The 288,358-nt window shown below is 42.5% G+C and overlaps 2 protein-coding genes and 1 pseudogene across 2 annotated transcripts; 2 read left to right on the plus strand and 1 right to left on the minus strand.

The window, feature by feature from the left end:
* Positions 1 to 22,582: 22,582 nt before the first annotated feature.
* CCNY (cyclin Y) lies at positions 22,583 to 230,349 on the plus strand. Its single transcript, XM_089668716.1, has 10 exons — positions 22,583 to 22,897; positions 171,365 to 171,439; positions 174,436 to 174,470; positions 184,886 to 184,986; positions 195,717 to 195,752; positions 200,980 to 201,037; positions 205,513 to 205,632; positions 210,509 to 210,675; positions 212,775 to 212,937; positions 216,594 to 230,349. Exons 1-10 carry the CDS (start codon positions 22,744 to 22,746, stop codon positions 216,708 to 216,710), a joined length of 1,026 nt encoding a protein of 341 aa, XP_089524842.1. The 5' UTR covers positions 22,583 to 22,743; the 3' UTR covers positions 216,711 to 230,349.
* On the minus strand, positions 143,712 to 144,507 carry LOC149469743 (uncharacterized; annotated as a pseudogene).
* Positions 230,350 to 241,971: 11,622 nt separating the features above from the next.
* Positions 241,972 to 247,562, plus strand: LOC149469744 (uncharacterized). Its single transcript, XM_089668745.1, has 7 exons — positions 241,972 to 242,050; positions 243,408 to 243,467; positions 244,481 to 245,185; positions 245,852 to 245,923; positions 246,552 to 246,656; positions 247,310 to 247,391; positions 247,541 to 247,562. Exons 1-7 carry the CDS (start codon positions 241,972 to 241,974, stop codon positions 247,560 to 247,562), a joined length of 1,125 nt encoding a protein of 374 aa, XP_089524871.1.
* The last annotated feature ends 40,796 nt before the right edge of the window (positions 247,563 to 288,358 follow it).

Genomic DNA, 288,358 nt, shown 5'->3' on the forward strand with positions numbered 1-288,358 from the left:
CACACAGTGCTTCAACAGACATAAATAAAGTGCTCCAGTGCCCACACCCCAGTGGATTGGATAACTGGATAACTCACCAGAATCAAATGACCTTCCAACAAAAGAAAGGTCTATTAGCGCTTAACCATTTGACGACCGCCCACAGTACTTTTACTGCAGGCAGGGAGACACAGGTACACATATGTCATTCAGCTTGCTCCAGCTTAGGGTCCGGCAGCTGCTGATCCCAGTACTCGGGGCATGTTGATCATGTGATCGCAATGTAATTACATGATCACAGTGTCAACAAAGCTGTTATGAAACGATTAATAACGACTGTTTTCTATGCTGTGATTGGCAACAGCTATCACATGGTACCTGAGCCAATCACAGCAAATTGTACCATGTGATTAGCTGTCATCACAGCCAATCACAGATCACCAGTGATCACAGCTGTCATGAATGTAACCCATTCATGACAGTTGAAAACTTTTTTGGTAAAATGATCTTCTTTGTAAAAAGTGTAAAAAAACAAAAAAAAAGAAAACCCTCAGAGTAGTACAGTGTTACTATGATGACACTGAACTATTCTGATGAAAATATGTTACAAAAATATTATTTAAAAAAAAATAAAAAATTAAATAAAAATGTATTTAATTTTTTTTAACATACTATCACTAGTCACTGTCCCTGTTCACCACCACACCAGTCATATGATGACACTGTACTGCGCTGGTGACAGTATGTAAAAGAAATTGGGAAAAAAAAATAATTTAATTTCTTCATTTTCAAAAAACATTATGACAAAAGAATTACAACTTCAAAAATTTGCCATGCCTCCTACTAAATGCCTCAGACTGTCTATGTTCCAAAAAGGGTAATTTGGGAGGTAATTGTACTGTCCTGTCATTTTAGGGCCTCAATAAATGAGATAGGTAACCAGTACATCAGAAATGATCAATTTTCAAATATATATACCAGTTTGCAGACGCTATAAATTTCACACAAACCAATTAATTTAACACTTATTGGGATTTTTTAACCAAAGATATGTAGCAGAATACATTTTGGCCTAAATTTATGAATAAATTTTATTGTATTGTATATGTTTTATAACAGAAAGTAGAAAATATTGGGGGGGGGGGTTCAAAAGTTTATTTTATTTTTTCGTTTATATTGCAAAAAATAGAAAACTCATTGGTGATCAAATACCACTAAAAGAAAGCTCTATTGGTGTGAAAAAAAAATAAAAAAAATGTAATTTGCGTACAGTATGGCATAACCATGCAATTGCCAGTTAAAGTAGTGCAGTGCTGAATAGCAAAAAAATTGCTCTGGTCATGAAGGGGGTAAAATCTTCCAGAGTTCAAGTGGTTCAGTTTATTCCTCACATAATATCAGGATCATGTAGGGGTACATAAATCACAAACGGGACCACATCCTGTAAAGCCATAATGTTTTATTTTAAAAGAAAATAAATAAGACAATTGCACTTATATTATAAAGTGCCTCACATTCTGGGCACAGAGAAATGACTGCTTACTCCTATTGGGGAAGCACCAGCACTCCTCACCACTCCCCTTGGCCAGTATGCATTCCATAGACCTGGAACCAGAAACTGAAAATAACTATGCCCCGACGCGTTTTGTCCCAAACAGATGTCCTCAGGTGGGTACAGAGTTTAATCCTTGACCATTGTGAGCATCTATAGTGATTGGATTGAAGAGCTTTAAATCAGCATCTTATATTGGATATTGTAACTGTATGTTTTAATGTATGTACTATCACCAATTTATGTTTGATTTATAGATACACCTTGCTCCTGATAAAGTAGTTCAATGCCCACAAAACATGTTGAGAAACATAAGCATCTACGTTTGGACAACCTACTTTTTTTTTATATATACAGTGTTTGTATAACTTTGCATCTTCTAGCTTACTACTTAGGGATCCAAGAAGTCAAAGCTTTTGGAGGGAACCAGAATGATTTGCTTAGCCATAGGAGGCCTTTTCAATCTTTCTTATTGGTTTTATGTTGTGTTTATAAAGAATTTAATGTTGTTTTTATATAAAGTTGCATAGTGGATCCTTGAGCTCCATATAAAGTCCTTTCACTTGATATACATTTTGGTACTGTGTTTTTTCCATCTGGATTTCTGATTGACTTTCCAGTCTCACTTACGGGGCCCATTGTTTATTCATTCAGGTGATCACGTTGACAGTGTTCGTTTTCTTGTTCTACTCTGGAACATTGGGTTGATCATCTGTCCTCCCCTTGATTGTGATGTTTCCTCTGCCTTTACAGTGTTTTTTCCTATCTAGTTTAATTTGAGGTTGGTCTTCAGGTCATCTCTGTCATGTGATAGTTCTCTAGGTTTCTTGGGACTATCTATCTCGGGGTTGCCAACCCCTCAACTGGACTGCTTTTTTTTAACATCCTGATAATAACAGAATTCCTACATTCTTATGTCCTTCATCTATAAAACACAAAAAAACTGCGCTTGGATGTAACCGCACTCTAAATTCAAGAGCGCAAAATAGTAAGGAAAAGCAGCTTGCACACAAAAGACAAATTTAAAAATGAATAACAAAAATGCAGCGCTAATCAATAATGCATTAATATATTAACCTAAAAGTCCAAATAAATCCTCAAGTGAAGGAGACAGGTTGCAGGAGAAGATTCTGGCTTCATAAACCGTCACCAAACACCCGAATAAATAATCCCCTTTCCGGACGTTCAGACCGTATAATATCAGTCAATATGAGCAGTACATAAGGAATCAATGAGGCAGGTATTTTTCACTAAGAATCCTCCTTAAGGTGATGAATACTCCTCTTTAAAGATTTTCAAAAGCTGGAAAAACTCCCATCCAATATTCAAATAAGGGATATAAAACAAAAGCAACTCATAGTGTAGTATTCCAGTAAAGTTTTGACAAATTTAATAAAGGATCCAGGCACATTAAGCATTAAAACAACCAGCATTGAATGTGAAATGTTTCAAACCAAAAATATGTCTGCTGTCCCTCCAGAACATGGTGACATAAAACGCCGAAGCTCCACCCAATGTGTTTTGTCATCAGGAAGATGTCGTCAGGGGTGAGGTGTAGTAAAAATACTACACTATGAGTTGCTTTTGTTTTATATCTCTTATTTGAATATTAGATGGGAGTTTTTCCAGCTTTTGAAGATCTTTAAAGAGGAGGAGTATTCATCACCTTAAGGAAGATTCTTAGTGAAAAATACCTACCCCATTGATTCCTTATGTACTGCGTATATTGACCGATATTATACGGTCTGAACGTCCGGTGAGGGGCTTATTTATTCAGGTGTTTGGTGACGGTTTTTGACACCAGAATCTTCTCCTGCAACCTGTCTCATTCACTTGAGGATTTATTTGGACTTATATGTTTATATTTTAATGCATTATTGATTAGCGCTGCATTTTTGTTATTCACTTTTATGTCCTTCATCGGATGATAAAAAAAATAGGAATTTTGTACTTAATGTAAAAAGTTTTTCTTCAAATCATTTGAGGCACAATGGTCCCACCCTCTGAATTGTTGGCCCTATGCACTGCTTACTTACAAAACTAAGGAATGCTGGGTAGAGGAGGGTCATGCAGGAGCTGATATTCAACGTTCTGTTTCTTTCTTTTTTTTTTTTTCTAGTGTTCAAGACTCCTGCAGGTGACAGTATAACCCGACTTTGATAGAATTCTTAAATTCCAGTGTCCCTCAGTGGACTCAAAGAAAGAGATTTTATGGTAAGTATTAAAAATTGTATTTTTTGCTAGACTCTACTCTCAGTTTTATTGGCTGTGAGAGTTATGGTAAACCATGGAACCATGGCAGGGCTCATTTCCACTTTCACTTCTCCATCTGAACAAAATATGATTTAACATCAACATATTCCGAAAAATGAAGAAATATTTTGCAGGCAGTGTGCTTTTTCTGAGGGTATTCTGCCAGATACATATAAAATGAGGCACATGCGTGGAATGAGACAGGACTGCAGAATATTGCCCTATAAAACTATGATCTACCTAGATTAATACTGGGCCATGTTACACGGAGGTACAGTACATACATTGGCACAGCTCCAATGCCTGCCTGGCCTTTACTGTTATTTATCATGAATCATTGTTTCTGAAATGCAGCTGCACATGTTCAAATGGGAAATGAGTTAGTGCTAACATTGGGCTATTTATAATGGTGAATGGTATATTAGTAATGGTACAGGCATCTTATATACAGTTGCGCTCATAAGTTTGCATACCCTGGCAGAAATCATGACATTTTGCCATTTATAATTTATTTCAGGTACTTATATAGCGCCGACAGTTTACGCAGCGCTTTACATATATATTGTACATTCACATCAGTCTCTAACCCTCAAGGGGAGTACAATCTAAGGTCCCTAACTCACATTCATACATACATGTACTAGGGCCAATTTAGACAGGAGCCAACTCACCTACCAGCATGTGTTTATATTGAAAATGTGACTGATCATGCCCAAAAATGACTTTTATGTAACGATAGTGATCCTATGAAGCCATTTATTATCACATACCGTATTTTTCGCTCCATAAGACGCACTTTTTCCCCCCAAAAAAGGGGGGAAAATGTCAGTGCGTCTTATGGAGCGAATATAAAGCGGCCGGTCCGGTATTTTTGCGGCCACCATGTCAGAATACCGGGCCGGCCGCTCAGCTGTTGTCTCCTGCAAGGCCTTACCTGTTCCTCGCTCCAGCGCTGCACAGTCTTCCTGCGCTGGCTTATGTGACAGCCGGGTGCCCACTGCGCATGTGCTGCGCTTTGTGAATGATCCGGTGTCTTCTGGGACCCATGAAAGGTCCCAGAAGGCGCCGGGCCATTCACAAAACGCAGCGCTTCGCGCACAGGCGCAGTGGGCACCCGGCTGTCACAGAAGCCGGCTGGGAAGAAGAGGGAAGGACAACTCCGCGGAAGTGGGTACCTGTCAAATTCAGGTACCCGCTCCCCCTCCCTCTCCAAAGGTCAGCCGTCTCTGGTCATTCCCTTCACTGTCTGCAGTCTCTGGTCATTCCCTGCACTGTCTGCAGTCTCTGGTCATTTCCTGTACTGTCTGCAGTCTCTGGTCATTTCCTGCACTGTCTGCAGTCTCTGGTCATTCCCTGCACTGTCTGCAGTCTCTGGTCATTCCCTGCACTGTCTGCAGTCTCTGGTCATTTCCTGTACTGTCTGCAGTCTCTGGTCATTCCCTTCACTGTCTGCAGTCTCTGGTCTTTCCCTGCACTGTCTGCAGTCTCTGGTCATTCCCTGCACTGTCTGCAGTCTCTGGTCATTCCCTTCACTGTCCGCAGTCTCTGGTCATTCCCTGCACTGTCTGCAGTCTCTGGTTATTCCCTGCACTGTCTGCAGTCTCTGGTCATTCCCTGCACTGTCTGCAGTCTCTGGTCATTCCCTGCACTGTCTGCAGTCTCTGGTCATTCCCTTCACTGTCCGCAGTCTCTGGTCATTCCCTGCACTGTCCGCAGTCTCTGGTCATTCCCTGCACTGTCTGCAGTCTCTGGTCATTCCCTGCACTGTCTGCAGTCTCTGGTCATTCCCTGCACTGTCTGCAGTCTCTGGTCATTTCCTGTACTGTCTGCAGTCTCTGGTCATTCCCTTCACTGTCTGCAGTCTCTGGTCATTCCCTGCACTGTCTGCAGTCTCTGGTCATTCCCTGCACTGTCTGCAGTCTCTGGTCATTCCCTTCACTGTCCGCAGTCTCTGGTCATTCCCTGCACTGTCTGCAGTCTCTGGTCATCTCCTGTACTGTGTCCGCAGTCTCTGGCCATCCCCTGTACTGTGTCCACAGTCTCTGGTCATCTCCTGTACTGTGTCCGCAGTTTCTGGTCATCCCCTGCACTGTGTCCGCAGTCTCTGGTCATCCCCTGCACTGTGTCCGCAGTCTCTGGTCATCCCCTGTACTATGTCCGCAGTCTCTGGTCATCCCCTGTACTATGTCCGCAGTCTCTGGTCATCCCCTGTACTGTGTCTGCAGTCTCTGGTCATCCCCTGTACTGTGTCTGCAGTCTCTGGTCATCCCCTGTACTGTGTCTGCAGTCTCTGGTCATCCCCTGTACTGTGTCTGCAGTCTCCGGTCATCCCCTGTACTGTGTCTGCAGTCCATTGGTTCAGAATATTTTTTTTTTCTTGTTTTTCACCTCTAAAATCTAGGTGCGTCTTATGGAGCGAAAAATACGGTAGTTGTTTGGCCTCTTTTTTAAATCATAATGATAACAGAAATCACCCAATTGGCCCTCATCAAAAGTCTACATACTCTGGAATGTTTGGCCTTGGTACAGACACACAAGGTGACACACACGGGTTAAAATGATAATTAAAGATTAATTGCCCACATCTGTGGCTTTTTAAATTGCAATTGGTGTCTGTGTATAAATAGTCAATTAGTTTGTTAGCTATTATGTGGATGCACTGAGCAGGCTAGATACTGAGCCATGGGGAGTGGAAAATAACTGTTAAAAGACCTGTGCAACAAGGTAATGGAATTTTATAAAGATGGAAAAGGATATAAAACATTATCCAAAGCATTAAATATACTCATCAGTACTGTTCAGTCAAGTATTAAGAAGTGGAAAGTTTGGGGATCTCTTGATACCAAACCAAGGTCAGGTAGACCAAGAACGATTGCAGCCACAACTGCCAGAAGAACTGTTTGGGTTACAAAGAAAAACCCACAAGTAACCTCAGAATAAATACAGGCTGCTCTGGAAAAAGACAGTGAGGTTGTTTCAAGGAGCACAATACGACAATGTGTGAGCAAAAATGAGCTGCATAGTTGAGTTGCCAGAAAGAAGCCTTTACTGTGTCAATGCCACAAAAAAGACAGCAAGGAGAGTCAAGGTGTTGTTGGGCATATTGTAACTGGGCTCTTTGTGGCATTGGCGTAACATTTATATCCTTTAACATCTTTATAAATTTATAAAGTTCCATTTCCTTGTTACGCAGGTCTTTCAACAGTTCTTTTCTGCTCCCCATGGCTTAGTAGCTAGCCTGCTCAGTGCATTGAATTCAGGGAATGAAACATTAATGTAACAGAGGTATTAATACCAAACAACAAATAAAAGAGCATTTACACTAATGACCAAAGTAACACAGGCAATTACACTGACCACCAATGTAAAAGAGACATTTATACTGACCACCAATGTAACACAGGCATTTACACTGAATACCAATTTCCCTGAAATGTAGTGTAAATGCCCCCGTTATATTTGTGTTCAGTGAGGGAAGGGTCCCCTCTTATTGGTGTTCAGTAAGAGAAGCCTAAGCTCTGCACGCATTTTCCACACTTGTACTTTGAGAGTCAGTAAAACAGTCCCTCAGCTGTTTTTTAGTTGTTTTTAGTAAAGGGTTAACAACATGGATGGGATCTAGGAGTATATGGGACAACCAAGGAACTGTAGAACTTGAGGACAAACTTTTTAGCAACTATGTACAAAAAGGGTGGACTGGAAAAAATAAAGCACTGTCCCATTTTCTGTGTACTTTTTCAGACCCTGGATGAATCCTCCTCTTCACCCAACCGTGCTGAGGGTATCCCTGAGCAAGGGGGTCCCAAAAGCTTTAAGTTAAACAGTCCTCCCCTCCCAGACTCCACAGTCCAGCCTTTTTCTCAGCCCATCTTCCACCCGACTCCATCATATTTGAAGGTTGCCCTGGTCACCATGCCCAGCCTCCTGCTAGTGGATTGGCCAAGGTCCCTCAAACATGCATATCTGGGTCTCCTCCCCTACTCTTCCAGAAAGTTCTCATGTTTCTGGAAAGGTGAGAGGGCTCCAGAAGCCATGACCTGTAGAACCACCCAGCCTGTCCTGAGGTGAACTCCTGCCTCACTCCCAGGCTGACTCATCGCAGGCTGCTATTCAGCCTGTAACAAAAAAGAAACAAAAAAACTTATCTAGCTAGACTAGAGGGCATTACATTTCTATTGAAAGAATTGCTTTACGCATATGATTTCAAGGCTAATTTATTGTAAGTTTGATTTGCAGATTCTCAATTTATTGGTCTTTTACAGTTTTAAGCTTCACAAATATAATCTCCAGGATTTATTCACGAGTGTGTTTTTGATGCGTTTTTGAAATGTTCCAGTGCGTTCTTTATGCATTCTAGTTAATTTTCCCCCCTCTTTTTCTTCAATTTAAATAGGAACATGTGCATTCCAATGCGTTTTGGTGCGTTTTGGTGTGTTTTTATTGCGTTTTACCACATTCCAATACATTTCTGTGCAGAACAAATACAGCATGTTCTACTTTTTTTTCTGCAGCTGGAACGCACTGGAATTGCAAGCACTGATGTGAACTATGACATTGGCAACCATATAACCTACTTTCTGTGCATTTTGGATGCAGAAAAAAAAGCAATTGAAACACATGTAGTGTGAACTGGTGCTAAAACAAATTGTTAGCAGAACTAACAATAATGACAAAAATGTATAAGTGCATTAACAGATATCCTCATGAATCCCTACATTTTGGGATTGTTGATATTGGGCAGTGTAGTTATCTGCCCCGAGATCTGTAAGAAAGGTAAATCGCCTAATATAAAATCACAGCTTTTTTTCTGCAAGGGCGCGGGGGGACGCATTTCTAGCACCTCCAGCACGGAATGTACTGCATGTAATGGCAAGGGGTGCTGGGGTGTGCTGGAGGGTCTATTGATGCTGGCTTCTGGGGATCTATTGTCGATTGGGGGATCTATTGTTGCAGCAAGGAGGTATATTGTTGGTGGGAAGAACCATTGTTGCTGGTGGAGGATCTATTGTTGCCAGGCGGTCAATTATTGCTGGGAGGGATCAACTGTTGAGGGAGGTGTCTATTGCTGCTTGCTGCACAAATTTTCCTATTACTGCGGTCGAAAACAAACATCGATTTGACCCCACTAACGATTAGAAAATTAAACTAATATTCTTGAAATTAATATTCCCATATGAAAATCTATACGTATATGGCCAGCTTTAGAGACCTATTTATAGAGAGTTTGTTAAGTATTACGGTTTCACAACTTCTGCAATTTGTTTCTTTTTCTCATGCAACTTCCTTACTTAAAGTGTTACTAAACCCACAACAGTAAAATCAGTCTGTATATGCAGTAAAGCATGCTTGTTATACTCACTGTGGAACCTAAGGGGTTAATCCTCTGCATTGTGTAAAAACTCTGTCTGATCCTGTTTTCTCTGATCCTCCCCTTCTTCCCGTGCCTCCGTCTTATGATCTGATAAGACATATTGTGTGGAGACACACTGCACATGCTCAGTTTGGTGTGTATTGTTAGGTTTCTTTTTTTCTTGGGAGAGTGCATGTGATCAGCACAGGGCCAATCAGCACAGTCCAGGCAGAGGACAGGTGTTCTGCATCCTCCTAGAGCAGAAAGAAAACTCCTCCTACAAGCTTTAACATGTGCCCTGCGAGACACAGACACAAGTCACAAGGCTGCTATATACTGCTGATGAGAAAAGGTATTTAGCAGTTTATATTTACTAAAATAATTGCATTTCCATGTTCTGTGTACTGTGGGAGACCAGATATAGTGAATGCAGGGTCCTGGGTTTAGTAACACTTAAAAAATATTTGATATTAAAATGTAAAAATTTAGGGTAAAAGTTGCAAAATAAATTGTAGTTTTTAAACAAAGCTCATTTTACCAAACTTATGTAAACAGAAAGTTTTTTTTTCAGCAATTATAAAAAAAATTGCAAGAGAAAATGGAGGAGTTTGTTCAAAAATTTAAATTGGGCCACATTTATAAAGTGTAAAAAATTTGATATTTACCAAATGTTTACTGGTTGTGAGTCAATCGCTGTCATTTAAAACACATGAAGAAGATTCTCCCAATGGCCTTATATTAGCCATAGCCATCCAAGTGCTGCCATTGGGCCCAGGGATGGGAGGGTGGCCCCATTAGGAAGGTTGTAGAGTGTGCATGTTACCATAACAGACCGAGTACTCCGATCCTGAACTGTCATTAGTCACAAATCTGCCTTGCTTCCCTGACAGGTGATATATTGTCTTCAGAGCTTGTGGTCATCCTGGCTGTCACTCCGATATTATTCCTATAGGCCTAGAGCGGGCCTCCGGGCTGAACAATAGAAACAGATTCCCGATATAGAGTGTGAATGGATGAATCTCGTGCCGTGTCTGCAACTGTCACAAATACCCAAGTGGTGCTAACATCTGATTGGATTGGTGCTGTTTTACCGACAATTTTCCACCCAACTCCTCTGACAAAGTCGACTGAAAAATGTAATTTTCTCAGTCTTAGTGCTACCAACAGAGAAACCCATGGAATAATTTTGTTTACTGACTACAGAACCACGGTGATCAGAAGTTGCTGGCCAGGAGGGTGCAAGGGCTGAGAATTTACATTCCCTGCATTCACTATATCCAGTCTCCCCGGACCCTGCATCCACTATATCCGGTCTCCCCGGACCCTGCATCCACTATATCCGGTCTCCCCGGACCCTGCATTCACTATATCCAGTCTCCCCGGACCCTGCATCCACTATATCCGGTCTCCCCGGACCCTGCATCCACTATATCCAGTCTCCCCGGACCCTGCATCCACTATATCCAGTCTCCCCGGACCCTGCATTCACTATATCCAGTCTTCCCGGACCCTGCATTCACTATATCCAGTCTCCCCGGACCCTGCATCCACTATATCTGGTCTCCCCGAACCCTGCATTCACTATATCCAGTCTCCCCGGACCCTGCATTCACTATATCCGGTCTCCCCGGACCCTGCATCCACTATATCCAGTCTCCCCGGACCCTGCATTCACTATATCCAGTCTCCCCGGACCCTGCATCCACTATATCCAGTCTCCCCGGACCCTGCATCCACTATATCCAGTCTCCCCGGACCCTGCATCCACTATATCCAGTCTCCCCGGACCCTGCATTCACTATATCCAGTCTCCCCGGACCCTGCATTCACTATATCCAGTCTCCCCGGACCTTGCATCCACTATATCCAGTCTCCCCGGACCCTGTATTCACTATATCCAGTCTCCCCGGACCCTGCATTCACTATATCCAGTCTCCCCGGAACCTGCATTCACTATAACCAGTCTCCCCGGACCCTGCATTCACAATATCTGGTCTCCCCGAACCCTGCATCCACTATATCTGGTCTCCCCGGACCCTGCATTCACTATATCTGGTCTCCCAGGACCCTGCATTCACTATATCTGGTCTCCCTGGACCCTGCATTCACTATATCTGGTCTCCCCGGACCCTGCATTCACTATATCCAGTCTTCCCGGACCCTGCATTCACTATATCCAATCTCCCAGGACCCTGCATTCACTATATCTGGTCTCCCCGGACCCTGCATTCACTATATCTGCTCTCCCACAGTACACAGAACATGGAAGTGCAATTATTTTAGCAATTATAAACTGCTAAATACCTTTTCTCATCAGCAGTTAGAGCAGTCTTGTGACTTCTATCAGGGTTCAGCAGAGCACTGGTTAAAGCTTGTAGAAGGAGTTTTCTTTCTGTTCTAGGAGGATGTGAAACCCCTGGCCCTGTGCTGATCACATGCACTCTCCCAAGAAAAAAAACTACAGACTACAGATTCAGGTTATATCAGGTGGACATTTCATCAAAAGGAAAGGCAGAGAAGACAGGATCAAACAGTCTTTTTACACAATGCAGTTGCTCTTCCATGGCAACTTCTATCCACAGCACTGGTCTCTATGGATGGGCATTGTTCTGTATATACAGGGCACAGCTCTCTATGGAGGGACATTGTTCTGTATATACAGGGCACAGCTCTCTCTATGGAGGGACATTGTTCTGTATATACAGGGCACAGCTCTCTATGGAGGGACATTGTTCTGTATACACAGGGCACAGCTCTCTATGGAGGGACATTGTTCTGTATATACAGAGCACAGCTCTCTCTATGGACGGACATTGTTCTGTATATACAGGGCACAGCTCTCTCTATGGAGGGACATTGTTCTGTATATACAGGGCACAGCTCTCTCTATGGACGGACATTGTTCTGTATATACAGAGCACAGCTCTCTATGGAGGGACATTGTTCTGGATATACAGGGCACAGCTCTCTCTATGGAGGGACATTGTTCTGTTTATACAGGGCACAGCTCTCTATGGATGGGCATTGTTCTGTATATACAGGGCACAGCTCTCTATGGACGGGCATTGTTCTGTATATACAAGGTACAGCTCTCTCTATGGACGGGCATTGTTCTGTATATACAGGGCACAGCTCTCTCTATGGAGGGACATTGCTCTGTATATACAGAGCACAGCTCTCTCTATAGGCAGGCATTGTTCTGTATATACAGGGCACAGCTCTCTCTATGGAGGGACATTGTTCTGTATACACAGGGCACAGCTCTCTATGGAGGGACATTGTTCTGTATATACAGGGCACAGCTCTCTATGGATGGACATTGTTTTGTATATACAGGGCACAGCTCTCTATGGAGGGACATTGTTCTGTATACACAGGGCACAGCTCTCTATGGAGGGACATTGTTCTGTATATACAGAGCACAGCTCTCTCTATGGACGGACATTGTTCTGTATATACAGGGCACAGCTCTCTCTATGGACGGACATTGTTCTGTATATACAGGGCACAGCTCTCTCTATGGAGGGACATTGTTCTGGATATACAGGGCACAGCTCTCTCTATGGTGGGACATTGTTCTGTATATACAGGGCACAGCTCTCTCTATGGAGGGACATTGTTCTGTATACACAGGGCACAGCTCTCTATGGAGGGACATTGTTCTGTATATACAGGGCACAGCTCTCTATGGAGGGACATTGTTCTGTATATACAGGGCACAGCTCTCTCTATGGAGGGACATTGTTCTGTATATACAGGGCACAGCTCTCTCTATGGAGGGACATTGTTCTGTATATACAGGGCACAGCTCTCTATGGAGGGACATTGTTCTGTATATACAGGGCACAGCTCTCTCTATGGAGGGACATTGTTCTGTATATACAGGGCACAGCTCTCTATGGATGGGCATTGTTCTGTATATACAGGGCACAGCTCTCTATGGACGGGCATTGTTCTGTATATACAGGGTACAGCTCTCTCTATGGACGGGCATTGTTCTGTATATACAGGGCACAGCTCTCTCTATGGAGGGACATTGCTCTGTATATACAGAGCACAGCTCTCTCTATAGGCAGGCATTGTTCTGTATATACAGGGCACAGCTCTCTCTATGGAGGGACATTGTTCTGTATACACAGGGCACAGCTCTCTATGGAGGGACATTGTTCTGTATATACAGGGCACAGCTCTCTATGGATGGACATTGTTTTGTATATACAGAGCACAGCTCTCTCTATGGACGGACATTGTTCTGTATATACAGGGCACAGCTCTCTCTATGGACGGACATTGTTCTGTATATACAGGGCACAGCTCTCTCTATGGAGGGACATTGTTCTGTATATACAGGGCACAGCTCTCTATGGAGGGACATTGTTCTGTATATACAGGGCACAGCTCTCTCTATGGTGGGACATTGTTCTGTATATACAGGGCACAGCTCTCTCTATGGAGGGACATTGTTCTGTATATACAGGGCACAGCTCTCTATGGAGGGACATTGTTCTGGATATACAGGGCACAGCTCTCTCTATGGAGGGACATTGTTCTGTATATACAGGGCACAGCTCTCTATGGAGGGACATTGTTCTGTATATACAGGGCACAGCTCTCTCTATGGTGGGACATTGTTCTGTATATACAGGGCACAGCTCTCTCTATGGAGGGACATTGTTCTGTATATACAGGGCACAGCTCTCTATGGAGGGACATTGTTCTGTATATACAGGGCACAGCTCTCTCTATGGAGGGACATTGTTCTGTATATACAGGGCACAGCTCTCTCTATGGAGGGACATTGTTCTGTATATACAGGGCACAGCTCTCTATGGAGGGACATTGTTCTGTATATACAGGGCACAGCTCTCTCTATGGAGGGACATTGTTCTGTATATACAGGGCACAGCTCTCTATGGACGGGCATTGTTCTGTATATACAGGGCACAGCTCTCTCTATGGACGGACATTGTTCTGTATATACAGGGCACAGCTCTCTATGGAGGGACATTGTTCTGTATATACAGGGCACAGCTCTCTATGGAGGGACATTGTTCTGTATATACAGGGCACAGCTCTCTATGGAGGGACATTGTTCTGTATATACAGCGCACAGCTCTCTATGGAGGGACATTGTTCTGTATACACAGAGCACAGCTCTCTCTATAGGCAGGCATTGTTCTGTATATACAGGGCACAGCTCTTTATGGAGGGACATTGTTCTGTATATACAGCGCACAGCTCTCTATGGAGGGACATTGTTCTGTATACACAGAGCACAGCTCTCTCTATAGGCAGGCATTGTTCTGTATATACAGGGCACAGCTCTCTCTATGGATGGACATTGTTCTGTATATACATGGCACAGCTCTCTATGAAAGGACATTGTTCTGTATATACAGAGCACAGCTCTCTCTATAGGCAGGCATTGTTCTGTATATACAGGGCACAGCTCTCTCTATGGATGGACATTGTTCTGTATATACAGGGCACAGCTCTCTCTATGGACGGGCATTGTTCTGTATATACAGGGCACAGCTCTCTCTGTGGAGGGACATTGTTCTGTATATACAGAGCACAGCTCTCTCTATAGGCAGACATTGTTCTGTATATACAGAGCACAGCTCTCTCTATAGGCAGACATTGTTCTGTATATACAGGGCACAGCTCTCTATGGATGGGCATTGTTCTGTATATACAGGGCACAGCTCTCTATGGACGGGCATTGTTCTGTATATACAGGGCACAGCTCTCTCTATGGATGGGCATTGTTCTGTATATACAGGGCACAGCTCTCTATGGAGGGACATTGTTCTGTATATACAGGGCACAGCTGTCTATGGAGGGACATTGTTCTGTATATACAGGGCACAGCTCTCTATGAAAGGACATTGTTCTGTATATACAGAGCACAGCTCTCTCTATAGGCAGGCATTGTTCTGTATATACAGGGCACAGCTCTCTCTATGGATGGACATTGTTCTGTATATACAGGGCACAGCTCTCTCTATGGACGGGCATTGTTCTGTATATACAGGGCACAGCTCTCTCTATGGAGGGACATTGTTCTGTATATACAGAGCACAGCTCTCTCTATAGGCAGACATTGTTCTGTATATACAGAGCACAGCTCTCTCTATAGGCAGGCATTGTTCTGTATATACAGGGCACAGCTCTCTATGGATGGGCATTGTTCTGTATATACAGGGCACAGCTCTCTATGGAGGGACATTGTTCTGTATACACAGGGCACAGCTCTATATGGAGGGACATTGTTCTGTATACACAGGGCACAGCTCTCTATGGATGACATTGTTCTGTATATACAGGGCACAGATCTCTATGGATGGTATTGTCCTGTATACAGAGGGTACAGCTCTCTCTATGGAGGGACATTGTTCTGTATATACAGGGCACAGCTCTCTCTATGGTGGGACAATGTTCTGTATATTCAGGGCACAGCTCTCTCTATGGAGGGACATTGTTCTGTATATACAGGGCACAGCTCTCTATGGCTGGACATTGTTTTGTATATACAGGGCACAGCTCTCTATGGAGCGACATTGTTCTGTATATACAGGGCACAGCTCTCTATGGAGGGACATTGTTCTGTATACACAGGGCACAGCTCTCTATGGAGGGACATTGTTCTGTATATACAGGGCACAGCTCTCTATGGGCAGGCAATGTTCTGTATATACAGGGCACAGCTCTTTATGGAGGGACATTGTTCTGTATATACAGGGCACAGCTCTCTATGGAGGGACATTGTTCTGTATATACAGGGCACAGCTCTCTATGGAGGGACATTGTTCAGTATATACAGGGCACAGCTCTCTATGAAAGGACATTGTTCTGTATATACAGGGCACAGCTCTCTCTATGGATGGACATTGTTCTGTATATACAGGGCACAGCTCTCTCTATGGAGGGGCATTGTTCTGTATATACAGGGCACAGCTCTCTCCATGGAGGGACATTGCTCTGTATATACAGAGCACAGCTCTCTCTATAGCCAGGCATTGTTCTGTATATACAGGGCACAGCTCTCTCTATGGAGGGACATTTTTCTGTATACACAGGGCACAGCTCTCTATGGACGGACATTGTTCTGTATATACAGGGCACAGCTCTCTATGGATGGACATTGTTTTGTATATACAGGGCACAGCTCTCTATGGAGGGACATTGTTCTGTATACACAGGGCACAGCTCTCTATGGAGGGACATTGTTCTGTATACACAGGGCACAGCTCTCTATGGACGGACATTGTTCTGTATATACAGGGCACAGCTCTCTCTATAGGCAGGCATTGTTCTGTATATACAGGGCACAGCTCTCTCTATGGATGGACATTGTTCTGTATATACAGGGCACAGCTCTCTCTACGGACGGGCATTGTTCTGTATATACAGGGCACAGCTCTCTCTATGGAGGGACATTGCTCTGTATATACAGAGCACAGCTCTCTCTATAGGCAGGCATTGTTCTGTATATACAGGGCACAGCTCTCTATGGATGGGCATTGTTCTGTATATACAGGGCACAGCTCTCTATGGACGGGCATTGTTCTGTATATACAGGGCACAGCTCTCTCTATGGATGGCATTATTCTGTATATACAGGGCACAGCTCTCTATGGACGGGCATTGTTCTGTATATACAGGGCACAGCTCTCTCTATGGAGGGACATTGCTCTGTATATACAGAGCACAGCTCTCTCTATAGGCAGGCATTGTTCTGTATACACAGGGCACAGCTCTCTATGGAGGGACATTGTTCTGTATACACAGGGCACAGCTCTCTATGGAGGGACATTGTTCTGTATATACAGGGCACAGCTCTCTATGGGCAGGCATTGTTCTGTATATACAGGGCACAGCTCTCTATGGAGGGACATTGTTCTGTATATACAGGGCACAGCTCTCTATGGAGGGACATTGTTCTGTATATACAGGGCACAGCTGTCTATGGAGGGACATTGTTCTGTATATACAGGGCACAGCTCTCTATGAAAGGACATTGTTCTGTATATACAGAGCACAGCTCTCTCTATAGGCAGGCATTGTTCTGTATATACAGGGCACAGCTCTCTCTATGGATGGACATTGTTCTGTATATACAGGGCACAGCTCTCTCTATGGACGGGCATTGTTCTGTATATATAGGGCACAGCTCTCTCTATGGAGGGACATTGCTCTGTATATACAGAGCACAGCTCTCTCTATAGGCAGGCATTGTTCTGTATATACAGGGCACAGCTCTCTCTATGGAGGGACATTGTTCTGTATATACAGGGCACAGCTCTCTATGGACGGGCATTGTTCTGTATATACAGGGCACAGCTCTCTCTATGGAGGGACATTGCTCTGTATATACAGAGCACAGCTCTCTCTATAGGCAGGCATTGTTCTGTATATACAGGGCACAGCTCTCTCTATGGAGGGACATTGTTCTGTATACACAGGGCACAGCTCTCTATGGAGGGACATTGTTCTGCATACACAGGGCACAGCTCTCTATGGAGGGACATTGTTCTGTATATACAGGGCACAGCTCTTTATGGAGGGACATTGTTCTATATATACAGGGCACAGCTCTCTCTATGGAGGGACATTGTTCTGTATATACAGGGCACAGCTCTCTATGGAGGGACATTGTTCTGTATATACAGGGCACAGCTGTCTATGGAGGGACATTGTTCTGTATATACAGAGCACAGCTCTCTCTATAGGCAGGCATTGTTCTGTATATACAGGGCACAGCTCTCTCTATGGAGGGACATTGTTCTGTATACACAGGGCACAGCTCTCTATGGAGGGACATTGTTCTGTATACACAGGGCACAGCTCTCTATGGAGGGACATTGTTCTGTATATACAGGGCACAGCTCTCTATGGGCAGGCATTGTTCTGTATATACAAGGCACAGCTCTTTATGGAGGGACATTGTTCTGTATATACAGGGCACAGCTCTCTATGGAGGGACATTGTTCTGTATATACAGGGCACAGCTGTCTATGGAGGGACATTGTTCTGTATATACAGGGCACAGCTCTCTATGAAAGGACATTGTTCTGTATATACAGGGCACAGCTCTCTCTATAGGCAGGCATTGTTCTATATATACAGGGCACAGCTCTCTCTATAGGCAGGCATTGTTCTATATATACAGGGCACAGCTCTCTCTATGGACGGGCATTGTTCTGTATATACAGGGCACAGCTCTCTCTATGGAGGGACATTGTTCTGTATACACAGGGCACAGCTCTCTATGGATGGACATTGTTTTGTATATACAGGGCACAGCTCTCTATGGACGGACATTGTTCTGTATATACAGGGCACAGCTCTCTATGGATGGACATTGTTCTGTATATACAGGGCACAGCTCTCTATGGAGCGACATTGTTCTGTATATACAGGGCACAGCTCTCTATGGAGGGACATTGTTCTGTATATACAGGGCACAGCTCTCTATGGAGGGACATTGTTCTGTATACACAGGGCACAGCTCTCTATGGACGGACATTGTTCTGTATATACAGGGCACAGCTCTCTCTATAGGCAGGCATTGTTCTGTATATACAGGGCACAGCTCTCTCTATGGAGGGACATTGTTTTGTATATACAGGGCACAGCTCTCTATGGAGGGACATTGTTCTGGATATACAGGGCACAGCTCTCTCTATGGAGGGACATTGCTCTGTATATACAGGGCACAGCTCTCTATGGATGGCATTGTTCTGTATATACAGGGCACAGCTCTCTATGGATGGGCATTGTTCTGTATATACAGGGCACAGCTCTCTATGGACGGGCATTGTTCTGTATATACAGGGCACAGCTCTCTATGGACGGGCATTGTTCTGTATATACAGGGCACAGCTCTCTCTATGGATGGCATTATTCTGTATATACAGGGCACAGCTCTCTCTATGGACCGACATTGTTCTGTATATACAGGGTACAGCTCTCTATGGATGGCATTGTTCTGTATACACAGGGCACAGCTCTCTATGGAGGGACATTGTTCTGTATACACAGGGCACAGCTCTCTATGGAGGGACATTGTTCTGTATATACAGGGCACAGCTCTCTATGGGCAGGCATTGTTCTGTATATACAGGGCACAGCTCTTTATGGAGGGACATTGTTCTGTATATACAGGGCACAGCTCTCTATGGAGGGACATTGTTCTGTATATACAGGGCACAGCTCTCTATGGAGGGACATTGTTCTGTATATACAAGGCACAGCTGTCTATGGAGTGACATTGTTCTGTATATACAGGGCACAGCTCTCTATGAAAGGACATTGTTCTGTATATACAGAGCACAGCTCTCTCTATAGGCAGGCATTGTTCTGTATATACAGGGCACAGCTCTCTCTATGGATGGACATTGTTCTGTATATACAGGGCACAGCTCTCTCTATGGACGGGCATTGTTCTGTATATACAGGGCACAGCTCTCTCTATGGAGGGACATTGCTCTGTATATACAGAGCACAGCTCTCTCTATAGGCAGGCATTGTTCTGTATATACAGGGCACAGCTCTCTCTATGGAGGGACATTGTTCTGTATATACAGGGCACAGCTCTCTATGGATGGGCATTGTTCTGTATATACAGGGCACAGCTCTCTATGGACGGGCATTGTTCTGTATATACAGGGCACAGCTCTCTCTATGGAGGGACATTGCTCTGTATATACAGAGCACAGCTCTCTCTATAGGCAGGCATTGTTCTGTATTTACAGGGCACAGCTCTCTCTATGGAGGGACATTGTTCTGCATACACAGGGCACAGCTCTCTATGGAGGGACATTGTTCTGCATACACAGGGCACAGCTCTCTATGGAGGGACATTGTTCTGTATATACAGGGCACAGCTCTCTATGGGCAGGCATTGTTCTGTATATACAGGGCACAGCTCTTTATGGAGGGACATTGTTCTATATATACAGGGCACAGCTCTCTATGGAGGGACATTGTTCTGTATATACAGGGCACAGCTCTCTATGGAGGGACATTGTTCTGTATATACAGGGCACAGCTGTCTATGGAGGGACATTGTTCTGTATATACAGAGCACAGCTCTCTCTATAGGCAGGCATTGTTCTGTATATACAGGGCACAGCTCTCTCTATGGAGGGACATTGTTCTGTATACACAGGGCACAGCTCTCTATGGAGGGACATTGTTCTGTATACACAGGGCACAGCTCTCTATGGAGGGACATTGTTCTGTATATACAGGGCACAGCTCTCTATGGGCAGGCATTGTTCTGTATATACAGGGCACAGCTCTTTATGGAGGGACATTGTTCTGTATATACAGGGCACAGCTCTCTATGGAGGGACATTGTTCTGTATATACAGGGCACAGCTGTCTATGGAGGGACATTGTTCTGTATATACAGAGCACAGCTCTCTCTATAGGCAGGCGTTGTTCTGTATATACAGGGCACAGCTCTCTCTATGGATGGACATTGTTCTGTATATACAGGGCACAGCTCTCTCTACGGACGGGCATTGTTCTGTATATACAGGGCACAGCTCTCTCTATGGAGGGACATTGCTATGTATATACAGAGCACAGCTCTCTCTATAGGCAGGCATTGTTCTGTATATACAGGGCACAGCTCTCTATGGATGGGCATTGTTCTGTGTATACAGGGCACAGCTCTCTATGGACGGGCATTGTTCTGTATATACAGGGCACAGCTCTCTATGGAGGGACATTGTTCTGTGTATACAGGGCACAGCTCTCTATGGAGGGACATTGTTTTGTATATACAGGGCACAGCTCTCTATGGACGGGCATTGTTCTGTATATACAGGGCACAGCTCTCTATGGAGGGACATTGTTCTGTATACACAGGGCACAGCTCTCTATGGACGGACATTGTTCTGTATATACAGGGCACAGCTCTCTCTATAGGCAGGCATTGTTCTGTATATACAGGGCACAGCTCTCTCTATGGAGGGACATTGTTCTGGATATACAGGGCACAGCTCTCTCTATGGAGGGACATTGTTCTGTATATACAGGGCACAGCTCTCTATGGATGGCATTGTTCTGTATATACAGGGCACAGCTCTCTATGGAGGGACATTGTTCTGTATATACAGGGTACAGCTCTCTATGGAGGGACATTGTTCTGTATATACAGGGCACAGCTCTCTATGGAGGGACATTGTTCTGTATATACAGGGCACAGCTCTCTCTATGGAGGGACATTGTTCTGTATATACAGGGCACAGCTCTCTCTATGGATGGCATTATTCTGTATATACAGGGCACAGCTCTCTCTATGGACCGACATTGTTCTGTATATACAGGGTACAGCTCTCCATGGATGGCATTGTTCTGTATACACAGGGCACAGCTCTCTATGGAGGGACATTGTTCTGTATACACAGGGCACAGCTCTCTATGGAGGGACATTGTTCTGTATACACAGGGCACAGCTCTCTATGGAGGGACATTGTTCTGTATATACAGGGTACAGCTCTCTATGGATGGCATTGTTCTGTATACACAGGGCACAGCTCTCTATGGAGGGACATTGTTCTGTATACACAGGGCACAGCTCTCTATGGATGGACATTGTTCTGTATACACAGGGCACAGCTCTCTCTATGGAGGGACATTGTTCTGTATATACAGGGCACAGCTCTCTCTATGGACGGACATTGTTCTGTATATACAGGGCACAGCTCTCTCTATGGACGGACATTGTTCTGTATATACAGAGCACAGCTCTCTCTATAGGCAGGCATTGTTCTGTATATACAGGGCACAGCTCTCTATGGAGGGACATTGTTCTGTATATACAGGGCACAGCTCTCTCTATGGACGGACATTGTTCTGTATATACAGGGCACAGCTCTCTATGGACGGACATTGTTCTGTATACACAGAGCACAGCTCTCTCTATAGGCAGGCATTGTTCTGTATATACAGGGCACAGCTCTCTCTATGGAGGGACATTGTTCTGTATATACAGGGCACAGCTCTCTATGGAGGGACATTGTTCTGTATATACAGGGCTCAGCTCTCTATGGAGGGACAATGTTCTGTATATACAGGGTACAGCTCTCTATGGGCAGGCATTGTTCTGTATATACAGGGCACAGCTCTCTATGGAGGGACATTGTTCTGTATATACAGGGCACAGCTCTCTATGGATGGCATTGTTCTGTATACACAGGGCACAGCTCTCTATGGATGGCATTGTTCTGTATACAGAGGGTACAGCTCTCTCTATAGGGACACATATATAATGAGGATCGCTGGGCTCTCTTCCTCCCTCGGCTCCCCCCTTTGAACCGGAACCTTTTAGCAGTGACAGCCCCGGGCGGTGTGCGGAGGTCTGGGGCGGATCGGTGGGCGGAGTCTCGGTGTACCGGGCACAGTGATCGGGGAGATGCTGGTCGGCAGTGTGGGGGGGATGGCCGGGTGTCGGGTGTGGTGTGGGGGGCTGCTGATGTGAAGGGGGGGCTCCGCCATCATTGTGTGATCTGAGCCCCCGGACATGTCCTGCTAGCGGCGCCCAGCCCGGGATCTGTACACAGAGGGGTCCCTCCCCATCTCCGCTCTCCTCGGCATGGGGAACACCACGTCCTGCTGTGTCTCCTCCAGCCCCAAGCTGCGGAGAAATGCCCACTCCAGGCTGGAGTCCTACCGGCCGGAGCAGGACCTGAGCAGGGAGGACACCGGCTGTAACCTGCAACACATCAGTGATCGGGAGAACATCGACGGTAAGTCCCTGCCAAGGGTTGACACTACCCAATGGGGGCACGGGGATCCCTGCCAGGGGTGGGCACTACCCAATGGGGGCACGGGGATCCCTGCCAGGGGTGGGCACTACCCAATGGGGGCACGGGGATCCCTGTCAGGGGTGGGCACTACCCAATGGGGGCACGGGGATCCCTGCCAAGGGTGGGCACTGCCCAGTGGTGGCACGGGGATCCCTGCCAAGGGTGGGCACTACCCAATGGGGGCATGGGGATCCCTGCCAAGGGTGGGCACTACCCAATTCGGGCACGGGGATCCCTGCCGGGGGTCGGCACTACCCAATGGGGGGCACGGAGATCGCTGTCGGGGGTGGGCACTAATCAATGGGGCACGGAGATCCCTGTCCGTGGTGGGCACTACCCATTGGGGGCACAGAGATCCCTTCTGGTGGTGGGCACAACCCAATGGGGGGCACGGAGATCCCAACGGGGGGTGGGCACTACCCAATGGGGGGCACAGGGATCCCTGCCAGGGGGCTACTACCGTATGGGGGCACTGAGATTCCTGCCAGGTGGCAACACTATTCAATGGGGGCATTGAAATCCTTAGCAGAGGGCAACACTACCCAATGGGTGCACTGAGATCCCTGCCAGGGGGGCACTACCCATTAGGGCCACAGAGATCTTGCTAGGTGGCAACATTACTCAATGGGGGCACTGAGATCCCTGCCAGGGGACAAGCACTACTCAATGGAGCATAAAGATCCCTGCCGGTGGGCACACCCTACCCGGTAAGGGCACAGAGATCCATTCCAGGGGCGCACTACCCAATAAGGGCATTGAGATCCATTCCAGAGGGCACGACCCATTGGGGAACATTCCCGGGCACACACTGATCACCCTTTGCCTTCCAGGGAGGGCACACTTTGCACAGCTATCACAGACACTGCTACTTCCAGGGTGGGCACACTGATCATTGCACTGTTGATGTGAATACACCACCTATGGGTGGCACACACCTCCCATAACTGCCGCTTCCACTGCTGTCACTGCACATTCACTGATAACTGCCACCACTAGAGAGGGCACACTGATCATACCACTGATGGGGCACACACTACACATAGGTGGCAGATACAATGGCAACCCTTGCCACTTCTAGGGATGGCACACACTGCCTACAGATGGCACTGACGGCTGTCACTGCACATGCACTGATAACCTGCCACCACCAAGGGAACACATTGATGATTGCACTGATGGGACACACACCACCTGTAGGTGCTGATACAGTGATTACCCTGCAACTGCCAGGATCACTGCACTGATAGGACATACTGCTCATAGCTGGTACAGACACTTCCAGAAAGGGCACATTGATCACTGCACTGATGGGGCACACACTACCCACAGGGGTACATAAACTGATAGCTCTGCTGCCAGGGAGGGCACACACTACCCAATGGTGACACTGACACTGTTGTCACTGACATTAATGGTGGTACTTCTATTGTTAACCCTACCACTGCCAAGAAGAGTACTTTGATCTTTGCACTGTCCGGGAAGGCCATACATTACCCAGTGGTGGTGCAGACACTGATAACCCTACCACTGCCAGAGAGGGCACACTGATCAGTGCACACACTACCCAAAGAGGATACATAGACTGATAACCTGCCACTGCTACGGATCAAACACTGATCATTGCACTGATGGGATACACACTTACTGTAGATGGCAGGGAGGGCACACTGCCCATAGCTTGTACACACACACTGCTTCCCCAGCCACTTCTTGGGAGGGAACACTGATATTTGCAATGATGGGGCTCACACTACCCATAGATGGTACAGATCCTGCCAGTGCCATGATGGGCACACTGATTACTGCACTGAGAGGGCATTCACTACACAAAGGTGGTACAGGCATTGCTGCCACTGCAAGGGAAGGCACACACTGCCTATAGGGCGCACAGATACTGCTGCCAGTGCTAAAGAGGAAACATAGATCATTGCCACCCACCCCACCCAAAACATAATATTCTGGACTACATAAATATAAGTGATCCCCATATCGGTTTACTACAACACCCATATCACACGAACTCCACTCAGAACTGAAGCCAGACTTCATTTTATTGGATTAATTATGATTTATATGTTACAGTTTGAAATGTATATGACTTGAGAGCATGTGATTGTGGGTGGAGCTGCTGTAATATATAGTAGACTGTTTAGAGCACTGTATCAGTTTGGGATACTGTATGAAGGATTTAATTATTTAGAATGGAATATTGTTTCTTAGCATTCATACACGATGCCCATAAGTGCTAATCCTGTCAGTGCTAGAAAGGGCACAGTGGTCATTGTACTGGGGGGGGGCGGACACACACTAACCATAGGTGAACAGACCTTGGCACTGCCATGGAGGTCACACTGATCATTGTAATGGTGGGGGGGGGACGACGACACACTGCCTATGGGTGGTGCAGACCCTGGCACTGCCATGGAGGGTACACTGATCATTGCAATGGGGAGCATACACTACCTATGTGTGGTACAGACCCTGGCACTGCCATGGAGGGCACATTAGTCATTGCAATGGGGGGCATACACTACCTATTGGTGGTACAGACCCTGGCACTGCCATGGAGAGCACACTGATCATTGCAATGGGGGTATACACTACCTATGTGTGGTACAGACCCTGGCAGTGCCATGGAGGGCACACTGATCATTGCAATGGGGGTATACACTACCTATGTGTGGTACAGACCCTGGCACTGCCATGGAGGGCACACTGATCATTGCAATGGGGTGCATACACTACCTATGTGTGGTACAGACCCTGGCACTGCCATGGAGGGCACACTGATCATTGCAATGGGGTGCATACACTACCTATGTGTGGTACAGACCCTGGCACTGCCATGGAGGGCACACTGATCATTGCAATGGGGGCATACACTACCTATGTGTGGTACAGACCCTGGCACTGCCATGGAGGGCACACTGATCATTGCAATGGGGGGCATACACTACCTATGTGTGGTACAGACCCTGGCACTGCCATGGAGGGCACACTGATCATTGCAATGGGGGGCATACACTACCTATGTGTGGTACAGACCCTGGCACTGCCATGGAGGGCACACTGATCATTGCAATGGGGGGCATACACTACCTATGTGTGGTACAGACCCTGGCACTGCCATGGAGGGCACACTGATCATTGCAATGGGGGGCATACACTACCTATGTGTGGTACAGACCCTGGCACTGCCATGGAGGGCACACTGATCATTGCAATGGGGGGCATACACTACCTATGTGTGGTACAGACCCTGGCACTGCCATGGAGGGCACACTGATCATTGCAATGGGGGGCATACACTACCTATGTGTGGTACAGACCCTGGCACTGCCATGGAGGGCACACTGATCATTGCAATGGGGGGCATACACTACCTATGTGTGGTACAGACCCTGGCACTGCCATGGAGGGCACACTGATCATTGCAATGGGGGGCATACACTACCTATGTGTGGTACAGACCCTGGCACTGCCATGGAGGGTACACTGATCATTGCAGTAGTAGGGCACACACTGGTCCTTATAGATGTACTGCTGATTGATTGCACTGATAAAGAGACTTGGCTTTCCTCTACTAGAGAGGGCACACACAGCTTATAGGGGACCGGCTCCTGTTCTCCTGGCAGAGACACAGAGGGCTTCTGTTCACACAGTGGATATACTCTGACACTGGCACACATGCTGATCTTTGCTCTGGCACAAAGAGGGCACACATATGAAGCACACATGCCACTAACCCTTGCACTGCCAGTGATGGCACATATCAAGGCTGTCACTGGCAGCGGATCAGAGGTGTGCCCGGACAGGGAGGACACCCAGAATTTTGAGTTTTCAAAAAGTCATTCTGGCATTTGCTGCTAGAGAATGGGCTCTGCCAGGGAGGGCACATGCCAATCCTAACCCCACTGCTATGGTGGAGACAGATGGAGAGGCTGCACATTACTCCCTGGGTGGCACATTTATTGCATCTTTTGAGACAGCGAGGGGCTTCTTCTGTAATAAAAGGCACTGGGACACTGGGCATCATTCCAACACATAATAAGAAAGGCATCTTCTACAAGATGGGGCACACAACTGCCTGGGCAAACACAGAGAAAGCGGGGCCAACACTGACAGAAAAATCACACGGTACCCCGGGACATACTTTGCCACTTCTTTTGTCATTGCCTCTTCTGACGCTGGGACCATACACTACCCCTGGCCACTATAGTCATCATTGCCTTGATACAAAGGAATCCCCAACCAGTTGCTTGTGAGCCACATCTGGCTTTCAGTTTTCTTTGTTTAGCTTTGAATGTTTATCTTGGAAATGCCTGCTGGGTGCAGACATGCAGCTATCCTGATTGCTAAGGTTGTCTATTTTGGAAAAGGTTTAAATTATTTTGAAAAATGTCTTGACCAGCTGGTGTTTGGTTCTTCCTTTGACTCATTATGGGCTATTCTCATATGATGGTAAACTTAGAAATGCACTCACAGCTGTAGATACTGCTGGCCATCCACAGGTGTCTTGTAGGGATTCTTGCCAGACAAAGCAGTATTACTCAATGGATGTTTAGTGTCAGCCCTGAGTGCAGCATGCCTCATTCATTGTAATGTACCTTCATGTCAAAAAATGGTTCATTTAGCTGCTTCCATGTGCTGAAAGTTCTGTGCCCTTCCCGTTCTGGTGGGCATAGGAAAGTGCACTGTGCCCCGGTTTATGGTGGCCATACACATTACAATCTGACTTAAATATTCTTTACAGTATCAGAAAATATCATTGAATCTATGAATGATTGAGAAGACATATAATGTGTCATTTGATCAATTTTGAGCAAAGCAGATCCATTCTATCAAAATGATTCTAATCAGTCTGGACAGAAGATCCTAACATGGGAAAGTAGATAGATTGATATGATTGTTACGTGTATGGGGCATTGAGCAATCTTTTTTTATCTTGTGAATATGTCTATATGTGATTTTATGTCTGAAGAGAGATCCGTGTCACATCACGTTGACAGGCAGTGAGGAGGTGTTGTTTCACCTCCTCGCTGCCTGCTTTAACCCCTTGAACCCCTCATTAGCTCGCTGCAATTGTGTTCATTGCACATTGTTGCGGGGGGCTTGCAGAGCGGCCTCACTCACTTGAATGGGTTGCGATTAGCGCACGTTGTACCCACTGAAAGTGACGGGTATAATTCCTGCTGTGACATAGCTGTGGCATATGTACACCCCTGCCTCTGCAGCCAAAGAAGGCGAGGGGCAACCAGCGGCCCTCCATCTGTTGCAGAACTACAAGTCCCATCATACCTCTGCATAATTACAACTGCCAGTCTTGCAATGCCTCACAGGAAATGTAGTTCCACACAACAGCTGGTGGGCTGCAGTTTTGCCCACCACTGAGCTAAAGGGGGGTGTAAAAACACGGCTCAATTGTTAGCGTGAACAAGCCCTAAATCAATTGACAGTCTGATCTTAAATAAAATCTTTCCGTGTATGGCCTCAATTAGCCAGCAGCTATAAGTTGGGGTTGTCTTAGCTGTGAGCTTCAGTGCATAAGGATTGAACCTAGGGACTAATTGGCAGGTTTTATTTTTCCAGAAAAAACATCCCACCTTTCTCGTAGTGCGCTGCCTGGCAGTGGGCGTCTCATATGTAGTGTAATGTGCAGATGGGTGAAACTGCTAAAAACCTTCACCCACCAGTTTCTTTTATTATCAGTGCACAGCTGCTGCAGAACCTCTCCTGAGCAGTAGATGGTGAGGAGGTGTAGATGGTGTGGGTGGAGGAGAGGTGTAGATGATAAGGAGGTATGGATGCTGAGGAGGTGTGGGTGGTGGGGAGGTGTGGATGATGAGGAGGTGTAGATGGTGTGGGTGGTGGAGAGGTGTAGATGATAAGAAGGTGTGGATGGTGAGGAGGTGTGGGTGGTGGGGAGGTGTGAATGATAAGGAGGTGTGGGTGGTGGAGAGGTGTAGATGATGAGGAGGTGTGGGGGGTGGGGAGGTGTGGATGATGAGGAGGTGTGTGTGTGGGGGGGGGGTTAAGGAGGTGTGGGCGGTGGAGAGGTGTGGAGGATGAGGAGGTGTGGGCGGTGGAGAGGTGTAGGTGGTGGGGAGGTGTGGATGGTGAGGAGGTGTGGGTGGTGGGGAGGTGTAGATGGTGTGGGTGGTGGGCAGGTGTGAATGATAAGGAGGTGTGGGGAGGTGTAGATGATGAGGAGGTGTGGGGGGTGGGGAGGTGTGGATGATGAGGAGGTGTGTGTGTGTGTGTGGGGGGGGGGGTTAAGGAGGTGTGGGCGGTGGAGAGGTGTAGATGGTGAGGAGGTGTGGGTGGTGGGGAGGTGTAGATGATAACGAGGTGTGGGTGGTGGGGAGGTGTGGATGATGAGGAGGTGTGTGTAGGGGGGGGGGGGTTCAGGAGGTGTGGGCGGTGGAGAGGTGTGGAGGATGAGGTGTGGGAGGTGGAGAGGTGCAAGGGGTGGGGAGGTGTTGATGGTGGAAAGGTGTGGATAATGAGGAGGTGGGGGTGATGAGGAGGTGTGGGTGGGGGAGAGGTGTGGAGGATGAGGAGGTGTGGGTGCTGGGGAGGTGTGCATGGTGGAGAGGTGTGGATAATGATGAGGAGGTGTGTGTGTGTGGTGGAGAGGTGTGGTTGGTGGAGAGGGGTGGGGAGGTGTGGAGGATGAGGAGGTGTGGGTGGTGTGCATGGTGGAGAGGTGTGGATAATGATGATGGTGTGTGTGTGTGTGTGTGTGTGTGTGTGTGTGTGTGTGTGTGTGTGTGTGTGTGTGTGTGTGTGTGTGTGTGTGTGTGTGTGTGTGTGTGTGTGTGTGTGTGTGTGTGTGTGTGTGTGTGTGTGTGTGTGTGTGTGTGTGTGTGTGTGTTGGAGAGGTGAGAGGTGTGGATGATGAGGAGGTGGATGGTGAGGAGGTGTGCGTGGTGGAGAGGTGTGGATGATGATGAGGAGGAGGTGTGTGTGGGTGGTGGAGGATGAGGAGGTGGGGATGGCGGGGAGGTGTGGGTGGTGGAGAGGTGCTGGAGGTGTGGATGGTGGAGAGGTGCGGATGAGGAGGTGTGGAGGATGAGGAGGTGTGGGTGGTGGAGGATGAGGAGGTGGGGATGGCGGAGAGGTGTGGAGGATGAGGAGGTGGGGATGGCGGAGAGGTGTGGAGGATGAGGAGGTGTGGATGGCGGAGAGGTGTGGAGGATGAGGAGGTGTGGGTGGCGGAGAGGTGTGGATGGTGGAGAGGTGTGGATGATGATGAGGTGTGGGTGGCGGAGAGGTGTGGAGGATGAGGAGGTGTGGATGGTGGAGTGGTGTGGAGGATGGGGAGGTGTGGGTGGCGGAGAGGTGTGGATGATGATGAGGTGTGGGTGGCGGAGAGGTGTGGATGGTGGAGAGGTGTGGATGATGATGAGGTGTGGGTGGCGGAGAGGTGTGGAGGATGATGAGGTGTGGATGGTGGAGTGGTGTGGAGGATGGGGAGGTGTGGGTGGCGGAGAGGTGTGGATGATGATGAGGTGTGGATGATGATGAGGTGTGGGTGGCGGAGAGGTGTGGAGGATGAGGAGGTGTGGATGGCGGAGTGGTGTGGAGGATGGGGAGGTGGGGATGGCGGAGAGGTGTGGATGATGAGGAGGTGTAGATGGTGTGGGTGGTGGAGAGGTGTAGATGATAAGAAGGTGTGGATGGTGAGGAGGTGTGGATGATGAGGAGGTGTAGATGGTGTGGGTGGTGGGCAGGTGTGAATGATAAGGAGGTGTGGGGAGGTGTAGATGATGAAGAGGTGTGGATGATGAGGAGGTGTGTGTGTGTGTGTGGGGGGGGGGTTAAGGAGGTGTGGGCGGTGGAGAGGTGTAGATGGTGAGGAGGTGTGGGTGGTGGGGAGGTGTAGATGATAACGAGGTGTGGGTGGTGGGGAGGTGTGGATGATGAGGAGGTGTGTGTAGGGGGGGGGGGGGTTCAGGAGGTGTGGGCGGTGGAAAGGTGTGGAGGATGAGGTGTGGGAGGTGGAGAGGTGCAAGGGGTGGGGAGGTGTTGATGGTGGAAAGGTGTGGATAATGAGGAGGTGGGGTGATGAGGAGGTGTGGATGATGAGGAGGTGTGGGTGGGGGAGAGGTGTGGAGGATGAGGAGGTGTGGGTGCTGGGGAGGTGTGCATGGTGGAGAGGTGTGGATAATGATGAGGAGGTGTGTGTGTGTGTGGTGGAGAGGTGTGGTTGGTGGAGAGGTGTGGGGGGTGGGGAGGTGTTGATGGTGGAGAGGTGTGGGTGGTGAGGAGGTGTGGAGGATGAGGAGGTGTGGGTGCTGGGGTGGTGTGCATGGTGGAGAGGTGTGGATGATGAGGGTGTGTGTGTGTGTGTGTGGTGGAGAGGTGTGGGTGGTGGAGAGGTGTGGGTGGTGGAGAGGTGTGGGTGGTGGGGAGGTGCGGATGGCGGGGAGGTGTGGATGATGATGAGGTGTGGGTGGCGGGGAGGTGGGGATGGCGGAGAGGTGTGGAGGATGGGGAGGTGTGGGTGGCGTAGAGATGGAGGAGAGGGTACTGGTAACGACATGCAGCATGCCCAGGCACACTGCCCTCTGTGATATGGAAGCCACGTACTGGCGTCATCTCTCATTCAATCACACATCAATTACATCCAAGTGACCCCGACTGGAGCACTTAACCAGCTCTGCATGTGATTGACGGAGAATGGATCATGAACGCTGAAGATGCTTTAGGCTTTTCATTCTTGAATGGATTTATTTAGCCCTCTTCCCAGCCACTGCTGCTCCTCCGTCCTTCTAAGTAATTGTCTGTAATGTACAGATGGGGCAGGAAGTTTATTATCTGATCGGTGGATGACGGTGGAAGGGAACGTTGCTATTTATTGGAGAGCATTTTGTAAGGACTTCAGAATTTAGATTTGCCTCATCTGTCCAATTAAGGTTTCTGAATACGATTTCTGATTGGTTGTGATGGGTTACAGATTTGTTCTATAAAGAGGTCCAGCACACCCCCCTGCTGAGTCAGAGGTAGTGATCTCCCATCAGTTTGGAGCATAAACTATAGGTTTAAAGCTGACCATACACTGTACAATCTGATTGTATAAGCTCTTTAAGGCTTCGTTTACACATGAGGCCTGGGGGAGAGGGGGCAGTAACACCAGGTTGTTGAGCCGTGGTTTTACTACCGTACTAAAATACAGCCACTCACAACTGTGATTCTGTCCTTTGTGGGCGTGGCAAAACTTAAACAGCATGTGTCTGCCAAATGCGACTAATCCAGTACTGTGGTGCCATGCCTCAACTGCCCCGCAGCCGCATGTAATTGCAGTGTGATAGTACAGCAATGATGGGGTTAAATCAAGTGGTGCGGATGTGTCATATTGCCTCCTCCGCGTCTGTCAAACACCCCTGAAAAGCATTCCAAGCATGGATTGCTTTTCAAAGAAGCAGCAGTTTCTGCCACACCTTTGACTGAGCCCTTAGGCTCCATTCACATCTTGCGATTTGGGATTGGAGGCAGAATCGCCGCAATTCCAGATTGCTGCATAACGGGTGACCCAAAAATCTGCCGCGATTATCACATGACAGGGTTGTACCATTGAAAATCACGTGACGCTTGTCACCTAAAAAAAGGTGCACTTCCCGTGCGATACATGGCTATTTATGTGAATGGGCTGACCTTATGCGATACTCAGAATGTCCAAGGAATCTTCGTAAAAACACGAACGAAAAATCCAAATGTTAAAAGTAGATTGGCCTAATGAGATAATGAACCCAGAATTCTGCAGATTATATTTTATGTATCACTATTTATGTATATAGGTCATGTAATAAACGATATTATACTCATTGCCTGGAATTGTTGTGTATATCAGCCGTTCTGGGCGGAAGGGCGTGGCTACAAGGTCTCACGCACACCGCATCACTTCCACTTGTACGGAAGACGTCAACACTGTATTGCCCAACAAACGATTTTTTTTAGATTGGCTAATGTGGGCCACGATTTCGACCAACGAACGAACGCCTCTCGGCCGTCGGATGACCGATCGGTCGATTTTTCTAATCGTGTATTTCCACCTTTACTACATAGCTGATGGTGGATCTAACTGAGATTGTATAAAGTAGTCACCCTTACTCAAAAGGATGAGGGGGGTGGTGTCGGACCTCAGCAGAGAGGCCACTGCTTCCACACAGAGGAAGGGCCCTTCTCAGCAGCAGTCCAGCAGGGGCCAGTCTGATACTCAGCCTTGTGACTGCTTTCTGAACATATCTTGTTCAATTTCCTTTAGATTTACCTTCAGCTATGTAGTACAAGGGCCTGATTGCATCCGCATTGAACATTTTTAGGTTTGACCTCATATTCTGTGGTGTTTGGTAAATCTAAAGGAAAACTGTACAAGAAATGTATTCAGTGTATGGCCAGCCTAAACGTTTTGTTTTGATTCACCTGGAAACTATTTCACGGATTTAAACCAAATGTTTAGTGGGTCTTTAAAGCGGAGCTCCACCCAAAAGGGGAAGTTCTGCTTTTAAGGACTGCTCCCCATTAAAGATTGGCACCTTTGGGGGGGGGGGAGCGGGTACCCGAATTTGACAGGTAACCGCTCCCACCACTTCCGGTCCGATCACCTAGGCGATCGGAAGCAGAAGGTGTCCTCCCTCCTTCCCTGTAGTCTTTTGGGACACGTGACAGGTCCGAGAAGACTACAGGACCATTCATGAAGTGCAGTGCTACTCGCGCATGTGCAGTGGGCACCCGGCTGTAAAGCTGCAAGCTGTCACAGCCGGGTGCCCACACTGGAGATGCTGGCCTCCTGGAATACAGGACGGCCGGTGAAACGGGCTGTGGGGGACACACCATAGGACCGAGGGACAGGTAAGTGGCTGTTTTTTAAAAGTCAGCAGCTACAGTTTTTGTAGCTGCTGACTTTTATTTTTTAATGCACCCAGCTTGCACGTTACTGGAAATGTCTGAATGAGGATTGGGCCATGTTCTAGTAGAACTAAAGCTAAAACTTTTTTTTTTTGGATAGTCTCCCCGCTGAGGAGGTGAACCATCCTTTATTTGTCCTGTTCACCATTATCACCGAGAGTAAAAGAAAATCTCAAATTTTTGGCTGTCACCAGAACAGGGAATAGAGGGGAAATCTTCCAATGGGGTCACTAGTTCTGGTGACAACCACGCATTTCCCTGGCTTCCTGTTGTGGGTATGGGACAGGAAATAAAGGAAAATCTCCCCAATAGCACACAGATGGCAAAAAAATTGGCCACTCCCTTGCTGTATCCAAAAATTGATAAAAACTCTGGCTTTAGTTCTCCTGTAAGGTCCCTATGTGTGCAAAGGGCTTCTTTGGGAATTGATTATTGGTGCTCTCATAGATTTCCAAATTTGCTGGAAAACCTCTGTTCTGTTGGCTGCCTATCATGCCTTTTCATGTATAAAAAGTAAAGCAAGTCTTTATAATGCATGAGCTGTGTGTTGTGTAGAGGAGAGCTTTGTGCTGGTCACATGACGACTAAGGACAGTTGATGTGTCACTGCCCGAGTTATTTCAGCCAATAGGAATGAGCCAAAGATTGCAAACTTTGATGTACGGGTGATATTTGATATGTGGCTCCGATTGTGACCAGAGTCTGTAAACACAATGCTGATTGTAGAGATATGTTGTCTGCATGTGGAATAGTAAACATTTTATGAATGCAGGATTTCAGAGTCGCAGTTGTGAAATGTACACACTCATTGCTGTTTGAACTGCAAAAGTCCAGAATGCACAGCCTTGAAACCTGACCTACAGACCTTGAATAGACTGAATGACGACCTGTAGCTGTGTATGGTGGGGGGAATGGGGATGAACATAGAGATTTGATGTGCTTTGTGTGTCCAGTAGAAGACAAAGAGGGCTGATTGGGTTCCATGTTAGTAGCTGCGTTTAGCAGGCCCGGGATCACCATAAATATGGAAAGCCACATCTAAACCTATACCCATCATTGTTACTTCCAGTGTACTTCCAGTTTTGCAGTCTGATTTGAGACCCCCCCCCCCCCCCCCACTATATGTTTGTGTGTTCCTATTCACACAGCACACTTCAAGAAAAATTCCAAATGTTTTTAGGGTGCGGTAGGGCTGTGCCTGCACTGCATGGGTTAACTGCCTGTTTTGTCTAGGGGTAAGACTGCGCAAGACTGATCACTGCTGTTTCCCCCCCCCCCCCTTGGTCTAGCAGTCTTGTGCATTGGACTGTTCCTGACATCATCACCCTCATAGACTGGCTCTGGACATTGTGGTGGCAGGAACAGTCTACCGCTGGACATGGGGGGAGTGCCATTTTCGTGAGAATTGAAGGATCCGGTGAGTATAGCCTTTCTGTGCGCCCCTGGACAAAATGAGCCGTTAACCCATGCAGTGCAGGCAAATATATACTGGAAAAAGTGGCCACACACCGCAAATGAATGCTGATCTAATAGAAGTTTATTCCATCATATGCTGTACACCAAGCACCACAGACAAAGAAAACAACTGCTGCAAAAGTGTCTGCAGAGCTCAAACTCAGTCTTCACGGGACTCAGTATGCACAGCTCAATCTCAGTCTTCAAGGGACTCAGCCTGCAGAGCTCAATCTCGGTCTTCAAGGGACTCAGTCTGCAGAGCTCAATCTCGGTCTTCAAGGGACTCAGCCTGCAGAGCTCAGTCTCGGCTTTCAAGAGACTCAGTCTTCACAGGACTAAGACTGAGCTCTGCAGTCACTTTTGCAGCAGTTGTTTTCTTATACCGGTTAACAGTTCTGCGCAATGTCTCCTTTTGCCAACTCCGTTGACCATGTCAACCACGCTTATGCTTATTAGATTACTTTTTCTTGGAAACTGTATTTGCCGTCATAACCCTTGATACTATACCTCGCGACACGGCAAATAAATTAGTAACTTCAGTCACATCTTACCAGCACCAGCTAAGCGGCCCCCTCTGAAGCTCAGTTTTTACATGACTTCGTATTACTAGCAGCGCAAGCAGTGAATGACAAAAGTGAGGCTTCCAACCTGTTAGCTAGGTGTCTCATCACACAGTGGAAGCAAAAGAATGCTACATCACTTCCGCTTTCAACACAAAACATTTTGTTACTTTCACACGTGCAAATGTAGTGTTTCCATTTTTCTGTCTAACCCCTGTATCTATGTATGTGTATGTATAATATATATATATAAATTTAGTAGTGCACCAGAATTAAAATTCTGATACCAATAATTCAGAATGCACGTAGCCGAAAACCAAAACTGAAATGTCTACGTATGTGGGGAGGCTCAATTTTTTTTTTTTTTTAAATTATGATTCTGCTATCACATAGGGGACCAATAGTCCTCTATGTGATAGCCTTTGAGTGACAGGTCCTCTTTGTGGGGGTGGGGGGGCAGTGTGTGCAAGGAGGGGGCAGGAGAGGAGCGGTGTATATAGTGAGGGAGCTGTGCATACACTCAGCCTCCATCACTGGTTGCCCCTATGTCACTGCCGGTTTTTAAATTTAATTACCTGCTTTTTTTCCCTTCACTATTGCCCCAAGAATGAGCTGTCATTCACCTGTCGGGATCGGTGAGTAATGTCACAGGGTGACCCCACCCCTTAACGGAGGAGATGATGACAGCTCGTTCTCGGAGCTATAGTAAAGGAGAAAAAAAAGCCGCTGATTACATTTAAAAACCGTCAGTGACGTTTATTTCAGGAACTTATATAGCTTATATAGCAGAGCTTTACATATATATTGTACATTCCCATCAGTCCCTAACCCTCAAGGGGCGTACAATCTAAGGTCCCTAACTCACATTCATACATACACATACTAGGGCCTATTTGACAGGATCCAGTTAACCTACCAGCATGTCTTTTGGAGTGTAGGAGGAAACCGGAAAACCCAGAGGAAACCCACACAGCCACAGGGAGAACATGCAAACTCCAGGCAGGTGGTGCCGTGGTTGGGATTTGAACCAATGAGCCTAGTACTGCCAGGCGGAAGTGCTAACCATTTAGCTGCTGTGCTGCTGGTTTATCGGTTAATTACTATGTACACTGCTCCTCTCCTCCCATTCTTCTGAAGGTGCAGTTTTGCCGTGTAGTGCGGTCTGGCCATTGGCTCTGTGTTTGTTTTCCTTGGTAGAAGGATGTTGTTCTGGCTGCAGGGGTACAAAGGTGCAATGGAGTAACTACAATGACAATAGGAAGATATGAAAACAATTCTCCTATTTACAGACATGAAGTGGAGGAGGATGAAAGAGCTAATTGTATTGCACCCGTGTCATCTTCATTTTGGTCTAATTGGCCTTGGCTGGGATCCATATTACCGAGCTTCATTACATCTAATGATCGTGGTCCCTCTCTGTGTCCAAGGACCAGATAGAGGATTGGATTGCTGCAATGTGCTGTTATCCATCCAGTTGGAGTATGTACAAATACATTCCTAGAACTTTCATTGTAGCATCAAAATAATAAATAATACAATATAATAAGTGCATTTTAGTTTTTTATTTTCAATACAAAATAGATAATTAAAATATTTTTTAAAAAGTCCCATACAACTGTATGAAAGCCCTAGATTCTTTATTCATCTTTGTTTTGTGCAGTGATATTCCTTTTAGTGGCCCTTTCACTTTGCCTCTGGGAAGAATCACATCCTCTTGTTACTTGTTTCCCGCTTATGTAGCATTTAAAGGCCTATTCTACTTTTGTAAAAAAAAAAAAAAAAATTATAATAATAAATTGGTTTGCCAACCTGTCTGATTGCTTTTTGAGAAAGTAAGAGATCTGACACACTACAGTCAACATAATTTCCTATGGGTCATGTTCACATCTGCGTTTTCACCCGGTGCATTTTTTGGAAAGAGTCAGGGACTTTTTTTGCCCACAGATTGTTGCGTTTTTGGTGCCATAGAATTTAATTGAAACGCATCAAAAACGCAGTGCTTGCTTTTTAATGCAGTTCTGCTGCGTGTTTGCTTGTTTTTCCTCCATGACAACAAACACCTCCCAAAAAAGCATTAAAAACACAAAACGCACTGGGAAACTGCATCAACCATAACCCACATTGGTGTAAACCTAGCCTTTTTTTAACATTCTGGTTTTCTTTTATGGGACGTGATTAAAGGAGAATTCCGCCTTTCTCAAAACAAAATACTAAAGCACCTATATTACAAAAAGGAAAAATGGGCATTTTATTAATTTGTTTAATTGGAACCAGCAAAGCATTGCAGCCACAATCAGGCCCCTGTAGGCCACTCTTCCATCCCCAGGTCCATATGGAAGCACAGACCTTCAGTTAGGGGGCTACAGGAGGTAAAAAATGGGCTACAATTTACTGACATGACCACACTTGTGTTTCAACGAGAACTATGTGCCTCTGTGCCACAGTGGCAGGTGTTTTTTTTTTGAATGGATAACCTAGAGGTGCAGACGCAGCCACGCACGACCACACTGAAATACAAAATATTCAGAATTCTACAAGGAAAGCACCCTGTGATTTAAGTGAGAAGGGACTGTAGAATAGCAGCATGCCCCATGCTATACCCAAAGCAGCAGGGCTGGGGTGGGAGTGGAAGAAGCAGTCCATGAATGGGAGGAGAAAGCAGATTGACTGATGATCTCATCAGTGTGCTGCTTCTGTATTCACTGCCCAGTCACAGGCTGGGGCAAGTCCAGAACAACGTGGGCTCAGAGGAAGTGAGTTTAATGATGCTGGTTATCAGATTGAGGACATCTAGAGGCAGAAAACGTGCTGCAGGGGAAATCTCTGGATTAAAGCTGTATATTTCAGGAAAAGTTTGCTTTCTTTTATATCCTTTACTGTGCGATTCATTTATATCTTGATATCAGTGGCTGGAGTTCTGATTTAACTTCTATATGGGCCAATAATTGAACAGCTGTTGTGCAGAATGGTACAATCTGTTGCTGCTACTAGCTATTATTGGGCTGTGTATGGACAGGCTATTTTATTTTGTCCTGTGATAATGCATCTGATCGATATGTGTGCAAATACTGACGATAAATATATATATTTTTTATACAGCTCATATTTGACCAATAAGAGTCCACTGATGATTTTTTTTTTTTTATTTTTTTTTTTAGCATGGCCATCTTACACCCTGGTACCATTATGACCTTTTTTCTGCCTGTTTAGTTGCTTTGTTCTTCCCGGGTACAGCTGCTGTCAGTCAGTGCGATGTTCTGTTTCTTGTATTGGTTGAATGGGGGTTAGGTCAATCAAGTCTCAGCAGCGTGAACAGAATTTCCTCTATGTATTAGTACAGTGGTGCATTTTGTCCTATCCACAGACTGTTCTGTAATAGAAGTTTTATTATATTATGCAGAATTGTATCAGCTCCTAATTCTTCAGATTGCTGTCCAGCTGGGTGATTAACAAGGGGAGACCATGGCTGCAGCTGCTGCACATTACATCTCTTGGTTTTTATTAGACCCGTCCACTCTCTTTATTGATTTTGGAATTGACAATTTTCAATAACTCACTGCACACTTCTCCGATCAATTCCCATATTTACCATATAGTGTAATCCAATTTTCGAAAATTCCTGATCCCATCTGGGGCCAAAAAGCTCACAATTGAAGTGTTCACATTACACTGTGCCCAGTTACCCTAGGTTCAGGCTTATGAGGATTTGGGTGTGTTTTCCAGTTTGCAGAAACGCACTACAGTCCATTTAACTTGATTTCTTATGGCTCTATATCACATCTGTGCGTTTTAAGCTGGTGCATTTTTTGGACATGGTCAGGGACTTTTTTTCCTGCAGCAGATTGCATTTTGTGTGTAATAGACTTCAATGGACTCACACCAAAAACGCAAGTGTTGTATTTTTTTATATGTTTTTTTGGGCTAATAAGTAAGTATGACAGTTGCGTTCATGTAGTGTGACTTTGATGCGGCTTTACACTCTCTATCACTCAAGTAGCATCCAAGTAGTGCAGGAACCTTTGTATCCAAAGTCGTATGTTCGGGTTAAGTGCTACCCTTTAACATTTAACCCTAACTCTAGCCCATCAACCGCAACCTGCGTACATGTTAACCTAGCCTCAGACAGTCCCCTCTCCTGTACTAAGATTGCTTAGGCTGGCCACACATTATACAATTTTCTTGTACAATTTTACTTTAGATTTAGCAAAACCATAAATATGAGGTCAAACCTAAACCAAAAATGAACAAGAAAATTGTTTAATGTATGGTCAGCTTTACCCTCCCAACTGCCATTTTTTCTACACCTATGAAGAGTTGACTGGGAGGACCTTTTATAGATTGCTGCTCCCCATTTAGTGGGAGGGATGACCTCCCTTGGCCTGTCCTCTGATCTCCCAGTCCTGAGCTGAAATGTCAGCTTTAGACCTAACCTTTAAATGGTGTATTAGAGGTATACCTGATTGTCCTCGGTGCTCACATCTGTGAACGTGCAGTTGGTGTAAATGTCAGGAGTGACTGGTGTGATGAGCGTTATTTCATCACTTTTATCAGCATTTCTCTTTTCTAGACACCGCTCATGAAACTCATTGTCACCTGATGATGGAGCCTTTTGTGGGATATCTGGGCCATCCGCTAGGCTGATGGGAAAATTGAAGCAGAGTTTGATCAGTGACAATTGCCACAATTCAGCCGACAAAACCTCGGCAAGCTGTGTTTTGATATATTCTGTTTCTTTTGTTTGCCTGGCCAGTGGTGGTCCGAATTACATAATATACCAGTGTGGACGAACTTCACGCATCTGTTTTTTTTTCCCTTTTAATAATCACAGGTATATTTTTCTCCATGTACTTTTCATCTAACAAGGCTGTTTTTTAGATGGGGAAGAAAACCTCACAGCTAGAAAGTCATTTTATGGGGCTGACAATTACTGTTCACTTGGGAGGATCCTGCTGAGCTTGTGAGTCAGTGGGGGCACACAAAGTTGACCCAGTAACCCCACTATGGCACGGCTGCCGGGGTGTAAATTTCATGGAGCATTGTCTATTTCAGAGAGACTTTGTTTTTTTTTTTTCCTTTATTCTAAGCCCAGCTAGGGCCAAAAGGGAAAGTTCAAGGTACCTTCCTGTAGCAAGGCAAAGCAGATGCCAACACTCCATGTAGAAAAACATACAATATACAACCAAAAGTATTTGGACCGTCTCACAGTCTCTGTTGTAATTCATACCAAAGGTGTTCTATCGGGTTGAGGTCAGGACTTTGTGCAGATCAGTCAAGTTCCTCCACCCCAAACTTGCTCATCCATGTCTTTATGGAGCTTGCTTTGTGCACTGGTGTGCAGTCATGTTGGAACAGGAAAGGGCCATCCACAAACTGTTCCCACAAAGTTGGGAACATGAAATTGTCCAAAATGTCTTGGTATGCTAATGCCTTAAGAGTTCCCTTCACTGGAATTAAAGGACCAAGCCCAACCTCTGAAAAGCAACCTCACACAATAATTTCCCCCCTCCACCAAACTTTACACTTGGCGCAATGCAGTCAGGCAAGTATCGTTCTCCTGGCAACCGCCAAACCCAGACATGTCTATCGGATTACCAGACAGAGAAGCGTGATTCGTTACTCCAGAGAACACGTCCCCACTGCTCTAGAGTCCAGTGGCGGTGTGCTTTACACCACTGCATTCGACGCTTTGCATTGCACTTGGTGATGTAAGGCTTGGATGCAGCTGTTCGGCCATGGAAACCCATTCCATGAAGCTCTCTACACACTGTTGTTGTGCTAATCCGAAAGCCAAATTTGGAGGTCTTTAGCTATTGACTCTGCAGACAGTCGGCGACTTCCATGCACTGTGCGCTTCAGTATGCGCTGTCCCCGTTCTGCCATTTTACGGGGCCTAACACTTCATGGCTGAGTTGATGTTGTTCCCAGTTGCTTCCACTTTGTTATAATACCACCAACAGTTGACCGTGGAATATTTAGTAGCAAGGAAATGTCACGGATGGATTTATTGCACAGGTGGCAACCTATCACGGTACCACGCTTGAATTAATTTAGCTCCTGAGATTCTTTCACAAATGTTTGTAGAAGCAGTCTACATGCCTAGGTGCTTGATTTTATACATGCCAATCCAGTGACCTCTAACTCAATAAAGGTCAATAATAGGGGTTAATCAAATACACCTCCAAATCAATCACATCATTGATTGGTAGATCTTCTGAGACATCATCCTATCCTCTTACAGTCGCACCAGGAACACCACAACATTAGACCACCAGAGAAATATGAACTAAGTGTTGTATTTTATTAACTAAAAGCATATAAAATGGTATTCCAAAAGTGCCCAGCCTCGGCACCAATGTAAACAGCCTTAGAAATTGCTAGCACTGCCGTATCTCCAACTTGGAGCCGATGTGCGTCCCAAACACTGGAAGTTCAGGTCGGACGTGATGTCAGAACGGGCCCAGAAGTGATGGCATTCGTGGAGCCTCAATTAGTTTTGCAAATTGTATCTTCTGACACCATGTTTGGAATGCAAACAGCTGTTAATTTTCTTTAGTTTCCTGTTTGTAAGACTAGTTGCTGCTATGCCTCCTATTCCCCCAGCCACTGGTCTTGGCAAATCCCTTCTGTAGTTCTTTTTCCAGGAAGCAGTACAGCCCCACTTACAGTGATGGGTGGACTGAGATTTTCAGACACATTCAACGTGTACAGGCCTAATGTACCTGCCCGCATTCACTACAGTTCCTTGTGGTTGATGGGAACTGTAGTTTCTTTTTACTGCAGAGAGAGAGGAGAGGATATTATGTAATCCCCGATGTTACACCCCCTCCTTGGCAGAGCAGATGCTGTTACCTTTTGAATTACAGAGATGAGGTCACGAGAATTCAATTAGACTTTTTTCCTAAATGGTAAGATTTTTCAAAATTGTATTAACTGTTTAGTGTTTTGTGTAGGGGGTGTAGTAATGGGTGATTTTTTGACCTATCGTGGAGTTCTTCTTTAAATGATTGTTGACAGTTGGGACAGCACGGTACCAGGCGTCTGTGGCATTCCCATCAGTCGACATGCACAGCAAAGCCTACATATTTTGTCAGTGACATTGCGGGTTTATTGTTCCAGTTTCCTATTGAGATGTCAGAAGGGTTTGAATGGCATGTTGTATTGTTTATCTACCACCTAACAGTAGAGCTGCTCTTTCTTGCTGTGTTTGAGGCACATTCCTCATTGCTTCCTGAACCAGAACAAACATCATGGCGGCTCAGCTGATTGTGCTCCATTGTCTGTTCAGATTTGCAGGCGGATCTTGCTGTAGCAACAAAGCAAAAGTAAACATTGGGCAGACATAGTAAAATCTGTGTACACATATCGGGTACCCAGTCCTGGAGGAGAAATGATTCCTGATCACTAATTCCAATGACTTTCCTCCAGGGGTATACACACATAGTCCCATATGGCTACTCACATGCCATTGAAGGAGGGAGGAGGGTTGGCCATTGGATTGTTGACTCAGGCAACTGCTACTAAAATGTCAACCTAATTTCTGGCCAATGTTCCTAGTGAGTTACAAAGGTGTACACTGGAGAGCAGAGTCTGTATTTGTCAGATCATAACCGTAACATTTTAGGGATACTTCACACCATGAATGGCACAGGAGACCACTGTGCGTGGTCCGTATAGTGAACTCGGTGTAGACATTCACTTTAAGGTCATCATAGAGGACAAAGGGACACTATTTACATCTGGAGAAAGAGATTTATTCTCTAAATATGGAAAGGTTTCTTCACAGTAAGAGCTGTGAAAATGTAAAATTGACCCAATCAAGAGGTGGTTCAGGCTAGCTCAGTAGTCTGTTTTAAAAAAGACCTGGATTATTTCCTAAATGTACATCAGTGGTCTCCAAACTGTGGCCCAGGGGCTGGATGTTGCCATTTGCTTGCCTTTATTTAGCGCTTGGGGCACTATTCCTCCTACTGACACCAACAATGGGAGTATAACTCTTGCCACTTACCCCAACAATAGAACACTATGCCTCCATTGACACCAGTGATGGGGCACTATTTCTCCCATTGACACCAGTGATGGGGCACTATTTCTCCCATTGACACCAGTGATGGGGCACTCTTTCTCCCATTGACACCAGTGATGGGGCACTCTTTCTCCCATTGACACCAGTGATGGGGCACTATTTCTCCCATTGACACCAGTGATGGGGCACTCTTTCTCCCATTGACACCAGTGATGGGGCACTCTTTCTCCCATTGACACCAGTGATGGGGCACTCTTTCTCCCATTGACACCAGTGATGGGGCACTCTTTCTCCCATTGACACCAGTGATGGGGCACTCTTTCTCCCATTGACACCAGTGATGGGGCACTATTTCTCCCATTGACACCAGTGATGGGGCACTATTTCTCCCATTGACACCAGTGATGGGGCACTATTTCTCCCATTGACACCAGTGATGGGGCACTATTTCTCCCATTGACACCAGTGATGGGGCACTATTTCTCCCATTGACACCAGTGATGGGGCACTATTTCTCCCATTGACACCAGTGATGGGGCACTATTTCTCCCATTGACACCAGTGATGGGGCACTATTTCTCCCATTGACACCAGTGATGGGGCACTATTTCTCCCATTGACACCAGTGATGGGGCACTATTTCTCCCATTGACACCAGTGATGGGGCACTATTTCTCCCATTGACACCAGTGATGGGGCACTATTTCTCCCATTGACACCAGTGATGGGGCACTATTTCTCCCATTGACACCAGTGATGGGGCACTATTTCTCCCATTGACACAAGTGATGGGGCACTATTTCTCCCATTGACACCAGTGATGGGGCACTATTTCTCCCATTGACACCAGTGATGGGGCACTATTTCTCCCATTGACACCAGTGATGGGGCACTATTTCTCCCATTGACACCAGTGATGGGGCACTATTTCTCCCATTGACACCAGTGATGGGGCACTATTTCTCCCATTGACACCAGTGATGGGGCACTATTTCTCCCATTGACACCAGTGATGGGGCACTATTTCTCCCATTGACACCAGTGATGGGGCACTATTTCTCCCATTGACACCAGTGATGGGGCACTATTTCTCCCATTGACACCAGTGATGGGGCACTATTTCTCCCATTGACACCAGTGATGGGGCACTATTTCTCCCATTGACACCAGTGATGGGGCACTATTTCTCCCATTGACACCAGTGATGGGGCACTATTTCTCCCATTGACACCAGTGATGGGGCACTATTTCTCCCATTGACACCAGTGATGGGGCACTATTTCTCCCATTGACACTAGTGATGGGGCACTATTCGTCCCATTGACACTAGTGATGGGGCACTATTCGTCCCATTGACACCAGTGATGGGGCACTATTCGTCCCATTGACACTAGTGATGGGGCACTATTCGTCCCACTGACACCAGTGATGGGGCACTATTCCTCCCACTGACAACACCAGTAGAAGCATAATTCCTGCCACTGAGTAAGAGCTGTGAAAATGTAAAATTGACTCCCTCAAGAGGTGGTTCAGGCTAGCTCAGTAGATTGTTTTAAAAAAAGACCTGGATTATTTCCTAAATGTACATCAGTGGTCTCCAAACTGTGAACCAGGGGCTGGATGTGGCCCTTTGCTTGCCTTTATTTGGCGTTTGGGGCACTATTCCTCCTACTGACACCAACAAAGGGGGTATAACTCTTGCCACTTACCCCAACAATGGAGCACTATTTCTCCCAGTGACACCAGTAATGGGGCATGATTGCTCCCACTGACAACACCTATAGAAGCACAATTCCTGCCAGTGACAACAGCGATGGGGCACTATTCCTCCCACTGACAACAGCGATGGGGCACTATTCCTCCCACTGACACGAATGATGGAGCACAATGCCTCCTGCTGAAGCTGTGGCATTGTTTATTCCTTCTGACACCAGGACATTCCATTAGCCACAGTCCGGCTCCCCTAAAGTCTTAAGGACAGTAAACTGGCCCCTTGTTTAGAAAGTTTGGAGACCCCTGATGTACATGATATAACTGGATACTAATATTTATTTCTAAAGTTGATCCAGGAAATATCCGATTTGCCTCTTCGGGGATTAGGAAGGATTTTTTTCCTCTGCTGGAGCAAATTGGATCGTGCTTTGCTGGGGTTTTTTGCCTTCCTCTGGATCAACTGTGGGTATAGGATTGTGTATATAGGAATATATATAACATTTTTTAAATGTTTCTCTTTTATTGGTTAAACTAGATGGACTTCTGTCTTTTTTCAATTAGACTAAGTAACTATGCATATTACTACTGTACCATGCAGTTTGGTGCAGGCAAACGCACTGCAATTGTGACCTGTGTTTGGGGTGTCGTTAAGTTGGTACTGACACCTGCTGCAGATCACAAGCGCAGTGCGTTTTGAAGGCAATGCGAGAAATGTGCATGGAATGCGGTTTCCCGCACCGCGTTCTGGTGTGAACTGGCCCTTAAGCCCCAGTTCATACATATGCGATGCAGGCAACGCTGTGATTCCTGTGCATTTCCCACGCTGCATTGCGCTCACACTGTGTTTGCGATCCGCTGTGGGTTTCAATAGAAGTTTAACGACACCCCAAATGCATTGCAATCGCAGTGTAGTTTGCCTGCATCAGATTGCATGGTACAAACTGCGACGCGGTTGCAGTGCAGCTCCAAAAAATGTGCCAGCACTTCAGAATGAATGGTCTGAAGTCGCAGTGCACTGAATCGTATGTGAATTGCACAGGAATACGGTGCAAGTCCTGTGCGATTCACATGTGGTGCATAGTGTAAACCTAGGCTAAAGCAGAACTAAACTGAGCACCGCAAAACTCTATTTATTATTTTTGAATATTGAAACCACCTCACCCGTCCATCTATGTCTCCATGCTTTGTTTTGTTGAGGAATCGCTTTGAAAAACATCCTTTTAGCATTTGTATCCGCAGCCATTTTGAGTAAGGGCAGAAGATTCATTTAGCATTTACTTCCTGGAATCCATCTGCCCTTACCTCAGGTATGCTGTCAGGAGAATGTGCTTAGATGAGAGAGCCCCTTCTCCACGTGAAAAAAAAAAAAGGCTCATGTGGATTTTTTTAATGTATGACATATTTTTGGCCTAGGCCAGAAACCAGGAAGCAACTGAAGAAATATGAAAAAAAAACCCAAATATGATTTACCTTCGTATCTATTTACTAATGCTAATTAGTATGAAAAATAATACATTTTGAATGAGGGAATTTTTGTTTCGCTTAATAAATGTTCTCTCCAGCGCCTGGGTAAGGTTTGTGCAACAATCAGACAGCGATCTTGGCCATGGCGGTACACAGCCCCGGAACTGTTCTGTTCTTGCGTGTGTTGTCTGCCATCTTTGTTTGGTTAGATTTGCTGCAAAACCTCTCTTCAATAAGCAGAGCTTTATGTAGAAGTCTAAGGCTAGGTTCTCATTGGCCTGTACAGTAAAATACGTCTAGTGCCACTTGGCCTGTGCAGTTTTCTGATGCATGAGGGTGCCATACTAACCTCCCTGGCGGTATGATTCTTTCCGATTTTTTGTGCTAAAAGCGGTACCATTATTTTGCATGGAAATATGTAGTTTTTTTATTGTAGGCTGTAATTTTTAGGAATAACTCTGAAATCTGTCCGAACATGAGTCTAGTAAACATCCCGGGTATGATAAAATTTGCAACACGAAATCATAAATTATAATTTAATAAATAATCATAAAAAATAATAATACAATAATACATTTAATTCAATAATATAATCAAACCCAAAAACACTGAAATTTGAAATACAGAGGCAAATTCGCACATCGCTGAGCAAAGTCGCAAAATCGTTTTCAGTGTCTGATGACGAATTTCCCCACGAATCATTATCACTCAATTCTGCAAGTGGTTCTGATTTACTATCGCTGTTCTAAAACCGCTTTTGATGTAAAGGGACGCTTTTTGGACGCCATGGACTTTTCTAAGTTTCCAGGCAGAAAGAACAGACAAAATGCAGGCAGGGCACAGGACAAAGCAGTAGGGACAAAATGTATGTGAAATGCATTGAAACAGCAATGACAGCAAAAATGAAATTTTTTAAAAATTTCAAATTTCCCGCCCGTACGTCCCGACGTTACAGGGACCGGAACACGGAAGCCGGATGCCGGCATCGGCCGGAGGAGATGGCCGGGGACGCTGCAGGGGACACATCGCGGGAGCGAAGGACAAGGTAAGTGCTGCAGGGACCCGCCGCATGGTAAGCCAGAGTGTAGCTCAGGGTTACCGCTATTGGTATAGAAATTTTACCCCGAGCTACACTCGGGAATACCGCTAAGGAGCTTAAGCGGTATTAAACTCAAAACCAAACATGTAATATATTGCTGCTTACCAGACATTAGATGTGATGGCTGCTTTTTTGTTCTTTTTTCCCTCTGTTTTCACCTGGTGATTTGGCCAGTAACACAGCTCCTGTATTAGAGTGCCCCCAGTCTGGATGAAGGAGCACCTTTTGGACTGCAGCGTTGTCAGTCTGGGGGGAGGGGATTTGTACTAGCAGATTTAGACACACTAACAACTTGAAGCCAAACTCCAGCTCACACTGCAGTTACACAAGCCGTTACAGCAACCTGTCTTTCAATGGGTTCGGGGAAGCGCTCACCCATCAGCTTGAAAGGCACCACACTCTTTGATTACCAGGTCGCAGTTACAGCAAACATTTTGTTTGCTTTTGGGATAAAGATTTTACGCAAAAGCTGATCATTGTAAGCACCTCTGTCTGTGGTAAATGAGTTGTCCCAACCCTCTAACTGCTAAATCTGCAGGACAGGTTGTTCTTATGAAAAACAACAGACTTACTGGCCAGATCACCAGGTGAACGTAAAATAAAGCCTGAAAAAAGAAAACTAATGCAGTCATCACAGAACTGGTAAGATGAGTTATAATAAATGTTTGCTTTTGGGTTTAATACCACTTCCAGCCTTCTTCAGTCTTGGTGTGAGCAGTAAGTAGGACATCCCTCCGATATTTCTTACCAGGAGCTGTAAGATCTAGAGGTGGCTAAATGGTCAGTAAAGTGAAAAGGACAGGTACGCATATGATTTGGTAGTAGGATCGGCTATGATTGTATAATCGTCTCGGCACGGTCCGGTTCATTATTTTTGTGATTTTTTTTTTTTTTTTTTTTTTTTTTTTTCTTTTTTCTTTTCTCCAGTTCGGTAGCAGCCAGTGATGTCACTGATTCCTTCAGTAAATTAATGGGCTCCTCTCTTCTAGGTCATAGGTATTGGCCCACCTAATAAGACGGTTTCCTTGGTAACTGGTACAATGTAACAAATAATAATTCAAACGATATAAAATTTACTTGGAAGTTTTGTCTAAGATGTAGGAGCCGAGGGCTGTAAAGTCATTGCACATATACATCACTGACACGACATTTGTGTGACTCTTTCCTCCAGCTTGTGGCGTTCAGTAACCAAAAAAAATTTAAATACAAAAATGTAATCTATTGCAGCTTACCAGTTCTTTCGATGTGGTGGCTGCATTAGTTTAATTTTTAGGCTTATTTTCTTTATTCTAACCTGGTGATCCCCCAGTGGCCCTCGCACCTCTCCTGCAGCTGCGGCACCCCTCTGCCCTCACCTAGTCTCAGCAGCCGGCAGTAGAGGGGAGGACAGAACTCCTCCTACAGATCCTGCAGCTCTTTGTGCAGCCGCAGCACCCCCTCGTCTCCACTTCCCCTGATCTCAGCATTCAGCAGACTCCAGACCTCCTCTGGTCCTCCTCCAGACCCTGCATTTTCTGCTTCTCAGCTCCGCCCCCAGCTTCTTCCCAGCAGCAGCGGTAAAGGGGTGGTGCACTCTGTTGTAAGAGAGGGTGGGGTACTCTTGACATTTGATGTAAGGGGGTGCGGTGCTTTGAACATCTAGTCTTACTGATATAATTGGTCCTTTGAGAGTAACCATAATGCTGATGCGGCCCGCATCCCTGCTCTAATACTACCCCCCCAGATTGACAATGCTGCTATCCAAGGGTGTCTCTGTTGCACCTCCGTAAAATGGATACAATCTAAGACAGGAGGCATGTTACTGGCCAGATCACCAGGTGAAAGTAAAGAAAAATTAAAAAATAGAAAGAAAGCCTAAAAAAGAAAACGAATGCATCGACAACATTTTAAAGATTAAGCTGTTAGATATTATATTTTTGTTGTTGGTCTTAAAGCCTAACTCCAGCTTTTGTGTTACTTTAATCACTTCAATACCGGGCACTTTCACCCCCTTCCTGCCCAAGCCGATTTTCAGTGCACTGATGGGCTGCACTAACGGGCAGTAAAGAGGCTGTACTGATGGGCATTAATGAGGCTGCCCTGATAAGCTACACTGATGGGCATTGATAGGTGGCACTGATAAGCATCACTGACGGGGCTGCATTGATGATCAGGGCCCTGATTTTCAGTGTAAATAAAGTGCTGACAGCCTTGCCAGGTATTGGTTGTCTCTTCCTCACACAGACACACCATGTGAGGAAAGGACCGCGATAACCGACAAATCAGTTTAACCACTTCCCGACCGCTCTATATTTCCGGGTAGGGGACATGTGCGTGCCCAACCCATGCCGCCATTGGCTGTTTCATCTGTCAATCACTGGGTCCTGGCTGATGATTCCCTGCTGGCACCCAGCGATCGCTGAGTATCACTGACGGGGGAGAGGTCTGTATGTAAACAATACGTATTTCTCTCCCCCCCCCACCTCGTCAGCTCCAGCATGCTGCTTTGTATTGCTCTGCATAAAGCATATAACACAGTAAAACACACACAGCACATAGTTGACCTTTTGATCGCCCCAGTTGTTAACCCTTTCCTGGCCAGTGTCATTAGTACAGTGTCAGTTCTTTTTATTAGCACTGATCACTGTATTAGTGTCACTGCGGTTGTCAGTGACCGTTCCACCCAGGTGTCAGAATTCCCGCCACAGTCCCGCTATAAGTCACTAATCGCTGCCATTATAAGTATCTAAAAAAAAAAAATTCCAGTATATATATATACCGCCAGTTGCAGATGCTATAACTTTCACGTAAACCAATTCATTTATATGTATTGGGATTTTTTATTTTTTTTTGCAAAGATATGTTGAATACATTTTGGCCTAAATTTATGATGAAATTTGTTTTTTTTTTTTTTAATTTTTACTGGACATGTTTTATAGCAAAAAGTTAAAAAATATTTGTCAATCTTTTTTTGTTTATAGCGCAAAAATAACAAACTGACAGGAGATCAAATACCACCAAAAGAAAGCTCCATTTGTGGGGAAAAAAAGGACATAAATTTCATTAGAGTGCAGCGTTGCATGACCGCACAATACTCAGTTAAAGCAACGCAGCTCCGTATCACAAAAAAAATGGCCTGGTTGGGAAGGGGGGGGGGGGGGGGTAAATCCTCTGGAGGGAAAGTGGTGATTGGACACTGCTGATCACATAGGAAAAGACCACTGTGATTGTCCCTTTACTGCAATCTGTGATCATCTGTTGTCAAAGGACACAGTGGTCACAGAGCATGCCCGATGTGCACCCCAGGGGCGCGTAGGAGGCACGTTCTGGGAGGATGTCTATAGGCACCTTCCCAGGACAAGAGTAGCCATCTTTAGGCAATACATTGGTATTGAAGTGGTTAAATAGTTTATTCAGGCCAAGCTGGCCCAAATAAACAATTTCCTTTAGTAAGGGATGCGGCTGCTGTCTGTGCTGTAGCATCAGTTACATATAGTATTTATGGCAGCGGTACGAGGACTTCCTGTCCTGTTTCCGGAACAAAAAAGGAGTTGGGTTGAGCGCTGCTCAGCCATTAGCAGGAAGCTTTAAACTTTTATGAATGAATACAAGGCTTCTTCTGATTGGCGGAGTTTGTGATGTTATCCACCCGGCTCTCTGAACTGCGCTGACAGCAGTCACATCCCTTAGTAAAAGAAGGATTAGTTTGGGCCAGCTTGGCCCGAATTAACTTTTTAATGCAACACAAAACAAGATTTAATACCACTTTAAGAGTATAATGGGAAGAGAATGAAACATTAGTTCAACCTACCTTACTTCACCATTCCCCTTTTGTGTGTTATGACAGGTATACTTTATTACAGTTAAAGCTGAATTCTGGGCAAAAAACAAGTTCTCCCTTGCATTGGGGCTGTGCCTGTCTAGGGGAGAGATGAGGGGAGATGTACTTACCTGGTCCTCCAATCCTCTGCACACAAGATCATTCCCTGCAACTCCTGCCCTCTACTCTCTAGCAGTCTTGAGCCATGGATTGTTCCTGACATCATCAAGCACAGAACAGGCTCCATAGACCTGCTATGGACATGAGGATGCCAGGAACAGTCCACCCCTGGATCGTGGGAGCAATGCCATTTGCCAGTGGAGTGGGGGATTGGTTAAGTGTAAGGCTTTTTCCTCTACCCTGGACAAAAGGAGCAATTAACCCTTGCATGCAGACACAGCTTCACGGCAATTTTTTTTTTTTTTAGCGAGGAGTTGTGCTTTAATGTAAACTGTGCATAGCAATAAAGTTGTCTTTATTTTAAGTAAAATACTTGCTTTCACCTTTCTTTTTACCCTTTGTTTGTACCTTATCTCTGCACAGTTGACCTTCTGCAGCCTTCTTGCAGACACCTCCTGTCTACATATACTCCAGTGATGGCTGTATGGCATTTATCAGGGAGGGTTTCCTGATAATGACATCAGTGGAACATGCCTATCCAACCTGCTTTGCAAGGCCACTTCTAGTGTCACTTAGGAAAGCGGGTGACAACTCAGGAGCACAATTGGGAGACAGGGACACAGCTTTGTCACCCTATAACAGAAGTGCTTAAAGTAGGTTCTTCAAGGCAGGATTGTCCTCTAATAGTTTAAAAAAAGAAAATGACTATTTGAAACACTGAAAATGACTTTTAAAAGTCTACTTAAAAAAAAACAAAATGTCTGTGATTTATGTTAATATTGCGTAAGTGTTCATTTGGAAGTAATGATATAAATCTTGCCGAAAATAAATGCAAGCACGATCTTTGCAGACATATGCTAACAGTTTTCAAAGCATTGCTTGTAAACAGGCACGTGGGTTGAGATAAAATCTAATCTCCCCAGGGCTCACTGATCACATTTCACTCCCCGGAATGAGGAAATTAAGAGTTTTTCAGTCCCAGTTGTTTTGCAACTTCTGCAGACATCCCCCATGTGTGTTTAATATCCCACTGTACGTGGCTGTACTTTTGGTGCATCAGAAGGAAGAATGCTTAAATGCAGATACCACAACCGTGTGTCTTTTGTTTCTCATCAAAGCAGAGATTTAGTCAAACGTGTTTTTGTTTTGGATAGAATAATGAGGAATTAGAACCTCTGTCAGGCTTTTATTACCATCCTTGGGGAGATTTCCTCTCAGTTCCTGTTGTGTCACTGGGACAGGAAGTGAAAAGAATCACATGATTATATTAAAGTGTTACTAAACCCTGGACCCTGCATTCACTATATCTGGTACACAGGATATGGAAATGCAGTTATTTTAGTAAGTAGAAACTGCTAAATACCTTTTTCTCATCAGTAGTCTTGTGACTTCTATCAGTGTCCAGCAGAGCACTGGTTAATGCTTGTAGGAGGAGTTTTCATTCTTCCTGATTGTCCTATTAAGCTGCGGGACCCCTGACCCCCTGTCTGGACAGCACTGATTGGCCAGTGAAAAAAAAAAACTAGTAATACACAGCAAACCGAGCTTGTGCAGCTTGCGCTCAAGGCTATGTTTTATCAGCAGATGGATTGGGGACAGTAGAAGAAGGGGAGGATCAGAGCAGCCAAGATCAAACATCCTTTTCACACAATGCAGAGGTTTAAAAAAAACATACCTCCAACTAATAACAGCTCCCGGCCCACCCTAAAGGCTGAAGGACAGTAAAATGGCCCTTTGTTTACAAAGTTTGAAGACCCCTGTTCTAGACAAATAATTGTATCCTCAGAAAATGGGGATCTCATACTTCACTTGAAACCCGTTGTATTTCCTGGAAAACATTGACATGAGCATGGCCTGACTGCACAGAAAAATAAACCATATTACAGGTAGGTCATTATGGCTCCATAGAAACAGGTTCTGGAGGCAACCGGAGTGCCTCTTTAATGATCGGAAAGCATGCTCCCAGCGACTAGCAGTACTTATTTGTGAATCCGGCTGAACATATTGTAGAGCGGAATGGCTGTTGTTCTGGCTGAGACACCAGATCAATATAGATGTAAAGTTTATTGATGACATGCCTTTCCTTGTGCCATGGCAACACTAGGCGTGCACAGCCCCGGGTCACAGAGTGTGTGCCTCCCTCTTCCCAGGCGCAGGCGGTGAGTGATTCATAGCACAAACCCTGAGCTATTGTCTCATGTCTTCATAAATTCAATCTGAGATGCCATTAAAACCAATTACCAGCAAAATACAAGATTCATTATTTTAAATGGTTTTAATGCACGTGAAGGGTTGTAGAAATGCTCACGTGGGGTGCTTGGCAGGCAGATTTTTTTAATTGACTTTTGTTGAAGATCCGGATGGCAAATTTTCCAACGAACAACTCCTGCATCCAAGGCACTGTTTGGGTATTCAGACAGCCCCGGGGGCCAGGATACAATGAAGGAATCAGACAATTCAATCTTCCTGCGCTTGGGGAACGGGCCCAAAGGCATTAATGGGCTATAGGCAGACACTTGGCCTTCATGGGGTGCACCAGCCACAAGACTGGGGAGGTCTAGGAACATTGCAGTAACGAAAAACAAACATAGGGCACCCCGGCCGAGTGCATTAACCTTGAAATAATAGGTTTATTGTAAAAAGGTAAGTACCGTATTTGCCAGCGTATAAGGTGACTGGGTGCATAAGACGACCCCCTAATTTTTCAGTTAAAACATAGGCTTTGGGCTATACTTGTTGTATAAGACTACCCCCCTTCCGAGGCAACACCATTTAAAAACATCAGATTTGAATAAACATCAGATTTGATTAAATATACACCCACTAATCTGTCAGCCCGCTGGATGTGCGGTAATTCTGTATGTACGGTAGCTTCGGTCACATGCAAATGCAGTATATACAGTATACCGCGCTGAGCCAAGCTGGCTCAAAATGAATGTCCCTAATCTGCCTGCTGGATGTGCGGTAATACTGTATGTACGGTAACTTCGGCCACATACAAATGCAGTTTATATACAGTGCTGAGCCAAGCTGGCTCAAAACGAATGTCCCTAATCTGTCAGCCCGCTGGATGTGCAGTAATGCTGTATGTACAATAGCTTCGGCTACATACAGTATACAGCGCTGAGCCAAGCTGGCTCAAAATGAGTGTCCCTAATCTGTCTGCTGAATGTGCGGTAATACTGTATGTACGGTAACTTCGGCCACATACAAATACAGTATATATACAGTGCTGAGCCAAGCTGGCCCAAAACGAATGCCCCTAATCTGTCAGCCTGCTGGATGTACGGTAATACAGTATGTACAGTAGCTTCGGCTACATACAGTATACCGCGCTGAGCCAAGCTGGCTCAAAATGAGTGTCCCTAATCTGTCTGGATGTGCGGTAATACAGTATGTACAGTAGCTTCGGCCACATACAAATGCAGTACATACAGTATACCGTGCTGAGCCAAGCTGGCTCAAAACGAATGTCCCTAATCTATTAGCCCGCTGAATGTGCAGTAATGCTGTATGTACAGTAGCTTCGGCTACATACAGTATACCGCGCTGAGCCAAGCTGGCTAAAAATGAGTGTCCCTAATCTGTCAGCCTGCTGGATGTGCACTAATACTGTATGTATGGTAGCTTTGGCTACATACAATTCTACAGTATACCGCGCTGATCCAAGCTGGCTCAAAACGAACGTCCCTAATCTGTCAGCCTGCTGGATGTGCAGTAATACTGTATGTACTGTAGCTTCGTCTACATACAGTATACCGCGCTGAGCAAGGCTGGCTCAAAGTGAATGTCCGTAATCACGACAAGCGATGTATTCTATTAATGAATACATAGCCTGCTCGGATTGGCTGAGTCAGAGAGGCTGATGATGTCACAACCTCAGCCAATCCGAGCAGGCTTTGTATTCATTAATAGAATACATCGCTCGCCGTGGTTGGCTCAGCGCGCTATACTGTATGTAGTCGAAGCTACCATACATACAGTATTACCGCACATCCAGCAGGCTGACAGATTAGGGATGTTCGTTTTGAGCCAGCTTGGTCCAAACAAACTAAAGGTTCACATTGTATACCGCGTGTATAAAACGACCCATGATTTTTGGGGTATGTTTTTAAGTATAAAAAGTCATCTTATACGCTGGAAAATACAGTATTATACTCACAAAGTCATAAAAAGTGCAAATACATCTCATTGGTACAGCACAAACAGTCAGCAAAGCATCCAGGTGTACAGAAACGATGGAACATCCAGAGGCTGACGCGTTTCGAGAACTTATCCTCTTCCTCAGAGCCTGTCTCCAGGATACAATAGCCGACACTGCAGATTCATCCGTCCACGCTATATGCAGCCCACGAGATAAAGCCTAAAACTGAATGCCAGGTAGATCTAAAAGGTGTAAATGAATAGATCTGTGTAATCTTTAAGACGTAAATAAATATATTTTTTACATACAAGCAGTGTGACTAACAAAGTTTGACCTGTGCTCACTTCCTGCAGGATCCTTTACAGTTTGTACAGCAGAGTCCAGGGAATGGGTGGGGGAAGCATAACGAGGCGTTTATCAAGTGTAGAGTAGTGCAAGGAGCATACTGATAGGAGGATAGAGTAGAATAATGAGCTCATCAGTGTGCTGCTTCTCGTTTCACTGTCCAATCACAGGGTGAGGGTGGGGAAGAGACCTGTAGGAGAAAGTTAAACGGCACCAGAGAAAGATCAGGTCCCCTCCCTGATAGACAGGGCTGTGCTGTGGGGCAGAGCTGTGTAAAGAACTGGTTGGACAAAATTACAATTCATTTGGCAGGTAAACCAGCTTACATACTGTATATGCATTTCATCTGGGTTTTAAGCTGTTGGTCTGGAGTTCAGCTTCAATGTGTATGGTCATATTTATATTGACTTCTCCTCCATCCATCACTAGATCAAAATGTTCATGGTGGGGGGTGGGGCACACATGCACTCTGCAATCTGCACTCCAATTCATTCCTATAGTCTCTTAATTATTTTAGTAAATATAAACTGCTAAATACCATTTCACATCAGCATTATATAGCAGTCTTGTGACATCTATCAGTGTCCAGCAGAGCACTGGTTAAAGCTTGTAGGAGGAGTTTTCATTCTCTTTTTATTGTCCTATGAGGCTGCATAACCCCTGACCCTGTCTGGACAGCTCAGATTGGCCCTTTTTACTCTCCCAAGAAAAAAAAAACCCTCTCTAGCAATACACACCAAACTGAGCATGTGCAGAGTGCCCCCAAGGCTCTGTTCTATCTGTAGATGGATTGGGGACAGTAGAAGAAGGGCAGGACCAGAGAAAACAGGATCAAGCACCCTTTTTACACAATGGAGAGGATTAGCCCCTTAGGTTCCACAGTGACTATACCAAGCATGCTTTACTGCATATACAGACTGATTTTACTGTTGTGGGTTTAGTAACACTTTAAGGATCTGGGCGTGCTGTTGCATCCACTTTATGGATGGCAGGATTGAACTCCAGACCAGAACTGCATAGCAGAGCCATACAAAGCAGTGTGCTTACAGTAAAGCACACAGCCCCCATAGTAAAACAGTACACAGTTAACCCTTTGCTCGCCCCACGTTAACCCTTCCTTCCCAGTGCCACTAGTACAGTGTCAGCTCTTTTTATTAGCACTGATCAATGTATTGGTGTCACTGGGGATGTCAGTGACACCAAGTAATTTCCCCCCAATGTCAGAATGCCCACCGCAGTCCTGCTATAAGTCGCTGTTCGCCGCCATTGCTAATAAATTTTTTTTTTTAAATTTCAGTATATATACTGCCATTTGTAAACACTATACCTTTCACGTAAACCAATGAATTTACACGTATTGGGATGTGTTTTTTTTAGCAAAGAATACATTTTGGCCTAAATTTATAAAGAAATTTTGATTTTTTTTATTTTTTTTTACTGGATATGTTTTAATACTAAAATGTCAAAAATAAAAAATACAGGTTTTTTTTCAGAGTTGTCAGCCTTTTTTTTTTGTTTATAGCACAAAAAATAAAAACGCACAGGCGATCAAATGCCACCGAAAGAAAGCTCTATTTGTGGGGGGAAAAAAGGACATAAATTTCATTTGGGTGCAGTGATGCATAACCGCGCAATTGTCAGTTAAAGTAACGCAGCGCCGTATCACAAAAATGACCTGGTCAGGAAGGGGGGGGGGGGTAATTGGTTAAGGTCAAGTGGGTAAGGTCTTCTTTAAGGCTTTGTTTACATGGGCATAAACATAGCTGCGTACAGATGCGTCTGGTGTCTAGTTCTGCATGCATCTTTGTGCAGCATAAATAGATCCTGAGTATAGATCCTGTGTTTTTAATACATGTACACGTGCAAACGTGCTTAAACCCACCTAAGCACATGTGGTTTTTTTACAGATTATTCTGCCAGCAGGAACTTGTGTGCCTTTCCTAAAAATGCACATGCCCGTGTGAATGGGGCCTTATACACATTTAACTCAATTTTAGTGGCAATAAATGTAATTCTGTCTGCTAGTCTTCAGTCTGCTAGTCACACGCACCTGCCAGACGGCACAATCTGGATGATGACACCTGTATTTAAAGGCTACACATCTGCAACTGTCTTGGTCTATGAATGATGGAGTATCACTATGGTGGTGTGGTTTTCCCCATGCTCTTTCTTTTTGTAAGCATGTGTACATCTTCTCCCAGAGATGAGATCATTATTTAATAAAATAGATGTTTAATACATTTTTAATGAATGAATACAGTGCCTTGAAAAAGTATTCATACCGGTTGAAATTTTCCACATTTTGTCATGTTACAGCCAAAAACGTAAATGTATTTTATTGGGAGTTTGTGATAGACCAACACAAAGTGGCACATAATTGTGAAGTTGAAGGAAGATGATACATGTTTTTTACATTTGTTTTACAAACAAATATCTGAAAAGTGTGGCATGCATTTGTATTCTGCCCCCTTTACTCTGATACCCCTAACTAAAATCTAGTGGAACCAATTGCCTTCAGAAGTCACCTAATTAGTAAATAGAGTCCACCTGTGTGTAATTTAATCTCAGTAAAAATACAGCTGTTCTGTGAGGCCCTCAGAGGTTTGTGAGAGAACATTTGTGAACAAACAGCATCATGAAGGCAAAAGAACACACCAGACAGGTCAGAGATAAAGTTGTGGGCAAGTTTTAAAGTAGGGTTAGGTTATAAAAAAATATCCCAAGCTTTGAACATCTGACGGAGCACTGGTCAATCCATCATCCGAAAATGGAAAGAGTATGGCACAACTGCAAACCTACCAAGACATGGCCGTCCACCTAAACTGACAGGCCGAGCATGGAAAGCATTACTCAGAGAAGCAGCTAAGAGGCCCATGGTAACTCTGGAGGAGCTGCAGAGATCCACAGCTCAGGTGGGAGAATCTGTGCACAGGACAACTATTATTCTAGCACTCCACAAATCTGTTTTGTATGAAAGTGTGGCAAGAAGTAAGCCATTGTTGAATGAAAGCCATTTAAAATTCCCTTTTGCGGGACGTCATGTAGGGGACACAGCAAACATGTGGAAGAAGGGGCTCCGGTCAGATGAGACCAAAGTTGAACTTTTTGGCCTAAAAGCAAAACGCTATGTGTGGAAGAAAACTAACACTGCACATCACCCTGAACACACCATCCCTACCGTGAAACATGGTGGTGGCAGCATTATGTTGTGGGGATGCTTTTCTTCAGCAGGGTTAGGGAAGCTGGTCAGAGTTGACGGAAAGATGGATGTAGCCAAACACAGGGAAGTCTTAGAAGATAACCTGTTAAGAGTCTGCAAAAGACTTGAGATTGGGGTGGAGGTTCACCTTGCAGCAGGACACGGACCCTATACATACAGCTAGAGCTTTAAAAGAATGGTTTAGATCACGGGTGTCAAACTGGCAGCCCTCCAGCTGTTGCCAAACTACAAGTCCCATGAGTCATTGCAAAATTGACAGTTACAAGCATGACTCCAAAAGGCAGAGGCATGATGGGACTTGTAGTTTTGCAACAGCTGGAGGGCCGCTAGTTTGACACCCCTGGTTTAGAGCAAAGCATATTCATGTGTTAGAATGGCTCACTCAAAGTCCAGACCTAAATCCAATTGAGAATCTGTGGTAAGACTTGAAAATTGCTGTTCACAGACGTTCTCCATCCAATCTGACAGCTTCTGCTATTTTGCAAAGAAGAATGGCCAAAAATGTCCCTCTCTAGATGTGCAAAGCTGGTAGAGACATCCCTAAAAAGACTTGCAGCTGTAAATTCAGCGAAAGGTGGTTCTACAAAGTATTGACTCCGGGGGGCTGAATACAAATGCACGCCACACTTTTCACATATTTATTTGTAAATTTTGAAAACCATTTATCATTTTCCTTCCACTTCACAATTATGTGCCACTTTGTGTTGGTCTATCACTTAAAATCCCAATAAAATACATTGACATTTTTGGTTGTAGCATGACAAAATGTGGAAAATGTCAAAGGGTATGAATACTTTTTCATGGCACTGTATCTTTTTTTTTTTATAATTTAAATATTTATTAATTTTTAGTTTTCAGCCTGAAAGAAGGGCACGCGTATGTAGTTCCTTCAGAGCGCATGTACCGGTGACATCACCATAGAATAGTTGATATTCATTATACCTACAGGTAAGACAGCTTCCTACCACATGAATTGCCTGGTACAACCCCTACAGATGCAGTTTGGGTAAGGCTAAACAAAGCAGGGGAGCTAACATGTTGAATAAAAGTGGAATTGGCATCTGACTTTTTCATCAGTCGTCTTTGTCATCAGTGGAGGAAATGTTCTGGTGCCTCGATTACATTCCGCCTCCCGGTGTGCAGTGATTGGATTGTGAATGCTGCATTCCTTTATTCTGGCTTGACCTACGTAATTGGCCATCTAAACATTGTATACATTATGCCGTACGATTGCAGTGGATTGAGAATGTTCAGGTTCTCTTGGCTTCAGAAACAAATCCTTTCGGACTAAATGACACCCTGAAAGGCATATTTAAGCAAAGTTTGATACTTTCCAGATACGAGATGATCTTGTCCGATTTGTGCTTTCACTGCTCAGATCTTCAATGGAGACATTGCTGATTACATTATCCTCCATGACAATAATTCAGTTACATTCCCCTGTGCACCAACATTTCATTTACAACACATACAATTACTACAGACGTCTGCCATGAGCTCGGATCTAAAGTGCAGAATGAATTCTATCACTCTTATCAGAAAAGTAGTTGGTACCTTTTTTAATAATGCGTGTTGTTGATGTTTTTTCCCTGAAAGGAGTCTGCATTGGACCCTCCTATGCAGGGGCGGACTGATAAGTCATGGGCCCTCGGGCAACTGGGGATCATGGGGCCCCTGTGTCCTTGCCCAAACTCAAGAAAGCCTATAAAAAAGGTACCAGGGGCATCTCATGGGGCCCCCTACTGACTCCGGGCCCTCGGGCAGTGCCCGAGTTTCCAAATGGTCAGTCCGCCCCTGCCTTGGGATGTATTTTTAATGCAAGCAATGTAAGTACATACACATCACCCATAACACTGTTTCTTAATGAATTTCACATTCTGAGTTCAAATATAACAATGAAATTTGTCAATTGGCTCTAATTTTTCTGTAAACGGAAAGTTTTCTACTATAGGCGTAATGACTACATAATGCACAATAATTATATAGATAGATGTCTTTCCACAAATATAAAGCAAGTGATATTGACTACATAACAAAGCCTAAATGGCATAATATATTGCATAGGATTACCAAGAAAAATTATAGCCATAAGCTAAGTTGAATCATTTTAATACTTAGGATTCTCACTAGTTTTGTCTTCAGTTTGTGTCGGTTTTGCTTCTCTTGGCTTTTCTCTTGTATTCGAGGAAAGGGCTATCTCTTACAACTGCACGTGACTACACGCTTCAGGTTCTTCCTCACTTGACTCAACCACGAAGGATTCTGGTGCTTTAGGAATTGGTAGCCCCTCTCCATGAGGAACTGGACGTATTGCCGATGGAATATTTGGATAGTGCACAGATAACTTTTTCTTCTGATTTAGCCCTTTTACAATTGGAGGCACCATACAAAAGTAACAATTACTAACATGATCTGTTGGCTCTCTCCAAATCATTGGCACAGCGAAAGGCATAGATGCCTTTTTTCCATTCAACCATTGCTCCAGTGCCGTCCCACAAGAATTGCAGCATATATGTGGTGCCCAGCTCTTGTCCTGGTCTCCTATCTTGCAGCCAAAATACAAGTTGTAGGCTTTCTTAATCATTCCTGTTATCCTCCTTTTTTGTGAGATAAAAGTTATTTCACCGCAGATATAGCAGAAATTATCTGCTTTATTCACACAAGTTCGAGGCATTACTGAGTAGCCTATATAAGCATAAAACGAAATGTAAAGACACTGTCGAACTACAATCAGCTACAGATACTGCAGCTTTTATGCAGTGAAGTGATGCAATTAAAGGCTAATATTGCATCATCTCAGTATACATGCAATTTTCTATTGGTCACCAGTATCAATTGCGCAATATGCAGCTGAAGTTGCATCATAATTTTGAATGGCTTTCGTCATTAGATGGGTGAATATATCATGGAAACTAGAGCCAATCAACATTTTTTAGGGTCATTTTCGTTTTCAGCACCCCAAAATTATGTAAGATTAGCTAATTTTATGCCCAAAACTTTTTACCTGTTGAACAGTGTAATCAGCCTGTTACAGTTCCTGTACATCAGAGCTCATAGTGTGAGAGACAGAAGCAAATCAGCCCGAAGAACCAAATAAGTTCATGTGCTCCCCCCACTGACCAGTGCCCAAGTTTCCAAATGGTCAGTCCGCCCCTGCTGCTATGTAGCAATAGGGTCCAATGGGTTTTACTAGAAATGAAGGGTCTCCACTACAGTGCCCCCTAGTAGTGCAATCAAACAAGTACATTTGTTCGCTGTTAGGCTAGGTTTAGATGTGCTGCTAAATTGCTTTACCTCTGAAAAGCGATCTGGATTTAGTATTGCCTTCTTCCCGAATCAAATTTCAACATATACGGCCGGCTTCATAGCGATATGGGGGAGATAAAGAGGAATTCTTCAGTTAGGTCTGATTTCCATGACATAATTTGGAATCGTATATGGACAGGCCTTCTGTTTTTTTTTTATCTAAGCATGGCCATAGTTCACCACTTAATCCTGAAACACATTGGCATTTTGGGAACACCAGTTTTTCCAGCTATGTAGATAGCTAGGCCAGTCTAAGCCTGGGTTCACACATACGCGGGGCTGATTTGCAGTGCGATTCGTAAAATAGTCCGGCATGGTTTCATTCAGCGATTCAGGTGTGATTCCAATGCAAATTATTGAAGTATTAGTGTAAGTATGATATTGGAAATCTTGCCTGAACCAGACCGAAAAAGGCACATGACTCTTACAAATCGCACCGCGGCCTGCCCGCTGTCACGACCCGCGGTCACCGCCACCAACAGGCGACAATCGCACAGCCGCGACTAACAGTAATACGTCACGCCCACGGCGTCAGACCCCAGACCTTCTCACCAAACTCGTGACCGAAGGGCCGGCCGATCCAAAACCGCGGTGTGACGCGCGTAACAAGACCCCACCCAGCTGCACCCTACACAGCGATTGCCCAGCTAATGGACTACAATCGGTGCCTGCAGCCTGGATGCGCTTGTTACTGGGTCAGGTTAGTTACGCAACTAACCCTATACTGCCACCACCACTTTTGTCAGAGACTGGGAAACTCCCGTTACTAAATATACACTGTAATGATTGAAATATTGGTCTATATAGCACGGCCCGCGGACCTGCTATACAGAGATATATGACAAACTGTAGCGTCTCTTCAAAGGCAGGGATTCGTGAATTGCAAGTAAGTGCTTAGAAACAGTTTAACACTTTCAGAAAGAAAGATTTATTTCTAACAGAGTCAAACAGATGCAAATAAATAGTTACAGAGATGACACAAAAATATATATATATGTATACAAAGACACAGCAAACAGAATAGCGAGAAAATACAGGGTAAGTTACTTGCCTTGCCTGGTTTTAGCAAATTCAAATTGTGAGCCGAAAGGTTCTTTGATCTCCTCTGTTACGATGTTGCTCGGAGATCCCTGTGTGTGTGTGTGACAGAGTCTCTCTAACTCACTTAAAAGTCTTAAAGGGTCCCTCTCAGGGGAAGGGGGGGCTCTGACTACCCATTTTGGGAGTGGTCATTGGGGAACTCTACACTAAATTACTAGCTCATATCCCGTGATATGAACCATACAGTTGATCTGAGGACTGTGCACTTATTCTGGTTGGTTTGATAATGAGTGGGCCTACATAGTTTTGGGTGATAAAAGTGACACCTTTGTAGACTGGCTGGCTCCACTTCTCATGTCTTCCTGGTTGTCCCCCACACCATCTGCCAGAAGATAACCTTTGCCTCACAGGAATGCAGGGGGGATGTGAGGAGTGATTTGAGAAATGCCTCAGATAAACAGATAGAACACGAAAACGAGGGTTGAGGGGGAACTCCGCTCCAATTCTGATGAGCAAGTTTGCCACACCCGCACATATGTGAACCGGCTTCATAGAAAAGGCTTTTGGTTCACATGTCATGTGAATCGAATGCAGTTCAAAACGCATCCAATTCGCATATATGTGAATCAGGTCTCGGATTTGTGAGTCTCAGGATCTTAAATCCTCCAACGCCATATCTGCTTCACCTGATTGGCTGCCTAGTTGTGAAATGTGCCTCTATGGTCAAGACTGCTGCAAAGTCTGCTGGGGCTTGTAGTTTGATCGATCAGCCGGTGACGTAGGATGGTCACTCATTTCAATCATGTGGACATGAGAAGCCACAAGTGATAACAGCATTGCAGCTTGGGAATTTAAAAGGTCTTTTTAAATGTTTTCAATAACTTTTTTGCACACTTAACAGTATATCAAGATTTATTTTATGGTGTGCTTAGAGTTCCGCTTTCAGTCCAAAATGTTTTTTTATTTGATGAGGAGTGTACTTTTAAGAAAAAACCCATCAACTATTGGGAATACTTTTTATTTTCACTGAATACTGACAGCAATGCCATGATTGGCCTTTGAAAATGATGAAAAAGCGCTTAGCTAAGCTGCTTTATGTTCTTGAATTCTGTACAATTGATAAAAATTAAAAAACTGAGTTCTGGTTCTACTTTGAGATGGCATTGTTCAGCGTTTGTTGCAATATAAGGGGAATGAAAGCAAAATACCAAATTTTACTGTCGTTTATGATTTTCACATCAGCTAATCCTCTCATGCACAGTGAAATAATTAAAGGAAAATTGGGTCACTTTAGAGAATACTTAGCTTTATTCTCAAACCTTTTAGTTTTTTTCCTTGGAAATGCTTAGAGACGGGGCTGGATTATAAGATTGAAATGTAAAACGGGACTTTTTCTTCTACCTCAGAAGGGAAAATATTACAATGGACACTTTCTGCTCCATTCAATTCATTTTTTGTTCTTCTTGTTCATGGTAGATTATGTGTGTTAAAGCGGAACTAAACTCTCTCAATCAGCATGAACTATTTTTAATCCCTATGCTTCTAAATTTGATAGGAAGGTATATTATATTTGCATGTTTTAACATTTAATTTTTACATTTCTTCAGTTGTTTCCTGGTTTCTGGCCTAGGCAAAAATGTCATACATCCCAGGAGTCTTCATGGGCCTTTTTTTCTTTCATCTGGAGGAGGGGCTTTCTCAGCTAAGCACATCCTCCTCCCTGCATGCCTGAGCTAAGGACAGATGTGTTCTAGGAAGTAAATGCATTGCTTATGCAGCTAATATTGGTAAATAGATAGGAAAATATATCATATTTACTTGCTTTAAACTTGTACAGGAGATGACCAGAGACTGCGGACACGGTACAGGAGATGACCAGAGACTGCGGACACGGTACAGGAGATGACCAGAGACTGCGGACCTTTGGGGAGCGGAGGGGAACAGGTACCCGAATTTGACAGGTACCTGCTCCCACTTCCACTGCGATCGCCTCTCTCCCTGAAGTCTTCTGGGACACGTGACAGGTCCCAGAAGACTACGGGGCCATTCACAAAGTGCAGCACGTCTCGCGCATGCGCAGTAGGCACCCGGCTGTGAAGCTACAAGCTTTCACAGCCGGGTGCCCGCACTAAAGATAATGAGGACACCACTGGACCGAGGAACAGGTTCTTCTTCACAGAAGAACCGAGCGGCCGGCCTGGTATTCTAACAGGGCGGCGGGAATACCGGGCCCGGCCGCTCCATATTCACTCCATAAGACACATAGACATTTTCCCCCATTTTTTGGGGGGAAAAAGTGCATTTTATGGAGTGAAAAATCCGTTATATGCTGTGTGCATCTAAACGCAGCATTTTTTTTTACCTGTGTAAACCCCTTTTTTCTGATACTCCAACACCCACCTATAGATTTCCTCTGTGTTTTAAGCATTTGCTTTCTCATTCTTTGGTTGAATGTTATTTAGATTGATATATTGATTGATTTAACGTAATCATGACTGAATTGCCTTTAATTACAGCATGTGACTAATTCATATGAGGGTTTATCACCAAGAGAAATAAACCTGGAGTCATATGGTAATTACAGACAAATCCGCTCTTGCCACACACAACAGCAATTAAATGCAATCCAGAAATGATTCTGAGAAAACACATCAGGTGGATTAGTCGCATGTTTGAAAACACATGACTTCGACTCATCTCTGTGTTGTAGTACAGTGTGAATGCTGGGTGCCACCGCAGTGTGATGACATGCTGAGGCTGCAAATGATGACACTAGTGTTCTGTCATAGTATGAGAGGAGCAGATGTCAGCTTTGAGAAACCCCTTGGGTAGTTATTTACTGTAAGCAGGATCCTATCACAGGGCTTTGTGTCACTGCCCCTCCCACTGGCCCATTACATTGGTATCACTCACTCAAAACTGAGAGGGTGTCGCCATCATGTGGCCGTGGCATTATACAGTCCAGGGGTCATAACTCACATATGAAGTTGCTGCTAGGTATCTCCCCCCCCCTTAAAAACTAGAGGTCTACTTTAAAGATATGAAAGATGAACAAAGCATATCCCTCTATAGTGTGTACTTGTCTAAATCCAGAGCGCTAAGTGTCAATTCTCTCTGCTGCCTAGTTCCTCTGCTATCAACATGAATCACTTCTGACAACTTTTCCTGACCCCGAGAGAAAAATGGTGATGGGGAGGGAGCTCCAGCCGATTGACAGCATCAGCTCTGTTCCTGTGAGCTGTATGGAGAGGGGTGTGTCTCTTCCCTCCAATCAGCTCTCAGAGCTCTCCTCGCTGATGTAACTTCAGCTCCCTGCCTCCTGCTTTGCAGAGCTGGGAGATCCTGTGTATTTCTGCACTTTAAATAGATGTATAGGAAATATAGATATAGATGTAGATAACCTATGGAGGAGGAGGAGGATTTGTATCAGCTCTGTGTATCACTGAGGCCAGTCACTTCACTAGGTATTTGAGGTTGTATAAAAAGATTTTTAGACTAGTTTTGTAACATGCCAACAGATGGCAGCATGCACAGTCACAGGGAGCAATGACCTTTTATAAGTCAGTGTGCCAAAAGACATCATCCTGTGTACATCAGGAGCTGTGGAACTGGTGCTAATCTGACCATATATGCTACCACATCTGCTATTTCATCACGGACAGCAAGTTAGAACAAAGAGAAAACGTGAAATTATGCATGAAACTGGGCAAATCACTGGATCTCTGCAGTGTTGTCAAAACGGCGACTTTTGAGCTGGATCTTCATCTTCGGGAAGAGGGTATTTCCGGGGGTTGAGCTCGTTGAAGGTCTTCCTGATCTCTTGTCATCTTCCAGTGATGTTTTTCTGCTCTTGAAGTGTGCATGGCACTCAAAAACCTCGAATGACTCATTGCATCATCGCCGTAAACTTACCGAATCATGTCAAACATCTCTGTGGCAGATTTACCCAGTTTCATGCAGAATTTCACGTTTGCTCTTTGTTCTAACTTGTTGTCCATGTTGACATACCAGACGTGGTAATGCATGTGGTCAGAACAGTACTATTTGCACAGCTGCCAATGTACACAGGATGATGTCTTTTGGCACACTGACTTATGAAGGTTGGTGCTCCCTGTGACTGTGCATGCAGCCTTGTGTTGCCATCTGTTGGTGTGTTACAAAACTAGTCTCAAAATTTTTTTTATACCACCTCTTATGTAAGGGTTTACATATTATGCAGTGGACCTCCACCTTGCCTCCATGTGACCTCACTGGGCCAATGACAAGCGTTGTCACATAGGCGGGCAGAGTACTTGGCACTTCTCAGTACTCTTGGTGGCTGAATGGAGTGACATGGAAGTAAGGAAAGTGGAGTATATGTTGCTGGGTAAGACGGGGTGGTGGGAGTTCATTTTGGCTAGACTTTGGCTGCAGTGTCTGCTGGCTTTGACATTCTCCCACTTTTTCTGCTACTGCTTGGGAGAGTGCTGGCCTGGAACGTTTCAGATACCAGTGTGTTGTGTAACGTGTGTTGTCATTCTTGACTTTTGGCACTAGGGTCATGTGCAATATTTTCATGGAGTTTGTGTGATTACTATGTGGAAGCTTTTCCATGCGTTCTGGTTTCTTTTCACAATCCAAAAACAAACTGAGATATCAGGACTCTTGTCTTCACTTGTTACATGCTTGCATTGGGTCAGTGACTTACAAAGCATCAGCATCACACACAGAGACTAGCATTTCCAGAATGAATGGGTCAGTTTTTCCTATCTACTCTATCTACTCTATCTACTCTATCTACTCTATCTACTCTATCTATCTATCTAATTTTATCTATCTATCTATCCTATATTGCCAAATGTATTGGGACCCCCTTCCAAATGATTGGATTCAGGTGTTCCAATCCCCCCCATGTCCACAGGTGTATAAAATCAAGTACCTAGGCATGCAGACTGCTTCTACAAACATTTGTGAAAGAATGGATCGCTCTCAGGAGCTCAGTGAATTCAAGCGTGGTACCGTGATAGGTTGCCATCTGTGCAATCCATTGCCATCCGTGACATTTCCTGGCTACTAAATATTCCACGGTCAACTGTTAGTGGTATTATAACAAAGTGGAAGCAACTGGAAACAACAGCAATTCACCTTCAAAGTTGTAGGCCACGTAAAATGACAGAGCGGGGTCAGCGCATGCTGAAGTGCACAGAAGTCGTCAACTGTCTGCAGAGTCAATAGCTAAAGACCTGTAGATTTCGTGTGGCCTTCAGATTAGCACAACAACATTGTGTAGAGAGCTTCATGGAATGGGTTTTCATGGCTGAGCAGCTGCATCCAAGCCTTACATCACCAAGTGCAATGCAAAGCGTTGGATGCCGTGGTGTAAAGCACGCTGCCACTGGACTCTAGAACAGTGGAGATGTGTTCTCTCAAATGACCAATCACGTTTCTCTGTCTGATAATCCGATCGACGTGTCTGGGTTTGGCGGTTGCCAGTAGAATGGTACTTGTCCGACTGTATTGTGCCAAGTGTGGTGGAGGGTTGTTTTTCAGGGGTTGGGCCTCTCTCTCTCTCTCTCTCTCTCTCTCTCTCTCTCTCTCTCTCTACCTCTCTCTCTCTACCTCTCTCTCTCTCTCTCTCTCTACCTCTCTCTCTCTCTCTCTCTCTCTCTCTCTCTCTCTCTCTCTCTACTCTCTCTCTCTCTCTCTCTCTCTCTCTCTCTCTCTCTCTCTCTCTCTCTCTCTCTCTCTCTCTCTCTCTCTCTCTCTCTCTCCTTCCTTCCAGGTTTGAAAGCACCTACATGTTGATACCACAAGGTTTGATCTGTGGCAGGCAAAGCATGCTGGGAAATACGGCCCAGTCTTGCGGTACGATAGCCCCCAGTCTAGCGACTTTGGTGTGCGGTCTCTACAGGGATGTGCTGGCTTTGTGTGGGTAGCTGAATCTGCCATGATAGCATGAAATGTCTGTGAGACATGACCCTGTACAGTCACACGGCAAATGTTCTTTTTGTGTTTGCATTTCCCTGCATACAGATCTAGGTGAGCAGATGGGGAATTTGAATTTCCTTGAATTTCTCTTCATAGCTCCAGATTCTGCCATGACAACCACTTCCATTGTGGATGGTCTCAACTCTATCTTGTTGCAAAACAACATTGGGCAGAGAATTTCATGTCTTCTTAGAGGTATTAAAGTGATACTAAACGGACACTGTTTAATTTACATTCTCCCTTCTCTTTCTGTATGTGGATGATTGCACTGTGATTATTTTAATTAAAAGAAAAAAAAAAATCTGTGTACCTTTTTTCCTCAGCGATATACAGCTGTCACATGGCCCAGCTCTTTCCCAACCTGTCTGCAGGGAAACATAAGCAGAAGGAGCTTCTAGTCCTCTGTTGCTGGTCACATGTTCCAAAAAAACGTAAAAAAAAAAAAAATAGAATACGGAGTAAAAATAAATAAATAATATCAATTAAATGCAGTTGTCATGCAAATATATATTTGAAATCAACTCTTTATTATTTTTTGTCAATAACATGGTGTGAGCGGATTTCTGCAGATTTCAGTCACAGGATGTGTCACGCATCTTCAGCCTGTGTCCTAGAATAAGAGGGAGGTGATTCCTCCATTCATTTACATGTAATATCCAACCCCCATTGTGTTTAGCTGTTTAGTGGGCATGAAGAGGAAGGGAGGGACTGGGCTGTCATTTTCTATTGTGTATACGCCCACATGTGTGACTCTATAGTCACATTGGCTGCTCAAATGTGATAGGGAGGAAATGCTCAGCATAGAAACGCACTGAAAACCGAGCATGTGCAGACCTGCCAACACTACTCTGCAAAAATCCCTAGCTGCATTGGGGACATGAACAGGAGGTGGAGATAGAGAACCGAAGGATCAACCAGGTTTTTTGCAGAATACAGAAAATGAATCTCATAGTGACTAAGTGAGTATAAACAGCATGTAATACAACATTTATTGATAGTTTTTTATGATGTGGGTTTAGTGACACTTTAATTCACAGCAACAAATAGAATTTAATTTTTTTTTCTGATTGGTATTGTCATCAACAAGGATGAAGGAAATCTGTATACCTGCTAAATACTCAGGCTGGGTTCCCACTTGTACGGTCATTTTGAAGGGCTTAGCACTTAGGGACAGTTCACACCAGAACACAGGGCAGGAAATATGCATTCGATGCGCATTTCCCGCACCATGTTTGAACACACTGCCTTTGTGATCTGCATGCAGGTGCCAATTTCTTGTTGCAGGACTCTAAACGCAGATCGCAAATGCAGATTGTTTGCGGGCACCAAATTGCGTGGTACAGCAGTACCATGTGATTGGGTGCAGTGTGTTTTTAGGAGTAGTGCAGCTCCATACAAAGGGATTGACAGCAATCAGGACACCTAATGGGGTTTGCATGTTGTCTCCCTGTGCTTGCATGGGTTTATTCCAGGTATTCTGGTTTCCTCCAACACTTCAAAAACATGCTGGTAGGTTAATTGGCTCCTCTCTAAATTGGTTCTAGTGTGAGTGTGAGGTGGGGTTGGCACTGTCAGCTTCTGTGAATGTACAATATATGTAAAGCCCCTGTAATTAAAAAATGATGCACCAAAACGGACATCTTCCATTTCTGACAATGCAGCACAACACACTGTGCACTTCGTGGTGCACAGCAACACATTTATGTTTGACTTGCATTGCCTTAGTGCAGTGGTCTCCAGAGTGCTGCCTGGGGGCCAGATGCAGTCCTTTGCTTGCTTTTACCCGGCTCTTGGGGCACTTTTCCTCTCACTGATACAAGACACAGTTCCTCCTACTGATCCCAACAATGAGGCATAATTCCTGCTACTAACACCAACAATGGGGCACTATTCCAACCACTGACACCAACAATGGAGCACTATTCCTCACACTGACACCAACAATGGAGTACTGTTCCTCCCACTGACACCTACAATGGAGTACTATTCCTCCCACTGACACCAACAATGGGGCACTATTCCTCCCACTGACACCACCAATGGAGTACTATTCCTCCCACTGACACCACCAATGGAGTACTATTCCTCACACTGACACCACCAATGGGGCACTATTCCTCACACTGACACCACCAATGGGGCACTATTCCTCACACTGACACCAACAATGGGGCACTATTCCTCACACTGACACCAACAATGGGGCACTATTCCTCACACTGACACCAGCAATGGGGCATTATTCCTCATACTGACATCAACAATGGGGCACTATTCCTCCCACTGAAACCAACAATGGGGCACTATTCCTCCCACTGAAACCAACAATGGGACACTATTCCTCCCACTGACACCAGTGATGGGGCACTATTCCTCCCACTGACACTAACAATGGGGCCCTATTCCTCCCACTGACACTAGGTTGAGTGGAACTCCGCTTTCATTTCATCCATGTGAATGTTGAAACACACTACAGTTCCCTCTTTAAGCTTTACAATTTAAACATCGGTAGCATGCCATATAAAGCCCGTGTTAGGCGAGCAGCACATTGCCAAAGGAAGTATGACCCAGGGGAAAGAACTGCTTCCCCTAATGGAATTGCTCCCTCATTGTCCTGGAACACTGCAGTTAGCAAGACCACATCTGTGTCTTCTGTGTTCCAGACCTTTTGTCCCTGATGACGAGAGGCCCTAAACGCGAGTACTGCGCGGTACACAGTTTAGTCCTGTCCAGCCACAGCCTGCCAAAGACTTTGATCGGAAGCAGGCAGTGGGGCTGGACAATGCACCTGTCCCCCCCCTGCTGGGTGCACTGAAGTGCCAGGAGGGGCGCACTATAGCTAGACAGCCAACCGTGGGAATCCACCCTAAATCAAAAGGAGAAAATTATTTTGTTGAGCTTGAATACACCATAAAGAAGGGGTAGCACCTAGTTTGCACTTTCTCCCTATGCTTGTGTGGGTTTACTCCCATACTTAAAGTGTTACTAAACCCACAACAGTAAAATCAGTCTGTATATGCAGTAAAGCATGCTGGTTATACTCACTGTGGAACCTAAGGGGTTAATCCTCCGCATTAAGTGAAAAGGATGTATGATCCTGTCTTCTCTGATCCTCCCCTTCTTTCATAGTCCCCGACTCATCTCCTTATAGCACAGAGTCCTGGGAGCAGGCTGCACATGCTCAGTTAGATGTGTATTGATAGTTTTTTTTTTTTTCTTGGGAGAGTGCATGTGATCAGCACAGGGACAATCAGCACTGTCCAGACAGAGGGTCAGGGGTCATGCAGCCTCATAGGACAAATCCAACACAGCACAACACTTTTCTCCTGCGCTGGGAATGGACTCGGTGGAACCAGTAAGGATGTTCTGAAACATGCACTGCTTGTTGCCATCAACAGATCGGGGTGATCCAACTTCACTGAATGCAAATAGAAAAACAAAAAGGGCGCACCGACCTAGTGCATTACTGTTTAAAATATTTATTGAAAAAAAAAGTAAGTATTATACTCATTATGAACATAAAAACACAGGCATATCACACCAAACAAGATAATATATCCAAGCAGCATCTGAGTCCATACGATGGAACCCTGGATGACCAACTTGGTAACGCGTTTCGAGGCCACAACCTCTTCCTCAGAGCCAAACGGTGTGATATGCCTGGACATGCCTGTGTTTTTATGTTCATTGTGAGTATAATACTTACCTTATTTTTTCAATAAATATTTTAAACGATAATGCACTAGGTCGGTGCACCCTTTTTGTTTTTCTATTTGCATTCAGCCTCGTAGGACAATCGGGACAATGAAAACTCCACCTACAAGCTTTAATTTGTGCTCTGCTGGACACTGATAGAGCAGTCTTGTGACTTCTAACTTCTGATGAGAAAAGGTATTTAGCCAACACCTGATGGAGATTCTTCAAGATAAGAAGGCCCTTTTTGAAAGAGAATGGGATTCATGGCTTAGATACCTATCGAGTTCTCGGTGAATTGGGACCATCCAACTACCGGAGAAGGGAGGGGGGCGCGCCTCCACTTCCTCTTTTCTTCCCCCCCCCCTTTTTTTTCCCCACCTTCTCTCTCTCTCTTGTCCTACTCCCACTTTTCTATTTTTTCCCCTTCTCTCATTCTGTATTCTCTTTAATTACTGTTGTTATTGCGTTTATTGTTGACATATCCCATGATGGGCCTTTATGTGCTGTCAGAATGTTACTACTGTACCCTTACTTATGTTGGTCACACTGGAATGTGTCTATGTCTTCATTGATGGAAATATTGCACTTTTTTGTTTTCCTCTTTTCCTCCCGTGCATTTCAGGGAGGTGTTTGTATATTATTAAAATTGAAAAATGAAAATCTGTTGAAAGAGAAAAAGTATTTAGCCTTTTAGATTTACTCAAATAATTGCATTTCCATGTTCTGTGTACTGTGGGAGATCAGATGTAGTGAATGCAGGGTCCTGGGTTTAGTAACACTTTAAAAGACGTGGTGGTAGTTAATTGGCTCCTGTCTAATTTGGTCTTCGTATATGTGTGTACTAATTGACTATGCACGTGTTGGCATATTCCATATGCCGGTTCCAGTTCAGGGCAATTGAAGAAGGTTGAGGAAAAACCTGGTGGCCTACCTAGTAAAAATAATTCCCAAGAATTTTCTATGGAAAAAGGCTTTCAAGTGTATCAGACATGGCGCCTAGAAAACTGGTCCATAGAATTGCTGTGAGTTGGATACAACTGAATGGATATATACTTGTAGAAAGGTTATAACTCCCCCACCTTCCATGCACACTGCATTCTTGCAAACCTACTTGAGATGTTCTGCATGGTCACCTAGCCCCTTGCTGGTAAGTACCATCTCTTTTATAGCTTCTCCTTGAATCTCATTGACTGTGGTCAGCTGATGAAAACATGCATGCAGGAATTAGTAACTGGCAGGATTCCCTTACAACAGAATATCATTTCACAATACAGACTGTGGATCTTCAGGGAAGCTGCAGGTCATGGAAAAGCTTTGGAAGGCATCCAGCTATGCTGTCCTGACGTAACGTAATTTGTCTCTTGGATTGCATAGATTTGTAGCACAATGTACATTCTTATTCCGGGACCAAGGGCACAGTGCTATGGATCAATGTCAAGAAACAATGTGGCCAGGAATAAGAATTAGAAGCAGTAGTGTTGTAGTGAAGGGACACGTTCAGAAAAAGCCTTTTCAAACTAGTGTTTCTGTATTCTATTTTGTTGCAAATTGGTGTTTCATTGTCGGCTATCGCCACAAAGTGTATGTAAACCCCAGCAATCAACTTCTCTTTTTTCCTGCCTTTTGGATTCTTAAATATACAGTTTAACCTTTTTTGCTGCTAGAGCCATAAAAAATTTGTTTAAAAATATGATATATTTTCTGAAAGCAGATACCCTGGAGAATAAAAGGTAGTTCCTATCTTTTTATGTCACACGTTATTTGTGCAACTTATTATTTTCAGAAAAATACACTAAAATTAACCTTAGGGCACACTGATGCAATTTATTACCCATTTTTGGTAAATTGTTAAAAAAACAAAATAGCCCACATGGAAGAAAAATATATTTGAAATATATTTTAAAAATATCCAATATCTTCTCAAATATATTGACATATATTTGAAATACCAAAATTTTGGCCATATTCAATATTTTTCAAAATATATTTAAATACACACTATATCTATCTATCTATATACTATGTATGTGTGTGTGTGTGTATGTATATATATATATATATATATATATATATATATATATATATATATATATATATATATACATACACACTGCATGTTGAAATGCATTTTTTATATATTGCAAAATATTTGAAAAAATATTTTTAAAAATATATTTTTTTAATTATATTTTTCAGATTTTTTTTAACATATAAAAAAGTCATTTTAACATAACTTTTTACATATATTTGTAAATGCATTCCAAAAATGTAGATTATATGTATTTTTAAAGACATACAGTATATTTTAAAATGTATTTTTCATATATTTTGTAATAAAAGCGCATTTCAACATAAAGTGTTTGTATGTATGTATGTATGTGTGTGTGTGTGTGTGTGTGTGTGTGTGTGTGTGTGTGTGTGTATATATCTATCTATCTATATATATATATATATATATATATCTTACTTCTTGACCTCTCTGCGGCTTTTGATACGGTTGACCATCCCCTCCTCCTCAAAAAACTCCACTCTCTTGGTCTCAGAAACTCTGCTCTCTCCTGGTTCTCCTCCTACCTATCGCAGCGCTCTTTCAGTGTTACCTATAACGCTGCCTCCTCCTCTTTGCTCCCCCTTCTCTTCTCCATCTACATCTCCTCCCTTGGTCACTTGATAAACTCCCACGGCTTAAAGTACCATCTCTATGCTGATGACACACGAATCTATCTTTTTACCCCTCACCTCACCCCTTCAGTCTCCTCTCCCATTAATAACCTACTAAGTGACATATCGGCATGGATGTCACTCCACTTCCTCAATCTCAATCTTTCCAAAACTGAGCTCGTAGTATTCCCTCCAGCCCGTGCCCCCTCCCCTGACTTCTACATCAAGATCAATAACACAATCAGAAGTCCCTCCCCTCATGCCAGGGTGCTAGGTGTAATCCTAGACTCCAATCTGTCCTTTCAGTCCCAAATCCAATCACTATCCAAATCTTGTAGACTTCACCTCCGCAACATCTCCAAGATACGCCCATTCCTAACCTCAGAAACCACTAAGCAACTTATTCACTCCCTTGTTATATCTCGCCTTGACTATTGCAACTCCCTCCTCATTGGCCTACCTCATCGCAGGCTATCCCCTCTTCAGTCTATCATGAATGCTGCTGCCAGACTCATCCACCTTACTAACCATTCTGTATCTGCCACCCCTCTCTGCCAATCCCTCCACTTGCTTCCCATTGCCCAATGGATAAAATTCAAAACAATAATGTATAAAGCCATTTATAACTCTGCCCCAAATTACATCAACGATCTTGTCTCTAAATATCACCCAAACCGTACTCTCCGCTCCTCGCAAGACCTCCTGCTCACTAGCTCCCTTGTGTCCTCCTTTCATGCTCGTCTCCAGGACTTTTTTCAGAGCTTCCCCTATCCTCTGGAACTCTCTACCCCAATTTATCACACTATCGCCTACTCAGCTCACTTTTAAGCTATATCTGAAAACCTATCTCTTCAGGGAAGCCTATCCTGCCCTCAGCTAATAATGGAATCTTCTACTCTTCCAACCAGTCCATCCCCCACAGTTACTATCTTTTTTGTACCAATAGCCCCTCCCTCCTAGATTGTAAGCTCCAAGGAGCAGGGCCCTCCTTTCCCTATTGTATTGAACTGTATTGTTGCTGTATTGTCTCCCGTTATGTTGTAAAGCGCTGAGCAAACTGTTGGCGCTATATAAATCCTGTATAATAATAATATATCTATATATAGAAATATATTGCATACGGCCAGAATTGTAGCATTTCAAATATATGTCAATATATTTGGGAAAAATATTTTTTAATATATATTTAAAATATATTTTTCTTCCATGTGGGAGGTTCCACTGAGTAAATAGATACCCAACATGTCAAGCTTTAAATATATGCATGCCTGCAAAATGATGATCAAGTACCCTATATCTTACATAGTCGATGCTTTAAAAGTCCTTACAGGTCATCCGTTTAGAGTTATCTGATGCAGCATCGTGCCTTTTGGTGCAGCGTGATTTCTCAAAAGGGTCAGGGACTTCTTTTTGAAATAAGTGGAGAAATGCGTGAAACCACACATGGGCTCTGATGGTGTGCTCCAAGCCCAGCTATTCGTGATCCTTGGACAAACCAGATGAGAGAGAAAAGGTCTCCAAAGTGGATCGCCCTGGAATAGCCAAAGCACAGGTCTCCTTCAAGTGACTGAATACAGTGAAGCAAAACCCAAACTTTGGGAATATAAACCCAAAAGCAAAACTGTCATATATTGCAGTTTACCAATCCTCGGATGTATTAGTTTTTCTAGAACATCCTGTTCTAGAGTGACAACATTGCTCTTCTCACTGTATCTTTGGAGTGGGGCATGGCTGTCACCCAGGATGGACTTCAGACATGTCTTCTTCTCTTCATCCAATGACATGGGACTTGGAGGGAGTTAGCTGTTTACAGAAGGAAGATAACATTGTTTGTGCTTTCAGGTTAGCTCACAGGAATTGACAAGGGCACTGTATTTCTGGCTCGATTAACAGGTGATTTCTGTCCTTTCTGAAAATGTTCCAAGTGTGAAACGAAAAAATGAATGCAGCCACCATGTGCATGAGTGGTATACTGCAACATATTACATTTTTGTTATTGGGTTTAGAATTCCTTTAAATAATGTATATTTACTAACGGTTTGCTGGCCGGTTTAAGGCACCATTCACTTTTCCAGAAGCGGGGACTTGTGTTCCTGCACGCAATTATTTGTGGGTGATTTTAAGGCTAGGTTCACATCTGTGCGGGTGGTGGTGCTGCGGATCAACCTGAAAATCCGTGCAGCCGCACCACTTGCAGAGAGGAATGCGGATCCGTGGGCGGTTGCCATTAGTTCTAATGGCACGCCACCCGCACTGGGAAATGCAGCCATATTGGGAATTGAGGTTCCCGTGTGGGCTGCGTTTTCAGAAGAAGTGCAGGGACTTCTTCCCTGCGTGTCACGGGGCACGGGAGTCCATTCAAATGAATGGGCTCTCCTCAAGCCTGTTCAAAATGCGGACCACACAGCTGCATATATGTGAACCAGGGGAAATGCATTTCGAGCATTAAATAGCCTATTCACTTCAATGGGCTGCCCTGTTCATGTTTCTCTCCGAAAAGAAGCTCTTTCTCCTTTTTGGGCGACAAGCTTAACTCATATTTGCGACAATCGCGGCAAAATTGCACGTTTGGGGTGCCATTTTTAGGATTGAAGGCACCAAATGCACGTTGAACGTTTGGCAGTGATTGCCGCGCAATTTGGAATCATGGGCAGAATCGTGGCGATTTTGCTTGTGATTCCAAATCGCCATGTGTGAATGGGGCTTAACTGTTTTCTTTGCTTTCAATGTATTTCTTTGAGTTGGTTCGTTAAACTAAACCTGTTGCAGTAATTGTCTAGTCAATTCAGACTTAATATACCATGGAAAAAAAATAAGCAGATATGAATTTAGTTGAAATCTGGCAGTTAAAACAATTTGTCGATCCAGAAATATAGCTGAATGTATTTGCAAATTTCAAATTGTTCTGTAAGAGCTCATTGATATGGGGCAGAGGTGGGTACATTATATGTAGCAGTGTCTCAATATCAGTGTTATTTTAACGCCTGGGAGTCGCAGGTTTCCATACAGTTAGCAGCCTGTAGAAGTCAATGACAGGCTGACAGACACCACAGCTGCACATATGTGCAGTTACATCCATGGCACCTGTCAGCCTGTCACTGACTTGTACATGCGTACAGGGATAGATGAGTGGCCTTGAGAGGCTTGGAAAGGAGTGAGCTCAGACATTTACAGGAAATGTTGATTTGCACATAACTTCAGCCATCTGTTTCTCTTGATGTACTGATTGTTTAGACGTGGTTTTCCACTGCTTGTACTTTTCTTTAATCAGATTCCTCATCTGAATTGCCCAGGCTAATGACCAGTACACTTTAAAGTAGTGGTGCACCAAAATGAAAATTCTGGTGTTGATACCGAAAATTTAGAGTGCACGTTGCCAAAAACAGAACCGATATGTCTTTGTATGTGGGGGTGGGAAGGCTCCAATTTTTTTTTCGTATTTGTTTTTCTACTATCATGTATATTTTAATTTTTTTTTTACTTATTATTTTATTGCTATCACATAGGGGATCAATAGTCCCCTACGTGATAGCATATAAGTGACAAGTCCTCTTTGTAGGGGAGAAGGGGGGGCAGTGTGTACAAGGAGGGGGCAGGACAGGAGCAGTGTGTACAGAGAGGCTCCCTCACTGGCTGTCACGATATGTCAGTGCCAGTTTTTGAATGTAATTACCATATTTTTTCCCTTCACTATAGCTCAGAGATTGAGCTGTCACTCTCCCTGAAGCTAAAGGAAACAAAGGGGTGGGTCACTGGGTAATGTCGCTGGGTGACCCCGCCCCTTTGTTTCCTTTAGCCCTCCGAGAATGACGGCTCCCTCTCTGAGCTATAGTAAAGGGAAAAAAAAGCTGGTAATTACATTTTAAAAAACGACATTGTTCTTAAATGCAGTTGCCAGCTTTTTTGTTCTTCTGTAGCATTTCTAGTTTTTCTTTCCAGTTCCTCTTCTGCAGCATTAAATGATCTATTATACAGAATAAAATTCAGAATGCAGATTGCTTTGCTTATTTTATTTTTTTTTAACGCCTTAAATTAAGTCAATGGCAGTGTACCCCAAATGCATTTTCTTTTTTAAGAATCAACTTTTTCACCCCCCCCAAAAAAGGTTTTAAAAAAAGGGGCTTTCTTTTCAACAACCGTATGAACTCAACTTGAGTTTGCGAACTTTAGCTCACCCCTACTTCATCCTAGCAAAAAGTAAAACTAACGCTTGCAAGTTTGGGGGCATCTGCCAGATGTTGATTTATATAGTTACATAGTTCGTCTGGCTGAAAAAAGACAAAAGTCCATCCAGTTCAACCATTAACAAAAAAAGTTCTAATCCTATACCCACAGTTGATCCAGAGGAAGGCAAAAAAACCCAGCAAAGCATGATCAAATTTGCTCCTGCAGGGGGAAAAAATTCCTTTCTGATCCCCCGAGAGGCAATCGGATATTCCCTGGATCAACTTTACCTATAAATGTTAGTATGCAGTTATATTCTGTGTATCCAAGAAAGAATCCAGGCCTTTTTTAAAGCAATCCACTGAGCTGGCCAGAATCAACTCTTGAGGGAGTCTATTCCATATTCTCACAGCTCTTACTGGTGAAGAAACCTTTCCGTGTTTGGAGATTAAATATCTTTTCCTCCAGACGTAAAGAGTGCCCCCTTGTCCTCTGTGATGACCTCAGGGTGAATAACTCTACACCGAGTTCACTATATGAACCACTTATGTATTATACATGTTGATCATATCCCCCCTTAATCTCCTCTTCTCGAGAGAATAAATTCAGTTCCTCTAATCTTTCCTCATAGCTGAGCTCCTCCATGCCTCTTATCAGTTTGGTTGCCTTTCTCTGTACTTTCTCCAGTTCCCCAATGTTCTTTTTGTGAATTGGTGCCCAAAACTGAACTGCATATTCCAGATGAGGTCTTACTAATGATTTGTACCGGGGTAATATGATCTCTCTCTCTCTCTCTCTCTCTCTAGTCTATACCTCTTTTAATACGAGAGAGGATTTTGCTCGCTTTAGAAACCGCAGCTTGGCATTGCATGCCATTATTAAGCTTGTGATCTACCAGAACACCCAGATCCTTCTCCACCATTGATTCCCCCAGTTGTACTCCGCCTAGTCCCTCCCTCCTGACCAGATGTGATGTCTCCGGGACTGCTTGACTACCTTGACAAGGAAACAGCACCAGTTGGGTGCCTGGTGTGCATCTTTCGAGTCCCATTGCTTTGTGTGACCCGTGATGGGTTCACTATAAAGTGTGATATATGGTGCTTGTCTGCTGGAACTTGGTCTATAGCTTTCCCATGTACTGGTTTACTTTAGCTTCTTACTATCTGCTTTTGAATTCATAGCCAATATAATACTTATAATGGCAACCAGTTTCCTTTCATGTTGTGTGTGTTTTTTTTTTTTTTTCAACTTCTTTTGTATTTTAGAAAAATAATCAAGTTAAGTGCACTTTTCTACTGACATCTTAATATACAAAATGCCAAACCTTATATTGCAGCTGTCCAGCACTGTAACACACCTTTTAAAAAACGCCCTTTAATCATCAATTCAATGAGGATTGTATTTCCTTTGTAAGAGCCTTAAACCTGCCATAAACATTCGACCGTGTTTAGGTGCCCTGCTGACGGATCAGTTGTACATTTGTTAAAGTAGAACTATTGGCAAAACTTCATTTTGGATGAAGCAAGGGAGGGTTATAACCCCTGTAAGTTTATTTTTTGCCATCTGTGTCCCGTTGGGGAGATTTACCTTCACTTCCTGTCCCATAACTAAACAGGAAGTGTGAGGAAATTCCTGCAAATTAAGGGAATTCCTTGGGGATCCCTAGGTGACAGAATTGGGGTCCTATTGAAACATTTCCCCTTTATTACCTTTCTGAGGACAACCCAAAATTTGGATTTTTCTTTATTTTTGATTATAATGGTATACAGGACAAATAGAGAAGGTGAATCTCCTGAACAGGGGCATAGACAGCCATCAAAACCTACCGGTAATTGGTGTTCTAACCCCTCTCCCCTCTATCCAAAACAAAAAAAAGTCCTTAATATCTATGGAGGGGATGAAGACATGGACTTTAGGGAAAACAATAGAAATCCTCCAAAATATCCAACCTTCTGACTGCCAGTTCTCCTGTAATGATTAGCCTTGAACTTTCCCTATCTGTTGGCTGTCACCCAGCGCTGTAACTTAGGTCCTAGCAAGAAATCCTGTTCACTAGTTCCTCTTGTAGTGGTCTGCCTTGAACCGTCATCATCTGCTGCCCATCTCTCAGCACTGCAGCTTTGGACTCCTGACCTCATTTGTTTACTTTAGCCCCGTTCGCGCATTTTTGTAGCGTTTTGTAGCTTGCAGTTCAAAAACGCTCAACAAGCAAAAACCTATTGTTTTCAATAGCCTTTGTTCACATCTGTACATTCTGACACTTGCAGAAAAATGCCTGTCCTTCAAAAAAGTACATAATCTACATTTCAGGCAGAATTTAGTGTTTTTTTGTTTGCATAGACTTCAATGGAAACACCTGAAAGGCGCACCATGAGCGTTTTCAAGTGTTTTGTTGCGCGTTTCCAGCTTAAACAGTTCTTTGCTCCTTTTTCAGCTTTCCATTGGCCGCATAAAAAAATGCCTGAAAAAAATTTGCAATTCTACTCAATAAACCGCTCAAAAATGCTTGAAAAAAAACTCTTGGAAGCGTGACCATACATGGTATGGATTTCTTTCGGTTGCAGGAAAGAACGTAACTCCCCCCATCAACACAGACAGTATTGACAGGGGAATCCCTCCTGCTGAGTCATTGTATTCTCTCCCCACCTGTAGAGGGCAGTGATTATTGCTAGTGGCTTCACCAGCCTCTAGCAATAATCACATGTAAGATCTGGCAGGCTGGTTGTACCCAAGTTGATCAGCTTGGTACATTCAGTCTGCCAATACATGGTTTGAATCTCGGCCGTTTCCTGCTGAACTGGTCGAGATTCGAACCTTCTGTGGTTGTCAGTCATTGCTCCATTGACCATCAGCCTGTTAGCTCTGCCAGTTTAGTGCCAACCTCCCTTTTGCTGGCTACTGTATATGAAAACACAATGGTTCCACCAAACTCAAGCAAACCAAACCTGCTGTAGATGATCTCCCTTTGAAAATACAAGTTGCCTGGCTGTCCAGCATCAGTATTTTTGAAACCTTGACCCTGGGACAAGCATGAAGGTTAGAATGTTAGAAAGTGGTCAGAACATCTAATCTGCTTACATGTTTAAACTAAATTACTAAACCCAGGACCCTGCAGTCACTATATCTGGTCTTCCACAGTACACAGAACATGGAATATTTTCATAAATATAACTGTTAAATACCTTTTCTGATCAGCAGTTAGAGCAGTCTTGTGACTTCTATCAGTGTCCAGCAGAGCACTAGTTAACACTTGTAGGAGGAGTTTTCATTCTCCCCTGTTTGTCCTATGAGGCTGCATAACCCCTGACCCTCTATCTGGCTAGCGCTGATTGGCCCTGTGCTGATCACATGCACTCTCCCAAGAAAAAAGAAAAAGCTCTCTAGAAATACACACCTAACTGAGCATGTGCAGCTTGCCCCCAAGGCTCTGTTCTATCAGCAGATGGATTGGGGACAATAGAAGGGGAGGATCAGAGAACACAGGATCAAACATCCTTTTTATGTGGAGGATTAACACCTTCGATTCCATGGTGAATATAGCAAGCATACTTTATATACAGATGGATTTTACTGTTGTGGGTTTAGTAACACTTTAAGATCACTCACCCAGAAAGCACTGAAGTAATTAGATCAAAATGACGGCCAAGAAACTAGTATATTTTTTAAGAGAGCAGCAGTGGCAACCTCCATACACAGCACATGTTCCATTTTACCATTGTTCTGACCTCCCGTTCCTTTGATTGTACTTTTACAGCAAAGCATGTAAGGTCATGTTAACCACTTGCCCTCCGGAGGATGTACCCCCCTGCCTGACCAGGCCATTTTTTGCTATTCGGCTCTGAGTTATTCTAACTGACAATTGTGTGGTCATGCAATGCTACACCCAAATTAAATTTTATGTCTTTTTTTTTTCCCCCACAAATGGAGCTTTCTTTCGGTGGTATTTTATTGCCTCTGCGTTTCTTATTTTTTTTGCTATAAACAAAAAAGAACAACAATTTTGAAAAAAACCAAAAACAAAATTTTTGCTATAAAACGTCCAGTAGAAAAATTTAGAAAATAAAATTTCGGCTTAAATTTTAAAATGTATTCTGCTCCATGTCTTTGCAAAAAAAAAAAAATCCCAATACGTGTAAATTAATTGGTTTATGTGAAAGTTATCGCATCTACAAATGGCGGTATATATGCTGGAATTTATTTTTTCTTTTATGCTAGTAATGGTGGAGATCAGCGACTTATAGTGGGACTGCGGCAGGCATTCTGACACTGGGGGGGGGAACTGACTAACTGCCAATGACATCCCCAGTGACAATAATACATTCATCAGTGCTAATAAAAAGCACTGACACTGTACTGACACTGGGCAGGAAGGGGTTAACATCTGGGGCGATCAAAAGGTTAATTGTGTGCTGTATTACTAAGTGTGCTGTGTGTGTTTTCCTGTGTAAGCACGCTGCTTTGCATTGCTCTGCTATGCATGCTGGTGCTGACAGGGGAAGAGATCTGTGTTGTTTACATACAGACCTCTCCCCTGTCAGTGTTCCTTGACGATCTCAAGGTGCTGTCAGAGAATCTCCAGCCGGGACCCGGAGATCAACAGCTGTAGCTGCCAATGGCAGTGCGGGTAGTGCGGTGTGCACACGTGCCCCTCTACCTGTGTATATAAGCGTGATTTTGCGCAGCCCTGTTGCCCTGTAGCAGTAGTTCTGCTATAGGGCGGTCGGGAAGTGGTTAATAGTTCCTTAACACCCCAGTGTGGTATACTACATAGTTTTGGTGATTATAGGAGGAGCAGTGGTGGATTTTTATAATGGCAATATGAGCAGTCATCTGGGGCCTCAGACTCTCAGGGGGGCCAGCGGGATGCTAAAAAAGCTCTGGACTTAAAGCGGAGTTCCACTCACCCTGTGAAAAAATAAAAGTCAGCAGCTACAAAAACTGTAGCTGCTGACTTTTAAAAAACAGCCACTTACCTGTCCCTCGGTCCCGCGGTGTGTCCCCCGCAGCCCGTTTTACCGGCCGCCCTGTATTCCAGGAGGCCGGCATCTGCAGTGTGGGCACCCAGCTGTGACTTCTTGCGGCTTCACAGCCGGGTGCCCACTGCGCATGCATGAATAGCGCTGCGCTTCATGAATGGTCCTGTAGTCTTCTGGGACCTGTCACGTGTCCCAAAAGAGTACAGGGAGGAAGGTAGGACACCTTCCGATCACCTAGGGCAGTGGTGGGCAACCTTTTTTTTCAACTGAGCCAAATCTCGCCAAAACCACGATTGAAATTTATTTTGAGAGCCACATTTTTAAAACTGAAAATACATAGGATGGTACACTGTTTTTAGTTTCAATAAGTTTGTATAGTAATTCATCCCCCATATAGTAATTCATCCCCCATATAGTAATTCATCCCCCATATAGTAATTCATCCCCCATATAGTAGTTCATCCCCCCTATAGTAATTCATCCCCCATAGTAATTCATCCCCCATAGTAATTCATCCCCCATATAGTAATTCATCCCATATAGTAATTCATCCCCCATAGTAATTCATCCCCCATATAGTAATTCATCCCCCATATAGTAATTCATCCCCCATATAGCAATTCATCCCCCATAGCAATTCATCCCCCATAGCAATTCATCCCCCATAGCAATTCATCCCCCATAGTAATTCATCCCCCATAGTAATACATCCCCCATATAGTAATTCATCCCCCATATAGTAATTCATCCCCCATATAGTAATGCATCCCCCATAGTAATTCATCCCCCATATAGTAATTCATCCCCCATAGTAATTCATCCCTCATATAGTAGTAGTAAGTAAGTAGCAAGTAGTAAGTCAAGTCCCTCCTGTGTCAATTCACTTACCTTTCTCCGCGCGTTCCTCTCGCCGTGCTCCCCGCGCCGTTCCGGTCTTCAGGGCGGACTGTGAGAGGAGCCTAGCTCCCCTCACGTTCGTCACGCTGCCCCGCCTACACACATCCTGACAGCCAATCACTAGCTATCAGGATGTGAGTGGCAGCGAGACTGGCCAATCATTGCTGGGCTAGCTGCAGAGTCCTTGGCCACCCGAGAGGAGGGAGGGGAGGGGAGCGGCCGCCCGAGAGGAGGGAGAGGAGGGAGGGGAGAGGAGCGAGCGCCCGGCACACAGAAGAGCCGCATTAAAATGTGTAAAGAGCCGCATGTGGCTCGCGAGCCGCGGCTTGCCGACCACTGACCTAGGGTGATCGGACCTGAAGTGGGAGTGGGTACATGTCAAATTCGGGTACCCGCTCCCCCCACCCCCCAAAGGTGCCAATCCTTAATGGGAAGCGGGGGAGCAGTCCTTAAGGCGGAACTTCCCCTTTTGGGTGGAGCTCTGCTTTAAGTGCTGTTTATAGTAAGTCCATTTCAACTGCTATAAACTTTCTTAGAAGGAAGACAGCAACAGAAATTTCCGCAGAGCTAGTTCTCTGCAAGCAGGAAACATTAGCTTTGCTAATTGCAACTTCTGCAGAGAGACCACTGCTTCCACATGAAGAGCCAGGGTCATTCTTTACAGCATGCTGGCAGAGAGCAGACTTTTCTGCTTCAGTTGTGGCCACTTTCTAACAAAAAAGACTAAGAGACAAACCTTTTGTTTTGATACATCAGGAATGTATTTATCTGATTTTAAAAAATGCAAAGTCCAATTCATACACTGTGTTCCATACCCTTTAAAAAAGGTTCACATATGCATTTCAGAAGCAAACACAGATGTCTGTGCACTGACCCTTATGTATGATTCCATTAAACTAGCGGGGGCCCAAGAATTGAAAGCAGCCCTGTGCCAAAGGTACAATTAATCCACTGCTGGGCAGAAATATCATTATACATAATTGTAATTGCTGTGCTGCTGATTTGTACCAAGTGTTCCCAGAATCCATGTAAGAGGACTTGGTGTATTTGTTATATACTGTATTATGTACACTGTGCAATAAACCAACACGGGATTTCATATTTTACAAATATTGTTCCATTACCAATAATAACTGCTGTTGAAATGATAGTAATACATCTGTACATTGAACAGTCACTGTGGTACTGTTCAGGATTGGCAGGATCAATGCCTCTCTGCATGTCCCATGACACATGTTGTCAGGAATGGACTTTCCAATAGTGGTGGGACTCACCTGCCTTGTGGGCTGCAGTACCAGGGCTGGCCAGCGGGTGCTCTCAACAACCAGAGGTTCACTTCGGCAATTGGCCATCACCTGGGGCTGATTGCAAGTGTATTTAAGGGATGGCCAGACCTGCAGTCTGGGCCTTGGTGTGTGTTTTTCCATGGGCCCCTCTATCTTGTAACCTGCATTCCTGTTCCTGCCTGACTTGTTGCCGACCCTGCCCGATCCTGACCTCTGCTGACTTCTGTTTTGATCCCTGGCTTGTGACCCTGACCATTCTCTCCGCCTGCTCCTCCTGTACCTACCTGCCCGATAGTTATCGACCCGGCCTGCCTGACTACGTTGTGCTCTATATGTGTATGTACCTGGGTATCTGTATCAGTTTAGGTTTGGGTTTGTTTCACCTTGTTGTATGTATTTGTGTTAGCTTGGGGTTTGGTGCACTGCGTTTATGTTTGTATTGTTAGTCTTTAATAAAGCGTCTTATTTATACCATATCTGAAGCTTGCATTTCCCTGTGTCAGTCCACACACTTCTGGTCACACCCGCATCCCTGACACATGTGCACACTTTGCTGACCATGATGATGAGCAGCTCAATTTATTTCATATCTGGGCTTGTATAGTCCATAAAATACACAGCTTGGAATCCGATCTTGTACTATTTCAAACGCACAAAATCAAGAAACCTTTCACTTCGCACGTTTATGAGACGGAAAGCCTATCTGAACTGACGCAAGGTAGCTGATAAAATATTATTCTCCTAAATTGTCTCTGTGCCAGGTTGCCCATGAAGGGAAAATTGATAACGTGGTTATAAAGTGACCCTACGCCACCCACCCAGTCAAACTCAGCCTTGTGCTCCCACGCAGCTCCTGCACCTTCTTTGGCCAGGACTGAAATGTAAGGTGTCACCTGTTTCTTAGTCTAGGAGGAGCAGCGACGTCCGCCTCCTCGTGCTCAGGCCTAGAAATTGTTTAGCAGAAGAACTGTGGAAGGAGGTCACATGCCACCGAGTATTTATTCCAATTGAAGTGGAGGCAGGAGTAGGGAAGTAGCATTGGTAAGGCAAGCAGAAGTAGGGTGCAGGGGTCCTTTACAAACATACTGTGGCATTCCTGTAAAGCAGCCTTAGTCAACCTTTTCAACACAAAGTAAACCTTGAAATAACTTTCAGGACTCGGGGAACCCCTGCTAATAATTACTATATATGCAACTCATGGTATGTTAGTCACTGGACAGAATGCTCCTTACATTTGTGGTTATTGGGAGACCGGTCATAGATGGATCAAATCTTGGCCAGTATCTGTCTGTGGGCAGGCTGATTGTACTGAAATCGATCCATCAATCGACTTCAGTACAACCAGCCTGTCTGATTTTTTTTTAATTTAATCACTGCTAGCGGATATAGCCTCCAGCAGTGATCATTGTGTTTTGGTGATGGGGAAGGCTCCCTGCCAGCAGAATACAATAGCACTGCGTGAGAGATTAACCCATCAACACTGACTATGCTGATAGGGGAATCAAGCTATTTTCTTTTCTTCCACCTTTGGTGGAGGAAGGAAAATTGCATAATCTATGGGCTGCTTTGCAGACAGCTAAAAGATCATTGCTTCAAGTAGTTATTCATCTGAGAGGCAGTCATTGCTCAAGGAACCACTGGAGGAACTCATGGGTTCCACAGAACCCAGGTTGAGAAACCCTGCCCTAAATGGGTAAGGCGATGGTGTCTCTTTAAGAACATTGACACTGCCTCTGCACTCATTGTGGTTTGAAACATACTGGTGAGCTGTAATTTTTAGGCTTCATGTATACTGCTGCACTTAAACGTGAGTTTAGGAGCTTTTGGCGTTTGTTTGCCAAAGTCCCTGAACTTAAGTCCATAAAAGCCTATGTTTCCATGTGCACATAGGCTTTTACTAGAGTTTAGGAGCAGTTAAATGTTCCTCTCCTGAACGCAGAAGAATTGCATTCAGGAGAAGAACGTTTGGCCAACCTTTTACCGCTTGGGTGTTTATTCATGTCAATGGAAAACACTCTGGCCAATCAAATGGAGAAATGTCTAAGTGCTAAAAGCGGCTGAACGTGGTACCATGTTTAAACGCGTTTTTTCTGCATTTAGTGTTTTTTTGCTGCCAGGAGAGCTAAAGATCTAGGAGAGTTCATGTGTACATGAGGTCTTAGAGATGTGACTGCACTGATCAGTTTATAATATTTGACTATTTCTGCCTCTGAGCCATGACCAGGATAAATCCCATCACATGATCTCCTGGGTACTCCTACAGTATATGTGCTTCCGTGAAATGAATGCTCTTATGACATCGGCAGAATTACTGACATTATGGCAGCCATTTGTATGATTATCCATGGCACCGTGAACAAATGTACAACAAATAGCCTGGTGTGCATGGAGGATGTTCTCCAGGCTTTGAAGTTGTAATGGACACAGGATATTTTGCATGGGTTGTGACAATCTGTTAAATAATTCTGAAGAATATAAGTAGTCGGTTGAGTTTGTCTTTGTAGAGACTTTTTAGTAGCGGAAGCATGCACAGGAAGAAATGATCTTTCCTAAAAGATGAAGGGCTTTCCCTAATTCCTATCACAGAATACACTATATTGCCAAAAGTATTGGGATGCCTGCCTTTACACGCACATGATCTTTATTGGCATCCCAGTCTTAGTCTGTAGGGTTCAGTATTGAGTTGGCCCACCCTTTGCTGCCATAACAGCTTCAACTCTTCTGGGAAGGCCGTCCACAAGGTTTAGGAGTGTGTCTATGGGAATGTTTGATCATTCTTCCCGAAGTGTATTTGTGAGGTCAGGCACTGATGTCAGATGAGAAGGCCTGGCTCGCAATCTCCGCTCTAATTCATCCCAAAGGTGTTATTTCTGATTGAGGTCAGGACTCTGTGCAGGCCAGTCAAGTTCCTCCACCCCAAACTCGCTCATCCAAGTCTTTGGGCACTGGTACGCAGTCATGTTGGAACAGGAAGGGTCCATCCCCAAACTGTTCCCACAAAGTTGGGAACATGAAATTGTCGCAAATAGTCTTGGTATGCTGACGCCTTAAGAGTTCCCTTCAAAGGAACTATGGGGCCAAGCCCAACCTCTGAAAAACAACCCCACACCATAATCCCCCCTCCACCAAACTTTACACTTGGCACAATGCGGTCAGACAAGTACCGTTCTCCTAGCAACCACCAAACCCAGACATGTCCATTGGATTGCCAGACAGAGAAGCGTGATTGTAAGCTCGAAAGAGCAGGGCCCTCGAACCCCTCGTGTATCACATTGTATTGTTTTCGTACTGTCGCATGTTCTGTCTCCATTTGTAATGTACAGCGCTGAGCGAACTGTTGGCGCTTTATAAATACTGTATTATAATAATAATAATAATAATTGGTCACTCCAGAGAACATGTCTCCACTGCTCTAAAGTCCAGTGGCGGTGTGCTTTATACCACTGCATCCGACGCTTTGCATTGCACTTGGTGATGTAAGCCTTGGATGCAGCTGCTCAGCCATGGAAACCCATTCCATGAAGCTCTCTACACACTGTTGTTGTGCTAATCTGAAGGCCACATGAAGTTTGGAGGTCTTGAGTTATTGACTCTGCAGACAGTTGGCGACTTCTGCGCACTGTGCACTTCAGCATGCGCTGACCCCGCTCTGTCATTTTATGTGGCCTACCAATTTGTGGCTGAGTTGCTGTTGTTCCCAGTTGCTTTCACTTTGTTATAATACCACTAACAGTTGACTGTGGAAATGCCACGGATGGACTTATTGCACAGGTGACAACCTATCACGGTAGCACGCTTGGAGTCACTGAGCTCCTGAGAGCGACCCATTCTTTCACAAATGTTTGTAGAAGCAGTCTGCATGCCTAGGTGCTTGATTTTATACACCTGTGGCCATGGAGGTGATTGGAACACCTGAATCACATGATTTGGAGGGCTGGCCCGATACTTTTCAGCAATATAGTGTATGTGAGCTGGTGGTATATATTCTAATGGACAGTGTGTGTTTGCATTGATCTTGATAGAACAGTAGTTCTGTGGCATATGCTTTATAAGCAGAATATACGTTTTCAAATAGGAGCTGCCCACCGTTCTGCTTTAAGCGCTCCTTTACACTTGTGGTAAGGGGGGTGATAAAAATAGACATCTGAGCGGTAGTTTTACAGCCCCCTAAAGCTGCAAAGGCAGCTGGACAGGGTTGTACACAAATTTATACCCCCTGTTGCATTCAGAGGGCTGTATTGCTACTAAACACAATCTATTCAAGTTAATGTGGCCGAATCGCAAGCACCCTGCATATCTGCATTTATGACTAGTGCTAGTGAAATAGACATTTATTTCGGAACTTACCAGGTCTGGTTATGGAATCAATTGTCATCTGTAGTAAATCTGCAAAATTGATTTTTTGTCTTTGGTGTCCCCTTAAAGCAAGGTACACTGCTGCCTGGACATGTTCTGGTGTAACGACTGTTTATAGGAAAACTTTTTGCATTCTTCATAATAAAAAGGCGCATAGCATAACCTCTAGCCTACTAGAAATTCAAATCCTAAACACACATCCAGCATAGCTGCTGCTCCACTTTATTTCACCAGCTGTGCCCTGACATTACATTCTCCACAGACAAAATTTAACACATCTCTCTGTCATCTTCAATTTTATCTGTTGTTTGAGCCTCTAGTGGCTTTGAATGAAAGGAGGGAAGGAAAAGGGTGCATTTTACACACCATGATATGTCCTCTGTAATACTTGCCTCCTTCGTGTCCTTAAAGTGAATGTGTGCACAAAAGTATTAACATATTATGAAGTAGCACTAAAAGTCTCTTTAAACAAGCCCATGTTCATTTCTGTATCTTCAGGCATTGTGGATAAATTAAATTTCAAAGCTCACAACGGAGGCACTCAAATCACAGCTTCTTTTCCCCTTTACTGTTTATGAAGGGAGAATCTTGGCAGCCTACCTGCCCTGTAATATAAATGCATAGCGGGTGTTTGAAACTGACAGTCGATTTTAGAGTCTTTGTTGTGATCTTTGAGGATGAATTGCTTCAAAGTAAATGCAGCTTGAAAGGTTAAGGATGGTTTTTTTTTTTTTTTTAACACTGCTTGTTAAATATACGCTGATGAGCCGTGACATTATGACTACCCACCAAATCCCTTTTATGCATGGATTCTACTAGACCCCTGAAGGTTTGCTGTGGTATCTGACACCAAGCTGTCAGTAACATATCCTTTAGGAAATTTGCAAGGAGGGGCCTTCATGGACCGGACTTACTTTCTCAGTACATCCCACAGATGTTAGATTGGATTGGGATCTAGAAAATGTGGAGGCCAAGTCAACATCTCAAACTTGTTGTTGTGCTCCTCAAGCTATTCTTGAAAGCGTCGGACTAGGCCACATTCTTCCATTACTCTTTTTGGTCCATTTCTGATGCTCACATGCCCACCATGGGCACTTTTGACTGTGGACACAGGTCAGCATGGACACCCTGAAAGATCTGTGGCTACACAGCCCCATGTACAACAAACTGTGATGCACTGTGTGTTCTGACACCTTTCTGTCGGAACTAGCATTAACGTTTTTTATTATAAACTCCAAACTTCTCCCTTTAAAACAATAAAGACTTATTGGAACTGAAAAAAGTAAAAAAAAAAAAAAAGTATAAAATCGGTAAAAAGGGAAAAAAAAACTTGTTCCCCACTGATCTCCGGGATCCAAATAACACGTTAGTTGCTTTGAATGACATCTACACTTATTGTATTAGCATCAAGTACCCACGCATACGTGCACTTTGTCATTTAGAATATTTGCATTTGAAACCTTTGAAAATGGCGGTGTCATGCTAACTCCTTCTAAACCAACTTGATGTTAAGATTATAATTATGATTTATGTAACAGAGACTTTTTTTCCCTTCCTGTGTCACGATGTGATGCTTAAACAAGCTTTTCTCCATTATAGAAAAACGTTGACTTTGAGCATTATCCTTCTCTTACATTGTATAACTATCCCATGTACATCCTCTTAGGTATATTAAATTGTTGACTTTATTTCTGGGGTATCTATCTGGGTTTTGTTTTATTTCAATTTCAACCCGGGTCATAACCACTTGTGGACCAGTGACATACCTGTACGTCACTGGACTTCAGGTGGTTGTGCAGGGATGGTGCCTGCAGCTGCTGGCATCACTCAAGTACCGGTTTTTAGAGGCGGCGGTCAGCTGTCTTGTAAAAGCAATCGGAGCGACTAACTAGCCGCTTGATTTTTTTCAGAAGCAGCGGGAGAAGGTGTCTCCCCCCAAGGCCCCCGCCACCTGGGTTGGGTTATGTATTGTGTTTTTTTTGCAGTACAATTCAAAAAAGTGTATTTTTTTCAAAAAAAAATAAGTTTGAAAAAAACGCTGCACAAATAATGCGCGACATAAAAAAAATTGCAAAACCCACCATTTTATTCTCAATGGTCTGCGTTAAAAAATATATAATGTTTGGGGGTTCTAACTAGTTTTCTAGCAAAAACTATTGATCTTTACATGTAAACAAAAGTGTCAGAAAAAGTCCTGGAGGTAAAGTGGTATAATTTTTCTTCTTCTAAAATAACAAACATGTTACACTTACCTGCTGTTTGCAGTGGCATTGCACAGAGCCACCCCAGACCTCTTCCTGTTGGGGCCTCCATTGGCACTTTCCGTTCCTTCTCTTTGTCTGCCCCCATAGCAAACTGCTTGCTATGGGGCAGACATATGGGCCCAATCCTGAACTGGGAACTTGGGCTGTGTGTGATCATAGACACACACAGCGTGGTTTGGCCTCGCCTCCAGGATTTGATTGAAAACAGCAGAAAAATATGACACTTTCTTCTTGTCTTGTAAGTTTTGTCTACTGAAATATGTAAACGTTACTAAACCCACAACAGTAATATCAGGGTGTATATGCAGTAAAGCATGCTTGTTGTGCTCACTGTGGAACCTAAGGGGTTAATCCTTTGTATTATGCAAAAAAGCTGTTTAATCCTGGCTTCTCTGATCCTCCCCTTTTCCACCTTCTTCTCCCAATCTGTCTGCTGTTAGTACAGAGCCCTAGGAGACACTCTGCGAATGCTCAGTCTGGTGTGTATTGCTAGACAGTTTTTTTTTTTTTTTTTTTTTTTTGGAGGGTGCGTGTGATCAGCACAGGGCACTGTCCAGACAGAAGGTCAGGGGCCATGCAGCCTCATAGGACAGTGAGAGGAGAATTAAAACTCCTCCTACAAGATTAACCACTATATTCTGCTGAGAAAAGGTATTTAGCAGTTAATATTTTACTAAAATAATTGCATTTCCATGTTCTGCGTTCTGCGGAAGACCAGATATAGTGAATGGAGTGTCCTGGGTTTAAAAACACCTTAGGATAAACATTTCTTTGAATGCTTTTGGATATAAATGTAGGCCAGAATGTGCATTGTTGCGCTCAGTTAGGTGTGCTGACCTGTACGGTGGTCCGTGCTGAACCGGTTGAGATTCGATCCATCTATGGCCATCACAGCTTGCTACAATTTGTAGTTCCACTATGGTTGATGAGAAATGTTTGGCAATCATGAGTGATCCTCACAACAGATTTTACAGTTGGTGTTTCAATTCATCCCGGAGGTAGCTCAGTAAGGTTGTGGTGAGAGCTCTGTGTAGGCCATTCAGGTTCCTCCAAACCAAACTCCTCACATGTCTTCATGGAGCTGGCTTTGTGCTCCGGGGCACCGTCATGCTGGAACCGTAACAATGATAATTACCACCCTCTGGAAAGCAGTCTGTGGTGAGTTGCTTTTCAGAGAGAAGTATAGCAGCGGGTGCTACTGCTGCACCTGACACCTGTTTTTTTTTTTCTACTTTTTGTATATTCATACAGCCCAGTCAAGCTGTAATATCAGAATTCAGGTGGGCAGCCGGCGTTCGGCTCCTGGACTTTACCTTCACTGTCATGGTCTGTAGAGTCCTGGTCAAATTCTGACTACCAGGACAGCTGTAGGGTCACACATCATGCTGGGCCCTATGGTCTTGGCATTGTCTGAATGCAAAGTAGGGAGGGCCAGCTTGTTTTGATGACCGCATGACATAAATACTTTCACCCATCTTACTATTTTTACTGATCGGGCTCATGTACACTGCAGCTGATAAACTCACGTTTAGGAGCTGTTCAGCGTTTTTTTCAGCAGCCCCTGAACTCACCCTAATGTTTTCCTATGTGTCCATGTACACATCTTCATTTACAGTCGTGTACAGGCATTTGAGTTTACAGTCGTTTTCTTGAATGCAGAAAACTTGCGTTCAGCAGTCGATTTTATCAGCATTTCAAACTCAAAATGCGGCTAAACACGGAAAATCGCGCTTGTAAGCGTTTGCGGCTGGATTTTTTTTTTTAACTCTTCCAGTTCCCGATGCTGTCCAGAACCTTTTTTCATCATGAAAAATGCATGCAAAGCGTTTTCAAGGTGCTCAGATGGACAAAACACTGAAAACAGGATGTTCCTACCAAGCTTGTCACACATTGTAATGACCAATTCACACCTCAGACCTCTCCCACCCTTGGAAACAAAAGATATGTAATGACCATTCAGACCTCAAATTCCTCATGCAGACCCCCTGCCAGGTGGCCTTAATGACTCACTCCACCAGACACCTTTCCCACCCTTGGAAACAAAAGAAATGTTAATGAGCAACTCATACCTAAGCTAATCTCAACACATACTGCTTTCTCTGCTTCTACTCTCTGTATTTCTCTGAAACAGTCTGAAATAGTTAATAATTTACCCCTTTAAGTGCATTCTGGGCATTTGGGAGGTTCTCCTGTGCTTATCTTTAAAAAACGCTTCTAAACGCAAACGCGCATAAATGTGTTATGTTAACCTACGTTTTCTAGCAGTCAGTTTCCATCGTTCAGAAGTGTCATGTACATGGGGCCTTACTGGCCATTCACTGTGCAAATTTTGGCCATTTGGCTGAACAGTGGCTGCATTCAATCAGATGAACCACTGTTTGTGTATTCTGACAGCTGCTGGGCTCACTATCACAAAACAATAGCCACAAGGAGAGATTTGGGCATCTCTGCTATAAAGGAATCTGTTAAATCTGCAGGCTGGATAAAAAAAATTTTCATATGGCCAGCACTAGCAGAGAGGTGTAGCTAAAGTTAGAATGCCATTTATTGCCGTAAGATCTGTTGTGATGGTGTCCTGCCTAGGCGATAGATCCAATGAACATTTTTTTCCCCTTTTTGAATCATTGTGGCTTTCTCTGCGTGTCTCCTGGAACATTCAGCTGACAGCTCTGATCTTTGTTCAAACTGATAATCATTTGCATTTTCAGGCAGTGAAATCTGCCACCATCTTGTCACCTCATCTGCCAGCTTCATGGAGTTAAGAAAACGAAAATGCGCCATATGGCAGATAATATATTGGTACATTTTTTTTAATGTTTTATTAATCTGGAAAAAAGTAAAGAAAAAAAAAACAAAAACTGTAAAATAGATTCTCAAAGGATAGTCAGGTTTATTAGGTCTGACCTTGTTTAAACCTGGCATGCATGCAGTTTAAGCTTTGCATACATATTCCCTTCTTTTGTAATGTGTCAACCTGGATTTACAATGGATGTACCTGGAATTTTGTGTCACTGAGCAGAATGTTGAAGAGCTAAAATAGGTCTACATAATTTTCCAATTTATTTACAAATAAAGACTAAAAAATAATCTTTATTGGTTAGTACTCCTAACCTTTGCTAAAATACCCCAGATAATCTCTGCTGCAATCTTTAACCTTCAGTAGTTGCATCATTAACCCCTTCCTGCCTAAGGGTAAAACAAATCTTAATGCCCAAGCACAATTTTACAGCATTGTCATGTGTTAGTAAAACTGTACATATCCTCACAACTACTTTGCACATCCAGGTGGGTTATACTTTGTTTTTTTCAGGACAAATCGGGCTTTCATTTGGTGGTAAATGGTAATGAATATCTCCTGATATTTGTTTTTTATTATCAAAGGAAAACTGGCACAAAATAGTGAAAAAAAAAAAGTTTTTATTTAATTTTAGCTGTTTCTTGTTACTACCATAACCTACCACCAAAGAACAACCCAAAATAAATTTTCCAGCTCTTGATGATTGCAGCGATACCATATATATGTATGTTATTTGTTGTTTGTGCCTGTAGTACAGCCCAGAAACAATAGTGCGCGTCTTGTTTTTTGTTTGCCTCAAACACACTGACACCAATTTTTTTTTAAATCCTGACCTTTGACCCTGACCTTTTGACCTTGACCCAAACAATTACCCTGGCACTGAACTAGATCAAATCTTGATCTAGGTATTTTTTCTTTATTTTTAATTTAATTTTTAATATTTATTTATCTTTTTTTTTTATTTTTATTTTTTTACAAACCTTTTTTCCCCTCTATGCCAGGAGCTAGAGAGATACAATGTATCTCTCTCCTTCGTTCATAGAGAGAGAAAAAAAAGGGGGTCAGGCTGTACAGTGACTGATCACTGTGATAGCCAATCAGAGGCTATCACAGCGATCATGTGACTCGGAATTGGGAGTCCCAGGTCCCGATCGTTAGAACGGGTCCCGTGGCTCTCAGTGACACCCTGGTCTTTGTACCGGGAGTGCGCTGTGCAGTGCGTTCCCAGCACAATGACAGGTACGCAAATATATGGCTCCACAGAGAAAAAAAGCCCAGTTCTGTGAGGCCGCATATTTGTGTGACATCGACGTCAAGGGGTTAATGAGTAGAGTCCGTCATTATGTAGTTAAAGTGTTGAATGATCTTTCAAATAATTTCACTTCTTTCTGGAAAGTTTCAGAAAGACAAAATGAGGGGAAAACCTGGGGAGAATGACTGATGAGGCCAAATAGAATGAGATATGGGCCCTTTCAGCCAAAAGCTCCACTAATATATTTACTTATTTATTTCAGGTACTTGTATAGCGCTGTCAATTTACACAGCGCTTTACACACATATATATATTGAACATTCACATCAGTCCCTAACCCTCAAGGGGTGTACAATCTAAGGTCCCTAACTCACATTCATACATACATATATTAGGGCCAATTTAGACAGGATCCAATTAACCTACCAGCATGTCTTTGGAGTCTATTGCCCCTATCAACTCATACATGGTTCTTTCTAGATGGTGCCTTACCCCATCCTGCATAGCTAAGTACTATATGTCCATAACTAGTCCTCTCATTGCTTTCAGCATGCTAACAGGAAGGTTCAATGTTGCATAACTGCTGGTCATGCCCTAAAGCACAAAGCCCATGGATAAGGGTCTATATTAACGCAATAGAACATGTTTGATCTCCATGGAAAGAATACACCTAGACCAGTGAAGTGGTGGGGTGGAACCTTTTTCCCTAATAATTTCCTTCCCCAATCCCCTTTGCCTACGGGTCTTGGAACTAGTGTAAGCTGTCCACCAAAGCTCAGAGCTCAGTGGCTGTCCAAGCAAGAGCTGTGGCCAATGAAGCAACTAAGAGACCAGTGGTAACTTGAAAGGAGATTTGCAGATGTGAATACCTGTCCTTGAGATTGGGGACGAATGGCACTAATTCCACAAAATTGAGTTTGTGTTTTGACAAATATTGATAAATTGAAAACTGTCGGTTTCTCTCACCAGGCTTGGGGTAAATTGAAGGCTAATGCCTAGTAAACGCGATCAGAAAATCAGACGAAAAACACCGCTTTCTAAGTGATCATACGATAATCTGACCGTTGGTACACAGTTTTTGAGCACTGATCATGACCGTTCATGCAAAATTACCCGAACAGACAAAAAGTTTTCTTGTACAATTCCAGAACGATTTTTGTTTTATCAGTACAGTATTCGTCCCAAAAAATGGGAAGACCAAGACTATGCATGCTCAGAAACAAAAGAATACATCACAATACAATACAACACAACACATTACATCATCTCCGAAGTTGTATTCTATCGTACAACAATTTTCGTAAATTTAATAACCTCTTCATTTTCGATATGAAACTAGCATGCAAAAAACAAAACAAAACCGGATGACCATTCATCCAATGTTCTCATTGGCTTGTACAAGGCTTACATTTAGCAAACCCTTACATCAAGTTGTGGGAATGCTTTTCATTGACAAGGATGGGAACCGGTTTAGGACTGAGGACAAGATTCTGTACAATACCTTTTTAGCCCTGGTTCACACTGGATCCGACTTTGAAATTGTGTGACTTCACTTGAAAATACACAATTTCAAAGCCGTGTGTCGTTGTGATTTCAGATGTGACTTCAATGACATCTGTGCAACTTCATGCACAGATATCTATGCAAGTTATGGTTTTTTTTTTTTTTCAAATCAGTGTGGCACCGCAGAGTTGGAGTCACACCGATTTGAACTGTTCCATTGCCGACATCTGTCAAATCGCATGACAAGTTGCACTGGTGTGAACCACAGCTTAGTGAAGAAACACTTGCCTCCTGTGTTGTAGTAGGATCTTGTGTTATAATGGCTGGATGTAAGCAGAACTGTTAGCCCTGGCTCACATATATACAGCCGTGCGGGATGCATTTTGCACAGGCACGAGAGCCCATTAATTTGAATGGACTCCCGTGCCCCGGGACAGGCAGAGAAGAAGTCCCTGCACTTCCTCTGAAAATGCAGACCGCATGGGAACCTTGGTTCCCAGTACGGTTGCTTTTTCAGTGTGGGCAGCGTGCCATTAGAACTAATGGCACCCGCATTTCTCTGTGCGGGTGGTGCAGCTGCACGGATTTTCGTGCGGATTCGCAGCGGCACCGCCCACACAGATGTGAACCTAGCCTTAGTGATCTTAGGAAGAGTGTAGACAGAATTTTTTGGGGTGTCAAGTACTTGGCTATTAGTTTTTCGTCACTAGAAAGAAAGTGATCTCCACAACATGAAAACTAAATGTACTATAGTCCAAGATAAGAACTAGGAGGACTAGGATAGACTCCAGTTAACGCAGGAGAAGTATGCAGTACAGCTTGGAATTTTTGGCATATATTTTTGTGCACTTATTGTACATATATAACAAAACACTTTGAATGGTGTCTTTAAGGCTGGGTTCACACTCATTCGGTGTGGTACATCGCATGTGATTAGTACAGGAACCGCACCGCATTCCTATGCGAATTGTGTGCGGTGCGATTGAAGCCATACATTATATTTGCAGACCAATTTCGGGGTGTTGTTAACTTAACATACACACCCGCTGTGGTGCGCTTGAACGGGGTGCGATTTTGATGCGGTGCTGAATTTGTACAGAAAACGCTGCAAATTCGGAAGGCATCAGTGTGAACCCAGGCTAACAGACCAAAAGGGAGCAAATAAGAGAAGACATATGGGAATACAAAAACAAACATACGTACTCTCCTCCATGCTGCAGCATTGGCCTGATGCTGCAGCTGTCCCTGCTGGTTCTAAGCCCCAGAACTGAGCGATCACATGACCACTGACTGCCCATTCTCAGTCCACTCTGATCAGAGAGCGGTGACTGACAGTCACCGCTCTCTGCTCTGCCTCTCTAGCGCTCACTGGAGCAATCGGGCTGTTGAGGGGGCGATCACAGCTGGCTCTGGCTCTCAGCAGCGCCAGTCACGCAGAGTCTTGAGCTGTTCTTTGTCTCAGAATCAGTCAGCGGACTAAAGCTCACAGCTGGCTGACATCACAGTAGAGCACAATTCCAGTCCTGTGACCCACAAGAAAAGTATGCCCTAAAAAAGCTTTTGCTGTACTTTTCTATTAACCAAAAAGGTTTACATACACTGTAAGTGCCTATTTACACCTGCCCTCCCACTGGTCACATAGGTTGTCTCATCCACCTTACCAACCATTCTGTATCTGCCACCCCTCTCTGCCAATCCCTCCACTGGCTTCCCATTGCCTAACAGATAAAATTCAATACATTACCAATAACATATAAAGCCATTTATAACTCTGCCCCAAATTACATGACCAATCTTATCTCCAAATATCACACAAACCGTACTCTCCACTCCTCGCACGACCTCCTGCTCTCTAGCTCCCTTGTCTCCTCCTCCCATGCTTGTCTCCAGGACTTTTCCAGAGCTTCCCCCATCCTCTGTAACTCTCTACCCCAATTTATCAGACTATCGCCTACTCTGCTCACTTTTAGGCGATCTCTAAAAACTTATCTCTTCAGGGAAGCCTATCCTGCCCTCCGCTAATAATGGAATCTTCTATTCCTCCTACTAGTCCATCCCCCACAGTTATTACCTTTTGTACCACTAGCCCCTCCCTCTTAGATTGTAAGCTCCCAGGAGCAGGGCCCTCCTAACCCTCTTGTATTGAACTGTACTGTTGCTGTATTGTCTCCCTTTATATTGTACAGCGCTGAGCAAACTGTTGGCGCTATATAAATCCTGTATAATAATAATAACCTTTCCTATTAGGTCAGTCCTAGTAACATTGGACCCATTACAAGAGATGAGGTTTGGAAAGCATTTTTTCCAACCTGGCAGCTGAAAGCGCCATGAAATAACAGCATTCCCTGTGTCCTACCCTGAAGTCTGGCTGTCAGAGGGTACTTGATTCCAATGTGTCAGGTGTGTGTGCCGAGCTGCTAATGAAGCTGAATGTCATCACATCATTTCCCAGCTTCCATGGAAAGATACTAGCTTTGTAAACAGCTCTGCCTCATATAGATACGAATGACACCTTCAAGCACAGACTAAAGCTCAGTGTTGTGGGAAACCTGTTCTAGCAGAAATATACCATCAGTATACACAGTAAAGCCTCCAGTATGCAAGTCAGGAGTTTAAAAAAAAAAAATTCAGAGGAGTTCAATGGTTACAAATTTGAAAAAACATCTGAAATCATACTAGTGTGAACCAGACCTAAACCTCCTCAAAAGAACACAGACAGCAAATAAAATAAAAACCTCACATGGGTTTTAACCATTAACTACTCCAAAACTGAAAAAAGCCCAACTCTTGGCTGCAGTCTCCTGTATCAGGACCCCCCCCCCAGAGGCCCCCTAATGTGTATTTTACACTTTTTTTTTTTTTTTTTTATTACTTACCTGGGTTTCTTTAGCTGCAGTTTGGCTTTAATTTGTTTGGCAAGTCCATCTAAATCTGCTAGTATATCTAACAAAGTCCTCTGCCCAGACTGACAATGTTTCTGTCCAAAGGTGTCTCCGGTGCTCCTTCATCCAGAACAGAGACACCCTAAGATAGGAAGTGTGTTACTGGTGAGATTACCAGGTGAAAATAAAGGGAAAATAGACTAATAAGTAAACTAATGTAGCCATCATATTTAACCACTTGCTGCCCGCCCACAGTAGTTTTACTGTGGATGAGTGGCACAGCCAGGCCTGGCGACATACTGGTACGTCGTCCGGCACAGCCTGATTCCGTGACCGCTGTGTGCTGTGGACACAGCAGATCATGGCGCTCGGTACCCAGCCACTATGTGCAGCCAGACTATCGTGACCACTATGATTGGTCATAGCGAACACATGATTACAATGTAAATGAAACCATCATAAATGATTTCCATTCATGACTGCTTGCTTAGTGTTGCTTACTTGTGATTGGCTCACAGCTATCACCTGGTACTTTGCTACCTGTACCATGTGATTAGCTGTAGCCAATCTCATCATGATTTCCATGCATGACTGGTTGCTAAGTGTTGCTTAGCTGTGATTAGCTCACAGCTATCACATGGTACTTTGCTACCTGCACCATGTGATTAGCTGTAGCCAATGTCAACAGTAACTAAGCTGCCATGAATGTTAACCCATTAATGACAGCTAATACTATTGCCTATAACCATGAACTTCACTGTTATAGGCAAAAATAAAATCCCTATCCCTGATAACTCCCACCCTAGAGTAGTACAGTGTCACTATGGTATCATCTCATGTGATGATGCTGTACTGAACCGGTAACAGTATGTAGAATAAAAAAATTATTTCTTCTTTTTCCCAAAACATTGTGACAAAAAAATTGCAACTTCAAAAACTCATCATGCTGCTTACTAAATACCTTTCATTGTCTACTTTATAAAAAGGGGTAATTTGGGGGATATTTGTACTGTTCTAGCATTTCACAGCCTCAAGAAATTAGATAGGCCGCCAGTACATCAGGATTGATCCATTTTCAAATATATATATGCTATAGTTTGTAGACTATTCACTAACTTTCACACAGACCAAATAATATATACTGATTTGGGTTATTTTTTCCAAAGAAATTTTGCATAATACATTTTGGCCTGAAATTATGAAGAAATATCTGCAAAGTTTTATAACCAAAACTAAGAAGAATTAGTTTTTCGGGATTTTTTTTCAAAACATAAAAAACCCAGTAGTGATTAAATACCACCAAAAGGAAGCTCTATTTGTGTGAAAAAAAATGATACAAATGTAATCTGGGTACAGTGTTGTATGACTGAGCCATTGCCAGTTAAAGTAGCACAGTGCTAAACAGGAAAAAAAGCTCTAGTCATGAAGTAGTTAGGAATTCGTAAACTGCAGTATTTTCTTTAATATACGTTTTTGGGTTTAATATCAGTTTAATTTTTAATAATTATATAAAAAAGTTATTGTCTTATCCATAGGCTAAAAGCAGAAATGTAAAAATTGCGCTATTCATAGGAGGCGTACCGTTGTGAGCGCTCAAGTGGGGAATGAAAGGCCCATTATTTTTTCAACAACCAAAATGTTCCTTTTATTGAAAAAAAAATGGCAGTAGTACAAGGTACATAGACATCTGAAAAAACTGAAACAAGGACAGGTGATGCAACTAGAATCACATACAGGTGGTGTAATACAATACAGCACAAGAGCAGAGGGTAAACGTATATAAAGGTACAGTAATATTCCCATGTAACCCAGAATGCAAGTGAGGAGGGATCAGAGCCGCGCCCAAACCTTTACTGGGATAAGTATACACAAGAGAAGCTCATTCATTGGTCCAACCACGGCTGCCATACCCCATCAGATTTAATTGGGCAATTCCTATTATTAAACGTCAATTTGTACATAGGAAGAACATCATTAACGTTTTTTTCCCAGGAGTCTATGGAGAGGGGCGAGGATGCATTCCAATGAAGTATTTCTTTTTTGGCATAGTATAAGTAGTAAGAGATCAAGAGCTTGGTGTACCGGGGCCTTTGCTCTTTATCCTGGATACCAAGCAGTGCCAAGGTTGGCGAAAGGTCCATTCTTAATGGAATGTATATTGTATGTCAATGGAGTAACACAAATATGGAATAGTGCATACAAATGTGAACATTCCATCAAAGTTTACTTTAAACCTTTCACGCCGGCCGCACACAAATGTGCGGCCTCCCGGCATCTGGGCCTGGACGCTGAGCGGCCGCACATTTGCATTCAGGTAAGAAAAAACATATGTGCTGAGAGCGTGCGCCCTGCGCGCTCCCAGCACACATGTTCGCTACTCACGGAAAGGTCCGGGTCTGCCGTGCACAGTCATTACAATGCAACACAGCCATCCAGAGCAGTGTGCTTACAATGAAGCACACCTGCATCCCAGTAAAACACTCCCAGCACACAGTTAACCCACTGATCGCCTCTCATGTTAACCCCTTTCTGCCCAGTGCCATTAGTACGTTGTCAGTTTTTTTACTGTATTGTATTGGTGTCACTGGGGATGTCAGTGACACCAAGTCATTCCCCCCCCCCCCCCGTGTCAGAATGCCCGTCGCAGTCCCGCTATAAGTCACTGATCACCACCATTACTAGTAAAAAGAAAAAAAAAATCCTGTGTATATATAGTACCATTTGTAAATGCTATAACTTTCACGTAAACCAATTCATGTACACGTATTGGGATTTTTTTCAGCAAATACATGTAGCAGAATACATTTTGGCCTACATTTATGACGAAATTAGATTTTTTAAATTTTTTTACTGGACATGTTTAATAGCAGAAAGTCAAAAACATAGTTTTTTTTTTTCCTCAAAATTGTCAGTCTTTTTTTTTTTTTTTTTAGAGCGCAAAAAATAAAAAATGCACAAGCAATCAAATACCACTAAAAGAAAGCTCAATTTGTGGGAAAAAAAGGATGTAAATGTAATTTGGGTACATCGTTGCATGACTGCGCAAATGTCAGTTAGAGTAATGCAGCACCGTTATGCAAAAAATGGTCTGGTCAGGAAGGGGGTAAATCCTCTGGAGGGCAAGTGGCTAGGTAGCGCCTGCTGATTACATAATACAGTAAAGATGGCCAATGATTGAGGGGTTAAATGCCTTGTGCGGCTGTTTGGCTTCCACTGAGCTCCTTCCAGACAGGGTTGCCAGCCCCCCCACAACTTTTTTTTTTCTTTCATACTATGAAAACAAGAGAACACATGGAAAATCTACTGACAGCACATTTTTTGCTGAGGTTCTGAAATCTGACAGAATCTCCTATTAGAAACTAAGAGGTGATGGAGGGATAGAGACAGATGGGGGTGGGGGGAGGGGGGGGAGGGGGGGGGATGGAGGAGAGAAAGGAAAAAGAATGACAGACAGAAATGGGGGAGTTGGAAAAGGAGAGAAATGGAACAAGGTGAGGGTGGGGGGGGGGGTTTAGAGAGTGAGAGAGAAGGGGGGGCGGTAGGGAGATCTGGATGGGATTGGATTGGAACTGGTTTGATGGAATTGGGATCTTGTTAAGCGTGGCAAAAATGCATGAAAAATGCACCTGCATTACCTTTTTGGTGTGGTTTTTGAGTCACATGTCCTGTAAAAAAACACACCGCAAATGCAGTAAAAATGTGTTTTTGCTACAGATCCGTGTGAAAGCAGCCTTAAGCCCACCCTTTTTCTTGCTCACATGTGTTATGTGGATGGCAACAGGTTAATAATTAATGAACTACCTTAAAAGCGCAATAAAAAAAAATGTTTTCCTATGTCTTCGGGCTGTGCCCGCACTGCTTGGGTCAATGTCTCGTTTTGTCTATGGGTGAGGAGAAAGCTTATACTCGCCCGATCCTTCCTTCCACTGGAAAACTGTGCTCCCCCACGGTCTAAGGATGGACTGTTCCTGGTCTGTGAAGCCTGTTCTGGGCTTGATGGCTTCAAGAACAGTCCACAACTCAAGACTGCTGTAGTGCGGGGATGCTGGACCAGTCTTGTGCTGGGAGGGTTGGAGAATCAGGTAAGTATAATTCTGCTCTCCTCTCCCCTAGACAAGCAGTTAACCCGTACAGCGCAGGCACAGCCCATCCATGGGAATTTTTTTTTTTCCCTGGAGATTGGCTTTAAAGCAAGGCAAGCAAATGATCAATACACCAAAATGACTAACCAAAGTGTGAATGGGCTCTTAGAGTTTCTGGTAGGAGTTGAATCGAGAACCCCAGTACTGCAAGACCATAGTGCGATCTCCTTCGCCTCCATACACCTACAATTTATTTTGTGCATAGATCACCTACTGGAAGATTTTTTTTTTTCTCTGTTTCATGCAGAAAGTGTAGTTTAGTGAATAATCTACTCCTACTGTAAAGTCAGAATATTAGAAAGCTGCCTGCAGGTCAGTGACCTATGTTCCTGTTCCGGCCTTGTGCCCATGTTCAGTCAAGTAAATCTGCGTCGGCTTGTAATATTCTTTCCATTACAGCAGAGGATTCGTTCTTCCCATAATGTGTGCTGTTTTACACCACTAATTCCGTTTGGCACAGCAGGTGCTGCTTTCCTTGTGGCCCTTTTATTAAGCAGTCATTTCTCTTGCTTGCTCTGGATGCTTAATCACCTAGGATCCTCTCCTGTGCAGATAATCAGATATGCTACATTAAGAAATCCAGCCATTTCTAATGAATTAGTGATGGGTTTTGACAGATGGCAGTAATTGTTTCAAAAAGTGATGCAGTCTGCTAATCAGTGTGGCAATTGCAGTGGCGCTACTTTCCGATTGATTTGTTCTGCCTAATTAAATGCTAACCTGAGGGATGGGCTTGGCTTCCCAAGTCGGGGGTATCTGCTTACAGATGGTGGCATTACTACGGATTTGTACAGGTAAGTAATGGCTTCCTCTTGGTCACTGAGGTTTTCTAAATCTGAACTTCTGGCAAACCGCTAAATACATAGATCATATACATATATTATTATTATACAGGATTTATATAGTACCATCAGTTTGCTGGGCGCTTTACAATATAACGGGAGACAATACAGCAACAATACAGTTAAATACAAGAGGGATAGGAGGGCCTGATCCTGGGAGCTTACAATCTAAGAGATATATATGAATTCTTGTGTGTGGACGCCTAAAAACGCTATATGTTTAGGCATTATTTTTACTGTAAGCTCCAAGGATCAGGCCCTCCTATCCCTCTTGTATTGAACTGTATCATTGCTGTATTGTCTCCCGTTATATTGTAAAGCTCTGAGCAAACTGTTGGCGCTATATAAATCCTGTATAATAATAATGATCTAAATGCAGCCTATTGTTTTTAATGGGTCCGTACACACAGGTGCGGACACTTGTGCTACACATAGATCAGTAAATAAATATACACAAATCTGCCATGCTGATCAGTATTTTTACACCCGTATACACGCGTACGCCACAGTTTCTTGATTGATTAAAAAAGGATACAAGGATTTCGTACGCATTTGTACGCACATGTGCTCAGCCTTGCGTTTTTTTTCTGCCAGGAATATCTGATGTTCATAGATCAGTACTGTGTGCAAGTACCTTATGGAAGCTGTTCTACTTGCCAAAGGATTTTTTATTTTTTGTCCATCCATTTATGAGATTTACACAGCACAATCTAATCTGTCAGGGCAGAAGACCCAATTTTTCTTTTCTGCAGTTACACGACTCCAGGTCTCATCCCCACCCCAGTCTGTGACTGCACAATTTAAAGGAGAAGCAGCAGACTGATGAGCTAATTCCATCACTCTGCATGCTACTCCTATCAACATGCTCATTGCTAGCTTATGAGCACTACAGTACAGTTTGTTTGTGGTGTTTCTCCATCTTTTAGTGTGAGCCCAGCTATACAGGGGACTCGTAAAAAATAATGAATAGAACACTATTTATAAAAAAAAATATTTTGCTGCAGTACAAATTGGGCAGTGAAAGTAGTAGCAACATACTAATCAGCTCATCTCTCTGTCACTTAGCTTTACACTCCTGTCAGCATGCTCTGTGTTAGAACATGAACTTATTTGGTTCTTGGGGCTGATTTGCTTCTGTCTCTCACACTATGAGCTCTGATGTACAGGAACTGTAACAGGTTGATTGTAGGCGATGTGTATGTACTTACATTGCTTGCATTAAAAATACATCCCAAGGCAGGGGCGGACTGACCATTTGGAAACTCAGGCACTGCCCGAGGGCCTGGGGTCAGTAGGGGGCCCAATGACATGCCCCCGGTACCTTTTTTCATAGGCTTTTTTGAGTTTGGGAAAGGACACAGGGGCCCCATGATCCCCTATTGCCCGGGGGCCCCATAAGTTGTCAGTCCGCCCCTTTCCCAAGGAACATTTATGCTGGCCGTAGACTGTGTGAATTTTGGCTGGTTCCTGATGAACCAGCCAAAACTGGGAACATTGTTGGCTACACAGTTACATAGTTAGTCTGGCTGAAAAAAGACAAAAGTCCATCCAGTTCAACCATTAAAAAAAAAAAAAAGTTCTAATCCTATACCCACAGTTGATCCAGAGGAAGGCAAAAAAAACCCCCAGCAAAGTATGATTAAATGTGCTCCTGCAGGGGGGAAAAATTCCTTCCTGATCCCCTGAGAGGCAATCAGATATTCCCTGGATCGACTTTACCTATAAATAGTAACCAGTTATATTCTGTGTATCTAAGAAAGAATCCAGCCCTTTTTAAAGCAATCCACTGAGCTGGCCAGAACCAACTCTTGAGGGAGTCTATTCCACATTTTCACAGCTCTCACGGTGAAGAAATCTTTCCGTGTTTAGAGATTAAATTTCTTTTCCTCCAGACGTAAAGAGCGCCCCCTTGTCCTCTGTGATGACCTCAGGGTGAATAACTCTACACCGAGTTCACTATATGAACCACTGATGTATTTATACATGTTGATCATATCCCCCCTTAATCTCCTCTTCTCAAGAGAGAATATATTCAGTTCCTCTAATCTTTCCTCATAGCTGAGCTCCTCCATGCCTCTTATCAGTTTGGTTGCCCTTCTCTGTACTTTCTCCAGTTCCCCAATGTTCTTTTTGTGAATTGGTGTCCAAAACTGAACTGCATATTCCAGATGAGGTCTTGCTAATAATTTGTACCAGGGTAATATGATATCTATCCCTCTGGAGTCTATACCTCTTTTAATACAAGAGAGGCTTTTGCTCGCTTTAGAAACCGCAATGGGATTTTCAATCTCAGACCCTATATCGTTTATAAATATATTAAAAAGTAAGGGTCCCAACACTGAACATTGGGGTACATCACTGATGACCCTAGACCATTCAGAGTATGAATCATTAACCACTGCTCTCTGAATATGATCTTTTAACCAGTTTTCTTTCCATTTACATACAGATTTTTCCAAGCCCGTAGACTTTACCTTACACATTAGCCATGTGTGGGGAACTGTGTCAAACACTTTTGCAAAATCCAAGTATACCACGTCCACCGCCACCCCTCTGTCCAAGTATACCACGTCCACCGCCACCCCTCTGTCCAAGTATACCACGTCCACCACCACCCCTCTGTCCAAGTATACCACATCCACCGCCACCCCTCTGTCCAAGTATACCACGTCCACAGCCACCCCTCTGTTTAAGGTTTTGCTCACCAACTCGTAAAAAGAAATCAGATTTGTTTGACAACTTCTGTCTTTCATGAATCCTTGCTGTTTGTTGCTTAAAATATTTTTTTCCAGCAAGAACTCATCTATGTTGTCTTTTCTTAAACTCTCCAGTATCTTCCCAACTATAGAAGTTGAACTAACAGGTCTATAATTACTTGGGAAAGATTTTGACCCCTTTTTAAACATTGGCCTTAAGCCAATCCAGTGGTCTATGCCAGTCATTAAGAGTCCCTAAAAATTAGAAACAATGGCTTTGAAATGACAGAGCTCAATTCTTTAAGGACCCGTGGGTGTATGCCAGCCAGTCCAGGTGCTTTATTCACCTTTATACTGTCTAAATATTTTTGGATCATATCAATTGTGAGCCAATGTGGATCATCTGGAGCTGTGTCAATACCATGCCCATTATGGACAAGAGCTCCCCAATGCTCCTTAGTATACACAGAGCTGAAGGTATTTAATAAATTTGCCTTCTCTTTGTCCCCAGTCACCCACTCTAGATTATTTTGTAAAGGGGCTACATGCTCTGACCGGACCTTTTTACTGTTAATATATTTGAAGGATTTTTGGGTTGGTCCTGCTATCTATTGCAATCTGTCGTTCATTTTCAATTTTTGCAGCCTTTATTTCCTTTTTGCATATTCTGTTATATTCTTTGTAATGTTTAAACGATGATAGCATTCCTTCATTTTTATATTTAATAAAAACTCTTTTCTTATTATCTGTAGCTTTCTTAACTTTGGCCATAAGCCACATAGGTTTGATTTTTAGCCTTTTAAACTTGTTGCTCATGGGAATATATTTTGCAGTGTGTTCACATACAGTCTTTTTGAAGAACTCCCATTTATATGTTGTGTTCATTGATGCCAATATTCCCTCCCAGTCTAAGTCTTGGAGAGTCTTGGAAATTAGCTCTCTTAAAATTGAGCGTTTTTATTTTTCCCGTATGTGCTTGATGTTTACAGCTAACAATACATTAAATCATGTTATGGTCACTGCTACCCAGATGTTCTTTTTATATGGACATTCTTAATAAGCTCTGCATGGTTTGAGATGTCCAGGTCCAGCAGAGCATCATTCCTAGTTGGGGCATCTATGAACTGTACCATAAAATTCTCCTGTAGTAGGTTTAAAATTTTTCAGTGACTGCATCCAATCAGACACAGCTGCTGTGAGGATATTTTGACAGCTGGCGGGGCAAGCTGTCAAAATACAATAGCCTTAGTGGGAGATTTATCCATCTGTAGCAGTTAATTATTTACTTTTGTTCAACCTGTCTATAGGCGTATGGCCACCTTTACAATGATCTCAACACCTGTCAGTTAACTGGCTCTCATTCTGTTATCCTTTCCAGGGAGAGAAGGGGGTAAAAATCATATTGCAGTGTACAGCATAAAGAGAGTTGCATAGAGGCAGAGGAGAACTATTTATTTTAGGATCGAATTCCATGCAACCTGTTCATTCTCAGTTTATTTCTCATATACTTTAGCATCATGCAGTTTAATAAGGTTGGTAAAAGCCATTGATCTTTTTGTTTTTTTTGCAAGTGCTGCTATATTTCTGATTTACTCCTGGCATTATACTGCCATTGAAAGGCATATTTATAAAGCTGTGATTCTGACATTTTCCAAGTATTCGCCACAGATTAATCTTCCAGGTGCGTGTGTTTTGTATGACAGGGATATAATTCATTACCAGTAAATGTTTGATGAAAGTCACATTACTGCTTATAAATATGTCCTGAGCATCACAAGTTAAAATGAGCTGGATGCTCATATATTCGCAGTTTCCTCTGCGAATAATCCAGATAATCTCCTTCCTTTCATTGTTCATTCATTATTAAGATTTGGCTGATACGGTAAGGCTGAAATGTATAATTTTGTGATATATGGTGGTGAATGATGTTGGAGCTCAGTATATAATCTGACTTTGTATAGCTGCATTTCAGAGCATGAGTCATATGTGAAAACACCCACACTGCAGCAGCACAATGCATATATATTTCCTATAAGATGATATTGCTGTTCCCAGAATTGCTGTTCTGTATGTCATAGCATTCGTGGAATAGCACCACTAGCTGTTCAGTGCTCTGGGATGCAATATCAGACCCTGTGATTTGTGGTTCCTTATTAGTCCCTTGGGTAGACGAGTTGTGAATAGCCCTTGCCATGGAGGAAGTAATTAAAGTACTGCTAATGTGTGGAGCTCAGATGGAGCACTTTCAGTACAGATAAAGGTCCCTAAACCTGTCATAAGAGAAATATGAGGACCACTGTTTCTGACCATCTCCTGAAAATGCTTGTCTCTTAACATGACAAGGATAAGGAGACCCAGAGGAGGGTCAGTGTAACAGCCAGGCAACCACCATTTTCAGAATATTAGGTCTGAAGTGGCAGTTCTCATATTTCTGATGTAAAATCTGCTTGGACCTGAAGAAGGGGATACTCCCCGTAACCTTGTCCTCAAAATTAGAAAATGAAAAAAGTGAGCGCTGATCCTAGAAAGCAGCTAATCACTCTAAGTAACCAATAAATACTTATACAGAATAATATAAATAAAAGTGCAGCGCTAAGTAATCTGAAAATTGTCCACTGTAAGTCCAGTTCATATAAACATGCCAGGTGACAAATGGAAATCCACAATGGTGATCCGTGAGGAAGTAGCAAAAATGCGCACTCACCAGAAGGCGGATATATATAAGCAGTATATATCAAAAGCTCATGGGTCCTCGGTCAAGAAGAAAGAGGTCTGGTCACTGTGGATTGGCCTTTCCTTTCCTCAAGGGTGCAGAGCAAAATTCTTCCTCCTCTTAGGTGGATGCTTGAATTCCTAATAAGGACTCTGCAAAGAGGTACTCCTCCTTGCTGTTCTTTCACATATGTGTTTCTCTGTGCTCACCCACCTTGTTAAAGTTCAATGGGCCACAGGAAGGAGGCATGTTGAGACTCTCTGAAACACATTAGCTGTTTAATGTGATGTTGCTCAAGAACCAGTAAAGAATTTTGGATTCTGTGGCCCCTTGCATGCGGGGCCATTTAAATCCCAGCGTTTTGGTGTGCCCAGGAGGGACAGGTGCGTTGTCTAGCTTTTAGGGCCCTGTGCTGTCAGGAATGAAGGTTTGGAATGCTGGTCTTCTGCTTTGTAGACCTTTCATCACTAAATGTGTAGGGCCCTGAAAGCAAATACCACTGGGTACAGTGGTCAGCCCTGTCCAGCTGTAGCCTCCCATAGATTTTGACAGGCTTCAAACCGTGGGGATAGGCACTGCACCTGTCCTCCCAGGCATACCAATATGCTGGAAGGTATGCACTGCACCGACGTGGCCCTGTGTACAAGGACCTGTACCCTCTTTGGCTTGGTGCTATTGTATTTTTATGCTTTGATTCAATTTTTAGAGCTTACACACAGTAGGCAATATCGACTGCAGAGCTTACACACGGCTCTCACCTGTCAACATTCTCTCAATGTCATTCCGACCCAGACAACCAGAGTCATGCAAGGATGTCTTGCTGAAACACTAGATTCACAGTAGTGGCTGACACCATTTCATCTACTGCCCCAACGTTCTTGGTCCCATACAGGACCTTCTGCCTGACTCCAATCTCTACCATTGTGGAGCAATCTCACCTATCTTTAATTGGCTGACTGTTCTCTTAGGTACTCCAAGATGTTGTTTGTTTTAAACAGGTTTTGCAATTCTATACAAGTCTATGGAAAAACAAAATCTGCTTGAGGCATATGAAATGCAGGTCAGAAGGAGGTCAGCTAAATTATCAATGGTCTCAGAAGCTCAGACAGATGTCCAGCAGATGCTATTGACCCAAGGCCAAAGCCCATCAACACAGGACTTTACCTTGCCAGTACTGGCTCTCCAGGGTCTTTTGGCACCATATACTTTACTTTAACATGCACTGATAATATTGTTTACTTACAGATCTCTTTCTATTAATGTATTAAAAGCTTGAGTTTCTTAATTATAGCTTGCAATATCGTGTGTAATTATCTATGTTCATGGTAGAAGTCTTTTTGATCCTCTTACCTCCCTACTGACTGTAAAGAATATGGTCTTGACTGGGAGCTTGGAAAAAGCAGTTTTGTTTTTAGTTTTAGTTTTATGGTACATTTTCACTTAGAATAATAAAGTGATTTGGTAATCCTGACATATGACCTGTTGAGTCTTGTGAGAGTGAATTTTAATGGCTGATTAACTAAACCAAAGCTCTAGTTTAATGCAGAATATTGCTTTGAAGTGAAGAACTCTTGCAAATACTTCATAAAACCAGTTTACGGCTTTACCCACATTCCTGTTAATGGAAGGTAATATATTGTGCAGGACCTGAATGACATCTATTTTTATTCTCTTTTCTGGAAAGCAAAAACTTTTTTCTTATGCATGGCAGCAGGAGTACATTGCCTTACACATGTCGTGTTACATGTAGCATACTCTTTATGTAGAGTACCTTTTTTTAAAAGCAATACATATAAAGTGAAACACATGTATTCCTGCTACCGTTTACAGGGCTAAGTATGAGATATCATAGGGCCCCATGCAGTTTACCTGACAGGGTTTCCTCCTTCTGCTGCCTGGGTAGGTATGTGGGTGCAGGTGTTTGGCCCCGAGCACGAACAAACCACTCATTCACGTGGCCAGAGTACCTCTGTGAATGAGCTTTTAATTCTGTTTTCCTAAAATTATATTTTACAGTGTTATTTTTTTTTTATTTTAATTTTTTTTTTAACAGTCCTGGGGGGGGAGGGGGGGTAGGCGGTGGGTTTGGTGAAATATCAGGGGTCTAAACAGACTCCTGATGTCTCACTTTTGAGACAGAAATAGATATTGAGGACACAGATCCCCAAATGTTTCTCTGCAGCCCCAGCTGCACTGTAGAATGAATCACAAAACCAAAGCATAGTAAACACAATTGGAAACGCTGGTTGAAAAAAGACAGAGGTCCATCAAGTCCAACCTCTGTGTGTGAGTTTGTTTGATCCAGAGGAAGGCGAAAAACAACCCTTGCAAGCATAGGTCAGTCATGCTGTAAAAGGGTAAAAGAAATCCTTTTTGATACCATACTGGCAATTAGACAAATCCCTAAATTAACTTCCTATTGAAGTCCAGATTTCCTATAGCCTTGTATATTATGTTGACTGTGGAAGATATTGTCAAAAAGTTTTTTTTTTTTAAATTAACATTCTCTGCTGTTAGAGCAGTGAAAATGTGGAACTTTCTTCCCCAGGTAGTGGTATCAGCTAAGAACCCCCTTCTTAGTTTAAGATTAACTCTCTTTTTGGCCCATTTTAAACTGTGATCTGTCTTCTTCAGGGGCACTACAATAAACTAGTTATTACATTTTATATCACTTTGATATATTTATACATTTAGATCATATCCCCTCCCAAGTCCCTCTTTTCTAGAGTGGGTAAATGTAATCTCTTGATATTGTTCCTCATAACTGAGGCCCTCCAACCTCCTTGTTAATTTTGTTGCCCTCTGAACGCTTTCCAGTTAAAGGAAATCCTTTTTGTGGATTGGTGAGCAAAACTGAACTGCATATTCAAGATCAGGCCAAACCAATGTTTTATTAAAGGGTAGAATCATGGATTTATCTCTTGAATATAGTTGTTGCATTGGTGGTACGAACCGCACCGACACCCGATTGTAGCAGAAAAAGACCTAGCATGGTAGATTTCGCTTTTATTTACTCCCTTTTCTCCTCCATTATTCTGCTGGCCATGCTCTGTTTGCCATCATTACAGAAGAAAATAAACATTGATGTGACCCCCAATAGCCATAATTCGAATGGCACTCTACTGGCATATGACCAGCTTAAGGGACTTTTCTGTTGTATGATGTAGTCCTATTTTTTCCTGATAAAGCTTAGCTATGATATCCTGAGGAAGAAGTGTGACCACTTTTAGGGCTCGCCATTTTAGTTTTTTCACTGTTTGAGGAATGGAATCCTATAAACAGAAAATGTGAATAGATAAGGACAGGTAAGCCCTCTGAAGTGAGACATTTCCATTTTCCGGTATAGATATGTTGTCATTCTTAGCCAGAGCAGCTTGCTGAGATTTTATTTTGCTGTGTTAAGGTAGAGTAATTGGATATATTTGCTCTTCTCAATACATCTCTGTGAAAATAAAAATCTATATTGCATGAAGTGAGCAGAAAATGTATAGAGCATCGTCCTTTTATCTCCATCCGGAGAGCCGCCTCAGCCAGCAATCTGCTGCGTGTGTGACAAGTGTATTCAGCACCGGCTGTCCCCAGGAGCAGCTGCCTAGGAAAGAATGATGAGCTTCTAGAAGCTGGATGGTTTCGGGTTTTAATCTTTTGGAACAACATTGCTTGCGGTCGTCAGTCATTGAAATGTTTTATTTGTAGTTCAGCGCATCGAGGCGATACTTATGTGTGATTTATACATTGGAGTGGAGGTGGCAATAAAAGGGGTCTACAGATCCAGAGTTATTTAATTGTTTTGAATTGTACTAATTTTTTTTGTTTGTTTTTTTCAAAGTAGTAACAGATGTGTACACAATTATATGACAGAAATACAGCAGAAGTACAGGCAACTATTTAAAACTGTGGCCCGAGGGCCAGATGTGGCCCTTTGCTACCCTTTATCCGGTCCTTGGGGCACTATTCCTCCCACTGAGACCATGAATGGGGCAGTACTTCTTCCATTGAAACCAATGATGGGGCACTATTGTTCCCACTAATACCAATGATGGGGCACTATTGTTCCCACTAATACCAATGATGGGGCACTATTGTTCCCACTAATACCAATGATGGGGCACCATTGTTCCCACTAAACCAATGATGGGGCACCATTGTTCCCACTAATACCAATGATGGGGCACCATTGTTCCCACTAATACCAATGATGGGGCACTATTGTTCCCACTAATACCAATGATGGGGCACTATTGTTCCCACTAATACCAATGATGGGGCACTATTGTTCCCACTAATACCAATGATGGGGCACTATTGTTCCCACTAATACCAATGATGGGGCACTACTCCTGCTGACCATCAACCCTGTGGCCATGTTTATTCTCACTGAAGCTGGGGCCAGGACATTTTCTATCCTCGCTGGCCCTAATCCGGCCCTCCTAAAGTCTGAAGGACAGTATTTTGGCCCTTTGAAAAGTTTGGAGACCTCTGATTTAAAGCGTATCTAAAGCCTTGTTCACACAGGCACATTTAAGTGTACATCCCCTTTTTGTCAGAAGCTGCAGGGACACAGCCGCTGCTCCCAATTCCAATTTTTGCTATAGAGGCACATAGAGGATGCTTGCAGCTGTAAGAATGGAGAGGAACAGGCCATCTCTCTTCACTCCTTGTCTTCTTTCAGCCCTCTTTCTCCATCTACTCTTACCATATTTGGCTGTTATTTCTAATGGATGAGGCAGTTGGCAGTGTTGTCTGGTAAAGGAATTATAATAAGGTATTAAAGGCATGCTTCTTTAAATTGTGAATGTTTTACAAATATGCAAACTCTAGTGTTACAACCAAACTACTAAATAAACATTTTCTAGCATTCATTTTGTACACCTGGATGCCTCCATAGTTAAATGGTTGTAGGTATCTTCATCTTCTGAATGTCCCTGAATCGGCAAAGCAAATGTGACCATTATCACCGCCTATTGGAAGATATCCTCAGAACGGGTGTCTCATTCAGAACAGGTTTATTTTTTGAAGATTATCCCCAGAACAGGTGTCTCGTTCAGAACAGGTTTCTTTTTGGAAGATATCCCCAGAACGGGTGTCTCGTTCAGAACAGGTTTCTTTTTGGAAGATATTCCCAGAACGGGTGTCTCATTCAGAACAGGTTTCTTTTTGGAAGGTATCCCCAGAACAGGTGTCTCGTTCAGAACAGGTTTCTCTTTGGAAGATATCCCCAGAACGGGTGTCTCGTTCAGAACAGGTTTCTCTTTGGAAGATATCCCCAGAACGGGTGTCTCGTTCAGAACAGGTTTCGTTTTGGAAGATATTCCCAGAACAGGTGCCTCATTCACAACAGTTTTCTTTTTGGAAGGTATCCCCAGAACAGGTGTCTCGTTCAGAACAGGTTTATTTTTTGAAGATTATCCCCAGAACAGGTGTCTAGTTCAGAACAGGTTTCTCTTTGGAAAATATCCCTAGATTGGGTGTCTCATTCAGAACAGGTTTCTTTTTGGAAGATATCCCCAGAACTGGTATGCCTATTGAAAGATACCCTCAAGACAGGTGTTCATATTGGAAGATGTTCTTGTGCCAGGTATTGTTATTGGAAGGTGTCCTCAGAACTTGTAACTCTATTGAAAGATATCCTCAAAACAGGTATCCCTTTTGGAACATATCCTTGAAACAGTTAACCCTGTTGAATGATATCCTCAGAACAGGTATCTATTGAACGATATACTTGGAACTGGTATCCCTACTGGAAGATTCTCAGTAGAAATCTAAAATGTTGGCTCTCCCCTCACTTTCTGTCCCTTTTAACAATGGTCAATATGACAAATATTGAACTGGAATATCCCTGATCTCCTAGATTGTAAGCTCCAAGGATCAGGCCCTCCTAACCCTCTTGTATTGACCTGTATTGTTGCTGTATTGTCTCCCGTTATATTGGAAATCGCTGAGCAAACTGTTGGCGCTATATAAATCCTGAATAATAATAATAATAACAGGGACACAGCAACAAAAATTGACAAAGGCTTAAACCCTTTCTCACTCTATAGGAAACATTTTGGACAAAGTTCTACTTTAAGGCTTAAGTTTAAAGTGTTACTAAACCCAGGACCCTGCATTCACTATATCCGGTCTCCCACAGTACACAGAACATGGAAATGCAATTATTTTAGTAAATGTAAACGCTAAATACCTTTTCTCATCAGCAATTAGGGCAGTCTTGTGACTTCGATCAGTGTCCAGCACAGCACATGTTAAGGCTTGTAGGAGGAGTTTTCATTCTGCTCTAGGAGGATGCAGAACCCCTGACCTCTGTCTGGACAGTGCTGATTGGCCCTGTGCTGATAACATGCCCTCTCCCAAAAAAAAGAAAAGCTGTCTGCACATGCTCAGTTTGGTGTGTAGTGCTAGAGTGACTCCACACAATATGTCTTATCAGGAGATAAGAGGGAGACACTGGAAGAAGGGGAGGATCAGAGAAGTCAGGCTCAAACAGCATTTTTACACAATGCAGAGGATTAGGTTCCACAGTGAGTATATCAAGCATACTTTACTGCATATACAGACTGATTTTACTGTTGTGGGTTTAGTAACACTTTAATCTTTCCTGGTTCCTCCTCCCTCAATCAACATACTAATGACATTTTGTTATTAATAATAATACTAATTCAAACTTTTCTGTTTTCCTACATTATTTTACTGTAGACCCAGTGATTTTGTCTCTATTCTTCTCTGTGCAGTGCAGGCAGATCATGGCTACAGGAGGGTTGTCCAGTTCTGGGAGGGCGTCGTATGACATCCTCCTTGGCGCGTGCCCCCAGCACTGTCTGTGATCGACGTTTCCTACGGACACAGCTGATCACATGACAAGGTAAAAGGCCAATCACAGCAGCCTTTTACCATGTGATCAGCTGTGTCCAATGACACAGCTGGCCACCATGCAAATACACTTGCTGGTTATCATCAATACTTGCCTCACTGTCACTGCCTGAGAAAAGTACTGCCAGTAACTGGCAACTGTCAAAGCAGACATCTGCACTGATTCAGTATAGCCCCAAAAGTGCCCAGCAGTGATGCCCATTAGTGCCCATCAGTGCTGCATATCAGAGCCACCTCATCATTGCTGCCTATCAGTGCCCATCACGGCTGCTTATCAGTGCAGCCTCATCAGCAAAAAAGACAATGTACCTGTTTGCAAAATTTTATAATAGAAACAAAGAAAAAACATTTTTTTTTTCAAATTTTTTGCTTTTTTTTTGTTTATAGTACAAAAAAATAAAAAACCAAGTGGCGATTAAATACCACCAAAAGAAAGCTCTATTTGTGTGAAAATAATTATACAAATTTCATATGGGTACAGTGTTGCATGACCGCACAATTGTCATTCAAAGTGCGACAGTGCTGAAAGCAGAAAATTGGCCTGGACAGGAAGGGGGTATAAGTGCTCGGTAGGCAAGTGGTTAAAGTAGTAAATGCTAGAAAAAAAAAATGCAAGTCAATGGCATAATGTACTAGTATGCATCACACAAAACGTAGCCATCAAGCGGTGAGCTGTCTTAGCTGACAGGGCTTCCATCTTCAGCTGGTGTTCCTTCTGGGTTCGTGGGCTATGGCTGTGTGAATGGCCGAGCCGCAATGACATCACTCTTGCGCATGGGAGCTACGACCGCAACACAGCACACTTTGAGCTGAGCTGTGATCAGTCAGCAATTTCAGCACAAGATAGGATCCTGTACGACTGTACCGCACAGGAGATAGGGCTGGAGTTCAGCTTGAATAATAAATAGCCTCTTATTCCTTGGCAAGGCATGTTGTAGTTTATCGGTGTTGGAGAAATTGCAAGTTGCAGCTTTCAGATTGTCCATGGTGTTACTTGACAGCGGAAGTATGATCATAATATTCTACATATCATTGCCTGTGTCCTCCGTGAATTCAGCTTCTCAGCTGGAGTCTGGCTAATGATATCGGAGAACCGTCTGGGGGATCATTAATATATTTTCAGAAAGTATGCCTAATCTTTGAAGGTATTTTGGGCCTGAAAAGAGAGAGATTCATCAAGGTACGAAGATGTCTGTGAAGACAAATGAATCTGCAGGCAGAACAGAACATGCAGTTCACAGCCCAGGCGCAGGCTGCGGTAGAACATCACGCTGTTATATTCACGCATCTACCTGAGGGCCCATGGGACACACTACAAAGATCATATTCACTGCACAATAATTGCTACATTACACCATTCCTTCCAGCTTTCTGGAATACAGTGCTTTTCTTCAGCTCCATTTTTATTAAATTCAGTTTTAGAAAAGCCAGCAGGTTCAGTTACAGGACATAACTGAACAGGCAAATCAACAGTACAAAGCTAAGAGCCGGTTCACACCATGAATCCTATAGATATACGCGTTGTGCGTTCCTGTGCGATTCACATGTGATCCAGGTGCAGTGCGATTTCAACCCGTTCATTGAATGGACGGAAACTGTGCCGGACCACACCAAAAGTATTGCTTCACAACTTTAAGCAAACTCATAGAAACTGCATTGCTTTGCTGCTACTTTATCATGCAGTCCGGTGTAGGCAAACATACTACATTTGCGACCTGCGTTTTGAGGTGTTAACGCTGACATCTGCTGCAGATTGCGGTGCTGGAAATGCAAATGGAAGCCGGGTTTGCCGCACTGTGTTCTGACGTGAACTAGCCCTTAAAGCTCTAGATTCACACTAAAAGATTTGGGCACGGAACCCCCCCCCCCGTTTGGTAATCTGACTTTTTATCTACATGATGTTTTGTTGTTATAATGTTAAGGTTTATGTTAACCTAAAATTGAACCCGTGCCCAGACTATAAAAAATACACATATAAACATACACACATACATTTATTTTTTTTTTTTTAAAGGGTCTTCTGGCAGGTCCGATGACGTCATGAGTCCTTACTCTTCTCCTGTGGCATTGAGTGGTCGTTACTACTGCATTGAACAGGAATCATGACATGCGCATACTGTTAAGTGCAATGGTACACCAAGGCTGGCCATACAGTATTAGACAAAAAAAAATTGAAGAGATACCAGATCTCTCCTGTACCTAGCATCTTTGATTTTTAAGTGGGACATGATTTAGGGCAGGAGGGTGCCTTCAGAGCCGCCTCTGAAGTGAATTTCAGCGGATTCATCAGGAACTGGCCAATATTCCATCAGCGTATGAGCAGCTTAAAGTGATTTTTTAAAAAAAATAACAAACCTGTTATACCTACCTGCTCTGTGCAGTGGTTTTGCACAGAGCAGACCTGATCCTCCTCTGTTTGGATCCCCCGCCAACGCTCCAGGCCCTTCCCTCCTGCCAAGTGTCCCCACAGCAAGCAGCTTGCTATGGGGCACCCCAGCAGGCTCGCTCCCTCTGCTGTGTCCATTCACACACAAACATGGCTTGGCCCCACCCCCTCGCTTTCTCCTCATTGGTTCATTGGCTATGAGTGAAAGTAACAGGAGCCAATGGCTCACACAAGGTTTTTCTTTGCATGAAGGTTACCCCCCCGAGTCTTTGCAAGCACTTTTAAGACAAGACAGGGTGATGATACATCCCCAGGGGGCTTGTCTATGACAGCTGAGGTTTAGAAGAAGTGGCTTGAATGAGACTAAACTCAGAAGGGTGGTGTCATCTAGTGAAAGAAAGGAATGACTGTGTGGAAAGTGGCAGTTTAGGACTAAAGGGGAGTATTGCAGCTAAATCTTCTTTTTCCATTACTGGAGACCCCAGTGTTTCAAAACACATCTGTCCCCAGGTCGAATCCCCGGTCAGGATACTATCTACTCTAGCACTAGCCCTGTACTTGTGTGGGTTTTCTCCAGGTACTTTTATATTGTGAAATAAATATTTATTACATGTATTTATATATCAAAGTAGTTACCATATAAAGGTATATGTATTATCGTTCCTTACACACTCCTGTGACTGATTGTCCTTGAAAGTGGTATATTTCTTTTTAGCATATTTATTGTATAGCAGTGTGTTATAGGTAGTGTTTATTATGATTTATCTCCCCAAGTGAAATCCCATGTGTATATCTAAAAAACATTAATAAATCTTAATGGTTTTTCCTCTGACAGATTTGGGCTGGAAAGCCTGTGTTTATAACAGCACATGATTCAGAAGCGGGGAATGGTTAATGACAATCCAAGTAATGTGACCTGCAGTTTGCTAATCTCTGTGCACTTTTCCATTGAGCTGTGCTGAGCTGTAACACCTCTGGAGAGACAATAAACTGTTTTTTTCGTGATTAATTGTCCAGAGAAGTGGTGAACATGGAGTCCTATCTGGGAGTAATTTGGACTGATTGTGTCTAAGGCAATACCATGAACACCTAGGAATCTGATTGATTTCTGCTAATTGCTGCAGGCTTTCTGCAATACAGAGAGTGGATCCCAATCAGCCATTGTAAATAGCTTTAATTGTCTCCTCATCTGGTTTGTCCATTGAACTCTAAGGCAGCAACTGCCTGTTCTCATCAGATTGTTATATTGTCTGGAAAAGTAAAAACCATTGTTAAAGATGATTATCAGCAAAACAGAAACCCTGTCTTTTTTTTTTTTTTTCTCCAAATGCAGAATAACATGGAAAGACTACTGCTTCCCCAAAATTTCAGGGTACAAGATATACCGGGATCTGGAGTTGAAAGAAGAGGTATCTCTTGCAACTCCACCTGTTAGTTAAATCTGGAGACTCAGGATGTCCAATAAATGGAGTGGAAGGAACCAACTTCTAACCTACAGTATAGGAACATGAGAATTCTCCACAAAGACCTGTGGGCTTGGGAACTGTTCATTTGGACTCAGGCATGGGATCACTTTGGTCAATGAAGAGGTGATGACATAAGTGTGCTCAGGCCCAGCGCAGTGTAAGCACTAGCCAGCAGGGAGTTGGGCCAACTGTGCTTGGGTATGGTACAAGGCAACCATGCCTAGTGTGAGTACACCTTTTCATTGAGTTGTCAAGCACAACTTTATATCATGGTACTCAACTATTTCTCTTTTGGAATCTTCTAAGGGCCATATACATGATAAGAAAGCTGTACATGTCTGTATGAGGAACGATTGGTCGATTGTCTTATCGTGCGTATAGTGCTTTCGACAGCCAATTCCAGCTGTTTCGGACAACAAAAACTGAAGGTGAAAACTACAAAATTTTTATTGTACGTGAACACCGCGTCCGATATTCGCTCAATATGTACAGTAATTGTATGGAAGTCATTGAATAGAGAAAAACATGCATGCTCGGAAGGGAGTTGGAGCGGTTTGAAGACCTTGTCAGGACAGCTGTGAGTTCATGGTGGAGACTGCATCCCGTGTGAATGGGATTCTGGGCCCAAGGACTGGGAAAGTCTGGCCTGCTCCAAAAACCTGGGAGACCAAGAGGGTCTAAGGGACTGAGTAAACTATGTAGGCCAGGGGGGATGGAGAGAATCTAGAAGTCTCTGGTGGGTGCAAGCTGGAGATACTGGGAAAACATTGTCAAGAGGCCATGTGCGCCTGAACAGGAAGGAGCTGTCACCTATGTCAGAGAGAGAGAATCTTAATAGCAAGTGGTCTGGGAGACCAAAACAAGCCGAGGTACTACTGTCTGGTCAGGTGGCTTGATATTTTTCATGTATGTTTGCCGAATTAAGTTGAAACCCCCATGTGGGAATAATGCCTGTGTGATATGGACTCACTGTACAGAAATTGCATCTACCACTGAGCTTAACATCTCCCATATTACACTCTCTCTCTCTCTCTCTCTCTCTCTCTCTCTCTCTCTCTCTCTCTGACTGACCAGAGAGCCAGGTGGCTCGGTATTTTTCTTTTATGTTTCCTGATTGAAGTTGAAACCCCTGCATGGGAATCCTGGATGGACTTTTGTTTTCTCCCTTTTAATAAAAGTGGGCTACCAGGCCCCTAACTATAATGCCTGTGTGACATGGACTCACTGTGCAGAAATTGCATCTACCACTGAGCTACACATCCCCCATATTACACTCTCTCTCATAAATATATATATATATATATATCTGTATCTCAAGAAATACACGGTTTTACAACAATTAACCATAACATTGATCATCTCGTGACAATGGCACCTGGAGCTGGATGGGGTATATTAGACAGCAAGCTAACATGATGTTCCTGAAGTTGATGCGTTGAAAGCAGAAAAAATGGACAAGTGTAAGGACTTGAGTAACTTTGACAATTACCTAATTGCAATTGCTAAATAACTGGGCCAGAGCAGCTCCAAAACTGCATCTCTTGTGGGATGTTCCCACAAAAAGTGACCAAAAGTGGTTCAAGGAAGGAAAACTGGTGAACCGGCGGGGAGTGGCTGACCTGTATAGACCAGTCCAGTAGAAGAGTTACTGTAGCTCAGATTGCTGAAACAGTTCATGTTGGTTTTGATAGAAAGATATCAGAGCACACTGTGTATCACAGTTTATTGTATATGGGGCTGTATAGCCACACACCTTTCAGGGTGCCTATTCTGACCTGTGTCCACAGCCAAAAGTATCCACAGTGGGCACATGAGCATCAGAACTGGACCTTGGAGTATTGGAAGTTTAGCCTGGTCTGATGAATTAAAAAATACTTTGAGGAACACAACAACGAGCTTGAGGTGTTGACTTGGCCTCCACATTCTGCAGATTCCAATCCATTTGAGCATCTGTGGGCTGTACTGGTAAAATAAGTCCAATCCATGGAAGCCCCACCTCCAATTTACAGGACTTAAAGAATCTGTTACTGAAGGCTTTGTGCCAGATACCACAGCATATCTTCATGGGTCTAATGGAGTCAATACCTCAATGGGTATGGTGGTCTACAGTTTGTGTATGGGGCTGCATAGCTATGGACTAGTCAGGATACCCTTGCTGACCTATGTTCACAGCTGAAAGTGCCTGCAATGGGCACGGGAGCTATAGAACTGAACTGTGTAGTAATGGAAGAAGGTGGTCTGGTCTGGTCACGATTTCTTTTACATCAAGTGGATGGCTGGTCACTTATATGTCCCTTATCTGGGGAAGAGATGGTACCAGGACACATTCACCTACTTTATACTTTACATCTACCAACTACTATGTGATGCAAGGACCTCCCTGGTTCGCTAGAAAGTTAATGGAATATTAAAACATTTTGGTAAATTGTACAAAATTTGTACAGTCAGAATTGAACGTGTATTGTCAGTTTGAGAGGTCTATTTACATTCTTCCGTACGATTTTCATCAAGATTCGCACAATTTTTTAAATCTTATTTAGAAAAACCATGTGAATCCTGGGTGACAGTTGTGTGACAACCCTTATAAACAGACCACTGACTGTGTGTTTTGCCCTTGTTGACTTTGCCCTTTATTGCCATGCTGTGATGGGGTTTTCTGTGTCACCTGTGATGTGAAGATATTATAATCTGGTCTATACAGTTCACAAGCACTATGACTCCACTCCACTCCAACACCTGCTTTCACTAGAACTTTGAACTATTTTTAAAATATATCATTATCTCGGCATGAGGCTATGAAATGCAAGATCTGTTTTTTTTTGTTTTTTTGTATTTTAATATCTTTTCCAGTTCTTCTTCAATAATTTGAATGTAGATGGGAATTCATTTTGACAGCTCAATTAGGGGCCTCCTTTACAAAATGATTGCTGATAAGGATAAACGCTGTATAAGATTTCCTTTCATCGTATTAGGTTGGTTAATTGTGTGCACGGGCACGCCAACTGATAGAGAGCTGGAAATTCATATGGCTTTTGTGATTAATACTGAAAAATACTACGGGATCACAGAGGAAGGATTATTTCTCCAATGGAAAGTGCTAAAATAACCTGCTTTTTGATAAGCCTGGGTTGAGATAATTGCCTATTTATATAAATTCAGGTCAATGTACAGTATCTCTATGTGTTGTGTTCCAGTTGCCAATAAATGTATGTAGGAGCCTCCTAATTAAAGTCAGATTACAGCCAGAACTTTTTTTTTTTTTTTTTTGTAGTTTCAGGGCATGGAAGGGTTGGTATTAATTGCTGTCTAACTGTTGAGGATATTTTCCTTGATTGCCTGTTCCCATCACACCCAATGGCATAGCTTGTATGTATATGCGTGCATTCTAGGGCAGCGTCATGCGTCGTCTTCTGTGCTCTGCATCAGAGAAGCTGTTTGTCATTTCCCAGGAGAGAACATTGGGGACTGTGCTAGTAGAAGGAAGAAGTACATTTTGATCGCAAGGGGAGGTACTGTGGGCCCCCAGGATCATGGGCTCATTTGAAGATGTGACCTCAGAAATTATGATTTTTGCTCTCTTGCTTTAGGTATGTGTTGGTAGAGCACTGAATCCCAGAGTGACTAGAGATCCAGGAGTCAAAATTAAAGACTAACTCCATCTTTTAGAACATGTTACATGGCACACCCATGTTTAGAGTGTAACATAACATGATTGCAGACAGGTGCCCTCACCCCCATTCTACCCCCCCCCCCCGACAGTATACAGGGGTTCTTGACCTTTTCACAAAAAAGAAAAGGTGACCTAACACCCCTTTCACACGTGGTGGCTCCGCTTGCCCAGCAGGGGATCTGCCCGCTGATCCCCGCTGAACAAGTGTGTCAGGGCTCCGGGTATGACCAGAGGTGTGTGAACTGACACAGGGAAACGCAGGCTTCAGATATAGTATAAACAATATGATTTATTTAAGACTAAACAATACATAAACGCAGTGCAAGACTAAACATAAACACAGTGCAAACAAACCAAACCAAAACCCCCAACAGATAACAAAAGAACAATACCAAGCGTAGTCGGGCAGGCCGGGTCGGTAGCAAACAGGCAGGCAAGGTACAAAGGAGCAGGCAGAGCGTAGTCAGATGGGCCGGGTCAGGAACAATCAGGCAGACAAGGTACAAAGGAGCAGACTGGAGAGTGGTCAGGAATAGCAGAGGTCAGGACAGGCGGAGTTCAATCAGAGTCAGGGATCAAGCAGGATCAGACAGGGTACAGGGGCTCTTGGGAAACATACACCAAGGCCCAGATCACAGGCCTGGTCATTCCTTATATGCACCTTCTGCAATCAGCCTCAGGTGTTTTGGCTGACTGCAGGAGTGAGCCTCTGGTTGCTGAGAGCACCCGCTGGCCAGTCCTGGTACTGCAACCCACAAGGCAGGTGAGTCCCACCACTATTGGAGAGTCCATTCTTGACAGAGTGGATGACAGGTCAATGTCTTCTGCAGAGTGGACAGGGACACAGCCCACTGTCCTCTATGGGCTGTTGGATGGAAACGGACCACCTGTCCATTTCCATCTGACTGTCATCCGATCCCATCTGCCAGACGGAGTGGGATCGGATCCCCATCCATCTGATATTGGCAGACAGGATCAAAACGGATGCAGGTGGGTGTAAATTAACACATGTCCGCTTACACCCGCTGCTCCATAGAGACAATGGAGCGTCCAGTCGGGTCCGCTTGAAAAATGGACAGGTGGACCCAATCGGTCCGCTTGTGTGAAAGGAGCCTAAGTTACAACACCTTCCCCACCCTTCTGGTCCCCTGTATATGTTCCCTGTGTGAGCCCCATCTTCCATCACCCTGTCCAGCAGGGTATAATGTTCTGGCACTTTAAAACATCACTACACAGCGCCGAAAGCTATGTAACCGCATAATGGTCAGCACTGGGCACATGATCTCACTGACCACAGAGAATTCTTTTGATAATCCTTTCTTCTGGGACCACATTCTAGTCACGTGGTCAGCTCTGACCAGTAAGCATTTAGGTTTGTGCTGCATAGCCTCTAGTGCTATTTAGGCCTTGTTCACATGTGCATATTACAGTGTATGCCCTTGGAAGGGCTGTGTTTACCCACACAGGGATGCACATGTTTTCCATGTTCCCCATGCAAGCAGTCCTGTTCGGTGCACTTGGGATCCTGCACAGATGTCAAATTGGGAGCAGCGGTTGTGTTCCTGCAGCCACTGTGTGCCATTGACATGATTGGGATTGACTGCAAGGGGATGCATGGAATACTTGTGCAATCCATGTGGATAAACACCGCTCTTGCATGGGCATGTGCTGTAGTATGCTTGTGTGAATGAGGCCTTAGTGAAGTTTTATTGTACTGGACCATTAGTTGGAAGATGGGGATCACATATAGTACATGCACCTAGGACTGGAGGGGAGGATGTTTTGAGTTCACTTTTTTCATTTTTTTCTGAAAAAGGTGAACTAACCCTTTAAGGATCTGGAGAAGACCACCTTCCATTGACACGCACAGAGAAATAAACTGCTGAGCTTTGTCCTATGTGCATTTTATTCCCAGTTCTCAATAGACAAGTTTTGATATCCAGTTCTGATGAAATTGGAGGTATCAGATCACAGTGGCGTGATGACTATGGGGCACGTTCTCATGTTGTAGTTTCCCACGCTTTTGTATGTCAGCCTGAAGTGGAGCATTCTCTAAGAGACATGCCATTGGCTTCCTCCAGTAAGTGGATGCATCTTCATTGACAGTAGATCTTTTCAAACACTCTTCCTGACTTTGAGCAGTCAAGAATTACAGGAAAAGGCGTTTTCAGATCCTCTCTTCACGAAAATGTAAACATGTGTCCTTGATGACAAGAGCAAATCATCCATATCGACGTGACACATATTTTTTCAAAGTGAGATCACAAGATTATTTTTGGAGACTGATGCAGACACTAGAAAGTGTCTTTATATGAATGAATTAATTTGATTTCACAAAATGCGCCGCTGCAAGATTGAGGATGAGAAGTGATGGTGGTTGATGGGTGAATTTGGAAGTCTTTCAGATTCTTGGTGGAATTTTCAAAAGTGTTGTCATACATTTTAGGTTGTTACCCTTAGCAGACTATCAATTTCTATTGCATTTTTTTTTTTATTCTTGTGCTTTGCATGTTGGTTCTTATCAAAGTGCATCTAAACTCAAGAACAAAAATGTAATATATTGCAGCTTACAAGCCCTTAGCTGCGAGGCAGCATTAGTTTTCCTTTCTCAAGTTCCTTTTCATTTATTTTCCCCAATGATCCTACCAGTAAAATACTGCAATACAGTCACAAGGTCAACTTGCTGCACTGGATCTATGGAGGGGCAAACTCCGTCTCCTTAGGACAGGTAGTTTGTTAGGACTAGCCAACACTTCCCCAACTCCTTACCTCTATAACATGGGGGAGGTGTTCTGTAGCTCAGAGAACACTGCTAACTAAAAGGAATGCAGCATAGTAACTTATCAGCCAGATTTCTGGCAGGATCAATAGTTTTTTTTACATATAATACGTTATTACTGTGAAAAAGCAATAATTGCTAGAAGGCTGAACAATGGTTATAATTGGTGGGTGATGACTATGGATGAATTTTAGGTCAAGCAGAAGTTCCACCCAAACTCCAGTGGTTTGCAGTTCCCTGAATGGGTAACTAAATGGCAAGACTTAACCAATTCACACGTCTGAACCTCCAGCTTCTGCAACTGGAAGACATTCAATTAGTGCCACTAAATGACACCATCTTTTGCCAGATTGTTTCAAATTGTAAACTATTCTTAGATTATAGCAGGCCATACATGGTTCAGTTTTTTCGTTCAACCAGTGGGCTCAACAAAAAGCCTTAAGTGCTTCCTCCATCCACACATTTAAGGTGGGTAGGGAAATCCTCCCTGCTGTGCTATTTTATTTTGATAGCAGGGAGGCTCCCCAGTCATCAGAATACACAGGTTGCAGCTGCTGATTGAGTGGCTTTTATCCGGCAGGAAGGTTGAACAAAAATTGGCACTAAGGGGTTTATTTACTAAAGCTGGTTCACTCAGAATCTTGTACACTTGTACATGGTAGCCAATCAGCTTCTAACCTCAGCTTGTTCAATTAAGCTTTAGCAATAATACCTGTAAACTGATTGGTTTCTATGCAGAAGTGCACAAGATTCTGAGTGAACCAGCTTTAGTCATTTCTGTCTGTTGCCTTGTTCATCTTTTATCAGCATGAGGCACTTCTGAAACGATTTCCTGACACCAAGAGAAAAATGGTGATGGGGAGGGTACAGCCTGTGACTGACAGCCTCAGCTCTGTTCCTTTGTGATGTGTGAACGTAGCTGTGCCCCTTCTCTCCAATCAGCTCTCAGAGCTCTCCTCACTTAGCTCTGCAGTGTGTAATTTCAGCTCTCTGCCCCCTGCTTTCTGACCACTCAGGCAAGCTTTGTAAATTTTGGACGTTGAACAACTTATGTAGGAGGATATGTTTCATCTGTGTATTACCTGAGGCCAGTCACTTCACTGGGTATATGATGTCTGAGGACGAAACGCATCGGATGGAGCCTTCCTCTGAAGTCATCGCGTTGTCTGCCATTTTGGAAGCTGTATTTGAAAGCTGATATTCCTTCTATGTTTTAATGGCTTAATGATCTAAGTGGAATCTGGGCCCCAGTTACAACATAGAGGTTCGGATGGAGTTACATCTATATAGAACCTTATTAAACCCCCTATAATAAGAGGTCTTCTCATTTGGTAAGCCTCCATTTTACACATATGGTGGTGGTCCGTTCACAGTGGTGATTTTTTTGGATGAAAAGAAGATCAACACTATATTGCATTGAAGAAACGCATGTTCTTTGTCACGAAGTGTTTGTCAAAGCCGTCATTCACGTGGACTTTGAACATTGTATTGTTCCTTATGTGGATCATATATGATAACACTCATAATTTGCACGTTGTACTGCATATGTATAGTTCACACAGATAACTGATTTGTAATTACATTTTTTTCTTTCACAATGCCATTTTTTTTCTTTCACACTTAGTAAATTTTGAATAGCAATTAAATGTTGCACTAAGGGAGGATGTCCTCTTAAAGCAGTGGTTCTCAACCTTTCTAATGCCGCGACCCTTTAATACAGTTCCTCCCTCATGTTGTGGTGACCCCCAACCATAAAATTATTTTCGTTGCTACTTCATAACTGTAATTTTGCAGTGGGAGGACTAGTGCCACATCATTGGTGTCAGTGGAAGGAGTAGTGCCCCATCACTGATGTCAGTGGGATGAATAGTGTCCCATCGTTGGTATCAGTGGGAGGAATAGTGCCCCATCATTGGTGTCAGTGGAAGGAGTAGTGCTCCATCATTGGTGTCAGTGGGATGAATAGTGTCCCATCGTTTTGTATCAGTGGGAGGAATAGTGCCCCATCACTGATGTCAGTGGGATGAATAGTGTCCCATCGTTGGTATCAGTGGGAGGAATAGTGTCCCAGCATTGGTGTCTGTGGGATGAATAGTGTCCCATCGTTGGTATCAGTGGGAGGAATAGTGCCCCATCATTGGTATCAGTGGGAGGAATAGTGTCCCAGCATTGGTGTCTGTGGGAGGAATAGTGCCCCATCTTTGGTATCAGTGGGAGGAATAGTGTCCCAGCATTGGTGTCTGTGGGAGGAATAGTGTCCCATCTTTGGTATCAGTGGGAGGAATAGTGCCACATCACTGGTGTCAGTGGAAGGAATAGTGTCCCACCATTGGTATCAGTGGGAGGAATAGTGTCCCTTCATTGGTATCAGTGGGAGGAATAGTGCCCCATCATTGATGTCAGTGTGGTGGAGGGGGGAATAGTGCCCCATCATTGGGGTCAGGGGGGGGGGGGGGATAGTGTCCCATCATTGGTGTCGGTGGGGGGAGGAGTAGTGCCCCATTGTTGGTGTCAGTGGGGGGAGGAATAGTGCCCCATCGTTGGTGTCAGTGGGGGGAGGAATAGTATCCCATTGTTGGTGTCAGTGGGGGGAGGAATAGTGTCCCATCGTTGGTGTCAGTGGGGGGAGGAATAGTGTCCCATCGTTGGTGTCAGTGGGGGGAGGAATAGTGTCCCATCGTTGGTGTCAGTGGGGAGAGGAATAGTGCCCCATCGTTGGTGTCAGTGGGGGGAGGAATAGTGCCCCATCGTTGGTGTCAGTGGGGGGAGGAATAGTGCCCCATCGTTGGTGTCAGTGGGGGGAGGAATAGTGCCTCATCGTTGGTGTCAGTGGGGGGAGGAATAGTGTCCCATCGTTGGTGTCAGTGGGGGGAGGAATAGTGCCTCATCGTTGGTGTCAGTGGGGGGAGGAATAGTGTCCCATCGTTGGTGTCAGTGGGGAGAGGAATAGTGCCCCATCGTTGGTGTCAGTGGGGGGAGGAATAGTGCCCCATCGTTGGTGTCAGTGGGGGGAGGAATAGTGCCCCATCGTTGGTGTCAGTGGGGGGAGGAATAGTGCCTCATCGTTGGTGTCAGTGGGGGGAGGAATAGTGCCTCATCGTTGGTGTATGTGTGGGAGAAATAGTGCCCCATCATTGGTATTAGTGACACAAATGATGGGGCACTATTCCTCCCACTGACACCAATGATACTTACCTTGCTGACCCCTGCTCCAGCCTGGGCTCGCTCTCTCCCATCTACAGCCAGCATACCTGGCTGCAGCAGCAAAATTTGCACTTACTTGTCAGCTGTCTTCCTTCTCTGGCCGCTCTCCTCTTCACTCGCTCCGGCAGCTCCCTCGCTCGATCTGCTTTGATCTACGCGCGCTGCCGCTCGGCTCCTCCTCTCCAAGCTCCACCTCCTCGCCGGTGATTGGCCGCCTGTGTGCCTCTCCTGAGCTACAGTTCCGGTGGCCAATCAGCGTCGAGGAGGCGGAGCTGTTGAGTGATCCCGGAGGTGTGGCCAGGTGACAGGGGCAGCATGTCATCCCGCCCACACATCGCCTGAGACGGATAGAGGAGCGGTGTCTCGGTTCCTAAGACCATCGGAAATATGTGTTTTCCGATGGTCTTAGGCGACCCCTGTGAAATGGTCGTTCGACCCCCAAAGGGGTCGCGACCCACAGGTTGAGAACCACTGTCTTAAAGTGTCTGCATCTCTGTACATTGTGAAAGTGGGGAATTTGTGCAGTTGAACCTATTCTGTTTTATATTTAAGTGTTTAAAACAACTTGTATTGCTTATAAATACCGATCCTTTCAATCGTCTTCAAAGATCCAGTGGCAGAACAGCAGTTGGAAGGTGATTGGTTGCATTGGAATTTTGGAACAATGGGCCTCGTTTATCAAGGCTGCTTAGGAATTTCCTGCCTACTGCCCAGATTCTTCTTTTTATTATTATTATTACTATTATTATACAGGATTTATATAGCGCCAACAGTTTGCTCAGCACTTTACAATATAAAGGGAGACAATACAGCAACGATACAGTTCAATACAAGAGTGTTAGGAGGGCCCTGCTCCTGGGAACTTACAATCTACTTTTCACCATAGAATTGGTTGCTATACGCAATGAAATTGTTGTCAGATATTTGATATATAAATCCCGCTACCCGTATGTGTGTTGTAGAGAAGGTTGGTTTCTGACTTAAAATAGCTGTCTTCACTGTGTGTAGGCAGCAGGTCACAAGTAATAACACGCATATCTTATTTAACCTACTTTCCCTAGTTATACTTGTGAAAGTTCTCTTACTGTCATAGAAGGGGAAAATCATGTCTGTGATCCTATCCAGTGTATATTAATTAATGCATTAGTCATCCAACATTAACCTATATATATGATCGCTGCTGATTCACCATGGTCCCTGGTGTTCGTTTTCTACGTCAGTCAGCGGTTTTCCTTCAGTGCTGATTTGTCATGGTTGGTCCTGGCAGCTTTGTTCCTTCTTTCCTGAGATGAGTCATTTCTGTGAGCTCCCAAAGAGCATCGCAAGGGCCAGGATCTGCTTTTCATCTATAACATTACATTGACTCCATGAAAATCTCCTTGTTCTATTTCTGCTTCCACAAGTAAAATCCGAAGACAATGATGAGCCTTCCCATGATCACAGATGCATGCATTTCTTGAAGACAAAAATGCTGCTGCTGACTAGTTCTGACTTTCATCCTGCTGTATTCTGTGCATTGGTATTCTCAGGTTCTGATTGGCTCTGAGCCTGCAAAGATATATGCCAGTGGAAGGTTCTCTAGCATTTCACTGTCTCCTCTATAATTGTTTCTTCCTTACTTTTTAAACTGTATAGAGAAGTCCAAACAGCACATACACAAAGTGGGCCTTACATACACATACACAAAGTGGGCCTTACATACACATACACAAAGTGGGCCTTACATACACATACACAAAGTGGGCCTTACATACACAAAGTGGGCCTTACATACACAAAGTGGGCCTTACATACACAAAGTGGGCCTTACATACACAAAGTGGGCCTTACATACACAAAGTGGGCCTTACATACACAAAGTGGGCCTTACATACACATACACATACACAAAGTGGGCCTTACATACACAAAGTGGGCCTTACATACACAAAGTGGGCCTTACATACACAAAGTGGGCCTTACATACACAAAGTGGGCCTTACATACACAAAGTGGGCCTTACATACACATACACAAAGTGGGCCTTACATACACATACACAAAGTGGGCCTTACATACACATACACAAAGTGGGCCTTACATACACATACACAAAGTGGGCCTTACATACACATACACAAAGTGGGCCTTACATACACATACACAAAGTGGGCCTTACATACACATACACAAAGTGGCCCTTACATACACATACACAAAGTGGCCCTTACATACACATACACAAAGTGGCCCTTACATACACATACACAAAGTGGCCCTTACATACACATACACAAAGTGGCCCTTACATACACATACACAAAGTGGCCCTTACATACACATACACAAAGTGGCCCTTACATACACATACACAAAGTGGCCCTTACATACACATACACAAAGTGGCCCTTGCATGCACAAAGTGGCCCTTGCATGCACAAAGTGGGCCTTGCATACACAAAGTGGGCCTTGCATACACAAAGTGGCCCTTACATGCACATACACAAAGTGGGCCTTACACGCACATACACAAAGTGGGCCTTACACGCACATACACAAAGTGGGCCTTACACGCACATACACAAGGTGGGCCTTACACGCACATACACAAAGTGGGCCTTAATGATAGATTGGGTGTACAGAACAGTATGCAACGTTAAAGTGTTACTAAACCCAGGACCCTGCATTCACTATATCTGGTCTCCCACAGTACACAGAACATGGAAATGCAATTATTTTAGTAAATATAAACTGCTAAATACCTTTTTCTTATCAGCAGTTAGAGCAGTCTTGTGGCTTCTATCAGTGTTCAGCAGAGCACCAGTTAAAGCTTGTAGGAATTTTCATTTTGCTCTAGGAGGATGCCAAACCCTTGACCTCTGTCTGGACGGTTCTGATTGGCCCTGTGCTGATCATATGCACTCTCCCAAGAAAAAAACCCCCAAAACCTCTCCAGCAATACACACCAAACTGAGCATGTGCAGTGTCTCCACAGATATGTCTTATCAGCAGATAGGAGGGGGACACTGGAAGAAGGGGAGGATCAGAGAAGACAGGATCAAACAGCATTTTTACACAATGCAGAAGATTAACCCCTTAGGTTCCAGAGTGAGTCTAACAAGCATGCTTTATTGTATATACAGACTGATTTTACTGTTGTGGGTTTAGTAACACTTTAATGGATGAGTTCCTGGACATCATGGATAAAGCAAGTAGATAGGACTTTACTTGTATAACATACTGACAATGTTTTGAGCAGAGCCTGATGTTACCTTCATAAAGGGGTCCTGAGTGGCCCTGAAATGTCAGTATGATGTGTTGGTAAAGTGCAGTCTGCAGGTTTCATCCATGGTGTACTAATTTTGTGACTTGGTGACACCCTCCCACTTCCCAGTGAGGACACCAGCAGCAATCTAAACTTGAAAGGGGTTCTAACTTTTCCATACAGTATCTGAAAAAAATTGTTGGGTTTTAGAGGAAACTTGTACTAATGGAAATATATTAGCTATCATTGCTGAGCTGCTCTGAAGAAGGTTAAAGCTCCATGCTGATAATGGCTTCTAGGAACTTAAAAAAAATGCTAGGGTGCATGGAGCCTAACTCCCCACCCCCCCTCTTCTGAGTCACCCTTGTCTCCGCCTCCTACCCACCTCTAAGCACCATCCCTTGGTTCCACCTCCTACCCACATGCCAGTATTGCCCACTTTAGAGAATACAGAACCAAGTATCATATTATTGTGCAAAGTAATTTGAAATTGGCTAATGATAACAAGAAAAGCAGTAAAATATACCCCCCCCTGCTAACAGATTCCCCCAGCAACAATAGATCCCCCACCAACAATAAACCCCTGACAGCAACAACAGATCTCTTAACCCTCCAGCAGCCATCAATAATAGACCCCTCCCTCAATGGTAGATCCCTTCCAGCAACAAATGACCCCCCCCCCCAAAAAAAAAACATTAGGCCACCCCCTCTCAAAACTAGATTTCCTTTAGCAACAATAGATCCCATAGCAGCTAGCATCAATAGCCCCTCCGGCCCACCTTGCCATTACATACATCCAGTGCTGGAGGTGCTGGAACTGCATTCCCCGCGTTCCCGCTGAAAAAAAGCCCTGTTTATAGCGAATCTGGATTCTTTATTAAACTGCCATTAAGAAAAAAAACTTTTGCATTTCCATGAAGAGCGAAGTAACTTGTGAAGGATACATATACAGTGAAGGAAATAAGTATTTGATCCCCTGCTGATTTTGAATGTTTGCCCGCTCACAAAGAAATGATCAGTCTAAAAATCGAATGGTAGGTGTATTGTTACACTGAGAGACAGAATAGCAACAAAAAAAATTCAAAAGAAATGCATGTCTAACAAATGATGCACTGATTTGCATGTTCATGAGGGAAATAAGTATTTGATCTCCTTCACAAAACATGACTTAGTACTTGGTGGCAATCATAGAGGTCAGACGTTTCCTGTAGTTGGCCACCAGGTTTGCACACATCTCAGGAGGGATTTTGGCCCACTCCTCTTGGCAGATCCTCTCCAAGTCATTAAGGTTTGGTGGCTGACGTTTGGCAACTCGAACTTTCAGCTCCCTCCACAGATTTTGTGTTTCTTCCATTTGCGAATGATTGCACCAACTGTTGTCACCTTCTCACCAAGCTACTGGGTGATAATTTGGTAGCCCAGTCCAGCCTTGTGTAGGTCTACAATCTTGTCCCTGACATCCTTGGACAGCTCTTTGGTCTTTGCCATGGTGGAGAGTTTGGAATCTGATTGTTTGATTGCTCCTGTGGACAGGTATCTTTTATACAGGTAACGAAATGAGATTAGCAGCACTCCCTTTAAGAGACTGCTTCTAATCTCAGCTTGTTACCTGTATGAAAGACACCTGGTAGCCAGAAATCCTGCTGAATGATAGGGGATCAAATACTTATTTCCCTCATGAACATACAAACCAGTGTATAATTTGTTAGACATGCATTTCTTTTGAATTTGTTGTTGCTATTCCGTCTCTCACTGTTACAATACACCTACCATTCGATTGTTAGACTAATAATTTCTTTGTGAGTGGGCAAACATTCAAAATCAGCAGGGGATCAAATACTTATTTCCTTCACTGTATAGTGCTTAGGCTTATGTATAAGCTCTGACCAAAGGAGTTTCGTCTCTTAAAATGGAACTGCACTGCATCTGAGCACTACAAACCAAAAATGCTTTTTAAGTCATTTTTAATATTCCAAGCAATCTCCCCCATCCATGTCTCCATGCTTTATTTTGCTGAGAAATAATTTTTATAAACACCCCCTGGCTTTTCTTCCAGTGGCCATCTTGAGTAAGGGCAGATGATTCATGTATCATTTTACTTCCTGGAATCCACCTGCCCTTAGCTCAGGCATATGCTGAGCTGAGAACTCTGGACTGCTGGGATGTATGACATAATTTGCCTAGGCATGAAAGCCAGGAATTAACTGAAGAATTGTAAAAAAAAAAAAAAATTGTTTAAAACCAGTAAATATGATATAGTTTCCCATCTATTTACTGGCAGCATAAGGATTAAAAATTGTCCATGTTGATTGAAAGAGTGAAGTTTTGCTTTAACTCCTGCTTACCCATGGACAAGGAGGGAGCAAATAGAACACAAATATAGGCAGCTCTTAAAGCGGAGTTCCACTCAACCTATCAAAAAATAGAAGTCATCAGCTACAAAAACTGTCAGCCACTTACCTGACCCTCGATCCCGTGGTGTGGCCCCCACAGCCTGTTTCACCGGCCGTTCTGTATTCCAGGAGGCCGGCATCTTCAGTGTGGGCACCCGGACGTGATAGCTTGCGGCTTCACAGCCAAGTGCCCACTGCGCATGCGCGAGTAGCGCTGCGCTTTGTGAATGGTCCTGTAGTCTTCTGGGACCTGTCATGTATCCCAAAAGACTACAGGGAGGGAGGGAGGGAGGATGGGAGGACACCTTCCAAAGTGGGAGCAGGTACCTGTCAAATTCGGGTACCCACTCCCCCCCCTCCCCAAAGCTGCCAATCCTTAATGGGGAGCGGGGTAGCAATCCTTAAAGTGGAACTTCCCTTTTGGGTGGAGCTCCGCTTTAAGCCAGCAGATGAGATCTTGCATGGTCCATATTCGGGTTGCTGATGAAGTTGTAGGTTGGCCAATGGTTGTTTTTTTTTTAATTTCTCAAGATAGACAATTTAATTTATAGTTCAGAGGTCAGTAGGCATTTTTTTTCTACTATAATATGAAGTGGGTAGGAAAACAAGGTTGTGGCAGAGGGTGAAAAAAAGTCTCAGTTCTTGTTTCAACAAAAACCTGCCCCCACATTAGGGAATATCTATTCCTTATTTGCTAGACTCGCACCTTTATGTGCATGACCAAGTTTGGTGGACACAGTGATCTTCTGAGACACTTGGGCTGCATTCACACTTGAGTGTTTTGTAGCTTGAAGCCTGAAGCTCCAAAAATGCGCAAACTTTAAAAATCAATTGTTCTCTATGGTGCCTGTTCCAGGGATCAGGTGTGGGAGTTGACACTGGGAATGAAGAAGTGCTATAACTGGCAGGATCACCAGGTCTTTACTGTTTACTAAAAAAAAAAAAAACATCTAATTGGAGAAATGCATTTTGGTGCATGAAATTGGAAATTCAATTTTGGGTTTACCGACACTGTCAGGTTTTTTTTTTTCTGTGTTTCTTCTCCTTTTTTCATTCATTATTTACAGTGATGTTTCAGCCATAAATGTGGTATATACAGTATATACCACATCAATAATAACCTGGCAGCAGTGTTTCTCGTGGGAACCTGCTGTTCGATAGTGCCATAGCTGAATGTCCTTTCCAGATTCTGAACATCTGTAACAATGACTGCATTTCAGTGTATAGAAGAACACGATGCAGAACACATGGACAAACGCGATGCCATTCACTGCTCAGTCGTAGGAAATCTGCAGTCAGCTATAAGAAATCTGAGCGTCTTACCATTTCCAGATCTATAGAAATAAATGAAAACTTGGAATATCAGTCAACATCTTGATTGCTCATTACAAGGATTAATTTATTCCCAATGAAATATCACATTCAGCAACTCTTGGACGTTTGTGTTATAAGAAGTCCTCATTTCATGGAAACTCAGCACAGATGTGAAATGGCAGAATGAACTGATAGCTTCTAATGTGTTTCAGGCTGATAAGCTAACATTAAAGAATGCCTCCACTTGAATTCAAAATTAGGTTTGGTCAGCTTTTCCCTGTTTTTCATATGTTATAAAATAAAACAAGTTTTTTTTAATTAAAAAAAATACGATTGGTGAGACGTCATACATAGTGTAATCAGTATACAATATGTGTTATCCAGATCTCCTGACGTAACTGCTGTCAAATTCCGACTGGGGCCTGGCTAGCTTCAGCGACTCTGAGTGATGGAGAATTATTGTGAGGAGGTCTCATCACTGAGCAATAGAAGAAGCAGTGTGGGGTTCAGCTCACTAGTGTACACCAAAAACTAAAATTTCAAATTAAGTGCATTTCCCCTTTAATGTAGAATCATAATTTCTATTTGGCTACTTTTTTTTTTTTTTTGCAGTGAGCTAAATATATTTAGCTACTATATAACTATAATATATATACTGTGTGCAGCATCTCCCCCAGCCCCCCTAATACACTTCTAAGCCCCTCTTGATCCAGCAATGTTCACTGGAGTCTCGGCTATCCTGGGACTCCCTCTCCTCATTGGCTGTCAATCACAGCCAGTGAGCCAATGAGAAGAGAGAGGGGGTGGGACACAGCAGCAGCTGGAGAGTGTGCATGGTTGGGTGGCTCCATAGTGTGCTGCTTGCTCTGGGGGCACCCGATGGCAGAGGCCAGGAGCGCCAACGGGGGACCCAAGAAGAGGAGGATCTGGACTGCTCTGTGCACAACCGGAAGTATAGATATGTTTTGGGGTTTTTTTGTTTGTTTTTTTAATTCAAGCATTTAGAATCACTTTAAAGTGACAATAAAGCTTCCTTTTTAAATTAAAACAAACATATCATACTTACCTGCTCTGTGCAATGATTTTGCAGTAGCAGTAGGGTGCCAGGTGCTGGGATACTCTTTGCATTCTACCACGCGGTGCTGAACAGAAGCTGAAACTGTCAAGGAAATGATCTGACAATAGCGATGTACTATAGTTCTGACTCGACTTCAGCAGGGAAAGTGAACAGAGCAGGGTTTTTAGGTAAGTAAAAGCTTTGTGCTAAAGCTGAATATTTGGCTTATGTGGAGCACCTGCCTACCTGAACCACACATATTTACCAGTAATCATGAGACTGTATTTGCCATCCAACCTGCTTGACACGAAAATGATTCTATAAAGCAAGAGTTCAAAAGTATAGTACTTTTTATGGTGGCTTGTGTGATCTTGACTATAGTAGGACATTTAAATCCAATATAGAAAGTTTTATTAAACAAAAGCCTGTCATTTCAGACCTTCTCAAAATGCTGCTTAAGGCTATAGTTGCGACCACTGGCACCAATGCTGGGGGTTATAGTTGCGACCACTGGCACCAATGCTGGGGGTTATAGTTGCGGCCACTGGCACCAATGCTGGGGGTTATAGTTGCGGCCACTGGCAGCAATGTGGGGGGTTATAATTGCCGTCACTCAAATCAATTCTGGGTGTTATTATTGCATTCACTGACTCCAACACTGGGTGTTATTATTGTGTTCATGACACCAATGCTGGAGGCTGTTATTGTGTGTGAACATCAATGCTGGGTGTTATTATTGCATTCACTGATACTAATGCTGAGGGTTATTATTGAGGCCATTGACATCAATGCTGGGAGTTACTTTTACTGCTATTGACCTTAACGATGGGACTTATTTTACGTCAGCTTTTCCTTCAGTGTCCATTGCAGTAAAAAATACACCTGGATGAAAATTTCTGGGCGCTCAGGTACGTTGCAGCCTATTAATTTTGAATGGGCCGCCTAACTCGATGCATTTTTAACGTATGAAAACATGCTGCTGTTGTGCTGCTCTCTAATAGTGTCAGGGGCCACACATGACACCCTCTATGATTTGCAAGTTTATCACCACTGCTTTAAATGATGAGAGCCAAGTAGCATCTAGTATACCTCTGGGACCGTAAAAGCCAAATATTCAGTCTCAAGTTCCCAGCTCTACCCATTTGCCACCAATATCACGGGGATATCTTATCTTTACTGCTTGATTTTTTTTTTTTTGCTACCTCTTTGGTTTCCCATTGCCCACTGAATGAAATTAAAAACATCACCAATAACATACAAAGCCATTTACAAATCTGCCCAAAACTACATCACCAATCTTGTCTCCAAATATCATCCAAACTGTCCTTTCTGCTCCTCCCAAGACCTCCTGCTATCAAGCTCACTTATCTCCGCCTACAGTGCTCGTCTTCGGGACTTCTCCAGAGTCTCTCCCATCCTATGGAACTCCCTAACCCAGGGGTGGGCAACTGTGACCCGCCAGCTGTTGGTGAACTACAAGTCCCATCATGCCTCTGCCTTTGGGAGTCATGCTTGAAACTGTCAGTTTTGCAATGCCTCATCAGACTTGTAGTTCTACAACAGCTGGAGGGCCACAGTTGCCCACCCCTGCCCTAACCCAATCTGTCTGGCTATCTCCTAATCTGTCTACTTTTAGGCGATACCTGAAAACTCCTCTTTTCAGGGATGCTTATCCTGCCTTCAGCTAATAACTGAACCTTTTAATTCTCCCATCAGGTCATCCCTCAGTTATTACCTTTTGTTCCACCAGCCCCTCCTCATTAGATTGTAAGCTCCCAGGTGCAGGGCCCGCCTATCCCACTTGTATTGAACTGTATTATTGCTGTATTGTCTCCCTTTATATTGTAAAGCGCTGAGCAAACTGTTGGCGCTATATAAATCCTGTATAATAATAATACTAATGCAGAAAATTTAGCAAAAGGTGTGGCTTCTATTCTGTGGCAGGGTCAGACAGATTACTATACTAGGAAAGTCTAACATATGGGGGTCACAAACAGCTATTGGGTAATCCAGTTTATCAATGTTCTGGTAGAATACGTAACCAAGGAATGACTGTGTATGGTAACCAGCATCAAGCTTTAAGTTTCAGGAACCTGCACTGAAGCATCTTTCTTTGCGAATGTTGGGTCAGCATGTATTGCATTTGATGGGTCTTTAAATTCTGGAGTGTCGGTAGAGGTTGTGTTGATGCCAACATCTGTAAAGCAGGGAAAAAATATGAGCCATCGAAGTAGGTGGCACCAGATCCTTAGTGGCCACCATGGGCAAGATGTCTGGTTTGATAGAGTCTTGCAGGGACACAAAACTGACAATTTTAGCCATTGTTACATTTAAATGTGATGTGGATGGAGGTGATCCATCTGCATATAATCCACTCTCCTCAGTGGTGGGTTCATGATTTTCTCTGGTGGTGAGAGTTCTGTCAGGTATAGCCACATGAGGTTCAGCAATAACCGACTGATACATAAATAATGGATACACTCCACTTTCAATCTCCCCTGGATCAAGCTCTTTTATCAGTGAGGGATTTTTGTGAACTTTAACTGGTGGCTTTGGTACCAGTGGAGATTTTAATTTCTTTCTTTTTACTTCCTTTTTAAAAATTGCAGGAATAGCCTCTTTCTTCATATATCTCTTGCGCACAATTTGAAATGTATAGCAGTCATCGTCAAAGTGCTGGGAGCAGATACAGAAGAGGTCCTTGCCATCGTAGCCACGCTGTGCAAATTCATTTATGTCCCCAAAGTCTTGGCCAGACGTTTGGATACTTTGCAGCCATTTTTTATAGTTTCTAAGTTTTTGGGGAAAACATCATCAAATTCATTGTTTTCTTCCAGAGTAATATTTACAGTCCTTGATGATACAATTTGGCATTGTTTCTAGGTGGGATTTCTGTACATTAGAAAACATATCATGCAATATTAGTATCAGAAGTAATGCCCATATTCTTTAAGCTGCCTTTACCCTTGTTGAGCTTTATGCTTATTAAAGTGCTTGTAAAGGATCTTCTTCTCCCTCGCTAGCTGTCAAATTAAAAAAAAAAACTGTGTTCTGTGAATGAGAAACTACAAGTTCTGACATCCTTTGCAGCTGTCGGCTTTTAGTTCTCGATGAACTACGGCAGTGCTGTGGTAGTTCTCCCTGTCAGTATAGCTGCTTGCCCCTACGGGATGCATGAGCAAGCAGATATACTGACAGATCTGCAGGAGACCTGCATGGCCCCAGTGATCTGCTGATTGCTGGTGCAATGGTTTACAGGCTTCCAAAACTAAAAATAATAAATGCATTTTTTACCTGCAAAAAAATGTGCATTCATTTTTTTGTATAAAGGTGATCTTATCCTTTAAAAAGACACGCGGCACTCATTGAAATTGGAGGAGAAGCGGTTTAACCTTAAACTTAGTAAAAGGTTCTTTACTGTCAGAGCGGTAAGGATGTGGAATTCCCTTCCGCAGTCGGTTGTGTTAGTGGAGAATGTTGATAGTTTTAGAAAAAAAAAAACTCTTAGATGGGCATCGTAGTGGACACAATATACAGTGATATGGGAATTCTTATTGACATAAACACACATGCACACAGGGTGAACTGGATGGACTGGTGTCTTTATGCAACCTTACAAACTATGTAACTATATGCACCTATGTTTCAAAGCAAGCCGGTCATGCGCTGCCACTGCTGGCATCCTTTTGAAAATGCTAGTGCTTAGCTTTGTCTGGCATTAGTAATTCTGAGTCACAGACCCAGAACAAGCATGTGGCAAAGAAATCTTAGTTATTTTTGCTGTAATTTGTTCTGGTTGGTGACTTAAACTGTATGTAAAGGCACTGATTTCTTTTTAGTTTTGGTGCATTTTCTGGATTCTTGACTCCCAGCATGTACCTGCGAAACTTGAATATGTGACTCAAAAAATGAACCAAAATGCATCTAAAACATACCGTGAGCACACTTTTTGTGCATTCCCATTAAATTACAATGAAAAGGTATGGTTTTGGTGAGCTTTTAAAAAGCAAAGCAAAGATGCTTCATGCATGACTTTTCAAAACGCAGCGCACTGATGTGAACAGTTACATAGGATTTGAAACCTGAAAAGGTTCATTATAGTGCGGGAAAAGCTCACCAGTGTGAAAGGGCCATAATGTATTGAAGCCAAATTAATGTGACAGCCAGGTAATAACAATTCTCAGGAGAGGTTGGCAGTGGCAGCTGGCATAAAGATGTCATGCCAGGTCTCTTTTATAGCTGAATCAGAGCCAAAAATAATTTTTGGACATTTGCACAGCAAAACTAAGTGAGCTGTATCATGTGTATCCCATCTCTGGCAGCTTCAGCATTTGTTGCATATTTTACAATTACTCAGAACATCTGGTGCTGAGACTTGTAGTTCCAACTGCAGTACAGATATAACAGGAGGTTGCTCTCTTGCCATCTTTGCCATTTGTAAAAAGCCTTGCTTTCTTTTTCAGTAAATGCAAGGCATTATGTGATTGGAGGAAGAGAGATTGTGATGTTCATCTGCATGGTCATCAAGCAGAGATCTCCTTGCTTTCATTGTATTAAGCATTCTGTATACGAAGTGTCCTGCAGCTGGAACTACAAGTCTCAGCACTGGACATTTGGGGCCCACAGGAGATTGCTGCCTGAGTAACAGTTTTGCCGGCCATATATGGGTCGAAATTTGACCGCTTTTTTTTCATCCGAAAATTGGACCTAAGAATAATCAGCTGATTTTCGCTCTGTTAGTGGGTCAATGGTATCGGCCGATTTTTGTGGTTCCTCCCCTTTTCGGTGATCTGGCATGTTGGAAAATTCATGAAAAACGACCGATTTTCGACTCGATGGTCAAATTGTACGATCATTTTTCCGAAAAGAATATGTGCATGAGCCATGACCTGGAAGGAACAGAAGTTTTGCATTTTATATGGGGTGAACTTTATGACTTGGTCGGCCGATTTTCAAAATCAATGATGGCACCATCGGATTACCGAGCAAACTATGTTTCCGATTTTCGGACGAAAAATCGTTCGGAATTCGAACCATGTATGGCCTGCATAAGTCCCCGGTCACACCAGTGCGACTTTTCATGCGATTTGATAGTTTCAAATCATGTGACAAGTTGCACCCTATTGTCCGCAATGGAAGCAGTCATATCGGGGCGATTCTGACACTGTCAGAGTTGCAACGATTTTGAAAGTACTTCATGCACTATATTTTGTAAGTTCAGGTACGACTTGCCTAAGCATCTGTGCATGAAATCGCACAGTTGTCTTCCAAGTCGCACCTGAAGTCGCAGTGACATCCAACTTTGAAATCGTGCAATTTCAAGTGAAGTCACATGATTTCAAAGTCTGATTTGGTGTTATTGAAGCCTAAGATATGTGACAAAATGCTGTAGCAGGCAGGGATGGGCACACATCATTACACCTATTATTTTTTTATTTTTTTTTACTGTGCAAATGGACAGAAATAATTTTTGGCCATACTTCATCTATAAAATAGAACTCCAGTCAATAGTTAAGGCTAAACCTACTCCCACCCCCATTTCAAAGCTATTCTATCTACCCTGTAAAGAAAAGATCTGTATACTTACCTATTCTGAAGCCGCTCCGGTCTCAGGCCGAGCTGTCAGCGGTGGCTTCTGTGTACAGGCGAGGCAGCCGACAACAGATGTCCCATAGAAAGTCTATGGGCGACATCATCTCCAGGCATTTCCAGCTCTTGACTGCTTTTTCTCCTGCACAGCCACCACTTGAGACTAGACCGGAGCAGTCAAGCAGAGCAGACGGGGATACCACTTGTCCGTTTACATCCTACTGCCATCTGATCCACTTTTTTATTTGATCACAATGGTGCACTTACACTCACTGGTCACTTTATTAGGTACACCTTGCTAGTATTGGGTTGGACCTCCTGTTGCCTTCAGAACTGCCTTAATTCTTTGTGGCATAGGGTCAACAAGGTGTTGGAAACACTCCTCAGAGATTTTAATCCATATTGCCATGAGTTGCTGTTGCCTTTCTATCATCTCGAACCAGTCTGTCCATTCTCCTCTGACCTCAACAAGGAATTTTCGTCCACACAACTGCCGCTCACTGGATATTTTCTAATTTTCAGATCATTGTCTGTAAACCCTAAGGACAGTTGTGTGTGAAAATCCCAGTAGATCAGCAGTTTTTGAAATCTTCAGACCAGCTCATTTGGCACCAACAACCAAGCCACATTCAAAGTCACTTAAATCCCCTTTCTTCCCCATTCTGATGCTCAGTTTGAACTTTAAATAGTCGTCTTTACCACGTCTGGATGCCTAAATGCATTTAGTTGCTGCCATGTGATTGGCTGATTAGCAATTTGTGTTACTAAGCAATTGAACAGGTGTACCTAATAAAGTGGCATGTGAGTGTATACTGTAGGGCTCTTTCACATGAATGTTCTGATCGGGTCTGCCTGCCTGATTTCTAGGTGGACCCGATCGGAGCCTCCATTCTCCTCTATGGAGCGGCGGGTGTAAACGGACACGGTTCCGTTTACACCCGCCAACATCTGATCCAATCCGCCAAAAAGGGATGGATGGGGATCCAGTTCCCCTTCCACCGTCGGATTGGGTCAGATGAAAACGGACAGGTGATCCATTTTCACCCGACTGCCCATTGAGGACAGCGAGCAGCTCTGTGTCTGCCCTGCAGCAGCAGAGCAGACACAGACCTGTCATCCACCTGCTCAGCAGGGATCCGCCCCATGTGAAAGGGCCCTTAAATGCTGCAGGAATATAATCAGGAGTAAAGGTTTAGATCACTTACTAAAAGGCTTTGTAGACCCGGATTAGTGTGATGGTTCAAGAAGGTTAATCGCGAAGGTCAATCAGCTGACAGGACAAACATCAAATCTCAGGCAAACATGAAGATCTTCTGCAACAGAAATTGACAGATATGCACATTTATTACAAACACCGAGCTTTACAAAAAATCTTGGGCTCAGTTTACAAAGGTTAAAAAAAAAAGGATAAGAAGCTTCCTAGTAGCCATGTGATTGTATTTTTCAGATCATTGGGTTCAGCTGAAAGAAAACTGTCCGTTTAAAAAAAAATAAGGATCCTTATGTTGGATTATTAGCTAAGTGAAATGAACCACAAATTAGGTTCAATATACAAAATCATAACTTTATTTTCAGTATCTTGCTATTTGTTTTCTTAGTGCAACTTATGCGGCACATCACATGTGATCCGCACAGGAACCGCGCCACATCCCTGTGCAAATCACAAGCGAATTCTGTGCGGTGCGATTTGAGCCATATGTATGACTCAAATCACACCAAATAAGCACCAAAAAGGTACAGGATGCTTTTTTGGGTCCGCACTAGAATCAGATTGCATGGTTATTCACATCTATGTGATCCAGTTCTGCACATCACACCGTGTTTTGCGGACTGATTTCGGGGTGTTAACATACACACCCGCAGCGGTTCACATGAACGGGGTGCGATTGTCACAGCTGGTGATTACTCGCCAACACCGCATCACAATTTAATTCCTGGAATTGACTGTAAAAAATAAAATGTGTGCAGGAGCATTGTCGTGGTGGAGAATCCACTTGTCAGGCCAGAATTCTGGTCTATTTCTCTGAACAGATTCTAACCTTTTCAGAATTCCCAAGTAACAATTTTCGGCAGACTGTTGTATCCTGCTTTATGAATTTGTAGTGAACTATCCCCTTGTGATTAAAAAAGCACACCAGAATGCGCATACAAGGGTTTGCACTCTGTCAACATTTGTTCTTTGCATTTTTGGCTGCCCATTTCTTGCGTCATCGTGGACATCTTCCTGCCCCTCCGTAAACCACCTATGCCATTCAAAAACACTTGATTTCTTCATGAAATGTTCACTATAAGCTTGTTGAGTTAAAGTTTCATTCACACTTTTGCCAATTTTCATGCAAAATTTGATGTTAATCGGCTGTTCTAGATTCCTGTCACTTATTTTCTCCTAACAGCGCACAGCACATGTGTTATTTCTTCTACTACACTGTAAAGACCGAGTCAACTGGTCTGTGACCCTGGAGAGTGCAGGTTAGAACACGCTTGAGTGCAAATGGCTGTGTGACTTATAGCCATAGCACTACACCGCGGGCATCCTGGGAATTAAATTTGTCCCTGCTAGTATAGACAGAACCCCTGTATAGAAGGGGTAAAGAAAAGTTAGGTGAAAATCTGTCTGTTTACTTTTTTTGCCACCTGTGCCCTGTTTTGGGATTCTCCTGTTACTTTCTGTTCCAGAAACAAAAGAGTGAGGCTCCATTCACACTTGCACGACTCCAAAATGGTGCGATTTCTTTTGCGACTTTGGATGGGTGCAACTTTGGCCTTTGACTGCTGCACAACTGTCGCATTGATAACATTAAGATGCGACTTTCATGCGACTTTTGAGAGTTTACATTGCAACCTGTGGTACCCAAGTCACAGGCATCAAAGTAGTGCAGGAACCTTTTTAAAGTCACTGTAACTTTGCCACATTGAAGGGCTTCCTTTGGAATACATGGGCTGCGACTTGCCATGCGACTTTGTGTCTAAAGTCACATGACAAGTCACACAAGTGTGAATGGATCCTAAGTGAGAGGAAATCACTACACAGCGAGGGACACCCCCCCTCACACCACCCCTTAGACAGTTGTCACCGTGCCAGGTGTCTCCATTGGAATATTTTGTTGTGGGGACAACACAGTTTGAATTTCTTATCACTCTGATTTAGTGACAGTGGTTATCAGAACAAATAAAGATGGTACATCTATTTAGCAAGAACTAGGCAAGACCAATTTGACTCGGGCTCTGATTCTTCTCTGCCCTATCAGAAAACACAAAAGAATGTTTTGTCTATGCCAGGGGTCTTCAAAGTTTTTAAGCCGGTTTACTGACCTTGAGGCTTTATGGGAAGCTGAACTAAGGCCAGTGAGAGTAAAAAATGTCCTATCCTTGGTGTCAGTGGGAGGAATAGTGCCCATCCTTGGTTTCAATGGAAGGAATTATGTCCCATAGTCAGTAGAAGAAATTGTGCTCTTTCATTGGTGGCAGTGAGAGAAAGTGAACCCTTTCATTGGTGTCAGTGAGAGGAATTGAACCCTTTCATTGGTATTAGTGAGAGGAAGTGAACCTTTTCATTGGTGTCAGTGGGAGGGATTGAACCCTTTCATTGGTGTCAGTGGGAGGAAGTGAACCCTTTCATTGGTGTCAGTGGGAGGAATTGAACCCTTTCTTTTGTCAGTGGGAGGAAATGAACCCTTTCTTTTGTCAGTGGGAGGAAATGAACCCTATCATTGGTGTCAGTGGGAGGAATTGAATCCTTTCATTGGTGTCAGTGGGAGGAAGTGAACCCTATCATTGGTGTCAGTGGGAGGAAGTGAACCCTATCATTGGTGTCAGTGGGAGGAAGTGAACCCTTTCATTGGTGTCAGTGGGAGGAAGTGAACCCTTTCATTGGTGTCAGTGGGAGGAAGTGAACCCTTTCATTGGTGTCAGTGGGAGGAAGTGAACCCTTTCATTGGTGTCAGTGGGAGGAAGTGAACCCTTTCATTGGTGTCAGTGGGAGGAAGTGAACCCTTTCATTGGTGTCAGTGGGAGGAAGTGAACCCTTTCATTGGTGTCAGTGAGAGGAATTGAACCCTTTCATTGGTGTCAGTGGTAGGAATTGAACCCTTTCATTGGTGTCAGTGGGAGGAATTGAACCCTTTCCTTTGTGTCAGTGAGAGGAATTGAACCCTTTCATCGATTGTGAGCGGGAGGAATAGTGCCCCATTGCTGGTGTCAGTGGAAGGAACTGTACCCTGTCATTGGTGTCTGTGGAAAGAATAGTGCCCCATTAATGGTGTCAGTGACAGAAATTATGCTCCATTGTTTGTGACAGTGAATGGGACAGTGCCCCAAGGGCCGGAGAAAGGTCAGCAAAGGGCTGCAGTGCGGACCACCAGCCTATGCATACAATTTAATAAGTTAGAGGAAGATTTTACCTGCAATTTTGAAAAGGGAAACCATTTCTAAATATATAGAGCAGCATTTCAGGAAAGAGAAACGTCATTGTATGGCTGATTGCTGCTAGTGAAGGTATGCATTGAGCTTTATGATGTCAGCATTTCCTGTCGCTGTGTCAGTATGCATGATATAGGAGATCGAGCATCCTGTAATAGTTTCTAAGGAAACCCACATTATACTTACACCTAGGAGGAGGCATGTGACTCTGCAACATTATTTGCTTTGTAGCCGACTCTGTATTTCTGCATTCATTCTGATACTCTGTCCCCATCAGAGAAAAAAGGATCCAGACCCCAGTTTTTCCTCAAAGTCTGGCTGTAAACCTGAACTGTAGGCATGAACTGATTTTTCATGCAGTGCAAGTGCCTTAATTTTAACTGCTGCTTTTGTCCCCATACAGCTGAGCTCAGACTGGAAGAGGAAGAAGCAGCACAAGCTGCCAATGAGTTGTACTGCAGTGCTCATGTGTTAACAAGGTGCATGCTGATAGCAGGAGATATCAGAATGCTGCTGCTTCTCCTTTAAACAAAAGATATAATTGGTGCAAGAGAGATGGAGATGGGTATAGTGTTCACACAAAAAAGTCCTAAACGATATATAAAAAGTTCAGTTCTTTGTGATTATTTTTTAAAAAAAACCCAAAATGACACAAGGAATGGGGCATATACAGTCATGGCCGAAATTGTTGGCACCCTTGATATTTTTCCTGAAAATCAAGTATTTCACACAAAAAAGGTATTGCATTAACACATGTTTTGCTATACACATGTTTATTCCCTTTGTATGTATTGGAACAAATATAAAACAGAGGCAGAAAAGCAAATATGACATAATGTCACACAAAACCCCAAAAATGGGCTGGACAAAAGTATTGGCACCCTTAACTTAATATTTGGTTGCACACCCTTTGGAAAACATAACTGAAATCAGTCGCTTCCTATAACCATCAATAAGCTTCTGACACCTCTCACCCGGAATTTTGGACCACTCTTCCTTTGCAAACAGCTCCAGGTCTCTCTTATTGGAAGGACACCTTTTCCCAACAGCAATTTTAAGATCTCTCCACAGGTGTTCAATGGGATTTAGATCTGGGCTCATTGCTGGCCACTTCAGAACTCTCCAGCGCTTCTTTGCCATCCATTTCTGAGTGCTTTTTGACGTATGTTTGGGGTCATTGTCCTGCTGGAAGACCCAGGATCTTGGACGCAAACCCAGCTTTCTGACACTGGGCCCTACAGTGCGACCCAAAATCCTTTGGTAATCCTCAGATTTCATGATGCCTTGCACACAGTCAAGGCACCCAGTGCCAGAGGCAGCAAAACAACCCCAAAACATCATTGAACCTCCACCATATTTTACCGTAGGTACTGTGTTTTGTTCTTTGTAGGCCTCATTCCGTTTTCGGTAAACAGTAGAATGATGTGCTTTACCGAAAAGCTCTATCTTGGTCTCATCTGTCCACAAGACGTTTTCCCAGAAGGCTTTTGGCTTACTCAAGTACATTTTGGCAAACTGTAGTCTTGCTTTTTTATGTCTCTGTGTCAGCAGTGGGGTCCTCCTGGGTCTCCTGCCATAGCGTTTCATTTCATTTAAATGTCGACGGATAGTTCGCGCTGACACTGATGCTCCCTGAGCCTGCAGGACAGCTTGAATGTCTTTGGAACATGTTTGGGGCTGCTTATCCACCATCCGGACTATTCTGCGTTGCAATCTTTCATCAATTTTCCTCATCCGTCCACGACCAGGGAGATTAGCTACAGTGCCATGGGTTGCAAACTTCTTGATAATGTTGCGCACTGTGGACAAAGGCAAATCTAGTTCTCTGGAGATGGACTTGTAACCTTGAGATTGTTGATATTTTGCCACAATTTTGGTTCTCAGGTCCTCAGACAGTTCTCGTCTCCTCTTTCTGTTGTCCATGCTTAGTGTGGCACAGACAGACACACAATGCAAAGGTTAAGTGAACGTCTCTCCTTTTTATCTGCTTTCAGGTGTGATTTCTATATTGCCCACACCTGTTACTTGCCCCAGGTGAGTTTACAGGAGCATCACATGCTTGTAACATTCTTATTTATCCGCAGTTGTGAAAGGGTGCCAATACTTTTGTCCAGCCCATTTTTGGAGGTTTGTGTGACATTATGTCGAATTTGCTTTCTTTCCTCCCTTTTTTTGTTTTGTCCCAATACACACAAAGGGAATAAACATGTGTATAGCAAAACATGTGTTAATGCAATACGTTTCGTGAGAAATACATGATTTCCTGGAGAAATATCAAGGGTGCCAACAATTTCGGCCATGACTGTATATATATGTATATACGGGGTATAAGGCAGGTAGTACAGCTTGATAAGTAGGAGGAGGAGGGGAACAGATGGTATACATATATATGTGTGTGTGTGTGTGTGTGTATATATATATATACAAAGCTGCAATGTAGGCACCGTCGTGAGGCTTGCACTCTCTAGAGTAAACCGGACTCTGTAGTAGAGGAATAGAGAAGAGAGAGAGGTGCGCCAGACTAAGTGCAGTAGGATAAAACAGTTTATTGCACACAAGATATTAAAAACTCACAAGACGTGGGTATACATCAGGCATCAGGTATAAGAAGGAGGACGTCATCTGAACTGCACATCACAGGCGGATGGCTGCAGTGCCAGGGTGTATCCAATGGCTGACGCTCTAGGAAGGTCCCAACAGAAGGAGCGAGGATGGCAGGCGCAGTTACCGGGAGTCGCGGTGCAGAAGGGAACCGTGCTCAATGCGGGCGCTGCTGGTCTCTCACATCAGCATGGTTGATGGGGCCAGCTTGAGGTCTGATGAAAAGGCTGGTTGCCTAGAACCGTGTCACCGCCCCCTTTGGATGATTCCTAACAACGTCTTGATGTCACTTCCGCTCGGTGGCCATCTTGGATGCGTCTCAAGCTGGCCCCATCAACCATGCTGATGTCAGGGACCAGCAGCGCCCGCACTGAGCACGGTTCCCTTCTGCACCGCGACTCCCGGTAACTGCGCCTGCCATCCTCGCTCCTTCTGTTGGGACCCGCCTAGAGCGTCAGCCATTGGATACACCCTGGACTGCAGCCATCCGCCTCTGATGTGCAGCTCAGATGACGTCCTTCTTATACCTGATGCCTGATGTATACCCACGTCTTGTGAGTTTTTAATATCTTGTGTGCAATAAACTGTTTTTATCCTCCTGCGCTTAGTCTGGCGCACCTCTCTCTCTTCTCTTTTTTTCCTCCTTTAAGTATCCAGTCACAAGCTGGGGGTGGACCTGTAAGGGCTTCTTCACACTTGTGCAGAGTCCAGCATTTTTCTGTGCTATGTGCCCTCTTCACAGTAGAATGCAGGCGGCAGGTGCGGAGGATTACTGTTCTCTTTCGGTCCCTGCATTTACCGCACCAGCGCTAGGTAGAAATGCATGCAAAAAAAATAAATAACAGGCAAACAGTGTCTTGCATTGAAAAAATGCAAGACACCCCCCCCCCCCAGGACAGACACCAGCCCATGCAAGTGTGAACGAGAAGCTTGGTGTTACTTAACCGCAGAGAAAAATCCAGTCTCTTGCACTGCCAGACAGGGCTGTGCTGTGTGGCAGAACTGTGTTAATCTCAGAATTGGATGGGCAGAAATGCAAATCACTTGGCAGGGTGAACAGCTGACATATGTGCATTTCATCTGTATTTAGTGTTTTGTCTATCCATTATATACTAAGACCCCTCATCTAAATGTGAGTACGAGGTATCACAGGCAAGAGGCACAGGCAAGAGGTCTGTTGTCTGCTACTGAGACATAAGATTGGATCTAGGGCAGGGGTGTGAAACTGGCGGCCCTCCAGCTGTTGTGAAACTACAAGCCCCATCATGCCTCTGCCTTTGGGAGTCATGTTTGTAACTGTCAATCTTGCAATGCCTCATGGCACTTGTAGTTTGGCAACAGCTGGAGGGCCGCCAGTTTGACACCCGTGATCTAGGGGATTTAAAGTGACTCTGTCACTAATGGAACAAAACTGCACATAGAAATACCTGAAGAAAGAAGAAGCAATATACTTACCTTTCTGGTGGCCCGTGTCCTTAAACGCTGCTGTGATGGTGCTCCCCAGCCAGCGCAAGTATTCAACACTTCTGAATGTATGAAGTTCTGCAGCCCCCCTTCCCGCTGCAGATAGTGGTTCCTCCTGCCAACTCATATAATGTCAGTACATGGGGTGGGAGGAACCACTGCCTGAAATAGAGAAAGCGGGTATTCGCCTCATTTGGCCAAGCAAGTACCTGTAGCGGCTGAGGAGCAGCATTGCAGCAGCTTGTCAAGACATGGGCTGCCAGAAAGGTAAATATACTGTCTTCTTTCTGCAGATACTGCTGTTTGCTGTTTTGACCATGTAGTGTAGAATCACTTTGAGATGGGTTGAGCCAACAATCTATGTCTATGGATAGGCACTCTGAACTTGTAGCCCTTGGGGATTTGGCGATCAGCCAGGCAGGATTGTTCAATCGATGGCTTTTACATTCCCTGAGATGAAGTCAGGGGTGTCTGGCAGAACTGTGTACATTGCTCTAACCATCTGAGTTTGTATGTTAATGTAATTGTCCTAAAACCAAGATCTTTTGTGCTTTTCGGGACTCATTTACACCACAATCTCTGCATTCACTGTGTTTCTGCATGCAGGTTTGCAGTGCATTTACATGCATTTGCAGTGCATTTTTGGAGTCATTTTTTTTCATTTATTTCGATTGATTTACTAAAGTGAATTGTCACCCAAAATACCAAAAAAGTACCTTGTTTCTGCCTTCTCATCAATTTTTTTTTTGTGTGTTGGGGGGAGGGGGGCAGGTACCTAGTTTTGGAGTTTGGCTCATACATGCGCAGTGGGAAGCCACCAAGTGTCACAGTTTCTCACACTAAAAATGCTGGTGCCAGGAACCCAAAAACCAGTGAAAAACTGTCCCGGGTGAGGACAGCACTGGCTCCTTGGACAGGTAAGTGTCCTTTTATTAAAAGTCAGCAACTATGGTATTTGTAGCCGATGACTTACTTTTTCGTTCCTAGAGTGAAGATCCTCTTAAAGAGGAGTTCTGGCCGAAAATTAAAAGTCAGTAGCTACAAATACGGTGACTGCTGACTTTTAATATTAGGGCACTTACCTGTCCAGGGATCCAGAGGTGTCCTCATCCTTTGCCAATTCTTCAGTTGTCTGTCGGGTGCTGGCGCCGCCATCTTGACTAAGGGAAACCAGCCACAAAGCTTTACTTTCCTACTGCACATGTGCGAATTGCGCTGCGCTTTGTGTATGGGCCGCAGTCCTCTGGAACTTGTGAAATGTCCCAGAGGGCTGCGAGGAGAAGGAGGGGGGGGGGGGGCACTGTGGATTGAGCCAGAAGCGGGAGTGGGTACCTGTCAAAACCAGATACCTGCTTCCCCCAAAAGGTGCCAAATGTGGCAACGGGGGGGGGGGGGGGGCAGATAAGAGGAGCTTCCACTTTTAGGTGGAACTCCACTTCAAGTTGCATTTACATGTGTTTGCACGCATTCATGCACCTTTGCAGTGTGTTTACATGCATTCATGTGCATTTGCATTGTATTTGGGTGCAAAAAAATGCAGCATGCTGTACTTTTTTAGATGTACATGAAAGTACTGCTATGGTGTAAAGTAGGCTCATTGCAATACATACATTTTTGTTACATATGCATTTGTACAGCATTTGTTCTGTGTTTAAAAACGCACCTGACTGCCTCTGGCATAAACAAGCTCTCAGTACGTATGCATGCTCGATTGTTTAATTTATGTCCATGGCTAGATGTACTCCTAAAAGAACAGCAACAGATTAAAATAAATAAATATATTATGAAAATAGAATATAAATGTATACATTACATATAAATACTTGACTATTATATATAAATATAATGCATTATAAAATAGAACTTTGTTCACTAGTATTACATCAGAACTTTGTGAGGGGTTGCTTTGGTATAATTCCCTGCAGATATTGGGAATCGTGGAAGACGTGGAAGGTTGCAGTGTGTGATGGAGGGGGACAGGGTGACAATGATTCAGCAGCTGCTGGAGGCGTGGAACGATCAGACCTCATTACGCACACACCATGTCCCCCGCACTCCCATCACACCAGCTCCTGTCCCTTTAATTCAAGTCCTACATACCCTGGAGCCCTTCTGTAGCACACACATGGTGAGAGCGCATCACAGCTTTTTGTCACATGACCAATTACAGTCTGGTCATATGACTAAACCTGGGACATCCCACAATGCTTCTTTCCTAAAGGAGAAGAACATAAAATAAAAATGCTTCATATTAAACAACTGATCTGTAAATGTTGTGCATGTATAAATAAGTTGGCTTCTTGTTTGACTTTTATTTTGTGGCCGGCCACAGACTTCCTGATCTTTTATCATTGTGACAGTTCTGGCTCACTAGCAATGATACGGGTGCATACACATGAGCAATTAGGACACACTGCGAATTCCAGCGGCCAGACATGACAGGTGTGTGAAAAGTTATCGACGCTCAGCCCATACAGTGTACTGACAGGCTGGCGGCAGCGGCGGCTATCTATGACTGTTTGCACATCCAGTGATTACCTGCAACAATCATGGCTGGATGTAGACAGTCGGCATTCAGCCGCGGTCATCTACCTGTAACCGCCTTTTTCATGTTTGGGGTGCCATTAATAATGAAAATTGTATAACCTCTGGCTGTCTTTAGTGTGAATGCAGGCTCAAGCATATGTCAAGCTAAACACTTTGTTTCTAGTTTTGGACAGAGTTAGGCCTGGTTAACACCAATGCAGTATGCGTTTTGTCCATTTTGCAGCGCTTTCTGTGGAGTGTTTTGTTTTTATGCGTTTTGCGCTTTTTCTTTTTAGATTTTTAATTTTTTTTGACCCAATTTGTTGCTAGGCAGATTAAAAATGCAAAAAGCATCAATATTGCGCTACATTCGTTTTTCTCCAGCATCTCAGTTGAAGTCTGTTGAGCCAAAAACGCAGTGTTTTGTGTTTAAAAAAAAAAAAGTCCCTTACCCTTTCCAAAAATGCAGCTGATCAAAAAAGCATAGATGTGAATGTGTCCCCTAGGAAACCATGTTAAATGGACTGTAGTGCATTTCTGCAAAAAGCACTAAAAATGCATAGGTGTGAATGTGTCCCCTAGGAATCCATGTTAAATGGACTGTAGTGCATTTCTGCAAAAAGCACTAAAAATGCATAGGTGTGAACCAGGCCTTAGGAAGGCAAACCTATGTCTGGCAAAATCTTCTACAGGGATAGGCAGACATAAAACCTGACGGGTTCTAGCCTTTCCCTTCTTTACTATAGAAAATATTTTTTATTTCTGTCTGTTGCTGGGGAAAAAACAGCAGCAGGACAGGCAGTGAGCGTAAATCTCTCTAACAGAATCCCAAATATCAGTAAAAACCTGACTATGGTTCTACCTGCCTTTCCCAATTTAAAACTAAGAAAAAAGGTTTGGCTGGTCATGCACCTTAGTGAATACAGCCCTGGCCAAAAGTTTTGAGAATGACATAAATATTAATTTACCTGCAAGGAAACGTGCAGTCATTGTTTTGCACAAAAAGGGATTCACAGGCAAGGGTATCGCTGATACTAAGATTGCACCTAAATCAACCATTTATTGGATCATCATGAACTTCAAGGAGAGAAGTTCGATTGTTGTGAAGAAGGCTCCAGGGTGCCCAAGAAAATTCAGTGAGCTCCAGGACCGTCTCCTAAAGTTGATTCAGCTGCGGATCGGGCACCACCAATGCAGAGCTTGCTTAGGAACGGCAGCAGGCAGGTGTGAGTGCATCTGCAAAGACTTTTGGAGAATGGCCTGGTGTCAAGAAGGGCAGCAAAGAAGCCACTTCTCTGCAGGAAAAATATGAGACAAACTGATTGATATTCTGCAAAAGGTACAGGGATTTGACTGCTGAGGACTGGGGTGAAGTAATTTTCTCTGATGAATCCCATTTCCAATCGTTCGGGGCTTTCGGAATAAACCTTGTCCGGAGGAGAAGAGAGGAGGGTTCTATCAGTCGTGTCACGCCAACAGTAATGCATCCTGAGATCATTCATATGTGGGGTTACTTCTCAGCCAAGGGAGTGGGCTCACTTACAATTTTGCCTAAGAACACAGCCATGAATAAAGAATACAAAACACAAAAAAAGATCCTGATCCTGATGAAGTCACGCGAACGGTGACGTAATGCGTAGATACGCAAGGGCGCAGTATCCAGACAGCGGTGACGTACTTCCGGTTTGTCCGCCATCTTGGACCACCCAGGAAATAGGCACTTTCACCCATGCAGTACACCCATGCTTGTGGGGAGAACTGAGGAATACAACATTTGTAATGTAAGTGCCAGTTTTTTGCTATAATTAAAAGCACCTTTACTTTGGCATACTACACTGTCTTCTGGACGAGTGGTATACTCAGCGGAGATCAGGAGCCAGGACATCTGGTGTTTCATCCCCATATGATGAGAGATCTGGAGGAGCTGATCTGACAGTATTGGAGTAAGATCCTGAGTGATCTTGAAGGCGTGTTGACCCAGTGGGCCGCAGAGTGGAGGTGAGGAGGCAATTCAGCTATAGAAGGAGTGTCACTCACCAATACTGGAAGTTTTGTGTGATCACGCACAGCGCATGAATTTTTTCTATATTGAACACCATCACTTATTATCCACGAACTGTACATACCCACCTGAATGATTTCACTCACTGATCACGATATTGAGTGGGAGTGAGGGGGGCATGTTTACTGCTAACAGCCACCTATATATATATATTTATTATTAGTATCCCGGTTACAGTTGGTCCAGTCGTGTGTCACTTCTGTTTGATTTGTAAGCATTTTATTTCACTTGTTTTTATTTGATATTAGTCTGTAATTGAGCGCTGCACTACTTTTTTTGTGTTTTGTATTTTTACTGTATGGTATCAGTCTCAGTGCTAGCTGCTTAGAACGATAGGCACTCCATTAAGCGCAGGAGCATCTTTTCATATTCATGAATAAAGAATGGTACAAAAACATCCTCCAACAGCAACTTCTCCCAACCATCCAAGAACAGTTGACGAACAATGACTTTTCCAGGATGATGGAGCACCTTGCCATAAGGCAAAAGTGATAACTAAGTGGCTTGGGGAACAAAACATCAAAATTTTGGGTCCATGGCCAGGAAACTCCCCAGACCTTAATCTCATTGAGAACTTGTCAATTCTCAAGAGGCGGGTGAGCAAAAAAACCCCCACAAATTCTGACAAACTCAAAGCATTGATTGTGCAAGAATGGGGTGCCATCAATCAGGATGTGGCCCAGAAATTGATTGACAGCATGCCAGGGTGAATTGCAGAGGTCTTGAAAAAGAAGGGTCAACACTGCAAATATTGACTCTTTGCATTAACTTGATGTAATTGTCAATAAAAGCCTTTGACACTTACGAAATGCTTGTAATGATACTTCAGTATACCATAGTGACATCTGACAAAAAGATCTAAAAACACTGAAGCAGCAGACTTTCTGAAAATTTAATATTTGTGTCATTCTCAAACCTTTTGGCCAGGGCTGTACATTATAGGAACATCTAATGAAATGAGCTCTAATGAGACCACAGAACTAAAGGAAAATCTGTGCAAGTGCAGGGAGATTGTACAACCTCCATATACATAGTGTGAAGAACACTGGACCCCTGTGCTGCAAAGCAAAACCTCTAGGCACACGGAAGGGGCAGCATTCAGGCGATTTGTGTGATCTTTCATCTGCAGTCAGCTCACACAACTGCAAACAATATGTTTGGATGGATATCAAACCCGAATTGTCAAACAATGAAGCCGTCTGTATTGTCAGGCAGAGAGATGAGAGACGAGAGAGTGAATACGTGCTGAATTATTCATCCTACAAAATGCATACTGTAGGGGTATTTTGCTTGGTACTAAGCATTTGCCTTACTATAATGCTCCTGGCTGCGGGAGAGACGGCCACTGAATTTCATTTACCATGTTTATAATACAGAATATTTTCTACAGTTTCTAATGAGCTGTTTAGTTATGACCTACAGGTATAAAATAAAACCAAACCTGTCCTTGGGCAGCCCATAGACAATTAATTTTTTTTGTTCAACCAGTGAGTTGAACAAAAACAAAATGACTTGATTTCCCCATCCATACACTCAATGTGGATGGGGGAAATCTTCGGCTGTGCCTTTGTATTCTGACAGTGGGGAGATTTCAAGCAGACGTTCTTCAAAAGGGTGGCTGTACAGAGGCTGATTGGTAAATTTGACTTCTGATCAAGCAGTCTGCCTATACATGGTTAAAAATGTGTCCAGTCCCTGCTGAACTGGCTGAATTTTGATCCACGTATGGCTGGCTTTAGAGAAATAGGTAGAGTGGCATCACTGATCTCCCTTTGAAAATCCTGATCAGGCTTTAAAACAGCTCTGTCGTTTAAAAAAAAAATCTAATTATTGAAAATCGCCAGCCTATAAAAACTATTCAAGTGGAACTTTAACCAAAAAATTAAAAAAGGATGAACAGGCTGGAATTTTAATGCAGAAGACACATGCTTTGTCTCTTCTGCATTAAACTTACTTTCCCGCCTGTCCATCCTCTGTACAGTGAGCCGTGCAGGAGCAGCTCGCTACACAAATTCGGCAAGAGAGATGTCATCCCCGCCCAGCCATTGAAAGCAAGTGAGACCCGGAAGCCAGTCGCCCAAAGATGTCAGCGGCTGGACAGGGAGCTCCAGGATGCCGCATTGCTGGATCTAAGGTAAGTATAGTTCCGTATTTAATACTACTTACAGTGCCTCTGCTTATGACTCCAGTCTTCAGTCTCTTGCAGAGTTATGACTTCCTAGATTCTTCCACATCTGACATTTCCAGGTGTGTCAGAGGTCTGCTGCACACTGTGGCTGTACCTGGTACGTCACTACTGTGTCCATCCAGAGTCACTTTAGGGGTTAGAGATTGCAGCCAGGATTTCAAATTTCCAGACCGGTGGGAGCCCAGACATCTGAGGATCATGTGAGGTAAGTACAGTGGGGACCGGGGGGTGGGAAGGGGTTTGGGTGTTAAAGCAGTAGAAAACCGCAAAAAATAAAACTAAATATCTTCTCCCTGCAAGTTAAGAGCATAATGTGCAATACTAGCACATACCTGAAAACGAAGTCCTCCAGTGAAGTGCTGTCGCAGCTCCCTGGGGCTTCTATCTTCACCTGCTTTTCCTTCTGGGTTCACAGGCTGTAGCCGTTTTACTGGGTGAGCCACGATAACGCCACAGTCTCGGCCGTGGCATGGCTCTCTCAATGGAAGGCACACTGCAGTGTTCATACACAGGTGACATCACTGCCGGTGCACGTTTAGGAGATATTTACACTACCTACAGGTAAGCCCCTAATAAAGTCTTACCTGTACGGAAAACATAAAAAATAGACTTTACTACCAATTTAAGTCACTTTTACAGATTTTCTGTAAAGGTGAACTTATGCCAGCCGTAGATGAATTGAATCTTGACCTGTTCAGCAGGGGCTGGCCGAAATTCCATCCATCAATGGGCAGGCTGGTTGTACTGAAGTCAATCAATTGATCGGCTTCAGTATAACCAGCCTGTCAGATTATTTGCATCTAATTATTGCCAGCAGCTATAGCCACTAAAAATATCATTGTGTTCTGCTGGCATGGAAGGCTCCCCGCTGGAAGAACATAATAGTGCTGCAGGAGGAATTCCACCATCAACTCTGATTGTGCTGATGGAGGAATCAAGCAAGTTTCTTTCCTGCCACCCATGGTTACAGGAAAGAAAACTCACATCATCTATGTCTAACCCTTTAAGGTAGATCATGTTTATATGTAAAGTTACATTTGCTCATTATGTACTTATTTAACACAACTGACTGTTATTTATACAGTGCCAATGCTGTTTTTATTTCATTTATAGTTAGGAAGTGATTAATAGCCACAGACAAGGCCGTGTTTAAAGCTTGTGCACTCACTGCTGAAGAATGTTGTGTGTTTTATTATAAATATTCCTCACTGATTGCTCTAATAAAAAAGCAATTTAGGCAATGTTTGCAAGGATACAGCCGTTCTACAGGAGACAGGAAAAAAAAACATCGTAAAGGAGGATTTTTTAATTTAAAGGAATCCTACCCTCAGAAAAAGATACGAGGGTTGCCATTGAAAAATTAACTACATATGAAAAATGCTAACTGCCTGGCTGGCTTCAATACATGTAATTGTTGACCTGGAAAAAAAGTGTTCAGATCACATCTCACTTTCTGTTTGAAGCTGAGGCCAAAGACAGCCATGCAACTGGCATTTTCAAAAGGAAATTTGCAGTAGCAGACTCATAATGGGCATCCTTTAAAGTGAACTCCTTTAACTTGTTTCAAGTTAAAGGAGAAGTACAGCCAAAGTTTTTTTTTTTTTGCTGTACTTCTGTGGATCACAGGAGTGTAATTCATTCTGCACTCCTGTGACCCGTATTCAGCTGACAGTGGACTGAATCCTGCTGTTGGCTGATGTCACTCAGCCAGCCCAAGCTGGGGTGGATCCCTATCTTACAGTCGGGATCCACCCCAGAGTCTGGAGCGGCACCTGGCTCAGCCTCTCAGTGAAGCGCAAAGAACTTGAGCCAGCTGCTCCCTTCCCCTCCGCAGCCCAGCGCTCCAGTAAGTGTTAAGTGGGCTGAGCAGACAGCGGTGACTGACAGTCCTGCTCTCTGCTCAGAGTGGAGAGGAGATCCCAGCGATCATGTGATCCCTGAGTTCACACTAAGCCCTCATGACTAAGCCTTGACGTTTTCACAGCGACTGTTTCTGGCTTTTGATGTTTTTTCTACAGCTAGCAAACCCCCCAGCATGTTATCCTATGTGTCCATGCACACATAGACTGTAATTGACATTTTTTGGCTGGCAAAAAAACCCAAGACTTGTGGGTTTGTAGAGGAGCTTTTTAGCTGTAAAAATGTTCTAATGCTGGAAAACACGGTAAAATGCTGCAAACCGGCGTTTTTGTACTTTTTTTGACCAAAAAAAGTACTAAAAACGCTGAGAACTGCAAATGTGGAAAAATGCGGGAAACCGGCGCTAATTGCGGCTAAATACTAATGCAAAAATGCAAAAAAAAGCTGAAAAATCAAGTTTTTAACGTGACTTTACACAGCTAATGTAACCTGCGTTATCAAAAAGTCCAGTATACATGAGGGATCAGAGCCGGCGTGGGACCGATGCATCCAGCTAGGCAAGTATAACCGAGGGGGGGAAAAACCCTAAGGCTCCCTGTACACTGCAGCTGATAAACGCACGTTTAGGAACTGTTCAGCATTTTTTTCAGCAGCCCCTGAACTCCCCATAATGTTTTCCTATGTGTCCACGTACACTATGTCGTTTACAGTCATTTACAGGCAGTTGAGTTTACAGTTGTTTTTTTGAACGCACCAAACTTGCGTTCAGGAGTAGATTTTATCAGCGTTTCAAGCGCCAAATTCTTGTAAACGCGGCTAATCATGTTTATAAATGTTTGCGTTTATAAATTTTTTTTAACTCTTCCATTACCAGATGCTGTCCAGAGCCCTTTTTCATCATGAAAAATGCATGCAAAGCGTTTTCCCGGTACTCAAATAGACCTGGTACACCATACTTTGAGGTTTCGCATGAAAGAAAATATGTTAGACACTGCTGCAATAATTTCTGCACAGAAATGAGCTGAAACACATTCAAACACCAAAAAAAAAAGCTAATCTCAACAAATACTGCTCTCTCTGCTTCTGCTTTCTCTATTTCTCTCAAAATGATTGAAGTAGTTAATTTTTTTACTGTTTTTCAGTGCATTCTGTGCATTTTGGAAGGTCTCCTGAGGTTATCTTTAAAAAACACTTCTAAACGCAAACACTCATAAACGTGGTATGCAAACGCGGCTAAACAGACGTTTTTTTAACCTATGTTTTCCAGCAGTCAGTTTCCATCGTTCAGAAGTGTCCTGTGGACATGGGGCCTAATTCGCTTTTAAGATAACTTTAGAAAAGGGCATTGTAAGCTCGAAAGAGCAGGGCCCTCGAACCCCTTGTGTATTGTATTGTTACTGTTCTGTCCCCCCTGCTACTGTACAGCGCTGAGCATACCCTTTGGCGCTATATAAATACTGTATAATAATAATTGAAGTCATTTCTGCTTCTGCCATCCAATTGCAATATGTAGGGATCAGCAGTGACAGGTAAAACATATAGGTGTGAATAGAGCCAAATTCTCACACCATTCCCTTGTGTCAAGTATTTGCTTGTGAAAGAGACAATTACTGTATTTGTATTGTTTTTTTCAATAAACATATGTTTCTATTTTCCTCTGTTTCTTTTGTGTTGAGGAAAATGTTGAGTGGCTATTATTCTTCTCGTTTTCTTCAGTCTATGGGACAGCATAATAGACTTGCACACACTGAGATTATCAGCAGTAAAACAAAAATAGCCTTGTTGAGTAATGGAATCGGGTAGCTGTGGAACATTGAAATAAACTCTGAACAATAAATCAGTGGCGGCATTTCATCTGTCTGCTCTCCTTATCGCTTTGTGTGCTATTAGATCCACAGAGGAAGTACTTCATACTCCCAGGATATGGACATTTTTATTCTGTTGAAGTAGGTTTACCTATAATATACCTTTGCTTATACCTACTGCATATTGCAACTATTAATACAGCTACTGTATTTTAAGCAACTCCCACTCCGCTCCTCGCATGATATCCTCCTCTCTAGCTCCCTCATCACCTCCTCCCAAGCTCGCCTCCGGGACTTCTCCAGAGCCTCTCCCATCCTCTGGAACTCCCTACCACAGTATGCCCGGTCAGCCCCCACCCTGTCTGCCTTTAGGCGATCTTTGAAAACTCACTTCTTCAGGGAAGCCTACCCCACCTCCACCTAAGAACTGTACTTGAATCACCTCCGCCAGATCATCACCTTTTGTATCACCTCCCCCTTCCTTTAGATTGTAAGCTCCATGAGCAGGGCCCTCCTATTTCTTCTGTACTGAAATGTATTGTAATTGTACTGTCTCCCTTATATTGTAAAGCGCTGCGCAAACTGTTGGCGCTATATAAATCCTGTATAATAATATTAAGCAAGTTATTTTTTCCAATCAGTTGCCACATTTATACCAGGTCTTAATACCGTGCTATTTAAAGCGGTATTGAACACCAAAAAAGTATTATGTTTCAGCTTACCAATCGTTAGAAGTTGTGGCTGCATTTTCATCCGGTGATCTGGCCAGTAACACACCTCCTGTATTAGAGTGCCTCCACTGTGGATGAAGGAGCACAGGGGACACCTATGGACAGAAGCACTGTCAGTCTGGGGGAGGGGAGTGTTAGATGGATTAGCAGATTTAAATGCGCTAACAAACTGAAGTCAAACTAGTTTACACTTTATAAGCAGTTACAGAAAACATTTTTTTTCTTTTGGGCTAAAGATTTTACATCTTTAAAAGCTCAATCAATAAAAGCTGATCATTGTAAGCACCCATGTCAGTGGTAGCTGCTGCATCTGCAGGAAAGCTTGATTTTTGAAAAAAAAAAAACCAAAGCAGACTTACTGGCCAGATCACCAGATAAAAATAAAAGAAAGCCTAAAAAAAAAATAAATGCAGCCATGACATCTAAGAACTGGTAATAAATGTTTGCTTTTTTAGCATAAAAGGGAAGTGAGGGAATGTAAAAAAACAATCAATCATACTCAGATGGCTGCGGCATTTCTCTGATGCTGCAGCTGTCCTCTGCCAGCTCTACACTGAGCACTGAGTGATCAAAGACTGCTCAGTTCTCGGGCCTGCTCTGAGCAGAGAATGGTGACTGTCAGTCACCAGTTCTCTGCTCTGCTCCTCCAGCACTCACTGGAGTTCTGTGGTATGGAGGGGGAGGAGGGAGCGGCTGGCTCAGGCTCTCAGAGGCACACTGAGAGGCTGAGTCAGCTGCTGGTCAGTCATATGAACAGATCCTGACAATATTGTCAGGATCCCTGACAGTAGCCTGCTGTCGGCTTTTTTTAGGTCACAGAAGTGGTATGGCCAAAAGAGCTTTAGCCATACTTCTCCTTTAATACCACCTTAAAATAGGGTTGAAATTTAAAAAATAAAATCACTGTCCAATGTTCACATTTAGAAAAAAGCTACACACTCTACATGGCCATAGACATGAGATAATGACCTTTCATTGAGAAAAGTTGCAACGATTGTTAGCTGCTAAGGTTAAAGACCATGCCATAAACATTAATAAGATTACTTGGAGAACTGAACAAATACTTTACAGAGGGGCCGAAATACTGTGTAAGCAAAAAGCCAGTTTACTGTCCAGGGATGGACTTTAATCAATGGGAGCAGAAAATGCCCCAGTGTCGGTGGAAGATAATGATTCCCTGGCTCAGTGGTCAGTGTTAGTCCGCCTCCCACTGGTTTTCATTGTGGACTGTAGTCTCTTGTCACATGACTTCTTGTTTTGAACCTTTCCTCTTCCCAGTGCTTGGATGAGGGTACAGTGGGCTCAGAGAGGGTTGTGCTGAATCCAATGAACACACTACCATGTACATGTAGAGGCTCAGATTCTGGGCATTCCTTCCTACTGGTAACTATAGAGATCCAGCCATGATTCAAGCTGGCTGCATGTGTTGAGTGTCAGGATAATAATTACCACCAATCGGCACATTTAATGAGTTGAAATGCAATGTGTTATTTGGAGCACCTTTGCCTGCCTTAATAATCAGGATGGTTTAGCCACAATATCTGAAAAGAAGCATGTCATTTAGTAAACCCATTCTCAGAGCTCTGCTTATTTCACTTCTATCAGAAATAACAAGTTGTAGAAATGTTCTGTGTATCGGATGTCAGTCACTCTGTAATATTGATTTTACCATCTCCAGTACAGAGCAATGAGTCACCCGGACCTGCTTCCTGCAGGGCACTGTGGGGATTGTTAGCTGAAACATGACAAAATGTTCCAAGTTCTCCCACCGGGATGCCTGGATGACTGATAAATGAAGTGCTAATATTCTGAATGTCATATAGGTCCTAGAGTACTATCTGTTTTGTAGTACCTACCTTCTGTTAACTGTATGCTCTGCCTCCCAACACTTGAGATAATTGGGAGAAATGACATTAAAATGTATCTAAAGCCAAAACCTTTCTTTTTATTTTATATAGAACGGTGAGGGGCTAGAGAAACTCTTCCCAACCTTTTTACCCCAGAGGAACCCTTGCAAGAGTTTTCAGATCTAGGGGAACCCTTGCTAAAAATTAATCATTGGTGGCCATTGGGAAAAATGCCCCTCTTACAATGGTGGTCAGATAGAGAGGTGAGGGGCTAGAACAACTCTTCCCAACCTCTTTACCCCAGAGGAATCGTTGAAGGAGTTTTCAGGTCTAGGGGAACCCTTGCTAAAAGCTATTCATTGTTGGCCAGTGGGAAAAACGTTTCCCTTGCAGTGGTGGTCATAATAACAACACCCTTCAATACCAATAAAAAGGCTCTTTGAAGTGGCCCCAGAACTAAGCAAACACCATCAAATGGGAAGTCAGTCAGCCACAACTCTCAGTACCCCAAGCAACCTCTGGTGGATCTCTAGGGTTCCTTGAAGCCTTGGGTAAGAATGGCTGAGTTAGAGCTTCTGGTTCAGGTTTTTCGTTGCCGTCTGTGGTCCTGCTGGGAGAATAATCCACTCTGTACTGGAGACAACTGCCACCCTAATGCCCCGATGTCAGGGATTTTAAATATTTTTGAGTTCTAAAAGCTAATATACAATCGGTTTCTGATCATTCGAGTTCTGATTAGTTATAGCCAATCAATGCTCATTTCTGGAAAAAAAAAAAAAAAACAGGTCATGCTATGCAAAAAGGTGAAGGAAAAGTCCCCTTTTCTGACCATGTTTCATGATACACCTATATTCAGGTTGGAACATGAAACAGCATGCACAACCCCAACTCCCCAAAACCCCATGCACTTGCAGAGGAACTCCCCGCTAGCTCCTGTCAAATTTGAATTTGGTGCAGCTGTGTGTGATTCCACCTGCACAGATGCTACCTTTATTCACAGAGAACTGTCAATGAAAAAAACATCAAATCTCATCTGCCACTGTGGCAGATGGACTGTAGTTCTCAATAAAGTAGTAACAGCACGATTCAGTGCGGTGCGATTTTCAGCCGATTCATTTGAATGGGCTGAAATCGCACAGGATCAGACTAAGAGCAGTGCATGCACCGCTTTTAAAAACACCATGCGATCCGGTGCAGGCAAATGCACTGTGTTTGGGTTGCTGTTGTGATTACATTGACACCCACAGCAGATCGTACACCCAGTGCGTTTTGAATGCGGTGTGGAAACCACGAACATATCATGGGTTTCCGGAACTGCTTTCTGGTGTGAATGAGCCCTAAATGACATGTAGCCCCTGAAGTTACCTTCCCTAGAAAAGGGACTTTTTTTTTGTGCCAAGCAGACAGCTGAGTTTCACTGAGTACAGTGAAGAAAAAAAAATGAAACAAAAGTACAATTGCCATGGCAACATAGTCATTTCTTTTACATACCTTTTGATGCATAAGGACAGACAGGACTAGCTTCTGAAACCTGGAGCAGAGGGTTATTAGAGTATTTAGCCATGGTCACCAAGTATGCTTTAGCTTTCAGTTTTTGCTGTAGGAATGACCATTAAACATGAAGTCCGAAGGATATAGACAGCCTCTCTCTAATTTTTTTTTTCCCTCTAAAGCCAGCCATACATGGATTGAAATTCGGCCCATTCAGCAGGGACTGGTCGACTTCTCTACAACTGCCCTATCAGATTTATACCGCTCAATCAGTGCCGCAGGCTATAGTCAGCAGCACTGATTAGTTTATTTTGACGCCGGGAATATCTCTCTGCTGTCAGAATACAATAGCTCAGTAGGGGGGATTGGAAGGGAGAATCTAGTCATTTTTTTTTTTCATTTAACTCACTGGTTGAGCAAAAAAAAAACTTAAGTCATCTATGGCCAAGTAAATTTCATTGGATCTCATCCATCAGAGTGTCTGGAGGAAAATAGCAACTATATTATTTTTTGTATTGTTGAATCTGAGCAGGAAAAATGAGAGAACGTGACTGGTAGTTGTGGGTGAAGGTGGTTATACGTATACAATGAAGGGCACACTAAGTAATTGGGAGTATTGGGTGATCATTTGTGTTGTGGCCTAGGGACGAGAGGCATGCTATAGACGCCTGTGGCTTATACAGTAGGGCTGCATACAATAGCAACCAGATAAAGTTATCTAACCTATTCTCTGTTATGGACTTCAGCCAGCAGTTTCCATAGGTGCCCCATAGGGTACGATTGGACATCTGTGGTAATCTATGGGCAACTTTAGAATCTTCTAATATAGACTGGAGCTGCTTTGTTTGTTATGTCTCAGAGAGAAGAATTTCTAGGGTAGAGAAACCAAATCATTCTCTTGAATTGTCATATTGAGTGCCCTATTTTCTTGTCTCTATATTTGTTTTCCTTCTTGATTGTTCCCTCCATAGGTTGCCTTATTATGCAGAAATAATTTCTTTAGCGTTGTAAATTGCTTTTTGTCTGGAGATGGCAAATTGTTTGCTTGTCTATAAATTGCTCTTGTCTGCTTGAATAAACAATGCTTACATTGCTCTCCCACTTGAACTACACGCAGATTAAATGTATTTTTTCTTTTTCATTTCTAGATATGAATATGGAATTTAACCCCTCTGATCATCCTCGGGCAAGCACAATATTCCTCAGCAAATCCCAAACAGATGGTTTGATATTTTACTTGTTTTTCTATCAAGCATGCCTAGTGTAAACTTACTGCCTGTAAACAATGTAAAATTGGGCAAAAGAATTAAAGTCTATATCCACATTTAGCAACGTGTCACATGTTACCCCTGTGTTTAGGGTGCAACATGTTGCTAAGCACCCTAACCTTGAGCACCCCCCCCCCCCCTCCCTGGCAGCAGGTGGTTCTTCTCCCCCTGCTGGGGTGTGCTGAACGTTCTATTGGTCTATTGATGCTGGCTGCTGGTGGATCTATAATTGCTGGAGGGGATCTAGTTTTGTGCTAGGGTCTATTGTTGCTATTGGGGGATCTATAGTTGCTATGGGTGACTTATGGTGCTGGGGGATCAGTTGTTGCTGGGAGGGATGTACTGTTGAGAGAGAAGTATATTGATGCTGGCTGGTGGAGGGTCTATTAATGCTACCTGCTAGGGGTCTATTGTTGCTGGGGTGGTAATTGTGGGGGGTCCATTGTTGCTGGGGGTCTGTTATTGTATAGGTGGATCTATTGTTGCTGGGGGGATATACATGTGTCTGTGTGTATGTACATGCGTGTATCTGTACGTGTGTGTGTGTACATGTCTGTGTGCGTGTACATGTGTATGTGTGTATGTACGTACATGTGTCTGTGTGCGTGTACGTGTGTGTGTGTGTGTGTGTGTGTGTGTGTGTGTGTGTGTACATGTGTCTGTGTGCGTGTACATGTGTCTGTGTATGCATGTACATGTGTCTGTGTGTATACATGTGTCCCTGTGCGTGTGTGTACATGTTTGTGTGTGTGTGTGTGTGTACAGGTGTCTCTGTTTGTGTGTGTGTGTGTGTATGTACATGTGTCTGTATGTAAACCTATATGTATGGGTGGTTTGGTCAGGTTCAGGATTATGGGTGGTAGAGTACGGGGCATTTGAGGTACTGCTGGGTTGGATAGTAGGTAGGATATGCTTGGTAGAGTTATGGTTTTGTGAGTGAAAGTTTATGGGGGGTTATGGTTGTGTGCGATGCGTGGTCTAAGTATGATGGACTGTTTAGGGGGACATTGGAGGCCCTGATGTAATGTGGGGAGACACTGGGGACCCTGATGTAATGTGGGTAACATGTAACAGTGTCATATCATGAAATAATTTACGAGGGCTTGTTTAGGGGCGGGGCAGGGTAGGGGTTTGGTGGGGAAACTGGTGGCGAGTAACTCTTAAGGCCTGGCTAGTAGCTCAGGGCTTGAAATTTTAAGTCCTGATATACATAGTTCTGTCACTATGGGGCTGATTTACTAAAGGCAAGTAGACTATGCACTTTGCAAGTGCAGTTGCTCCGGATCTTAGTAGATTAGGTGAAGCTTCACTTTGCAAAGAATACCCAATCACTTTCAGTGAAAATTTAAAAAAAAACAGCATTTTTGCTTGCACATGATTGGATGGTGGAAGTCAGCAGAGCTTCCCCTCATTTACTAAGCTCTGGAGCAACTGCACTTGAAAAGTGCACAGACTATTTGCTTTCATTAAATCAACCCCAATGTCCTCTTTTATTCATTCTGCCATCTTGCAGAAATATTAAAGTGTATGTATAGCCAAAACGTTTTCCTTTGGGATAATGTAGAACAGCCTTTCTCAACCTAGAGGAACCCTTGACATACTTTCTGGGTCTCAGAGAACCCCTGCTAAAATGAATTCATCAGTGGATAGTGGAAATAATGTTCCTTACATTAATGGTCAGTGGGAAGAATGCCCCTCTTACAGTGGTGGTCAGAATACCAGACCTACAATTAGCTAAAAAGATCTATAGTGTCATGCCGCTGGCTCTGCCAAGTGGTGTTGGACCCAGAAATATGTAGGTACCGTCAACCTGCCTCAGCTTGAGGAAGTCTATTTGAGAATGACTGGAAGGGTTAACACCCCTGTTAGTTTTTTCTTCTGTGTCCCATTGAGAAGATTCCTCTTCTCTTCCTGTTCAGGAGACTCAAAAGGAAGTAAGAGGAAATCCCTCTAAAGTGAGGGGGATTTCCCTGCTAGGCAGTTGTCATTGGAACATTTGAATCCATTGGAAAATGTACCTTCACCTCTTGTTCTGATAACTGTAAAATCACATTTTGTGCCACTGACAATGACCACTGAGGGTAATAAAGAGGCGGAGCCTCCCCAGCAAGGACATGGCAATTAAAACTTAAAGTGGTTGTAAAGGCTGAAGGTTGTTTTTTACCTTTGTGCATTCTATGCATGAAGGTAATAAGCTTTCAGTGTGCATCTCCTCCTTCGGCTCCCCTAATACTTACCCAAGTTCAAACCTGATCCAATGATGTGCACAAGAGCAGCGGCTCTCCTGGGTCTCTCCCTCCTCATTGGCTGAACCCTGAGAAGAGGAGGATCACGGCTTCTCTGTGCAAAACCATTGCACAGAGCAGGTAAGTATAACATGTTTGCTATTTAATAATAAAAAATAAAATTCTGAACCTTTAGTATCACTTTAACAGGGATTCTAACCCTTCCCTACTCTAGGAATAAAATTAAACATTCTGGCTCTACATACACTTTAAATGGTCAGTCCACCAGAAATGCTATTTTAATTATGGGTAGATTTTGGGGCAAGCTAAGTCACACACCAGTCTACATCTTTCAGGGACTGCAGCTGTGGGCAATGGAGGTGTCATACTGTGCTGCTGGGTGTATTCTTTACCATATATTTCATATGCAGAGGGAGGCATGCAGCTGCCATGTTAATAGTAGAAGTATGAATGGTTACGGGACGCAGAACGCCCAGAGAAGCCAGTCAGTGACTCCCCCTAAGTTAAACATAAGGTTTTGGCAGACTAACCATTTAACAACTGAATGAAGCAGAAAATGCCCTTGGTTTGGTGCCAAATACAGTAACATCTAGGAATTGTGTGTTGCTTCTGCATATTTTACTCCCCTTATAACCACACAGATGTTGTTTTAACTGTGCATGACTCTGTTATTGCTGAACTAATGTCCTTGTTGTATTTTCACAGTGAGAGAAAAGCGGAAAAGCCTTTATATAAATCATGTGAGTAATATTCAAGTAAATAAATGTTAATTGCGCCAATGCCATAACCATGTAGAAAGGAATCTTCGGGCAGTTTTGTCAGGCTGCTCCAAATCTGAATGGACCATGATGTTCATTGTAGGTTTAGTTTTGTGGTTTTTATTGCAGGAGTTGGATGTTAGGTTATTGATGTCATAAAGGAGCTCCAGTGGTGGTCCTTCACATCATGGATCAGTGGAATCAGGTCACAGAGCACCACTACAGGATAACAAAAAGGCTGAAGTCTAAAATCAATCCCTTAATTGTCAATAAAATACAAAGAAGCTAACATGTTTCAGGGGACAAAACACATTTGATGCTTTGTATTGTATTACCAATAAAAGAATTTGCTTCTATTTTATCGTATATCACTTCGCCATGATCTTATTCTACTGATCCATATGCTGCACATAGCAGGATCCTCCCTAGCTCATCTAGACACTTAAAAGAAGAATTATGGGGTAACCTAAACATTTTTTACTCACCTAGGTGGATGTTGTATTGGTCCCCTGCCACTTCTAAGACTGAGAACTGAGAGATCAAAGAACGCTGATCGTTCAGCTCTCAGCCTTCAGTGCTTTGTCCCTCCAGCGATCACTGGAGCATCGGTCTGTGGAGGGGGCAGGAGCTTCCAGCTAAGGTTCTCAGCAGCTTGTTGAGAGGCTGAGCCAGTCGGCATCTTTCCTGCACCTGGACCAGATCAGTGACGTCCTCTGTTTGAGAGCCTTAACCTGCTGTCAGCTGAAAATGTGTCACAGGAGTGCAGAACAAACTGCACTCCTGTGATCCATAGGAGAAGTAGGGCCAAGTAGGGCCATACTTCTTCTTTAAACGGGCCATACATGGATTGAAATTTGGTCGGTTCAGCAGGGACCAGCCGAATCTCAATCCATGTATGGGCAAAGAGGTTTTACAGAGGTCCATCCACTGATCAACATCTGTACAAGCGTCCTGTCATTTATTTTTCTCTTGCTCAATCAACATCAGTGGCTATAGCCAGCAGTGCTGATCAGTGTATTCTGTGAGTGGGAAAGTCTCTGCACTGTCAGAATACAAAAGCTCAGCGGGGAGGATTCCTCCATCCACATCAAGTGTTGAATGCGAAAAAATGACTCATGTTGGCTGCCTAATCTCCAGAATGCCTGGGATCTATAAAGGATGGTTCTTTAAAATCTCAAATTTGAATAGAGAACTCTTTAAAGGAAACCTGTATTGGGAGAAATAGGGGGTTTGCTATTGTTGACCTCTGTCTAAGAATAGTGGTTGCCTGGCTATTTCTGGCATCAACACACTGAGTCACTAGCCTAGAACCAGCCTCCAGATTACAAACTTGAAGTCGGAATTCTTGATCTTCATGTTTACTCTGGATCTGTACCTTAGAAAGCTATTAGATCAGCATGAAAACCAGGCAGTCGGCATTTTCAGGCGAGGACAGCACTCACGAACACTGGCAACTCCTGTACTGTTTATTTGCCTCTTCTGTTTCTTCTCTGATCTAGTTTTACATTGCAACTGTGGCCTGTCTACTCTAACTTGACTACCCCTTACTGTGCTACAGGTATTGCACTGTGCAGCGTGACTCCTTTTAGACCATGGAATCATGGCTGCCATTGAAAGTCTAGCTCCAATAACAAAGTGAAACTAATGCATGCCATAGACGGGTCGTTTATCGGCCGAATTTTCATCCAAACGAAAAATCGGCCAATATTCACACCGTTATTGGGGCAATGCCGTCGGCCGTTTTTCGCGGATCTTCTCATTTCTTTTTATCGGTCATGCTGGAAAATCCACGAAAAACGGACGTTTTTCGTAAGCATTGGTAGCAACATCCATGGCAGCAACTACCGATTTTTCATTTATCGTCCGACAATTTGGCCGATAAACGGTCCGTCTATGGCCAGCCTTATTCAGAAGGGCACAGAAGAGGGTTTTTTTGGCTTCTAAAGGCATCAGGCATCTTGCAGTGGCTGCCATGGGACAGCATGTTTAATTTTAAAAGTTTTAAATGGTGCCCAGGTTAACTTTAGGCAGCCTTTCTCAACCTTTTAACATCGTGAAACTTTGATGTAACTTTTTTTGCTCCAGGGAACCCCTGCTAATATTATTTTTACAGCAATACATTAGTTTAGCTCAGTAAGAAAAATGCTCCTTACGTTTGTGGTCATTGGGAATAATCCCCCCCTTACAGATAGCTGAAAAGATCAGTGGTGTCAGTGGTTACTCATCTTAGAGGCAGAAATCACTTATTGCTCAAGGAACCCCCTGCAACCTTTTTAGGAAGCCTAGAGTTCCCTTGAACCATGGTTGAGAAACCCTGCTTTAAGGACTTGTGTAGGTGGGTTGCTGTCTGCTTTTGGAGAAATTTGGAATGGCTTTTGATTTGGATTTTATGCAGTTCTACATTTGATTTTCTTTACATTTTGGTATACACAGCATGTCCTAGTCTCACCTTTTTTCCTGCCATACAAGTCAATTTTAAAACAAACAAAAGTAAGACAGTATTTCAAATGTGAGCCTCCCCTCCCCTCCCCCCCCCAAAAAAAAGCATGCTGTATACTGTACGTCTTGCTTCTGAGCAGAGCCAGATGATTCACTAGTCAACATAGTCAGGAGCCTAAGGTCTGATGGATGTTTGGGGGGATCCATCTACATGTTTCCTGCTTTATTGCTCTTACATTAGGCTAATTTAGCACAGTTGTACACTCACTGGCCACTTTATTAGGTACACCTGTTCAATTGCTTGGAAACACAATTTGCTAATCAGCCAATTATATGGCAGCAACTCAATGCATTTAGACATGTAGATGTGGTGAAGACAACTTGCTGAAGTTCAAACCGAGCATAAGCATGGGGAAGAAAGGGGATTTAAGTGACATGGCCTGGTTGTTGGTGCCAGATGGGCTGGTCTGCGTATTTCAAAAACTGCTGATCTGTTGGGATTTTCATACACAACCATTTCTAGGGCTTACAGAGAATGGTCCGAAAAAGAGAAAATATCCAGTGAGGGGCAGTTGTGTGGACAAAAATGCCTTGTTGATGTCAGAGGAGAATGGGCAGACTGGTTGCCACGACATTCAGATGCTAGAGTCAGAATTTGGCATAAACAACATGAAAGCATGGATCCATCCTGCCGTGTATCAACAGTCCAGGCTGGGGGTGGTGGTGTAATGGTGTGGGGGATATTGTCTTGGCACTTGCAAGGTGTACCTAATAAAGTGGCCGGGTGAGTGTATTTGTAGACTGTTGGGGCCATGCCGCCACAGACAATACAGTAGGGTTTCTGTTTGCCTATTGCAGTCCTAATCAGTGTTTTCCAAAAGGACGAGGGGGTATGCGCTGCTCTTATTCTGCCATTTCATGATTGTTTCTATATATTATATGACATACATAATCCCTAAATGGATGTTCTACCCCAAATTGTGTTCAGTTTAGCTGCATTTTAAGTCCTCATGCACACTGGACGTTTTTACAGCGGCTGTTTTTGGCTTTTGATGTTTTTTTCTTCAGCTAGTAAACCCCCCAGCATGTTATCCTATGTGTCCATGCACGCATAGACTGTAATCAACATGTTTTGGCTGGAAGAAAAACCTAGGACTAGTGGGTTTCTAGAGGAATTTTTTTTCTGTAAAAATGCTCTAACGCTGAAAAACGCGGTAAAACGCCACAAACTGGAGTTTTTGGACATCTTTTTGAAAAAAAATTTTTTGTTAGTAAAAAAAACGCAAACGTGGAAAAACGCTGCTAAACGCTAATGTAAAACCGCTATAAAAAGCTGAAAACCTCATGTTTTTAACGTGACTTTACACAGCTAACGTTACCAGCATTCTCAAAACATCCCAGTGTGCATGGAGACTTGGAGAATAGAATTTTGTGCATCCGAAGGCAGATTAGGTACTCTGAACACGTCTAGATGCATGTAAATGCCTTTAACACAACGACATTTAAAAGGAGAACTTGATCTGGGAAGCCTAAAGTTTGTTCTACTTCCCAAGTATTTGCTCCTGTGTTTAAGTCAACAAAAGTCCAGAGGTGTGTATAAACAGAGCCTAAGAAGATGGAAAGTGATTCAGTCTATTCATCTGCCCAGAACTGAAATGCTTCTATTTTCTAAAATTAGTATTTTGATGCCCAAAGGCCCTTAAAGTATTAAACCCAAAAGCAAATATTATTTTGCAGCTTTCCATTTCTTAGATGTGATGTCTGCATTCATGTTCTTTTTTAGGCTTCCTATCTTCTATTTTCATCTACAGCCAATAAGCCTGTTGTTTTTCAAAAGAAAAGGCTCTCCAGCAGAATGTATCAGTTTACAGGGATGGGACAAACCATTTAACACTGTCAGGGATGCGTACAATGATCATCTTTTATTTTCTTTATGTCATAAGGAAAAACAAAAGTGTTGCTGGAGTTTGGCTTTAATTTGTTAGTGTATTTAAATCTGTAAGTACATCTAACACTCCCATCCCCCAGACTGACAATGCTGTTGTCCAAAGGTGCCCCCTGTGCGCCTTCATTCAGAGTTTAGGTGTTCTAATACAGGAGGTGTGTTACTGGTCAGATCACCAGGTGAAAACAGAAGGAAAAAAGCCTAAAAAAAGAAAACGAATGCAGCCACAACATCTAATGATTGGTAAGCTGCAATATATTATATTTTTGGTTTTGGGTTTAATACCGCTTTTATCTCCACTTGGAGAAGTATATAAAAATTTTTAACCTGCGTTTGATATAAACTCCTTTTGTGTTTTAAGTGTGTGCTGCTGAGCATCTACTTTAATCCCAATCAATGTTCTCAGTTTTCCACAGCAAAGACAGTGAATGGCAGCCACACTAAATGAAGGTCAGATACGGAGGGCACATCTTTCATTTCCCAATACACTGAGATAAATGGCTCTGAGCTCCCTTGTTAACCCCTGTCGCTGCTGCAAAAAGTATACTGTTTTCATGGCAGTAAACATTGATGATAGGATTTCCACTGAAAGGACTTTTTAAGTATTTTATATAGACATATAGGTATGACTGGCTCATAAGAATAAATGTTGTCATTGTGTATTAAAGCAAACATGCAAGTTAACTTCCTCTATACCACCCCCCCCCCCCACCCCCTTCACTCCCACCTAGAAGCCTTCCTAGCAGGTTTTATATTTTTTTTATAACCCCCTTTTTTCCAAAGTCCAGGTGCCATATATTTTCCAAAATGTAGGGTATCGTGGTGACGCCACCATAGAGGCGGTCCCATCACCATAGAGGCGGGCCCATCACCATAGAGGGGCAGGCCCATGGTTCTCTGCACCTGCAGGATCTTCTCAGCCTTCTGAATTGAATGATGATAGGCACTATTCAATCCAGGAGACTGAGGACATCTTGTGGTGAAAACAGAGTACTGTTGGGTGCATATTGGAGCCTGTTTTTTTTTTTTTTAAATATTAACAAAATATTAGCCTAGAATTTCATGTTTAACTTCTCTTAATATCTCACTGCAAGTCTATTTGCAGAAAGCAAGCTTGTGCTAACAGAAATATATAGACTGCCAAAGCTGACCTCCTTCTAAAAATGCTATATGTCTGGCTGCATCTGGCTTCAGTGTTTTCTGTCTCACTGTCTCTGAAAAACAAGCAGCAAGTAAAGCCAAATGCCGCTTTCTACATCCTTGTTCGGAAACAGTAATAAATATACCACTAAAAGCCATTGAAGAAGCATGGTAGGTATATGATAGTCCTGGATTAGTGCAGGTAGAGGTTAATTTAAGTGGATCATGCTGAAAGCAGTATTAGACCCAGAAGCAAACATTTATTATATTGCAGATTGCCAATTCTTAGATGTGATGGCTGCATTAGTTTTCTTTTTTAGGCTTTCTTTCTTCTATTTTAATCTGGTGATCCAGCCAGTAAGTCTGTTGCTTTTCAAAAGAACAAGCTTTCCAGCAGAATGTATCAATTTATAGGGATGAGACAGATTATTTGCCACTGACAGGGTTGCTTACAGTGATCAACTTTTATTCATATAACCTTTTTTCCAGAAGAAGAAAAAATGGTTTGCTGTAACTGATTATAAAGTATTAGCTGGAGTTTGGTTTCAATTCATTAGTGTATTTAAATCTGCTAGTACATCTAACACTTCCCTCTGCCCAGACTGACAATACTGTTGTCGGCTGTGCATCCTGTGCTCCTTAGTGGTGTCTCACTAATACAGAAGGTGTGTTACATATACATTTTAGCACTAATTCATTAAAGGAGAAGTATGGCCAAAGCTTTTTTGGCCCTACTTCTGCTATGGATCACAAGAGTTCGCTCTGGAGTTATGCGACCCATTTTCAGCTGACAGAGGACCAAAGCCCGCTGTCGGCTGACATCATTCAAACAGTCCAGACACTAGAGAGAGCCCAACTTTACAGTGGGGATCCACCCAGATACCTGGACCAGCAGCTGGCTTAGCCTCTCAGTGAGCTGCCACTTAAGCCAGCCACTCCTGCCCCCTCCACAGCTCTCTAGTGAATGCTGGAGAAGCAGAGAAACAAAACCCCATACATTTTCTTTTAAATACTATAATCTAAGGCCCTGTTCATCTGGCATTTTGGAATCTTAGAATTACTGTAATTCTTCCTGAAATCTCAAATCGCATTGCAATAGTGGCAAAACACGTGCCATTAATTTCCAGTGGCACCTAAACATGGTGCAGAAATGCCGCAATTGCTGTGCGATAAATGCTGCAAGACAATACAAAACTGGGAACATGTTACATGAGACTAGTAGAGACCAATGCTATTACCCTAATCAGTGTTCCCACTACAGATTGCTGAGGACTGACAGCCGCACATCACATAACAAAGGGCTGCAAATTGGGCACCAGGGCCCTAGAAACTTCTGGAGGAGCCCTAGGCTTCCACAGGACACTGGTTGAGAAAGTCTGGGTTAGAGAGTGGGACATGGTTTGCCAACTGTCGTGGGGAAAGAATTAATAGGAAGCTGATAATGACATCACCACTTGCTGCTTACACTCCGCCAATAGCCCTGGCTATGCATGAACTATGGTCCTAAAATTGTTAAACAGAAAACCTGCGTCAAATAAAAGGAGCAGCTAACACAATAGGCAAAAACTGACAACCAAAACCATAATGATATCCAAACCCCCACCAAAGTGGAATGATTATGTGCCAATAATGCACATTAAGTAAAAGTCTGTGAACCGGAGACCAAAGAATATAAAGAGTCCATCACCTTCCACCCAGTCACTTTTGCCAGAAGATTTGACCACCCAAAGGATTGGTCAAATAACGCAGTTTTCATGCTCGGCAGATGTACCATAGGCTTCCAAATAAGGGCCAGTTCACAATAGAGGCAGTTCAGTGCACTTTTTTTCTGTATCAAAAATGCATGCACAGTGTTCTCCATGTATTCTAATGGCCCTAGTTCACACTAGTGAAGTCCGTTCCAGTCAGTTTTCGCCGCAGAAAAAAAAAGTAGAACATGCTGCATTTTTTCTGTACAGAACCATACTGGAACATAGCAAACTGCATCAAAACTGCACCGGAACTGCGTGTGGTGTGAATTGTAAGCAAAAACGTATCCGGAATGCATCCGGAGTGCATTTTTGTGGTGTGAACTGGCCCTAAATCTCCCAGGAGATCCAGATGATATACGAACTATCTTCTAAACAATAAGATCTCAGATGGTAAGTAACTCTCCACTCAGTAAACACCATAGGAGAGAGTAACCGCTCATAGTGTAGTCATTTAAAAAAGGTAATACAATTTATTCACAGTAATGCACTTACAAAGGATAAAAAAACAGCCTGTCTGTACAATGTTTCCATCCTATCAAAATGGCCGTGGTCTGTGGCGGCGTGTGGTGACGTCGTAGCTCTACCCTACACTTTTTGTCACACAGACAAATGAATTTGAATGGTCCTAAAATAGTCCCGATTGCTGAACAGATAAATGAAAAAAGATATTTTTTTTAATGTTGATGTTATCACTAACGCTACATTCACACTGAGCTGAGAGTTTTCGGGCATTTTTTTTTCACCCGCTTTTTTTTTCCAGGCGTTTTTAAGCTTCTTTTGAGCAGATTTGCTAATATTATTATAGCCAATTTTTTTCAGGTGTTTTTCATTTAGGCATTTTTGCTGTGGCCAATAGATACTTGTGTAGATGTCCCCTAGGTACATACAACTAGAAAACCAGAATCAAGCACATGGCTGCTGTACACAGAAGTTCTGTACCTTTCTCTTTGATCTGGGAAGCAGTGTAACTGTTCTGTTGGGACAGCAGTTTTCTTCCATCTACCTCCCAGGCTGTGGTGGTTCTTGCCTGGCTCTTATAATGGGGATCCCTGGGATCACAGATGCAGGGGTGGCCATGAATAAGAGCAATGAATGTCTCAGCTTCCAGAAGCAGACTCTCCTCCATTTTTATCATAAGATGGGGCCTAAATATTTACGACCTGCTCTGCCCTGATTGTTTGTGTACGAATTTCACATATATTTAAAAGAGAAGTGGGATTTTTTTTGGTAATTATACTTGCCTAGGTGGATGCTGCATCTTTCCCCCATCAGCTCTTAGTGATCATCAGTCATGTGATCGTTGGGTTCTCACACTGAGTTTTCACAGCCACTCTGAACAGAGAGCCCTACAACCCACTGTAGGCTGAAAACAGGTCACAGGAGTGCAGAACGAACTGCACTCTTGTGATCTACAGAAGTACAGCTGAAAGAACTTTGGCTGCACTTCTCCTTTAACCTCCCTGGTATTCCCGAGTGGAACTCAGGGTTAATTATCAGTGCCAAAAGCAGTAACCCAGAGCTACACTCGGGATTACCCTGCAGCGTTGCTCTGTGATCCCTTTTTCACTTACCTTGTCCTTCGCTCCCGCGATGTCCCTCCTGCAGTGTCCCCAGCCATCTCCGGCCAATGCTGGCATCTGTCTTCCGGGTTCCGGTCCCTGCGAGCGTCGCTACGAACGGGGGCCGGAACCGGCAGGAAATTTAAAAAGTGACATTTACGAAATACACTAAAATCACATAGTAAAAATTACTGTTTCAAACCATTTCACATACATTTTGTCCCGAGTGCTTTGTCCTGTGCCCTGCCTGCATTTTTACTGTTCTTTCTGCCTTGAAACTGAGGAACGTCCATGGCGTCCAAAAAGCGTCCCTTTAGGTCAAAAGCGGTTTTAGACCAGATAGAGAACAGCGATAGTAAATCAGAACTACTTGCAGAATTGAGTGATAATGATTTGTGGGGAAATTCATCATCAGATACTGAAAATTATTTTTCTTTGCGAACTTGCGCTATATTTCAAATTTCAGTGTTTTTGGTTTGATTATATTATTGAATTAAATTTATTAATATATTTTTTATGATTATTATATTATAATTTATGATTTCGTGTTTCAAATTGTATCATACCCGGGATGTTTACTAGACTCTTGTTTGGACAGATTTCAATGAGTTATTCCTAAAACTTACAGGCCTACAATAAAAAAACATCTTTCCATGCAAAAAATGTACTGCTTTGAGCACAGAAATACTGACATAATCATACCACTATGGGGATTAAGGCTTTCATGCTGATTTTGCTTTGCTCATTCATGACCATCTCACTACTGTTTAATGCATGAATGCAAAAAAAAAAAAAAATAAATAACACTTTATATATCTGAATGCAAAAAAGCAATTAGGCAATTAGGGCAAGCGTTCATAGAATAGATCAGCCTTTCTCATCCACAGTTCCATGGAACTCTAGTGGTAATACAGTGGTAGCTAGGGGTTCCTTCGTTTTGGCTGGTGGACCTCCCATTTGATGGTGCCTGCTTAGTACCAGGACCATGGACACTTAGCAAAACCAGCGGTTTGACATCAATGATCTTTTTAGCTATCTGTAAGAATGGCTTTCTGATCACCACTGTAAGGGTTTTATTAAGCCTACTGACTGACAATGTATAAGGCATTTTTCCCATTGCCCCCAGATGAGTGGATTACAGTAAGGGTTCCCCAAGACCTGCGTGTTATTTTAGAAGTTTCTCTGGGGCGATAAGGTTGAGAAATGCTGAGCGAGATCATTTTTTGCCTCCTGGTTTTTGTTATTGTGGTTATTGTGTCACACTTCAGGAGGCAGCTTACTTTCAGCCTGATGCTGCAGCTATAATGTGTTGGGGCAGCTTTAGGCTAAGCTGTGGTGTCACACGTCTTGCTATTGAAGCATTCCCTGTTTTATTTCTGTGTGGAATCAGAAAAATATATACCTTCTGATTGACTAATGCTGAGCCAGGAGCTTTACAGCTTGGTTGCCGGAGAGATATACATATATCACAAGATCAGTAAATATTCCAGTGCGTTTGGATTGTGGATTTGACATAATGTTTGCTTCCTTTAATTGGACGGTTTGTTTGCCATTTCTCTATAGCATCCTCCTGGACAGTTGAGAAGAAAGTACAGCTCTTGTTCTACCATTTACCTTGATGACAGCACAGTCAGCCAACCTAACCTCAAGTATACCATTAAATGGTAAGTCTGCCCCTATTCCTTTTGTTGTATGACTGGATGATACCAGAATATGCCGTCGATCTCCATACCATTATATAATGTTGGATGAAACAAGTGATGGAAGAGGCTCAGATGGTAAATGGAAGGTTTTATTGCAATAGAATTGTATGCTAGGGATCTGAAAAGGCAAAGTAGAGATTTGCTTTATCATGTTGGGGTATAGAGGTCGTGGTAGCAGGACATGGCTCTGTAAACCATGTGTTAGGAACTCCAGATCTCCATGCATGCTGGACACAAGGTTTTCCCCAGACCTCCTGCTATAGCTTTCTTCATGCTGCTTGTATAGTGTGTGAAATGTACACTTCTCATAGATTTGCAGTGACCACACCAGGACTATTTATAGTCCCTAGAAGCATTTTTTTCTGCTTCTTACACGTGCTCTTCTGTGGAAGCAAATATACGTCTACTTACCAGAAAGTGGTAATAAACCCAAAAGCAAACATTTATTAAATTGCATCTCACCATTTCTTAGATTTGATGGCTGCATTAGTTTTCTTTTTTAGGCTTTTTTTATTTTCTGGTCAGTAAGTCTGTTGTTTTTTTAAAAGAACAAGCTACCTTGTAAATGTCAAGTATATTGAGACAAGCCATTTACCACTGACAGCAGTGCTTACAATGATCAGTTTTTATTTATGTAAACCCTTTTTTCCCAAAAGAAAAAAAACTGTTGCTGTAATTGCAGTGTGAATTGGTTTTAGTGTTGGTATATCTAAATCTGCTAGTGCATCTAACACTCCTTTCCTCCCAGATTAATAATGCTGCTGTTCAGAGGTGCCCCCTGTGCGCTTCCATCCAAAATGGGTGCACTTTAATATAGGAAGAATGTTACTGGCTAGATCATCAGGTGAAAACACAGGAGAAAAAGCCTAAATAAATAGAAAATGAATGCAGCCACCACATCTAATGATTTGTAAGCTGGCATATATTACAATTTTTTGGTGTTGTGTTTAATACTACTTCAAAGCAGAACTAAATTTACAAAAATACCTCCTCATTCCAGTGAGGGTTAATCGCTCACCAGTCAGTTTCATCTTCTCCCAGGCTCTTTCTAGGTGCTGGGTTTCCAGCCTCTTGATTGGCTGGTTGGGGAATGACGTCATCCTGCGCCTTCACACAGGACTCCTTCTCAGAATGCACGTTTAGCTCTTTTGAGAGTGAGCACACACGGGGGTGGAGCCTGAACATGGCAGCTCGGGAGAGCGTGGAGTAAGTACTCCTCGCTCCCTTCCCCGAACATCTTCCCTATGAGGTCCCGGTCCCATAACTAGCTGCACTGGAGCAGCATTGGAGTCTGCTGGAGCCTACTGGAGTCTTACCCAGTCGGAGAGTGGTCGAGGGGACGGCGTGGCGGCGAGCCCAGAGGAGAGACGGCTGAGTTCCTCTTTCACTCGGCGTCTCTCGCGTTGGCTCCGGAGCAGGACTGGGGTTGCCCGGGAGACGAGCATAGCGGCTCCCACACGTGGGTAGCCGCGGAGGAGCTCTGGGAGCAGAAGAAACAGCCGGCTTCCCGGCGTCCAGCAGCCCAGGGGAGACGAGTGAGCGATGTTTAGAGGTGTAAAGTGGAACGTTGCTACATACTCCTATACCACCTCCATCCCTCTAGCTTCCATACCTCCTCCAACCCAGAAAAATAAGAAAAGAAAGATAAAGGCTTAAAGAGACCCAAAGGAATCCCCCAAAGAAAGACAACTATAGGAGAGGACTGCATACTGAAAGGTACTCCAGTGTGGAGGGTGAGTGATAACATCGTGTATACTGCAGGGGTTGTTATATACTCCCTATATACTTCCTATATATTCTCTATATCCTGGACTTATGTATTGGATCTTTCTTCTCTGTACACCAGATTTAAGTAATGCTTTTATTGGGCGCAATAGGAAACTGTATTTTCTAAGTTGAGAGAAGGAAATTGGGGATTCCTTGGGAGGGTCTGAAGGTTTGGAGGAGCTGAAGACATGAAAGGTAAAAATACAAAAGGGAGTGGGTCTAAGAACCCTCAAACTGGTTCGATTAAGAAGTATATACCACAAGGAAATTTGACCCCAGAAAGATCTCAAGGAGTGAGTGAAAAAAGTGAACTGGAAATAGGTCTGGATAATAGTCCGAGACTTTCCCTGGGACCGGTATATAATAGTCAACAACCACCGGAAGGTATAGGGCCAAGAGAAACTGAAAGAGATCTGCAAATACCAAATAAAAAGGAAATGGCGGAGATGTTTAAAAATCTGGAATTATCAATAAAGCAAGAGATGGGCATAATCCGGGAAGAATTGGAACAACTGCTAACCAGGATGGAGGAAACAGAGGAAAAAGTTCAGGGTCATGCTCAAGTTATCCCAAAGTTAGAGAGATGGATAATAGACAATAGAAAAGAACAAAAAAGATTGTTTTTTATGATGGAAGAACAAGAAAATAGAGAAAGGAGAAATAACTTAAGAGTAAGAGGAGTCCCAGAGCTGACCCAGGGGGAGGACTTAAAAGAGTTAATCTGCAAAATCTTGAACTCCATAGTGGATAAAGCGGAGGTGGTGATGTTTAAACTGGATGGAGTGTATAGGATAGGGAAGTACCAACAAGAAAAAGGATTTGAAAAACCAAGAGATATAATAGTTAAATTCCACAATTATGGAGATAAAGAGGAGATATGGAGAAAGATTAAAGGAAGAACAAATATTCCATATGGAGAGAAAAATATCCAAATTTTTGCGGACTTAACAGCAGAGACTTTGAGAAGAAAGAAAACATTGAAACCTTTATTAGAAGAGATGAAAAAACATAATGTGAAATATAGATGGGGTCAAGCAGCGAGTTTGATCGGTTGGAGGGATGGAATGTCGGCAACTCTAAGATTTCCGGAAGATATGAAAAATTTTTGTGATAAATTTGGATTGCAGAGACTGGAGATACCGGGTTGGGAAGTGGAGGAGAGAGACTTATATGCCAGTAGGGAAGGAAAGTGGCAGCTAGTTGGAAGAGTAAATAGAGAGCTATCAGATAAAGGGACCCCGGGGAAGAGGGGGGGAAGGGGAGCGGCCATGAGCGGAGCCGAACCTCCAAGGTAGGGATCAGAGGTGGAGTATGATCCAAAGGCAAAGAAGGCCTTGGGGGTGGGTGGGTGGGGGGGAGTTAAGGGAGGGAGGAGATGGGGAGGGAGGGGGGAGGGAGGGGGGAGGGGACGGGAGTTGGGCGGGAGGGTGGGAGGGTAGGAGGTATTGGGGTAATACTCTGTATGACAGAAAGGATAAAGAGGAAGAGGCAATCTGGAAGAGGGATGGAGTTAATTGGGAATGATGGAAGAAATACAGTTTATAACCTATAATGTGAACGGGCTGAGTTGTCCAGGGAAGAGATTTAGGTTGTTTAATGAGTTACATCATAGGGCTACGTCAATGGTATTTTTACAGGAGACGCACTTTGAGATAGAGGCAAACGTGAAATTGAAATCCAAATTCTATCCAACATGGTACTATGCAGATTCTCCAATTAAAAGAGCAAAAGGGGTTGCAATAGGTTTGGCAAAGAATATGAGATTTGAGCTGGAGGATAGAAGAACCGACCCGGAGGGGAGGTTTTTGTTCTTAAAAGGTAGACTGCAGGGGATTGAGTGTACGTTAGCCAATATATACTGCCCTAATAAAAATCCGGAGATGTATATGAAGGGCCTGTTGAAAAAATTAATGGAATTTAAAAAAGGGCGCTTGATTGTAGCTGGAGACCTAAATCTCTGTATGGACCCACAAAAGGATAATACCTCTTCTGTGCAAAGAGAGGGGAGTAGGTCTCTGAGAGCTTTGAAAAAAGCGATGCATGAATATCAACTAGTGGACACCTGGAGAATAACGCATATGAAAGACAGAGACTATACCTTCTTCTCTAATGCACATGAGATATACTCGAGATTAGATTACATCTTAATAGACCATCAACTTATAGATCATCTGGTTAAAATTGACATAGAGACAAGGACGTTCTCGGACCATGCCCCGGTCGTAATGAAAATGGGATGGGGAAGAAGGTGGACTGGAGGATTAGGGTGGAGGTTAAATGAGGTCCTTCTTCTGGATGAGGATGTAGTTCAGAAAATCGAGAAAGAGATTAAGATATACTTTAAGGAGAATGAAACTGAGGAAGTATCGATAGCTACAGTCTGGGAAAGCCACAAGGTATTCATAAGAGGAATCTTGATTGCGGCAGGAGCAAGGAAGAAAAAGGAAAGAAGAGAGAGGGTCATTGGACTTGGAGCAGATCCATAAAAAGAAAATAACAAAAGATACGAGACAGAAGTTATTAGATAAAAAAGATGAGCTAGAGAGGTTGATGGATGAGGAGAAGAGAAGAGTATACAACAGGGTTTTGAATGAGAGATATAGATGGGGAGACAGACCAGGAAGATATCTAATGAGAGCTTTGAATAAAAAGAAAAATAGGAACTATATAGAAAAGATAAAAAGTTCAAAGGGGGAGCTGGTTCACTCAAATAAAGAGATTATTAAAGTGTTTACGGAGTATTACAAAAAGCTATATAATATTAGTCCCCAAGGCCCTCTAAAAGAAGCTCAAGAGGGAATTAATGAAATAAAGATGACATACTTAAAAAATGCGGGATTACCAAAACTAAGTGAAGCACAGTTGAATGCCCTAGACGCAGAAATCTCCCAGGAAGAAATTAAAATAGCATTAAGAAGCACAGCGGGGGGAAAAAGCCCAGGCCCGGATGGCTATACAGTTAAGTACTATAAGAAATTTAGTGAAGTACTGTTACCCAAGCTGGAGAAATATATGAATGCTCTGGGAGGTGGGATGGAAGTGAGGAGAGAATCCCTACAGGCCCATGTAGTACTTATTCACAAGGAGGGAAAAGATCCATCTCAATGCTCCAGCTACAGGCCTATCTCATTATTGAACACAGACACTAAACTGTATGCAAAGGTGCTAGCAAACAGGTTGAGGGATCTGATGCCTGAATGGATCCATGGAGACCAGGTGGGCTTTGTACCGGGGAGAGAAGGTAGAGACAACGGCTTGAGAACCCTGATGCTTATTCAGAAAAGTAGAAAAGGGAAGGCCCCGGTGGTGCTCTTGTCAATTGATGCAGAGAAGGCATTTGATAGAGTGGACTGGGGCTTTATGATGGACAACTTAAAAGTGCTGGGGATAGGTGATAGAATGCGAGAGTGGATAAGTAAATTATATAGGGAGCCTACTGCAATCATCACGGTAAATGGGGAGAGATCAGAACCCATTGGAATGTCTAATGGTACAAGACAGGGCTGCCCACTGTCCCCTCTACTATATGTATTATCACTTGAACCTCTGCTGTCAATAATAAGAAAAAGTGGATCGGTAAAGGGAATTCAGATAGAATCCATAGAACATAGAGTAGCGGCCTTTGCGGACGACTTGTTTTTCTATGTGGGGAATCCCCGAATAACTCTCCCAAATATAATAAAGATTCTGAAGGAGTATGGTGAACTATCGAATCTAAAAATTAATCCAACGAAAACGGAGATCCTGAATATTAATATATCAAAGAATGAAAAAGAAAAACTACAAAAAGAATTTCCCTTTATATGGAGAGAAAAAGAGATAAAATACCTAGGAATAAAACTCACTGCCTCATCTAAGCATTTGTATAGATTAAACTATATCTCTTTGATAAACGAGATCAGGGAAGATTTAAAAAGATTAGGAGGAGGAAATCCATCCTGGATAGGACGTATAAACTTAGTCAAAATGGTAATTATGCCTAAAATACTGTATAGATTTCAAATGGTACCAATTAAAATTCCAGAAGCCTTCTTTAAGATAATGAAAAAAATGTTAACAAGATACATATGGAAGAATAAAAAACCTAGAATAGCATATGAAACATTGAGTAGGACTAAAGAGAAAGGGGGACTGGGTCTACCAGATGTCAAGAGATACTATAAAGCAGTGGTTTTAGCAAGAATATATGACTGGACATTTAACCATAAGGGGAAAAGCTGGGTAACAATTGAGAATGATCTTAGTGGCATTAGATTGAGTCAGATGATATGGGTTCCACCACAGTTTAGGGGAATTAAAGAAAGCACAAGTATCTATACTTTAAATGTCTTTAGGGTATGGGACAATTTACACAAAAACATGAAATGGGAATTCAATTCTATATTAATGCCTCTCACAAATACTGAGTACTTTCCCCCGGGAAAGAATAAGATATCAGGGAGATGGTTTAGAAAAGAGGATACCCAATTGAGAGATGTTTTGGTGGAGGGGAAATTGAGATCACTTAAAGATTTAATAGAGAAGAAGGGAGATATTTTTATTAGAATAGATGAGTGGAAATATCATCAATTGAAATGTTTTATTGGAAATTTACCGAAACCCCTGAGAATAAAACAGGAGTGGAATATGTTTGAAAAGTTGTTAGAGACACAAAGGGATGGGAAGCACGGTATTTCAAAGGTGTATAGAATACTCACAGAACTAGACACAAACACAAAGTTAAACTTTATAACAAAATGGGAAAGAGATATGGGAGTTGGGTTTGACGAAGATAGACAGAGAAAGATGTTTAGATTGATACACGATAATATTAGTATGAGGGAGGTTGAGGTTAATTATAAGTGTGTGACACGATGGCACATCACACCGAGTGTAGAACACAAGATGAATGGGGAAAATTCAAATATGTGTTGGAGAGGATGTGGAGAGATAGGCACGGTGTTTCACATATGGTGGGAATGCCCGAAGATCCAGGCTTTTTGGAAGATAATAGTCAAAGTGATTAAAGAAATAACTGAAATTGACATAGGGTTAGACCCAACGACGTGCCTCCTACACAATGTGGAGACATCTGTAAATAATTATAAAGATTCAGGTATATGGTACTTCTTGAATGCGGCGAAAGGGTTGATACCCAAGTTTTGGCGGAAATCGGAGGTACCGAAGGAGGAAGACTGGATTAATAGAGTAAACCAGATAGGTAGAATGGAAAGATCATACCACATGCAGGAAGATAGGATGAGAGTTTATTCTAGGAGGTGGGAAAAGTGGGAAAGAGCAGGATTGAAAGAGAAATATAGGAAAATATAAATTAACTTGTTAGCAAAAAATTAATAAGCCTCAAGAGATTAGAATGGGCTAGAGTTTACAGAGGGGGAGGAGGGGGGATGAGGGGAGGGAAGGGGGGGTAGTGGGATGGGGAAGAAAAGAGTTTTTTTTTTTAGTAAGGGAAAGGTAGAAATGTCATAAATGTTTATTTGTATAAGAATTTTTTCCCTTTGGGTTTTTGTATTAATATGAAAAATTTTATAAATATTTAAATTAAAAAAACAAAAAAAAGAATGCACGTTTAGCTGCACATGCACAGCTCAGTAGCTCAGTGTGCATTCAATAAAAGGCTGTGAATGCAATAAGAAGAAGCTGCCTGTTCGCAGGTTTACACTCGTCAAGTTTAGTTCCACTTTAAAGTTTACCTGTGCTTTGCCCATTTAGGACAATGTAAGACAGGCATGTCCAAAGCCGGCCCGCGGGCCATTTACGGCCTGGGGGTCGGTTTAATACGGCCCTCCAACAGCCCTCCCTGCTCTGTGTAATGTGGCCCTCCCACGGCCCTCCCTTCTATGGCAGACAGTCTTCTGCTTGAGAGCAGAGGGCAGCGCGCATGCCTGACTGCGGCGCGTTCTCCCTGGTCTGTGTAAATGCGGCTGTCGCACGGCCCTCCCTTCTGTGGCAGACAGTCTTCTGCTTGAGAGCAGTGCGCATGCGTGACTGCGCCGCGCTGGGAGCGACAGAGGGCGGTGACGTCAGGGCCGGGCTTCCAGCGTGAAGTGTGTTTCTCTTCCCCTCCCGGCGGCCGAGCAGAGACTTCAGCTCCAGCTACCTTTTTCACCCTTCACATTAGTGCAGGTAAGTTTTTTTTTAATTTATTTTCAATACATTGTGAAAACTCAGCTGTCAGTTGATCTTAATGTTATGAAATGAAAAGTATGTCGTTTGCAATTAACTTGGCATAAAATAATTTATTTGCATTTAATTGTAATGGTTCAAAGAATGTTCGGAAAAATGTTCAGCCCTCCACCATGTTCACTTCATCCAATCTGGCCCTCTTTGAAAAAAGTTTGGACACCCCTGATGTAAGAGGTTCACTTTAATGCCAGCTTCTCACCATGTGCATTAGAAGATGTAGCAAGTCAGACAGAGTCTGCCTCGTTTCCTGGCTGGAGCATGTCCAGCACCATCTAGCTCTTTCCTCCCCAGCCTTACTGTCCCTGGCCTGGCCCTTTCATTCATTAAGTTTCGGTTCTTTCAATTATGAATGCTCAGCATCATATGTGAGCGGTACGTAGGGTAGTTTACATACTAGTACAAGGATGGACACTCCCTCAAATGGACATCTATCCTTCAAAGGCATATTAACATTAGTATAACACCACCCAAAAAGCAGCCCACTGCTTGAATCCAGAATGAGGATTCTTGAGAGGAGTACTGGGGTGCTGTGATGGTTTCAGGAAGCTACGTACAGTACTCTGCCAGCCCTTCCTACTAGCTATGATATGTCTTCATTGCACAGAGAAGCACAGAGGCCCAGTTGTCACACCACTATTTCTAAAATAAGGTATGTAATGAAAAATGAAGGTTGTCTTTAAATATTTCTATTAGCATGTTGAGGGGGAATGGGGGCGGGGGGAGATAGAGGAACCAGAGAAAGCAAAATGTAATAATTTAATTCTCCTCATAGTAATGTAACATTTGCTTGACGTTACCTCTGGTATTATCTATAGTCAAATTTTTTCATGTAATATTTTTGGTCTCATCTTGGAAGTCGTCTCTTTAACTTCAGAAATCTTACAAATTTATTCTGCACACATGGAACAAATTCACACCAGTACCTCCTGGGTGTAGGAGACCTAAAATTCCCATGTGCCTCTTTCTAGTAATGTCTCATGTATAGATCTGCACCATGTGCTGTTAAACTAAAAGTGTTTGTGTTGCTTTTAGATGATGAATAGGGAAGAATTCGAATCGCTGTCTGATTCCTATTATGTGTTGTGTGTACATTGGGAACATTTCCTCTCACTTCCTGTAATACATTTGTGGAAACTCCCAAAAGTTAAGGGAAGCCCCACCGTTGACAGTCCTAAGAGGAGCAGACTGGCAGAATACCTCTCACCCAGTTTGGGAAACAATGGCCACCAGGACAGGAAGTCGGGGTATTCTCCCAACAAGGACATATAGAGCAGTACAAACCTGTCAGAGGAGTTACCCCTCCAACACTATGACACTATGTCCGAAATGTAAAATATATATTTAGCTGTAGTCAAGATTTAACCTTGCTCATGTAATACTCTATCCTGTGAAGTATTACAATACTTATTCTCAGTTGTAAGAGTTAGGAAAATTAAAATGCTGCCTAATCTTGCTTTCATTATGTAGATCCAAAAATATTATAGAATTTTGTTGCTAAGGGAAGAACAGCTAAGGAGAACCATTTTTTTTTTGTATTACTTCATTTTGCTAATGTTGACCTGTTACAGAACCTGAAAGTGCATGAAAATGTGTCTGCGACTTATGGCAGATCGAGCAGAGTTTTCTCTAGGGCTGTTTTTTTCTTAACATTTTGGCACTATAAAGTATGCTTGTCTCCCATTTCAGAAGGGCAGGAGTTAGGCCTCACTCATACAAACACACCCTGGGGCTAGTTATATTTTGACTATATATATATAAAATAATATATTTGTTAAAGTGATACTGAAGTCTCTATATATAGTATAGTAAAAAGGTTATACTTACATGCTCTGTGCAATGTAAAAAGAAGAAAAGAAAGCACTCTCTTCTCTTCTGGCAGACCCCCACTGGTGCTATCATCTTCTTACTCCTCCAGTTGCCTCCTAAGCAAGTCAGGTGTGTGTGTCCGTCCCCAAGCTGGGCTTTGTGCGTCCATTGACAGACACAGCTCCGTTAAGCCACACTCCCGCACCCTCCTCACAGAAGTTTGCAACAGGATCCTATGGCTCCACGACCATCAGTCTCTCCTGTAAAATCAGGAAGAGAAGGAGCTGTGCTAAAGCAGTGACAGGAGTCAGGTAAGTGTTTAAGGATAGGGGGGACTAGGACAGATAGTGAGGTATTTTTTTTTACCACAATGCAGTGAATGCATTACCGTAAAAAGGTTTAGACTTTAAAATAACTTTAAGGACCCCCATTCCTGTGTGCTGCAACACAGGTGTAAGTGCAAGAAAAACTGCAGTTATACCTGTGCCGGAAATTGCGGGAAACTTTGATCCATTCATGTTTAAAATGCACTGGGTGTTCAATCCGCTGTGGGTGTCAATATAATCTGGACGACACCTCAAATGCAGTGCGTTTGCCTGCACTGGATTATATTGTACTGCAGTACCATGTAATTTGGTGGGGTGTGTTTTTGAAAAATAGTGCAGGCATTACTTTTGGTGCAATCCAGTGCAATTTCAGTCCATTCAAATGAATAGGCTGAAAATGGCATCACAGTGAATTGCTCAGGAACATGGACCGGGTTTCTGTGCAGTTCAGGTGTGAACCAGCCATTCTAGAGACACCGTAATCTAATAGAGAAGAGTGTTTATTATTGCATGGATTTGGATCTATATTTTGTCATGTCATTTAATGATTGTTCTGTTTTATAATATATGATGTAAGTAATTAAAGTGCAAATTTCTTCTTTACAGCGTAGCCCTTGCAATATACTACCACATAAAAAACAGGTACGTCACAAAAAAAAGTTTAAAGTCAAAATGTACATTTCTGCATGTTTCTGCGTGTAACATCTCTGTATGATGTTCACTTCCTGAGTTATACTGTTCCTTCTCTTGTCCTTATTATTTACGTTTCTGTGCCCTTATGGCCCCCTTGGACGAGATGGAAAGGTGGTAATGTCCACTTTGTTCAATCAGAGAACACTTTGCATCCATTCAGAAAATGCAAAATGCAAATGTTGGCGCCTGTGCTGAACGGCTTACCTCCTGTATTCATAATGCAGCAAGGCATCCACTCAGCTTGGGACCCAGAAGAATGTGGAGATCACTGGTGTAGCCGTGTCTTCAATGATTTCCAGCTTCCAGGATTGGTCATACATACAGTAGTTACATTGGTCCAAGATGGTCCAGTGTAACTATGTACAAAATATCTGTACCTGGAATTGTGCTTTTAAAGAAGAGTTTGTAATCCTCCACCAATCTGCCATGAGTGTCCACTTAAATAACATCTTTTAGTTTAGAAAATGCATTATAGTCCATCTTACAGCTAATGATTGTGGTATCAAAATTAAAGCCCAGGGGACGCATAGGATTAAATCTAAGTACCGTCCTGTGTGCTGATTTTTTTAAGTTTTTAGCTAAACTTGTGTGTTAAAAATGGGACCAAACGACTATGCAGAGTTTCTAGCTATGACAGGTGTATCTAAGGCAGGCCATACATAATAATTTTCTTTGGTTCAACTAGTGGGCCGAACAAAAGAAAACTATTCAATTCCCCCATCCACACACTCAACATGGATGGGGGGGGGGGATCCCTCCCGCTGGGCTATTGTATTCTGACAGCAGGGAGGCTGGTTGGACTTATCATGCAAAAATGTTTGAGAGATCATTTTGTGTACAACCAGCCTGTCCATAGTTGGATGAGGGAATCCTTCCAGTTGAGCTATTGTATTCTGACGACAGGGAGCTTTTCCCGCTGGCAGAATACAGTGATTAGTGTTATTGGCTATAGCCAGTGGCACTGATCATTTGGGGAAAAACCCATCAGTCTAGTTGTACACACGTGGATTAATAGACTAGTGTACAACCAGGCAGTCCATACATGGATCAAAAATTTGGCAGTACCTGCTGAACCAGCCAAATTTTGATCCATGTACTGTATGGCCAGCTTAAGTTTTTTACAGTTTAAGGGAAAAAAAATAATACAACTACCAAACCCTTTTTTATATGATCCAGGTAAACATTCTGGTTGATTTTAGTGGTGACATAGGGGTTAATTTACTAAAGACAAATGCAGTTGCCTTTTTAAAGCGTGACATCTACACTTCCCACAGGTAGAATGAAAATGGCCAGATAACTTCACGATGTTATAAAAATAGATAGTAATAGAAATGCAATGAAACCTCAAACTGTAGTCTGAAATGCAGATATGATCCAGCTGCTGAGGAATAAACATGCACGATCAGCTCATCCAGTCATCTGTGTTCATGCACAGTATATAAAGGCAGGGAGACACGATCACAGCCAAACACTTCCAGTAGCAGCTTGTCTCAACAGAAAAAAAAAAAAGACCACCAAGATTTTGAATTTGTCTAGTCAATCTTTCCACCCACAATCTGTGGGACTGTCTCCAAATCCTACCAAAATCATTAGAGCACAGCTATTTCACAATGTTTGCTGCACCTACCCTTCAATCAGGCTTTCCCAGTGTTCTGATGATGTGTTTGAGAAGAGGCAGGTATCATTCTAACTGCTTGTTTACAGCTAACCTTGATGGTGCCTGTAGGTATTACATGATAGTCTCCCGATGCCTCTGTTTTTTTTGGATAGTCATGTTAGCCTCAAACAACATTCTCAAAATAAAAAGTAGACCTGGAAGGTTAAGCTGGCCATAGATGGTGCGATTTTCTTTCCTGTAACAACGGCGGGGAGGCACAAGGGTAGCCATCCCTGTCGGGAGAACACTGATTATTGCTTACAGCTATAGCCGCTGGAAATAATCGCATGAAAAATCTGACAGGCTTGTTGTACCCAAGTCATACAACAATGGATTTGGGTTCAATCAGTCTGCCCATAGATGGTTTGAGTCTCAGCCGGTTTCTGCTGAACTGGAGGAGATTCGAACCATCTATGGCCAGCTTTAGAAAATCTTGCATGATCCCTATTGTTTCCTTGGTGTTGGGACTGACAGTGCACAATTGATCATGTGACTAGAGCATTTTTTTTTTTTTTCCATGGGGGACCTGGCCAAAAAAGGTACAAGAGATGGCCGAATCATATGTTCATTTACAAAACAGATTTCACTGAGCCAGTATCTAAGATGTATTTGTGGGTTGGTAATTCCATGCACTCACATTTAATAACTTTATTACTTGATTACCATCTGTATAACCAGATACAACACAGATATGCTCCAGCATATAATACATTTTAATAAATGCAAATAAAATAATTTGCATCCCACATCATTTAAATGTATTCCGACATCAGCCGGTGCTTGTCATTCAGCATTTCCATTCAGCTGTCTCAGCTCAATCCGATGGTTGGTTAAACTTTGTTTTTATTTTTAATTTGATTAATAATCAAGCTACGTACCACAGTGTTGGCTGCATGATTGAATTGCTAGAAAACAGTGTCCAGAAAGCATTTTCAGACCAGTTACATTGAAGACCTCATTCAGCCACAAGCTCCCTGTGCAGCTGTTGTCCTGGGAAGTCTGATCCATGCTCTCATTGCACCATCTGCTGTTCACTGCTGGAACAGAAAAGGCTTCACTGTGGCGCATTTGTTAGCCTCATAAAACCACAAGTAGGGAAATTTCAAAGAATTGCATTTAAGTAATCCTCTCCAAATGTGGAAGAAACTTGATTCAGCAAAGATCTTGTGAAGCTTTAAAGCAGTGGTCTCTGAATTGCAGCCCAAGGGACATATGCGGCCCTTTGCCTGCCTTATCCAGCCCTTGGGACAACCTTCCTCCCACCGACACTAGCAATAGGGCGCTACTCCTCGCACTGACACCAAGGATGGGGCATTATTCCTCCCAATGACACCAACAATGGGGCACCATTCCTCCCACTGATACCAATGATGGGCACTATTCCTCCTAATGACACCTATGATGAGGCACTGTATAATAAAATAAATAACAAATGAGCGCACAATTCTTTCAAGTAGCTAGCATTAAGGATGAACCCCTATATCCTCAAATATGACAAAATAAATATATAATGCAGCACTAAATTTTGAAAGTGACAAATGCATATAAGGTGAAGCGCAAAATTATCGAGTGCTAAAGTGACCACAACACATATAGTGTATCGTCAAAAGTTGACAAGATAATTAGTGACTGGAATTTCCAATAGTGACAGTGGTGAATAATTTCAAACAAGTAATTGCAGGGATACACGTGTAAATATTGATAAATAAATATGAATAAATATAAAGATGAATAAAAATAAGTCCGTAAAATCTCCATGCACGTGACTCCGTGATAAGGGTTTGTAGTATGATTGCACTCACCAGAAGCGCAATAATAATGCGCATATAATCATATCCAATTTATCCCCGGCGAACATCAGGGCTCAGGAAAGGGAAGGAAATCCACTGGCACACTGACAGAATACAGGGAATAACTCCAGACCTCACAAACTGAACCCTCACAGCACACAGGGACAGCTCCGCTAGTACCTCTCTACCAAGGATAAAGGTTGCCAAAAAAAGGATATGCTCCACCTTGAAATGAAATGGCTTGCAAATACAAGCCACAAACGGGAGTACTGATAGTGTAGTATGTTTTATTAAAGAGAAGAAACATCCATGTGGGTACATCAGTATTGGGAGCACACTTACAAAGATGGACGCCGGCCTTCCATGCGGCCTCGGCAGCGTGACATCAGTGCAGCAAGGCTCCTCCCTGACCTTGGAGGGTAACTGTAACTTTTCTCATCAGGGCACTGAAAGTGCACCAGCTAATACAAATCAACGAATCGCTCCCATTCAGAATCAGTACCCAAAGGACGAAGTGGTGCAAACCGCTTTTCTTCAGGGCAGAAACAGGATCTACAAGGTTAATAAAATCTTTGCAGTGTACATTGATCACCCAAAGTGGATTGTTTGTTTGTTTTTCTAACAAAAGTGCAGTTAGTTTTTAGGGAAGCCCAAAAGGTAAGATATTGACTTACAGAGGTGTTGTCACCTTGCACATTCCAGCCACCCCTGTTCCACTTTACCTTTCTGTGCCCCCTATAAAATGCCTGTAGTTCAGGGTATGGCACATCATAGTATTGTGCATATAAAGTAGTGCCTGGGCCTAACAGCCAACTGCCAACCCTAAACTATGTCATGTGGAGAGGACAGTGAAGACATCATACCTGTGTATGGTCAGACACAGAGCCTCATTACAGTGCTCTGTGCTTGCATAGCTGAGTAACAGCCACTCCCCACAAGTGCAAAACTGCTATAACTGGAATGTAGAGGTGCAACTTTGAAAGTGAAGACATCATACCTGTGTATGGTCAGACCCAGAGCCTCATTACAGTGCTCTGTTCTGGCATAGCTGAGTAACAGCCACTCCCCACAAGTGTAAAACTGCTATAACTGGAATGTAGAGGTGCAACTTTGAAAGTGAAGACATCATACCTGTGTATGGTCAGACCCAGAGCCTCATTAGAGTGCTCTGTTCTGGCATAGCTGAGTAACAGCCACTCCCCACAAGTGCAAAACTGCTATAACTGGAATGTAGAGGTGCAACTTTGAAAGTGAAGACATCATACCTGTGTATGGTCAGACCCAGAGCCTCATTACAGTGCTCTGTTCTGGCATAGCTGAGTAACAGCCACTCCCCACAAGTGCAAAACTGCTATAACTGGAATGTAGAGGTGCAACTTTGAAAGCAGCAGTAGAGGTGAATGTAGTACAATGTACGGTGTGTCTATCAGATTACATTTTTATGTTTGTGATTTGAATTGGGCTTTAGAGGTAAAAAAAAAAAAAAGAAATAAAAAAGTTCAGCAGAAGGTAGCCCTCTCGTTATCCTTAATTATGTATTCTGAATCGAAGTATAAATAGACTTTTACAAGATTAGTGCAGTTAGACTATCCATAGCTGAGTTGGGATTGGCAGTAAATGACATTTTGTATTTTATGTTTCTTACCTTTGAGTGTTACCTAAAACAAAACCCAACTTTGGAATTTTTTTCACTTCTGTAGATTTTAACTAATCTTTCTTATAATTCTAGAGATGGAGATGGTCGGTTGCTGTTAGATATATTTGATGAAAAACTTCATCCTCTTTCTGTAAGTATTTAGGTTCCCTTACTATTTATTTATCTGTACTGTGGCCAACAAATTTTGTCTGGCTTATCAACCATGACACTGTGATGGAATCGGAATGTTTTGAATGCATGCATCATGGCTGTCTTCAGCAATCAAGTTTTTTTGTATTTTTCCTGCCAAATTTTTTTTAAAGTTGATCTTCGGGTAAGAATAATAAACAAAAATTAATGCAGCTCGGTATTTTATTGTCTGTCATTACATTCATTTAAGTGCGGCTAGATTAATTACCCAAACCTGACTTAGTATCAGCCTCCTGGAATCCCCTGTACAGCAAAGCTTAGACTGGGAGAGGGAGAAGCAACTCATGGAGCCTGTCAGCTGTGTTGAAATGTGCTAACAAGAAGCATGCTGATAGGATGAGAGATTGGAGTAACAGATTCATCCGTCTTCTGATTCTCCTTATACTGTCTAGACATAGGCTGAAGGATGGACAAAACCTGTAAGGCTCATCATACACTTTACAATCTGACTGTACAATCCTCTTTAGATCTACCAACAAGCAAGGGCCTGTTTAATTGGATAGTTTAGTTATTTCTTCATATTACATAGTTTTGGTAATCTATTATATTGGAATTGTATGGTCATATTGTAACATTTAGGGTGAGCCTTTGTGTTACTTAACAGAGGTAGAGGAATTTAAGTCTGCTTGCCTGGCAGGGCTGTGTGGATTGGTAAAGCTGTGTAAATGTCGGGACTGGATGGAAAAAATACAAAAACAGCTACTATAGATCTATTTCATCTGTTTATTTGTACCAACACATAAATCTTTTGCCGACAGCAGCACTTGCTTTTAAACACACTCCCTGCTGCCATTTGTCAAGCTGATTTTTGGTTTTATCTTGGAAATGATTTGGGCAGCTGTGAAGCTGACAACCCGAAGGTACCTGCTCAACTCTCTCCGTCATGTATCCCAGGCTCTGCTGTCCCCCCTGTGAACCAGGTACAGGCATGGTGGGTAGAGCAGATGGACATCTGTCCACTGATCTCCTCTCTGGTGAATGGACCTGGGAGTGATGAGCATTTAGTCATTTCCAGGTTCAGCACTGTCATTCCCCAGGGAAGCAGCTAATGAAACACAATCTGTGCTCAGCTTTAGTAGGGTCCAGAGATGACATTAAAGGGTTTTATAGACCCCTGATTTTTCCTTAAAGAGGACTTGTCATTTCAATTATGTGATCACATAGGGGGCTATTAGCAACATATAAAAGCAATGATTATGCTACATATATAAGGGTATCCGTGTGAATGCCATAAGAGTAGTAATTCTAGGGCCCTCATTCATGGTTAATTTTAAACTGATGACCTGTAAAGGATTTCAAAGCGTCTCCTATGGACAATTTTGTGCACTGAAGTTACCACAGGCATGCGCAATTTTAAGACTTTACTTGTTTATGCTCTCGTGGCAACCTCCTTTTATATTTTACCAAAATATTGGCTATTACATTGTGTTTGTGAGCATCAAAATTAACCTTAATGTATTTTTACGGAAAATATTGAAGCTATGACCATTTTGTTTGCCAGGGTCTGTGCTTGGCGAAAATAGATAATGTTAGGGGGTTTAAAGGTTAAGTTCACCTTTTGGAACATGATACATAAACCAATATTCAGCGTGAAACATGTAACATGTTATGAAAGGACTGATCCCTGCTCCTCTGTTGTGACCGCTAGTGGGAGATGTTTTCCCTCCCTAGCCGTCACTATTTTTTAAGAAAGTAGCCATGCAGGGCTCCACCTGCCTAGTTCACATTATCCATTCACAGGTTTCTGTGAATGGGAAGACTACAAGTCCCGACAGTTGAAAAGATGCTGTTGAGCACTTTGGTAGTTAATTGATTCTTCCTGTCGATATGTATGAGTTCATATCAAAATGTTTCGAGACTAGTTTTGTAACACACCAACAGATGGCAGCACAAGGCTGCATGCACAGTCACAGGGAGCACTGACCTTCATAAGTCAGTGTGCCAAAAGACATTGTCCTGTGTACATTGGGAGCTGTGCAACTGGTGCTATTCTGACCACGTGTTACCACATCTGCTATGTCATGCTGGACAGCAAGCTAGAACAAAGAGTAAATGTGAAATTTTGCGTGAAACTGGGCAAATCTGCCACAGAGATGTTTGACATAATTCTGCAAGTTTACGGTGATGCTGCAGTGAGTCGTTTAAAGTGTTTTGAGTGGCACACGTGCTTCAAGAGTGGAAGAGCGTCACTGGAAGATGACGAGAGATCAGGAAGACCTTCAATGAGATTAACCCCCGAAAATGTCAAAACCATTTGGTAACTTGTGCATGATGATCGTTGAAGAACAATCCACAACATTGCTGTAGGGATGCACCGAAATTTCGGTGGCCAAAACGTTTCGGCAGAAAAAACCAAGGCCCTCCCCGCCACCCCTCACCGCCGCCCGCCCGCGCCACCGGCCTCCGTTTGGTAGTTCTCAGCCTTACCTGAGAAACCATCGATCCCAGTGCTGGGCATAGAGATGAGTGAAGGAAACATGGCCGCCACTCTCTATGCCCTTGGAGGACTGGAGCGATGTCACTTCCCGTTCTGGCCATTATTTTTTTTTTTTTTGTTTTTTTAAAGCTCTAGATCAGTGCTTTTTTTTATTAATTTTTTTTTTATCTAATGCTTTACATTGCAGAGGAGAGATGTGGGGTCTTATTGACCCCATATCTCTCCATAAAGAGGACCCGTCACTAAATATTTCTATCACAAGGGATGCATGCATTCCTTGTGATAAGAATAAAAGTGATTACAATTTTTTTAAAGGAACAGTGCAAAAAAAAAACATTAAATACATTTTTAAAACAAAGTTTAAAGTGCCCCTGTCCCCCCGTGCTCGCATGTAGTGGTGAACGCATACGTAGGCCATTCCCACATATGTAAATGGTCTTCAGACCACACACGTGAGGTATCGCCACGAACATCAGAGCAAGAGTAATAATTCTCGCACTAGAACTCCTCTGTAACTTTACACTGCTAACCTGTAGAACTTTTTAAAGCATCACCCATGGAGATTTTTAAGTACCGCAGTTTCACACCAGTCCACGAGCGTGCACAATTTTGAAGCATGACATGTTGGGTATCTATTTACTTGCCGTAACATCCTCTTTCATATTTTACAAAAAATTGGGGTATATATTGTTTTTTTTTTTTTTAATGTTTTTTTTTTTTTCCAAAAAAATATATATTCATTTTTAAAAACTGCACGTTTTGGTTTTTGGCCAAGTGCATTTTGAATTTTCAGTTTCGGCACCAGAATTTTCATTTCGGTGCACCACTACATTGCTGCCATTATCAGTGTGTCATACAGGCAATCCTCATGTGTGATTTTAACATGTGCAGTGGTCCTGCCAAGTTCGTCCCCAGGCTGCAATGATCTCACTTCCGCACCCACCCTACAGATTTGGCTCCTGTGGACTTCGCCCTCTTCCCTGAACATTCAACTCAAAGGTCACCATTTTGACAACATTACGGAGATCCAGTGCGAATAGCAGAAGGTGCTTGACATGCTTCGAAATGAAGACTTCCAGGACATATTCCAGAAGTAGCAGGAATTAGTAGTATTGCTGTGCAAGGGGACTGTTTTGAAGGTAATGGTGTATAAACATAGATAAATAAAGTACTTTCTTGCAAACAGAGCTAGTCTCAAAATTTTTTGATACCACCTCGTATATGCTTGCCCGTATGAGGTTCGAGTACACAGATATGCTGACAGTCTACAGTGTTCTGCATGGCAACAGCGATCAGCTGATCACTGGTGCAATGCTTTCCAAGCTCCCAAAACAGAAAATAGTAAATGCACTTTCTTTACCAGCAAAAAAAGTGCATTTATTATTTTTCATTAAAAGGTGAACTAATCCTTTAACTAATCTTCACTCTTAAAATGTTCAATTTAACATATGTGCAAAATAAAAATTGCAAAACCGGCTCCGGCAGCAAAAAAGATTAAAGTGGTTGTAAAGCCTGAAGGTTTTTTTTACCTTCATGCATTCTATGCATGAAGTTAAAAAATCTTGTGTGTGCAGCAGCTCCCCCAGCCCCCCCCACCCAATACTCACCTGAGCCTCATCGTTATCCAGCAATGTGAATGACAGCCTCGGCTCTTCCTCCTCATTGGCTCCATCACTGCCAGACAGCCAATGAGGAGAGAGGGGGAGGGGCCAAGCCACGGCTCCATGTGTGAATGGACACATAGCGAACTGCTTGCTGTGGGGGCATCTGACAGACAGGAAGCGGGGGACCTGAGAAGAGGAGGATCCAGGCTGCTCTATGCAAAACCACTGCACATAACAGGTAAGTATAGACATGTTTGTTATTGTACCAAAAAAAAAAGAAATGAACCTTTAGAATCGCTTTAAGGGTCTCACAATGACAGAGTCTTTTCAAACTCCATATGATTTGTAATATATAAATATGGAATTTATTTGTAGAAATCAGAAGTCCCGTCTGATTACGAGAAGCATGACCCAGAACAGAAACACATATATCGCTTTGTTCGGACGCTTTTCAGTGCTGCCCAGCTGACTGCTGAATGTGCCATAGTAACCCTGGTAAGTGTTTGGGGAAAATATAAAGGAACTTCTTCCAGGTAATAACAATACTATAATTTGTGGCTTTGCTTATGATAATTATATGTACAGTGAAGGAAATAAGTATTTGATCCCCTGCTGATTTTGAATGTTTTCCCACTCACAAAGAAATGATCAGTCTAAAAATTGAATGGTAGGTGTATTGTTACACTGAGAGACAGAATAGCAACAAAAAAATTCAAAAGAAATGCATGCCTAACAAATTATGCACTGATTTGCATGTTCATGAGGGAAATAAGTATTTGATCCCCTTCACAAAACATGACTTAGTACTTGGTGGCAAATCCATTCTTGGAAATCACAGAGGTCAGACGTTTCCTGTAGTTGGCCACCAGGTTTGCACACATCTCAGGAGAGATTTTGGCCCACTCCTCTTGGCAGATCCTCTCCCAAGTCATTAAGGTTTGGTGACTGACGTTTGGCAACTCGAACTTTCAGCTCCTTCCACAGATTTTCAATTGGATTAAGGTCTGGAGACTGGCTAGGCCACTCCAGGACCTTAATGTGCTTCTTCTTGAGCCACTCCTTTGTTGTCTTGGCCGTTTGTTTTGGGTCATTGTCATGCTGTAACACCCGTCTACGACCCATTTTCTATGCCCTGGCCGAGGGAAGAAGGTTCTCACTCAAGATTTGACAGTACATTGCCCCATCCATTGATCCTTTGATGCGGTACAGTTGTCCTGTCCCCTTAGCAGAAAAACACCCCAAAGCAGAATGTTTCCACCATCATGTTTGACAGTTGGGATGGTGTTTTTGGGGTCATAGGCAGCATTCCTCCTTCTCCAAACACGGCGAGTTGAGTTGATGCCAAAGAGCTCAATTGTGGTCTCATCTGACCACAACACTTTCAACCAGTTCTCCTCCGCATCATTCACATGTTCAGTGGCAAACTTCAGATGGACCTGGACATGTGCTTTCTTGAACAGAGGGACCTTGCGGGCACTGCAGGATTTCAATCCTTGTCGGTGTAGTGTGTTATCAATTGTTTTCTTGGTGACTGTGGTCCCAGCTGCCTGGAGATCATCTGGGATGATTCCTCACTGTTCTCATGATCATTGACAGTCCACGAGGTGAGAGCTTGCATGGTGCACCAGACCTAGGGAGACTGACAGTTGTTTTGTGTTTCTTCCATTTGCGAATAATTGCACTATCTGTTGTCACCTTCTCACCTAGGTGCTTGGCGATAGTTTGGTAGCCCAGTCCAGCCTTGTGTAGGTCTACAATCTTGTCCCTGACATCCTTGGACAGTAATCTGGTCTTTGCCATGGTGGAGAGTTTGGAATCTGATTGTTTGATTGCTCCTGTGGACAGGTGTCTGTTATACAGGTAACAAAATTAGATTAGCAGCACTCCCTTTAAGAGACTGCTTCTAATCTCAGCTTGTTACCTGTATGAAAGACACCTGGTAGCCAGAAATCCTGCTGAATGATAGGGGATCAAATACTTATATCCCTTATGAATATGCAAATTAGTGTATAATTTGTTAGACATGCATTTCTTTTGAATTTTTTGATGGTATTCTGTCTCTCAGTGCTACAATATACCTACCACTACCTAGACTGATCATTTCTTTGTGAGTGGGCAAATATTCAAAATCAGCAGGGGATCAAATACTTATTTCCTTCACTATAGGTGCTAAAAACAACAAACATACAGAAAACAACATCATTGTGTTAACTACATTTTGTTGCACCCTGTAAGTAGAAGTCAGGATTGTACTCTAATGTATTTTCCCTTGAACATCTAAGCTCAAACTGCAGGATTTAGATTTTTTGAGTCATGTGGTCTATCCTTCCAAGAATTGTTGGCGATCGTTCTTAGACTTTGCTATCACTAGGGGATTGGGCAGTGTGGCAATTGTGCAATGTTAAGCTGGCCATAGATGGACCGAATCTTGGCCAGTTCAGCAGGGACCGGCTGAGATTCGATTTATCTGTGGACAGGCTGGTTGTACTGAAATTAACAAAAAATAAACGAGTGCTGGGTGACTAACAGTGTTTGAATAGCTGTCAGCATAAAAAGAAAACCTCTAAAACCTCCTAAATGTGATATATAAATATAAATATGCAGCGCTAGAAGGTAATGTATAATCACAAATAAGCGTAATAAAAATGAGCATATAAAACAAAGCTGCAAATGGCGTACAAAGACGCACTGCTATGCAGTGCTAAATGGCAATATATAATCACAAATAGGCGTAATGATGAACATGAGCGTGTATCGCACAGTGAAGTCAATCCATGCATTTAATTCAGTACAACCTGCCTGTCAGATTTTGTGCATGTGATTACTGCTGGGGACTGTAGTCATTAAATGTGATTTGCCGGCAGGGAAGACTCCCCACACCTCCCCGAGACTGTGAGAGGAATTCCACAAGTTGCAGGAAAAGAAGATTGCTCGATTCCCCCATCAACAGTTAGTTTTGATGGGGGAATCGAACTGTTGATGGGGGAATTGAGTGATCTTCTTTCCTATAGGGAGAAGATGTAAAGGTGGGGGCAAGTGCTCTTGGGGGGGGGGGGGGTGCTGTGAAGCGGGGCAGTGCTGTGGGGGGGTGATGTAAAGGGGGGGCAGTGCTGTGGGAGGGATAATGTAAAGGGGGGGGGGCTGTGCTGCTTGATGTGAAGGGAGCAGCTGACATGAAGTGGGGTACTGTGACGTGCAAGGGACTGAGGACACTAATGTAACAGGATTGTGATATAAAATGAGGGGGCTGTGATGGAAAGAATCTGAGACATCACACAAGAATGCAATTCAGACCTCCGCTGGAAGAAAAATTTTCTGATTGGACCTCCATGAAATTTAATTCAATGCCCCTGGCCTAAAATAACGGTCTCAATATATTCCTGTTTTAGCCTCAGATGTAGCTGTTGCTGTGCACTGGCTACAAGCGCCTTAGTCCTCTCATAGAGTTACCCATGCAATAACTGACACTGATGCTGGCTTCAATGTTCCAGGAATGTTCCGGGAAAGCCACAGGAAATTAAATTATGTATCATGTTTCTATCTGATCATAATATTGCATTTAATTAATAGTTATCTCATCTATTACTTTGTCATGGGGAGAACACAATCCAGCTAGATTTAATAAGTCCACATCAAACAAATCATGACCTGGCATCTGCAGGCTGTGCAAAATCAAATGCGCATAAATTACATTTCCCATTTAAAATAAAAAATAGAAAAACAGGAGGAGTATTTGTCTATGTATAAAACAGGGACAATTCAAGTGTATTAGACTTGCTTGGTTCAATGGCATTTATAAACCAGGTTTGATGCTGCCGAGTGGAAATGAAGATACGGTGTGAATGAGTAACGAATGTGTACTGCAAAAGTATAGTGCAGGCAAGCAGTACTGAGAAAAGGGCCCTGGTGAAGATTTTTGACAGGGATCTCCTCTAGAAGGTCATGAGATCTAATATACCATGGCCAAGCACAGGGGACTCCTGGAAAAGTGCCTTTGCCTGAATTTTGTAGCTTCCCTGCATGGTCTGTCATAGCTAGTAAAGGAGATCCTCCCCCCCCCCCCAGAGCAGAGGATGGGCACAACTGCTCTGACCCCAATTTTCATATGGATCCATCAGAAGTCAAGTATAACGGTGATAATGTTGACAAATGTTTTATAAATTAGGCAAATAATTTGCTGGTGCGTAGTTCTTAAGTCCAGTTTAATAATTTTTTCGAGAACCTGTAAAGCAAACCTGTGCTTTACTCATTCAGGGCAAAGCTCCATATACATATATGTTCCTTTCTTTTGCTGCCCATCCACTCCATCCAGCGCTGAGATTCTATGAAGATACCAGGTATTTCCAGGCATGGAGGCCCATGTGATGGCTCTTGGGAGGTCAGTACTGTCATAGCCCTGAATGGACAAAGCACAGTGTTGCTCTAACGCTCTCATCCCTAAAAGTACAAGCTTACCTTTTGTTTGCTTCCTTGGCACTTTCTTTGGCACCAGAAGCTTAAGGAAATACTTAACATCTGGGTAAGGAGGAGCTTGTGACACATTTCATGTGACAGCTCTGGGCCAAAACAGCTACAGAGGTCTAAAGGCTCATTTACTTTTTCTAAATACTTTAATGTCCTGGTTAGAGGTTCACTTCAAAGGGTAGTTGTATGTAGAAAAGTTAAAGCATAAGTAATCTATGCACCTTGCTGCAGGTAAATAAGACATCTGTACCAGCATGTAGGTCACCTTTGCAGCATGCAGTCTTTATGGATGCCATTCAGCCTTCCCATATTACTGCTGCTTTACCATTGCTAACAATGCCTTCTTGCTGCAGCTTAGTAGGCTGTCTGCCTGGGGCTCACTCAGTGACAAGTGTGGTCACCTCATAATAGAACCACTTTCTGGTCTGCAGCAGGACACTGGCAGTGATAATTCTACCAATAATAGCTTGGAGCACACACTGCAGTGGTATAATTTCTGCTGGCGCATGTCTAGCCTTCATCAAGGAAGCCCACAGTGGTCTAATATCACCTAAACTTTGGTTATGAACCATCTTTTTAAGGTGATGCACAGTAGACTGGCCTACTTTTGGCTCCTTCAGCTGACACTGAAAAAAGCTCCACTGCTTCTCCAGTGTCCATAATCGTTTGACCATCTGCTGATATGGAGGGGAGGAATGGGTGGGCCTACCTAAAAACCAACTTGGGCTTCAGAAAGGCACTTACCTTTCTACATGCCAGAGAAATCATAGCTGAGTGGAGATTTTTCTGATCAGTATCAAGTGTACAGTGTATTACTTGTCTCTCCTGGTAGATGGTTATATGATGGATTTGTATTATGAATGCTTAGTGCTTATGTGCATTGATCTAGTAATATGTTTATTTTAAGGTTTACCTTGAAAGACTGTTAACCTACGCAGAAATAGATATTTGTCCAGCCAACTGGAAACGGATTGTATTGGGTGCAATACTTCTAGCCTCTAAAGTTTGGGATGACCAGGCAGTGTGGAATGTGGACTATTGTCAGATCCTGAAAGACATCACGGTGGAGGACATGTGAGTTCCTTCTCTTTCTAGGAGCACTAACGCTTTTTCTATTCATGTTGACCCGTTACCTGTGTAAAGTGTAGCAGACCTCAACCAATTCATCCTATCAGTGCGCCAGGATCTTGGGATGTCACTGTGAGGCATTCCAAAACCAAATAGCAAATTTACAGTTAACGCAGAACTAAACTTTCCCTGTCATCTTTAACTATTTTTAATCCTTATGCTGCTAGCATTAATAAATAGGAAAGTATATCATATTTACTTGTTTTAAACTGTTCTTTATTTACATTTCTTCCGTTACTTTCTGGTTTCCAGGCCTAGGCCAAGGAAATTATGTCATACATCCTTGGAGTCTTCATGGGCATTTTTTTTTTTTTACTTTCGTTGGGGGGATGGGCTTTCTCAGCTAAGCACACCCTACTTCCTGCATGCCTGGCCTAAGGGCAGATGTATTCCAAGAACTAAATGCTTAATGAATCATCTGCCATTACTCATGATGGACATGTCCATAAATGCTGGGGGGGGGGGGGGGTTAAAGTGATTTCTCATCATAATAATGCATAGATAGATAAGTGAGAATATTAAAAATTAATTAAATAGCGGTTTTGGTTTGTGGTGCTCAGATACAGTTTTTATCTGCTTTAAAGAAAAGCTTGAAATTTCTTCCAGTTCACAAAGTAACTCCATTCAGTATGGTAACAAGATCTTTTTACAGCACATGATTTTGGGGGTCATAGCTAAGCTCCACTATGTAATGGCTTACTTTATGTTGTCACCCCAGGTACCTGTAACAATCTGCGTTCTGTACTATGTAGACAATGAAAACTCTGCAATGCTTACAAAATACATAGATGGTTTGTATCAGTCCTTGACACCAGGGGAGTGTTCAGGGGATCATCACACTTGAGCCAACTGTTTAAATGTTTTTAGACTGCATCAGGAAGCTAGACTAGCTTGAGAAAAGAAACGGCAACACAAAAATAAATGCCCCATGTAAATAGTGTATCTGGTAACATAGGACCCCATTCATTCAAGAATTCCTTTTCCATTACCTTCCCCTCAATTACCTCTTTCTCTTTTCTGCTATACTATATTTGGCATAGTGAGGGGGAAAAAGGGCATCACAGAATGTGCATAACATACAGCTAGCTTTTGTCACACTATAGCCACAAGGTGGTGTTTTATCACCAAAATCACTGGCTGACATTGCAATGTGCACTAATACCAAGCAATATTGGATTGACCTGTACCAGATACAGAACTGGGGTTTTGATTTTGATTTACAAGCTCGGCTTCAGAACTAGCGATCCAAGTACAGCCTGCAGTATCTGATATGCATCAAGCTCTGAGAAAAGATTTTGAAGTTAACCTGTGCTTTGCCCATGCAGACTTCTGGGGCTGCATACATCACATCAAAGCTTGCAGTACCCAGAAGAAGTCTCAGGGGTTTTGGATGCCTACATAAGGGGGACTGTTAGAGGTAAATAACATGCATTAAAGTTTTACTAAACCCACAACAGTAAAATCAGTCTGTATATGCCGTAAAGCATGCTTGTTATACTCACTGTGAAACCTAAGGGGTTAATCCTCCCCTTCTTCCCAGTCCATCTCCTGATAGAACAAAACCTTTGGGGCAAGCTGCACATGCTCAATTTGGTGTGGATTGCTAGAGAGCCTTTTTTTTTTCCCTTGGAAGAGTGCATGTGATCAGCACAGGGCCAATCAGCACTGTCCAGACAGAGGTCAGGGGTCCTACATCCTCCTAGAGCAAATTAAAAACTCCTACTACAAGCTTAAACCAGTGCTGTGCTGGGCACTAATAGAAGTCACAAGACCGCTCTAACTGCTGTTGAGAAAAGGTATTTAGCAGTTTATATTTACTAAAATAATTGCATTTCCATGTTCTGTGTACTGTGGGAGACCAGATATAGTGGATGCAGGGTCCTGGGTTTAGTAACAGTTTAAATATTTATACAATCTTATAGGAAGAATGCTGTTGCAATTAATAGTCTGGTGACAGATGTCTAGTTAGGTTTATGTTTCAGTATATGCAGATGTAGGTAACTGATGTGTCATGGACGGCTGTAATAATTGTTTCTTATTTACAGGAATGAGCTGGAGCGTCAGTTCCTGGAGCTGCTGCAATTCAACATCAATGTTCCGTCCAGTGTTTATGCCAAGTATTATTTTGATCTGCGGTCACTGGCCGAGGGTAACAACCTCAGCTTTCCACTCGAGCCCCTGAGCCGGGATCGTGCATGTAAATTAGAGGTATGATACGTAATAAAAAGTTTTTATGAAAGAATTCCAGAAAGATTAGTTCTTGAAAGGTTTTGGTTGAGGTGTATTTTGTGCTCCAATAGCATCCTTTATGAGATATGATACCTTTGTGGAGAGCTGACTTTACTTTATAAAGTGCTCAATCTGCTAGGTACACTTCAATCCCTGCTGGGCTTCGGGAAAACCCCATTGCAGGAGCATACAGTCAGGTCCATAAATATTGGGACATCGACACAATTCTAACATTTTTGGCTCTATACGCCACCACAATGGATTTGAAATGAAACGAACAAGATGTGCTTTAACTGCAGACTGTCAGCTTTAATTTGAGGGTATTTACATCCAAATCAGGTGAACGGTGTAGGAATTACAACAGTTTGCATATGTGCCTCCCACTTAATAAGGGACCGAAAGTAATGGGACAATTGGCTTCTCAGCTGTTCCATGGCCAGGTGTGTGTTATTCCCTCATTATCCCAATTACAATGAGCAGATAAAAGGTCCAGAGTTCATTTCAAGTGTTCTATTTGCATTTGGAATCTGTTGCTGTCAACTCTCAAGATGAGATCCAAAGAGCCGTCACTATCGGTGAAGCAAGCCATCATTAGGCTGAAAAAACAAAACAAACCCATCAGAGAGATAGCAAAAACATTAGGCGTGGCCAAAACAACTGTTTGGAACATTCTTAAAAAGAAGGAGCTCAGCAACACCAAAAGACCCAAAAGACCACGGAAAACAACTGTGGTGGATGACCGAAGAATTCTTTCCCTGGTGAAGAAAACACCCTTCACAACAGTTGGCCAGATCAAGAACACTCTCCAGGAGGTAGGTGTATGTGTGTCAAAGTCAACAATCAAGAGAAGACTTCACCAGAGTGAATACACAGGGTTCACGACAAGATGTAAACCACAAAAACAGGAAGGCCAGATTAGAGTTTGCCAAACGACATCTAAAAAAGCCTTCACAGTTCTGGAACATCATCCTATGGACAGATGAGACCAAGATCAACTTGTACGAGAGTGATGGGAAGAGAAGAGTATGGAGAAGGAAAGGAACTGCTCATGATCCTAAGCATACCACCTCATCAGTGAAGCATGGTGGTGGTAGTGTCATGGCGTGGGCATGTATGGCTGCCAATGGAACTGGTTCTCTTGTATTTATTGATGATGTGACTGCTGACAAAAGCAGCAGGATGAATTCTGAAGTGTTTCGGGCAATATTATGTGCTCATATTAAGCCAAATGCTTCAGAACTCATTGGACGCCGCTTCACAGTGCAGATGGACAATGACCCAAAGCAGACTGCAAAAGCAACCAAAGAGTTTTTTAAGGGAAAGAAGTGGAATGTTATGCAATGGCCAAGTCAATCACCTGACCTGACTCCGATTGAGCATGCATTTCACTTGCTGAAGACAAAACTGAAGGGAAAATGCCCCAATAACAAGCAGGAACTGAAGACAGTTGCAGTAGAGGCCTGGCAGAGCATCACCAGGGATGAAACCCAGCGTCTGGTGATGTCTATGCGTTCCAGACTTAAGGCTGTAAGTGACTGCAAAGGATTTGCAACCAAGTATTAAAAAGTGAAAGTTTGATTTATGCTTATTATTCTGTCCCATTACTTTTGGTCCCTTAACAAGTGGGAGGCACATATGCAAACTGTTGTAATTCCTACACCGTTCACCTGATTTGGATGTAAATACCCTCAAATTAAAGCTGGCAGTCTGCAGTTAAAGCACATCTTGTTCGTTTCATTTCAAATCCATTGTGGTGGTGTATAGAGCCAAAATGTTAGAATTGTGTCGATGTCCCAATATTTAGGGACCTGACTGTAACTACACCTCATTGGACCCCATAGATAAATTTTATGGCTCTCCCAGTGACCCCTCTCTGTGCCACCTGGCAGTGTCGACTTTGACAATGATATCACATATGTCTAAATCAAGGACAAGCAGCAGAAAAGTGGTTAGCAAAAATCTGTACACTACTAGGGACCAGTGCTTTAGATAGAAGTTGTCAGAGTAGAGCAGCAGTGCAAGTAATCAACTTTAACCTTAGAAGTTGCAATAATAACCACAAGGATAATTTTATTTTATAAAATTTTTGTAAAAGTTAAAATTTGCCTTTTTTGCTAGAAATTACTCTAAATTCCCAAACAATTATATATTTTCTGTAAGTAATAACCCTGTTGCACGATATTTGTGCAGCTATTTATCAAATGCATATAGTATATTCAGTAAAAAATACAATTAAATTAATTTTAGTGTAAAGAAACACAATATTTGGTAAAATATAAAAGATGGGGTTACATTGAGTAAATAAATAGCAAATGGGTCAAGCCTTAGAGTTATTTGTGCCTGTAAAATTGCGGAAAATGATGATACCCAAAATTCTTAGTAGGTAAAACTTTAAAAGCTTTTACAGGTTATCAATTTATACTTAACTGAATTATGGTCCTAGCGTTATTGTTCTCACTGTGACATTCATGACATGTGGCACAATTTTATGTTTACATACACATGCTTGCCTTATGTGTTTGAACTGGAGTGTGTACGGGGCTGATAAGAGTCCATTTTTTTATATTTTTTTAATATGTTTTCTTTTAAATGTTTTTTTTTTATATATATATTTAACTTTATTGCTATCTTTTAGACCCCTGATGTCTCCCCTGAGCTCCACTGCAGCTAATTAAGTACAGATTGCGCTTGATTAGCTGTACCCTCTGCTACAGTAGCCAAGGAATAACAGCTGTGAACCCAGAAGTGATGTAATACTTGTTGCTTCCAGAATCATTAGTCATAGGCGGATTGGGGAAAGGATGTTCCCTGATTACCTCCTGCTCTAACTGTGGGAGCTGTTTTACTGCGTTTTACAGCAGAGGAATGGGAGAGCCAGGGAACCACTGAGGGAACACTATGGAATTGTTTTTTTTACCAGCCACAGAAAGACTGCATTAGGCATACAGGTCTGGAGGCAATAAATCTATACTGCCAAGACAGCAAAACAAATTCTTCTAACTATAGATATAAAATGAAGGGGATCTGTGACTATGATGTTGATGACTTCTAGACTGCAACCTCCCAAACGGGGCCCTCCCTCGCCCTCTAGCCTTATAGCAACCACGTGGGCTGCTATGGCTATAGTTTTGACACTGCCCCATAGACTTCTTTGGAGTTGACTACCTCAGTTCATATACTGAAGAGCGGTCTTGGACTGGAAACATGCATACAGAAGGATGCATTGGGCAGACCTGAGTTTTAAAAGCACTATATGTAATGAAAAATGCTGCAGAGGTAAGTATAACTAACATTACTTACCTCTCAAGTTTTAAAACTAATGTTCCAGAAACAATATATGCTGTATATAAAGGAATGCATTAGGGTAAAAAAATGTTTAGGCTTTACAACCACTTTAAGGTGCATTTGCAGTCTCGGAAAGCATTAAGCTGCAGGGAAGATAGGTATTAGCCAGGTGTTTGTTTGGTTTTTTTGAAAGGTAGGTATTAGCTAAGTGTGTGTATATGTATGTATGTATGTATATGTATATATATATATATATATATATATATATATAATGGGCTTTATGGTATTTTAGGTCCACATAAATCTCCCCATTTTTTAATACACATGCTGTTTGTTTTTGTTACATTTAGGCTATTTCACGCCTGTGTGAGGACAAGTACAAGGACTTCCGAAAACTGGCCAAAAGACGTTCTGCAAGTGCTGATAACCTGACTGTTGTACGATGGTCTCCTGCCATCATATCCTAACAGTGGCTCCACCTTGCAGACTACTCTGTCTCACATACTGTTTTGTGGATACCTTGTTGTCTTTGTCTCGGGAAATTGGACATCTTTTTCTATTCTGAATCGTTGGCAAGCCTCCCCTACAGTGCCTCCCTATCACAAAGATGGGATACATCTGTCACTTTCTGCAAACAGTATAAAGCCATGTCATTTGTTTCACACTCCTCTCAATGATTTGGACGGAGCATCGCACTCTCTATCCTGCTGTGATGAGAACCCTGTTTAGTAGAAAAGGCAAAAACTGAAAAGGTAGTTAATGAAAATCAAATGCTGGACAAAAACTTGGACACATATGAAAGTTAGTTGTGTGATTTATGTATACACAGGGTGGTCGTAACTAAGATGATAGTATTCTGGGGAATATAGATAATCGTCTAATAGGAGGATCACAGCTATATTGGTGGAGCTAATGGAGACCGTATGGAAATAAAAGCAACTCCACACAAAAACAAAATCAAGGCATAAAAATCTTCTTTTAAAAAAGAAACACTACATAGCCAAGATCAAGGCAGTTGGTTATGAGATCATGTTTGAAGGGAAGGATTTGAGTTCACATTGGGTGACTTTGCCTTTCAGCAGAGATCATGCAAAAGGCTTAGGCATCTGGTTATGTGGACTACTCTGGAGGATACCTACAGCAGCATTTTCTCTATGAATGTTATTTCAGCCCTTCAATTAATTGTTACTCATTCAGCAAGATTGTTGACATGTCTGTAAAGAGAATCTGTCATCATTTAAAATCAATCTGATGGGGATAGCCACTGCCTTAATCACAAACTGCATGCCAATTCCAGGGCAGGGAAGTGCCTATAAGTGAGGTGACTGGAACAACTTGCAAGTCAGACAATAGCGGCTTCAAGCAGACAGGTGGTATTTAGTTGAATGAAAAGATTTCTCTCTTGTAATAAATGGAAGCAGAACCAGGACAAAGTGCTAAGTGCACTGAAACTCCCATAGCCAGTGCCAGTTGCACTGATCGATTTAGAAAAACCTGACATGGCAGCTGTACAGAAGTTGATCGGTAGATGGAGTTCTGTACACTCAGCCTGCCCAATCATGAATCAAAATTAGGCCAGTCCCTGCTGAACCTGCCTAATTTCAATCCATGTATGACCAACTTAAGGAGATATGCCACTGCTCCCTCTGGGCTCCTACACCCGGTATTATGCGGGTGGCGGTGTCTTTACCAATTTTACATCCAATGTGGTCAGAAGTCTGTTAACCTTTTAGTATACTTTTAAATTACCAGAGGATACCTGCCAATATGGAGGGATATTCCATACATTTAGTGTCCCTCTCTCACCTTATTTAGGACCACTCTGTTGAAGCAGTGTTTATAAATTGTGATAAATATTGCTGTTTATTGTTTTATTTTTCTCTTGGTTTGCACTTTTTAAAAAATTTTCCCCACATTCGAAGGAAATAGGTGCTGGGCTATGTACAGGTGGACCAAATATTATAAATTCATTCCGTCCAGTGGAGCATTTACTGACCCGTACTGGAAAAGCGAATGATGGAATCTGAGGGTCCAAAGCAATCAGGCAGGTCCTTAAAGTGTAATAATATAGGCTGGCCTTTAATCTTTTAACAGGAAAACCACTATCTTACACCAAACACATCAGCCAAGTTTTCTTCATTCACTAGTTGTTATTTATCCTTGTCAGTTTCAGTGGTTCCAGGATCTCCACAAGTTTTTATTTTATAGCTGCAGATTTTTTAATAGAAATTAAAAAAAATGTATAGCTCAAAGATTGTTGTAAGCAATGCCCAATTTCAGAAAAAGTATATGACCAATGCATTTTTCTTATCATGGAGACCAAAACATCAGCAATCAATATTTGTATATTCAGATAGCACCCTGGCACCACCCTTCTACCCTTTGTCAAGCATCCCCTTAAAGCAAAGCCACGTATTTTTCCGCATTTAATATTGTGTGGCATTGTAGTGAAATCGACAGCTTTGTAAATCTAGTATTGTCTAACGTCAAATGATCTTTTTACCATGTAAGAGGCAGAACTGTGAAATGCTGTTTCTGTGCAGACCGGTCCGATGGTTGTCACCTGCAATTCTGGCTGTATGAGGGTAACGGGCTTGTGTCTATGGCCACCAGCAGATTCCCACTAAGCAACTGAAATCTGGGGAAAAGGTCAGTCAGGGCAGAAAATGTTTTCCAGTATTTGTTTACTTTGAGATAAACGGACTATAAAAGTGTCTGGCTGCACTTCCCACCACCCGCTTATTTCAGTAGGTACAAACATGATTGCCTCAGCTGCCAATCATACATGTTTATGCCTTGAAAAAAAACTCTCTTCGTGGTCAGATTTTCTATACACTCTCTGAGATCTAGGGCCACAACAGAGATTACAGGTTTCCTAAACTCTTGATGCAGCCAAGTCCAATAAGACAGGAGCCTCATTTATTATCCTTTTCTGGGGCTATGCCAACTTTGTAAAACTGTACGTGTAGAACAAAATTCAGATAGCTGTGCCTGTGCAACCATTCTGTAGATATCTATTCCAATTGTGTTTACATTATAACAAAGAAAGTTAGCTAAAATCTTTTTTTGTTTATTTTTTTTGTATAGTGTTGGACAGACTAGGGAAAGGTTAGAAGATAACTTCTGCTGTCTGTTGCCCCATTGGGAAGACTCTACCCACTTGCTGTGTTGTCATTGGAGAAGGGGATGAGGGGAAATCTCTCTAAAGCAAGCACAGCAATTAAAAACACGCAGAGGTTCTGTGGCTTCACCACCTGATCCAAAAAAAATCTGTTTACAAAGCTGACAATTTCATTGTTTTGCCTTACATTACACATGGGTGGAGATTTACTAAAATTGGTGCGGACAGAATCTGGTGCAGCTCCACATAGTAATCAATCAGCTTTGAGGTTTTATTGTCAGGGCCTTTTGCACATGGGCAGACTCCGCCAAGCAGATCCTCCTGCTCAATGGGCGATCTGTCTGCTGATCCCCGCTGAGCAGGCAGATGACAGGTCCGTGTCCTCTCCGCCTGTGCAGAGCAGACATGGACACAGCCCACTGTTCTCTAGGAAGCTGTTAGATGTAAAAGGACAGGTGGTCCATTTACATCCGACTGTCATCCGATCTGCTAGATGTTTACATCTGCCTCCCCATAGAGAACGATGGATGGTCTGATCGGGTCTGCCTGAAAAACAAACAGGCGGACCCGGTCTGTACGCATGTGTGAAAGGGCTCTAATTGAACAAGCTGAAGTTAGCAGCTAATTGGTTACTATGCACAGCTTCACCAAATTCTGTATGCACTAGTTTTAGTAAATCCCACCCCATAGAGTGTTTTACCACTGTTTAAATGTATGATCTATATCCAATAAATGCCCCCTACATATAATTATCCATTTCAAAAACCAGCTGAGCAAAATGTTTAAACTGAACTGACCTTAAAAAAAAAAACCATCTCTTCACAAGATAGTGCTGTATATTTATTCCTGCAGTTTCCCCTTTCTTGACATCAATATACTTATTGTATTTAAGGAAAAACAGAGACGGTAGACAACTGTACAATAAATGTTTATAAAGTTGCTGGAAATTTGCCATCTTACATTTACCCCAGAACACATGGAATAGCAAAGAAAACGTCATGACTTTGTTTTCATTCAATGCCCTCTGTCATCATTCTGAACCAAAAGTGCATTTGTAAGTCATAATTCATTCTTTAGGATATATATAAATCTATATAATATTTATAATGTGGATGTATTTAGTATGAATGAGAGAGTGTGCAAGAGTTTGGCCATTCCTTTTTGCCTGTAAATGTTTTTTTTTTTTTTAAATAAGTCATACATTTTCAAAAGAAGGGGAGGGCAGGCAAGTGTGCAACTGACTGCATGCCTTTTGTTATTACAGACCTGGAACATTACAAAAACAAGATGAGAAGACTTCATTGAGTAGTAGTGCCTAAAATGAGCCTGTGTAAATTGTATTGTTAGTCATTGGGATGTAGTGCAGGGAATGGGGACAGACAGGTAAGAGATGATTTACTAAAACTGTAGAGGCTTCTCCGTTAGTAAAGTGAATGTTAGTAAATGAGGAGAACCTATGCTTACTTTGAATACCCAATCTTGTGCAAGAGAGAGAAAACATTTTTGCTTGCACATTAGGCACATTTAACACAGGGCTGACTCTGTTTTGAACAGCAGAAAATCTGTCTGATGATCCCCTGCTGATCAGAGCAGAGCGGACAGGTGACAGGTCCGTGCCCATTCAGTTTATGCAGAGTGGACACGGACAGAGCTCGCTCTGCTGTATGGGTGGCCAGGAGTAAACGAACACCTGACTACCCTCTGATCCACTACACCTAGACAGAAGTAGACAAATCCTCTTCCATTTTTTTTTTTTTTTTTGGATTGAACCAGAGGTAGATAGGTGTAAACATGCACAAGTCCATTTACACTTGCTGGTTCATAGGGGTAATCAGACCATCCAGTCAGGTCCACTTGAAATACTGGCAGGCGGACTTGATCAAACCATTCAGCGGAAAGGGGCCATAGTGTGATTTGGTTAATGTAGGTGAGCAAAGCTTCACCTCATTTGCTAAGCTTGGTGAATATTTACTTTCCTAAGTGAACTCCTGTAGTAATCCAACCCAACAATCTGTGAGCCTGTTAGGCCTTTGATACCATGGGGTTGCTTTTCTAAAACAACACAGAATCTTTAGGCCTCTTTCACACGGAGGACCGATCAGGTCCGCTTATCTGTTTTTCGGATCATCTGTTGCCCTCTATGGAGCAACGGACATGTGTCCATTTACACCTGCCTACATCCGATCCTATTTGCTAAAAACCGATGGATAGGAGATCCGTTCCCCATCCGTCTAGCGGGTCAGATGACAGATGGATGTAAATGGATAAGTGGTTTGTTTACATCTCACCGCCAATTTGAGGAAAGGGGGCTGTGTCCGTGTCCGCTCTGAATAAGCGGAGTGGACACAGTCCTGTCATCATGTCTGCTCAGCGGCGATTAGCAGACAGTCCGCTTGTGTGAAAGGGGCTTTACTCAGTAAATTTCAGCATTGTTTATTTTGAATACCCAATCATGTGCAGATTAAATAAACAATCAGGAATTTGCTTTTTACATGACTGTATAGTCAGTTTCTTTAATAAATCAACTCCATTTTCAGATTGGAAGCCAAGGGGGAATAAAAGTGATAATTGATTGTATTTAATGATTTCAGAAGCTATGAAGTTTCTAACAATATCCTTTATCATAATTTAAACTAAGATATTGCTTTATAATTATACTAGTGTTATCCTTTACATTGTCAGCTAACCCTGCTAGTAATGACAAGTCAGTTAAGCCACGTTGTCCTAAAGTAACCGGCTCCTCTTGTACCTCAGTGTAGTGATATTTCAGAGCCAAGCTCCAGGTTGTGACAAACACAACAGCCACTTATTTATTTTTTTTTATTAAGTGAAGTAATGGGAATGGTTGTTTTTAAAGCCTTTGTTTCATATATTCCTTTTCAAAGCAACTTGGTCCATTTTGCAAGCAATATTTTCAGACTGTATATGTTTACCTTAACACAGCATAAATCTGTTTGTATGTGTATATATTATATATATTGCAGGAAACAAAAATGAAAACAACTTTTTAAAAATGGTATAATTCCCCTTTCATTGTTGTCAGTATTTCTTATGCTCTGCAAAAGGTTCTGTATGTGAAAAAATAAGAGTAAATATGGTTGATCCACGCCCATTTATCAAGATGTCTATGGATTCTCATATAATGCTATAAACAATTATGGAAAACTTAAATAACTCCAGGAATGGTAAAACATCATGTATTTACTTTGGGCCAGCTTGACAAAACCGTATGCCATCTGTGTGTGGCTAATGCTTAATCTTTAATTTAGCATTGCAGCCTAAGTTGCACACAAGAAGCACATACTCTTCCGGTAGGTGTTCCTGCAACTTCCCTCTGTGCGTTGCTTGCTACTGTGCCTCCATCATTCAGGAGAAGCCTTGCACTTTTATTTAACTTCATTGAATTCAAGGCTTCTGCCTCTCCACCTTGGCTAATTACAGGAAGCCTTGTATTCATTGGAAAAAATGCAAGGCTTCTCCTGAGAGGCAAAGGTGCTGAAGCAAGCAGCACTGTTTAGTGCCCAGAAGGAAGTTGAAGCAGCATTCAATTGAGGATACCGCTTCCTGTGTGTAGCATAGGCCACAACACTAACTTAAACATTAACCTTCGGCCACAGAGAGTTGTAACATCAGGATCATTTGTTCGTGCCAAGCTGGCCCAAAGAAAGTTGTATAATATATTGCCATTTATGGAGTTCTTCTTCAAAAGGTCATTCCCCCTAATATAAATCATTTTGTTGTATTAGTTTTGTTGTTCTGAATCACATTCTGGCTTTTCTGCTAGAGAACTTTACTTTACTGCTGCAGCATTATATCTATTTTAAAGTAATTTAAAAGCCAGAGAGTGAAACCCCTGTTAATGGCTGTGGCAGGGAGGTGAAGCTCAGACCTGTAATTCAACCCCTGACATCTCCAAAATAACAAAATCACAGCTAAGTATGTGGTTATAATTACTGGAATGATTTTGCATATGCATCATTGTAGAACCTGTGTGAAGAAGCCAGATACCAATTAAATAACTATTCAAATTAATGTGAAGTTCCAGATTTGCTTCACCAGAAGCAAAAATACCAATTTTACTGCATATATTGCAAAGATTTTAGATTCCTACCTGTTTATGTTCTGAATAATAGAGACACTATTTTCAAATGCTGTCATGTTTTACAACACCACTCCCAGGCATTCTCCGCTGTTGTCAAATGATCTCTCCTCTCCCCTGCAGCCAGTGCTGGCTGTCACGGGATCATGTGACTGGACTGGACTAAGTTGAGAATAGGTAAGTATGTACAGTACATCTTTTTTTTACACAGGTTAGTTAGCAAAGATGTTAGGAAGGGGCATTTTAAGAATAGTTAGGTTGAGGCTGGAATTCTGCTCTAAGATCCAAGGAGTTCCACCTTTTAGAGGGCCTCTCCTCCCTCTTTCTAAACAGCTGTTGGCCCAGTAAATAGATTTTGTTGTGTCTATGCTCTTTATCAGACCTTGAAAATGCAGAAAAATACATGATGATGCCATTGGTGTGAATGAGCCCTCTGTTCTTTTGCTTATTAAGAACCTAGATATGTTTAGGATAATGCAGCTACTTTTTGTCAAATACTGCATGATCCATTCTGGCTTGTACACAGTAATGGGACTACTGAGCTGCCTATGGTCAGCCTAAGTGCCATCAGCAGCCCCTGCCTGTCTTTGTCAAGGAAGCGGCTTACCGCCTGTCATCAGATATAGTCAGAATGGTTGCTGAATGTCATTGCATTTGATCTTTCACACATCTGATCTGGCACTCATCATCATGAAAAAATGCATAATTCTCTCATTCTATTTACCGCTTTCATTTCCATCCAGTACAGAATTTTGAATGGCATTATTAACTAAATGGCTTCTCCATGCTGCTCATTATCTTTCCACAATCAATGGTTTTTTGCTGATTCAACTCTCTTAGAGTTCTCATCAATTAAAATACAGAGTCAGAGCATAGGCAGAGGAAGAAGAGTGATCTGATTTCTGTTAGCTGCACTTTAGAAGAAGTAGTTAGGAAAACCAATGACTTCTTTTTAACAAGGTGACTTTGCTATCTGCAAAAGGTCTGAACTGGCGAAGAAACTTGTTGTTGATTGAAGTCATTTTCAATCTTTTGCCTGGCGATCCTGCAATTAGGCTTCTTGATCTAAGATGACAATACTCTGCCCCTCTCTCCCAAGTGCTCTTATGCATTGTCTCCCTGTCTCATGTGCTTTTCATGGAGAATTACCATGTGTGCTGCCATTATTGTCATCATCAGAGAATGTGCCATCGCACATTCAGTTGTATCACCTCTGTGATGTCTTCACCTGCTGGATTGCAGCGCTTTTATTATTTTGCCTCTACATTGGAAAAAAGAGGCCAACATCATACATTAACTGAAGTTAAAGATCTGGCATTTTTATCTTTAGGTCAGCCTTCTCTTTCTTTGTAAGTACACTCCACACAAAATAGAAATTAAAGGCTTGGGATACTTGTAGCCTACTTAATATTTTACATTTTTATCCTGGCAAGGCTGTACTGCACCAGTCCTACTCACTTTTGTTGATTATCTGGTGATCCTGAAATATGCCTGCTTTTGATGCTGGAATATATACTGAAGGTCCCTTGCTGTCTGCCACACAAAGCCTAATGTAATCAGAGAAAATGCCAGTACTTAAAAGGCATGTTGCAACAACCAAACAAGATACACAGAACAGCCTCCAGAAATCACAGTCTCACTGTCCTCCTGCTAAGCCTATTAGATGGTTTGTAAAAGCATATGTGCATGTGGATAATGAAGAGCACATTAGTGGATGGAGTGATTGTAGCTTAGTTGAAGCGTTAAGCTAGATAGATTGAAGTTTGGCTGGTTCAGCGGAGACTGAACAAACTTCCATACATCTGTGGGTGTTCCTGTTCAAGAGGAGTTGATCTAATGATTGATTCCTCCCGAAAGTGACTGTTGGTAAATTGTTGTTCAGTCAGCACTTGCAGCCAATCTGCTGCAGCACTGATCAGTGTATTCTGACAGTGGTCGAGTTCATAATACAAAAGCAAAGTGTGCAGATTTCCCCATCTCCCTCAACTGTGTGGATGGCGCAATCCATTCAGTTTGTTTGATCAGTCCACTAGCTGTTCAAAAAAAAAAATATTAGTGTGAGGCCAGCTTTAGTGATTCATTGATTGGCTGGATTTGCTTACTGTTATTGTCAAAAGACTTTCACAGTCTCCTTCTCCTCCACCCTCTATGGCTGTGCCATAACTATTTATAGCCATTAGGTGACAGTTTTTTGTGCCAGCAATAATTTCATATCTACAGCTTCACCCAGAAGCTGCCAGCTGAAGGAACAACCATTGGGGAAGGTTAGAAAACCTGCCCTGATCACTATTTTCTCCTTGATATAAACAGCACCTACCTGCTCTGATTACTCTCCATTCATGAAAGTATACTGAATCTCCAGCAATCATTAGATGTGCTACTTTGAGCAGAGGCTGGATTGTTCTGACTACTCTGTATTGTCCATGGGCAGCAGTGAATGTAAATATGGGTATACACAGGTTTAAAGAAAGAACTAAGGGCCCATTTACACCAAAGTGCATTAATTACACATTGTGATACCTTACGTCCATTCACTTTCATAGTGTTCTCAACATATAGGGTTCTCAGGCATTCTGGGTGCATTTTAGATGTGCTGGAAATGTGTTTGCCATGCAGTGTTTAAAGCTATGTTATATGTGAAAAGATATTCTGGCTGCATGAAAATCGATGCAGACTTATCTAAAAAAACATCCAAAATGCACTAGGAGTTCCACTCAATTATATGTGTGTATGTTCGTGTAAAAAAAGTTTTTAGAAGTTTAAAATTCAAACCAGATGCTCTGGTAACTGAATGGGAACTGCTGTAGGGACACGTATATAGTGTGTAGCTCTAGGACTGGATCCTAAAGTGGGTGGTTTGATACAATAACCTGACATATATTCTCATTATACAATCTACTTTAGATTTACCAACAGTTATGTATTGGGAGAGCCTACCTGCTAGATTTATTGAAAAGAATCTCAAAGCAAATTGACCCCAAAATGTAAAACTAGAAAAGAGGTTTTTCCTATAATCTGTCCTGCCAAGGGTGTTGGATTCCCCCCCGAACATTTTGGTTTCTTCCACCGGCCTTTGCATTACTACTGTGTCCGGTGGTGGCGCAGAGGCTGTTGGAAGGAACCACAGTGTTTAGTGGAGGACCAAGAACCTGACACTCCCGGAGGGGTGTTCTCCGTGCAACATAGAATGAAGATCAATAGGACAGGTATGTACAGTAAATAGGTATTTGCATGGTTTTTACATCGGAAACTTCTCTTCTAGTTCTTAGTTTGGTACCAGGGTTGTTTTGGAGGTAGGCCTTCAATACAAAGTCGTAGGTTAATCTATAACAAATCGTATAACTAGACTGTGATGTACATGACCAACTTCATAGAGGCAGATTGAGGAAAGAAGTTGAAATATCCGGCCACCCTCATCTACTACACTCCCCACTCTCACCTATACAGTGGAGTATCTCTATTGTGTATGTGCTTCCAAAATTAAGATATTTATAAACAAAATATTTTTTTTATACTGAATGGATTGTAGCTAGTGAGGTCTTTTTGTAAGATATTTAGATAAAATGAAAAAAATGAATGTAACTGTTCACTTTTGAAGCCAGTGATTAGGTGGGAGGAAATTTCAAGAATATCGTTATATACTGTAGATTGTGATTAAAGCATGTTTTTTGTTTGTGTAATGTGCACAAAATTAGAGAACAGCTAGCAGCTGTATTAGCCACTTCTTGTTTTTATATTCTCACATTTAGAAAAACAAAACACAAATATGCTTTTAGAGGATTTGTCAGTTTTATTAGATTGTATTCATAAATCAGTTTGATGTAAGATATAGGCAATATGTTGGCTACATCTTTTGTAGCATACGATATATGGGTACTTTCAAAGCTAATGTTTGCTGCTTGAGGGTTGACTGAAGAAAGTTTTTTGCAGGATCACCCGCCCTCAGCCATCTACTCAATAACATCAGGAATTTAAGGGAAGCTGGACAGTATCTTAATCCCTTCTAGCCATGGTGACACATATATTCAGCATAACAGAAGTAGGCTGTTTCTTGGTGGCATTTTTTTGTGGTTGTGCCACAATCGCATGCCTCCAGCACAGAGATCTCACTGCCACCTTCTGATCTTGGACTGATTATCAGCTCCCAATCATGATCACTTGTTTTAGATGCTTTTTCTGCATCTATTTTCTTCCATGTAGAAAAAAAGATTGTGTATCTTTTTCCTCCTCTCTAGAAGAGAAGTCTGTGGAATAAGGCCCCTTTTACATAGGGCGGAATCCACTTTGCAGAGCAGAGCAGAGTGGGCGGATGACAGGTCCATGCCTTAACTTATTCAGAGCAGACATGGACACAGCCTGCTCTGCTGTATGGGTGGTCAGGTGTAAATGGACCAGCTGTCTGTTTACATCCCACTGCCCTCCGATGCAATCTGCCTAGACGGAGGGGTATGGTTCCCCTTTAATTTTTTTTTTTTTTTTGGATCAGATTGGAGGTAGATGGGTATAAATTGACACAAGTCTGTTTACACCTGCCGGTCCATAGGAATACATGGACCATCGGAAGTGATCACTGTGGTAGCCAATCACAGACTATCACAGCATGTGATCGGGAGCTGGTCTTCCTGCCTCCCAACAGATAGACACGACGAGGAGCTGTTGGTGACTGCCAATGCAAACATATATAGTATCTAGGAAGAATGCCCACCTCCATGATGCCAGCAACAATGGGTTAAGACACTTTTAGTGTGACTTTCATATTTTTACAATCTTGCTTCTAATTTTTGTATGAAATCGAGAGGTCAGCCACCAGAGGATGAGTATATTAGCTGTTTCCGTCATCAACCTGCTTGCTTAAAGAAGAAGTACAACCAAAGCTCTTTTTCACTCTGCACTACTGTGACCTGTTTTCAGCTGACAGCGGGCTTCAGCCTGTTGTCGACTGACATCACTCAGGCGGTCCAGGCTGGGGAAAGATCCCGGCTTTAAAGTTGGGATCCATCCCACACTTTGGAGCAGAACTTGGCTCAGCCTCTCAGCGATCCGCTGAGAGTCTGCCACTCTCTCTACCCTCCACAGCTCAGCACTCCAGTGAGCACTGGGGAGGGGGGGCAGAGCAGAGAGCGGTGACTGACAGTGACCGCTCTCTGCTCAGAGCGGCGGTGAGGACTCAGTGATCAGCGGGCACGTGAATCTGCTGGATTCTCACACTTAGAGCTGGTGGAGGATAGATGCAGCATCAGACAAATGCTGCATCCTCCTAGGTAAGTATGACTTGAGGGAAAAAAAAAAAAAAAAATCAAACTCCATACTTCTTTTTTAACAACTGCTGAGATTTCACATCAACCATAGTGGGAGTCCAATGCTTTCAATGTGTCATCTGACTCACTGGCTCGCATTTTGAAATGGAGTAGTAAACATAACCATTAAGTAGGACAAATAAGCAAGGCCTACATCAGTAAAAAAAAGTAAACAAATCTGCCCTTATGTACTTCTAGTATACACAGAAGCAAGTAATAAGATTATTTACATTAAATTTATCTCTGTTACAGGTAGACATAAATTGACACCTTTAAAGTTTGTAGTAAGGAGGAGGTGGCTTTGCTGAATAGATGGTGCGAATGTAGAAAGGGGGATGTGTATGAAATATGTTCCAATTAGGACATGACATGCCATATTTGACAATAAAATATCATAAGTTTGAACTGATGGATGACTTATATTCAAAAGTGGCAGATCATCTTTAGGGTGTTGTAAATTAAGATATGTAAGCTTATTTTTACAAATGGGGTTCCGCAATAAGATATTAAAATCTACCCACTTTTGTATTTTAAAGCCTTTAATGATGCAAGTGTATGAACCCATAACACCCAGGTTTTGGGTTTTAAGAAGGTTTTGTTCCTCTTGCAAAACTTGGACCTACTTAAGTTATTTTGTAAATCAATAAGAAGCAAATATTTAAAGGGGTTTCCAGAGAAGTAGGAAAGAGTAGGGATCCCATTCTGCTCTTTCATGACCACTCTTCCAAACCCCATCATTTGGTTGCCCTCTAAACATTGTTACTGTAAATAGGGAAGATGGTACTCGCTTCTCTGCTTCTCAGTCCACAGCCTGTAGTAGCAGAGGGTCTGGTTACTGGATGCCTTCTCATGTACAACAATAATATGAGAAGACAGCTTGACATTAGTTCTCCAGCTCTACAGTATACTTAGAATATTAAGAGGTAGGAAAGCTTCATTTTAAATAGACATTTTTTCAGTTATAATCCCTGATTTATTTTTGTCCAGGTAGAACAGTATGTTTAATATTTTTTATCCAACTTTTAAAAGGATTTGTTGATACTTGAAAAAGTTCTGCATTAGAGAAAATGTGGTATTAATAACAATGGTATTGAGTTCTATATACTTTTGACATTACTACATAGCACTTACTATAAAAGGCCTACATTTGGAGATTGCATAGATTATTTTTTAAAAGGATGAATACATACAGGCTAGAATACATTTAGGCAAAATGTTTTGTCAGTTTTTCCCTCTCTGGATTGACATATGTTCATAAAGCCTTTTGCAGTGCACTCTACCTCTGTAGACACCACCTTCCCTTTTCTTTATAGCTATTTCAATGATTTTCTCTGGTCATAGTATGTTCTTGCACTAAGCACTCAGATGACCCGTGCTGTGTGGATTCAATTTTCCGATTTGCAGTTATAGGCCTTGTACTTTTATTTTTCATTCCTAACCTTATGATAAAACAAAGGTTGTCACTGCTTTTGTTTGATCTTGTTCTAAGTTTGCCAAAAAGTACAGTGACTTTGGATTACACTTAGTGACTGTAAACTGTTTGCAAGTTCCATACAATGTTATTAAAGCTGGATTTGTTTACAAATTGAGTCTTTGTTCCTGTGTTTTATTGCATCTGTACATTGATCCCTATTCCTTTCCTCCCTCTCTACCCCCTTACCTTACTTCCCATCTGGAACCACAGAGCATGCATTGGACCAAAAATATGGTCAGACCATTCTCCGGTGGTTTTTCATATCTTCCTGCCTGACATATCACAAATCCTATCCCACCTGGAGGCTTAACACATCCCTCTTACCAGACATTTAGTTGTGATCATGTTAATTACCGCTTTTCTAGTTGCCAACAACTTCACACCCTCCTCTGTGAAGTGGGAAGCCCTGAAGCATGTCTTGTGGGCAATATTTACAGTATAAAACCCATGGCTTTCTCCACCAAAGTCTCCTCGTTTCCTGAAATCCAGTCCCTTGAATGGGCACACCAACACACAGGAGGCCTTCATATACAGTTAGGTCCATATATATTTGGACACAGGTACAATTTTTTTTTTTTCAGGTATTTACCAAAACATATTCAAGCTATAGTTATACAATAGATATGGGCTAAAACTGTGTTCTCCATTTGGGAATGCCCCCCCCCCCCAGCCAGGAGAACACAATGGCACGTGTTGATGGGCTATTTGAGTGATTTTTGTCCTGGTTGAAGGAAAGAAAAATTGCTCCATATGTGGAAGGCTTTACTTGTTCAATTAAGATTTGACAATAAAACCTGTACGCTGATTGCTTTCTATGCAGAGCTGCAGCAGATTTTGCACTCTCCAGTTTTAGTAAATATCCCCCGCAGTATAACATTATCCAGACAAGCTTTAGGGCTCCTGTACACTGCAGCTGCTAAACTGACGTTCAGGAGCTGTTGAGTTTTTTTTTTTACAGCAGCCCCTGAACTCTCCTTTATGTTTTCCTATGTAGCCATGTACACATACAGTCAGGTCCATAAATATTGGGACATCGACACAATTCTAACATTTTTGGCTCTATACACCACCACAATGGATTTGAAATCAAACGAACAAGATGTGCTTTAACTGCAGACTGCTTTCATTTGAGGGTATTTACAGCCAAATCAGGTGAACTGTGTAGGAATTACAACAGTTTGCATATGTGCCTCCCACTTGTTAAGGGACCAAAACTAATGGGATAGAATAATAAGCATAAATCAAACTTTTACTTTTTAATACTTGGTTGCAAATCCTTTGCAGTCAATTACAGCCTGAAGTCTGGAACGCATAGACATCACCAGACGCTGGGTTTCATCCCTGGTGATGCTCTGCCAGGCCTCTACTGCAACTGTCTCCAGTTCCTGCTTGTTATTGGGGCATTTTCCCTTCAGTTTTGTCTTCAGCAAGTGAAATGCATGCTCAATCGGATTCAGGTCAGGTGATTGACTTGGCCATTGCATAACATTCCACTTCTTTCCCTTAAAAAACTCTTTGGTTGCTTTTGCAGTATGCTTTGGGTCATTGTCCATCTGCACTGTAATGCGGCGTCCAATGAGTTGTAAAGCATTTGGCTGAATATGAGCAGATAATATTGCCCGAAACACTTCAGAATTCATCCTGCTGCTTTTGTCAGCAGTCACATCATCAATAAATACAAGAGAACCAGTTCCATTGGCAGCCATACATGCCCACGCCATGACACTACCACCACCATGCTTCACTGATGAGGTGGTATGCTTAGGATCCTGAGCAGTTCCTTTCCTTCTCCATAATCTTCTCTTCCCATCACTCTGGTGCAAGTTCATCTTGGTCTCATCTGTCCATAGGATGTTGTTCCAGAACTGTGAAGGCTTTTTTAGATGTTGTTTGGCAAACTCTAATCTGGCCTTCCTGTTTTTGAGGCTCACCAATGGTTTACATCTTGTGGTGAACCCTCTGTATTCACTCTGGTGAAGTCTTCTCTTGATTGTTGACTTTGACACACATACCCCTACCTTCTGGAGAGTTTTGTGAAGGGTGTTTTCTTCACCAGGGAAAGAATTCTTTGGTCATTCACCACAGTTTTTTTCCGTGGTCTTCTGGGTCTTTTGGTGTTGCTGAGCTCAACGGTGCGTTCCTGTCAGGGCAGGAGCTGTGGAACGGACAGGCAGGCCTAATGGCAGGGTCACGCACCGACTGACGACAACCACCACCCACAGACCGGAGTCCCTCAGGGCGCGGAGTCTAAGTCCCAGGCTGCCCTTCACCAGGGCCCCTGATGGTGGGGATGGACTCGACGCAGCCAAGGACCAGGTCGCGGCCCCCGAGACACCCCAGCTGCGGTAATGGCCGCCGCCAATGTCGTGTAGCTGGTAGGAACCAGATAAGACAATAGCATAGTCGGGCAGGCCGGGTCGATAACAACGGGACAAACGGTACAGAACGGTAGACAAGAATAACAGGTCACAGGCCGGGTTCAGCAACGGGAGGTCAGATAAATGGATAACACAGAGAATAGTCTAGTCAAAAGCCGAGTCAGTTTCCAGGAGAGCCACGAGAGTATAAACAGAGCTTGTTGCAACACGAACACACAAGACACGAATGCAAAGAGCACGTGCGGACAACAGGCTTATATGTGATCAACCACCCCCCTCTGGGGGATGGACTGCAGAGGCCTGAAGGCATTAAAGACTCCCACTATGCTCTGCAGAAACCCAAGATGGATGCCATTACATGGAGCAGCATAACCTCTGGGAAAAGGTAGGACATTGTCAGTTCCTTCTTTTTATGAATGTTCCAAACAGTTGTTTTGGCCACGCCTAATGTTGTTGCTGTCTCTCTGATGGGTTTGTTTTGTTTTTTCAGCCTAATGATGGCTTGCTTCACTGATAGTGACAGCTCTTTGGATCTCATCTTGAGAGTTGACAGCAACAGATTCCAAATGCAAATAGCACACTTGAAATGAACTCTGGACCTTTTATCTGCTCATTGTAATTGGGATTATGAGGGAATAACACACACCTGGCCATGGAACAGCTGAAAAGCCAATTGTCCCATTACTTTCGGTCCCTTAACAAGTAGGAGGCACATATGCAAACTGTTGTAATTCCTACACCGTTCACCTGATTTGGATGTAAATACCCTCACATTAAAGCTGACAGTCTGCAGTTAAAGCACATCTTATTCGTTTCATTTCAAATCCATTGTGGTGGTGTATAGAGCCAAAAATGTTAGAATTGTGTCGATGTCCCAATATTTATGGACCTGACTGTAGTAGTTTACAGGCAGTTGAGTTAACAGTCTTTTTTTTGAACACACCAATATTGCGTTCAGGAGTAGATTTTACAAGCATTTCAAACACCAAACGCTTGTAAACATGGTTAACTGCTTTTACAAGCGGTTTTTTACAGGTCCATATCCAGATGCTGGCCAGAGCCTTTTTTCTTCATCAAAGATGCATGCAAAGCGTTTTCCATGTATTCAAATGGACCTAGTACACCAGCGCAGTCAATTCCAGGTTTTGCCTGAAGGAAAAAAATTGTAGAACGTGCTGCATTATTCTCATGATGGGATCCATAGTGAATACAACCAGAAAGAAACAGGTAATCTCAACACATACTGCTCTCTCTATTTCTCTCAAAATGGCTGAAATAGTTAATTATTTACTATTTTACAGTGCATTCTGGGCATTTGGGAATGTCTCCTGAGGTTATCTTTTAAAAAACGCTTCTAAACGCAAACGCGCATAAAATGCAGTATGCAAACAAGGCTAAACTGATATTTTTTAAGCTACGTTTTCTAGTAGTCAGTTTCCAGCGCTCAGAAGAGTTTTCCAAATGCCCCGTGTACATGAGCCCTAATATTTAAAGCAATGTGGTAAAGTGCACAATAATATAGATCCATTGAGTACATCGATATACACCAATCAGCTATAACATTATGATCACTGACAGGTAAAGTGAATAACATTGAATATCTTGTGATAAAGGCAGCTGAAATTAGGTGAGATATATTAGGCAGCAAGTGAACACTTTTTCCCTGACGATGTGTTAAAAGCTGAAAAAAATGGACAAGCGACTTGAGCAACTTTGAGAAGGGCCAAATTGTAATGGCTAGACAACTGGGTCAGAGCAACTCCAAAACTGCAGCTCTTGTGGGATGTTCCTGGTCTGCAGTGGTCAGGACCGACCAAAAGTGGACCAAAGAAAGGAAACCAGCCAATCGACGACAGAGTCATGGGAGGTCAAGGCTCAGTGATGCACATGGGGAGTGAATGCTGTCCTGTGTAGTCCAATCTAATAGAAGAGCTATGGTAGCTCAAATTGCTGAAAAAGTCACCATAGGTACACACCTAAGCGTTTTGCAGAAATGCATTACAGTCCATTTAACATGGATTTCCTATGGGACACGTTCAAATCTCCGCGTTTTCACCTGGTGCATTCTTTGGAAAGAGGGACTTTTTTCAAAGCAAAAAATAGATTTTTTGGGTTCTATAGACTTCAATAGAAACGCTGCAGAAAAGCATGTAGGGCGTTTTTGCTGCGTTTTCCTTTTTAAATCTGCCTAGCAGCAAGAAAAAATAACCACAAAACTCAAAAACGCGGCAAAAACACAAGTGCAAAAACGCAACAAAGGCACTGCAGAAACGGATCAAACGCAAAGCTGCATATGTGTGAACCTAGCCATAATGCTGAATCAAGTAGAAAGGTGTCAGAACACACAGCTTATCGCAGTTTCATTTGCATGGGGCTATGAAAGTGCAGGCTGGTTTGTGCGCTCATGCTGGCCTGTGTCTACAGCAAAAAGTGCCTATGATGGTCACATAAGCATCAGAACTGGATCATGGGGCAATGGAAGAAGGTGGCCTGGTCTGATAAATTCAATGGTTTAACCACCTCCCGTCCAGCCCATGTATATAAATGGCCGGACGGTGGCAGTGCAGGGTCGGGCGGCCTCCCCACCCCCTGCTTGTGCGCGCTCCCTGGGAGCGCGCAGCACCACGATCCGGTGCCTGCTGTGTCCTCCGGACACAGTGGAACAGCGATCGTCGGACGGGACCTCTGTGCTAGGTCCCGATCATGTGATCACTGATTGGCCAATCAGTGATCACATGCAAAGTAGTAAGCAAGATGTCATTTCTTTACATCATTGCTTACTACGTGTGAAATCTGTGAATGATCACAGAGGTCACATGGTACAAGGCTATTTACAACAGCCTTGTACCATGTGACAAGCTGTGACCAATCACAGCTCACACAGTAGTTCTCAAGTAGTTCTCAAGAATACAGCTAGAGAGAAGGAGAAATGATTGCTTTTACAGCCTTTTTTTTGGGTGTAAAAGCAATCAGTGTAAAAAAAATAAATAAATTCATCACCCCCCACAAGTAGTACAGTGTCACCATGGTGACACTGCACTGCTAGGGTGACAGTATGTAAAAAAAAAAAAAAACCATAAATAATACTAAAAAGATAACGGAATAAATGTTGGCCAATATTTATGATGAAATACTATTTATTTGCAAAATTTTATAAGAAAAACACTTTTTTTCAAAATTTTTGGACTTTCATTTACATAGCAAAAAAATAAAAATCAGTGGTGAATAAATACCACCAAAATAAAGCTTTATCTGTCTAAAAAAAATGCTAAACAATTCATATGGGTGCAGTGTTGCATGACCGCGCAATTGTCATTCAAAGTGTGATAGCACTGAAAGCTGAAAATTGGCCTGGACAGGAAGGGGGTAAAAGTGTCCGGACTGGAAGTGATTAAAAGCAAGTTTGAGGTGTTGATTTGGCCTCCAGATTCTCTAGATCTAAATCCAAGCAAGCATCTGTGTGGTAGATAAACCAGTCTGATCCATGCAGACAACACCTTGCAACTTATAGGACATAAATGGTCTGCTCCTAATGGCTTGGTGCCAGATACCACAGCATACCTTCAGAGGTCTAGTGGAGTTCATGCCTCGATGGGTATGGTAAGTGGTCATAATGTTATGGCTGATCAGAGTATAATTACAATATATTTAGCATTATATAACAGTATAATCACATATGTTCATAATTAGACAACCACAAAATATGCGCAGAATACCCACTACCAGAAAAATAACCCAAACTAGTAAAAAAAAAAGCCAGAAAAATAATTTGATGATATTCAGACTCAATTCAAAAAGCTTAAAAGCCCAATTGTTGTTAATGAACAATTTTTTTGTGTCCCCCACCCATCCAGCTCTGCTCCAGGTATGTTTTTTACAATAGGAAACATCCCAAATATCTATTCGTTTTTTTAAAAGTAACAGTCGTGACCACGACAACAGCATTTTAACCATTAGCCGCCCAGCCAATGGCCGAATGGCGGCGTGCAAAATCCATTAGCGGTTTGCGCTCCTGCAGAGCCGCGCAGCAGCTCAATTCTTGGACCTCAAGAAATTAGATTGGCTGTCAGTACTTCAGGATTGATCAATATTCAGATCTATACCATAGTTTGTGAACTCTATAACTTTCCTACAAACTAAATAATACATCCTAATTTGGGTTATTTTCACCAAAGACATGTAGTAGAATACATTTTGGCCTAAATTTATGAAGAACAATTATTTATTTGCAAACGTTTACAACAGAAACAAAGAAAAATGTGTTTTTTTTCAAAATTTTCGGCCTTTTTTTCTTTAATTTACCAAAAAATAAAAACCCCGGCGGTGATTAACCAATACACGCCCGGCCAATAGCCAAAAGGCGGCCGGAAAAATGTATCGGATTTCCGGGTTGGACACCAAATGGCGTCCTCCCACACATGCGCACTTTTCGCACTTGCAGAGCCACGCAGCGGCGCGATCTGTCACTGGCCGTGTACCTCGGACAGATGACAGATCTGAGAATCGGCCCTGTTGCCGGTACCATGTGACCTGCTGTGACCAATCACAGCAGGTCACATGACAGTTGTATACAATGGATGGCTTCATTCATGCCATCCATTGTATACTACTGCCTAGCTGTGAATGGTCACAGCTAATCACATGCACATGTCATGTGATTAGCTGTGGCCAAATCACAGCTAAGCACAAAAAAAAAAAAAAAACCCTGAAAGAATTGATGTCATTCAGGTAAATGCTTGCTTATAGCAAAGTAATTCTTTGCTATAAGCAAATTGTGTAAAAAAAAAAAAAAAAAAATACTGATCACTTCCCCAAAGTAGTACAATGTTACTATGGTAACATTGTACTACTTTGGACATAGTGAAATATGAAAACAAAATCTTAAAAAAAAGAAAAAAAAAGTAATAAAAAATTTAAAATAATAAAAAAATATATATATATATATTTTTTTTTTCATACTGTCACCAGTCAGTGTCCCTGATCACCACCATGCCAGTTATATGAAGACGCTGTACTGCACTGGTGACAGTATGTAAAAAAAAAAATAGTGAAAATAATTTTTTGCGTTTTTTCATTTTCCAAAAAATTATGACAAAAAAAATACAACTTCAAAAAACTCGCCATGCCTCTTATGAAGTACGTCGGACTGTCTACTCTGCAAAAAGGGGTCATTTGGGGGATATCTGTACTGTTCTGACATTCTTGGACCTCAGGAAATTAGATTGGCCGTCAGTACTTCAGGATTGATCAATATTCAGATCTATACCATAGTTTGTGAACTCTATAACTTTCCTACAAACTAAAAAATACATCCTAATTTGGGTTATTTTCACCAAAGACGTAGTAGAACACATCTTGGCCTAAATTTATGAAGAACAATTATTTATTTGCAAACTTTTATAACAGAAACAAAGAAAAATTTGTTTTTTTTTCAAAATTTTTGGTCTTTTTTTTTTTAAATTTAGCAAAAATAAAATTCCCAGCGGTGATTAAATACCACCAAAAGAAAGCTCTAGTTGTGTGAAGAAAATGATAAAATTTTAGTTTGGGTACAATGTTGTATGACCGCGCAATTGTCATTCAAAGTGTGAGAGCGCTGAAACCTGAAAAACGGCCTGGGCAGGAAGGGGGTAAAAGTGCCCGGTATAGAAACGGTTAAACAGCTTTTTGCGCTTTAACACCAGGCTAAGGATCTGTATTTTAGCCATATGACTGTAGCGGTCACATCTCATTGGACATATCTACAATGACTGTCATTTTATTGAAGATGATGATCCTTATCCTGACGTGTCAGCCTTGGGAATGGAACATATTCTGAAACAAGCCGAGCTCTAATGTTCTATAATGGCAGATTTACAGAACGCACACAGCAGCTGAGCGGGGTGTAGAAGAGACAGGGAGAAGGATATTACTCACAGGATACACATTGCCAGTCAGTTTTGTATTCAAAAGCTTTATTGGTCTGATAAATATAAAAGCACAATTGAAAAGCTTTAACATCAGGATAAGGGCAGTTATTTCAGCCTCATAACTGTAATCTTCAGATTGGGATTGGAGCTGAATATAGCCATCACTGTTTATCAGCTTCATATTACAGGGTTAGTTCACCTTTACCATAAAACCTGCCTATGCAGATATAGGGTGCCTGTAGATAAAAACAATCTGTGCAGTTCTGACTAATGCCCTTACTATACGTGTCCTCGTGAAGCCTGACTGGAATGCTCCCAGGACATTGCCAAGTGAGGCCTAGTCATTGCTGCTGACCCCCACCATCACAGGAGAGAGCTTTTTCTCTGAATGGAGGGAGAGAGATGCATTGAAAAAGCTGTGTAAACAAACAAATGTGTATAAAATAAATAAAAGATAGCTAAATCAGTGCCAGGATTTGTGTTGGGTCAAAGGTCATGGTCAGCATTTTTTTTTTTATTGATGGAACTGTTTTTTTAAAAAAAAACATTTTTCTTTAAACTTACCCCTGGTTCACATATATGCAGCCGTGCGGGCCGCGTTTTTCACGGGCACGAGAGCCCATTCATTTGAAGGGACTCCTGTGCCCGTGACACGCAGGGAAGAAGTCCCTGCACTTCTTTTGAAAACGCAGCCCACATGGGAACCTCAGTTCCCAGTTTGGTTGCGTTTTTCAGTGCGGGTGGCGTGCCATTAGTACTAATGGCACCCGCCCGCAGGTCCGCATTTCTGTGCTGGTGGTGCGGCTGTACGGGTTTTCAGCGTCACCCGCACAGATGTGAACCTAGGGTCAGTGTGTTTTAGGATAAAAAAGAAAGCGCAATGTGCACTATTGTTTCTGGGCTGTACTACGGGTACAAACAACAAATATTATACACATATGTGGTATCGCTGTGAGAAGAAGCAGGAGAATTTATTTTGAAGTTGTTATTTGATGGTAGGTTATGTAGTAGCAAGAAATATAAAGCTAAATAAATTTAAAAAAAACATTTTTTTTTTACTACTTGAGACAGTTTTCCTTTGATAATAAAAAGAAAAATCAGGAGCTATTCATTGTCATTTACCACCAAAAGAAAGCCCAATTTGTCCTGAACCCCTCCCCCCACAAAAGTAGCTGCGATGATATGTACAGTTTTACTAATACTCGTGTTCAGGCATTAACATTTGTTTAACCCTCAGTCACTAAGGGGTTACATTTTCAAACCTTCCACAGTGGGAAGCACTCTTTACCAACAAGTATGTAATAGAATGGCCTATCATAACAATCCATGCAAGTTATACCTAATCAGATAGGCCCTTCTATTACATACTTGTTGGTAAAGTGATGTCACAGTAGGCGGGACCTCAGATGAGGCTGCGCAGCCCTGGTGTCCCTCAGTACAGTATTGTCAGTGGGTGAGTGCAGTCGTTCTGTGCAGTTTCTCTGTTCAGTACTGAGCTTTAGCTATTCATTTGCAATGGAAAGCTTTACAAAATTTCTGATATTCGCCGTTTTTCTTCTGGCTGCATTAGTGCAGCCATCAACTGCAAGACCAAGTAAGTTTTTTTTGCTGTTTTTTTTTTTTTTTTTTTTTTTTTTTTTTTTTTTAGATTATTTCAATATTACTCCAATATTAGTGTAGAAAATGGTTCAGTTTAGATGTGAAAAGGAATTCTGTCCTGTCAGTTTTATTTATTTTTTTTCAAAACTGACAGCTGGAAACTGCATGCTAAAGACAGCAAGGGAATTCACCTTCAGCACACTTTCCCTAAATTAAAATGTATCTAAACCCAAAACCAAACATTTTATATATTGCAATTTCCCAATCCTTAAATGCGGTGCATTATTTTTCCCTTTTTTGAATATGCGTTCGTACTGCGTTTTTAAAATTGTGTTTTTATTGCATATGGTTTAAATGAGCCCATAAAGAGAACATGCTTACTGGCAAGCTAATCAGGTGAAAATTATGGGGGAAAAAAGACTAAAAATGGCAATAAGAAATTATCAAAGAAGGTATTATTATATAGGTCCAAAACTAAATAATTATGGCCCTCACACCTCATTTTTAAAATGACTTTTATGTTCCACATTAATGCAGTGCACCCCCTCCCCCTTCCTCCAACTGTACAGTTATTTACCACATAAAAAAAAACTGACAGAACAGCAGTCTGATCTATTTTTAGTTTTAATTTTCAAATCTAGGCTGTAAAATGTCTCTACCAACAAGTATGTAATATAAGGGCCATATTAACAATTCATGCAAGTTATACCTAATCAGATAGGCCCTTCTATTACATACTTGTTGGTAAAGTGATGTCACAGTAGGCGGGACCTCAGATGAGGCTGCGCAGCCCTGGTGTACCTCAGTACAGTATTGTCAGTGGGTGAGTGCAGTCGTTCTGTGCAGTTTCTCTGTTCAGTACTGAGCTTTAGCTATTCATTTGCAATGGAAAGCTTTACAAAATTTCTGATATTCGCCGTTTTTCTTCTGGCTGCATTAGTGCAGCCATCAACTGCAAGACCAAGTAAGTTTTTTTTGCTGTTTTTTTTGCTGTTTTTTTTTTTTTTTTTTTTAGATTATTTCAATATTACTCCAATATTAGTGTAGAAAATGGTTCAGTTTAGATGTGAAAAGGAATTCTGTCCTGTCAGTTTTATTTATTTTTTTTCAAAACTGACAGCTGGAAACTGCATGCTAAAGACAGCAAGGGAATTCACCTTCAGCACACTTTCCCTAAATTAAAATGTATCTAAACCCAAAACCAAACATTTTATATATTGCAATTTCCCAATCCTTAAATGCGGTGCATTATTTTTCCCTTTTTTGAATATGCGTTCGTACTGCGTTTTAAAATTGTGTTTTTATTGCATATGGTTTAAATGAGCCCATAAAGAGAACATGCTTACTGGCAAGCTAATCGGGTGAAAATTATGGGGGAAAAAAAGACTAAAAATGGCAATAAGAAATTATCAAAGAAGGTATTATTATATAGGTCCAAAACTAAATAATTATGGCCCTCACACCTCATTTTTAAAATGACTTTTATGTTCCACATTAATGCAGTGCACCCCCTCCCCCTTCCTCCAACTGTACAGTTATTTACCACATAAAAAAAAACTGACAGAACAGCAGTCTGATCTATTTTTAGTTTTAATTTTCAAATCTAAGCTGTAAAATGTCTTTACCAACAAGTATGTAATATAAGGGCCATATTAACAATTCATGCAAGTTATACCTAATCAGATAGGCCCTTCTATTACATACTTGTTGGTAAAGTGATGTCACAGTAGGCGGGACCTCAGATGAGGCTGTGCAGCCCTGGTGTACCTCAGTACAGTATTGTCAGTGGGTGAGTGCAGTCGTTCTGTGCAATTTCTCTGTTCAGTACTGAGCTTTAGCTATTCATTTGCAATGGAAAGCTTTACAAAATTTCTGATATTCGCCGTTTTTCTTCTGGCTGCATTAGTGCAGCCATCAACTGCAAGACCAAGTAAGTTTTTTTTGCTGTTTTTTTTTTTTTTTAGATTATTTCAATATTACTGCAATATTAGTGTAGAAAATGGTTCAGTTTAGATGTGAAAAGGAATTCTGTCCTGTCAGTTTTATTTATTTTTTTCAAAACTGACAGCTGGAAACTGCATGCTAAAGACAGCAAGGGAATTCACCTTCAGCACACTTTCCCTAAATTAAAACGTATCTAAACCCAAAACCAAACATTTTATATATTGCAATTTCCCAATCCTTAAATGCGGTGCATTATTTTTCCCTTTTTTGAATATGCGTTCGTACTGCGTTTTAAAATTGTGTTTTTATTGCATATGGTTTAAATGAGCCCATAAAGAGAACATGCTTACTGGCAAGCTCATCAGGTGAAAATTATAGGGGGAAAAAAAGCTTAAAAATGTCAATAAGAAATAATCAAAGAAGGTATTATTATATAGGTCCAAAACTAAAAAATTATGGCACTCACACCTCATTTTTAAAATGACTTTTATGTTCCACATTAATGCAGTGCACCCCCTCCCCCTTCCTCCAACTGTACAGTTATTTACCTCATAAAAAAAAACTGACAGATCAGCAGTCTGATCTATTTTTAGTTTTAATTTTCAAATCTAGGCTGTAAAATGTCTCTACCAACAAGTATGTAATATAAGGGCCATCTTACCAATTCATGCAACTTATACCTAATCAATTAGGCCCTTCTATTACATACTTGTTGGTAAAGTGATGTCACAGTAGGCGGGACCTCAGATGAGGCTGCGCAGCCCTGGTGTCCCTCAGTACAGTATTGTCAGTGGGTGAGTGCAGTCGTTCTGTGCAGTTTCTCTGTTCAGTACTGAGCTTTAGCGATTCATTTGCAATGGAAAGCCTAACAAAATTTGTGATATTCGCCTTTTTTCTTCTGGCTGCATCAGTGCAGCCATCAACTGCAAGACCAAGTAAGTTTTTTTCTTTTTTTTTTTTCTTTGTACACTAATATTGGAATCATATTGGAATAACTAGCTTAGAGGTCAAATAAAGTGGTGTCCATATCATGTATCATATTATAAATGCATACTACCTGTGCTCTATTTATTCAGCTGGAAAGAATGTGTAAAACAAATTTCTACGTAATATTCAGAGATATAAGCAGCTGAAGTTATATATAAATGTCATCTTTTTCTTTAAAATCTGTCCTGCTTCCTTTTTCCCTGATCCTTCTTGTCGGTCCTTTATTGTGATTGACAAAACCTCTGACCAATAAGGAGGTTCAGTTTGGTTTGCACAAATCTATTTGTTTTTTTTTAGGTTTGTAATTAAAATAGATATTTCTTTGCTGTACTAACTCAGTTTCTTTTCTATTATAGTTGGATACCAGATGTTTGTCGAACATACACCAGCTGGTGTAGAGGAGACACCAAGAAATGGTAAGAATTACACATTCTGACTATCATACACTTTACACTTCAGAGCCCACTTCCTAGATGTGCTGTTGACTTCACTGTGCCCAAAAATAGCCTCTTCTGTGCTCAAGATCCTAGGATCTCAAACACTTAGCAAGGCTGTAGTGCGGCATGGTGACGTCTCTGTTGTCTGCACGAAGTGGGCTCTGCGATAAGTATTTCTTTCAGTGATTTATTAGCGCCTTTTTATTTAGGGTGTGATTTATTAGAGCAGACCTTACAGAACAGGTAATGATTAGACCACTTGCCTGTTTTATGTTTTTCTGTGTCCCGATTTCTCTTCAATTCCTGTCCTGAGAGCACAACATGTGACCTGTCAGAGTTACAGGACTGGTTCTTCTCCAATCATGGAGCTCTCTTTGCTGCATTAGGCATACCGAACTTTATGGTGCAAAGCAGACTCCATCCTGTAGTCCACAATTTATGAATGGACCATAAAATGCAGGCTGCAATATTCATCCTTCCGTGGAGTATAGTAGATAGTGGTATCAGCTCTCTGTTATAAATTGTGGAGTGTATATGAAATCGAAGTCTATTTTGGGATATAGCAGGGAAGGATGAAAACCCTTGTCAGGTTTTTATTTTTGCCTGTGCCCCCATTATGTAGATTTGTTTTCTCTATTTTTTTCTGATGACTGTTGTCACTGTAGGTGGGAAAATTCCAACATTTTCCATAGTTACAGAACAGGAATAGAAGGAAATTCTTCCAATAGGGACACTTGGTCCTGTGACAACACTTACAGGGGATTTTCTGTAACTTCCTGTTGTGTTTAGATTAGGAAAATACCTCAGAAAGGCTTGCAGAATGTTAAAGTTGAGTTTAGATATATTTTATAGTGCCTTTTGTAAAATGCCCAGAAAGATTCATTTCTCTAGGTCCCCAGTTGTTTACCAATCACCACTATTATTCTGAGTGAAAATTCTCTTTCTACACTATATGGTTGTTAATTGCAATTTTCTCTTTTTGTCATGTACAGATTATATTCACATTGATGATCTGATTCAGAAAAGCATCGGAGTTGAGGATGTGATCCAGGGAAGCGTCGGAGCTGAGGATGTGATCCAGGGAAGCGTCGGAGCTGAGGATGTGATCCAGGGAAGCGCCGGAGCTGAGGATGTGATCCAGGGAAGCGCCGGAGCTGAGGATGTGATCCAGGGAAGCGCCGGAGCTGAGGATGTGATCCAGGGAAGCGCCGGAGCTGAGGACGTGATCCAGGGAAGCGTCGGAGCTGAGGACGTGATCCAGGGAAGCGCCGGAGCTGAGGACGTGATCCAGGGAAGCGCCGGAGCTGAGGACGTGATCCAGGGAAGCGCCGGAGCTGAGGACGTGATCCAGGGAAGCGCCGGAGCTGAGGACGTGATCCAGGGAAGCGCCGGAGCTGAGGACGTGATCCAGGAAAGCGCTGGAGCTGAGGACGTGATCCAGGAAAGCGCCGGAGCTGAGGACGTGATCCAGGAAAGCGCCGGATTTGACGATCAGATCCAGGAAAGTGCCGGATTTGACGATCAGATCCAGGAAAGTGCCAGAATTGACGATCAGATCCAGGAAAGTGGCAGAGTTGAGCTTCCGATCCAGGAAAGCGCACCAGATTACATCAGTATTGAGGATCTGATCCAACAAGCCACAAAAGGAGCTGATTCCAGCAAGGATCAGCCAATGAGTGAGAAGAATTTGGAAAATGGTAAGTATAGTATTCCAAATGCAAGAAATACACATTCTTAAAATTCCATTTATAGGGTGGAAACTCTTCCAGTTTTCCTTGTAAAGTGTGCGAGGGCTGTGCATCCCTGTGCAAGCACTTCCATTCATGTCAATTAGGATGCAGCGGCTGCACAGACACAGCTGCTACTCCAAATTTGACATTCATATGGGTGCACGGCATCGACCGCACACTGTCTGCATGCAGGGCCATGCATCTACACTCGCATGGATGTCAAACTGGGAGAAGCGGCTGTGTCAATACAGCCACTGCATCTCAATTGACATGAATGGGACTGCCTGCACAGGGATGCATGGAACACATGCACCCCTGTGCAGGTAAACATGACCTTCACACAGGTGTACGTTGTATTACGCCCATGTAAATGAGGCCTAATGCTCTGGTATCAGGGTCACTTTAACGTAAATCCCCACCTTCCCATGATGTGCGTGGCCTATTTATGATGTACCATACTTCTGTATTGGAGCAGGGACAGCACAGCAGTTACTAGGGCAGCAACTTCACATATACCAGAAATACATCAGATATTTACCAAATAATGAAGAAATCCCCACCTGCTTAATATTTATCTTAGGTACTAAAAGAAATGTACTAAGTTTGTTTTTCTGTTTCATTTATGTCTTTTAGATTTGCCAGGAACAACAAAACCTGTACCGCTACGGATCAGGAAGCAAAGATTCTTCCAAATGAAAGCAAAAGGTAAAGTAATAATTAACCATTATCCTAAATGCCTAGATATATCACACTGGTGAACATAGAAAATGTTTTAATAGCGGATTTGGACAGATGATTGTAAAATAAATGGAAACTACTTTGAATATAGTAGTAAGGGGTTAAACCCTTCACTTTTTTTTTGTCTGTCTCCCATTTGGAACATTTCTATGCACTTCCTGTTCTGAAGACACAACAGGAAGTGAAAGGAAATCTCTACAAAGTAAGGAGAATTTGCCTCTAACACAGTTCTTACCGGAACAGATATCCCCAATGGAAGATCTGGTGACAGCTTTAAAATTTTAGATTTCCCATCACCTTCTGTCTTGGATGAAGTAGTCACCAGGACAAACAGGTTGAATCTCCTTTTTGGGGGGGGGGGGGGGGGGAGGAGCACAGTACAGACAGAAATAAAAAAATTTAGGCCTGTAACTCATTTGGCCTAGGAAAAAAAATGCAATCCTCATGTGACAATGAAAATAGGACATTGGCTGATAACAAGTACGTGCTTAAAATATAGGGTTGCACTGACGAAGGTAAAGCCATGAAAACTTTGACAATGCTGTTTATGCATGATTGTTCTTAATTTTAACATTTTCTTCATTTTTTTTCACAGTCAAAAACAAGCCAACAACGCCACCGACAACGACACTGCCTCCGACGACAACCCAGGCTCCGAAAAGATCTATTCTTTTCAGCTGGAAACACTGGGTTGGGCTACGTAAGTACTTTACTACCTTTCTATATTGTATGTCTGATATTTTTCCAGTCACATATAGTCACCACATGCTGCTTTTTTGCATTATATAATTTCGAATTTGAGGTCTCTTAATCCAATAAAAACCTGTTATATTTCCAGACACTGTCACCTTGCCAGTACAGAGCAATGTGTCAATGTTTCTAGAAGCAAAGGGTATCTCCTGATCCCCTAAGGCCTCATTCACGTGGCCAAATAGACTCCTACACCGCCAAAATAATCAGTATATTATGTGACTGGGATCGTGTGTGTGTGTGTGTGTGTGTGTGTGTGTTCAGCTGCAGCCAGGAAGCCTTTACTTTACATACGTTCACATGGATCCATACATATAGTGTTTTCCTACAATTTGTAGGACGCTTTGAGCTTCGCTCAACAGCAAGCCAATGGATTCTAAGGTCAGTACAGCCATGGCAAACTGATTTTAGAGTTAAACATAGGAAAACAGAAATTTTTTCAAGTTTAACCTGAAATCAGTTTTCTGTGAGACCACCACTATACAAAAATACCAGCTGCCAAACATAACGATGCTGTTACAAGGTGCAGTACAGAGAGTAATAAATTGTAGGTCATAATAAGAAAAAAACAATTAAATTAATATATTTTCTTTCCTTTTGCAGTCGCTACTTTGATTTTAATTCCGCTGCTCATCTACACCATCAAGAAATGCTTCAGCCCCAGAACTGTGGGAAAGCAATTTTTGTAAGTATCAGATAACTTATTTTCCTAGAACTATGAGTGACCCCTGTCTGTATTGTTAAATATGGATAGTATAGTTACCAAAGCTTAATACCATACAATGCTTTATTGTAAGACATATTTACTAACAAACTTTTTTTTCTCTTCTCTAGGAGCTCACAAGGAATGTGGTAAAGTCAAAACAGTCAGAGGACCCGTACTGTGGACGTTTTAATCCACAAGGTAAAAAATAATAAATGCACAGGAATTTGCAGGCAAAAAAGGTGCATTTAGGAGCCTGTGGGTCAGGCTTCTACATTTACGAGCCTGCGAGGAGAGAGAGAGAGAGGGAAGAGCATTTAGGAGCCTGTGGGTCAGGCTTCTGCATTTAGGAGCCTGTGGGTCAGGCTTCTGCATTTAGGAGCCTGTGGGTCAGGCTTCTGCATTTAGGAGCCTGTGGGTCAGGCTTCTGCATTTAGGAGCCTGTGGGTCAGGCTTCTGCATTTAGGAGCCTGTGGGTAAGGCTTCTGCATTTAGGAGCCCGCGGGTCAGGCTTCTGCATTTAGGAGCCCGCGGGTCAGGCTTCTGCATTTAGGAGCCCGCGGGTCAGGCTTCTGCATTTAGGAGCCCGCGGGTCAGGCTTCTGCATTTAGGAGCCCGCGGGTCAGGCTTCTGCATTTAGGAGCCTGCGGGTCAGGCTTCTGCATTTAGGAGCCTGCGGGTCAGGCTTCTCCGTTTATGAGCCTGCGAGGAGAGAGAGGGAGGAGAGGGGAGAAGATAGAGAGAGAGGGAAGAGCATTTAGGAGCCTGCGGGTCAGGCCTCTGCATTTAGGAGCCTGCGGGTCAGGCTTCACCGTTTTCGAGCCTGAGAGAAGAGGAAGAGAGGAGAGAGAGAGGAGAGGAAGAGAGGAGAGGAAGAGAGACGAGAAGAGAGGGAGGAGAGAGAGAAGAGGGAGAGAGAGAGGGAAGAGCATTTAGGAGCCTGTGGGTCAGGCTTCTGCATTTACAAGCCTGCGGGTCAGGCTTCTCCATTTTCGAGCCTGAGAGGAGAGAGAGGAAAGAGGAAGAGAGAGGAAAGAGGAAGAAGAGAGGGAGAGGATAGGGAGAAGAGCATTTACGAGCCTGCGGGTTCAGGCTTATCCATTTTCGATCCTGAGAGGAGAGAGAGGAGAGATAGGAAGAGGAGAGGGAGAAGAGAGAGAGAGGGAAGAGCATTTAGGAGCCTGTGGGTCAGGCTTCTGTATTTAGGAGCCTGCGGGTCATGCTTCGCCATTTTCGAACCTGTGAGGAGAGGGAAGAGAGAGAAGAGGAAGAGAAGGGGGAGAGAGAGGAGAAGAGGAGAGCGAGAGGGGGGAGAGAAAAGGGGAGAGAGGGGAGGAGAGGAGAAGAGGAGAGAGAGAGAGAGGGGGGGAGGAAGAGAGGAGAAGAGAGAGAGGAAGAGAGGAGGAGGGAGACAGAGAGGGAGAGGGGAGGAGAGAGAGAGGGGAGGAGGAGAGAGAAAGAAGAGGAGAGAGAGATATCTATATCTGTATATCTATCTATATCTATATATATATATATATATATATATATATATATATATATATATATATATATATATATATATATATATATATATATATATATCTCTATCTATATATATATATATATATATATATATATATATATATATATATATATATATATATAGAGAGAGATCTAGAGATGTCTATCTATATATATATATATAGAGAGAGAGATCTATAAAGATATAGATATATATAGAGATATATATCTATCTATATATATATATAGATATATATAACTATAGAGATATATATATATATATATATATATCTATAGAGATATATATCTATCTATATATATCTATAGAGATATATATCTATAGAGATATATATCTATCTATATATATCTATAGAGATATATATCTATCTATATATATCTATAGAGATATATATCTATCTATATATATCTATAGAGATATATATCTATCTATATATATCTATAGAGATATATATCTATCTATATATATCTATAGAGATATATATCTATCTATATATATCTATAGAGATATCTATCTATCTATATATATCTATAGAGATATATATCTATAGAGATATATATCTATCTATATATATCTATAGAGATATATATCTATCTATATATATCTATAGAGATATATATCTAACTATATATATCTATAGAGATATATATCTAACTATATATATCTATAGAGATATATATCTAACTATATATATCTATAGAGATATATATCTAACTATATATATCTATAGAGATATATATCTAACTATATATATCTATAGAGATATATATCTAACTATATATATCTATAGAGATATATATCTAACTATATATATCTATAGAGATATATATCTAACTATATATATCTATAGAGATATATATCTAACTATATATATCTATAGAGATATATATCTAACTATATATATCTATAGAGATATATATCTAACTATATATATCTATAGAGATATATATCTAACTATATATATCTATAGAGATATATATCTAACTATATATATCTATAGAGATATATATCTAACTATATATATCTATAGAGATATATATCTAACTATATATATCTATAGAGATATATATCTAACTATATATATCTATAGAGATATATATCTAACTATATATATCTATAGAGATATATATCTAACTATATATATCTATAGAGATATATATCTAACTATATATATCTATAGAGATATATATCTAACTATATATATCTATAGAGATATATATCTAACTATATATATCTATAGAGATATATATCTAACTATATATATCTATAGAGATATATATCTATGGAGATCTATCTATCTATCTATCTATCTATCGATCTATCTATCGAGAGAGATATCTTTCCCTCTCTACTGGCACATTCCCCTCCCCTCTAAAACACGTGCTCATCACTCCCATACTTAAAAAACCCTCCCTAGATTCCACCGACCCGAACAACCTTAGACCCATCTCCCTGCTGCCATTTACATCCAAACTCCTAGAGCGCTTAGTCTATAATCGCCTGAGTTCCCACCTCACCGGCAACAACCTCCTTGATCCCCTACAGTCTGGCTTCCGCCCCCTACACTCCACCGAAACTGCCTTACTCAAACTCACCAACGACCTGCTAACCGCCAAAGCTAATGGCCACTATTCAGTGCTCCTACTCCTCGACCTCTCTGTGGCTTTCGACACGGTTGACCACCCCCTCGTCCTCAAACAACTACACTCTCTTGGCCTCAGAGACTCTGCTCTCTCCTGGCTCTCTTCCTATCTATCACAGCGCTCCTTCAGTGTTACCTATAACGCTGCCACCTCCTCTCCACTCCCCCTCTCTGTTGGGGTCCCTCAAGGTTCTGTCCTCGGGCCCCTTCTCTTCTCCATCTACACCTCCTCCCTTGGCCAATTGATACACTCTCACGGCTTCAACTACCATCTCTATGCCGATGACACGCAAATCTATCTCTCTACCCCTCACCTCACCCCTTCAGTCTCCGCCCGTATCACAAGCCTACTGAGCGACATATCGGATTGGATGTCACTCCACTTCCTCAAACTAAATCTGTCCAAAACTGAGCTCCTAGTTTTCCCCCCAGCCCGCGCTAGGGGGAAAACTAGGTAAATCGCCTTAACCAAACATTTGCAAATGTCTATACTCCCCAGCAAAAAATCTGCGTTGATGAGTCCCTCATTAATTTTTCTGGTCGCCTTGCATTCAAACAATTTCTCCCCAGAAAGCATGCCAGATATGGGGTCAAGATGTAGAAGACCTGTGAGAGGGCAACAGGCTATACATATAAGTTTTGGATTTACAAGGGAAAAGATAGTCACGTGGAGCCCCCCGGATGCCCAGACTACATGGGGAGCAGTGGCAAGATAGTTTAGGACTTGGTGTTATCCTTTTTCCATATGAGGTACCACTTATACGTGGACAATTTCTATTCAAGCATGTCACTATTTAAACATTTGTACAATCTTGAAATTGGCGGATGTGGCATCGTGCGACCTAATGGGTGCTCACCATTAGAAGTAGGTGGATGCAGGGTGGTATATTCTAATGGTGGGCATACCACACACTTCTGGCAGAGATTTCTTCTCTTTTTTTTCATTCAGCCCACAGGCTGCATAGAGAAAAAAAAAAGAACATAGCATATATACCGAACAAGGACCAGCAACTTACTGGTATATCACTGGACTCTGAATGGGTTTACCAGGATGATGCCTACAGCTGCAGGCATCATCCTGGTATAGTTTTTTTCAGCAGGCAAAAGGGTTTCATGTAAAAGCAATCCTAGTGGCTAATTAGCTGCTGGATTGCTTTTACAAGCAGTGGGAGACTATGCCCCCCTCCCCCCGCTGCCTTCCACGACCTTCTCGGGCAGTCCCGAGCCATCGGGAAAACTTGAGAATGCAGCTGGTGTTTCTGCCAGCTGACCATAGAGCTTATTGGAGACCAGAATGGTCTAAGAAGTCGGAAGCTACAAGCATTTCATCACTTTAGTTTTGCAGGATATAAACCGCGCCATTTGTAAATTGGGAAAGCATCTGATCACATCGATCTCGGTGAGATTAGATAACGTAAGGGCAGAGGAGATATCTAGAGTCTGATAGACCCCAGATTTCTCAAAAAAGAATATGACAATGCCCTTAAAGTTATAGGGGATATTTTCATTCCCTGTGATAGCATAAAAAGTGATTAAAAAAAAAATAAAAATTAAAGGGACAGTGTATAAATAATTGAAAAAATATAAATAACTTACAAAAAAAAAAAAAAAAAAAAAGCACCCTCGTCAGTATGTAAACAGCGGTTGTACTATGCATATGAAATCGCCGCAAACGTATGGATATTAAAAAGTATGGATATCGCCGCATATGGATATTAAAAATGTATGCAGTTTGTCGCCATTGCATGGGGCATGCGCAGTTTTAATCCATGTCATTTTTGGTATCTATTTACTCGGCATACCATCATCTTTTATATGTTACTAAATAATTGGCCAATATATTGTGTTTTTGTGCATTAAAAGTAAAAAAGTGTATTTTTCAAAAAAAAATTTGGGTTTGAAAAATCGCTGCTCGAGTACTTTGTGACATAAAAAATTGCAGCACCCACCATTTTATTCACTAGGGTGTATGCTTTAAAAAAATATATAATTTTTGGGGGTTTAAAGTAATTTCCTAGCCAAAAATACTGATTTTTTTCATGTGAACAAAAAGTGTCAGAAAAGGCTTGGTCTTCAGGTGGTTAGAAGAGTGAATGATGTGTGGCATAAACTTCTAATGCTGGGCATAAAATGCCCCCACCCCCCAAAACGACCCATTTTTGGAAAGTAGACACCCCAAACTATTTGCTGAGAGGCATGTTGGGTCAATAGAAGAATTAATTTTTTTACCACAAGTTTTTGGAAAATGACATAAATAAAAAGCGCACAGGTGACCAAATGCCACCGAAAGAAAGCTCTATTTGTGTGGAAAAAAAGTACGTAAATTTTGTTTGGGTACAGCATTGCATGACCGCACATTTATCAGTTGAAATAGTGCAGTGCTGAAAAGCAAAAAGAGGCCTGGCCATTGACGGGGGTAAATCCTCAGGATGGCAATCCTTTTTTTTTTTCCAAAGATAGGTAACATGTAAAAAACAATGAGCTCACCTGAACTAGTAACATACCATTATAAAGAGATACAATATACATGCTGTAGAAATTCTGAATGGACCCTCTGCACATTGGTATACACATTATTACCAAACGTTACACAGGAACAGGGATTTTTTGTTGACATACACTGCAATACAGGTTTAAACTGGCCAACTACATCAAAGCATTATCCCTCTGGCCACCCCCTACTCGGCTATGCAATGTATATAAACAAAAAAAAATCCCTGTTTTTTTTTGGGGGGGGGGGGGGGGGGGTTAAAAGTTTGCTAGAATGGGTGTATAGCAGTGTGCAGAGGGTCAATTTTGAATTTCTAGTGTTAACATGTGGTCACAACCCTTTAACAGCTGATGGGTTATATATACGTATAAACTATTTGGATTTGAGCACAAGTATATCTTTATTGGCATAGTGCAGGTCAGTGACCAGACCTGAACCTGTAGCACTTCTACAGTTTGTGTCTACTTGCCCCACATTGACACTATATCCACTGGAACATATGCATTTAGCAGAGTAGAGTAGGGACTGACCAGAAAGGGATTACTTTGACGTAGTTGGTCAGCTTAAACATGTATTGCAATGCATGTGAACAAAAATCCCTGTTTTTGAGCAAAATGTGCTAGGAACATTGTATAGCAGTGTGCAGAAGGTCCTTTCACAATTTTTAGTGTTAACAGTTGGTCACTCCCCTTTAGTACCTGATGAGTTATATATATGTATAAGATATATGGAATTGCGCACAGGTATATCTTATTTCTAATACAATATATATTCAGGGTGTGCAGTACCAATTGGACAATACAAATAAGAAACTTAACATTCACATTTGCCCTCCCCCTCCACAATCACCTATGTCATAGGTCAGCAAAGAGAAATCCATGGTTGACAAAGACACTACCAAGAATAGGTATTTCTGAGACATGCGCTCCAGAGGACTTCATCTACAAATGCCAGGTCTTGTGAAATATTTTAGAGCACACTCTGCCAGCATAGAATATTTTATATTTGGGGAGAACTACACTAATTAAGTGAAACACTTGTGCTAGTGATGGCGGGTGGAGTTTTTCCAGTTGAGTAGTATAGTAATTCTTGCTTGGAAGAGTATTAGACAAGACACAATGGGGTGGATTCACCAAAATCTGGTGCAGCTTTGCATGGTAGCCAGCCAGCTTATAACTTCAGCTTCTTCAATTAAAGTTTGGTTATAAAACCTTGAAGCTGATTGGTTTCCCTGCAGAGTTACACAAGATTTTGCACTCTCCAGTTTTAGTAAATAACCTCCAATGTGTTCATGTATTAGGGATACAAAGAAAACAGAGAAGGACATACTTCAGAGGTTCTAGGGCCTGAAAACCCAAGGTGATTTTCTAGTGTAGAGCACAGTGCTTCACAAAGACTGGACAAAAGTCCAGAATACTGTATATAGTATATCTCAGCAGGAGAGTTACTTCACCTATAGCACTGGGCATGTCATGCAAGGCCCATATGATACAACTTGGTGTGTAATGCAGGTGATGTAGAAGCTTAAATAGCATGAACTTGTCATCTGTGCTGATGACATCTGTAAGCCATGAACCTGTTACTTCTAGCTTTCTTCACAGAGGTCAGGAATACATTTAAGCCATTTCACTTACAGAACCACAATTTATATTTAATTATATTTAATTTGCAGATTTGTATAAAAGGTAGTAGCCACTTTGGTTCATTTTTTTCCATGAAGAGAGATTGTTCCACAGGGGAAGGAGGTCAGGGAGAGATATAAGGTGCCAAATAGTGTCCAAATGTAGTCCTAATGGAGTGGTGAATCAGTAAATACCTAAAGAACTTGCAGGATAGATTTGTTTGGGTTTGCAGGTTGTCAAAGGAGGGAAAGGAATTTCTGTTGCGTAACAGCACTCCTGTTAGACCATTGGTGGCATCACCTCTGTCACTGGTTAAATAATTCCAGAAATTGCAGAAAAAACTACCTTTCTCGTCACCTGGGCTATGGCTCGTTAAGTGAATGAGGAATCGGTTATAATAAAAACATTGCTCCCCACTCCAGCAGGCTAGGCTTCCTCCATCTCTATGACTGGTCCCATGAAGCCTCTTCTACAAGGCGCTCCGTGCCTGAAATTGCAGAATGACACAATCAAGTACAATGCAGGGCCAATAGTCCAGCATTATACATGAGAAAGCTGGAGCAGAGGAGATTACCAGAGCCTGTGAGAGCAAGGAGTAAAACCAGTATTACATCTTATTCTTCATCCACTAGAGTTAACAGGCATTTAACACTTGCAGTGAGAAGGGCCAACTGCAAGGGTAGTTTTTTTATCATTCCCAAATATGGGCTTTAAAATATATTTAGCAAAATTATTATTTAGACAAAAATAAAACAATAAAAATATTTTTTTGTAGCATGGAAGGATTGGAACTTTTGGCCTTTTGATTTTTATCTGTGCCTTCCTGTCTGGTGACAACAGCACTACCAAAACTTTCTTGTATGAGCATCAGAGGGACAAAGTGAGGGCATACGGCCTCAATGGGGGTCACAAACAAAAAAAAGCACCTAATAATAAATAGAAACCTTGCGCTAACATTAAAGCAAGAATTAAATCAAAAGTGTTGCACTATCAAATAATTATATACAGTTTATTCTACTTCACATGCATGAAATAAAGTGACCATAAATAATAAAAAAATTCTTCAAGTGCATATAATGAATATTGAACTCATAAATACATTAGTCCCAAGTCCAATAGTGTCAATCTACCCCACCAAATCTTCTGTGATGCAATATGTGTATCACCATAGTACAAATCCACTTATAATTACAATAGTGAAAACTCCCAGTATCCAACACCTCTGCGCCAGCCACCAGTGACACCGCTGCTGCTTACCTGAGACTTAGACTTCAACACACTGGGAGGTCAAGTAGAGTTTAGGATTAGACACTAGGATGGATGATTTGTTCGGAACCCTCATCTCACAGACACAGATTCATTTCCCAGCACTCAGCAGCAAACACCAGAGCAGATGGATGGATGGATTAAACCTTTGATTCTGCGGCTGGCCGCTCAAAGACCGCTCCAGCAATTGGACACAGCATATAATCCACATAGAAGAGGAAGCAAAATCGCCCTCAGTGTAACACTGCAACCAAATTTATAAAAACTAGGTATCTTCTCACATGGGAATAGTAGAAGACAGCATATCATAGACCACAGATCGAGCACCCCAGCAGCGTGCCAAGCATTTTGAGTTTTCCCCAACCCATCCAAAACTAAATAAAGGATAAATAAGTACAAATATACATTTTAAAATCTTTCTAGAGGTAAACTTTAACTTTATGGTGTCACATGTTCTTTTGTTTCACGGCATGAAATCTTGAACGTTTCTCTGGTTCAGAAGACTCAAATTTGTATGCATCCACTAGAGGGAGTATGCACTCCGGGATGCAGTATATGTGGAGTGAAAGGTTTTCAGCGATAGCTGAGCGCCTCTTTTGTGCAGTTGTAACAATAGAGGTGGATTGCTATAATTGGGTGGACTACATATCCTGGAACCTTTTATGATATCACTGAATTACTACTGTCCCACCAACATGCAATTTTTTTTTGTCACTGCACATAATACCTTAACAAAAAACCCAATAACACTTAAAGAAAAGTGGAACTGAAGGCATTCTTTTTTTATTTTGGTTAGGGTAAGGAAAGGGAAGCAGGAAGTGAGGGCAAATCCCTCCAAAGTGAGTGAAATCTTTGGTAGTGACCAGGGTCACCAGAAATAGTGTCTTCATTAGATTTCCAACCATTATTGAACCAAGCAATCAAAATATGAGATTTTTTCATTTTCACTTTGGGCAATAATGGTCACCCACCCATCTAAAACTTAAAAAAAAGTTTTGCTTTGCTCTCCTGAAAGGACCCTCCAAGTTTACTACAATAAAAGTCCCAAATACGTTTATAAATGCACACCAGGACTCAAAATGTCTCTGTTCTAGATTGCAGAGTAGGATGGGCCTTCTTTGAGTGCACAGGTCACTTCGTGAATGATGTAAACACTTCCCAATGGCAGTCCAGGTGTTATAATTCTGCACCAATCTATCTAAAAATATATAAAAAAAAAATTTTGGTGTGACATACACTTTAATTTTAGCGTGTGATTACTATAGAAAACCATTGGCCTGATTTTGACTAAACACTTAGAGGTTTATTTACTAAAGCTGGTTTACGCAGAATCTCGTGCACTTCTACATAGAAACCAATCAGCTTACAGGTTTTATTGCTGAAGCTTAATTGAACAAGCTGATGCTAGAAGCTAATTGGCTACCATGGAGACCTGAAATTACACACTGTAGAGCTCAGTAAGGAGAGTTCTGGGAGCTGATTGGAGGGAAAAGACACATCCCCATTCACACAGCTCACAGGAACAGAGCTGAAGCTGACAATCTGCTGGAGGTTCCTCCCAACCCTTTTGCTGCTTGTTAGGAATATGTAAATATTTTGTCCATAGGTAACAGGTGCACTTTAAATCTGAAATAAAGATTATTTAATGCAATTACACATTTAAAATAAAACAATTACATATATTGTATAATGTAATTGGTAGAAGTTCCCACATTTGTCTTTATATTAGCTCTAAGTAAATCTATGCATGGCAAGACTCGGACAGGGAAGGGGAAGGTCAAACCTTGTAGTCAATAAACATGCTACTCATGGTTAAAGCTGAATTAAAGTCAAATTTAAAAATAATGCTAACAGGTAGGGTTCCATGATAGAAGAGACACGGCATGTTTCATCTGCCACAACGGCTTCTCCCTGCCTGGCATCATTTGTGTAACATGATTTGCACATGTGCTGTTCAGTGTACAGCACGGTTGTGTGAAGAGACGAATTAACTCCCTCGCACATGTGCAGGAGGTATGTCATCTCAGCCCAGCCAGTCAAGAAGCTGAAAAATCTAAACCCGGAAGAAGAGTGGGAGAACATAAAAGCGTCAGCAGCGGAGTGGAGTGTGGACATCACAGCTTTGGAGGGGATCTACCACAATGTGCTAATATGCTGCACCTACTAACACTTTATGGCAAACCCTTCATCACACTTTGTGATGAAGGGTTTACTCCCACTTTAACACAGAGAATATACTGATGGGGCAGATGCAGCGTAACTGTGAAGACTCCTTCATTGTCCAATCAGCAATATAGTAGTGTGTTCTTGACCTGTATTGTTTAAAAACAATTTACCTTTACCTTTACCAAAAAAACTACCTTTGACGATAAGGGGTGTCTGTAGATAAAATCAAACTATTCAGCTTGCACCAAAGTTGAATAATGCACTTGCTATAGGTCAGTGTTTCTCAACTCCAGTCCTCATGGACCCCCAACAGGTCATGTTTTCAGGATTTCCATTATTTTGCACAGGTGATTTGATCAGTTTCACTGCCTTAGTAATTACCACAGCTGTTTCATCTGAGGGAAATCCTGAAAACATGACCTGTTGGGGGTCCATGAGGACTGGAGTTGAGAAACACTGCTATAGGTATAGCCATTTACTCCGCTCATGAAGTCTGATGGCATCCCCCTGTTCTGCCTCGTTGCTAGGATGTTGCTAAAACATGCCCAGCTGTTATTGTTCATCCCCGCCATCATAGGAACAAGCTCTCATATGCTGAGCTCAGAGCTACTACATCAGGGGAAAGAAGGAGCATGTATGAATGAGAGAAAGAGCTCACTCCTGTACTGGTGGATGTTAACAGTAACAGCTAGACCTCTCCTAGCTACATCCTAGCAACAAGCCAGCATGGGATGATACCATCTCTGGGAGTTTTTTAGTCAGGCTTCATGAGGTATGAAACAGCCTACCCCTATAGCAGGGTGAAGGTGAACTATGCATTTAAGAATACAGACAAATTCCTAACCAATCTAATACACAGTACTCAGGGGAAATTGTCCAAACAAATTAAAGCTGAAGAGAATACAAATGACAGTAAACAGATCACACAAGCTGCACTAAACATATATGTGTATATCAAGTTTATTTAGAATATATAAAACCAGGGACTGCATTTACAATTGAAAGAAGAATAGCAAATACTTTAACAGGTGTGTCCAGTGGCTGGGGTCTGGACCAAGACAATATGTAGAACAGACCCATAGATGGATTTCCTGACTAAACTTTATAAACTACGCTGGTGGTTGTTCAACATTTCCAGGACAAGACCTAAAATGTATGTTGTAATGATATTTTTCAAGCTGAAACCCCCAAAGTATGATGTAATAATATATTTAAAGCTATTGTGTGTGCAGCTGCCCACCTCCTCATTTCCAACCCCATCTGACTAATTTCTGAGTAAAATAAAAAATAAATATATATATAAAAAGCCCAATTTTCCCACCTAATTCTGCTATCACATGATGCACCAGGTCTCCTATATTCTGATACTGCAGTGTGGGAGTGTCCTTCTGTGGGTGGCCACAGCTCTGCCTGGTGACATGGGTGCCTCCTTCAACATGCCACCCAACAGTGGCATCCTCAGCAGTTCTGCCAACTCCATCATGGGCATGATGACATCATGGCAAGGGGCAGTAATAAGTGGAGGAAGCTTTATGTACATCTACAGATGGGCTTTCAGGGAAATAGTCATCCAGATTTATGTTAAATAAATGTTTTATGTATATTTATAAATGCTCTTTTAATTTGAAATTTGGGTGTAGCAAGAGAATGTGTGCATTTTTCATAAAAGTACCATCAATAAGTTCCTAATGTACTATCAGATTAGTTCCAGCAATCGTTTGAACTTCTGAGCAAGCACAACCACAGACTCAGCCCTGAGCAAGCATACCTTTACAGTCAGTCCTGGGCAAGAATGCCTTCACACTTAGCCCTTTCACTCACACCAAGCCCAGTGTAGGTATTCACTCACATCCCTAATATACATTTACTCAAGCATGTACAAGCATGCACTCACCTACAGTCCCTTTATCAGAATGAAGCTGTATTCATCCACACACCCATCCTCTTCAGCACTATACTCAGCCATGACACTGGGTGAAGGGTTCCTGCACACCCACTCCGTCTTGAGCTCTGTCTTCATTTGGCTCAGCCAATGGGTCACTTTTAGCTGCACAGAGCATTTCCAAATGTACACATTCTTGGACATCTTTTTATGTCCTTTTCCATCTTTATAAAGTTCCATTACCTTGTTACGCAGGACTTTTGACAGTTATTTTCTGATCCCCATGGCTCAGTCTCTAGCCTAGTCAGTGCTTCCACGTAAGAGCTAACAAACTATTTATACACTGACAATAATTGCAAATTAAAAAGCCACCGATGTGGGACATTAAACTCTAATTGGCATTTTAACCCGTGTGTGTCACCTTGTGTGTCTGTACCAAGGCCAAACATTCCAGGGTATATAAACTTTTGATCATGGCCATTTGGGTGATTTCTGTTATTATGATTTAAAAAGGAGCCAAACAACTATTTGATAATAAATGGCTTCGTATGATCATCATCCTTCAATAAAAGAGCATTGTTTGGCATGATCAGTCATATTTTCAATATCAATACCAAAATTTCACAATTTCAGCCAGGGTATGCAAACTTTTGAGCACAACTTTATATAGTACATACACATCCCTAACCCTCACGGGGTGTACAATCTAAGATCTCTAACTCACAATTTAGACTGGATCCAATTAACCTACCAGCATGTCTTTGGAGTGTGGGAGAAAATCCACGCAGGCACAGGAAGAACATGCAAACTCCAGGCAGGTAGTGCTGTGGTTGGGATTTGAACCAATGACCCTAGTACTGCCAGGTGTAAGTGCTAACCATTTAGACACTGTGCTGCCCACATCTAGAAGTTGAGATGAGTACAGCTCCTTTGGGGCCATGTGTTTTACGAGTGGCCAGAAAGAGAAGAGGGCAGAGACCCTAACACCAGTCTATGAAACCTGCAGCTATTACATGCAGAGCAGCCCAGAGATACAGCAGGAGTTGTTCCAAAATCAGTTGGTGAGGTCAAAGGCTGTGCCCCTAGAGGGGGCTGGACAAAAAGGGTCTGGGGTGGTTCAGAAGAGAGCCCCAAATAAATTCCATGTGCCCAAGGACAGCTAATGGCCCAGTTAACAGTTTGCAAAAGTGTATAATAAACCATGCCATTTTTTTTTAAACATAGTACAAGTGCTTGTTTTCTTCTGTGCATCATTCTATTCTGCAACTGTGTGGCTGAGCTGACTTTCTGCAGCCCCTTCTTGTCCATATGCATGCACTTCAGCCATGTCTGCATAACATCTCTCATCTCTCTAATTCTCCTCCGTAAAAGGCCCAGTGACAGGGTGACTGTGTTGGGCTACAGTTAGCAAACAGAGCGTCACCCAATAACAGGGAGTGCCTGAACAAAGACTTTTGTGGCAGGATCACCAGGAATTATTTCAATGAAAGCTTCAAATTTAAAAATGACTTTTGAAAATACAATAAAAGTTTACAGCTTATATGAGGTGTTGTATAGTTTACATATACTTTAATACATTTTAATACTTTAAGGTACTACATTGCACTGGAGTCCAGGATTAATTTTCTTATCAAAGTTGGCAGGTGTGGTCACTAGCAGACCCTTTGTCTTCCACCATCGTCAAACTGCATTTTTCTATGCCCCCCCCCCCCCACCACACACGCACCTTGACATGATCTGTTCAGTTGTCAGCTGAAGACATTTACAGTATTGTACAATGTCGTCAGGTCAAGTGTTTGAATCTAAACCTGAGCTGGCCTAAAATGATGCAAAAGGTAACAACAGTGCTGTGGTCTACAGGTACCTGTGTTGGTCTTCAGAATGATTCCATTGACCTTGTGAGGCCTCAGGAACGCTGTATCCATGCTGGGCTTATGTTAACATAAAATTCTGCCCCCTCTCCATTAAGCCTCACCTACTGCTATTTGTCAAATGCAATACCCTCAGGTACCCTATTCTCACCATTGAGATGTGGTAATGTTTGCAATAATTCAATGCAATGTGGTGCCAATCATTCTGAATAGCCTTCCAATGCACCTTCTCAGCACACTTGAGTTGCAGTTCAATAAGCAGCAAAACATTAATGTGGTAAAATTGCTGCATGCATGATTTTTGGTCTGTTGTGATGTGTTGGGCAGCCTATTCAAATAAACGTGCTTCCAAATGCAACGTGCGTTAACTCGGGTACCAATGCACTTTAACATGGGTGTATAGAAAGCTCTAAAAGGAGGAACCGCTCATCTTCTAAAAGCATCAGAACAGTTTGTCTTCCAACACAAAGACTAATGCAACCAATAGATAGACCCTCTCCAAACGCATTGCACTCGGTCAGGAGCTTACTCATAGGGTATACTGTATATCTTATGAGTAAGCTACTGACTGAACGAAATGCATTGGGGGGGGGGTCTGTATATGGGATGTAATGGTCTTTGTGTTGGAAGACTTAACCACTTGCCGCCCAGCCACCGCATATAAACGGTGGCAGGGCGGCGCTCGTAGGCAAAAGCACGTTTTAAAACGGCTGCCTTCAAAACAGGTAGGGGGCGCGCGCCCCCCCTACCTGTCCTGCGGGTGTCAGCCGACGGGTCACGGCCGGTTTTTACCGGCCGTTTTCTCGCGATTGCCGGTGATCGCTAACACAGAGCAGGGCTGCATTGTTTACACACAGCCCTGTTCTGTGTCAGTTCTCTGACAGCTTGTGAGAAGCTGCAGAGTTTCTCTCCCTCATCAGCTCCCCCCTCCCCCCCCCCCCCCCCCCCCCCGTCCAGTACACACCCCCGCCCCCTAGTAAAACACTCCCCTTACACTGCAAATTCTAAAAATGTTAACCCCTTCCTCCCCAGTGACATCAGTACAGTTTCAGTGGTTTTTTTTCACTGATCACTGTATTGGTGTCACTGGGGATGTCAGTGACCCCAAGTCAGTTCCCCCCCCAGTGTCAAAATGTCCGCCGCTGTCCCGCAGTCCTGCCATAAGTCGCTGGTCGCCGCCATATGTCGCTGATTGCCGCCAAAAGTCGCTGATCGGCGCCATTATTAGTATAAATAAAAATTTTTAATTCCAGTATCTTTCCCGCCATTTGTAAACGCTATAACTTTCACGTAAACCAATTAATTTACACGTATTGGGATTTTTTTTTAGCAAAGACATGTCGCAGAATGCATTTTGGCAGAAATTTATGACTAAATTTGATTTTTGCATTTTTTTTACTGGACATGTTTTATAGCAAAAAGTCCAAAATATTGTTTTTTTTTTTCCTCAAAATTGTCAGCCTTTTTTTTTATAGAGCAAAAAATAAAAACCGCACAGGCGATCAAATACCACCGAAAGAAAGCTCAATTTGTGGGGAAAAAAGGATGTAAATTTAATTTATGTACCGTATTGCATGACCGCGCAATTGTCCGTTAAACTAGCGCAGCGCTGTATAGCAGAAAAATGGCGTAAATTGCAGTATCTATACCATAGTTTGTAGACGCTATAACTTCCACACAAAGCAATCAATATACACTTATTGGGATTTTTTTTTTACCAAAAACATGGAGCAGAATACATTTTGGCCTAAATTTATAACCAACTTTGAGTTTACTATATATTTTTTATAGCTGAAAGTAAAAAATATTGTTTTTCTTCAAAATTTTTGGCCTTTTTTTGTTTATGGCGTGAAAAATAAAAAGCGCACAGGTGATCAAATTACACCGAAAGAAAGCTCTATTTGTGTGAAAAAAAGGACGTAAATTTCGTTTGGGTGCAGCATTGCATGACCGCGCAATTATCAGTTGAATTAGTGCAGCGCCGAGTAGCAAAAAGAGGCCTGGTCATTAAAGGGGGTAAATCCTCAGGTGCTCAAGTGGTTAACAAACTGTCCCAAGGCCTTTTTATAGTCAGCAGTTCCTTTCTCTATCTTTGAAGCGGCGTAAGGACTGTGATAAAGGCCGATGACTATGGGAACCAGCTCCTGTCATCGGTGGTAGTCTGGGGATCCAGTGCCTTGCAGAATATCTACCTCCTACATTAACATAAGAGTGTTTAACGTCAGGGACCAGGCTAGTGTACATGGGCTCTTACTGTACCTGAGCTGCTAACCAGCTCCTGTCTAAGCATTAGGATCTAGCTCCCCCTAGCTATACTAGGAGGGTGCTACATATATGTGCATAATCAATGCCACAAAGTGCTATTGTGCTGTGCAAAAAATCTAAAGTGCTAGAAATCTTCCACAAGTGTTTCAGTGATCCACCACCACCACACCACTACAGGTAAGTCATATAACACCTGTTATCAACAAGGGATCCAACATCCACATTGGCACTAGGATCTCCACCACTCCTCTCATCAAGTTTAAGTTGTACTCACAGGTGACACATATAGGGAGCATATGGGAAACAAGGAAGATTTGCCATAGTGTAAATCCATTGACAGTTATTGAAATAATAACTAGGTAATCCTAGTCACATTCAGTAGTGCTATCCCTTGCTCCAAGGGACAAACACTTATTAAAATCACTTAACACCACTTTAAGATGTATTCCAGCTTTTCCTACATGCATACCAGTCGCTAACAATCTCTTCCTACTTGGTCTTGGGTGTACAAAGACGTCACTTCCGGAAGTACTGTGCGTGATGACGTCACTTCCAGTTAACTCCAGCTAATACTTTATAAGCAGTTACAGCAATTTTGTTTTCCTTTTGGGATAAAGGTCTTCCAAAAATAGAAGCTGACCATTGTAAGCACCTCTGCCAGTGTTAAATTGTTTGCCTCATCCATGTAACTGCAAGAGAACTTGTTCTTTTGAAAAAACAACAGGCTTACTGGCTGGATCACCAGATGAAAATAGAAATCTGAAAAGTGCAGTGCTCTCACAAATATATAATTGGCAATATATTCAGTAAAGGTAAAAAGTGCACAATATAAATAAAGTACTATTAGTGCAATCCGTGCAATGTGAAACCAATAAACGTCTGTGCTCTTCATATGATTTCAATACATAATTAAGTAAAATAAATAGGTAATTTAACAAGTAATGAATTCAAGTTTACAATTATTAATAATACGTGCACAATATGATATTAAATTAAAGTGCTATTTGTGCAATATGTGAAAATAAAAGTCCATAATATTCATATGATTTCCAATGGGTATATAAATAAAGTGGGAAATTCAACAGGAATCTTTCTTCAATAAGCGATAAAATCCTGCGCCCAAAGTACAATGGTGCTTGTGTCTTTAACCACTTCCAGACCGGACACTTTTACCCCCTTCCTGACCAGGGCAATTTTCAGCTTTTAGCGCTATCACACTTTGAATGACAATTGCGCGGTCATGCAACACTGTACCCAAATGAATTTTTTACCATTTTTTTGAGACAGATAAAGCTTTATTTTGGTGGTATTTATTCACCACTGGGATTTGTATTTTTTTTGCTATGTAAATGAAATGTCCAAAAATTTTGAAAAAAAGTGTTTTTTTTATAAAATTTTGCAAATAAATAATATTTCATCATAAATCTTAGCCAAAATTTATTCCGTTATCTTCTTAGTAAAAAAAAAAAAATCCAAATTAGTTTATAAGCAAAAATTATAATTTTTAAACATTTTTTTTAACATTTTTATTGTATTTTTTTATATTATTATTTTTTATTTTTATTTTTTTTACATACTGTCACCCTAGCAGTACAGTGTCACCATGGTGACACTGTACTACTTGTGGGGGGGTGATGAAGATTTTTTTTTTACACTGATTGCTTTTACACCCATATAGGAGGTAAAAGCAATCATTTCTCTTTCTCTCTGTGTGCATTCTTGCACTCATTGAGAAGTACTGAGTGAGCTGTGAATGGTCACAGCTTGTCACATGGTACAAGGCTTTTGTGAATAGCCTTGTACCATGTGACACGTAGTAAGCAATGATGTCAGAAGTGACATCTTGCTTACTACTTTGCATGTGATCACTGATTGGCCAATCAGTGATCACATGATCGGGACCTCGTACAGAGGTCCCGTCCGAGGATCGGTGTTTCACTGTGTCCGGAGGACACAGCGGGCACCGGATCGCGGTGCTGCGCGCTCCCATGGAGCGCGCACAAGCAGGGTGCGGGGAGGCCGTTTATAGACGGCCACCCGACCCTGCAGTGCCACCGTCCGGCCGTTTATATACAACGGCCGGACGGGAGGTGGTTAAAAATTATCCACCACTTCTTATGGGTGCGCACTCACCAGAACTTTGATGTATACAGGCATTGGTTACAATCTGTCACATCTGGGTGCAGGGGTAGTAGGACAGTTTAAGGGTTAATCCAGCATCCTCACAGTACCGGTGGTGCGTGCTTCCTTAAATCTGAGGAAGATTGCTTAACCACAAGAGCCAAAGGATTCTCATATAGTGTAGTATTTATTATTTCAAAGGTAAGTCTACATAAATAAAAGTAATCCATGTGGAAAGTAAATAGGTACCGAAATGGCCGCCGCTCCTTGCCCAGGAGACGATGGCATGACGTCAGCAATGTGGAGCAAAATTGCTGACGTCACGCCGTCGTCTCCTGGGCAAGGAGCGGTGGCCATTTCAGTACCTATTTACTTTTCACATGGATTACTTTTATTTATCTAGACTTTTATTTTCACATATTGCACAGATTGCACAAATAGCACTTTAATATCATATTGTGCACGTATTATTAATCATTTTAAACTTGAATTAATTGCTTGTTGAATTACCTATTTATTTTACTTATTTATTCATTGAAATCATATGAAGATCACAGACTTTTATTGATTTCACATTACACAGATTGTACGAATAGCACTTTATTTATATTGTGCACTTTTTACCTTTTCTGAATATATTGCCAATTATATATTTGTGAGAGCGCTGCACTTTTCAGATTTGTGAATACGTTAACTAGGACTGGTATATACCGTTTAGTGCTAGCGGCTACCTGGTATAAATATTTAACAATTACATGTATGCGCTCGCTTATATATTTCTTTAAGATGAAAATAGAAGAAAACCTAAAAAAGAAAATTAATGCAGCCATCACATCTAAAAATTGGTAAGCTGCAATATAATAAATGTTTACTTTTGGGTTTAATACTGCTTTACTATTATTTGCAATCACAAAACCTTTTGGTGACCTTCCTGTTAAGCACTATGAAATGTATTTATATGTAAATTTATAATAGACTATGATATATAAACTGAATAAAAAGCAGCACTGATCGCACGCTCCTGTCAGGTATACTGACTGATTCAAACACTGTTGCTGGGTGCTGGTTCACTGATAAGAGCAGGTCAGGCCAGTCCATATAGACACAAATGTTTCGCAGGATCGCACACCGATATAGGGTATCACATAACAAATGAACGAAAAATGGCTTCAGCTGGCTCTCCACCAATCAGGAAAGCCCGTCAAACATGTTTCACCCATGTAGGGCTTCGTCATAAAGGTAGATGTCACCATATCCAGTGGGTATATATGCATCATAGGCCATAAGTAAGTTGGAATACAAAATTGGTCCATAGACAACACACTTGCGTCTTTTCTACAGTGCCACCTGGCTGCCGGTTGTCCAAACACCAGACAAACATGCTAAATCTCAGCCTCCTGGCAGAATTCCAGCACTGAAGGCTGCAAACTGTGTTCCTTACTGCAAACCATCACATGACATCAAACAAATATAAAAACGTACTACTATGCCAGACGCAATCTTGAATGCAAATAATAAATGATATGCATACTAGCCACAAGTGCTGTGCCAATCAACAGACCCAATAGTACAAAAAAAACCTGAAGAAAAATATATATAATACTATATATGACACCCTATGTTATATTAGACCCAATTTCTGACTAAAAACAGATAATTTTTATTAAAGGGTTAGTTCGCCTTTAATCAAAAACTACCTATGCAGACAAGAGGCATCTGTAGATAAAACAAACTGTGCAGCTCTGACTAAAGTTGAATAATGCCCTTGCTGTAGGTGTAGGCCATTTACATACCTGATGAAGCCTGACTGGAGTACTCCCAGGACGTTGCCAAGGGAGGTCTAGTCAATACTGCTTACCTCCATCATCACAGGAAGGGAGAAAGAGCATATAAGGGGGTTTGAATCAGAGGAAAAGCTGGGAGGTGAGCAGTAATGACTAGGCCTCTCTTAGCAACATCCTAGCAACTTCCTGGGAGTACTCCAGTCAGGCTTCAGGAGGTACGAAAGTGACCTACACCTACAGCAAGGACATTATTCAACTTTAGTTAGAGCTGCACTTTTTTTTCTAATCTAAAGGCACCCTTTACCTACATAGGCAGTTTGCACTAAAGGTGAACTAACCCTTTAAAATGAAATTTAAAAACAACACCCAAAATGTTTTCTTTTTCAATATCTTGGGTAGATCCTGTTCACTACAGACCAGCAAAATCTCACAAAAGCTGCAATTTTGGAGTTGCTTTGTAATATTCTTGTCTTACCTGTAAGCCATTTGGATCTCCCCAGAAGCCTGGCCTCCCAGGTAGCAACCTCCACTTCCTGTCTTGTTGCTAGGATACAGAACCGGTTGTTTTAACTCCTGTGAGCATCCAATGGTTTTCATGTCCTAGCAATAAGACAGGAAGTGGGGGTTGCTAACTGGGAGGCCAGGCTTCTGGGGCGATCCAAATGGCCTACATGTATGGCAACAATTTAACTGAACATACTACAGAGCTGCACAGTTCTGTAATATCTAATGGGGCCCCTCGACTGCATGGGGTAATTTATTGACTTTGAAAGCTGACCTTTGGGGTGATATAAAAACACCAGTTAAAGCAGTTGTGTGGTTCTTTATTATTAACCACTTGTCCTCCTGAGGATTTACCCCCCTTCCTGACCAGGGCATTTTTTGTGTTACTGCGCTGCATTACTTTAACTGACAATTTTGAGAAATAAACAATATTTTTGACTTTTTGCTATTAAATATGTCCAATGAAAAAAATTTAAAAAATCTAATTTTGTCATAAATTTAGGCCAAAATGTATTCTGCTACGTCTTTGCTAAAAAAAAAATAATCACAATATGTGTAAATTAATTGGTTTACGTAAACGTTATAGTGTTTACAAATGGCGGTATATATACTGAAATAAAAAAAAAAATTCACTAGTAATGGCTGCGATCAGCGACTTATAGCAGGACTAGGGGACTGCGGCGGGCATTTTGACATGGGGGAGACTGACTTGATGTCACTGACATCCCCAGTGACACCAATACAATGATCAGTGCTAATAAAAAGCACTGACACTACACTAATGGCACTGGGCATGAAGGGTTTAATATCTGGGGCTATCAAAGGGTTAACTGTGCGCAGTTTTACTATGAGGCTGTGTCTGTGCTTTCCACTGTAAGCACACTGCTTTGTATGGCTCTGCAAAGCAGTGTACTGAAGCTGAGAGGGGAGAGAACTATATTGTTTACATACAGTTCTCTCCCCCATTGGTAATACTCTGCGATCGCTGGGTGCCGGCGAGTAATCACTGTCCGCAACCTGGTGATTGACAGCCGAGGCCACGAATGGCGGTGCTGGTCCCCTACCCGGAAATGCAAAATCATGTATAAATACACGTGATTTTGCGCACTCCTGCCGCCCTGTAGCAGTATTTCTGCTATAGGGCGGCGGGAAATTGGTTAATTAAAGCAGATATAATCTCAATGACTAAAATCTCGTAGGCCTGTTGCACGTAGGACTAATAAATGCTGAGTTTTTTATGGATCTGAAATGAGATGCATTGTTGTCTATGGGACATTGCACATAGCTGAGTAAAGATCAATAGTACAGTGCTGAGTACAGAGCAGTAAAACAAAAACAGAACATTTTTTATGTGAGTGCAGTAATTACTTGTGTGTTTACACATTTAGGGCCGGTTCACACCATAGAAATGCAGTCTGTATACACGTTTTTGATGCATTGTGACGTGTTCCAATGCGTTTATTATGTGTTCCAATGCGTTTATTATGCGTTCCAGTTCTTTTTTTCCCCTCTCTTTTTTTTCAACTTAAATAAGGACATGTGTGTCCTGGTGTGTTTTTGTTGCATTTAGGTACATTCAGGTGCGTTTTTGATGCGTTTTACTGCGTTCCTGTACAATTCGGTGCAGAAAAAAATGCAGCATGTTCTACTTTTTTTCTGGAATTTCAACACACTGGAACTGACTACACTGGTGTGAACTATGCCATTAGAAACCATGTAACCTACTATCAATGCGTTTTGAGGCAGAAAAAAACATACTGGACTGCATGTGGGGTGAACTGGCCCCTAGGCCTCTTGCACATGAGCATTATAATTTACTGATGTTTACTCAGGAACTTGTGACACCCATGTGCAAGGGGACACAATACTGGCAATGAAGAAGAATTTTACTCGTCTATACTCTATACGCTTATACACCTTTACTCGCCTATACCCAGGCCTTTATGCACAGTTTTTGGGCCTTTACACACAGGTGTAACAAGTTCATAAATAAACATTAAACATAAATAAACTGGCATTTTGACAAATTAAGATGCCTATGTGCAAGTGGCATATAAACGTTACCCTAGGTTCACACCGTCGTGACGTCAGAGACCCTCCCCTACACGTTACGTCACGTGGCTTCATCAGGGTGCTCTGACGTCACGATGCTCAAGGAGACAGGAAATACACAGCAAGTACACAGTACTGAATGCTAACACACACTGTGGATTCATTTTAAGGCAATTTTATCAGCATTTACATGTGAGTGCACTACTATATGTTTAATAAATGTTTTAAAAGAAGTTAAGGCACTATGTTTTTATTACTTTTTATGACATATATACCTATGGAGGAAGAGGCTTAAGGAAGTGAGGGGATCCCCAACTTTGAAGAGTGACAATCCCATCTAGTCCTAAATCCAATTTAAAGGGACACAAGCCATATATGACCTCACTAAATGGTTTGGTCATATTTACCAGGTGAGAGCACAACCGGTGAAGGTGCACCTATGGTTGTTAAAACTACGTAATAGTGGTGAATTGAACACAAATCGTTTTGTCATCTCCAGACAGAGTGTGAAGTCACGGATTGAATATGGACATATCGTTTTGGAAAAGTGATACTGTATTTGGATGCAAACATTTTTTTTGGATATTAATATTGCTTTTGAAACTATTCACTTGTCAGTGGAGCGCGACACTATTATTTTATTTTTATTTGTTATAACACATCTACCATTATAATTTAATTGTTATAGAATTTCACACCACTTTATTGGTTGATTTAATATTTTTTGGCACCATAGTAGCTCCACATTTTTTATACCTGAAACCGATACTTTTCAGTGCGATTTGCATCAATGGACATAAATTGTACTTCAAAGAATAGGATGTGATTTTTGAACAGGAATGTGGTACATTCCTGTCCAAATCGCATGCAGTTTCCCGACTGCCCCTGTGTGAACCCAGGCTTGTCATCACCCTGTTCATACAGGAGCGGTGAGGGAAGCCTCCCTGCACCAGACCCATGCTCTCACAGCACAGACACAGCGATCAGCACGGGAGGCTGCATGCTCCTCTCCGTGTTTTCTCAGTGTGAGATCTGTTTGTGAAGGGGGGGCTGGAACACAACAAGCCTGCGGCGTCCGCTCCGAGTGTTATCCCTGCAAGGAGAGGTCTGGGGATTTGAAATCCCCATGGCTTTCTCTCCTCTCAGTGCAGGGACAACAGTTACTTAGTTAGTCTGGTTAAAAAAAAGACACATGCCCATCTAGTTCAACACACACACACACACACTTGCCAAAAGTATTGGGACGCCTGCCTTTACACACACATGAACTTTAATGGCATCCCAGTTTTATCCATAGGGGTCAATATTGAGTTGGCTGAACCTTTGTAGCTATAACAGCTTCAACTCTTCTGGGAAGACTGTCCACAAGGTTTAGGAGTGTGTCTATGGGAATGTTTGACCATTCTTCAAGAAGTGCATTTGTCAGGTCAGGTATTGATGTTGGACGAGAAGGCCTGGCTTGCAGTCTCCACTCTAATTCATCTCAAAGGTGTTCTATCAAGTTGAGGTCAGGACTCTGTGCAGATCAGTCAAGTTCCTCCACCCCAAACTCGCTCATCCATGTCTTTATGGTCCTTTCTTTGTGCACTGGTGCACAAACATGTTGGAAAAGGAAGAGTCCATCCCAAAACTGTTCCCACAAAGTTGGGAGCATGAAATTGTCCAAAATGGCTTGGTATGCTGATGCCTGTTTCCTTTACTGGAGCTAAAAGGCCAAGCCCAAGCCCTGAAAGACAAGCCCACACCCTAATCCCCCCTCCACCAAACTTTACACTTAACATAATGCAGTCAGGGAAGTATCGATCTCCTGGCAACTGCCAAACTCAGACACATACATCAGATTGCCAGACAGAGAAGCGTGATTCGTCACTCCAGAGAACACATCTCCACTGCTCTAGAGTCCAGTGGTGGCACACAAAGTTTGGAGGTCTTTAGCAATTGACTCTGTAGACAGTTGGCAACTTCTGCGCACCACTCTGGCATTTTACATGGCCTACCACTTCATGGCTGAGTTTCTGTTGTTCCCAATTGCTTCCACTTTGTAATATTACGACCGTAGAATATTTAGTAGCAAGGGAATTTCATTGGTGGACTTATTGCACAGGTGGCAACCACGGTGGGTACCACGCTTGAATTCACTGAGCTCCTGAAAGCGACCCATTCTTTCACAAATGTTTGTAGAAGCAGTCTGCATGCCTAGGTGCTTTATTTTATACACCTGTGGCCATGGAGGTGATTGGAACACCTGAAGCCAATAATTTGGAGGGGTGTCCCAATACTTTTGGCAATATAGTGTGTATCTATATATACATTGCCTTGAAAAAGTATTCATACCCCTTGAAATTTTCCACATTTGGTCATGTTACAACCAAAAACATAAATGTATTTTATTGGGATTTTATGTGATAGACCAACACAAAGTGGCACATAATTGTGAAGTGGAAGGAAAATGATAAATGGTTTTCAAAAGTTTTTACAAATAAATATCTGAAAAGTGTGGCCTGCATTTGTATTCAGCCAACTGAGTCAACACTTTGTACAACCACCTTTCGCTGCAATTACAGCTACAAGTCTTTTTGGGTATGTCTCTACTAGCAATGCACGTCTAGAGACATCTTGAGCTATTTTGCCCATTCTTCTTTGCAAAATAGCTCAAGCTCTGTCAGATTGGATGGAGAGTGTCTGTGAACAGCAATTTTCAAGTCTTGCCACAGATTCTCAAGATTCTCAATTGGATGTAGATCTGGACTTTGACTGGGCCATTCTAACACATGAATGTGCTTTGATCTAAACCGTTCAATGGCAGCTCTGGCTGTATGTGTAGGGTCATTGTCCTAATGAAAGGTGAACCTCTGCCCCATTCTTAAGTCTTTTGCAGAGTCTAACAGGTTTTCTTCTAAGGTTGCCCTGTGTTTGGCTCCATCCATCTTCCCAGCAACTCTGACCAGCTTCCTTGTGCCTGCTGAAGAAAAGCATTATCACAACATGATCCGCCACACTGTTTTGCTTTTAGACCAAAAAGTTAAATGTTGGCCTCATCTGACCAGAGCACCTTCTTCCACATGTTTGCTGTGTCCCCCACATGGCTTCAAACTGCAAACGGGACTTCTTATGGCTTTTTTTCAAGAATGGCTTTCTTCTTGCCACTCTTTCATAAAGGCCAGATCTGTGGAGTGCACGATTAATAGTTGTCCTGCAGACAGATTCTTTCACCTGAGCTGTGGATCTCTGCAGCTTCTGCAGAGTTACCATGGGTCTCTTGGCTGCTTCTCTGATGAAAAGTCTCCTTGCCCGGCCTGTCAGTTTAGGACGGTGGACGGCCATATCTTGGTAGGTTTGCAGTTGTGCCATACTTTCCATTTTCGGATGATGGATTGAACAGTGGTCCGTGATATATTCAAAGCTTTTTTATAACCTAACCCTGCTTTAAACTTCTCCACAACTTTATCCCTGACCTGTCTGGTGCATTCCTTGCCCTTCATGATGCTGTTTGTTCACTAATGTTCTCTAACAAACCTCTAAAGACTTCACAGAACAGCTGTTTTTATACTAAGATTAAATTACACACAGGTGGGCTCTATTTACTAATTTTGGATTTTGGTTAGGGGTATCAGAAAAGGGGGCTGAATACAAATGCACCCCACACTTTTCAGATATTTATTTGCAAAAATTTTTTGGAAATCATATACAGTCAGGTCCATAAATATTGGGACATCGACGCAATTCTAACATTTTTGGCTCTATACACCACCACAATGGATTTGAAATGAAACGAGCAAGATGTGCTTTAACTGCAGACTGTCAGCTTTAATTTGAGGGTATTTACATCCAAATCAGGTGAATGGTGTAGGAATTACAACAGTTTGCATATGTGCCTCCCACTTGTTAAGGGACCAAAAGTAATGGGACAGAATAATAATCATAAATCAAACTTTCACTTTTTAATACTTGGTTGCAAATCCTTTGCAGTCAATTACAGCCTGAAGTCTGGAACGCATAGACATCACCAGACGCTGGGTTTCATCCCTGGTGATGCTCTGCCAGGCCTCTACTGCAACTGTCTTCAGTTCCTGCTTGTTCTTGGGGCATTTTCCCTTCAGTTTTGTCTTCAGCAAGTGAAATGTATGCTCAATCGGATTCAGGTCAGGTGATTGACTTGGCCATTGCATAACATTCCACTTCTTTCCCTTAAAAAACTCTTTGGTTGCTTTTGCAGTCTGCTTTGGGTCATTGTCCATCTGCACTGTGAAGCGGCGTCCAATGAGTTCTGAAGCATTTGGCTGAATTTGAGCAGATAATATTGCCCGAAACACTTCAGAATTCATCCTGCTGCTTTTCTCAACAGTCACATCATCAATAAATACAAGAGAACCAGTTCCATTGGCAGCCATACATGCCCACGCCATGACACTACCACCACCATGCTTCACTGATGAGGTGGTATGCTTAGGATCCTGAGCAGTTCCTTTCCTTCTCCATACTCTTCTCTTCCCATCACTCTGGTACAAGTTGATCTTGGTCTCATCTGTCCATAGGATGTTGTTCCAGAACTGTGAAGGCTTTTTTACATGTCGTTTTGCAAACTCTAATCTGGTCTTCCTATTTTTGAGGCTCACCAATGGTTTACATCTTGTGGTGAACCCTCTGTATTCACTCTGGTGAAGTCTTCTCTTGATTGTTGACTTTGACACACATACACCTACCTCCTGGAGAGTGTTCTTGATCTGGCCAACTGTTGTGAAGGGTGTTTTCTTCACCAGGGAAAGAATTCTTCGGTCATCCACCACAGTTGTTTTCCGTGGTCTTCTGGGTCTTTTGGTGTTGCTGAGCTCACCGGTGCGTTCCTTCTTTTTAAGAATGTTCCAAACAGTTGTTTTGGCCACGCCTAATGTTTTTGCTATCTCTCTGATGGGTTTGTTTTGTTTTTTCAGCCTAATGATGGCTTGCTTCACTGATAGTGACAGCTCTTTGGATCTCATCTTGAGAGTTGACAGCAACAGATTCCAAATGCAAATAGCACACTTGAAATGAACTCTGGACCTTTTATCTGCTCATTGTAATTGGGATAATGAGGGAATAACACAAACCTGGCCATGGAACAGCTGAGAAGCCAATTGTCCCATTACTTTTGGTCCCTTAACAAGTGGGAGGCACATATGCAAACTGTTGTAATTCCTACACCGTTCACCTGATTTGGATGTAAATACCCTCAAATTATAGCTGACAGTCTGCAGTTAAAGCACATCTTGTTCATTTCATTTCAAATCTATTGTGGTGGTGTATAGAGCCAAAAATGTTAGAATTGTGTCGATGTCCCAATATTTATGGACCTGACTGTATAATTTTCCTTTCACATCACAATTATGTGCCACTTTGTGTTGGTCTATCACATAAAATCCCAACAAAATATGTTTATGCTTGTGGTTGTAACATAACAAAATGTGGAAAATTTCAAGGGGTATGAATACTTATTTAAGGCAATGTGTGTGTGTGTGTGTGTGTGTATATATATAAATAAAATATATACACACACTGCTTAAAAAATTAAAATGAACACTTTTTAATCAGAGTATAGCATAAAGTCAATTAAACTCTGTGGCTATTGATCTGGCAAGCAGCAGGGGGGGGTTGTTAGTCAGTTTAAGCTGCTTTGGTGTTAGTGAAATTAACAACAGGTGCACTTGATGGGCAACAATGAGATGACCCCCAAAACCGGAGTGGTTTTACAGATGGAGGCCACTGACATTTTTTTCCCTACTCATCTTTTCTTACTGTTTTTCACTAGTTTTGTATTTGGCTAGGGTCAGTGTTACTGGTAGCATGAGGCGATACCTGGCTCCTACAGAGGTTTCACAGGCAATCCAGGATGGCACATCAATATGTGCCATTGCCAGAAGGTTTGCTGTGCCTCCCAGTACAGTCTCAAGAGCATAGAGGAGATTCCAGGAGACAGGCAATTACTCTAGGAGAGCTGGATAGGGCCGTAGAAGGTCCTTAACCCATCAGCAGGACCGGTATCTGCTCCGTGCAAGGAGGAACCGAATGAGCACTGCCAGAGCCCTACAAAATGACCTCCAGAAGGTCACTGGTGTGAATGTCTCTGACCAAACAATCAGAAACAGACGTCATCATGGTGGCCTGAGGCCCGAGGTTCTCAGGTGGGCCCTGTGTTCATTGCCCGGCACCATAGAGCTGGATTGGCATTTGCCATTGAACACCAGAATTGGCAGGTCCGCCACTGGCACCCTGTGCTTTTCACAGATGAGAGCAGGTTCACCCTGAGCACATGTGACAGACGTGAAAGGGTCCGGAGAAGCCATGGAGAATGTTATGCTGCCTGTAACATTGTTCAGCATGACCGTATTGGTGGTGGGTCAGTGATGGTCTGGGGAGGCATATCCATGGAGGGACGCACAGACCTCTACGGGCTAAAGAATGGCACCCTGACTGCCACTAGGTATTGACATACTGTATGTCTTCCTCACTGCTTGTCAAACACCTCTAAAAAGCAATCTGAGTGTGGATCACTTTTCACAGGAGCACTTGTGAATGAGCCTTAGGGGCTATTTAAACTAGCATTTAGATCCGCGTTCATATTGCTCTTCAAAGAGCATTTGACAAGCAGTGAGGTGTTGTCATCATCTCTCCCCCTCCTCTTTTAACCCCTTGAACCCGACACTAGCGCACCACAACCGTGTGCGTTGCAGGGCACCCCTGAACATGACAGCAGGGATAATTTTTGCCATGCTGTACACACCTCTATGCTGCCTTTGCAGTTTATATGAGGTCTAAGATAGGAATTCCATTCACTTTGAAGAGATTCCCTCTCCTTTCTGGGACAGGAAGTGAAGAGAAATCTCCCCAGCAGAACACAGGAATCAAAAAATAACCTGATAGGGGTTTCAGCTTTACATAAAGGTTAACAGTTTATCATCTAAACCAGCCATACATTGAAAGATTGATTTCTTGCACTGACAGCTTCATATGTTATAGATTTATCCATATGTAGCACTCACCCCCGAAAGGGCCCGCTGTTCAGGTCCCAAGGTTCTTTCCCAGTATTTATGCTAGCAGCCAGGCACACTGTCACAGTCACTCTTCAACCTCAGTCTAGTAGTATTCTTGTGATGGTTTATTGCAAAACTTGAACTTGGATGGGATGCAGGTTAACTGTGGGATACTCCAGCAATGTTAAGTAGTAATTTGAGGACACTTATCTTCCTCCTAAAGAATCTAAGCACTGTCCTTGCAACAGCAAATGATGGGCTCAGCTACACTGGGACACCATTATTATTATTATACAGGATTTATATAGCGCCAACAGTTTGCTCAGCGCTTTACAATATAATGGGAGACAATACAGCAACAATATAGTTATACAAGAGGGATAGGATGGCACTTACAATCTAAGAGGGAGAGGCTGGTGGCACAAAAGGTAATAACTGTGGGGGAGGGACTGATAGGAGGAAAAAAAGATTCCGTTATTAGCTGAAGGCAGGATAGGCTTCCCTGAAGAGATAGGTTTTCAGAGATCGACTAAAAGTGGGCAGAGTAGGCGATAGTCTGATAGATTGGGGTAGAGAGTTCCAGAGGATGGGAGAGCGTATGTACTCTCCAGCGCCTCAGGATATGCACAGCCAAAAGGGAAGCCAAGGGTACCAGGACAGCAACAACCAAAAGGAAATGTTCCAGGGGTGCAGCCCTCCTCAGACGGGGAAATCAGCCACTGGATAGAGAGAAAACAGGTGGCGCACACACCTAGTGCATTATCCAAGGTTTATTGTAGGAATTAAATCATAAAAACATACTCACAGACGAAGCATGTATCTAAAAAGCATAGAAAAATGACAATGGCCACAACGGCGGGCAAGGTGTTCTCACTGTCAGTGCGGTCAAATGGCTGACGCGTTTTGGGGACGAATCCCTTTCCTCAGAGCTGATGACCAACCTCTGATGCTGATGTATGATGAATGGAAAGTAAAGTAAGAGCCTCGCTGTTGATGCCTCAACAGCGAGGCTCTTACTTTACTTTCAATTCATCATCCGTCCCTCAGTCAGCTCCAGCAAAGTCTGGCAGAACAGGCCTCCCAACTAGCATAGCTGGGACCTCGATGAGCAGCAGAAGTAGACTGCCCAGAAGGGCAACAGCCCTTCAGGCTGGGATCTCCTCTTGGACAAGACAGGGCAGCTCCGGACTATTTATGCTAAAGAAAATCCTCAAAGATATTAACCGGAAACTCAACTGCTTCCAAGTATAGTATCTTTATTGGTTACAAAATATCAGTACAGAATCTGCAGCTGCTAACGCGTTTCAACAAGAGCCTTATTCATGCTATGCATCTGCAGATTCTGTACTGATATTTTTTAACCAATAAAGATCCTATACTTGGAAGCAGTCGAGTTGCCGGCTAATATCTTTGAAGCTTTTCTTGAGACAAATGAATGCTTCAGCCTGAGCACCGGCCTCCAGTCTTTATCAACAACAGAGTGGTTGAGCTTGTGTGAGTCTGAGATTATTTATGCTTACTCCCAGCCACTATCTGGGCACCCTCCCCTAGGGATTGGCTGAGACAACATAAATATTCAACTGTTTGTGAGGAGGTGCAGCATGGTGTTGCTGCAGTAACAACATAGAGTCCAGTTGCAGTAAACTGAACTTTTATTAAAGTCAGAGTTCAAACTTTAGAAACAGCCTAGCGGGAAGGCATCTGACCGGGAAATTCACAGGTAAAACAGCGATGTATAATGAGACCGGTCTCAGGTATGCCAACAGGGTCTTTCTTGAAGGGTGGAATGCAGCCTAGCTGGTCTGTATCCATCCAGTAAGGATGGCGTGTCCCTATCCTTTCTCTACTCATCTGGAATCTTTCCCTAACACATTTCACTGTCCCTGGCAGACGGCTGACCCAAGATGTCCATCAGAGCCACATGGGTGGCAACATCCAATCGGATAGCTTTCCCATTGACCCAGAAAACCATGGAGGAGCAATGTTCCTCCTGGCTTCCTCTCCCTCTGCAATGCCGCTGTGGTTGAGCACCACCTGCAGTCAAGAAAGTAGATTGCTCCAGCCTACATGCTGTTTTGACTCTCCCAGCCCACTACTTTCCAGAACCATCCAGAAAATGGGGAAGTAGCCAAACCCACAGCATGTGAAACTCAGAGCAGACCAGAGCAATTGCAAACAGCTCCAATGATTACAGGAGAGCTAAAGAACTAAATTTACCTAACCTGGCACCTAGGAGGATGCTACACATACATACTCATCTGAACATTTAGCACCCTTGAGAACGTCTAGAGTGCCAAAAGATATGATTGTTTCCTTTTCTGAGAATAATGGAAATAATTGAATGATGCCTTAGCAAGCAAAAAAATATGATGTATTGGTGTTAGCTATAAATTAGCTTCACATCTGTCATAATTAGAGATGAGCGAATTATTCAAAAATTCGATTCGGCCGATTCGCCGAATTTCAGGAAGAAATTCGATTTGATGCGAATTTATTCGCTACGAAGTTAACTTATAAAAAGGGTTTCTAGGCTTCAGAGAGCCTTTAAATTAGTGCAGAACACTGTACCTTTAATTTAAATGCCCTTGGAGATGAGGAAGGAGAAGGAGAAGGATGAGAAGAAGGAGAAGGATGAGAAGAAGGAGAAGGAGAAGGATGAGAAGAAGGAGAAGGATGAGAAGAAGGAGAAGGAGAAGGATGAGAAGAAGGAGAAGGAGAAGGATGAGAAGAAGGAGAAGGAGAAGGATGAGAAGAAGGAGAAGGATGAGAAGAAGGAGAAGGAGAAGGAGAAGGATGAGAAGAAGGAGAAGGATGAGAAGATGGAGAAGGAGAAGGATGAGAAGAAGGAGAAGGATGAGAAGAAGGAGAAGGATGAGAAGAAGGAGAAGGAGAAGGATGAGAAGAAGGAGAAGGATGAGAAGAAGGAGAAGGAGAAGGATGAGAAGAAGGAGAAGAAGGAGAAGGATGAGAAGAAGGATGAGAAGAAGGAGAAGGATGAGAAGAAGGATGAGAAGAAGGAGAAGGATGAGAAGAAGGAGAAGGATGAGAAGAAGGATGAGAAGAAGGAGAAGGATGAGAAGAAGGAGAAGGATGAGAAGAAGGAGAAGGATGAGGAGAAGGAGAAGGATGAGAAGAAGGAGAAGGATGAGAAGAAGGAGAAGGATGAGGAGAAGGAGAAGGATGAGAAGAAGGAGAAGGATGAGAAGAAGGATGAGAAGAAGGATGAGAAGAAGGAGAAGGATGAGAAGAAGGATGAGAAGAAGGAGAAGGATGAGAAGAAGGATGAGAAGAAGGAGAAGGATGAAAAGAAGGAGAAGGATGAGAAGAAGGATGAGAAGAAGGAGAAGGATGAGAAGAAGGATGAGAAGAAGGAGAAGGATGAGAAGAAGGAGAAGGATGAGAAGAAGGAGAAGGAGAAGGATGAGAAGAAGGATGAGAAGAAGGAGAAGGATGAGAAGAAGGAGAAGGATGAGAAGAAGGATGAGAAGAAGGAGAAGGATGAGAAGAAGGAGAAGGATGAGAAGAAGGATGAGAAGAAGGAGAAGGATGAGAAGTAGGATGAGAAGAAGGAGAAGGATGAGAAGAAGGAGAAGGAGAAGGATGAGAAGAAGGATGAGAAGAAGGAGAAGGAGAAGGATGAGAAGAAGGAGAAGGATGAGAAGAAGGAGAAGGAGAAGGATGAGAAGAAGGAGAAGGATGAGAAGAAGGATGAGAAGAAGGATGAGAAGAAGGAGAAGGATGAGAAGGATGAGAAGAAGGATGAGAAGGAGAAGGATGAGAAGAAGGAGAAGGATGAGAAGAAGGAGAAGGATGAGAAGAAGGAGAAGGAGAAGGATGAGAAGAAGGAGAAGGATGAGAAGAAGGATGAGAAGAAGGAGAAGGATGAGAAGAAGGATGAGAAGAAGGAGAAGGATGAGAAGAAGAAGGATGAGAAGAAGGAGAAGGATGAGAAGAAGAAGAAGGATGAGAAGAAGAAGAAGGATGAGAAGAAGGAGAAGGATGAGAAGAAGGAGAAGGATGAGAAGAAGAAGAAGGATGAGAAGAAGAAGAAGGATGAGAAGAAGAAGAAAGATGAGAAGAAGGAGAATTCCAAGCCGGCAAAAAGTGTATCTGCAGAGCTCCGCTATTTCTTAGCGGAGCTCTGCAGATACACTTAGCGGAGCTCTGCAGATACACTTTTTGCCGGCTTGGAATTCTTCTTATTTTCATCCTACTTCTTCTTCTTCTTCATCCTCATCCTCTTCTTCTTCTTCTGAGGATGAGGATGAGGAAGAAGAAGAAGAAGAAGTAGGATGAAAATAAGAAGAATTCCAAGCCGGCAAAAAGTGTATCTGCAGAGCTCCGCTAAGTGTATCTTCAGAGCTCCGCTATTTCTGACAGTTCTGTGACATTCCCTCCATACAGCGGTTGAAACATTGTATCTATTTGTTTCCATAAATGGTTCCATTTATGGAAACAAATAGATACAATGTTTCAACCGCTGTATGGAGTGAATGTCACAGAACTGTCAGAAATAGCCTATTTCTGACAGTTCTGTGACATTCACTCCATACAGCGGTTTCAACAACATTCACTCCATACAGCGGTTGAAACATTGTATCTATTTGTTTCCATAAATGGAAACAAATAGATACAATGTTTCAACCGCTGTATGGAGTGAATGTCACAGAACTGTCAGAAATAGCGGAGCTCTGCAGATACACTTAGCGGAGCTCTGCAGATACACTTTTTGCCGGCTTGGAATTATTCTTATTTTCATCCTACTTCTTCTTCTTCTTCATCCTCATCCTCTTCTTCTTCTTCTGAGGATGAAGAAGAAGAAGGAGGATGAAAATAAGAATAATTCCAAACCGGCAAAAAGTGTATCTGCAGAGCTCCTCTAAGTGTATCTGCAGAATAGAGGAGCTCTGCAGATACACTTTTTGCCGGTTTGGAATTATTCTTATTTTCATCCTACTTCTTCTTCTTCTTCTTCCTCTTCATCCTCATCCTCTTCTTCTTCTTCTGAGGATGAGGATGAAGAAGAGGAAGAAGAAGAAGAAGAAGTAGGATGAAAATAAGAATAATTCCAAGCCGGCAAAAAGTGTATCTGCAGAGCTGCTCTATTCTGCAGATACACTTAGAGGAGCTCTGCAGATACACTTTTTGCCGGCTTGGAATTATTCTTATTTTCATCCTACTTCTTCTTCTTCCTCTTCATCCTCATCCTCTTCTTCTTCTTCTGAGGATGAGGATGAAGAAGAAGAAGAAGAAGTAGGATGAAAATAAGAATAATTCCAAGCCGGCAAAAATTGTATCTGCAGAGCTCCTCTATTCTGCAGATACACTTAGAGGAGCTCTGCAGATACACTTTTGCCGGCTTGGAATTATTCTTATTTTCATCCTACTTCTTCTTCTTCATCCTCATCCTCTTCTTCTTCTTCTGAGGATGAAGAAGAAGAAGAAGAAGTAGGATGAAAATAAGAATAATTCCAAGCCGGCAAAAAGTGTATCTGCAGAGCTCCTCTAAGTGTATCTGCAGAATAGAGGAGCTGTGCAGATACACTTTTTGCCGGCTTGGAATTATTCTTATTTTCATCCTACTTCTTCTTCTTCTTCTTCTTCTTCTTCATCCTCATCCTCAGAAGAAGAAGAAGAGGATGAGGATGAAGAGGAAGAAGAAGAAGAAGAAGAAGTAGGATGAAAATAAGAATAATTCCAAGCCGGCAAAAAGTGTATCTGCAGAGCTCCTCTATTCTGCAGATACACTTAGAGGAGCTCTGCAGATACACTTTTTGCCGGCTTGGAATTAATCTTATTTTCATCCTACTTCTTCATCCTCATCCTCATCTTCTTCTGAGGATGAGGATGAAGAAGAAGAAGAAGAAGAAGAAGAAGTAGGATGAAAATAAGATTAATTCCAAGCCGGCAAAAAGTGTATCTGCAGAGCTCCTCTAAGTGTATCTGCAGAATAGAGGAGCTCTGCAGATACACTTTTTGCCGGCTTGGAATTATTCTTATTTTCATCCTACTTCTTCTTCTTCTTCTTCTTCATCCTCATCCTCAGAAGAAGAAGAAGAGGATGAGGATGAAGAGGAAGAAGAAGAAGAAGAAGAAGTAGGATGAAAATAAGAATAATTCCAAACCGGCAAAAAGTGTATCTGCAGAGTTCCTCTATTTCTGACAGTTCTCTGACAGCTCCTTCACATGTACAGCGGTTGAAACATCTGTTTCCGAATAAAAACATCTGTATCCTAAATGGAAACAAATAGATACAATGTTTCAACCGCTGTACATGTGAAGGAACTGTCAGAGAACTGTCAGAAATAGCGGAGCTCTCTGCAGGGACACTTTTGCCGGCTGATCGGGAAAAATCCGATTCGCGCACCCGAAGTAGGCAAATATTCGGATTCGACGCGAATCGAATTTTTCCTGAAATTCGTATCGAATTCCACTTTGCCTGGTTCGATTCGCTCATCTCTAGTCATAATACTTGAAGAAGGAACTTTGGAGCTCCAAAAGCGTGTATTTATTGTTTTAAGTATCTCTTTAACATTATATCTCTCATGTATCTCTTTGACATTATAGAGTAAATATATAACTAGTAATTCACAGCATAACTGCCTTTCTTTCAGCGTTATTAATTTGTAACTTTTGCCCTTTCCTCTGCCATAATTCCAGACTTGACAAACATTTGTTGTAGGGGTGTAATATGAGCATGGAGCAGAAGCCTGTTAGTGTATACACAGACACTCCATCTATTTCCAGCACAGGCCGAGGAGCATGCAGGAGCTTAGAAGATGACATTTTATGCTTGTACAAAGTAAAACATTATACTATCTCTGTCTGAAGTGCCTGTCTACAATATCACAACTCCTGACATTTATGGGACTATTATCTCAAACAAAAAATATTTTAAATGGTGGTTGTACTCTGTTACAGTATAGAATTCATTTGGGCGCCTTGTACCTGCCCAGTTTTAAAATAACAAAATCATATTTTTGTAAATTGGTTATTTACATACAGAGATTTGATCTGTATTTCACATGCCAGGTTGCATAAATAAAACTCATAATTAAAGATAAATCACTGGAAAGTTGATATTATTTCCAAAAAATGCAGCACCGTAATTAAATGTAGCACTCCCCCTTAAGGGTTGCTTAGCAATTTTTGGGTTCCCTTTCAATCTGGGCCTCTTTCTGAAAGCTCAACGTCTTCTGACACCACCGCACTCTTGTGACCGGAATAATTAACCACTGTAAAAGGGACTCACACACAAGTTAGTGTAAATTAATATTAATTTTATATTGAGTTTGAACGTAGCTTGATCAAAAATAAAAACACAGAATAGCATTGACATATGCAGAAATATAATCATTCTTGTCAAATTTAAGTAAAAGTAACAGCATCCACAGAAACGTACCAGTAACTGTTAGCAGGCCTGCTTTCAGAAATAATCCTCTGCTTCCAATCTAACGTGACTGTTGAATCCCCAGCGAGCGAGAGCAACTATCAATAAACAGGCAAGCTCACTGCTGGTCCTCAAAACCTGATGGCAAGGATAAGATTTGAAAATAGAGCATTTATATATAATCAAACAAAGTTCTTTTAAGAACAATATGGAGTCTTCTGAGAGCTAGTTCAGGCCCAATTGGTGTGAAGATGATCTAAGGTGTAAATGATAACTAATAAATACTTCTCCTGTTGCTGGTGGTCAACTGATGTCGGTCCAATTTAAGGCACTAAACAAGGACTGATTTGAAGTAGTGAAGTGTAACAGTTGGCTTAAGTGTCTGTGGGCAAAAACAACTCTCTCTGGGTGACAAGGGCCAAAGGCAACAGTAGTATAAATCCCTTTAAGCTGGGCAGGGTAAAATTGTTGTTTCAGCTGGCACTGCTGTATTCTGGCCTGCGGTGGTTTCTACTATATAGATGTGTGCAAGGTTTGGAAGAAGACACTTGTTGGTGAAAACATATTGCGGTTTGTTCTGCTAATAACAAGAATAAATAAAGTGAGATTTTATTATTAGCAGATGTCAGGAAAACTGGGTTTCTGTTCCTGTCTGAAAATCTGCGCATGTGCATGGAACAGTCTGCAGGATCAAGACCATGCATGCATAGCACTGAAGCACACACGTGCATGAATGTGCACATTTGGATTGACTTTTGGCACCTATTGCCTATTTAAAACACTGCAAAGATCCAGAACATTGCTGAGTGATTATCAGCTCCTGTGACCGGTGACCAGACCCTGCTTGCTATTGTGTTTTGCCCGGTTTGCCTTCTGGCATCTCCTATTCTAGATCCCTCCTTTACTTGACCTCTGGCTTGTTACTTGGCTCCACATCCTGCTTATCATTTTGGCTTGTTTCCTACTTGTGTGATACTGACCTGGCTTCTGTTCACGTTATCTCCTGAATCTGCTGATTTAGCCCATCTGCTTCTAGGTTCAATGTTTTTAGAGTTCAGAGATGATATTCTGCATACTTTGATTGTAACAAGGGCTTATTCGTGTTACTGTTGCCTTTCTATCATCTCAAACCAGTCTGCCAATTCTGCTCTGACCTCTGACATCAACAAAGCATTTTCGTCCACTCATCTGCCACTCACTGGATATTTTCTCTTTTTCTGACCATTTTTTATAAACCGTAGAGATAGTTGTGCATGAAAATCTCAGTAGATGAGCAGTTTTTGAAATACTCAGACCAGCCCGTCTGGCACCATCAACCATGCCACATTCAAAGTCACTTAAATCCCCTTTCTTCTCCATTCTGATGCCCTGTTTGAACTTCAGCAAGTCATCTTCGCCATGTCTAGATGCTTAAATGCATTGACTTGCTGTCATGTGATTGGCTGAGTAGCAATTTCTGTTACGCAATTGAACAGGTATACCTAATAAAGTGGCAGGTGAGTGTGAAACCTTCAGTGGAAGTCTTCTGTTGGCTACACTGGGGCCCATGGTGTCATTGTTGCGCTTGATGAAGGTTAGCAATCCTGCAAACAGTGGGATGGAAGATATGCACTGGTATGTTGCTGTGCAGGACAGCAAATTGGGTCAAGTGTAGGCTACAGTTGAAAGCAGGCAACCAGTCAGGCAGGACAATCGGTAAATGGAAATTTCCAACAGAGTTTAGGGGAATATGAAAATAACTTAACTCTCTTCATGGTGTATACAGTGTCAGCAATAGAACAATAGTGGGTCAATAACCCGCTCACCAGCTCCTTGGGATCAGGTAGACAGACCTATATTGGGTCTTTTCTCTTGACCAGTTCTTTTGTTGCAACCTAATTCTCAGAATCTCAAGCTCAGTATGTTTGGTAGATGCAGAGTATTGTGGTGGGCAGAAAGCACAGAGAGTCCTGATTTGGAAAGAACAATGTACTGAACAGTAGGTCAACAGTACAGACAGGTCTGGTGGGGAGCCTCACCCGTTCAGTGCCCCTTAGAATTGTGCAGCAGAGAGACAGTGTTCTGAAGACTCAGGGATGCTGACATCATCTGCCTCGAGGAGCGGAGTGAGGACTGGCCGGTCCAACCCAAAGGGGAAGCTTCTTGAGAAGGAAGACATAGTCCCTGCTCTTTCCCTACCCCACCAGAATATTTCTCTATCGCTGGCACTGTCCCTGACAGACAGGGAACCTGTCCCCACACTAGCCACTCCTATAAAGTGCACCAAACCCAGGGGACAGGGTCTTAAACAGATGGCTGTCAGGGTCACATGGGACATGTGCATGCAACCACATCACTGTCCTGGGTGACCAAGGAAAGCATAGAGTAAGCCAGTATCTCTCAACTTCCTCTCCCATCTGCATTGCCACTTTGGTCTTGCACCACCTACAGCGGAGAACACAGACTGCACCTATGTACAAGTGACTTTCAAAACTTCCTTGACATAGGAATCAGGCCCTATAGCCTTGGAATATTTTTATTATTATAATATATATATATATATATATATATATATATACACACATACATACATACATACACACACATACACTGTATATATATATTGTACATTCACATCAGTCCCTAACCATCAAGGAGCGTACAATCTAAGGTCTCTAACTCACATTCATACATATACATACTAGGGCCAATTTAGATAGGAGCCAATTAACCTACCAGCATGTCTTTGGATTGTGGGAGGAAACCAGAGTACATGAAAAACCCACACAGCCACAGGGAGAACATGCAAACTCCAGGCAGGTAGTGTCATGGTTGGAATTTGAATTGAGACCCTAGTGCTACCAGGCAGAAGTGATAACCATTTAGCCACTGTGCCGCCCATATATATATGTGTGTTTTTTTTACAAATATCTAATTTCAGCAAAGATGTTTTGTTTCATCCTGTCCTGGTGAAGTTGCTATATGCAGTCCAACTACACTGCAGTGTAGAATGTTTATCTCTTAAGCAAGTAGTTGACATAAGTGTTGCATTAAAGTGATAACTGCGCTCTCCTGAAAGACATGCTGGCTGTACCAGTACTATGCAGATAAACAGCTGTAAATCAGAAGAACAGAACTAAGAAGCTCTATGATAGTCTCATCTCACAAGATAATGCCTCACTACATGTCACTCACTACATGTCTATTGTATTATAAGTTCATTAACGGAATCAGAGTACACTATTACATGTTATTCAAAGCCATATTGTGCAAAAGTCTGAAGTAGGAAGAGAAAGCACTCAACAATGATCACACTGCACAAGATTCACAGTTTCACTTTAAAAATGGAACATATACATATGAAATATAACAGTGACAAAAAACA

Source organism: Staurois parvus, unplaced genomic scaffold (assembly GCF_062004578.1).
Source record: "Staurois parvus isolate SC_StPar_1 unplaced genomic scaffold, SC_StPar_1.0 ptg000061l, whole genome shotgun sequence".
NCBI classification, from domain to species: Eukaryota; Metazoa; Chordata; class Amphibia; order Anura; family Ranidae; genus Staurois; species Staurois parvus.

Bases quoted from the DNA above. Each gene is read 5' to 3' on its own strand.
- CCNY (XM_089668716.1), top strand. From the start codon at position 22,744: ATGGGGAACACCACGTCCTGCTGTGTCTCCTCCAGCCCCAAGCTGCGG. The intron at 174,471-184,885 runs GTGAGTAATATT...ATTTCTCTATAG, and splicing joins AAAGCCTTTATATAAATCAT to CATCCTCCTGGACAGTTGAG. The intron at 184,987-195,716 runs GTAAGTCTGCCC...TCTTCTTTACAG, and splicing joins CTCAAGTATACCATTAAATG to CGTAGCCCTTGCAATATACT.
- LOC149469744 (XM_089668745.1), top strand. From the start codon at position 241,972: ATGGAAAGCTTTACAAAATTTCTGATATTCGCCGTTTTTCTTCTGGCT. The intron at 242,051-243,407 runs GTAAGTTTTTTT...TTTCTATTATAG, and splicing joins GCCATCAACTGCAAGACCAA to TTGGATACCAGATGTTTGTC. The intron at 243,468-244,480 runs GTAAGAATTACA...TGTCATGTACAG, and splicing joins AGAGGAGACACCAAGAAATG to ATTATATTCACATTGATGAT.